This window comes from Moschus berezovskii, chromosome 16 (assembly GCF_049115385.1).
Source record: "Moschus berezovskii isolate FMDL1 chromosome 16, NW_MosBer_1.0, whole genome shotgun sequence".
Taxonomy (NCBI): domain Eukaryota; kingdom Metazoa; phylum Chordata; class Mammalia; order Artiodactyla; family Moschidae; genus Moschus; species Moschus berezovskii.
Window position 1 is genome coordinate 32,191,225 of NC_142475.1, and position 288,358 is coordinate 32,479,582.

The following is a 288,358-nucleotide window of genomic DNA, read 5'->3' on the forward strand; positions in this document are numbered from 1 at the left end:
TTGCAAAAGAATATAATCAATCTTATTTCGATATTGGCCATCTGGTGATGTTCATGTGTAGAGTCGTCTCATGTTGTTGGAAGAGGGTGTTTGCTATGACCAATGCGTGCCTTTGGCAAACCTTTATTAGCCTTTGCCTGGCTTCATTCAGTCCTCCAAGGCCAAATTTGCCTGTTATTCCAGGTATTTCTTTACTTCCTACTTTTGTATTCCAGTCCCCTATAATGAACAGGACATATATTTGGGGTGTTAGTTCTAGAAAATCTTATAGGTTTTCATAGAACCATTCAACTTCAGCTTCTTTAGCATTACCAGTCAGGCATAGACTTGGATTACTGTGATATTGAACGGTTTGCCTTGGAAACGAACAGAGATCATTCTGTCATTTTTGAGATTGCATCCAAATACTGTATTTTGGACTCTTTTGTTGACTATGATGGCGACTCCATTTCTTCTAAGGGATTCTTGCCCACAGTAGTAGATATAATGGTCATCTGAATTAAATTCACCCATTCCAATCCAGTTTAGTTTGCTGATTCCTAAAATGTCGACGTTCATCTTGCCATCTCCTGTTTGGCCACTTCCAATTTGCCCTGATTCATGGACCTAACATTCCAGGTTCCTATGCAATAACGCTCTTTATAGCATCGGACTTTACTTCTATCACCAGTCACATCCACAACTGGGTCTTGTTTTTGCTTTGGCTCCATCGCTTCATTCTTTCTGGAGTTATTTCTCCACTGATCTCCAGTAGCCTATTGGGAACCTACCGACCTGGGGAGTTTACCTTTCAGTGTCTTATCTTTTTGCTTTTTCATACTGTCCATGGGTTTCTCAAGGCAAGAATACTGAAGTGGTTTGCCGTCTCCTTACCAGTAGACCACATTTTGTCAGAACTGTCCACCACGACCCATCTGTCTTGGGTGGCCCTACACGGCAAGGCTCATAGTCTCATTGAGCTAAACAAGGCTGTGGTCCATGTGATCAGATTGGTTAGTTTTCTGTGATTGTGGTTTTCACTCTGTCTGTCCTCTGATGGAGAAGGATAAGAGGCTTATGGAAGCTTCCTGATGGGAGAGACGGACTGAAGGAGTAACTGGGTCTTGTTCATGGGTGGGGCCATGCTCAGTAAATCTTTAATACAATTTTCTGCTGATGGTTGGAGCTGTGTTCCCTCCTTGTTATTTATCTCAGGCCAAACTATGGTGGAGGTAATGAAGAAAATGGCGACCTCCTTCAAGAGGTCCCATGCGTAAGACCTGACTGTGCCTCAGATCATGAACTCCTTATTTCCAAATTCAGATTTAAATTGAAGAAAGTAGGGAAAACCACTAGACTATTCAGGTATGACCTACATCCAATACCTTACAATTACACAGTGGGAATGAGAAATAGATTCAAAAGATTAGATCTGATAGGGAGAGTGCATGATGAACTATGAACAGAGATTTCTGACATTGTGTAGGAGGCAGGGATCAAGACCATCCCCAAGAAAAAGAAATGCAAAAAGGCAAAATGGTTGTCTGAGGAGGCCTTACAAATACCTGTGAAAAGAAGAGAAGCAAAGGGCAAGGGAAAAAAGGAAAGATATACCCATTTGAATGCAGAGTTACAAAGAATATTCTTCAATGATCAGTGCAAAGAAATAGAGAAAAACAATAGAATAGGAAAGACTAGAGATCTCTTCAAGAAAATTAGAGATACTAAGGGAACATTTCATGTGAAGATGGGCACAATAAAGAACCAAAATGGAATGGACCTAACAGAAGCAGAAGATATTAGGAAGAGGTGGTAGAATACACAGAAGAACTATACAAAACAGATCTTTGTGACCCAGATAATCATGATGGTGTGATCACTCATCTAGAGCCAGACATCCTGGAATGTGAAGTCAAGTGGGTCTTAGAAAGCATCACTACAAACAAAGCTAGAGGAGTTGATGGAATTCCAGTTGAGCTATTTCAAATCCTAAAAGATGATGCTGAGAAAGTGCTGCACTCAAAACACCAACAAATTTGGAACACTCAGCAGTGGCCACAGGACTGGAAAAGGTCAGTTTTCATTCCAATCCCAAAGAAAGGCAATGCCAAAGAATGCTCAAACTACTGCACAATTGTACTCATCACACATGCTAGTAAAGTATGCTCAAAATTCTCCAAGCCAGGTACAACAGTATGTGAACCATGAACTTCCAGATGTTCAAGCTGAATTTAGAAAAGGCAGAGGAACCAGAGATCAAATTGCCAACATCCATTGGATCAAGAAAAAGCAAGAGAGTTCCAGGAAAATATCTACTGTGCTTTATTGACTATGCCAAAGTCTTTGACTGTGTGGATCACAACAAACTGTGGAAAACTCTTCAAAAGATGGGAATACCAGACCACCTGACCTGCCTCTTGAGAAACCTGTATGCAGGTCAGGAAGAAACAGTTAGAACTGGACAAGGAACAATAGACTGGTTCCAAATAGGAAAAGGCATATGTCAAGGCTATATATGTTTCTGAGGAAAATATTAATAAATTAATATTATTAACATTAATACTAATAATATTAGTAGTAGTATTATTAGTATTAATATTAATAAATTATATAAAATATAAAAATTAAAATTTGTCTTTTTCCTTCCAAAAAAAAAAGGCTATATATTGTCACCCTGTTTGTTTAACTTATATGCAGAGTACATCATGAGAAATGCTGGGCTGGAAGAAGCACAAGCAGGAATCAAGATTGCCAGGAGAAATATCAATAACCTCAGATATGCAGATGACACTACCCTTATGGCAGAAAGCGAAGAACTGAAGAGGATCTTGATGAAAGTGAAAATGAAGAGTGAAAAAAATTGGCTTAAAGATCAACATTCAGAAAACTAACATAATGGCATCTGGTCCCATCACTTCATGACAAATAGATGGGAAAACAGTGTAAACAGTGTCAGACTTTATTTTTAGTGGCTCCAAAATCACTGAAGATGGTGACTACAGCCATGAAATTAAAAGACACTTTCTCGTTGGAAGGAAAGTTATGACCAACCTAGGCAGCATATTAAAAAGCAGAGACATCACTTTGCCAACAAAGGTCTGTCTAGTTAAAGCTGTGGTTTTTCCAGTCGTCATGTATGGATGTAAGAGTTGGACTATAAAGAAAGCTGAGTGCTGATTAATTGATGCTTTTGAACTATGGTATTGGAGAAGACTCTTGAGAGTCCCTTGGACTGCAGGGAGATCCAACCAGTCAATTCTAAAGGAAATCAGTCCTAAATATTCATTGGAAGGACTGATTCTGAAGCTGAAACCCCAATACTTTGGCCTCCTGATTCAAAGAACGGACTCATTTGAGAAGAACCTGATTCTGGGAACGATTGAAGGCGGGAGGAGAAGGAGACAACAGGGCTGCGATGGTTGGATGGCATCACCGACTCAATGGACAGGAGTTTGAGTTAACTCCGGGAGTTAGTGATGGACAGGGAAGCCTAGAGTGCTGCAGTCCATGGGGTCACAAAGAGTCGTACACGACTGAGCGACAGAACTCAACTGAACGCTGAGTCACTAAATTAGAAGCTCTTGGGTGAGGTCTAGAAAACTGTGTTATATAATACTCCAGTTATTCGGATGCATGCCAAAGTTTAAGAGTCACTATACCATACTGTATAAGGAAAATGTTCTCTTCTATCTACATAATATACTATTCTTTTGTGATTAATTTGATAGGCTATATCCTTGCTATAGAAAATAGCCTTTCATTGAAGAAAGGGAAATTACAGAGTTAAACATCTTAAGGCGGGGGTGATGCTGGAATAAAAAGGAGACTAGCAGGATAGCTCTCATAAAGTATCCTAAATGCGAGAAGACCTAGGTTTTGTGAAAGGGCACCTCTGTGTGATTCACTGAGGCAGGCCAACACTTAGGTGCCAAACTACACACCACATCCCAAGTTTTACTAATTATCAAAATATCCTGATACTTAATATAGCAGAAATGTCTGGCTCCAGTAAGTTTGAATTCGGTAGAATTAGCATCTAGCTTTATCAATAGTGCCACAGGTGACTTGAGGGGCGATTTGAGAATTGTATGTAAGTTCTGGGCAATGAGCTCCAAAGAGAAGCTACATTGACTGTTACCACTAAAGTTTCAACTTATTATAAATATATATCTATTAGGCTATTATTCAATAAGGAATTTTTTAGAAAACAACTTGGTCTGACCTAGGATTAAAGGAAATGTATTTGTCCACATTTAGGACAACTCTGTTAAGTACCTCTCTGTTATATTACTGTGGTGGTCATTAGTAGGGTCTTTCCCGGTAGCTCAGATGATAAAGAAACTACCTGCAATGCAGGCCCGGGTTCAATACCTGGAGGGAATGGCAACCCACTCCAGTATTCTTGCCTGGAGAATTCAATGGACACAGGAATCTGGAAGGCCACAGTCTATGGGGCTGCAAAGAGTTGGACAAAACTGAGCAGTCATTAATAGGGAAGTCCAAAGAGAGAAAGAAACCTTGAAATGATGGAAGACCTCACTCTTACGTCAAAAAGTTTTGGGTGAAATTATGAAAGGTGAAGACAAATTGTCTTTCTTCCCCTTTTCTTAAAGGTAGAAATTATACTTTTATGTTGCTGCTGTCATCATCATCATTGTTATCACCATCATTATCTCTACCATCCCACTCTAACTTCTTGTATTTGGTACAAAAACTTTAATGCAATAGAGAGAGAACAATAAGAACTAATAAGTATTAAGAGTCTACCATGTGAAGCATTTTCTTATACACTTTATTTTTTTTTTGAGTTAATCAACTTTATTTTTATTTTTTTTTAAATTACAGTTAAAAGTATTTTTATTAAAAAAGCACAATTGCAAAGAAATGAACAGAGGAAAATTTATGCGTCGAACCTGGACTGGTCACTTATGATAATATACATGCTACAATTCCATTCTCCCCAATCATTCCACCTTCACCCTCTCCCACAGAGTCCCAAAGACTGTTCTAAATGCCTATGTCTCTTTTGCAGTCTCTTATACAGGGTTCAGGTTACCATTTTTCTAAATTCCATATATATGCGTTAATATACAGTATTGATGTTCTTCTTTCTGGCTTACTTCACTCTGTATAATTGGCTCCAATTTCATCCACCTCATTAAAACTGATTCAAATGCATTCTTTTTGATGGCTGAGAAATACTCCATTGTGTATATGTACCAAAGCTTTCTTATCCATTCATCTGCAGATGGGCATCTAGGTTGCTTCCATGTCCTGGCTATTATAAACAGTGCTGCAATGAACATTGGAGTACATGTGTCTCTTTCAATTCTGGTTTCCTCGGTGTGTATGCCCAGGAGTGCGATTGCTGGATCATATGGCAGTTCTATTTCCAGTTTTCTGAGGAATCTCCACACTGTTCTCCATAGTGGCTGTACTAGTTTGCATTCCCACCAACAGTGTAAGAGGGTTCCCTTTTCTCCACACCCTCTCCAGCATTTATTGCATGTAGACTTTTGGATAGCAGCCATTCTGACTGGTGTGAAATGGTATCTCATTGTGGTTTTGATTTGCATTTCTCTGATGATGAGGGATGTTGAGCATTTTTTCATGTGTTTGTTAGCCATCTTTATGTCTTCTTTGGAGAAATGTCTGTTTAGTTCTTTGGCCCATTTTTTGATTGGGTCACTTAGTTTTCTGGAATTAAGCTGCAGGAGCTGCTTGTATAATTTGGAGATTAATCCTTTATCAGTTGCTTCATTTGTTATTATTTTCTCCCATTCTGAAGGCTGTCTTTTCACCTTGCTTAGAGTTTCCTTTTCTGTGCAGAAGCTTTTGATTTTAATTAGGTCCCATTTGTTTATTTTTGCTTTTATTTCCAATATTCTGGGAGGTGGGTCTTGGAGGATCCTGCTGTGATTTATGTCGGAGAGTGTTTTGCCTATGTTCTCCTCTAGGAGTTTTATAGTTTCTGGTCTTACATTTAGATCTTTAATCCATTTTGAGTTTATTTTGGTGTATGGTGTTAGGAAGTGTTCTAGTTTCATTCTTTTACAAGTGGCTGACCAGTTTTCCCAGCACCACTTGTTAAAGAGACTGTCCTTTCTCCATTTTATATTCTTGCCTCCTTTGTCGAAGATAAGGTGTCCATAGGAGCGTGGGTTTATCTCTGGGCTTTCTATTTTGTTCCATTGATCCATATTTCTGTCTTTATGCCAGTACCATACTGTCTTGATGACTGTGGCTCTGTAATAGAGCCTGAAGTCTGGCAGGTTAATTCCCCCAGTTCCATTCTTCTTCCTCAAAATTGCTTTGGCTATTCGAGGTTTTTTGTATTTCCATTTTCTTATACACTTTAAATACATCGTCTTATTTACTTCTCTAAGCTCTTCTTTTAGCTGCCTTATATACTAAGGAGCTTGAAAGCTTTGAGAAGGAATCTATAATAACACCTAAGTAAGCAATAAAACTGGATTTTGAATCTTGTAGACTATGGTTTTAAACATTTTAGCCTGTAGTTTTCCATGACACTTGTTTAAATTTATTTATGTGTTCATTAAAAGTACTCATATTTGAATAATGATAATGAATTATTAATAAGTAAAACAATGACATGTACAGCATGTACTGTTGTAAAAGATGTTTTTCTCATATAATAGAGCTACAAGCCTGATGAGGCTTTCCTTGTCTCAACTTTCCTAACCTATCTTCACTCATATCTATATTATTGGGTTTGGCTGCTAATGAATAAATAAATAAATAATGGACAGAGGAGCCTGGCAGGCTACAGTCTTTGGGATTGCAAAGAGTTGGACATGATTGAGAGACTAACACTTCCATTTTCAAGCAAGACAAGAGTGTGTTTTTCTCTATGTTGTATGTCACAGTCCGAGAAAGTGGTCTAGTGCTGCATTATGCTGTTTAGAGACACTGTTAGTGATCTAACAGCATGCCCGACCCAGGCAACTTGCCCTACAGATGGCATGCCTCACAGTTGAAAATGATACCAAGCTTCAGGCATTAGAGAGATAAAGATGACAGCAAAGGAAGACTTCTGGCAGCTAATATTTGGAGCTTCTACTGACATCCTTCTTGGCCTGAATTTACTCATATAACCACATCTAAATGGAGGAGAGACTATGAAATAGAGACTTCATTTTTATGTAGCTGTAAAAGCGAAAGTGAAAGTCCTCGGTCATGTCCAACCCTTTGCTACCCCATGGACTGTAGAATCCATGGAATTCTCAGGCCAGAATAGTGGAAAGGGTAGCATTTCCCTTTTCCAGGGGATTTTCCCAACTCAGGATCGAACCCAGGTCTCCTGCATTGCAGGCAGATTCTTTACCAGCTGAGCCACAGTTCAGTTCAGTCACTCAGTTGTGTCCAACTCTCCGCAACCCCATGATCACAGCACACCAGGCCTCCCTGTCCATCACCAACTCCCAGAGTTCACTCAAACTCGTGTTCATCGAGTTGGTGATGCCATCCAGCCATCTCATTCTCTGTCCTCCCCTTCTCCTCCTGCCCCATTCCTCCCAGCATCAGAGTCTTTTCCAGTGAGTCAACTCGTCGCATGAGGTGGCCAAAGTATTGGAGTTTCAGCTTTAGCATCAGTCCTTCCAATGAACACCCAGGATTAATCTCCTTTAGAATGAACTGGTTGGATCTCCTTGCAAGGGAAGCCTAAATGAGGTGCTTATTTGCCAAAACCCAGGCTGTATTTGCAGTGCAATTCTGATAATGGAAGAAAACATAAACAGAAATAGGGGACAACCATTAGCTTGCATGAAATAACCTAAGCACTATTATGGAGAAAACTAAAATTAAAAATTAAACCTGATCCCAACATGCTAAAAGTCAGTATTGATATAATTCATTTCAAAGTCTATTTTTAATTCTGGTTGAAACAATGAGATTAGAATTGCTAAAAATATCTAAGGCTACATCTAAGAAAAGACACCTCAGTGAACATAAGGCAGAAGTTTCTCCATGGAACAAAACATATTAATTTAAGTAACAATAGCCATACTATTTGATTTTTTTTGTTAGTACAATTCCAAGTCTAAGCATTAAAATATAACATGGTAAATTGCCTGAATTTTTGTATGAGTGTGTATTCTTGTTATAATAAGAAATAATTATTGGAAGTTTAATGTTGGAAAACAATGTTGAGGGTTTTAAATATATGAGGAATCTGTAGCCAAAATAAAGTACATGAAATTCACCCTGATTTGGCACATTTCTAAGAATAACATGGGACTGTTTCTTTGCACATGTTTAGCACAGCCTTTGGCACTATTAAGATTAAGTGTTACACAATTCATGATGTAACACTACTCTCCAGGAAAGAAGGAAAAAGAAGATAAATTCTGTGTGCCTTTGGAGACTCTGTTAACAGAAAAGCAACAGCCATTCCAGTCCAAGTTCTGTTGGAAAGTGGAAAAGACAAATGATGAGAAAAAAGAGGAAGGAAAGGCAAGAACATTTTCCAAGGCTCATTAAATGGACTAGGAGTATGCCATTGGAGAAAAAGAAAGTCTGGAAAATTCTGAGAAAAGCAAATAATACCAGTTGCCTCAATGTAGGAAACTTCTGAGAATCTTGAATGTACTGACAGGTGTTGTCTTTCACTATGAGTGTGTGCTGATGAGGCATTTCCTAAATTATTTTATTTTAGAACATACTTCCTTAGAAAAATTCCTCTTAGTAAGCAAGCTTCCTCTTAGTAAAATTAAGATCTGGTGGGTCTTACTTCATTCTGTATAATAGGCTCCAATTTCATCCACCTCATTAGAACTGATTCAAATGAATTCTTTTTGATGGCTGAAAAATACTCCATTGTGTATATGTACCAAAGCTTTCTTATCCATTCATCTGCAGATGGACATCTAGGTTGCTTCCATGTCCTCGCTATTATAAACAGTGCTGCAGTGAACATTGGAGTACATGTGTTTCTTTCAATTCTGGTTTCCTCGGTGTGTACGCCCAGGAGTGCGATTGCTGGATCATATGGCAGTAGTAGTAAGCCAGAAAGAAAAACATCAATACAGTATCAGTTCAGTTCAGTTCAGTTCAGTCGCTCAGTCGTGTCCGACTCTCCGCAACCCCATGAATCACAGCACGCCAGGCCTCCCTGTCCATCACCAACTCCCGGAGTTCACTTAAACTCATGTCCACAGAGTCGGTGATGCCATCCAGCCATCTCGTTCTCTGTCGTCCCCTTCTCCTCCCGCCCCCAACCTCTCCCAGCATCAGAGTCTTTTTCCAATGAGTCAACTCGTCGCATGAGGTGGCCAAAGTATTGCAGTTTCACCTTTAGCATCAGTCCTTCCAATGAACACCCAGGATTGATCTCCTTTAGAATGGAAAGGTTGGATCTCCTTGCAGTACAAGGGACTTTCAAGAGTCTTCTCCAACACGCAAATATATGGAATTTAGAAAGACGGTAACCTTAACCCTGTATATGAGACAGCAAAAGAGACATAGGTGTATAGAACAGTCTTTGGAACTCTGTGGGAGAGGGTGAAGGTGGGATGATTTGGGAGAATGGCATTGAAGCATGTATATTATCATATGTGAAATGAATCACCAATCCAGATTCGAAGCATGATACAGGATGCTCAGGGCTGGTGCACGGGACTGAACTGGAGGGAGTATATGGGGAGGAGGGAGGTGGGAGGGGGGTTCAAGAAGGGGAACACATGTACATCCGGGGCGGGTTCATGTCAATGTATGGCAAAACCAACCAATATATTATTGTAAAGTAATTAGCCTCCAATAAAAAAAAAGAAAAAAAAAAAAGATCTGGTGGGTCACCTATTCAGAAAACACTGATTTAGAGACTTCATGTGTCAGCACTGACTACTCATCTTCCCTTGATTAACCTGACTACTGAATCGTATGTCTCTCAAGCTTCACCTTTTGCTCCTCAGCATGCCCCCCTCCATCAATGTCCCTATGGAGATTCTGTCTTACACGTTCAAGGATCTATGTTTGCCCCACCTCATTCTCCCTCATCCTCTAATTTTGTCAATATTTTCTTGAATAACTGTTAAGACTATATGCAATAGGTTTGTTTCTTTTTAAAAATATATTTATTGAAGTATAGCTGATTTACAATGTTGTGTTAGTTTCAAGTGTACAGCCGAGTGACCCATTATCAGTTCAGTTCAGTTCAGTTCAGTCACTCAGTCGTGTCCAACTCTCTGCGACCCCATGAATCACAGCACGCCAGGCCTCCCTGTCCATCACCAACTCCCGGAGTACACTCAAACTCATGTCCACAGAGTCGGTGATGCCATCCAGCCATCTCATTCTCCGTTGTCCCCTTCTCCTCCCGCCCCCAACCTTTCCCAGCATCAGAGTCTTTTCCAGTGAGTCAACTCATCGCATGAGGTGGAATCAAGATTGCTGGGAGAAATATCAATAACCTCAGATATGCAGATGACACTACCCTTATGGCAGAAAGTGAAGAGGAACTCAAAAGCCTCTTGATGAAAGTGAAAGAGGAGAGTGAAAAGGTTGGCTTGAAGCTCAACATTCAGAAAACAAAGATCATGGCATCTGGTCCCATCACTTCATGGGAAATAAATGGAAAAACAGTGGAAACAGTGTCAGACTTTATTTTTGGGGGCTCCAAAATCACTGCAGATGCTGATTGCAGCCATGAAATTAAAAGACGCTTACTCCTTGGAAGGAAAGTTATGACCAACCTTGATAGACCCATTATACATATATATAAATATATATTCTTTTTTACATTCTCTCATAATGTTGTTCAATCACTCAGTCATGTCAGACTCTGTGACCCCTAGGACTGCAGCACGCCAGGCTTCCCTGTCCTTCACCATCTCCTGAAGCTTGCTCAAATTCATGTCCATTGAGTTGGTGTTACCATTCAACCATCTCGTCCTCTGTCGTCCACTTCGCCTCCTGCCTTCAATCTTTCCCAGCATCAGGGTCTTTTCTAATGAGTCAGTTCTTCACATCAGGTGGCCAAAGTATTGGAGCTTCAGCTTCAGCATCAGTCCTTCCAATGAATAATCAGGATTGATTTCCTGTAGGATTGACTGGTTTGATCTCCTTGTAGTCCAAGTGATTTTCAAGAATCTTCTCCAACACGACAGTTTGAAAGAACCAGTTCTTTGATGCTCAGCCTTCTTTGTGGCCCAACTCTCACATGTGTACATTACTACTGGAAAAGCCATAGCTTTGACTATATGAACCTTCATTAGCAAAGTGATATTTCTGATTTTTAATATGCTGCCCAACGAGGAAGCATCCTTTAATTTCAAGGCTGCAATCATTGTCTGCAGTGATTTTAGATCCCAAGAAAATAAAATCTATCACCACTTCCACTTCTCCCCTTCTGTTTACCCTTAAGTGATGAGGCCAGATGCCATAATCTTAATTTTTTAATGTTGAGTTTCAACTATATACTTGCAAGTGGCTAAAATTAAAAAATAAAAATAAAAAGGACAATATCAATGGCTGGTGAGAATCTGAAGCAACAGCTACTCATTCTCAATCATTGCTAGTGAGGATGCAAGAGTTCAGCCAATTGAGAAGAGTTTGGCAAGTTCTTTTAAAGCTGAACAAGTATGGATAATGCCAAGATTTGGGGAAGCAGATGAAGTAGAATTAGTAATTTACACTGATAAAGAACTAGTGTGTTCATAGTTGACTTTCTTGCTTTTTGCTAACCTTCTGGTCACGCAGTGGACTCCACCTAGTTAATAAGCAGAAAGGGAGAGATTTATCCTGCAGCATTAGGTAGACTACAGAATCTTGAAAGAGCTAGAGAAACTACTCTATGCTGGGCCTCTAGAAAGAACTTTGGTTAAGGTGCTGGGGAGAACCTAGCACCACAATAACTCTATCACAGTCAGAAATTTGTCACCACTACTGAGCTCACTGCCTCAGCCACTCCCCAATGCCATTATATTAAAGTATCCATGCTTACCCTTTGCTAGAGTTTAATTTTATTGTGTCTCTGTTTGTATTTGAGTGAGAGAACCCAAATCACGTGATCTCATATCTGCTCCCCAGAGGAAAGGAAAGATAGGAAATGAAGAGCTCAGCTTTCTAATTTTTTAGTTTGTTTGTTTAAAAGCCCAAGTGTAATCTGAGAAACTATCAAGTATAAACAGAGTTTTTAAAACATTTTGAGGGGCCAAAATTAATCAATGTCCTTACCCACCTATAATGTATGAGAGTCATATATGGGGTAATAGAAACTCTGAAAGTGTGAAATTGGAGTAAAATATTATTAATTTGCAAATGGGGTAGATGGTGATCATTTGCAATTTTCACTAGGAGAGTATGTAGGCCAGTGGTCAGGATGGAAGGAAAGGGTGATTCAGTGCATTCAGTATAAGACAGTATAAAATTTAACTTAAAAAAAAAAAAAACTTACATTAGATTCTATACATTACCTCTTCAGTCCAAACTAGTACATGTAATAGAATCAGTCAAACTAATTTTATTTTCAGCCTGTCACATGCAACTAGAAGCAGATCTATACTCTTGTCAACTACAAATTGGTGCTTACCAAGAGCATTGCCAATGACTGAATAGCAAAGGCATTTTCTATCTGCATCTGCAGAGACTGAACCCCATCCTGCTATAGCTGTTGACCTTCAACAACCTTTGAGAGAATTCAGGGTGGAGTAAGGCACTCTGCTCCAGGGAATCTGGTGGGACAGGTCTTTAGACAGTTGGATGTTTTTAGGAACAGATTTTATGACCTCTATCCTTGCATCTCCTCCTATCTAGAGAATTAAATCCTTTCATGGTGACATCAGATCCTCATGACTAACAAATAACCTTTTGAAAAATGAATGCTCCATGGTATTGAACTCTCCCTTCACCAAAACCTTATATATTGACTTTCCCCCACTGCTGCTTTGGAGCAGTCTCTCAGAGCTGTCTGAGATGCTGCCTCCTGGGCTGCAGTCCTCATTTTGCCCCAAATAAAACTTAACTCTCAATTCTCAAGTTATACATGGTTTTTAGTCAACACTCTGGTGGTCTCTTATTTTAAACAAAAGCACAGAAATCACATTGACTGAACAGCCTAAGATTTTTTGGCATGTTAGTACAGCATAAATAAATCAATCTTGCAGCTAAAAACCAATTTGATACACTTTGATATACTTATTAGTTAAGGTAATACTGTTATAAACATTAGACAGGTCAATGTATAATCCCACCACTAATATATTTATAGTTTTATATGACTATATTCTAGCTTCCAGTCTTTGAGTTAAGATAATGGAGAATTTTTAAATAACCAGTGTCAAGAGAAATTTCACCTGATGTGATTGCTGTTAGAGATTTAAGGGGAACAAGTGTTTATAAAAATAATTAGATTTACTTCTGACAATTATATGCCAATTTTTCTATTGTATAATTCACTTAATATGAGATCTTATACTGCTGAAATTGTTTCCATTTACATCTCTAATCTAATATGGAATATCTTAAACTTTAATTGAATTTTTGGAGTCAGTTATAGCCCCCAAAATTTCACCACTAAGCCAAAATGAAGAGGTTCATAAAATATACATACATAATGAAGAACATGTTATATAGATAATACGTAAAACCTATGCAACATCAGGATACTCAACTGGAATTACATCATAAAAATTCTCCAGAAAATGTCACTGTGACAAATTCCATTTCTACTATTACAAATAAAACTATATTTGGAGGACCTAAATCCACAGGTGTGTATGGCTTTAAGATACCAAACCCATGAATCTGTGATGAACTAGGACCAGATCTCTTCCTTTCCTTCAGTTCAGTTCAGTTCAGTTGCTCAGTCATGTCCAACTCTCTGCGACCCCATGGACTACAGCCAGGCCTCCCTATCCATCACCAACGCCCAGAGTCTACTCAAACTCATGTCCATTGAGTCAGTGATGCCATCCAACCATATCATCCTCTGTCGTCCCCTTCTCCTCCTGCCTCCAATCTTTCCCAGCATCAGGGTCTTTTCAAATGAGTCAGTTCTTCGCATCAGGTGGCCAAAGTATTAGAGCTTCAGCTTCAGCCTCAGTCCTTCTAATGAATATTCAGGACTGATTTCCTTTAGGATGGACTGGTTGGATCTCTTTGCAATCCAAGGGACTCTCAAGAGTCTTCTCCAACACCGCAATTCAGAAACATCAATTCTTCAGCACTCAGATTTCTTAATAGTCCAACTCTCACATCCATACATGACTACTGGGAAAACCATAGCTTTGACCAGATGGACCTTTGTTGGCAAAGTAATGTATCTGTTTGGTTAGATCAGATAAGACAGTCATAGTATTCTAAATTAGATAATTGCATTCTGATTAATAATTTAGAAGACCTAACTAAACTCTCAACAGCTTGATTCTCATGTTGAAGTATTTAATGGTCAATGACTTTAGGTTTTAAGCAGCTACCTAGTTAGTCAAGTTCTATTCTATGAAACAAACAACAGCCGCAACAAAAATAGAATCAGTAGTTGTGTTTAAATACTTAGCATGCAATAGCTGATGCTGAGATGATATCTTAAGGATGCTATCTGTTTTCACTTAGAAGCTTCAGAAATGCTAGAGGGAGCAGTCACGCCTTCCAAAACAGTAAATAAAAATAGTTTTGCTTTCAATTGAGAACAGTATCACTTTGTCAAGTGTACTGTTTTCAAAAGAGAAATTAGCTCCAGGCAGTCAGTTAGTCTACTGTAACAATTAAGTTAATAACATAAGAAGCAACTAAAGTACTTTTTGTTCTTTTGAATCACTAAAATAGCAAAGTGAAGAGGACTTCCAGGAAAGCTGAGACTTTTTCCAATAAAACTCTAATTTGAAATCCTCATCCATAACAGTAAGACCAAAGCTGAATATATGTGTTCCTTAAACTTCTGTAAAATACTTTTGAAAAACATTGCTATTTTAACTTATAGAAAGGAAAATAGCTACATAGAATATCAGATTTAAACATTTCTTTTCAATATTTAACTCAAATATAATAAATAACAACATTGTTAAAGTAAAACTCAGAAAATAAAAGAAATTTTCTTAAGAAAAACTTGAGATTCAGAGTAAGCAAAACCTACTGGCACTTAATGAATGTAATTTTTTTTAAGATGTCAGTAGTTTGCAGTATTATCAAATGCCTATTATTTTATGACATTTTTATTAATAATTTATTTTCAGTGTATGATCATAAAATTAGAGATAGGAAATTTTTGTAATATTGGAATCACATAAAGTTGAACCGACAACTTTTCCATTTCCAATTTTTAGGCAAGCAATAAATGCACATGGTAGAAATAAAATTTTACGGAGGATTTATAATTCATTTTATGCCTCAAAAACCCAGGGCTTCTTTCCCTGTAGCAACTATTTTCAACTGTCTCTGTTTTGAATTTCTTTTGGTAGTTAGCTCCTTAACTCTAATAATCAATAAAGATTTTAATTTCTCCCTTTGTCATTTATTTTTTAAGTTTTTATTAGCATATTTTAAATTTTTATTGGAGTATAGTTGATTTTCAATGTTGTGTTAGCTTCAGGTGTACAGCAAACTGAATCAGTTACACATATACATATATCCAATCTTATTTTTTACACTTTATTGGTTTAACTTTTTATTTTGTATTGGTATAAAGCTGATTAAAGTCATGCTCAAAATTCTCCAAGCCAGGCTTCAGCAATATGTGAACCGTGAACTTCCAGATGTTCAAGCAGGGTTTAGAAAAGGCAGAGGCACCAGAGATCAAATTGCCAACATCCGCTGGATCATGGAGAAAGCAAGAGAGTTCTAGAAAAACATCTATTTCTGCTTCTTTGACTATGCCAAAGCCTTTGACTGTGTGGATCACAAAAAACTGTAGAAAATTCTGAAAGAGATGGGAATACCAGACCACCTGACCTGCCTCTTGAGAAACCTGTATGCAGGTCAGGAAGCTACAGTTAGAACTGGACATGGAACAACAGACTGGTTCCAAATAGGAAAAGGAGTACGTCAAGGTTGTATATTGTCACCCTGCTTATTTAACTTCTATGCAGAGTACATCATGAGGAACGCTGGGCTAGAAGAAGCACAAGCTGTAATCAAGATTGCCGGGAGAAATATCAATAACCTCAGATATGCAGATGACACCACCCTTATGGCAGAAAGTGAAGAGGAACTCAAAAGCCTCTTGAAGAAAGTGAAAGAGTAGAGTGAAAAAGTTGGCTTGAAGCTCAACATTCAGAAAACAAAGATCATGACATCCGGTCCCATCACTTCATGGGAAATAGATGGGGAAACAGTGGAAACAGTGTTAGACTTTATTTTTTGGGCTCCAAAATCACTGCGGATGCTGATTGCAGCCATGAAATGAAAAGACGCTTACTCCTTGGAAGGAAAGTTATGACCAAACAAGATAGTATATTAAAAAGCAGAGACATTACTTGGCCAACAAAGGTCCATCTAGTCAAGGATGTGGTTTTTCCAGTGGTCATGTATGGATGTGAGAGTTGGACTGTGAAGAAATCTGATCGCCGAAGAATTGATGCTTTTGAACTGTGGTGCTGGAGAAGACTCTTGAGAGTCCCTTGGACTGCAAGGAGATCCAACCAGTCCATTCTAAAGGAGATCAATCCTGGGTGCTCATTGGAAGGACTGATGCTAAAGCTGAAACTCCAATACTTTGGCCACCTCATGCGAAGAGTTGACTCACTGGAAAAGATCCTGATGCTGGGAGGGATTGGGGGCGGGAGGAGAAGGGGACAACAGAGAATGAGATGGCTGGATGGCATCACCAACTCGATGGACATGAGTTTGAGTGAACTCCGGGAGTTGGTGATGGACAGGGAGGCCTGGCGTGCTGTGATTCACGGGGTCGCAAAAGTCGAACAAGACTGAGTGACTGAACTGAACTGAAAGCTGATTAACAGTGTTGTGACAGTTTCAGGTGAACAGCAGAAGGACTCATCGATTCATACACATGTATCCATTCACCAAACTGCCCTCCCATCCAGGTTGCCACGTAGCTTGAACAGTTTTCCATGTGCTGTACAGTAGGTCTTTATGATTATCCACTTTAAATGTAGCACTGTATAGGTGTCCGTTCCAAATATCCACTCTTTTCTAGATTCTTTTCTCATGTAGGATATTATAGAGAACCTACTGTAGAGCACAGGGTATCTACTTTATGTTATTTTTTTTTTAAAGGATTTAACTCATATAATCTCTTCTCCCTTCCCAATGCTGGCATTTTAAATTCCAGTGCTTGCCCTATCAGTTCTACCTATTCTTTTGTTTAGTTGATTTCTGTGTTTAATTTGAAAATTATAATACTCCATTCCTTTGACATATTTTAATTTTACTATCCCGTTTGTCATATTTTAGTTGAACCTTTACATTTAAAATGCTACAATTGACAGATAACATTTACATTCTCTAGTCATATTTAAGAATTCCATATTTTGTCTGTAAGTTTATTCTGAAAGTTAAGAGCATATAAACAGCATTGTTAGGGGACATATTTACTCCCTATTGTTTCCATTTGGAAAGACCTGCCTTAAAATACTGACCTCTGTCCATTCCCTCTCTAACTTCTCACCAAAGGAATAATGACTTATTTGATAAGCAAGTCTGGAAGGGAAAATGGGATATGCTAATCACATCCCCTCCCTTGTCCACCTTTTAATTTGATTACTTTTTTTTTTTTTGGTATTGTGTTGTAGGAGTTTTTCAAATAGTTTACAGTCTAACCTCTTATCAGACACACAGTTGGCAAATATTTTCTGTCATTCTTTCTTTTTTTTTTTGTAATTAATTTTTTATTGGAGGCAAATTATTTTACAATATTATATTGGTTGGTTTTGCCATACATTGACATGAGTTCGCCCCGGGTTTACATAAGTTCCCCCTCTTGAACCCCCCTCCCACCTCCTTCCTCCCTTTATCCTCCCTCTGGGTCATCCCCGCATGCCAGCCCCGAGCATCCTATAACATGCATTGACCCTGAACTAGTGATTCGTTTCACATATGACAACATACGTGTTTCAATGCCATTCTCTCAAATCATCCCACCCTCACCCTCTCCCATAGAGTCCCAAAGACTGTTCTATACATCTGTGTCTCTTTTGCTGTCTCGTATACAGGGTTATCATTTGCATCTTTCTAAATTCCATATATATGCGTTAGTATACTGTATTGGTGTTTTCCTTTCTGGCTTACTTCACTCTGTATAATAGGCTCCAGTTTCATCCACCTCATTAGAACTGATTCAAATGCATTCTTTTTAATGGCTGAATAATACTCCATTGTGTATATGTACCAAAGCTTTCTTATCCATTCATCTGCAGATGGACATCTAGGTTGCTTCCATGTCCTGGCTATTATAAACAGTGCTGCAATGAACATTGGAGTACACGTGTCTCTTTCAATTCTGGTTTCCTCGGTGTGTATGCCCAGGAGTGCGATTGCTGGATCATATGGCAGTTCTATTTTCAGTTTTTTGAGGAATCTCCACACTGTTCTCCATAGTGGCTGTACTAGTTTGCATTCCCACCAACAGTGTAAGAGGGTTCCTTTCTCTCCACATCCTCTCCAGCATTTATTGCATGTAGACTTTTGGATAGCAGCCATTCTGACAGGTGTGAAATGGTATCTCATTGTGGTTTTGATTTGCATCTCTCTGATTATGAGGGATGTTGAGCATTTTTTCATGTGTTTGTTAGCCATCTGTATGTCTTCTTTGGAGAAATGTCTGTTTAGTTCTTTGGCCCATTTTTTTATTGGGTCTAGAACACTTCCTAACACCATACACAAAAATAAACTCAAAATGGATTAGAGAGCTAAATGTAAGACCAGAAACTATAATACTCCTAGAGGAGAACGTAGGCAAAACACTCTCCGACATAAATCACAGCAGGATCCTCCATGACCCACCTCCCAGAATATTGGAAATAAAAGCAAAAATAAACAAATGGGACCTAATTAAAATCAAAAGCTTCTGCACAGCAAAGGAAACTCTAAGCAAGGTCAAAAGACAGCCTTCAGAATGGGAGAAAATAATAGCAAATGAAGCAACTGATAAAGGATTAATCTCCAAAATATACAAGCAGCTCCTGCAGCTCAATTCCAGAAAAATAAATGACCCAATCAAAAAATGGGCCAAAGAACTGTCATTCTTTCTTTGAGTTGTCTTTCTTTGAGTTTTGAAAAGTGGATTGACTTATGAATTGACTTCCACAGCACATATTATTTCTCCAAATAAGACATACAAATGACCAACAGGTATATGAAAAGATATTCAAAATCACAAGATTGTGGAGAAATTTAAGCCCTCATATGCTGTTGATGCCTGGAGAAGGGAATGGCTACCCACTCCAGTATTCTTGCCTGGAGAATTCCGTGGACAGAAGAGCCTGGCAAGCTAGAGTCCATGGGGTCGCAAAGAGCTGGACAAACACTTTCACTGAGAGATAAACACTTTCACTGTTTTTTCATATGCTATTGATGGAAATGCAAAATCATGCAACTGCTATGGAAAACAGTATGGTAATTCCTCAAAACATTTAAAAAAGAATTATGTCCCAGAAATCCCACTTCTGGACATATATCCAAATGAATTGAAACAAGAATCTCAAAGGAGTATCTACCCTCTCATTTTCATTGCAACACTATTTGCAACAACTGAAATACAGAAAAACAAACCTAAATGTCCATCAGTGAAAGAATAGAACCCGGATGGGGTATGATGCTGCTGCTGCTAAGTCGCTTCAGTCGTGTCTGACTCTGTGTGACCCCATAGATGGCAGCCCACCAGGCTTCCCCGTCCCTGGGATTCTCCAGGCAAGAACACTGGAGTGGGCTGCCATTTCCTTCTCCAATGTGTGAAAGTGAAAAATGAAAGTGAAGTCACTCAGTCGTGTCCGACTAGTAGCGACCCCATGGACTGCAGCCCACCAGGCTCCTCCGTCCATGCGATTTTCCAGGCAAGAGTACTGGAGTGGCTTGCCATTGGATGGGGTATAGACTGTGGTAAATGAATTTAAATTATGAATATAAATATTACTGTTCTAAGGGGGGTGAGAATTTTTTTTTTTTAAGGAGCTTGTGTAAATAACTTTGGAAAGCAATTTTTCCACTGGAAACTGTAAAACTAAAGAGAAAGGAAGTATACGCCAACACCATATTTCACAAGGACGCAGATAACATTTCTATAACTGCTTTACATGTATGTGGGGGCTGAACAAATAGGTAAATTAATTTTAGTGATTGCAAACTAGCAGAGAAGGCTAGAAGGAACCCTGTGGTATTGGAGTAAGAAACAGTTTTTATCTTTAACTTAATATGTATGCAGGTGAAGAAATACAGAAACAGTTATAGATTCAGGGGTTATTATACAGGAATATGGAGAAGAAAATGGCAACCCACTCCAGTATTCTTGCCTAGGGAATCCCATGGACAAAGTCTGAGAGTCCATGGAGTAGCAAAGAGTCGGACACAGCTTAGCAACTGAGTACATACAGGAATGTATCACCTCGCTGTGAGCTAAAAGGACTAGGAGCAATGACATTCAGTGGCAACAGATACACCCATTGCCCAGGTCTTGGTTTCTAAACACCATTCTCTAATAGAAAGAATTAGAGGTTCTTGGGGAAAATGGCTGGTTCAGGGGAAAGTGTGGCAGGGATAACACAAAATGAGCCCAGAGCATTTTGTGGTATCACAAAGTAAAAAGGCAAAAAAAAAAAAAGAATCATTTCAAAGAAATAAAGTAGCTAACATGAAAGAGCTCCCATTGTCCAAAGCTGGAACAATTTAAAAGAATTAAAAAAATAACACAACATAAAATATAAATGCATATCCATCCATAATAATGTAAGTAAATGATTGAGTAAAAAAAGGAATAAGTGAGGAAGGATTAGTATCTTTCTTATATATGAATTCCAGATCATATGTATGTAGTTATCCCCCTTTCCAGGAAGTGGAACATAATTCTTATCTCTTAAGTGTGGGCTGTACCTAGAGGCTTCAGTTCCAAGAAGGAGAGGAGAAAGAGTAATTCTACAGTGGAGAAACCTGACAAGGACCATCTTGACCAAGTGACCACCCGTTTAGTTGTGAGAAAAAAATCAAACAACCACAAATTAAGAGATATCTTACACTATGTCTGAGCAGACTCCTCAAAACTGTCTAGATCACAGAAGACAGGAAAGGCTAAGAAACTGTTATAAAGGAAAATGCAAAACATGACAATGAAATTTAATGTGGTACCCAGATGTGATTCTGAAACAAAATGAAGGCATTGATGAAAAAGCAGTGAAATTCAAATAAAGTTTGGCTTAGATCATGTAATGTACTAATGTGAGTTTCTTAGTTTTCAGAATTATACCACAATAATGAGAAATGATAATAGTAATGTAAACTGGATGAAGAGTATAAAGCAACTTTGACACTATATTTGCAACTTCTCTGCATATCTAAAATTACTCAAAATAAAATGTTAATTAAAAAACAGATGATGAGATTCAGGGATTTTGGCCATTTTCATCTTCCCTCAGTTTCTAGAAGCAATAAATAAAGCTTCAGGTGAAAATTCTGCTAAGAACAAGTCTTTTGATGGGAAAAATAATATGAAGGGGGTCCTTCCCTGGGTGGCAGATTTCATTGACCTAAGAAATTCCGGAGTGAGAATCAGTGCAAACAGCATGAGTGCCCTTAAAAAACTAGCTCACAAGAAGTTGTCATTAATCAGCTCTCACAACAAATATAGTGCTACAGTTTGAGGAAAATGAGAGTGATAGAAAACAAAAATTTAGAAATGTTAATAAACTTCTAGAAAGTGGAAAAAAAGAAAAATAAAATCCTCAATGTTTCCACTCTTGCAAATTCAGAAGCTTTGCAAGAACAGCAAAGTCTCAATTGCCTCTAATAAAAAGGGGTCTTAGAGACAGTTGAATTTCATCTGCAGATATAGGAAACACACAGTGTCAATGTCAGCCTCCCAGTTGGAGAAATATCACAATATAAGGTCACAGAACATCCAATCTAAAGCACTGATCCATACTGCCTGGTACTTTAGTGAAGAGAAATTGAAGTTTTCCTTCAAATAGTCTCTCTCTCTCTCCATACACTAAAGTTTTTGCTATGATTTTGGACAAAACAAAGTACCAGCAATTGAGTATATAGTTTTACCTGGTACAACTACTCTAGTAGACAGACATTAGCTTATCTTTTTTTTTTTTTTTTGCTAATATTGTGGTAATCTACCATGTGTCAGTAAATCTGATTTTTTTCTAAATTACATACATGAATGTAAAATTTATTTTCTGGTAGTTGTTTCCTAAGAATAGAAGACCCGGTCTCTGAAGAGCTAAGTGGCTTATCAGCATGTCAACCTAAATATTTTATTTTTAGGTTGAAACATAGGGAACTTCTGGACTTTAAAATACTGGGTCTTCAAATTCTAAGATGGGTAAACTATACAGAGGGCATTATTCAACTGCCAAGACTACTGCAAGTTGGTTCAGTATATCTAGGGAAAATTTTTTGCATTTTCCTGACTAGCTCCCTGCAGAGACCCCTTTCATATGTCCTACCACAAGCTGGATTCTCTGAAAATCAGACTCTGAGAATGAGATTGTAACAGTTAACACAGGATGTTTACTAAGGATCCTGGGGATCAACACTTGTGGAAGAAAGGAGAAAAAAGAATTGGGCAGAGAGAAGTCAAGCTTCAATGGCAACTCCACAAAAAAGCTCAGGATTGAAAATGACCCGTCAGGTGTGCCTTGTGATAGATCAGACTGGCTGGCCTTTTATACCTCCACCTCTATCACTGGTTGTGGGTCTCTGTAAAGGTGTGACCAGGGTCAAGGTGACTTTCTGAAGAAGGAACAACCCTGCAGGATGTGTCTTTTTACCCCATGCTCTTAAACCAAAATAAATCTTTCCTGAAATGGAGACCTGGATAGTGCATTACTGTACCACACAGCTGAGTGCTCCAAATCTGCTTCCTAGAAATATCCATTATAAATAAAGCCCCGTGTTCAAATACTGATACTCTATATGCATCTGATGTTCATGAGAATGCATTGCCTCATTCTATTAATGCTCATATTTTAGAGAAATAGGCTCTTTTCAAATTTTATTTCACATTGAGGTATAGTTGATTTATAATGTTGTGTTTCAGGTGTACAGCAAATTGATTCAGTTATCCAAATACGTATATCCATTCTTTGTCAAATTATTTTCCCATATAGCTTATTATGGAATACTGAGTAGAGTTCTTTGTGCTGTACAAAAGGTCTTTGCTGATTATCTATTTTATATATAATAGTGCATGCATGTGCTTATATCATCGCTCAGTTGTGTCCCACTTTTTGTGATACCATGGACTGTAGCCCATCAGGATCCTCTGCCCATGGAATTTTCCAGGCAAGAATACTGGAGTGGGTTGCCATTTCCTACTCCAGGGGACCTTCCTATTCCAGGGATCAAACCTGCATCTCTTGCATCACAAGCATTGGCAGGAGGATTCTTTATCACTGTGCCACCTGGAAAGGCCATTTATATAGCAGTTGCTTATGTTAACACCAAACTCCTAATTTATCCCCCCTCCACCATCCTTTCCCCTTTGGTAACCATAAATTTGTTTTTGAAATCTGTGAGTCTCTTTCTGCTTTGTAAATAAGTTCATGTGTATCATCGTTTTAGATTCCACATATAAGCAATATCATATGAAATTTGTCTTTCTCTGCCTGACTTACTCCACTTAGTATGTTAATTTCTAAGTCCATGCATGTCACTGCAAATGGCATTATTCCATTCTTTAGGTGGTAGAATAATATTCATATATAAACCACATCTTTATCTGTTCATCGGTCAATGAACATTTAGGCTGTTTCTGTGTCTTGGCTACTGTAAGTAGTGCTGCAATTAATATTGGAGTGTATGTATCTTTTCAATTTATGTTTTTTTCCAGATATACATCCAGGAGTGGGATTGCTGGATTGTATGCTATTTTTAGTTTTCTAAGGAACCTCCATAATGGTTATACCAGTTTATATTCCCACCAAGAATTAGCAGGGTTCTCTTTCCTCCACACCCTCTCCAGCATTTACTGTTTGCAGACTTTTTGATGATGGCCCTTTTGACCACTGTGAGGTGACATCTCATGATGGTTCTGATTTGCATTTCTCTAATAATTAGTGATGTTCAGCATATTTTCATGTGCTTTTTGGCTATCTGTATGTCTTCTTTGGATGGCTTCCCAGGCAAATTCTATCAACATTTAGGAAAGAGTTAACACCTATCCTTCTCAAACTATTCCACAAAATTGTAGAGGAGGAAACACTCCCAAACTCATACTATGAGGCCACCATGACCCTGATAACCAAAACCAAGCAAAGATACATCCCCCCCAAAAAAAGAAAAACAAAGGCCAATATCACTTACGAACATAGACACAAAAATCTTCAACACAATACTAGCAAACCAAATCCAATGATACATGAAAAGGATCATACACCATGATCAAGTGGAATTTATTCCAGGAACGCAAGGATTTTTCAATATCTGAAAATCAGTCAGTGTTATACATCACATTAACAAATTGAAAAATAAAAACCATATGCTTGTCTTAATAGATGCAAAAGAAGCTTTTGACAAAATTCAACACCCATTTGTGATTTAAAAAAAAAAAGCTCTCCAGAAAGTGGGCATAGAGGAACTTACCTCAGCATAATGAAGGCCATACAGGACAAACTCACAGCTAACATCATACACAGCAGTGAAAAGTTGAAAGAATTTCCTCTAAAAGATCAGGAAGAAGACAAGGATGTCCACTCTCACCACCCTGATTCAGCAATAATCTCTTTTCTCCAAAACTTGGGTGGACTGTTGCTGGTAGTTTGCCATTATAACCATGCTAGTATGAGCATCAATGTGTCAGGATTTTTTTTACACCCCCCTCCCCGCCACAGTATGAAACACATTAATATGCCCTGCGTTGAAACCCAGTAAATATTTGAAGATGATGAACTAGATCTTCCCAAACCAGGCATCAAACCCGGGTCTCCTGCATTGCAGGCAGATTCTTTACCATCTGAGCCACCAGGGAAGTCTAAAAGAAATAATATGGCTTTAAAATTGTAAGAATTTGGTTTGGTTGCAAATTCCAGTTTAATCAATTATTAGCTCTGTGTTCAAATGTTTGTCTTCATCTGAAATTAAAGCATGTTAAATAATAATAAGTAAAAAAGAAAAATAAAAGAATGCCTATCCTATTTACCATGCAGAGATATCTGAGTAAGTAATGATGCTATGTTTAATTGCTAACCATTGTTAACCTGTGTGCTCAGTTCAGTTCAGTTGCTCAGTGGTATCTGATTCTTTGTGATCCCATGGACTGCAGCCAGTCTTCCCTGTCCATTTCCAACTCCCAGAGATTGCTCAAACTCATGTCCATTGAGTCGGTGATGCCATCCAACCATCTCATCCTCTGTCGACCCCTTCTCCTCCTGCCTTCAATCTTTCCCAGCATCGGGGCCTTCTCAAATGAGTCAGCTCTTCGCATCAGGATGCCAAAGTATTGGAGCTTCAGCTTCAGCATCAGTTCTTCCAATGAATATTCAGGACTGATTTCCTTTAGGGTTGACCGGTTTGACCACCTTGCAGTCCAGAGGTCTTTCAAGAGTCTTCACCAACACCACAGTTCAAAAGTATCGATTTTTTGGTGCTCAGCTTTCTTTATAGTCCAACTCTCCTTTGTGCTAGTCAGTCAAAAACCTTTGAATGCATTTACTTAGTTCATATTTAAAACAAGGATTGTCATTTACATTGCAGGTTTCCCTGATAGCTCAGTTGGTAAAGAATCCACCTACAATGCAGGAGACCCCAGTTCGATTCCTGGGTCAGGAAGATCTGCTGGAGAAGGGATAGGCTACCCACTCCAGTATTCTTGGGCTTCCATTGTGATTCAGCTGGTAAAAGAATCTTCCTGCAGAGTGGGAGACCTGGGTTCCATCCCTGGGTTGAGAAGAGTCCCTGGAGAAGGGAACAGCTACCTACCCACTCCAGTATTCTGGCCTGGAGAATTCCATGGACTGTATAGACCACGGGTGTGCAAAGAGTCGGACACGACTGAGCGACTTTCACTTTCACTTATGCAGACTAGAAAACTGAGAAATGAAATTGTTTTCTCAATGTTATATAACTAATGAGTATTGGAGCAAGAATGTGAATTCAAACTTGCTCTTACTATTACATCATACTGTCTCCTCATAAACATTATTCTTTACATTTTGAATGCACCTATGTGGATCATTTAAAAAATCATATATATATATATATACTTTATTTCATAATAATTGTACATATTAAGAAGTAAAAATCATGAATGTCCACTAAGCCATTTATCCTCCAAAATTTTTCAGCTTCTAATATTTATTAAGCACTTATAAAGATGGTGGTGGTAATGTAGTGAATAAAACATTAATTCTTTCATGCATGGAGCTTATATTCTAGTGAAAGACAATAAACTAACAAAATAAGTAAAATTCACAGTATGTTAGATAGGTTATATATAGATAGATGATAGGAAGAGAATGGCTCAACAGGAAAGGTATTGTCAAAAATCCGTGCATGAAATTTTTTGATAGAATAGAGCCCATCTCACTGAGATGAATTTCAAGTAAAATTTTTGAGCAAAATTTAATTGCTCAGTCAAAGCCTAGCACAGAACTTTGCATACACTCAATAAATGTACATCTTTTAATGTAAGAAAGTAAAGAAAGAAGATAGTATTCCAACCATAGCTACAGATATAATGACAGTGTTTGTTGTGATTGCAATTCATGGTAATTTTTTTGTGTGGAAGAAGATATTTCAAGCAGGTGCAAATTGTACCATTTAAGCAACTTTAAGCAATAGGAAAAAAATATCACTTCATCAAAAATTTCTCAAACATAAAATATAGATTTAAATTACACATTTTGTTATAATTTGTCCCAAATTATATTAAATAGATTCATACATAATTTTTCATTTTGTGCTTTAAGTTTAGCAATTTGCTCTTCTTCTAATGTTCAGTGCTGTAAGGAACTGCTGACAATACTCTCACACCCACATTTTAGATTTTAGATTATTGTTTTCTATTTTAGTATATTCTCCACTTAGTTTTAGGATTGTAGCATTCACTGTATGATCACACACTAACAACTGCTATCACTTATATAGTGTTTACTATGTGCTAAGTGTACTACTCCATGTCTTTTTAATTGTATAACAATTCTAAGATGTAGGTATTTCAAGTATCCAATTTTACACATATAGAAAGGAAGGCATAGGAGTGATTACACAGACAATCGGTATCAACTAGTCCATTCCAAGACACTCTACCCCTCTTAAAAACGTTAATCTGCCCCTCTTAAAAACGTTTTCTAAATAACTTTCAATTTTAGGAAATTAATGTATGGTTTGTTGAGGTATAACAATGTTCATCAAGTTCTATTTTCTTTTTCATTAAGAAAATGTGGTGTTTTATGTGTTATATGGGTTTCCGTGGTGCTCAGTGGTTAAGAATCTACCCACAATGCAGGAGAGCCAGGGTCGATCCCTGGGCTGGGAAGATCCGCTGGAGGAGGGCATGGCAACCCACTCCAGTACTCTTGCCTGGAGAATTCCCATGGACAGAGGAGCCTGGCAGGCTACAGTTCATAGGGTCCCACAGAGTTGGACACAACTGAGCAACTAAGCAGCAGAAGCGGCATGTGTTATATATGACATGTACTTTTTGCTGATCAACAACAAAAGAATATTTTCAAGGAGTTTGGCTTCGAGAAAATGAAATACATATATGCCACCCCGTTTTTCTTATTGAGTGCAACTATAAACCCTCAATAGAATGCATAGAACAGATATTTAAGAACTCTGAAAAGTAAATGGTAGCAACAAGAAGGGAGATGGGGATGAAAATTGCTTCCTTGAAATGGTAGTGAGTCTCTTTTCTTTTCCCAAGAATAGCTAAGAAACCAGACATGTTCGTTAGATACATATAAGAGAAGATCTCTATTTTAGGTCCAAGAATGAAGGAAAACTTCTGCTTATTTTCCTTCCTCTTCCCTGCCATCCCAATACCCTGGCAATAGGATGGCACAGCGATAGCGAAGTCATAGCGATAGCGAAGTCATAGCAGAGATAATGGGTAGTTACCTAAAAGTTTAAGTGGGGGGAACCCTTCTCTCTGATCAGAGAAACTACTATTCAGAGAACATGAGGCAAATTCATGTTATTTTTTCCTTTCTCTGTCTTCACACTTCAGTAACAGAAAGTGCAGAGTAGAGGCAAGGAAATTCAAAATATAAACTAAAGTGGAAAGCTGAAAAAATTTAATGACATAAAAAGATTGGAAAAGAGAAATAGAAAAACAAAAATAAAAAGAAGTATAGCAAACCAAAAATAAAGAAAACCCACAAATATTTAAATGGTGGTAGCAAATGAAACACATCAAAATTAACAATAAATGTAAATGATATAAATATATCAATTAAAAGATATGCATTCTACCAGAAAACTCCCTGTAAATAGATTTCTGTAAGTAACTTTAAAGTAAAAGAAGGGAAATTGATATCTCATGTAAAGAGTTATTAAAAGAAAGTTGAAATGGCTCCATTAATATTAAAGTAAACTTTGGAGCAAGGAAAATGACCACAGGTAAAGGGAAACAGGATTTCCCTGGTAGCTCAACTGGTAAAGAATCCACCTACAATGCAGGAGACCCTGGTTTGATTCCTGGGTTGGGAAGATCCCCTCGAGAAGTGATAGGCTACCAACTTCAGTATTCATGGGCATCCCTGGTAGCTCAGAAGGTAAAGAATATGCCTGCAATGTGGGAGACCTGGGTTTGATCCCTGGGCTGGGTTCGATCCCTCCTCCAGAGGCAACCCACTCCAGTATTCCTGCCTGGAGAATCCCCATGGACAGAGGAGCCTGGTGGACTAGAGTCCATGAGTCGCAAAGAGTCAGACAGGACTGAGTGACTAAAAACATCACAGCGCAACAAAGGGAAACATTACATAATAATAAAAAGACCATTTCACAAAGAACACAACAATCTAAAGATGTGTGCAATTAAAAACAGGTTTTAAAATAAATGAAGCAAAATTAGTGAAACTGAAAAAAGATATGAAAAATTTGCAATTATAGTTGGACACTTCAGCACAGCTGTCTCAGTAATCAACAGAATAAGTAGATAAAAAATCAACAATAATATAGAAAAAGTGAAATAACATCATTAACTAGCTGGATCAAATTACATTTATAGATACTCCAAAAAATAACAGAAAAATATACATTTTTTTCAATTACGCATGCTACATATGACAAAATAGACTGTATCCCAAGGAATAAAATAATTCTTAATATAATAAATGTAGAAAAATGAAAAAAGTGTTCTCTGACTACAAAATAAAAACAAACCAGTAATTAGAACTAAAAAATACTTTTAAAGTAAAGAATTAAATATACTTTTTAATAATTCATGGGTCAATGAAAGTCTTGTAGGAAATTAAAATAAAAAAAAATTTTGAACTGAAGTAAAAGGGAAATACAAAAAAAAAAAAAAAATCAAAATTTGTGGTATGCAGCCAAGCAAGACTTAGTAAGAAAACTATAGTGTTATATGTTCATTTTATGAAAGAAGAAAGTTCTCAAATGAACAATCTAAGTTTCTACCTAAAATGACTAGGAAAAGAAATACAAAATAATCTCAAAATAAGCAGAAAGAAGAGGGTAATAAAGAACAGGAATCAATTCAACTGAAAACAGAAAATCAGTAGAAAAAGTCAATAGAAACAACAATTGATCCTTTTAAAAACAATTACTAAAATTGATAAGTATCAAGCCAAAAAACAGAGAAAACAAATCACCAATATGAAGATATTGTTCAAAATAATTTGGTTGCAACATATCTATTGCTTATTTATATATCTGTTTCAGTCATATGCATTATAAATTAGCCCCCTTTTCAAATATTCAATGTAAAGAATAAGGATCTACAATATTCAGGCTGAATACTACAAATTGAGTTCATCAGTTCATTCACAAATGATTTACCAGTACACCTAGTCCACCAACACATTCCTCTCTAATGGAGTCATGGAATCAAATGATAAACGGAAAATCTGACAAAGTAATAAGATTATAAGCTTGTAAAATTGACAAAGACGTGCCATATAATATTTAAAGGGAAGTTTTAAAGTCACAGCAATGTTTCTAAAAACTTTTTTAGAAACCCATGGATCTTCTCTTCAAATAAACAAAGGAAAAAAAAATGCCACTGTGAATGCATTCTTCTAGCTTCTGATATAATTTTTGACTAATAGAGACTCACAATCAATCTATTCCATATCATCTGCATTTCAGCTTTAACGAGCTCTGTGGTACCATGATGACTGATGAAAAGTTAACATGAGACCAGTGGTTTCAACATAATTATAGCACATCATTCATTAGACTGTCAAAGTCTCCTTCCAGATAGCAGTCTGCTAGTTTAATAAAAGAGGTAAAAAATCAAGGCCCATTATTACCCCTACATGAGAGCCCTCAGGGAGGAGAGAAAATTCCTCAACCTAGTGCACAAAGACATTCTGTAATGAGCAGCAGCTATATCCATGCAGTGAAGTTTGGACCTATGGCATCAAATCCTCTGTCACTTTTCTTCACAGACACCCACTAAAAGTCCCAAGGCAGCATTTTAAAGCAGAAAAGTGCTCCAGCAATGGTTAATGAAACTATGATTTTTCCCTATGGGGAATACCCTTCTGAACCAGAAAACAGGCAAAACTAGTCCATTAACTCTCCTTGGAGAGGTGCTGCGCTTTTGTGGCTTCATAAACATAACAATGCAGAGTTGGAAAAACAATAAAATGTCTCAGACTTTAAACACTAAAATGCATGCATTTGATAATCAGCTAAATGAATGCTTAGTAAGTAAAGGGACTGCACACAAACTTATATATCCCTGAGAGAGTAGTATAAAACGCACATTACCTGAACAAGGAAGAACTTTCCCAGAAGCAGAGATATTTGAGTTATTTACCTTTTCCTACGTTTCCTCTGCATTTATTAAAGAAACAGTTACAGATCCATGAAACTCGCTTGCCCTGTGGGCAAGCTGGGGGTTATTCAAACTGTATTTTGTCTGGTCTCATGTTAGTTCCATTGGAATCGTGACCATTTTCTTGTGATGAAGGAATATATTGTTTGAAAAAAGAACAAACTGCAGTAGATTCATTAAAAAAAAAATTGACCTAATCATATCAGTGTGAAGAACATCTTGCTTAGGAAAAGAGCACTTGGGGTGGGAAAGATGAAATTTTCCTCACCCTATTCATTCTGGAAAGAGAAAAGAGAACAGTTTTCTGCATACTAAATGATGCAGAACATGAATTTTGACCATACCCAAGAATAGTGTACTAACTATGCCAAAGCCCTTGACTGTGTGTATCACAATAAACTGTGGAAAATTCTGAAAGAGATGGGAATACCAGATCACCTGACCAGCCTCTTGAGAAATCTGTATGCAGGTCAGGAAACAACAGTTAGAACTGGACATGGAAAAACAGACTGGTTCCAAAGAGGAAAAAGAGTACGTCAAGGCTGTACATTGTCACCCTGCATATTTAACTTATATGCAGAGTACATTATGAGTAATAGGCTGGATGAAGCACAAGCTGGAATCAAGATTGCTGGGAGAAATATCAATAACCTCAGATATGCAGATGACACCACCCTTATGGCAGAAAGTGAAGAAGAACTAAAGAGCCTCTTGATGAAAGTAAAAGAGGAGAGTGAAATAGTTGGCTTAAAGCTCAACATTCAGAAAATTAAGATCATGGAATCTGGTCCCATCACTTCATGAGAAATAGATGGCAAACAGTGGAAACAGAGATAGACTTTATTTGGGGGGCTCCAAAATCACTGCAGATGGTGACTGTAGCCATGAAGTTAAAAGACACGTGTGCCTTGGAAGGAAAGTTATGACCAACTCAGACAGCATTTTTAAAAACAGAGACATTACTTTGCCAACAAAGGTCCGTCTAGTTAAGGCTCTGGTTTTTCCAGTGGTCATGTATGGATGTGAGAGTTGGACTATAAAGAAAGCTGAGCACTGAAGAATTGATGCTGTTGTACTGTGCTGTTGGAGAAGACTTTTGAGAGTCCCTTGGACTGCAAGGAGATCCAACCAGTCCATCCTAAAGGAAATCACTCCTGAATATTCATTGGAAGGACTGATGTTGAAGCTGAAACTCCAATACTTTGGCCACCTGATGAGAAGAGCTGACTCATTTGAAAAGACCCTGTTGCTGTGAAAGACAGAACCTCCTGTTTCAGTGGAGCAGGCTTCATTCTCCTACTGCAGATTGAAGGCAGGAGGAGAAGGGGACAACAGAGAATGAGATGGTTGGATGGCATCACCAACTCAATGGACGTGAGTTTGAGTAAACTCTGGGAGTTGGTGATGGACAGGGAGGCCCCATGAAGTCCACGGGTTCGCAAAGAGTCGGACAAGAATGACTGAACTGAACTGAACTGAACTGAACTGAGTAACAGTGCATATGAAAGAAAGAAGTCGGAGGAATGTGGAAAATGTGAAAAGGAAAAACAGCTGAACAACAGTGTTGAGGCTAGGATAACGACGGTCAAAATGTCTTTAACATTCTCCCCGGTTAACTAAACTTTAGACAGCCTTCATCTGACTTTAGTTCACTAACTTCTCTCTTTTCTTAGGCATTTTAGTTTATAAATTCGTTCTCTGCCCCTTTCAAATGTAAATCTTCTCCCATCCTCTTCCCTTTTTAACAATTAGGAATATCTTATGGACCTGAAGCAGAAGCCTTTGAAATGCAATCTTTAAGAAAAATAGTCATCCTCTATCTTTATGGGATGTAAGAGTCTAACTTTGAGTAGTGCAATCAGTGTGTGTGTGTGTGTGTGTGTGTGTGTGTGTGTTCAGTCGTGTTTGGCTCTTTGCAACCCCATGGACTGTAGCCTGCCAGACTCCTCTGTCCATGGAATTTTCATCAAGAATACTGGAGTGGGTTGCCATTTCCTTCTCTGTGGGATCTTCCTGACCCAGGGATCAAACCCATATCTTTTGTATCTCCTGTATTGGCAGGAGGATTCTTTGCCAACTGCACCACCACATCAGTAGATTAACAAAAATAATTTGCCTACTCCCATTGACCAACTTTCTTTCTTGAGACCTCTGGGACTTCTCACTAGCTCCACCTAGTGCCTAAACACTCTCCCGCCTTCTGTTTCAGTAGAGTAGGCTTCATTCTCCTACTGCAGTAGTTATGTCTTTCTTGAGTATTTAACTCTGGCTGATACATATTTGCTTTGACACTGAAGAGAATAAAATTGTGTGGAATTACAAGTTGTGATAAAACCTGAATAAAAATGTGTAATATTTGATTTTAAATCATTTGTGTGCCATTCTTCAAGAGGCTACATCCCCCCAAAATTCACAATAATGATTGCTACCTACAACCTTCTTAATGGTTCTTTGGAAGACAGAAAAAGTAATACCATGCTTAGCAGGAATGAACTTTCTAGAAGAGTGGGAAGAAGAGTGAAGTATGTCCTGACTTGAAACATAAGCATTCCCTTGATTATTCACAAAATTTTGGTAAGGGCTGCCCCAAAAGTATGGAATTGGAGGTAAAGTCATATTAAAAGAAACAGTAACTCCAGATGGTTGAAGAGCTTGAAGACCCTTTGTCAAATAGTAAGGACTTAACTTTATATGCACAAGCTTACACTCTGATTATTTATAGTAGTGTGAAGTCTTAGTAGTGATATTGCTAGGGAGAATTCCTTGCCTGTAATAAGCTCTGCAAATACTTATCATGAGTTATTTGTTTCCAGAAAAGACTTCTTTTTATACCTACCTGGTATAGCAACTATCTCTACTTTTGCTGTTGGTGTTGTTTAGTTGCTCAGTCGTGTCACTCTTTGTGACCTCATGGACTGCAGAATGCCAGACTTCCCTGTCCTTCATCATCTCCTAGAGCTTGCTCAAAATCATGTCCATGAGTTGGTGATGCTATCCAACCATCTCATCCTCTGCCATTCCCTTCTCCTCCTCCCTTCAACATTTCCCAGCATCAGGGTCTTTTTCAGTGAGTCAACTCTTCGCCTCAGGTGGTCAAAGTATTGGAACTTCAGCATCAGTCTTTCCAATGAATATTCAGGATTTATTTCCTTTAGGATTGACTGGTTTAATATCCTTGCAGTCCAAGGGAATCTCAAGAGTCTTCTCTAACACATTTCAAAAGCATCAATTCTTTGGTGCTCAGCCTTCTTTCTGGTCCAACTGTCACTTCCATACATGACCACTGGAAAAACCATAGCCTTGACTAGACGCACCTTTGTTGGCAAAGTAATGTCTCTGCTTTTTAATATGCTATCTAGGTTGGTCATAACTTTCCTTCCAAGGAGCAAGCGTCTTTTAATTTCATGGCTGCAGTCACCATCTGCAGTGATTTTGGAGCCCAAGATTTTGTCACTGTTTCCATTGCTTCCCATCTATTTGCCGTGACGTGATGAGACCAGATGCCATGATCTTTGTCTTTTGAACGTTGAGTTTTAAATCAGCTTTTTCACTCTCCTCTTTCACCTTCCTGAAGAGGCTCTTCAGTTCCTCTTTGCTTTCTGCCATAAGGGTGGTGTTATCTGCATATCTGAGGTTATTGATATTTCTCCTGGCAATCTTGATTCCAGCTTTGCTTCATCCAGCCTGGCATTTCTCATGATGTACTTTGCATATAAGTTAAATAAGCAAGGTGACAATATACAGCCTTGACATACTCCTTTCCCAATTTGGAGCCAGTCCATTGTTCCATGTCCAGTTCTAACTGTTGCTTCTTGACCTGAATACAACTTTCTCAGGATGCAGGTGAGATATCTGTGTTCAAAGTTCTGCACTGGTAGGTGGGACATTTATATATTACTCCCTTTAGGATAGGAAAAATAATTTCCAGGTTAGGATTTGAGCTAAAGTGGATCACCCAGTTGAGCAGAAACCAGGACACCACAGCTCTTCCTTTGACATCACTAATCCAAAATATCCACTGCAGGCCCCAGCACTCACAGGTTTTCATTGTTTATTTCACAACTGTAGAATTATTCACAATAACTAAGGGAAAAAAACATCGAAATAAAATACAAGGAAGCCAGACAGCCATCCAAACATGATTTTTTAAAAAAAGAGACTAATTCACAATAAAGAAAGTATATCTTTGGGAAATTTTTCTTCCTCTTCTTCCAGCTCATTTGTTCAAATAACTCATTGCACGAGTTCTTCAATCTCAGTTATACCCCACAACTGTCTTCACTTCTCTTGTTGCTCAACTGAAATTGCATAATTTATCATTTTAACTAATTGTTTACAAACCACCTTAATAGCAATACATTTCTCTCTCATCTAATCTTACTTATTTAATGAAAAATTGATTCCATTTTCTCTGATATTTAATAAAACATATGCATTTTAGTCCTAAATTTGCCCTGAATGATGAAATGCAATCCATATGTGAAATAATTAACTTCGTTGATACCTAAACTTCCTCCCAAGTCTAAACTTCTTTTCTATGTCTCACTTCTTTTCTTCTTTTCCTTCTTTCCTTCCTTCTTTTTCTCTGTCCTCCCTTTCTCCCTTCCTTGTTTTCACTTTCCCTCACTCTTGCCCTCCTTTTCTGGATTTTAAAGGCAAGTATAATGTTATCGATACCTCAAAGCAATGTACGGGTGGTAAGCCACAGTATTTTGAGAAAATACAAGAAGTATATTATAACCTCCCTCAACAGTGCAAAACAAAACACTCTGGAAGAAGAACATCAGCTTGGTCTCTCTATAGCAGTTGTATGTTATTCCCTAGTGAGAAATAAATTTCCAGCTGGCAGAGGCAAACAGATTATTTTGAATGTACAGTATTAATTTAGTACAATTACTATGATTAATGTTTCTAGAACAAAATTGTGAGGTTTTCTTAATGAATGAAGCTGAAATGTTTATCTTATAATAATGTTGTAGCATTGTATTAATGTAAAAGTAGAACAAAAAACTAGAGAAGCTTAGAACAGCCAAGCTATAAAATCTAAACACACACAAAAGAATTGCTTTTAAATATCATTACATCACTGCTATAAAATTTCATAAATTGAAATACAGAAAGTTTATTTGATATTTCCAACTGATATACTATCTCCCAAGGCTTAAATTCAGTTTCCAGAAATTAAAACTTTGTGAAAAGCATCCCTGTAAAAAGATGTAGTTACATATCAAGGCTATTAAAATAGTATCAGTATACAGTGAGAGATGTAAATGAGACAGTCTAGTACTTGCAAATACTAAAGACTTATGGGGATTTCTTTCTGCATAGAATTTATTTTAATAAAGATAAATGGACTGTATAGTCCAGTGGTTAAGAACTTAATTACTGAAGTCAGGAATTTTGAACTACAAGTTAATCTGTGTGGCCTTTTGCAAATTATTGAAATTTTCTAAATCAATGATCTTAAAACTTGAATTCTTGAGAATACACAGAGGCTTTCCAAGGGCACGGCATGGGTGATTTAATAGAGTCAATTTCCTGAACCTCAAATATGTGCTGTCTAGCCAGGTACTTCCAGTAAAGGTACCACACAGGATCTCCTTTCCCACCTCCTCCATCACAATTATCCCTTCTTCTGGTTGACATATTAAGGAGAAATTCTCATCCAACTAAAATCCTTCTACAGAAAATTGTCCTGGGATTTAAAAACTACTGGGCAGCCAAATAAACAGACGACTCAAATTGCCTGTGTTGGTGAGACTCTAAATAAAGCACCATAAACCCAGTGCAGGATTTAGAGAAAGTGCTGTTCACTCAGTTGTGTCTGATTCTTTGCAACCCATTGGACTATAGCCCACCAGAATCCTCTGTGGAATTCTCCAGGCAAGAATACTGATGTGGGTTGCCATTCCTATCTCTAGGTATCTTCCCAGCCCAGGAATGGGACCCAGACAAATCTGCAGACATATTCTTTATCATCTGAGCTACCAAGGAAGGATTTAGAGAAGTGTGTTGTATTTCACTAGGGTACAGGTGTGACCTTGGAATTCTGTTTTGTTGGGAATTTTGAAATCCAACAAATTTATAAAAGTATGGAAGTAAGATAATTTTCATTTCAAAAATCTCACCTCTTCTATGTTTTAATTATTGTTCAAGAACATACTGCTCCTGAGGGAGAAATCCTTCAGAGCAAAGCAAAGAGAGCATCGGTAAGAAACAATGAAGGAAGTGGCACTTAGGTTCACCCATGTGACAACTCACAGCAAGACTCCATGCCTTACACATTTCTGTATCAATACCCTCCACCCACCCTCTCCACACTCAGCAGCTGCTTCCAATTCGAAGGCCTGCTGGCCCTGTTGAAGGGAATACATGAAATAAATTGATAATTAGTAGCTTTTATTTATAAGCTAAGATCAACTTTTAAAAATAGTTTATTTTGAAATTTCATTGACTTTATTTATTGTATAATCAAAATTATTATTTATCTACAGTGAAGAAAGCTGGTCACTGAAGAATTGATGCTTTTGAACTGTGGTGCTGGAGAAGACTCTTGGGAGTCCCTTGGACTGCAAGGAGATCCAACCAGTCCATTCTAAAGGAGATCAATCCTGGGTGTTCATTGGAAGGACTGATGCTAAAGCTGAAACTCCAATACTTTGGCCACCTCATGCGACGAGTTGACTCACTGGAAAAGAGTCTGATGCTAGGAGGGATTGGGGGCAGGAGGAGAAGGGGACGACCGAGAATGAGATGGCTGGATGGCATCACCGACTCAATGGACATGAGTCTGAGTGAACTCCAGAAGTTGGTGATGGACAGGGAGGCCTGGCGTGCTGTGATTCATGGGGTCGCAAAGAGTCGGACATTACTGAGTGACTGAACTGAACTGAACTGAAAAAGAAAGCCCTTCTGTACAGTTCATCTTAAATTCTATAATAACAAATTACTTAGCATACACATATTTATCAGTATTCAAGTGAATGAGTTCATTGAAGTTTATTAATATGAGAACTTGTTATATTTCTTCTTCGTTGAGCAAATGAAGTAAAAATACATAGAACTGAAATCATACTACATCTTCATATTACTAAATAAAAGAATAAGAAAAGCTTTTTAAACCCTACATGATTTCTTGGTAAATTTCTCATATGGCAAAGGGAGGTAATTTCCAGCAAAGTTATTAAATAACAGTGACAAACTATTTTTTCACTTTTGTTTGTCTATATATTTATCTTGTCCCAGGACACTGTTCTTAAGGTTTATCTCAGTGAAAACATAAGATATCTTTGTCTACTCTACTAAAAGTCTGCTCAAAACAAGCATTAGAGTATATTCTATATTCAAGTCTTATTTTTGTGGCTTAAACACTATGCTTTATATCCATATTTCCTTTGTGTAATTGCTGTACAAAGCATGGAATAATTTAAAAATTGGTGTTTGATAAGAAAATGTGGTAGAAAAAAAATTACCAGATTTGCTTTGCTTTTGTTCAGTATTTTTTTTAACTGTTGCCTACTACAATGAAAGAATGAAATGCCCTTCCTTATATTCAAAGTCATCTAAGTAGCCTACATGATATTTCTCATTATTTAATAAGCTTGATGTATGAGACAAAATTCACAGAGAATCAATAATACCTCTTGTCTTTGTTTTGTTTTGCAAAATCAGACTTAGCCTGAATTCAGAAAACAAGAAGAAAAAGAGAGTACATAGGCTTATTATTGACTTTTGAGTACAAGATAGAGTCATTATTAACTTGTGACCTCTGCTATACAAATTCATTGACCTCAACATAAAGATACATGGAGATTAAGAGTACATATCTATAAAAACGGAGTTTTTATATCTGCCTCATTATTTCTATAAATTTAATGAGTCTAGTGGCTGTCTAGGAGATGTTCAATAAGTTGTGGCTATTGTGGGTAATCACCTCTTAATTTGACATAAGTACTTCTCCCATTATGGAAAATCATTTAATGAGCTATTCAGTAATAGTTCCCCAATCTAAGTTTGCATCAGTATCACCTGTGGAGTTCTTTAAAAACAAATTTCAAAATTCTAACTGAGATGCACAATCAGAAATTCTGTGCCTGGATCTCTAAACCTTGATACCCTAATCATTTTTGAACCAATTTGTTGGGAATAGTGGTTTTAGGCATTTAAGTCATCACAGATCTCTTTCCAAGCAAGCCCTCTTCATGCTCCTTCAGTTCAGTTCAGTTCAGTCACTCAGTTGTGTCTGACTTTTTGTGACCCTATGGACTGCAGCACGCCAGGCCTCCCTGTCCATCACCAACTCCTGGAGTTTACTCAAACTCATATCCCTTGAGTCGGTGATGCCATCCAATCATCTCATCTCATCCTCTGTCAACCCCTTCTCCTCCCACCCTCAATCTTTCCCAGCATCAGGGTCTTTTCAAATGAGTCAGCTCTTTGCATCAGGTGGCCTAAGTATTGCTTCTTAGCACTGGTCAGATTTTAGACTTTTAAAGAATTAGTGAGTGAGTGAGTGAAGTCGCTCAGTCGTGTCCGACTCTTTGCGACCCCGTGGACTGTAGCCCACCAGGCTCCTCCATCCATGGGATTCTCCAGGCAAGAATACTGGAGTGGGTTGCCATTTCCTTCTCCAGGGGACCTTCCCGACCCAGGGATCGAACCTGGGTCTCCAGCATTGCAGGCAGATGCTTTAACCTCTGAGTCACCAGGGAAGCCCTTTTAAAGCATGCCCAGTATTAAAATATTTAAAGTGTAGAAACATAAAAAAGTCACATGTTAAAATGAAACTCTTAAAACACTTAATATTTTTCTGCATATATATTTTGCCTTTTTTTTTGTTCTATGAATATATATGAGAATTAACACACAGAGGCAACATCATGGAACATCAGATCTCAGATGCCAGTGTTTGTAATGTGCAGAATTATTTTATGGAATACTTAGAAAGGAAAAAAAAATTGACAGTATGCCTCTTTAAGCCACAATTTACATTTGACTTGTGTTTGGTACAACTGTAGGCTTATTAAGGCACAAATGATGTGTGATCCAATCAACTTGGGCATTTTCAATGTATTTCTGTGCTATGTCAGAGAAAGTTTTGTGAGCATTTCTTATTTGTTCAGACTTACAGTTTTATTTTGTCATCAGTTGATCAAATACTGATGAAGGCTTTGCAGCCTCTTTTGAAAGTCAGCAGGAATTTTCTGTCAAACTGATATTTGATGCTTTAAAATAAAGTAAATGACTGCTTTAAGGTTTTAGCATTAAAATCCCCAAAGCCTTAAAAATGAAGGTCTCTTTCATTAATATCTGTTTATTAATAACAGAGATAATAGCTAATATTTACTCAAAGTTTATGATAAAGCAGGTATTGACCAAAAAATAGATATTTGCTGCTTTAATGTTAGTTCTATGCTATGCATGAATCTTTCACACCCATTGCTTAGAATTGTCTTCCATTATTAAAACTAGGAAATTTCTCCTTTCTGTCCCCGCTCTTACCTGGTAATGAGAACTCTTTTTACAGACATCCCAGTACCAAACATATCACAGTTTCATCTACTTTGGGGGAACTTCGTTCATTTGACCATGTAAAGCTCTTAATTGTTGATTTGCAAGGATCATAGAGTATCTGTTCAATTCAGTAAGTTCAGTAGTTTTCAAAAGTAGCTACAATTTGTAAACATATGAGCAGTGTGTGGAGCTATGGTGGTCCGTATGTTTATCACCACATGGCATTATTAGTAACACTATTTTTTTTATTGAAGTGCAATTGCTTCACAATGTCGTGTTAGTTTCTACTGTACAGGAAAGTGAATCAGCTATATGTATACATGTTACATATTATTTACGTCTTTAAATAATTTCAAAGTCCTCTAGCTTATGACTATTTTCCTTTATAGTTAACTATCTTTTGCATTCTGTTAAAGAAATGTTTTCTTAACTGTTCCCAAAAGGAGGCACTTTTCTATTATTCTATAGTAGACTTATTGATTTCACTTTCATATTTAGAGTTTCAGTCCACTCAGTGTAGAGTGTGAGGTAGGAGTCAAATTTGCTTTACCTTTTTTAGCTTGCATCTGATTAATCCACCATTGCTTATTAAATACCTATAATATTCCAACTGCTCTGAAAATTTACCATTGTTATATACTGTGTCTGTCTTTATTTGTTAATGACTCTAATTCTGCTTCATTTCTCTATGTGTCTATCCTTCCACCAACAACTGTCTTAAATATATTAGTTTTATAAAAAAGAAAAACACAATATTTAGTAGAGCAAGTTCTTCCATATTTTTCTTGTACTTCAGACTGTCCTGCTAGTCTTGAGTCTTAGTAATTCTCTATAAGTTTTGGAATAAGCTTTTTAAGTCCTGGGGGGGAAAAGTAGAGATTTTGGTTGAGACTGCATTGAATCTACCAATCAATTTGAGGAGAACAGACATTTTATAGTATTGAATCTTTCAATCCATGGTTTTACTTATTATTGTGGTGTTTTACATTTTCTCTCTGTTATAGTTTATGTGTATCTTTGTAGAGATCTTGCACATTTTAGTGAAATTTATTATGCTTTGCTTTTTATTATTATTGTAAATTATTCTTTTTAAATTATGTGTTAGATTTTTCATTATGTTTCCTTTTCCATTCCTCTTACTGATTGTTATGTCTCCTTAGTTTTATATTATTTCTCAGTTTATCCAGTGCTTATCAATATTCAAGTCTTTTCAAAGAATCATATTTTAGTTTTGTTAGGGCTCTATAATGTGTATTTGTTTTCTGTCTTAATAATTTGGGTGTTTATATTTATAATTTATTTCCCACTATTTTCTTTAGATGTCATTTCCCAAGTTACTTAAAGCAAATGCTTAGTATTAATTTTTGTCCATTCACCGTTTCTAACATAAGGTTGTGTATTTTCTTCTAATCATAGCTTTCACTGGACTCCACAGTTTTAATATGTGGTGTTTTGTTGTCATTCAATTCAAAATATTTCCTCATTTTTATTGTAATTCATTCTTTGACCTATATATTATTGTAGAAATACTTTTTTAAATTTCCAAATATCTTGGGATTTTCTAGTAATTTTATTTTATTGGTTTATAACTTATTAGTATTGATTTCATTTTTTCTTAGACTTTGAAGAATGTAAACTTAATGAGAAAGAATAGAGACATAAACTGAATGATTATCTGGTTAGGTGTCAGTAATCTGGTAATGAAACTGGGATTGCATAGAAAAGCTGAAACAATGTTTGGCATATTTTTTAACTCATTCTGACTTACAGCTTAATATGATTATTGGTTATTCCATGAGATTATTGTAAAGTGAAGTGAAGTGAAAGTCGTTCAGTCATGTCCGACTCTTCGTGACCCCATGGACTATACAGCCATGGAATTCTTCAGGCCAGAGTACTGGAGTGGTTAGCCTATCCCTTCTCCAGTGGATCTTCCTGACCCAGGTATCCATTCAGTTTCTCCTAAATTGCAGGTGGATTCTTTACCAACTGAGTTATCAGGGAACCATCAGTTCAGTTCAGTTAAGTCGCTCAGTCGTGTCCGACTCTTTGTGACCCCATGAACCACAGCACGCCAGGCCTCCCTGTCCATAACCAACTCCTGGAGTCCACCCAAACCCATGTCCATTGAGTCAGTGATGCCATCCAACCATCTCATCCTCTGTCGTCCCCTTCTCCTGCCCTCAATCTTTCCCAGCGTCAGGATCTTTTCAAATGTGTCAGTTCTTTGCATCAGGTGGCCAAAGTATTGGAGTTTCAGCTTTAGCATCAGTCCTTCCAATGAACACTCAGGACCGATCTCCTTTAGGATGGACTGGTTGGATCTCCTTGCAGTTGAAAGGACTCTCAAGAGTCTTCTCCAACACCACAGTTCAAAAGCATCATTTCTTCGGCGCTCAACCTTCTTTATAGTTCAACTTTCACATCCATACATGACCACTGGAAAAGCCATAGCCTTGACAAGATGGACCTTGGTTGGCAAAGTAATGTCTCTGCTTTTTAAGATGCTGTCTAGGTTGTTCATAACTTTCCTTCCAAGGAGCAAGAGTCCTTTAATTTCATGGCTGCAATCATCATCTGCAGTGATTTTGGAGCCCAGAAAAATAAGTTAGCCACTGCATCCACTGTTTCCCCATCTATTTGCCATGAAGTGATGGGGCCGGATGCCATGATCTTAGTTTTCTGAATGTTGAGCTTTAAGCCAACTATTTCACTCTCCTCTTTCACTTTCATCAAGAGGCTCTTTTGTTCTTCTTCACTTTCTGCCATAAGGATGGTGTCATCTGCATATCTAGGGTTATTGATATTTTTCCTGGCAATCTTGATTCCAGCTTGTGATTCATCCAGCCCAGCATTTCTCGTGATGTACTCTGCATATAAGTTAAATAAGCAGGGTGACAATATACAGCCTTGACGTACTCCTTTCCCTGTTTGGAATCAGTCTGTTGTTCCATGTCCAGTTCTAACTGTTGCTTCCTGACCTGCATAAAGGGAAGCATAAATTATTGTAAAAGTAATAATATATTGAAATCAGCATGATTGGAAAAAATAAGTGTTTAAAAAGTTTTTTTAAGGATTCCTAACCCCTGGAGTGATTAACTTTAGAGGATAAATCCCTGATTCTCTAGGTTGTAATATTTGTAAACTGAGTCATTTGCTCATTTATTTGCCAACATCTATTGAGCGCCTACTATGTGTCAAGCATTATGATATAAATAAATGAAACAACCTTGATCAATAGAGTCAGAGTCTCTTTCCTCTTGGGGCTTAAGTCTTACCAAGTAAAAGGAACTGAGTCAAAATTATTCTAGGCTTTTATTTTGTTTAGGTTTGATCTGAAAAGGATAACTGTATACATTCTAAAACACTCTTGTGTGTGTTCATGCAAAGGTGCTTCAGTCATATCCAACTCTTTGCAACCCTATGAACAATAGCCCGCCAGGTTCCTCTATCCATGGGATTCTCCACGCAAGAATTCAGGAGTAGGCTGCCATGCCCTCCTCTAGGAGATCTTCTTTACCAATAGGGCCACCTGGGAAGCCCAAGATTTCCTCAGGAGAAATAAAACTGATATGGTACTATGTGATTTTATTTTAATAAACTCAAATTTTACAATCATATTTTTTTCTAGCATGTCAAGAGTGTTTAACTATGTGTGCAAATAATTATTTTTTATCTAGCATGGAATTTGGACTTTCAAAATACCTAACTTAAAATAGAAATTATTGCCACCAGAGTTAATTTCACACAGATGTGCATCAGTTAGGCAGAAGCTAAAAATGTTGTAAGACAACTAAATAATATATTTTATTCCATTTCTTGTTGTTGTTGCTTAATCGCTAAGTTATATCTGACTCTTTTGTGACCCCATAGATTGTAGCCTACCAGGCTTCTCTGTCCAAGGGATTCCCAGGCAAGAATACTGGAGTAGGTTGCCATTTTCTTCTCCAGGGGATCTTCCTGATCCAAGGATAGAACCCATGTCTCCTGAATTGTCAGGTGTATTCTTTACCACTGAGCCACCAGGGAAGCCCATTCCATTCTTTAATACTACTTTACGAGAGTTTGCACCTTAAGATAATCAAATTATATATATCTACTGGTTGACTTTATTTTTTTCTATCCCTTACCAAAAAGGAAATCAAGTCCTTGTAATAGTATAAAGACTAATGTCAGTATAAGAATAATACCTTGCAAATTAAGTGGAAAAACTTATAAATCAAATAATAAAAGGAATCTATTTCCTTACCATCTTGTTATAACTTTAAAAAAAGCTAAGTAGAAAACAAGCCTTAAAGGAAGAAAACAGGACAAAAATACAGTCAGTCTTTATCATTGCTGTGCTGTGCTGTGCTGTGCTTAGTCATGTATGACTCTTTGCGACCTCATGGTCTGTAGACTGCCAGGCTACTGTGTCCATGGGGATTATCCAGGCAAGAATACTGGAATGGATAACCTACTCCCTTCTCCAGGGGATCTTCCCAACCCAGGAAATGAACAGGGGTCTCCTGCATCGCAGGCAGATTCTTTAACACCTGAGCTACCAGGAAAGCCCATCTTCATTATTACAGATTCCATATATATAAATTCACATACTCATTAAAATTCTTTTGTAACCCAAAAATTAATATTCAAAGTAGTTTCATGTGCATTTGTAGACATGCATAGAATGTCCAAAAAAACACACGTAAGATGAGATTCTGTACTGACTGATTGACAAAAATTGTAACAGCCACTCCCAGAAATCTAACCCTGTATTTTCCCTAAGAGCAGTGGTTCAGTGTTCACAGCAACTTTAATAAATATAACTGCAGTTCGGTAAGCATCTGATAAATCTGTACATGATAGTACTTAAGAGCACCTAATTTTAGCCCCCTAATTTTTCTTGTTACAGTTAAGGAAAGAAACCAAACCAAAAGTGGCTCAGAGACAGAATAAAATGCAGCAAGGATTTGTCTCTAGGGGAACAAGAGGAAGAGAAAATTGAAGCCGAGGCATCTAAATCTTTAAATAACTTTGGAAACTAGTTCAAAGTTTTCAACTGCAACAAAGTTCACTGGAAATCTTCAGAAGGGCATTCAGTTCACATAGGATTCATCATTATCTCACCCTGGGTGGTTTAAGATATTGATGCTAGAAATATTGCCTTATGTATAAGAGTACATGTATTTTGTTTTCAATTGGAAGATTTATTCTTTTCTTTTTCAATTGATTTCATGAATAGCAACTCAACCCTATCTGTATAAATAGCAAAAATTCATCCAGTGCCTAACATCAAGTACATACAACGTTGCTACGAATATCTGTTGAATTTTTATGAATTAATGAAAAATAATCATATACATTTGAGAATTGGAGGTGGAGACAGATATGCATGACCATCAAAAGGCGATCTTTAAAGTCACAGTACTATCAATCACATGGAGCAGTGCATCAGGAAAATCATTTCAAGGAAGAGATCTAGTGTGCAGAGAGAGCTCTAGCCAAAAGAATGCTAATTAATTAAAATGCCTTTTTTTCCTATAAATAAATTATAAATATATGATAAGAAATTTCCACTATTCAAAGCAAAATTACCTAGGTTTTATACTTGAATTCTCCCTAAGTCAAGTTAAAAATAAAACCAAATGAATTAAGAAAAGCATAATCCCCTCTAAAATCCCCTCTACTCTTTGCTTTTGAATAGTAGACTTTGTTGTCTCAACATTTTCATCACTTTAAAACCACAAGCAGCTTGGCAGCTTATTAGATCTGATTTAAAGTCCATTCTCTTTAAGATCTCTAGCTATGAAAAAATTAATAGGCCTTTCAATACACCAATCATGACTTTCAAAGGGAGGGCAAGGCTTGGTGTGAAATTAAGACTGGTGTGAACCAGAACTGACAATTATTTGCAAACTGAGAAGTTAATCAGGGTCAGAAGACAGTCTCTGTGCCTTAGAGTGGTAATAATATATCGTGTACTTATTCTAGAACAGAGGTGAACAAACTCTGGCCCTTGGGACAAATCTAACTAACAGCCTGGAGTTATAAATAATTTTATTGAAACACACCCATACTTAATCATTTATGTGTTATCTTTACTTTCTTACTACAACAGCAGTGTTGAGTGGTTGCTTTAAACATTCTAAGCCTCCCAAATCCTAAAATATTTACAATCTAGACCTTTACAGAAAAAGTTTGCCAATCTTCATTCTAAACTAATGTTACCTAGGTAGAGTTAAGAATAAAGTTTAATACATCTTGTTTTATTTACCATTTTGGAAGATGTTTTCATTATTTTCTTCATACCAAGTGAAATGTAATGTTAAATATCAAATTTTACATTGTATGGCTTTCTTTTTTGTATAATTGTATGATTTCCATTGTATGGCTTTCTTCCTTTTTGCTAAATAGATATTAGATCACCATACATTTTGTTTTTGTTTTTAGCATCTCTCCTATAATAAACAGTATTGCTTTATTAAGCCAAATATTTCTGATACTAACTACAAAAGATTAGATTGAGAAAACAGAACATTGTATGTACAAATAACATAAAATACCATTATGTGGTTTGAGTCCCTTTCTTTTTCTTTTTTCATTTTTCCATCTATGGACCTAGGAGCTCATGCTGAAAAATTAAAAATATTATTATATGTTTGTCTCTGACTTAAGTTTGCTGTCCATCATGCAGTCAGTTTTGCTGGAGTTTCAATTTCTTCTCTCTCATATGCTATATTATTTTTTAATAATATTTCATTTTCTTCAAGCCGATTTGAAAATATGTGTTGCCTTCATTTTTCAGAGGCATTACTTCCTTTGAACCCTGAAAGAATTATTTTATTCAACATTGTTTCACTGCACTAATTTGTACTACCCTTACTGAAGAAATATAACCCCCTTCTCAGAAAGAAATGAAACTTTGAGGGAAATATATGTTAAATTATTAAAAACAAGTGAAGAAACAAAACTCTAACAGTATTTAGTGTTACATTTTGCTAAATATCATATCAATATTATAATGAAAGAAGAAAAATAATACAAAACACTTAACAATAGATCACATAGTATGTGGGTTGCTAGAGAATTTGGTAAACTCTGAGCCTATTGATAACCTTTATTTATTGAAGATGTGAATTCAAGGACATGAAATTATGTCAAAAGAAATACTATTTTACATTTGATTGTCTAATGGTGTCTTATTAAAGTGAAACTGCTGCTGCTGCTGCTGCTAAGTCACTTCAGTAGTGTCCAACTCTGTGCGACCCCATAGACGGCAGCCCACCAGGCTCCCCCGTCCCTGGGATTCTCCAGACACGAACACTGGAGTGAAGTGAAACTAAAAGTATGCAAATAAATGACTGCATTTTCCCAATTTGGGAAGTCATCTAAGATATAATTGAATGGAATGTGAATGGATCGTAATAGAATGGAACCTTTTCCACTGTCTCAGAATTCCCACTGAAGACTCAAAAAGAACATTAGCAAATAAGCTTTCCATGTTCTGAAGAGGAGTTTTGGGTCACATAGTCACAGAATTTACTAACATTTGACCAGACTTCCTGCTTCCTTCACTTGCATTACTCCTTCTGGCCCAAATAAGAAAAAGGCTAAAATTCGTCAGAGGAAAGAATTCTTCTGAGTGTTCAGTTACTATTTCTATGCACTGGGGGACCTCCTAGATCACATAACACTCCCACATATATGGTTGCTGAGCTGGAGAAACTTGTATCAAGGTGGGCTTGGGTAGAAGAGAGAGATTTTTGGATCTGACTGTTATGTATCCCCTTGGAGTCTCAAGGCATATGTAACTGTGGAGGCCGAAAGCTGATTCTCTTCTAGATATTTCTGAAAATTGGATTACAGATGGAGCAACCACATGAGATGAGAATGGCAAAGAAAACACTGGGAGTGCCGTATAAGTCCACTTTTTAGTATAGTAAGAACTTGGTTGACATAAAATAAAATACGGGATGCCCAGTTAAATTTGAATTTCAGGTAGGCATCAAATTAGTTTTAGTGTCGACATGTTCTTAAAATTGCATTGTTGTTCAGCCGCTCAGCCTTGTCCGACTCTTTGTGACCCCATGGACTGCAGCACGCCAGGCTTCCCTGTCCTTCACTATCTCCTGGAGTTTGCTCAAACTCATGTCCATTGAGTTGATGATGCCATCCAACCATCTCAGCCTCTGCCACCCCTTCTCCTTTTGCCTTCAGTCTTTCCCAGCATCAAGGTCTTTTCCAGTGAGTCAGTTCTTCACATCAGGTGGCGAAAGTATTGGACCTTCAGCTTTAACGTCAGTCCTGTAGGTCAGCTCAATCTCAGAGGATGGGAAAATGCAGAAATAAAATCTTTTAGAACTGAGAATGAATTTATTTGACTTAGACTAGGTAAAATAGAAAGCAGTCATCTCTATTCAGATGGACTCAAGGCTCAGGAAGGAAAATCTAAAATGGTTAATGAACAGGGAGCCCAATCTGGTGCTTTGTGGTGACCCAGAGGGGTGGGATGAGGAGTGGGAAGGAGAATAAAGAGGGGGGATATATATATTGTAAAGTGACTATCCTCCAATTAAAAATGTAAATAAATAAATATCAATCAATAAATAACCTAGACAGCATATTAAAAAGCAGAGACATTACTTTGCCAACAAAGATCCGTCTAGTCAAGGTTCTGGTTTTTCCAGTAGTCATGTTGGATGTGAGAGGTGGACTTTATAAAGAAAGCTGAATGCTGAAGAATTGATGCTTTTGAACTGCGGTGTTGAGAAGACTCTTGAGAGTCCCTTGGACTGCAAGGAGATCCAACTAGTCCAACCTAAAGGAAATCAGTCCTGAATATTCGTTGAAAGAACTAATGCTGAAGCTGAAACTCCAATACTTTAGCCACCTGATGCGAAGAACCAACTCATTGGAAAAGACCCTGATGCTGGGAAATATTGAAGAAGGGAGGCGAAGGGGTCTCAAAGGATGAGATGGTTGGATGGCATCACTGATGTGATGCACAGGAGTTTGAGTAGGCCCCGGGAGTTGGTGATGGACAGGGAAGCCTGGCGTGCTGCAGCTCAGGGGATTGCAGAGTCAGACATGACTGAGTGACTGAACTGAACTGAAATAAATAGTTGATGAAAAACTGATTAATATCTTGTTTAAATCCTACACCTATCATTCAGGTTCTTCAATAACCTGGTTACAGATGAAAAAGAGAAATTATCAAAGGGCTTTTCTAAATTCCGGATATTTCTAGCCTCAAATAATACCTATTAGTCATCAACAAGTGTCTCCTCAGAAGCAAACTTTTTCTTTCAAATTCTATTGAATTTGAAGCAGCCACGTGTTTTATATATGACTGAATTCCAGCTAGGAACAGCTTAAGCAAGGAACCAGACGGAAGTTTTGCTTTATGTTGTCTGGTAGATATTGATCCCAGGAGTCAAACTCTCCAGTTCAAGACTTGGTTGCAAGAAAAAAGAGAAGAAAAAAAAAGAGGAAAGAGAGTTGTGAAAACTGGCAATAAAGACTGCTACAAATCATAATTGCTAGTAAAAGGCTAGAGCTGCTCTTCTTACATCATTGGCTCACAGCATATAAAGTTTCTCAGAGTTGTGCTTAAAATACTTTAAATCTCATACTAAGGTTATTAAAATTTAACAGAGAGTACTCATATTTTTAAAAGTATCTATCATAAATGTTTTACTGTTGCTTTCATGTATATGAAAATAATATGATTCAAAGATAATATATTTGTTGTGTTTTATTATAACTCATCACTTGAACAGTTTCCAAGTTCTCTAAATGATTAGATGAAAAACAATACTGAAAAGGAAAAAAAAAAGAGAAATAGTCAGGCAAGCATACCATCAAGATAGCTCTGTAATTTATATCTGATATGGGAAGATGTTGGCATTTACTTGTGCATAAAATAATTGTTCAAGAAGCCTTAAATACTGATAGATGCATTCTCATCTCCATAAAAATTAATGTTTTGTTGAAGCTACAATTAACAGAAAAGAGATAAATATTGGAAAGGATGTAGATCAGCTTTTATGTTATTATATTCATAGCATTGTAAGAGTCCACTTATTAAAAAATAAAACAAGTCACATTTCTCAACTTTTTTTATTATTAATTCTCACAATGACTCTTTAGAAATAATCTACTTTGTAAATGTAACTGGTGAAGTCACTATGGAAAGTAGTATGGTGGTTCTTCAAAAAATTATAAATGGAACTACTGTATATGATCCAGCAATCCTACTTCTGGGTGTATATCATAGAGTAAAGTAAAACCATTATCTCAAGAGTTATGTATCCTTTCATGTGTACTGCACCACTTTTCACAATAATCAAGTTATGGGAAAAACCTAAGTGTTCGTCAACAAGAGAATAGATCAAGAAAATGTGATGCACACAAACTGAGAAATAATATTCAGACCTAAAAAAGAAGAAAACCCTGCCATTTGCAATAATCTGAGTGGACCTGGAGGGCATTAAGCTAAGTGAAGTAAGACAAACAGAGAAAGACAAATACTATTGGTATCACTTATACCTGAGTCTAACAAGAAGTCAAGCTCACAGAAGCAGAGAGTGGAAAGGGGCTTCCAGGGGCTGGGCGCCAGGGAATGGGGTTTGGAGACAAAACCTCTCAGTGATAAGATAAATAAGGTCTGAGTATCTAATTATTAGCATAGTGACTATGGTTGATAACACTGTATGGTCCAGTTGAAATTTGCTAGGAGAGTAGAATTTACATGTTCTCACACACACACACAAACACACACAAAAAATCTGGTTGGGGGGGAAGTATTGGGGTGACTGGATGTATTAGTTGAATCATTTGACTCAATGGGGTGACCCTCTTACAATGTATCAATCACCACATCACACTCTTTAAATAGCTTACAATTTCATTTGTCACTTATACCTAAATAAAGCTGAAAAATATCTGTTTTAGCAAAATGATTACCAATTGCTAAAAAAAAAAAGTGTGCAAAGAAAGTATTCAATGACTCCATCAGATAACAGAGTCATCATAGCCCATCACTTTCAAAAGTCACTTGAGAAGGCAGTATGCACACCAAAGGCATAGAAAATTTGTCAGTTGGGAATTAGATTTATTGAGGTTATTGTCTTATGAAACCAGAGTAACCAAAAAAATAGAATGGCTTCCCTTAGCCTCCTGCTTCCTTTTTAGTTCTAGGCTCATTTTCCCCATTGAGCATTTAACAGAGTGATCGTTAGGGCAGTAATGCAAGGTTAGAATGCAAGCATGATTAAAAGCATGGGTTTGGAGACAGACTTCCCAGGTTCAAAAATTGTCTCTTTCATCTGCTAGTTACATGATGCTCACAAAATATTTAAGCTTTCTGTGCCTTATTTTCTCATAGATGAGATGAGGAAAATAATAATACTGCTGCTGTGTGGATTCAGTGAGTTAACATATGTAATTTGTTGTTCGGTTGCTAAGTTGTGTCCAACTCTTTGCTACCCCATGGACTGCAGCACACCAGGCTTCCCTGTCCTCCACTATCTCCCAGCGTTTGCCCAAGTTCATGAACTTTGAGTTGGTGATGCTATCTAACATTCTCATCATCCGCTGCTCTCCTCTTCTTTTGCCTTCAGTCCTTCCCAGCGTCAGGTTCTTTTCCAAAGAGTCAGCTCTTCGCATCAGGCAGCCAAAGTATTGGAGCTTCGGCATATATAAAACTATCTAGAAAAGCCTAGGGTATAGTAAAAACTATGTAATTGTTAGTATTTCTCACGTTTGGAGCTTAACATCAGATCAGATCAGATCAGATCAGTCGCTCAGTCGTGTCCGACTCTCCGCGACCCCATGAATCACAGCACGCCAGGCCTCCTTGTCCATCACCAACTCCCGGAGTTCACTCAAACTCATGTCTACAGAGTCGGTGATGCCATCCAGCCATCTCACTCTCCGTTGTCCCCTTCTCCTCCCGCCCCCAACCTTTCCCAGCATCAGAGTCTTTTCCAGTGAGTCAACTCGTCGCATGAGGTGGCCAAAGTATTGGAGTTTCAGCTTTAGCATCAGTCCCTCCAATGAACATCCAGGATTGATCTCCTTTAGAATGGACTGGTTGGATCTCCTTGCAGTATAAGGAACTCTCAAGAGTCTTCTCCAACACCACAGTTCAAAAGCATCGATTCTTCGGCGATCAGCCTTCTCCACAGTCCAACTCTCACATCCATACATGACCACGGGAAAAACCATTGCCTTCACTAGACGGACTTTGGTTGGCAAAGTAATGTCTCTGCTATTTAATATACTATCAAGGTTGGTCATAACTTTCCTTCCAAGGAGCAAGCGTCTTTTAATTTCATGGCTGCAATCAGCATCTGCAGTGATTTTGGAGCCCAAAAAAATAAAGTCTGACACTGTTTCCACTGTTTTTCCATCTATTTCCCATGAATTGATGGGACCAGATGCCATGATCTTTGTTTTCTGAATGTTGAGCTTCAAGCCAATCTTTTCACTCTCCTCTTTCACTTTCATCAAGAGGCTTTTGAGTTCCTCTTCACTTTCTGCCATAAGGGTAGTGTCATCTGCATATCTGAGGTTATTGATATTTCTCCCAGCAATCTTGATTCCAGCTTGTGCTTCTTCCAGCCCAGCGTTCCTCATGAGCTTAACATAGCCTTGATCATTTATCTCTATTTGCTTCTTTCTATCTCCATCTTTTTTCTTTCTTGTGCAATAGTAACCATTTTTTAAAATTTAGAAATGAGTACTAAATTTATTCTAAAGCACAGAGAAATGATCAAAACCAGGTTGTACCTCTAACTGCATTTGAATTATGAAATCTTTGTCCCATAAATGCTCTTTGAGTGGCCAACATCCTTCAGGATATCTTGCAGCTTACAATTTCTACTGGCTAGGTAACGTCTTCAAACTTCAAGGAAAACTTTAATATAAATAAAATATAGATCAGAATGTTCATCCTAATAAAGAAAAAAACATGATGAGAAATTTACTCTAGGGAATTCCCTGGTGGTCCAGTGGTTAGGACTCCATGCTTTCACTGCTGAGGACCTGGATTCAATCCTTGATCAGGCAACTAAGATTCCACAAGACTTGTGGTGTAAAAAATAATATGTCCAACACAACATTGTAAAACAATTTTAAAAAAGCACTGTCTCATAATTCTGAACAATTCTGGAGGCTAGAAACTCCAAAATCAAGGTGTCTGCATAAATATGCTCCCTCTGAAACCTCTGAGGAAAAAAAAAACCTTCTTGCAGCTTCCTAGCTTCTGATGGAGGTCAGCAATTCTCAAGCTCCCAGGCTTGATTCTGGAACATGCTTATCTTCCCTCCATCCTTGTAGAATGTTCTTTCTTTGTGTATGTGTGTGTGTGTTCTCTTTTATTAGTGTTCATCTTTTTTGTTTTATTATTGATGTATAATTTCTTTATACTGTTGTTTTAATTTCTGCTGTCCAACAAAGTGAATCACCTGTTCAGTTCAGTCACTCAGTCCTGTCCAACTCTTTGTGACCCCATGAACCGCAGCACACCAGGCCTCCCTGTCCATCACCAACTCCCGGAGTCCTCCCAAACCCGTGTCCATTGAGTCAGTGATATCATCCAGCCATCTCATCCTCTGTCATCCCCTTCTCCTCCTGCCCTCAATCTTTCCCAGCGTCAGGATCTTTTCAAATGTGTCAGTTCTTTGCATCAGGTGGCCAAAGTATTGGAGTTTCAGCTTCAACATCAGTCCTTCCAATGAACACCCATGACTGATCTTCTTTAGGATGGACTGGTTGGATCACCTTGCAGTTCAAGGGACTCTCAAGAGTCTTCTCCAACACCACAGTTCAAAAACATCAATTCTTTGGTGCTCAGCTTTCTTTATAGTCCAATTCTCACATCCATGTGTGACCACTGGAAAAACCATAGCCTTGACTAGACAGACCTTTGTTTTATACGTATATCCCGTCCCTCTTAAGCCTCCCTCCCACCCCTCCCTCATCCAACCCTTCTATATTATCACAGAGCACCTAGCTGAGCTACCTGTGCTATACAGCAGCCTGCCAGCTAGCTATTTTACACGTGGTGTGTATGTATCGACTTCACTTTCACTTTTCACTTTCACACATTGGAGAAGGAAATGGCAACCCATTCCAGTGTTCTTGCCTGGAGAATCCCAGGGACGGCGGAGCTTGGTCGGCTGCCGTCTATGGGGTCACACAGAGTCAGACACGACTGAAGCGACTTAGCAGCAGCAGCAGCAGCAGTGTACATATGTCAGCGCTACTCTCCCAATTTGCCCCACCCTCTTCTCCCCCCATATGTCTACATGTCATTCTCTACATATGCATCTCTCTTCCTGCCCTGCAAATACGTTCCTTTGTACCATTTTTCTAGATGCTACATATCAGTCAGTCAGTCAGTTCATTCATTCAGTCCTGTCCAACTCTTTGAGAAACCGTGAACAGCAGCATGCCAGGCCTCCCTGTCCATCACTGACTCCTGGAGTTCACCCAAACCCATGTCCAGTGAGTCGGTGATGCCATCCAACCATCTCATCCTCTGTCGTCCCCTTCTCCTCCTGCCCTCAATCTTTCCCAGCATCAGGGGCTTCTCAAATGAGTCAGTTCTTTGTGTCAGGTGGCCAAAGTATTGGAGTTTCAGCTTCAACATCAGTCCCACCAATGAACACCCAGGACTGATATCCTTTAGGATGGACTGGTTGGATCTCCTTGCAGCCCAAGGGACTCTCAAGAGTCTTCTCCAACACCACAGTTGAAAAGCATCAATTCTTCTGCGCTCAGCTTTCTTTATAGTCCAACTCTCACATCCATACATGACCACTGGAAAACCTGTTGCCAAGTGTTAATAAAAGATACTTGCTTTTCTCTTTCTGACTTACTTCACTGTTTATGACAGATTCTAGATCTAGCCACATCACTACAAGTGGCCCAATTTCATCCCTTTTTATGGCTAAGTAATATCCCATTGCATGTGTATACTACAACCTCTTCATCTATTCATCTGTTGATAGCCATAGTAACCATTTTAAGTGTACAATTCAGTGGTATTAATCATGATCACAATCATGTGCAACCTCACCACTATCTAATTCAAAATCTTTTTCATCATTCCAAACAAACTTTGTAAGCACTAAACAATAACTCACAATTCATCATTTCTTTCAACCCTGATAAAAAAAATTTTTTATTCCCAAGTTTGGGTTTCTTTAAGCATTGCAGATATTCTTTTATTACACATAATTAGCAATCTTTAACTTTAAGTTAAAACCTTAACATTTAATTAAAAAAAAAAGATGTTTTAAAAATGTAGACATTTTAAAAGAAAAACTGAATAATTTGTAAACAAGGGTTATCCTTAAATATTCACATCTCAAAGCTGTTTTGAAAAAGACTTAAAAATAATTTACAATTGGCAATGATTAAAATCTCCTTATCTTTGGAAAGGCATATTAATGACACATAATGAATTTAAAGTTACAAGGATTTAACAGTTTAATCAAGCATGTAGATTGTACCAGAATACAAATGGTCTTAAGTAGTCACTGCACTTGTTTTTGAAGTGATTATTATATCAGGAAAAGCATGCTTCACTGAAACCACAGCATCAACTTTTAAACATTCTTTTCAAAGAGTTTCTGATTTTCAATGTAGGAAAGAAAAATAACATTTCATGACTGTATCTCTTGCCTATGGAGTGCAAATGGCTATATCAGGACATTCACAAGAACTTCAATATGGTCATTCCCTTCTTCTTTCACCAAAAAGAAGCACACAGGGTAAATATGAAACAAATAAAACAGAATAATTAATAATTGTTGCAAGCAAGCTTGTTTCAAATATTTTCTTCAGCTACTTCACAGAGCTCACTAAAAAGTCTATCCTGAATAATACAGAATTATTTCCTAGGGAATAAAACACTGCAAAAATGTTATGCCACTAGGAAGCCATAGCAATCCAGTTCTAAGGATAGAACAGAAAATGTTGCATACAAAGCAGTTGCCAAACAGCCTCAATCTGGTGTGAAAACTAAGGCACGGGGCATCCAGGATCTCTGTGGTCAGGCTTTGCTCTTTGTCTGCCTTCAGGAACCTCTGAAGCCTGTCCATGTCCCCTTTTCTGGGCTGCACTGTTGACTATTCCTTCACTGCCCTTCCTGCCCAGAGGAAACTCCTGGTAACCTCTAACCTACATTCTGTCTCTATGGATTTCCTTCTTTTAGATATATCATTAACAGAAATCATACAGTTTTTTTCCTTTTATGTCTGATTATTTCACTTAAACAATATTTTCAAGATTCTTCCATGTTGAAACATGCATTAGAATTTCATTCCTTTTTAGGGTTTAATATTTTGTTGTATGTATATATCACAATTTGCTTATCCATTTATCTGTTGATGGACACATGGTTCTTTTTTTTTTTTTTTAATTCTTTTAGCTACCATGAATAGTACTTCAATGCACATTTGTTTAGATTCTTGCTTTCAGTTTTGGGGAGTATAAATCTAGGAGTGGAATGGATAGGAGATGTGGCAACCTTAAATTTAGTTTCTTGAGGAATAACCTATTTTCCCATTTTACCTTTCCATAGTTTTACACTTCCACCAACAATGCACCAAAACTCCAGTTTCTCCTCATCCTCATTAATATTCATTTTTAAATTTTATTTTCTTCTATCATGTGAAGTAATATTGTGATATCTTATTGTGGTTTTGCTTTGCATTTCTCTGAGTAATGACGTTGAACATCTTTTCAAGTTCTTATAGGCCATTTGTATGTCTTTGCCCATATTTTAGCTTTTTGTTGAGTTTTAAGAGTTTTTTAAATATGTTGAATTTTAAATGTTTATCAGATCTAAGATGTGCAAATATTTTCTCCCATTCTTTAGGCTGTCTTTTCAACTCCTTGATAATGTCCTTCAATATACAAAAGTTTTAAATTTTGATAAAGTTCAACATTTTTTGTTGTTGCTGTTGCTGTGCTTTTGGTGTCATATTTAAGAATCCGTTGACAACTCCAAGGTCATAAAAATTTACCCCTATGTTTTCTTTAAAACTTTATGGCTTTCAGCACTTATTTTGTTGATCCATTTTAAAATAATTTTTGATATAAGGTAGGTGTCTAATAATTTTTTTTTTGCATGTAGAAATTAAATTGTCTCAGCACCACTTGTTGGAAGAGATTCTTTTCCCATTAAGTGGACTTGGCATACTTGTCAAAAAGCAGTTGGTCATAGCTCTATGTTTCATTTTTATACTCTAAATTCTGTATATATAATTTTCTGGATAATGGATCAATTACTTTTGCAGGAAGATAGATGGTTATGATAATCTCTCTTCTCCTGCAAAAAAAAAAAAAGTTAGTTTCTACTATTTTAAAAGAAAACTAATATTATAAAAAAAAATGTTTAAATATATCTGTTAAACATATGGGAAAGTAATATAATGGGGAAGGAAATATATAATTATGATGGAAAACTCAGAATATTTATCTTTACTATTGAATAAATAAAATATATATAAATACATAAAATACTTTTCATTTCTTGATTTAGAAAGAAAAAGAATAAATCCACATCTGTACTAAGGTTGTCTTTATAAATAAAACAAGACCAACATTTATTAAATATACATATTTTCTTTTAGGATCTTGGTCTTTGTGTAGATATAGAGCAGTGGTTCTTAAATTGTTGTACTTGAGAAGCAGGACCAGCAACTGGATGCTGGTTAGAATTTTCTGGCTCCAGGTAGACCTACTGCATCAAACTCTGGGAGGAAGCCAAGCATTCTGTGTCTTAACAAGGAGATTCAAAAGCAGGGTAAACTTTGAGACCCTCTAGTAAATAAAGGTAATAAAATATCCATGACCTCAGATGAATGGCTTTTCTACTTACCTGCTTTAATTTCTCCAAACTAGCATAAGATCAGAGAACCTGAATATGTTTCAGTTCAGTTCAGTTCAGTTCAGCGCTCAGTTGTGTCCAACTCTCCGCGACCCCATGAATCACAGCACGCCAGGCCTCCCTGTCCATCACCAACTCCCAGAGTTCACTCAAACTCATGTCCACAGAGTCCGTGATGCCATCCAGCCATCTAATTCTCGGTCGTCCCCTTCTCCTCCCGCCCCCAACCCTTCCCAGCATCAGAGTCTTTTCCAGTGAGTCAACTTTAGTGTTCAACAACAAATGTTTATTTTGAATGGGCAACTATTACCTAATTAAACCCTGGATTAGATTCAGGGAACAAGAGAAACAAAGCAAAGCATCAGTACTCAGAGTGCAACCAACTTATATAAAAGCCTTTTGAATCACTGATAAGCTGAAGCTGTAACAGTTATCCCTCAAGAGGGTCATTAGAACCTAGAAGAATTTTACTTAGCTGCATTGTAGAACAGGAAGGGAGAGTGGAAGATTTCTTAGAGGAAGAGAATCCAAGCTGAGTTTTAAAAGCTGAATGGAAATTTTACAGAAAGACAGTGTGTGAAGGCTCTTTCTTGCAAGGGTAATTATACATGGAAATATGGCACAGCAAGGCTTATGTGAAGATTTGGAAAATAAGAAGTCTTTTCCTTTGGATGAGGTATAGTGCAAATAGAAGCTGACTCTGCATGGCCAAAATTGAAATTAGAAAGATAATAAAGCCTGCACCAAGTCAAGGCAGGTCTTGACTACCAAGCTTAAGTAGATGGCATTTATCCAGTAGGCAATGTGCATCATCAAAGCATTTTAAGCCAGAAAAGTAAAACAAAGATCCTTAAATTTTAGAATAATGATTTTGACAGCTGTTTAACTGATAACTGGGAAAGAAGTTAGAATGAAGTGAAAGAAATGTGTTAGATGTTTATTATGTGTTTATTGCAATAACTTGCTGATACATCTGAAATAAAACAGTTTCTATTCATATAAATATGACTTCGTTTATAGCATTAGTATTTGTAGTTTGGGATATGAATGTCTTATTATTTATAACATCAGTGATGTCTTCAACATGTGTTAAATCACCTCAGTCGTGTCCGACTCTTTGTGACCCCATGGACTCTAGCCTGCCAGGCTCCTCTGTCCATAGGATTTTCCAGGCAAAGATACTGGAGTTGGTTGCCCTTTCCTCCTTCAGGGGATCTTTATTCATATAACAGGTAAAAATTGTTTTAAAAAATTGCATCAAAGATGTCAATAACAAACGTAGTGACTATTACAAAGTAACTTTTGTTTTAAGCCAAAGGAAGATAAATATTTGCACAGATGATTTTTCCGATTTTTCCCCCAGATTTGTCACTTCAAGGCACATTTGAAATGTATACTTAGAAACATTTACTTAATAATTGCTTTATAGGATATGGTTCTCAGTTTAGAAAGATAAAGATTAATCAATTGGATGAAATGTAATAATATATAGCTTTACTGGCAAAGACTTTTCATAGACATAGCATTTTCTTTCCTATTATTGACCTTATATTGTCAATTGATTATTTTTAAATTGGGGTCTATGTCTTATTTCCTCATAGGGAAAAATTCACAAGTAAAAATAGTGATTCTCCTGCCTCTTGGGAGAGTGAGAGACAAGAAGGGAAAAGCTGGCTTGAAACTCAATATTCAGAAAACTAAGATCACAGCATCTGGTTCCATCACTTTATGGCAAATAGAAGGAGAAAGAGTGAAAGCAGTGACTGATTTTATATTCTTGGGCTCCAAAATCACTGCAAATAGTAACTGCAGCCATGAAATTAAAAGACACTTGATCTTTGGAAGGAAAGCTGTGACAAACCTAGACAGTGTATTAAAAAGCAGAGACATCACTTCGCAGACAAAGGTCCCTATAGTCAAAGCTATGTTTTTTCCAGTAGTCATATATGGATGTGAAAGTTGGACCATAAAGAAAGCAGAGTGGCAAAGAATTGATGCTTTTGAATTATGATGCTGGAGAAGACTTTTGAGAGTCTCTTGGACTGCAAGGAGATCAAACTAGTTAATCTTAAAGAAAATCAACCCTGAATATTCATTGGAAGGACTGATGCCGAAGTTGAAGCTCCAATACTCTGGTCACCTGACATGAAAAGCCAACTCATTGAAAAAGACCCTGATGCTGGGAAAGATTGAGGGTAGGAGGAGAAGGGAGTGACATAGGATGAAATGGTTGGATGCCATCATCGACTCAATGAATGAGTTTGAGCAAATTCCAGGAGATAGTGAGGGACAGGGAAGCCTGGCATCCTGTAGTCCATGGGTTCTCAAAGAGTCAGACACAACTGAGTGACTGAACAACAAACCATTTGTAACATGAATCTGTGTTTCCAATTCTGTAGGAGGTATTCTATAGGAGGGCCTTAAAAAGGGTCTAAGCTTTCCCTGAGGACACACCCTGGGTTCTGTTGGGTTCCAACCCACTTCTAACAATTCTTTGCTGACTTCCTTTGGCCAGTGCCTGTGGGTGCTAGTCTGCTTGTAATCTTCCCTTCCTGACTTTCTGACCTATGGGATTTCAAGTTTTCTTAAGCAGTCTTCATAATTTGTCAGCCAATAAATAAGCAAATCAACAAATGTGTTTGATAGGAGGAAGGGTATATCCATATATCTTACTTTTTCTGCTTACCTGATTGAAGCCTGACTGATAAACCTCATTAATAAGTTAAACAAACTTTTGCCATGTTTATTCTATATTATGAGTCATGCTGTTCAGCTTTTTAAAAACTACTTTGACAAGACAAACAGTGAATATCAACAACAGTTTCCTTTGGGCTCGCTTGAATTAATAAAGTATAAAGCCATTACTATTGTGTCTATTTGAAACAAATTTCTCTTAATGGTTTCAAAGTAATTAACAGAGTTGTTATTATGACATTATTAAGAAAGAATCTTAAATAGTAATTATTATTATTGCTGTTGTTATTATTATTTAGAAATAATATTTTTTAGAAAGTAGGTTATCGAATTTCTTATTTAGCATTTAGGACACAGTTCAATTCTGGGGAGTAACTTTGTAAAAATGTTTCAACCAAGATACTTGAGAGCTAGAATCTTTACTGACAGCCACTTAGTTTGCTTATAACCTATTCCATCTGACTGCTTTAGCCTAGTTTAAGAGAGACAGGAAAAATAGAAACGATATGATGACCAGGTAAGCTTCTCTGGTCAAATGCTGCATCCTAAAGGTCAGTTGAAATCAACAAGATGGAATGGCAAGTAAGAAGAAACTCTGGGAAAGGCCGACTATTTCTATTAAGTGTTTCTCTCAATTGAGTCAAAAACATGACTCACGATGACTTTTGGCAGCTGGAGGGACAGAAAAGATTGTTATTTTTTCCAAATGAGCCCTCAGAGAGCTGCATCTGGTGAATAAGCATCCGTTTAAAATAGCCCTTGAGATTAGAAAAGGATGGGTTAAGAGAGGGAAGAGAATGAAAAACTGGACAAAATGAAAATGAGTAAGAAAAGGTGGGGGTGGATGATGCAAATGAAAAGAGAAAAATGACAGGGCAAAGGTTTCCTTTCATACCATAAAGAGGAAAGCAACCAGTCTGTGGGATTTTGTGTTGATGACTCAACAGTGGCATGATTAGTTATAGCTCAGATAGGGACATGGTTTGTGAGCCAACTAGGGCTCTTTCCTAGACAGGGAGGGTGCAGAGGAAGAATTGGCAGACCACTGCTCCTTGTGACTGAAAGAGGAAGGGTGTAGTCTGTTTGCACTTATCCTGCATTTCATCAATTCAACTTGTGATGTTTTCATTCACTTAAAAAAAATGATGAAGTGATCCCCAATGGGTGTGTTTCAGTTTCTAAACAATAAAGACGTCTGTTTTTTTGGTGATGCTAGAAGAGTGAATTTTCACCAACCGCTTTTTCCACATTACACAGGATGGGTATTCAATATCCAAGTGGGTGGCTCCCTGAAAGGGACCAATTTTGGAAACCCCCATCTAGAAAAACATTTGGGATTTTTATGGTCCTTTTCATCCAAAGATCTCAAGGGATTACCAAGCAAAATATGAGATCCTTGACAACATTTCAAGGTTGTAGGAGACAAGAGCTGCTGATTTTCCTCCGCAGATGAAAAAAAGAAAGGAGGCTAAATTGAGGGTACTATGAGGCAGAAAATAACAATAGAAGCAAGAATCCTATGTCTCAAATTACTGTTTTGCTGTCTCCAAAACTTTTGTGTACCTCTGTCATAACATCATCTCATTGTTATTATGTACAAAATAATACCATTTTATTGAAGTACTGCCTTTACCTGTGTGTCAGTGTATAGCATAACTTCCTGATTGAGGCGCACATTTTCAAGGTTAGGGGTAATTTCCAATATGGACAATACATAAGTCTGAATATTTAATCATTGTTTTATCTTTAATAATCATAAGATTCCTTTGATTGCTGTGAATTTACTTGTATGATTAACAAGCAATTTGGAAGGTTACTTGTGCATATGAGAATTGTAGTGTTTTATGTCACAATAAACTGAACTTTCAGTAGAATATGCCATTTGGCTTTATTTTGCAAGTGGATTATTTTAGTTTGATGAACAGGAGGGGAAAATGATTAGCAAATATGCCATTTATGTTCCTGAAATAGAGTGAATTTTCTTCATTTCCACATAAGCCTTTTCGTTTTTTGCTACAGTTGACCATAATTCAAGTTGACTATAAGCTTGAGAGTTTTACCAGGAATAAGTTAAATCAATTAGCATTAGTCTTATCCAGTCACTAAAAATGCAAAATATATCTTCGGAATATTAAGTACACTTCCTTTAAGTTTCAGAGCTCAAATTCAAAATATACCTCTCATGACCTAAAAAATATATAATCAAGAGAGCTGCAAAGAAAGGTCTTTTTTGAAATATTAGTGAAAATCTTTGCCAAATTAGTCCCTGTTCCAAGTTTCAGAAAATTCCTCATATACATATTTTAATATATTTAAAAAGATGAATCTAGAATTGGAGACCATTAAATGGCTCATATTTATTTTCTTGAATGTGAAAATGTAGCCAGTGCCAAAAAGCCTCTGGGTGTATGTACAAAATTTGTAAAAATACATAAAAACCTACTGAACCAAAACCACAGTGGAACTCACAATAACTTTCCAGACAGCATAACTCACCACTTAGTCACTGGGGAATGCCAATCTCAAAAGATAGATTTTACACCAGGCCAAGAAGATCAACAAAAATAAACCCTTCTTGGACTAGGGAAAAAAGGGAAGTCCAATTCCAATGGCCTGAAAACAATACTAATATTAATGATAATCATAAATTAACTGTCTATTTTGGTGTGCCACCATTTAGTTGAAAGATTTTTCTAAACATTGTGCCTTTCAAAATGATACTGAATAATCAAGACTATTAGAGTATGTGCTATTAAAGCATTTTATATTTGCTGCAGATTGAACTCTTTTTTTTTAGCTGGCTTCATATTAAATCAGTAGAGAAGCAGAATTAATTGTGTTTAGCCACAAGAGACAATTATGGTGAATTCTTGGCCTCTCATTCCCCTCTGTAGACTGAACCCAGGTAAGGAGCACAAAAGTCCAGTCCACTCTATCTCCAGCACACATCCTAACTTGACCTTCTGTTTCCTTTCTCCCTGCCCTCCTTCAGACTAGAGGAATCTGTTGTATGAGCAGCTATGGCAGCCTCTCTTCTGTTTCTGCTCATCTTTACACCCTGGTTTTGTCAAAGAAATTTCTCAATTTGGTCTCTCCTCAGCAGTTAGATTTATCTTTTAAGAAATGGTCATCAAACCACTTCATTCCCTAGCTTATAATTTCCAGTAGCTTCTCATTGCACTTAAGATAAAATCCAATTCTTACAAAAAATCTATAGATACGATGGGTATGTAGCACTTATTTCTCTACTGAGTGTATGTATATACAACCTGCATGGCTACAGTTTAACAATGAAATGCTGAAGTTAAGATGACTTGTTAGTTTGTCAGGCTTCTGTTTGTTTGTTTGTTTTTTAAATGTACTATACACTTATAAATCTAACAAACTATATTATCAGTGTGGATTTCAGGTGGCTTACTAGGACAGAGGCACTATCTTGTTTTAAAAGATAAAACATGAAAAGTTGTTAGGTATGTTGTGAATAAATCTGAAATTCTGGATATTTCCATTTTACTTACTACATTTTGTGCCTTTCCTCTGTCACACCAAATATAGAATGTTCATGCAAATAATTTTTAAAAGTCTATTCTTGGGGGCTTGGACTTCCCTGGTGGCTCAGAGGTTAAAGCGTCTGCCTCCAATGCGGGAGACCCAGGTTCGATCCCTGAGTCGGGAAGATCCCCTGGAGAAGGAAATGGTAACCCACTCCAGTATTCTTGCCTGGAGAATCCCATGGATGGAGAAGCCTGGTAGGCTACAGTCCACGGGGTCGCAAAGAGTTGGACATGACTGAGCGACGGAACGAACGGATTCTTGGGGGCTTAAGACAGCTAAGACAAAAATGAAATAAGTAACAAAGTATATCAAAGGATTACTATGACATATGATAAGAACTCAAGGAACCTAGGTTCTAGTTTGATTTTGCCAGATGTATGATCCTAAAGAAAAATAATGTCTTAGACTCTATTCCTTTTTCTGCAAGATGTAGTAATGAAGACTTTTGTATTCTTTACAAATGTACTGCTGTATGACTCTACAAACAAATGAGATGCATGAATATGTAACAAATGACAGTTTGACATTCAACTCTCTGTTTTCCCCCTCTACTATTACTCTTATCCTTTTCTAGCACTATTAAAATGGTAGGACTATCAGGCTTGGGGTCCTGAGTAGGACATCCCAGTATCTCTTAGAACAAAGAACTCAGTTGAGAAGCTAAATGGATTTTGAAATTCACAAACACAATTGTTTAAAAGCCAAAAAGTTATTCATATGTAAGACCCCAGGCATTTATTATGGGGACAGTTTTCAGTTTGTGGTTTTGAATTACAAAAAAGACTTGTTAGGAAAGAACAGGAGGCAGAGCCTAGAGGACTAAATAAGTCTATGAAAGAAGCACAAAGTAAGAACTGAGGATGGCAGCCAAAGAACAGCTTCCCTGCTACACAGAGAAAAAAATAATAAACACATCCACACCTCTGGACAAGGAAGAAGTTTGAAGATTATTTGAAGGTAATAGTTAAAAGGTTCAATGCTCTCTGGATTGAAGAGTCAGATCCCGTCTTTTGAGTCTTGACCTAGTTACTTGGGAGAGAAAAGAAAATAGAATACAAATACCCAGAAGGGACTGGCAAAATCCCAGTAGAGAAAAATGCATATCTTATATCACAGGAAGCATCTAAGGAAACTTCAAGCTTTGTGAAAGTCTTTATCTGCAGAGTTGCTTGGATGTCAAGACAAAATTTGGAGAGAGATTAAAAACAGATAAAAGAGCTGCTTCATGGATGAGCTTAAGGACACACCTACAAAGCCCTGTGGGCCCAAGAAAGGTAAGGAGGGCAAGGGGTGTTTCCATGGATGAACTTAAAGAAACACCTGCAAAGTCCTGTGGGCCCAACAGTGGTAAGGAGGGCAAATGAGATCACACAACTCCCAAAGGGTGAGGGGAGGAAGATATACACTGAGAGGGTCTGCTTTCGATGGAATAAGCTTTGGCTGAAAAGTTGGGACAGGGTGAGAGACCACACAACCAGAGACCACAAGGAACTAGGGAAACTAGTTGTGGGTGTCAACCTACAGAGCCCTAAATCAGGCAGAAAAAGAAACATCTCAGCAGAGGGAAGTCCAAACAATGGTACATACGACAGCCTCCCTTGGAGCAAGACAGCTGGTAAACCAGAACTGACTCTGTTTTCTATAGGTTTCTAGATTAAGCATGTTACATCATCTGTAAAAATGTGAGTTTCACAACCAAGTTAAATTCACGTGTTAAAAAATAAAGACAAAAGCAATTTTAAAAAGCACTCATCTGAATTTTGACTGTAAAACGTCTATTCTCTTTTCAAAAATGTTTTAATATTCCTTATTTCTTTAGTTAGTTATTTTTGGGTGCATTAACCATGACATATGGGATCTTAGTTCCCCAACAAGGGATCGAACCTGTGCCACCAGCAGTGGAAGCATGCATTCTTAACCACTGGACAGTTCTTGTGACCCCTTGGGTTGTAGCCCACCAGGCTCCTCTGTCCTTGGGGATTCTACAGGAAAGAATACTGGAGTGTGTTGCCATGCCCTAGTCTCTTATAAATGTGCATCAAGGTATTTAGAAGATAAAATTCTAATTTATTACTGTTATTGTTATTACTGAGAGAATGGATCATTAAACACATACCAACTGCTGCCACTTCTAGCAGCAGAGACTGACAAATCTCTGCAGAGCAGTATGCCTCTCCCTGAGACAGTTGATCAGGATGGCAACAAAATATGTGAACTGTCCATTCTTCACTATATATAGTTGGAACAGAAATCAATTCAAATTTCCTTTTCATTGAAAATTTAAGGGAATGTGATAGCTTCCATGAGTGAAAACAAAATCTTTTCCTACAATAGTGATCCATAAAGATATCTCTTAATGCAAATACAAAGGCTTGTGACATTCTGGAGCCCAAGCTGTTGAAGGAGAACCTAATATTACAAAGGAAATATTGCAACTTACTCTGTGGGACAAGAACAAATATTAAGAGTCAAATTAGGATTTAAAACCTAAAATCCTATGAATGTATTTAAAATAAGAGGTTATATTAATTAAAATTTGAATCAGCAACGTTAACTATGCAACATAATCTATTAACTCAAAATAGCCTGTAATAAGATACTAAATACACTGAAGAAATTTACTCCTATACACTGGTCCTCCTAATTAAAAGTATCATTCTATTTCTCAGTCACAGATAGAGGATCTCTTATTCTATTAACTTTACAAACTTAGATTCATCGACTCACTGTAGGTACTCTGAAGGCTGAAAAATCACTCAGCCTTCCCTCTAACCATGTGAAAAACAGGGCAATCAAAAAGAAAATCATATCACTTGATTATATGCCAAGTGTAGAACTGTCAAGATTTTAAGAAAAAATGGGGGAGTAGAAACTGAATAAAGGATATATGTTTTTATTTTCTAAATGTTTGAGAAATTGTTGTCTTGAATCAAATATACTCTGATAAGAAATGTAAACTAAATAAAATGACTGTTCAGGAAACAATGCCAATAGCTAAAGGATTGTAATTGCATATGGAGAAGTTTCAGTGCTCTAGAAATATGTTTTAAATATTCTGCCAACATATGTCTCAATTGCCAAGTCTTGTAAAAATATAGTCGTTTCTGAATATTTTGAAAAATACTTGTAATAGCTATATTCAGTAAAACCTCATTTATCTGATAACAGTTCATTCAAAATAGAGTAATCTGAAGAACTGCTATGATGCAGTTGGATGCAGGGAGTTTTCCTGTTAATATTGATCATATGTTTTGAAATAAAGTTTCAAGGTTACAGAAATATACTCAAAGAAATCAAATTGCTACCCACCATTCATGAAACTATACTGTGCTAACTATACTATGTTTCTCCATATGCAAACATCACAAAGATCAGGACATTTTCCCTACGTATTTAAACGACTTCACAGTAAAGTCCAATTGCCATGACTAAAATAGTCACAAGGTGGTCTCCATTGGTTCTCAAGGTCACTGAAATAAATAGACTAACCCTGACATTTCTGCTCACATAAGAAAAGGCAGCCTGACTTAGGACTATATAATGGAAGAAAAAAATCATCATAAATATTGCTCTATATTGTTATATTATTAACCTTTTATTTTAGTATATATCCCAAGACCCAAACAAATATTTTTAAAATATTATTTTAAATTAACAAGAAAGAAAGGAATAGCTACCATAGCTTTTCTTTGTATTTTTTAGAATCTATTTTTCTAAAGTTGTAATGAATGCACAGGGAACAGATTTTGAATAATATTAATGTGTATACAATAAAAAGTAATTTTCTCTTTTACTTCTACCCAGATTTTCTCCCAGAAGGCAACTGCTATTATTAGCTTCTTGGATATCCTTCTATAGATACTCTATATACAAATAAGTATTTACATGTAGATTTTATAGCACATAAATATTAGCATAGGGAGACTTTTTTATGTCTTGAATATTTTCACTCTAAATGGGAGCCCTTTCAATTTCATTGCATATAAAATTTTTTTATTCTTTTTTATATTTCCATGACTTTCCATTGGATAGATTTACAATAATTTGAGCAGTCCCCATTGATATACATTTTTCAGAGCTGCAAAAACTATCCTTATACATACATTATTCTGTGCATGTGAAAGCGTATCTGTAAGATAAATTCCTAGAAATGAAATTGCTGTAACAGACGACATGCATTTACATTTGTGATTAGATATAGATGTATTTAATTACAATTATATCAATTGTATATTTGCCTACCACAGCAAATTTTTTAAAAAGGAAAGAAAAACATGAATTATAATGGAAAGATTTGCATGTTTCCTTTTAATGAAACCACATATAATCTCCAAATCTGAATGTTCTTTGAACGGATAAGCTCATATCATTTTTCACATAGCCAAGTTATTTAAAACTAATAATTTTCTCCAAATTACAGCATCACTGCAAATAAACCAAAATAAAATAACTTCAATATGAATGGAAAGAGTACAATTAGTAGAAAACTATGCAGTTCTTCATTTTTATTTTAGAGAGATAGAGATTTGATCATTCAACGGACATCAAATATTTCATTCTATTTTTCCCAACTTACTGATTTTCTCAATATTTTATCTTTTTTTTCTAAAATAGGAAAACTGGAGACTTTCGTTTCTCCAAATAAAGTATACTCTTAGAGATTAAGAGAAAAATCTTCAGCAAAATTTTCCTCTTTCAATTATTAGTCTTTTTTAGCACTTGTTTTGAACAAATTGCAGACTTCTGAGTAAAAACATTTACTCCAACTTTAATAATTGAGGAATTTCAAGACTACAACACCTGATTAAGAGTTATCAACAATAATTTCCTCTAAACAAAATCACATTTTACATTTAAAAGTTAATTAAGATTTATCAAGTTGATAAATACATTTTTGCTATATTATACTTTGCTGCTGCTGCTGCTAAGTTGCTTCAGTCATGTCCAACTCTGTGCGACCTCATAGACGGCAGCCCACCAGGCTCCCCCATCCCTGAGATTCTCCAGGCAAGAACACTGGAGTGGGTTGCCATTTCCTTCTCCAATACATGAAAGTGAAAAGTGAAAGTGAAGTAGTTCAGTCGTGTCCGACTCTTAGAGACCCCATGGACTGCAGCCTACCAGGCTCTTCCGTCCATGGGATTTTCTAGGCAAGAGTACTGGAGTGGGGTGCCACTGCCTTCTCCATATTATACATTAGTATGAAGTTTTTATATTCAAAAGAGCTTTATGGTAGTGAAATATCCCAAATGCCTTTGAGGTGTTAATATTTTTCTATTTGTCCATAAGACATGGGGATGCGTTTTAAAGCCAAGAGAAGAGAACTTCCTGAGCATTTAACTATGGATTGTGAGTAAATTTCACTACTCACAATTATGTTTATTTGCTACTTAATTTTCTCTTGTTTGACTAATGTTCTCTAACATTTCTTTTCATATCAGTACACGTTCAGAATAGTGTTTGCTCTGACACAGCCCTACTTATTTTAACCTGATACTTGGAAGCATGAGGCGTCATAACTGAGTGAAACTCCTTGGGTGTCAAAAGTGTTCTTATAAAGAACTGCTCAGCTGAAGTTTAGAGGCTCAAGAAGAAGCATACACAAGGCTGGCTCTTTGAGCATCTTCAACCAGAGTCCAGCAACACTACATTGAAAGATCTAGCAGGGGTTACAGCCTGACCCGTCCTTGACCAGTGCTGGGGTGAGGGAATATACAGATATGACTAAGCAACAGTGGCAAAAGGTCAGTTTCACTGGGAATTTGGATGGGACTCTCAGTAGGAGGAGAAAGAAGGGAAAGAGGATAATATGAAGGGCGTGACATGTATCTATAATTTTCTTCAGATGTCCAGCTCCAGGGATCCTTATCTGAACAGAAGCTGAAAGATTTTCATGACACACTAAGGCATAATCATAAGATTTCAGCATCTTACAAAATATTAATATTCTCTTCCTCAGTAACTGTGAAACCTCATTCTTGCAGTGAGATTTCATTACATGGAAATAAATTTTTGGAAATTTCTTACAGTTGGAATGATCAGTTATTGATATTATGTAATTCATAAAAATATGTTGATGCCACCGACTTTTACTCTAGCACATAGGGCTTAGAGCATTTAAAAACATTTATCAGTTATATCTTCCCATTATGATCCATAATCAGCAATGTTATCAGCTGTCTTTCTAAAGTGAAGCCTTAATAAAGCTCTTTGCCAACATCACCTACATCATTCGGCCCTCACACCAAAAGATAAAGTTCAAACTCCTAGAGTATTTGATATACTATTCAGAATCTGGCTCCAACTAACTTCTAAGTCACATCTCTCTCCATCTACCAGATTTTGCATTATATCCATCCATACAGATTTTGCATTATAGACATTCAGTTCAGTTCAGCTCAGTTCAGTCGCTCAGTCGTGTCCGACTCTCCGCAACCCAATGAATCACAGCACGCCAGGCCTCCCTGTCCATCACCAACTCCCGGAGTTCACTCAAACTCATATCCACAGAGTCAGTGATGCCATCCAGCCATCTCATTCTCCGTCGTCCCCTTCTCCTCCCGCCCCCAACCTTTCCTAGCATCAGAGTCTTTTCCAGTGAGTCAACTTGTCCCATGAGGTGGCCAAAGTATTGCGGTTTCAGCTTTAGCATCAGTCCCTCCAATGAACATCCAGGATTGATCTCCTTTAGAATGGACTGGTTGGATCTCCTTGCAGTATAAGGAACTCTCAAGAGTCTTCTCCAACACCACAGTTCAAAAGCATCGATTCTTCGGCGATCAGCTTTCTTCACAGTTCAACTCTCACATCCATACATGACCACGGGAAAAACCATAGCCTTGACTAGACGGACCTTGGTTGGCAAAGTAATGTCTCTGCTTTTTAATATACTATCAAGGTTGGTCATAACTTTCCTTCCAAGGAGCAAGCATCTTTTAATTTCATGGCTGCAATCAGCATCTGCAGTGATTTTGGAGCCCCCCAAAATAAAGTCTGACACTTTTTCCACTTGCGTGCTGTGATTCATGGGGTCGTGGAGAGTCGGACACGACTGAGCGACTGAACTGAACTGAACTTATAGAGTATATATTTTTGAATACAGTATTTTCAGCCAATATTTATATAGAAAACTTACATTTGTAGTTCTAAAACTCAGTATAGCATCTTTAAATGAATTACATGGGGAAAAGTAATTTTCTAAGTAGAATTGATAAAACATCAAAATCACATAGACATTTTGAGAAGCAGGCCAAATCTCAACATAGGGATATTCATCCTCGATGTTGCTGGCACTAAAAAAGTCTGTGTTACTCCAAACAATGTTTTTTTCTTTTTTTAAAAAAAATAAGTGTATCAAACACATTTGGTGAGCTGGAAGAATTATTTTAAAGAACTAATAGATGTGTATCAATTTTTTACTGTTTTCTAAAACACTGGGAGTGTGGGGCTGATGGGTAACTTGCTATATTTTTTTCCCAAATAAATAATGGGAAAGTAAATTTCTAGTTAGCATTTTCTTTCAGAATGTCTGATTTTGAGGAACAGGTCATTATGTCCATAAATGGGACATAGCCATATTAAATTAGATGTTTAACACATTCAAATTATTGTGTTACATATTGTGAGAAATATAAACCTAAAGATGATTTGTGCCTTATCTTCAAGGAGCTTCCGTATAGGTTCAGGTCTGAGAAACACGATAGGATCACAGTTAATCTTCATTTCCAGTGTATTTACATAGGTTGCTGTGTTAGTAAGGATTCTAAGGGGTCACAGCTCAGTTTGGGAGAAGAATGCCATGATTCTTAGTGGTGTTTGTAACAGAAATATACTTGCTGCCACAGCTCTAGGGATTCACAAGAAAAATAAAGCACTTCTAGTTGAATTAGTAAATTAAAATCTCTGAATGAAGTGACACTTAAGCTGGGTAGGGTAATTTTAGAAGCAAGAGTGGAAAGAAACGGTCAAACTGAAATAGTGCCAGAAACAGAGTTTAGAGACAGGACTGGGAAGATTCAGTACAAGCAAGTAGCTGATTCATGTTCAGTTCAGTTCAGTTCAGTCGCTCAGTCATGTCCCACTCTTTGCGACCCCATGAATCACAGCACGCCAGGCCTCCCTATCCATCACCAACTCCCGGAGTTCACTCAAACCCACCTCCATCAAGTCAGTGATGCCATCCAGCCATCTCATTCTCTGTCGTCCCCTTCTCCTCCTGCCCCCAATCCCTCCCAGCATCAGACTCTTTTCCAGTGAGTCAACTCTTCGCATGAGGTGGCCAAAGTATTGGAGCTTCAGCTTTAGCATAAGTCCTTCCAATGAACAACCAGGATTGATCTCCTTTAGAATGGACTGGTTGGATTTCCTTGCAGTCCAAGGGACTCTCAAGTTAGTTGAAATCAAATGAATTTTTGTCCTCAAAAGGAGAGTATAAGGTGACTCCTCAGAAAATCTCCTTCATCTGGACCCAGATGACTAATGAGAAGCCTTTTCAGTGAAAGAACAATCTCATAATGGCTTAGAAAATTAAAACCAAAAGCTACCAATTGCTAGTACATGGGAGGAACTAATGTTAACTGTAAGACAGAATATACTAAGTAAAGAGAGGAAATTGAGGAAAAATCTTGACATGACCTTGATTCAGTTAATGAAACATGGACTGGAAAAAATAAAACATATAGCACTGAAGGGAATAATCTAATCAATAGGGAGTAGTAATAAGAGGGAGAAATTTTATTTGGGATGAAAACACAGTGTCATTGTTTTTCACAAGGTAAACTCAAGAAGAGTAAAAACAAACAAACTATATATATATATATTTCTACCTGCTGATACACTAAAACTCCCAAAACCTCAGAAATAAATCTTCATCTTCCCAGGAAACATTATGAATCCCACATAATTACTTTAGACTTCCTAGGAGTAATACATCCTGGGGTATTTGTCCTGATGGAAACACAAACAGGTTCAGGATCATCCTTAAATTGGTCTCAGAGTCATCTTCATGAAAAAGAAATGAGAGAAAGTGTATTTTCATGGAAGGGATGTGAGGTTTACCAAGAATACTAAATTTGTTTTTATAGTAATCAATTTACTATTTTTATTTAATCTCTTCTTAGTCTTTTCTATATAAAAACTTGCTTTCTTATTATTAGCCTCTTTTACCAGTCTTGTCTCAAGCTAATAGTAATTTTTACAGCTCATAAAATGCTTCAGTGCATATCAGCTATCTTGAATATCCCCCAAATAAATAAAATTTGAGTCTTTTCTAGCTTAACATTTCTTCTTCCCACTCTTTATTCAAATGCTTCAATGCCTACTGTACCAGCCTGGGTTCAACTAAAGTAATGGAAGTAGTAAGAGATATATAGTAAGAGATTTATTGCAATAGAGTGACTTAAACAATCATAGAGGCTAGCTAGACAAGACTAACATCTACAGAACAGGCCATCAGAAAGGGCAGACTGGAACTTTCCAGAATGGATTTAAGCTATTCTCCACAGGCATAATTTCATCTTCTCTTAGGAAAATTTCTGGTTTTAAGGCCCTGCTTTTAAGGTTTTTCAGCCTGTTGAATTGGCCAACCAAGATTATCTGGGATAATAATCTCTTTTACTTAATGTCTCTTTACTTAAAATCAACTGACTTTAAGCACATGTACAAAGTACCTTCAGAGCAACACATACATTTGCACTTGATTGAAGATTTGACAAGTTGGTGGTCAAAAAATAAATAAATGAAAATCATTGCCAACCCCTTATCAACTTGGCACACATACACATATCAGTAAACCATACTTACTATCTGAATTACACCAATAACAAAGTCATGTTTCCATCTAACAAGATACAGCTATCCTCCACACAATTGAAAATGCATTAATACATAACTCCAGAAGATTCAAAGGTCTTCCCTGATATATATTATACTCTTTCTATATCCTGTAACTTAAAAACTGTGATATACTGTTCAGTTCAGTTCAGTTCAGTCTCTCAGTCATGTCCGACTCTTTGTGACCTCATAGATTACAGCACGCCAGGCTTTCCTGCCCATCACCAAATCCCAGAGCTTGCTCAAACCAATGTCATTCGAGTCGGTGATGTCATCCAACCATCTTATACTCTGTTGTCCCCTTCGCCTCCTGCCTTCAATCTTTCCCAGCATCAGGGTCTTTTCCAATAAGTTAGTTCTTCTCAACAGGTGGACAAAGTATTGGAGCTTCAGCTTCAATATCAGTCCTTCCAATGAACACTCAGGACTGATCTCCTTTTGGATAGATTGGTTGGATGTCCTTGCAGTCCAAGGGACTCTCAAGAATCTTCTCCATAACCACAGTTCAAAAGCATCAATTCTTAGGTACTCAGCTTTCTTTATAGCCCAACTCTAACATCCATACATGACTACTAAAAAAAAACCATAGCCTTGACTAGGTAGGCCTTTGTTGGCAAAGTAATGTCTCTGCTTTTTAATATGCTATCTAGGTTGGTCATAGCTTTTCTTCCAAGGAGCAAGCATCATTTAATTTCATGGCTGAGTCACCATTTGTAGTGATTTTGGAGCCCAGAAAAATAAAGTCTCTCACTGTTTCCATTGTTTCCCCATCTATTTACCATGAAGTGATGGGACCAGATGCCATGATATTAGTGTTCTGAATGTTGAGTTTTAAGCCAACTTTTTCACTCTCCTCTTTCATTTTCATCAAGAGGTTCTTTAGTTCTTCTTTGCTTTCTGCCATAAGTGTGGTGTCATCTGCATATCTGAGGTTATTGATATTTCTCCTGGCAATCTTAATTCCAGCTTGTGCTTCATCCAGCCTGGCATTTCACATGACTCTGCATATAAATTAAATAAGCAGGGATCAATATACAGGCTTGATGTACTCTTTTCCCGATTTGGTACCAGTATGCTGTTCCATGTCCAGTTCTAACTGTTGCTTCCTGACCTGCATATAGATTTCTCAGGAGGCAGGGAAGGTGGTCTGGTATTCCCATCTCTTTGAGAATTTTCCAGAGTTTGTTGTGATTCACACAGTCAAAGGCTTTGGTGTAGTCAGTAAAGCAGAAGTAGATGTTTTTCTGGAAGCTCAGTTGGTAAAGAATCCACCTGCAATGCAGGAGACCCCAATTTGATTCCTGGGCTGGGAAGATCCACTTGAAAAGGGATAGGCTACCCATTCCAGTATTCTTAGGCTTCCCTTGAGGGTCAGCTGGTAAAGAATCCACATGCAATGCGGGAGACCTGGGTTTGATCCCTGGGCGGGGAAGATCACTTGGAGAAGGAAAAAGCTACCCAACTTCAGTATTCTGGCCTTTAGAATTCCATAGACTCTATAGTCCATGGGGTCACAACGAGTCAGACATAACTGAGTGACTTTCACTCTTGCTTTTTTGATGATCCAATAGATGTTGGCAATTTGATCTCTGGTTCCTCTGCCTTTTCTAATCCAGCTTTAACATCTGAAATTTCATGGCTCACATACTGTTGAAGCCTGGCTTGGAGAATTTTGAGCAGTATTTTGTTAGTATGTGAGATGAGTACAATTGTGCAGTAGTTTGAACATTCTTTGCCATTGCCTTTCTTTGGGATTGAAATGAAAACTGACATTTTCCAGTCCAGTGGCCAATGCTGAGTTTTCCAAATTTGCCAGCATATTGAGTGCAGCACTTTCACAGCATCATCTTTTAGGATTTGAAATAGCTCAACTGGAATTCCATCACCTCCACTAGCTTTCTTCGCAGTGATGCTTCCTAAGATCCACTTGACTTCATATTCCAGGATGTGTGACTCTAGGTGAGTGATCACACCATCATGGTTATCTGGGTCATGATCTTTTTTGTATAGTTCTTATGTGTATTCTACTACCTAACAGAAGGTCGGGTCCTTACTATTTCTGTTAGGTCCTTACTATTTCTGTCTTTTATTGAGCCCATCTTTGCATGAAATGTTTCCTTGGTATCTCTCATTTTCTTGAAGAGATCACTAGTCACTAGTCTTTCCCATTCTATTGTTTTCTTCCATTCTTTTGCATTGATCACTGAGGAAAGCTTTCTTAGCTCTCTTTGCTATTCTTTGGAACTCTGCATTCAAATGTGTGTATCTTTCCTTTTCTCCTTTGCCTTTAGCTTATCTTCTTTTCACAGCTATTTGTAAGGTGTCCTCAGACAACCATTTTGCCTTTTTGCATTTCTTTTTCTTGGGGATGGTCTTAATCTCTGTGTCCTGCAAAATGTTACGAACCTCCATCCAAAGTTCTTCAGGGACTCTGACTAGCAGATCTAATATCCTGAATCTATTTCTCACTTCCACTGTATAGTCATAAGGGATTTTGTTTAGGTCATACCTGAATGGTCTAGTGGTTTCCCCTACTTTCTTCAATTTAAGTCTGAATTTGGCAATAAGGAGTTCATGATCTGAGCCACAGTCAGCTCCCCATCTTGTCTTTGCTGACTGTATAGAGTTTCTCCATCTTTGGCTGCAAAGAATATATATACTGTTAACTAGTATTAATATACCTTAAGTTAGATGATAAGGAGATAAGAGAGGGAAGAATGCAAAAATATTTGGTTAATACATATGTAAAGAGGGCATCCCAGGTTGTGCTGTGCTGTGCTATGTGCTAAGTCCCTTCACTCGTGACTGACTCTTTGTGACCCTATGGGCCATACATAGCCCACCAGACTCCTCTGTCCATGGGGATTCTCCAGGCAAGACTATGGAGTGGTTTGCGGTGCCCTCCTCCAGGCGATCTTCCCCACCCAGGGATCAAACCTGAAGCTCTTATGCCTCCTGCACTGGCAGGCAGGTTTTTTACCACCAGGTGGCGCTAGTGATAAAGAATCCACCTATCAAAGTAGGAGAGGTAAGAGACTAGATTGGATCCCTGGTCAGGAAGATCACCTGGAAGAGGGCACAGCAACCCATTCCAGTATTCTTGCCTGGAGAATCCCATGGACAGAGGTGCCTGGTGGGCTAAGGTCCATAGCGTCACAGAGTCAGACATGACTGAAGCAACTTAACACGCATGCATGCACATACAAATATGTAAACATATTCATAACAAAATAATCAAGAAATACTCATAGTTATCACAATTCTTATTTCTTCATCTAGTAAGACAGTCATAGTCAGAATTTATAAGAACCTTCTTCCACTGTCCATTTTTTATTCTCTTTTCACTCAGCAACCACCTAAGCTGATTGTGATTCTTTACATAGCAAAGTGGCCCAAACCTTAATTCATGAAGGTTCTGGACAATTAGCACTCCTGCCTGAATTGGGTTGTTTTAGTTTCCCATTCACTTTAACCATAGGGCATGGTAAAAGTAAAATACCCTAAGGGATCTCCTGTGTTTCAGACAAAATCTTCCATACTTCCATTCTGCAATTATACCAATCATCCCAGACAATACTATAACTCCTCCCTCCTTTGCCTGTTGATTCAAAGATGGAATTAGCTTGGAGGAGTGTTTCAACTTTTAGTCCAATAGAATAATTGTGTCTTCTGGTGGAAGCATTCTTCTCAATGGAGCTAAGTCCTCCAAACCATCATAGCCTTAAGTTGGGAGGACTAAAAGTGGATATTTTGCTGGTGGAACACTAGGAGTAACAGATTTGAGCCACTTCCATCTCTATGCTTTCATTCCTAGGCCAGTGGATTGTGGTTAAGTGAGAAACAGCAACATATACTGTATACTGATTCAGAGCATAGAGCATATGTAGCCTCCTGCAGAGTACGGGCCCAACAGTAAAAATATGGCCATGTAGCTGACATTGCAACGGAATCTTTGAAATGTCATATCACCCTTCTATCATGATAACTGCTTTAGGATGGTGGGAACGGGCTGCCATCTATGGGGTCGCACAGAGTCGGACATGACTGAAACAACTCAGCATGCATGCATGCATTGGAGAAGGAAATGGCAACCCACTTCTGTATTCTTGCCTGGAGAATTCCAGGGACAGAGGAGCCTGGTGGGCTGCCGTCTATGGGGTCGCACAGAGTTGGACATGACTGAAGCGACTTAGCAGCAGCAATGAATTTCATGACCGGGGCCCATTGCTCCACTTCTTTTGCCTTGAAATGAGTAGAAACTTACTTTGGATATGGATTCGTCTTCCCTGTATAGAATTCTTCTGTCAAAAGTACCATCAATGAACTTACAAAATGCTTTATTCTCTAGCACCATATTCTACACAACTTCTGATCAAAGAACTCACTTCATGGCAAAAGAAGTGGAGCAGTGGTTCCCTGGTCATGATATCAACCTGCCATCAGCTAGCTGGCTGATCATCCCAAGAAATGGTACTGTGTTGCAGATACAGTGTTGGTCTCTGTTGCTGGCAGATTGGGAACTCAACAGTGACTGTAATTGGGTCAGCCTTAGTGAATAGCAGTCCATGTTACTGAGCGTAGTGAGCACAGCCTCCATCTATGATGGCCCATTGGATGTGACAAGTATGGCTGGGGAAAGAGACTGACAGGTACCCATGGATCTTCCTGTCCACTGTATTATTAAAATCACCCTCTGTTGAGGTCACCCTTGATGAGCATTGAGAAAAGACGCAAATGTCTTTACAATCTTCGTTCATTCAGAAAGAACTGTATTAATCTCTTTCCCAGTCTTCCTTGTTATGAATTTTCTAATTATATTTCTTCCCAGTCCCTGACCATGTAGTCAAATAATTGGTCAGGGTCCATTAATGGGCCTAGACTCATAACTTTGATCATTTATTCTTCTAGGCAAAATAAACAATCAGGTACACTCCTGTAAGCACATTCCCCTAGGGCAGTTTCCCTTCACTGCTGTCCTTCAGGAATATCCCAGAAAGAGATATTGTGACAGAACCGACCACTTTCAGGTGATGCCTGCATATCACACACAACCATCTGTCAACCAAACTTGAGTTTTCTCTTCCTCAGTCAATTCATCATAGGGAATTTCCCATGAGGTCCTAAGTGCAATCTGAGAGATAGAAGACAATGTAGCAGGAGTATCAGCCTTAGGTATTTGGGCTACTTCCTCGGGCAACTTATTCATTCAAGGCCTGCTTAAGCATGATTTCTCATAACCACCTTTAGATCATAATGGAATCCTACTGTCCTTGCCCAAATTTGTGGGTTTGTGGGGCAAACAAGACCCAGTACACAATGGAAAATTCAGCCTACAAGGTAATTTTTTGGTCCATGGCTAAGCATTCAGTATCTATTGATACTGAGGCTCAGGACAGATAAATAGAACGTAGATAGATCGATAGATAGATACATAGATAGATTACTCCTATAGTTTCTGCTTTCCTAGAGAACCTTGACTAATAAGCCCATATCAATAAACTTAGAATGATTCAACTTTATGCTTCTCCCCCCATTATACTCTTAACATCCTTTCCCACACATTTCACAGAACTCTACCTATATAAACTGAAAATAATGCAGTTATGCAGTTCTTTTTTGTAGTACAACGCACTTCCTGAAAGGTCACACTTCATTCCTCATCTTTTGAGAATTGCTGGGTCTTGAGTTCAGTGGTAGGTTTAAAAACTAAGACAAATAGTGCAGATAGGTCTTGAGGATAATCATCATAGGTCTCGAGGATAATCATCAGTGTTTCTGCACTACAGACCAGGCCATAACAGGTGCTTCAGCCTAAGGAAGACTCTCCTCCTCATAAGTCAATATTTTACATCATTTAAAAAAATTTGTTTATCTTAACAAACACACACACACACACAATTCATCCTCTAATTTGGCATCTTCCACATATTTCCAGTAACACATTCCTCTACTTTGAGATGTATTGGAAACCTTAAAAAAATGACTAAAAGATTATTAAACATTTTTTAAATTCTTTGTAAAGCAAGTTATGTTTTACCAATTAGCAAAGAAAGAACAACAAAAGGAAGTGGAAACTGTGGAAGTTACTATTTTGCAAAAGTCCAAATATAGCTATAAAATGCAAAGCCTTTGAGGTAATTCATCTTTACACAAATGTACATCTCCTTTATCTTTATCTGTGTCAGTGGTTTGTTTCTTAGTTCTATCTCAATGTCAGTCTCATCACAAAACACTTTTCTTTATACATCAAGAACTCCCAATTGACTTTAAAACACATTTTTGTCTTATTTTTACAACAAATTAATCGTTGCTATCTCTTTGATTACAAAGGTAAATTTATTCATATATATATATATGAGGATAAATAAATACAGGATAAAAATAATTACCAATTATTGAGAAATTACTATATATAAGGTGCTGTACTGATTGTATAAAAAAGAGAGAAAAGAGCTTTCCTTCCTTCTGTAAAACATTGTTGTAGATTCAATCATGAAAGATGAGGTTATTGTAATATTATCAGTATCTTTAATGGAAAAGACAGATATATAAGCATAATCAGTAATATGAAGGAAATAATGTGTTAGAATACAGATATGAGTAGGGCGCCATGACCAAGGTGGTAGATGGACTCCCTAGATACCCCTGGTCCATATGCCTGTACAACCTTCTCCTCTTGAACCTTAATCCTGAATTGATTTTGAATTAAACAAAAGGAGATTATTCTACATGGGCCTGAGTAAATCAGATTAGCTCTTAGAAGAAGTCAACTACTCATAAACCCCCATGTCATAAAGAGGGCCACAGGCAGGATATCATAGACCTTCCTGGAAGCTTACAGCTTCAGTCCCACAACTGCAAGGAACTGCATTCTATGAACAATCTAAGTGCTTGTAGAAAAGGACCCTAAACTCCAAATGAGAATGCAGATTCTCCAATATCTGATTTTGACCTTGTGTAATCCTGAAACTGCAATACTTTGGCCACCTCATGGGACAAGTTGACTCACTGGAAAAGACTCTGATGCCGGGAGGGATTGGGGGCGGGAGGAGAAGGGGACAACAGAGAATGAGATGGCTGGATGGCATCACCGACTCGATGGACATGAGTTTGAGTGAACTCCGGGAGTTGGTGATGAACAGGGAGGCCTGGCGTGCTGTGATTCATGGGGTCGCGAAGAGTCGGACACGACTGAGCAACTGAACTGAACTGAACTGAATTGAATCCTAAATAGAATTCAGCTGCACTGTGACTGAACTTCTAATTTCCAAAAACGAAGATAATACAGAGGTGTTATTTTAACATCTTAGAAACTAAGTTGTAATAATTTAATGAATAGCAGTAGAAAACTAGGAGAAAAGGAAGAGTAGGAATTCAAAATGAATTTACCGATGTTTCATTTTAACATGAATTTCCAAACTGATCAGAAGTGCTTTCTTTTTTCATCCTCGCTGTTAGTACTGATTTTAAGCATTTCCTGTCTTTCCAAAAGACATGTGCTGCTAGGCATACCTGCCAGTGAAATAGGCAGCCAGCCAAGTTACAGAGAAGAAAGAGAAGATCAACTTCAGTGAAATCTACCATGGGAACTGAAAAGCAAGCCAGCCTTCAGTGTTGCCACAGGCTGTATTTTCACCAAGCTTGGTCTTTTTCATCATTCACTAGCAGATACTGTGAATTCAATAAGCCAATGATTTCAAAATGATTTGGGTAGATCTGTTATTTATTGGAAAATGTTTCTCTTCTACAGGGATTCCTTATTTTGATAGGAATCATTTCTCTCAAAGAACATTTTTTTCCCCCACCCCAAACATAGGTGCATTTCAGGTAAATGTATTGGATTATCTATACTTTCTCATGCTCACTTGTCTAGAAAAGCATTCTTATCCTAGTTAATAATAATTAGGGCAAACTCCAGGAGATGGTGATTGACAGAGAAGCCTGGCATGCTGCAGTTCATAAGATCATGAAGAGCCAGACACAACTTGATTGCTGAACAACCTAGTTAGTGAGTCATTGCAACTGCTTTGCTTACACAAGTGAACATAACTGCAAGTTAATATATGGTGATATTTAAAGATATTTAATTTTAAGATAACCATATATTCTAATGAAATTATTAAAATCCATGTTATTTTTGCATTAATTTTAAATCAACTCACTCAATTCTACTAATGACAATTTTTTAATAGTTATGCCAGTATTCAAACAGTTCTTTCCAATACAGTTGCTACTACAGAAGCAGTTATTTAAATCTAAATTTAAGCAAAATAAAAATCGAATTGCCTCAGTCTCACTAGCTGCATTTTAACTGCTAAACAACCTCATGTAGCTAATCTCTGCCATATTGGTCAATACAGATTATAGAACATTTCTATCATTGCAGTAAATGCTATTGGTCAGCAGTGAATTAAGTTCAGATCCTCCGGCATTCTGTTAAAGCCTTTCAAGTTTTATACCCCCTATGTTTTTAAGTCTAATGTCCCTCTTCGTGCCACATTTAGCCAGTATTCTAACCACTACAAATCACTTCTCTTTCACAAATCAGATACTATTTAACTTTTGTCCATGCCACTTTCATGGTCATTAATATCATTTATTCCCTGGTCCAACTGATAAATTTCTGCTAATCTTTTAATACTCAGCCCAATATCACCTCCAGTGAAACACCCTTCTTGATATTCCCCCAGGTACAGTTAAGTGTTTTCTCCTATGAATTCCCATGATGCCTTACTCATACCTTGATTACAGCATTGTTTAAATGAATGTAATTCTTTCACATGGGCTTGTCCTGTTTTGATCTTGAACCTCCAGAGTAAAGGGCCTTTTTTTTTCACTTTAATATTCCTTTATACCTGATATTGTAATAGGCATTAAATATTTCTTAATATACCCATTCATATGCTATTTTCCTCAAATTATTTCCTGACTGACTTTGGGGCAATAACTATTCACAGGTTATGGAAAGAAATAAAAAAATTTCATATGTTATTAATCAAAAGTTGACCTTATAAAAAGGAAGCTACAGTAAGAAAGGTAGAGCAAGAAGCTTCCTTAAAAGTAAGAAGTATGACTTGACAGATAGTGAAAAAATGTGAACAACTTACTCAATAAGAACGTGGAATTATTCTTGAAACTATAAATTCAGATACTATCCTATGTAGAAAACTGACTATACACACATACATATATAATACATATAATTCACATCTCCATGTTTCTTGACTCCTAGAGGAAGTGGTAGGCAGTCAGAAAATTCCCTGAGGCCCCTGACTTTTCCTTTATAATTTGGTGGTGTGAGGAAAGGGACAGCTCTCTAGCACAATGTAACTCTATAACTATATAGAGTTACTATATATTCCATCCTCAATTCATAATATAGCCACTCAGATATTTTCTTAAACTCTATACTGTCCTCCATTATATTGTTCTGTCTCATTCTAGAAAGTGGTTTATTGAAAAAAAAGAAAAACTCAAGATGAGCTACTAGTAAATGTTGCACTTACAGTTATGAATAAAAATATTGTTTCACTGTCTCGATGTGAGTCATATTTCTTGTTTGTTTGTTTTGGTAGCCTTTTAAAAAATCAAAATGCTCTAGTAGCTTCCTCTGGCAAAAGCAGAAAAGCTCAACAGATTTTAGTCTAGCTGTCTGCCATCAGTCACAGAGCTGGAAAGGCCCTCTAGCACACAGACCATCTGAGTGACGCAGAAGAGTCCTTTTCAAGGGTCTTGGAACATGCAATCACTTGGCTGCCATCAAATATTTCTAGAGGAAAGGAATCCTCAAGTCCAATAGACCAGAGGGTCTTCTGATTCTGCCAAGAAGAGTGACAGAGGCTATAAAACTGTCTGCTCTCCTCCTCTGCTAAACGTCTTGCCAGAAATCACACAGACTCTGAGCTGTTGAAAATACGGCTGCTTTATTTCAAAATGCAACCAGAAAAACATGCTGCTGCCTACTCTCTCGCTCCATCTACTGGAGTTTATTCAAAACACTGATCTAGTTAGCACTTTTTATCTGGGAAAGTTATATTTCAGAGTATTTTCTATTCCCGTATTGTTTCCCCTTGAGCATAAAATCCTCAGGGAGCCATGAGTCTGACTGCCAGACATTTGAATTTGTTTGCAGAATATTTTTTTAAAGAGAAAAAGAGCGGTGGACCAGTTGAATAAAACAAAGTCCATTCTGAACACTGCATCTACTTTTTAAGTCCTCCTTCAGAATAACTTTTACGTTTTACCAATTTCTCCAGAACTCTCTTCCATGTTTATATTCACCTTGTAATTTGTGGTGATTATATTAGTAACTTGCAGTAGAGAAAGGGGTCCTGGATTTGAAGTCAGATAATAAAAATCCAGTTCTCATCTGCCTGCCTTAATACCAGAGATACACTGGTACTCTTAAAGTGACCAGAACAGATGCTCTTGCTTACATGGATTCCATTAAACTCTCTGGTGTGGCAGAAAGGGTTCTCCGTATCTATAATAGCCCTAAGTATGGGATGGACAACCCCTGCTTTCTGACCCCTATCACTGTCTTCTGTTTGTCCCTTGCACTTGCCCATGACCTTTTTCAAAAATTAATATTTAATAAAATTTATTTCTAAGATAAAGATTTTATCTAAGAAACAAAGTTCCCCTTTACCCCGCCTTCCCCAACCCATTCACAATTTCCTTTATTATTAACAGCTTGCATTAGTGTCATACATTTGTTATAATTAATGAATCAATATCAATGCAATGTTATTAACTGAAGTCCATAGTTTACATTAGGGTTCACTCTGTTTTACAGTTCTACGGATCTAGTCAAATTCATATCCACATTACAGCAGCATACAGGATAGTGCCACTGCCCTAAAATCCCTGTAAAATCCACATATTCATTCCTTCCACCATTTTTAACCACTGATATTCTTACTGTCTCTATAGTTTCTCCTTTTCCACAATGTCATATAATTGGAATAAAAAAGTATGTAGCATTTGCAGGCTGGCTTCTTTCCCTTAGAAATTTGCATTTGAGGTTCTTCTATGTCTTTTTGTGATTTGATAGTTCATTTCTTTTTATCAATGAGTAAATATTCCATGGTATGGATGTGCCACATTTTGCTTATCCATTCATCTATTGGAGGCCATTGGGTTCCTTCCAAGTTTGAGTACTTATGAGCTGCTATAAGCCTTTGTGTGCAAGTTTTTTGTGTTTTCAACTCATTTGGGTAAATACCCAGGAGCATGTTGCTGAATTGTGTGATAAAACTATGTTTAGCTTTGCAGGAAACTCCCAAGCAGTCTTTCAAAGTGACTGTGCCACCAACAGTGAGGAGTTTCTGTTGCCCTATATCCTCATCAGCATTTGGTATTATCAGTGTTTGCATTTTACCCATTCTGTAGGTATGTGGGAATTTATTTTTATTTCCTTTTTTAATGGCTCTCAGAGCCTCACTGTGATCTCTCCACTGCTGCCTTGTCTTCAGGGCCTATAAGATCTTGTTGCTCTGTTGCTAAGTCATGTCCAACCCTTTGTGACCCCATGCACTGCATCACACCAGGCTTCCCTGTTCTTCACTATCTCCCAGATTTGTTCAAACTCAAGTCAGTCAAGGCTATGGTTTTTCCCGTGGTCATGTATGGATGTGAGAGTTGGACTGTGAAGAAAGCTGATTGCCGAAGAATTGATGCTTTTGAACTGTGGTGCTGGAGAAGACTTGAGAGTCCCTTGGACTGCAAGGAGATCAAACCAGTCCATTCTAGAGGAGATCAATCCTGGGTGTTCACTGGAAGGACTGATGCTAAAGCTGAAACTCCAATACCTTGGCCATCTCATGCGACGAGCTGACTCACTGGAAAAGAGTCTGATGCTAGGCGGGATTGGGGGTGGGAGGAGATGGGGACGACAGAGAATGAGATGGCTGGATGGCATCACCGACTCGATAGACATGAGTTTGAGTGAACTCCGGGAGTTGGTGATGGACAGGGAGGCCTGGCGTGCTGTGATTCATGGGGTCGCAAAGAGTCGGACACGACTGAGTGACTGAACTGAACTGACTGAACTGATGTCCACTGAGTAGGTGATGCCATCCAACCAACTCATCCTCTCTAACAGCATCTTAATGAAAGTATCTGCCTTTGTTTTTCTCTATATCACCAGTGACTACAAGACTTGATATGTTGAAAGACTCACACATTGAGTGCAGTCTCCTGACACCAAATGTTCTTCCCTTAATGCCTTTGGAAACAGTCTCTGTTCAACCATATCACTCTGAGCACCTCATCTTGTGGTAATATGACCTTGGGTAAATCACGTAATTTTTCTGAATATCTACTAACTTTCTTTTTGAAAAATGGAACTTTCAATAAGCTCCTTGACAGTCATAAAGTGTTTTGGTAAAGATGAAATGAGTCAAATACAAAGCTGTTTTGTATGAGGCATGATATAAAAGTCAATTATTTCTTTTTTAAAAAAAAACAAACTTTATTTGAGTAGAGTTGGTTTACAATGTTACATTACTTTCTGCTGTACAGCAGAGTGAATCTGTTTTATATATATATATCCACTCTTGTTTGATTCTTTTCCCATACAGGCCATTATAGAGTATTGAGTAGAACTGTGCACGTATATTGTGAAACACCTAATTCAAGAAGCACAAAGAAATCATCCACTTCTAAATGTCTTCCTCCCTTCTTTTCTGGAATACATTATATTATAGACATACACACATACACACACCCAACACACACAGATACAAATGCATACAAAAAACTAGTGTCTTAGTTGAACATATAGCCAAATCATAGTAATATTTTAAAACATGTCTATATAAATAATAATACACACCAAATATTTGCTCCTGAATATAACATATAGACAATTATTGCAAATTCAAGAATTCAATTTTATTTATTCTTTTAGTATTTTTGTGTGAATGATTTTCCAAATATCCGATTATAATGAGTTGGTATGAACAGTGGGGCATTGGTGTTTGGTAACACTAAGTGGTAATCAACAATGCTGAGCATTGCTTGTCTAACATTGGAAGCAAGTGAAACTCCCTATATTCTAGAGACTGGTATAATATTGTCCCAAATCATTAGTATCTGGGATGAGAATAGCCATATGATCATTTTCTGGACCACATCACTTCAAATATGGGCTTCCCTGGTGGCTCAGAGGTTAAAGCATCTGCCTGGAATGCAGGAGACCCGGGTTTGATCCCTGAGTCGAGAAGATCCCCTGGAGAAGGAAATGGCAACCCACTCGAGTACTCTTGCCTGGAGAATCCCATGGAGGGAGGAGCCTGGTAGGCTACAGTCCATGAGGTCTCAAAGAGTCAGACATGACTGAGCGACTTCACTTCACTTCATGTAAATTGCCACTCTTCAAAGTCACTGGTATTTGGACCATGAAATGGCTGGTTTCTTCATTCTTTTTGGAGTTATTTCTCCACTGATCTCCAGTAGCATATTGGGCACCTACCGACCTGGGGAGTTCATCTTTCAGTGTCCTATCTTTTTGCCTTTTCATACTGTTCATGGGGTTCATAAGGCAAGAATACTGAAGTGGTTTGCCATTCCCTTCTCCAGTGGACCATGTTTTGTCAGAACTGTCTACTATGACCCGTCTATCTTTGGTAGCCCTACACAGCATGGCTCATAGTTTCATTGAGTTAGACAAGGCTGTGGTCCACATGATCAGTTGGTTAGTTTTCTGTGATGGTGGTTTTCACTCTGTCTGCCCTCTGACGGATAAGGTTAAGAGGCTTATGGAAGCTTCCTGATAGAAGACTGATTGAGGGGGAAACTGGGCCTTGTTCTGATGAGCGGGGCCATCCTCAGTAAATCCTCAATCCAATTTTCTGTTGATGGGAGAGGCTGTGTACCCTCCTTATTGTTTGACCTGAGGCCAAACTATGGTGGAGGTAATGAAGATCATGGAGGCCTCCTTCAAAAGGTTCGTGCATGCACAGATGCACTCAACGCCCCAGACCCTGCAGTAGGCCACCACCCACCCATGCTTCCATCAGAGATTCCTGGACACTCACAGGCAAGTCTGGGTCAGTCTCTTTTGGAGTCACTACACCTTTCTCCTGGGTCCTGGTGCACGTAAGGTTTTGTTTGTGCCCTCCAAGAGCCTGTTTCCCCAGTCCTGTGTAAGTTCTGGCGGCTCTATGGTGGGGTTAATGGCAACCTCGTCCAAGAGGGCTTGTGCCACACCCAGTTCTGCTGCACCCAATATCCCGTCCCCTGTGGCAGGCCACTGATGACTCATACCTCCACAGGAGACACTCAAACACAGTTCTGGCTCAGTCTCTGTGGGGTCTCTGGGTCCTGCCGGGCACAAAGTTTATTTGTGCCCTCTGAGGGTCTCTGGTGGGTATGGGGTTTGATTCCAAATGTGATTTCAATCCCCCCCCCACCATCTTTCTGGGGCATCTCCTTTCCCCTTGGACATGGGGTATCTTTTTCTGGTGGGATCCAACATTCTCCTGTCAATGCTTGTTTAGCACTGGGTTGTAATTTTGGAGTTCTTGCAGTAGAAGATGAGTTCATGTCCTTCTACTCTGCCATCTTGTAGACTTTTTCCATTGGCCAAGCCAAAAAGGACAGGCAGCGGGGCATGAATGGAATGAAGGCTATGAAGAAGGAGTTATCATTCCTCAGCTGAGATTACACTATCCCTTGCCTGGAGGCAGGAAAGCTTGGGTCCCTTTCTGCCACCCTCATTCAGACCATGAAGACTCTGCCTTCAGTGCAGGAGAACAGGGTTCAATCCCTGGGTCAGGAAAGCCTTTGACTATGTAGAACACAACAAACTGTGGAAAATTCTTAAAGAGACGGGAATCTCTTTAAGAGAAATCTATATGCAGGTCAAGAAGCAACAGTTAGAACTGGACATGGAACAATGTATGGATTCCAAATTGGGAAAGGAGTACGTCAAGGCTGTATATTGTCACCCTGCTTAGTTAATTTATATGCAGAGTACATCATGAGAAATGCTGGGCTGCATGAAGCACAAGCTGGAATCAAGATTGCTGGAGAAATATCAATAACCTAACATATGCAGATGACACCACCCTTATGGCAGAAAGTGAAGAAGAGCCTCTTGATGGAAGTGAAAAAAGAGAGTAAAAAAGTTGACTTAAAACTGAACATTCAGAAAGTCAAGATCATGGCATCTGGTACCATCACTTCATGGCAAATAGATGTGGAAACAATGGAAACAGTGTCAAATTTTATTTTCTTGGGCTATAAAATCGCTGCAGATGGTGACTGCAGACATGAAATTAAAATAGGCTTACTCCTTGGAAGAAAAGTTATGACCATCCTAGACAGCATATTAAAAAGCAGAGACATTACTTTGCCAACAAAGGTCCATCTAGTGAAAGCTGAGTCATGTATGGACTTTCCAGGAGTCATGTATGGATGTGAAAGTTCGAATATAAAGAAAACTGAGTGCTAAAGGATTGATGCTTTTGAACTGTGGTGTTGGAGGAGACTCTTGAGAGTCCCTTGGACTACAAGGAAATCCAATCAGTCCATCCTAAGGAAACCAGTCCTGAATATTCACTGGAAGGACTGGATGCTGAAGCTGAAACTCCAATACTTTGGGCACCTGATGAGAAGAACTGACTCACTGGAAAAGACCCTGATACTGGGAAAGATTGAGGGCAAGAATAAAAGGGGACGACAGAGGATGAGATGGCTGGATGGCATCACCGACTTGATGGACATGGGTTTGAGTAAGCTCTGGGAATTACTGGTGTACAGGGAGGCCTGGGGTGCTGCAGTCCATGGGGTCACAAAGAGTCAGACACGACTGAGCAACTAAGCACAGCACAGCCCATTTTTGTCTTTCTCTGTCTTACTTACTTCTAACTCCATCCATGTTGCTGCAAATGGCATTTTCATTCTTTTTTATGACTGAGTGTTATTCCACCATATATTTATGCCACATCTTCTTTATCCATTCACCTTTCAATGGGCATTTAAGTTACTTCCATGTCTTGTTTATTGTAAATAGTGCTACTATGAACACTGGGGTGCCTGTATCTTTTTCAATTAGAATTTCCTCTGAATATATGCCCAGGGTTATGATTGCAGGATCATATTAGTTCAGTTCAGTTCAGTCGCTAGTCACGTCTGACTCCTTGCAATCCCATGGACTGCAGCATGCCAGGCCTCCCTGTCCATCAACAATTCCCAGATTTTACTCAAACTCATGTCCATTGAGTCGGTGATGCCATCCTTGCATCTCATCTTCTGTCATCCCCTTCTCCTCCCACATTCAATCTTTCCCAGAATCAGTGCCTTTTCAAATGAGTCAGTTCTTATCATCAGGTGGTCAAAGTATTGGAGTTTCAGCTACAGCAGCAGTCCTTCCAATGAACACTCGGGGCTGATCTTTAGGATGCACTGGTTGGATCTCCTTGCAGTCCAAGGGACTCTCAAGAGTCTTCTCCAACACCACAGTTCAAAAGCCTCAATTCTTCAGCACTCAACTTTCTTTATAGTCCTCATATCCATTCATGACTACTGGAAAAACCGTAGCCTTGACTAGACGGACCTTTGTTGACAAAGTAATGTCTCTGCTTTTTAATATGCTGTCTAGGCTGGTCATAACTTTCCTTCCAAGTAGTAAGCTTTTTTTAATTTCATGTCTGCAATCACAATCTGCAGTGATTTTGGAACCCCCAAAATAAAGCCAGCCACTGTTTCCACTGTTTACCCATCTATTTGCTATGAAGTGATGGGACCGGATGCCATGATCTCAGTTTTCTGAACATTGAACTTTAAGCCAATTTTTTCATTCTTCTCTTTAACTCTCATCAAAAGGCTCTTTAGTTCTTCTTCACTTTCTGCCATAAGGGTGGTGTCATCTGCTTATCTGAGGTTATTGATATTTCTCCCGGCAATCTTGATTCCAGCTTGTGCTTCATCCAGCCTGGTATGTCACCTGATGTACTCTGCATATAAGTTAAATAAGCAGGGTGACAATATACAGCCTTGACATACTCCTTTCTCGATTTGGAACCAGTCTGTTGTTCCATGTCCAGTTCTAACTGTTGCTTCCTGACCTGCATACAGGTTTCTCAAGAGGCAAGTCAGGTGGTCTGGTATTCCCATGTCTTTCAGAATTTTCCACAGTTTGTTGTGATCCACATAGTTAAAGATTTTAGCATAGTCAATAAAGCAGGAGTTGATGTTTTTCTGAAACTCTTTTGCTTTTTGATGATCCAGCAGAGGTTGGCAATTTGATCTCTGGTTCCTCTGCCTTTTATACATCCAGCTTAAACATCTGGAATTCTACAGTTCATGTATTGTTGAATCCTGGCTTGGAAAATTTTGATCATTACTTTGCTAGCACGTAAGATGAGTGCAATGGTGCGGTAGCTTGAGCAATCTTTGGCGTTGCGTTTCTTTGGGATTGAAATGAAAACTGACCTTTTCCAGTCCTCTGGTACTGCTCAGTTTTCCAAATTTGCTGGCATATTGAGTGAAGCACTTTCACAGCATCATCTTTCAAGATTTGAAATAGCTCAACTAGAATTCCATCACCTCCACTAGCTTTGTTTGTAGTGATGCTTCCTAAGGCCCACTTAACTTCACATTCCAGGATGTCTGGCTCTAGGTGAGTGATCATACCTTCATGATCATCTGGGTCTTGAGCATCTTTTTTGTACAGTTCTTCAGTATATTCTTGCCACTTTTTCTTAATATCTTCTGCTTCTGTTAGGTCCATTCCGTTTTGATTCTTTATCGAGCCCATCTTTGCATGCAATGTTCCCTTGGTATCTCTAATATTCTTGAAGAGATCTCTAGTCTTTCCTATTCTGTTGTTTTCCTCTATTTCTTTGCACAGATCACTGAAGAAGACTTTCCGATCTCTCCTTGCTATTCTTTGGAACTCTGCATTCAAATGGCTATATCTTTCCTTTTTTCCTTTGTTTTTCACTTCTCTTCTTTTCATAGCTATTTGTAATGCCTCCTCAGACAGCCATTTTGCTTTTTTGCATTTCTTTTTCTTGGTGATGATCTTAATCCCTGTCTCCTGTACAATGTCATGAACCTTTGTCCATAGTTCATCAGGCACTCTATCAGATGTAGTCCCTTAAATCCATTTCTCCCTTCCACTGTATAATTGTAAGGGATTTGATTTAGGTCAATCCTGAATGGTCTAGTGGTTTTCCCTAATTTCTTCAGTTAGTCTGAATTTGGCAATAAGGAGTTCATGATCTGAGCCACAGTCAGTTCCCAATCTTGTTTTTGCTGACTGTATAGGGCTTCTCCATCTTTGGCTGCAAAGAATATAATCAATCTGATTTCGGTGTTGACCATCTGGTGATGCCCTTGTGTAGAGTCTTCTCTTGTGTTGCTGGAAGAAGGTGTTTGCTATGACCAGTGCGTTCTCTTGACAAAACTCTATTAGCCTTTGCCCTGCTTCATTCTGTCCTCCAAGGCCAAATTTGCCCATTACTCCAGGTGTTTCTTGACTTCCTACTTTTGCATTCCAGTCCCCTATAATGAAAAGGATATCTTTTTTGGGTGTTAGTTCTAAAAGGTCTTGTAGGTCTACATAGAACCTTTCAACTTCAGCTTCTTCAGCATTTCTAGTCGGGGCATAGACTTGAATTATCGTGATATTGAATCATTTGCCTTGGAAACGAACAGAGATCATTTTGTCATTTTTGAGATTGCATCGAAGTACTGCATTTCAGACTCTTTCGTTGACTATGATGGCTACGCCATTTCTTCTAAGGGATTCCTACCCACAGAAGTAGATATGATGGTCATCTGAGTTAAATTCACCTATTCCAGTCCATTTTAGTTCACTGATTCCTAAAATGTCAACGTTCACTCTTGCCATCTCCTGCACGGTGCTGGAGCAGTGAGCATCCAAGAGGAGATACCCCATGTCCAAGATCAGGAGCAGGGGCCGTGAGGAAATACGCCACGTCCAAGGTCAGAGAAACCCCAGTAAGTTGGTGGGCACTGAGCCAGGGCATCAAGGGCAGGCAGACAGAAACCACAATCACAGAAAACCAATCTAATCACATGGACCGCAGCCTTGTCTAACTCAATGAAACTATGAGCCATGCCGTGTAGGGCCACCCAAGACAGATGGGTCATGGTGGAGAGTTCTGACAGAATGTGGTCCACTGGAGAAGGGAATGGCAAACCACTTCAGTATCCTTGCCTTGAGAAACCCCTGAACAGTATGAAAAGGCAGGACCATATGGTTACTCTATTTTTAGTTTTCTAAGAAATCTCCTCACTGTTCTCCATAGTGGCCTTACCAATTTACATTGCTACCAACAGTGTAAGAGTGTTCTCTTCCTCTACAGCCTGTCCAGTATTTATTATTTGTAGACTTTTTAATGATGGTCACTCTGACTGGTGTGAGATAATATCTTATTGTAGTTTTGCTTTGCATTCTCTAATAGTTAGCAATACTAAGCATCTTTTTATCTGCTTGTTGGATAGAAGTTCTCTGTCTTTAAAAAAATCTTTTGGCCATTTTTACACATGTAGATATTTTCAGTCTCCTTTTTATTTTTTTTTATTTTTTATTTTATTTATTTATTTTTTATTGGAGGCTAATTATTTTACATTATTATATTGGTTGGTTTTGCCATACATTGACATGAATCAGCCCCAGGTGTACATGAGTTCCCCCTCCCGAACCCCCCTCCAACCTCCCTCCTCCCTTTATCCTCCCTCTGGGTCATCCCCGCACACCAGCCCCGAGCATCCTGTAACATGCATCGACTCTGAACTGGCAATTCGTTTCACATATGACAACATACATGTTTCAATGCCATTCTCCTTACTTTTTAAACACAGTAACTATAATCTTTGTGACTATGTTTTATTACCTTTTTTTTTTTTTTTTTTTACTAATTCTTACATGTAATACTATGAATCCTTATATGCTTGGTATTTTCAACTGTGTGCTGCTCATAGTCTTGAAATATTACATATGTGAATATTTAAAAAAATTTTTTAAATGAACCTTCTCTAGAAACTTTTTGTTTGTTTTTTTGTTTTTTGCAGGCAACTAAAGACACTACCCCTCTTTGATCACTATGAAATGTATTCACATTCTATCGGTTATTTTATAACTACCAAGTGATATTAATCTGGGCTACAAATCTCTTATTCAACTTAACTATAATTATCCTTTTTTAGGGCCCCCTCCTCCCGTATTCTGCTCCACACATCACTATGGCAACTTTACCTCATATTCAGGGGGTGGAAGGCAGATTCATCTCAGGCAAAAACAATTTTTGTACTCTTTTCCCTCTTCAGCTCCAGGTTTTCCTTCGACTTTGGTTTGGTAATTCCTTACTACCTCGTCAGAGTTTTTATGTTTTTTGAAAGGTAGTCATGAAATATTTTATCCAGCATCTGTTGTTGGTTTCAGTGGGAGAAATGGTTTGAATATCCCAACCTGCTATAACCCTGGAAAGAGAACAAGACATGCAACATTTTCTAAACAAATTGCTTAAATTGAGTTTGAGTTAAGTCTGATTCAAAGTGGAACAGGACACTTTGTGAAAACAAACCTGGCCAGAAATTAAATTCATGAACCTACCCCAGGGTCTCAGAAATAGTGATACTATTATTCTGTAATAAGTATATACTGGCAAGAATTTTGCAGTGTGCTTTTCAGGGAACCAAAGTACCACTGAAAACTGAATTTTCAAAAACCAACTCTGTACTTGAAGAGAAATTTTTGCAACTGTAGATAAAAAACCAAGAGTGCTCTAAAAGAATAAATAAAAGGTCTTATCCAGAGAAATGAAAATTTAACCTAAACTGTAGTGGTACAAGAATGAACAGAGAATATCAAAACACTGCTAATAATTAAGGAAGATAAATTGGAGACATTGAAACTAGTAGTGCCAGGAATTCATTGTTTCATAACTAAAGATTTTAACAATTTCATAATGATGAAACATAAAAATTTTTCTCTATTAGAGAAATTTTGTTATATGATTCTACTCAAATGTATAGTAAATTATGTATAACTTGCTTACTATAATTTTAGTGCAGTCATTTTTCTTACAGATCTTTTTTGTACTCTATCCCAAGTTAAAGAGTATATCCAGGAGGTATCAAAGGTAGATGTCCAGATCTGGAGAATTCTGGGGTTTCCCTGGTGCCCAGGGTCAAAGAATCTGCCTGCCAGTGAGACATGGACTCAACCCCTGGATCAGGAAGATCCACTGGAGGAGGGAATGGCAACCCACTCCAGTATTCTTGCCTGGAAAATCCCATGAATAGAGGATCCTGGAGGGCTGTAGTCCATGGGGTCTCAAGAGTCAGACACAATGTTATCAAGCCAGGCTTTTTTTGGCTGACTATCTACAAAAGTAATGTACAGATATATAAATAAAAATAAATGTTTGGCATTTCCATATTTGTTTTGTTTTGTGTTCTGGGCAGGGGCCTCAGAAATTGATTCTCCAGCAGAAATATCAGTACTTTGGAAGTTCTGCAATTATGTAATGTACATACTTCATTCTGTTTCTCTGTTTTGAAAAAAATTTTAATATCTAAATTTTTCATCTCTAGAAGACTGCATATCAAAAAGCTAAATTGTAACATTTCAAGTTAAAATGGGCTTTAATGGAAACCTTCGTTACTTGAAAGGTTTTGTTATCCACTTTCTCTATCAAAATAGGTAGTGACCTGTAAAGCAGACAAGAAATTTATATTTGGAGTACTTTCTCCTGATGGATGAAGGAGCAGGCAAAGATTCTTCCTGGTAAAATGTGGGCAGATAATTTTATGTGACAGCCACATTATGAATGAGGCAATATGAGCATGAAATAGTTCACAGCATTTATTTCTATCAACCTCTGCTGATTAAAAAAGCAAGGTGTGGTTCAAAAATTATCTGAGTCTCCTATGACTTGGCTTCTTTGTAAGTCAGACTACATGAGAATACACTAGAGATTCTAGACAGGAAGCCATGTCATCATTGGCAAGAAGGCTTCTAGAATTGGCCCCAGTTGGTTTAACTGAGCCTTCCAATGCAGCATGAAGGATGTAACTGGTGCATGTAATGGCACGAAGCCTTGTATATTAAAACTGAATATCACTCAAAACAATTGTAAGCTTTATCAAAAATCCTGGATAAAGGCATCTTTTTAAAAGCTCAAGCATTGAAAGGATCTTTTGTAATATTGCATACTGTATAACAAACATTGTTGTCATCAGCATGATTGGATCTTCTAGAAGTCTGCATTCTGTCAAGGCTTTTGGCAGAGATTCAGGTAGAGAAACATTTACTTTAAAATGATTAATGATTCCTAACTCTACTTTGCCAGGGACTAAGCTTTTTGTCCTCTCTTTTTAGTCATTGATCCTGAAACACTTCTGCAACTTACTCAGCTTTCAAATTAACATATATACTTTGAAAAATATACATACTTGATTAGATCTTTCTTTACCCTGAAAAATGACCATGGCAGACTCTATGGGACAAGCACTGTGTAAATATCTATTTCATTAGTATAATTATATGAATGGAGTAATATAATTAGTCGGTTTCTAAACCAGCTGGTGAAGCCAGGATTCCACACTCTAACCTTGATTTGATAGGGTTTTAATAATACCGTTACTGTAACAGTGTATAGATTGTTACCATTAAACTATTTCACAACAAACAATAACATAATCTAAGACTCTTTTTTTCCCAGTTCATATGACCTGCAGCTAAGAATGCAGAGTCTCAGATGGTTATAAATATAAACTTTGTTGTAGTTCATTTATACTAGTATTAAAATACACTTAAAAGTTTTCAGGCAAGTGAAAATTTCTGCTTCTTGTTTTTAATCAGATGTGGTTTCCTGTGAGAGAAAGCTTTTACTCCCCATTTAGGTAGTGGAAAAATGGGATCAAAGTACTGTATTTGGGGGTGTTTGTGTGTGTGTGTTTGTGTTTGTGTGTGTGTGTTTGTGTGTCTGTGTGTTTCCTAATATGATCAGTTAGCGAAAAAATGCAATTTATTACTGTAAATTACTACACTTTCATATAAATAGAGTTTAGATGTAAAGTTTTTATATAGTTTAAATTTTTGAAGGGGTGAGCTGAAAAATATTAGATGATAGGAAATTGTTTTGGAGTTGAAATTTCTCATCACCGTTTATTTGTAAGAAAAAAGATTGGTCAAGGGAGATGGCTTACAGGGCATCTAAAAACTGTCAAAGTTTGATAGGAAAACTTGCTTAACACCAGGGAAGAGGCAGTCTATGTTTGGCTCTAACATGATACCATTTGCAACTCCCTGCTGGGAGGTGGTAACATATTCAAACTTTTTTTAAAGCATCTATCAAGCTAACAACTTTTCCATGATGATTACATTATACAATTAAGAATTATAAAAAATCTCAATCTTTATTACTTTTGAATTGCAGTTATAAAGAGTGATTTTTAAAATTATAAACTATTAAAAATAAAGCCTTCTTGAAATCTCCCCCATACAAAACAATTCTCACATCTGTGAATGGATGCAGGTATTCCTATAAATCAACCTTTACTGAACTTCTCTTTTAGGTTGTAATGTGTTTTCATTTCCTAGATCATTCAAAAGTGCTTCTGTGTACCAAACTCTGTTCTAGATGTGGACATTTGACAATGAACAAACATAAAAACTCCTATGGCAGGGTTTATAACAGGTGTCCACAAACTATGGATGCTTAGTGAAATCTGAGCCTCTGATATTTTTAAAGTAGCTTTATTAAGGTATAATTAATATACAATGAAAGACATATAATTATATAAAATATATAACTTGAAGAGTTTTAACATATGCAAACATTCATGATGCCATCAGTCTCAATCAAAGTAATAGACAAGTCCAACTCAATAGACATATCCAATTTGTCTCAAACTTTCCTTATGCACCTTTGAAGTTGTTTGGTTGAGCTTTTTGTTATTGTTGGAAGAGCATTTAATAGAAATTCTACCTTCTGAACAAATGTTGATGCTCACAACACTATACCATTATCTATAGGCGCTATGTTGTATAGCAGATCTCTAGAACTTATTCATCTAGCAAAACTCAAACTCTATACCCAATGAATGACTCCTCACTTCCCTCTACCCTCAGTCCCTAGCACCCACTACTGTTTTCTCTTTTCCTAAGAGTTTGACTATTTAAGATGGCCCATATAAGTGAAATCTTACAGCATTTGTCTTTCTGAGACTTAGCATGTCGTTGCAAATCAGATTCCCATCTTTTCTAAAGCTAAATAATATCCCCTTGTATGTGTACACCACATTTTCTTTGTCCATTCATCTGTCGATATTCATTTGGGTCATGTATATCTTAGCTATTGTGAATAATAGTACTTCAACATGGGAGTACAGATATCTCTTTAAGAATCTGATTTCAATTTCTTGGATATATCAATATATCCAGTAGGATTGCTGGATTTTATGATAGTTCTATTTTTCATTTTTTTAGTAAACTTTATTTTCCATAGATGCTACAGTATTTGACATCCCACCAACAATATACAGGGTTCATATTTCTCCACATGCTAACTCATACTCATCCTTTGTTTTGGGAAGGAAATAGCCACCCCAACAGCTATGACAGACATCCTGGAATATGAAGTCAAGTGGGCCTTAGGAAGCATCACCACAAAGCTAGTGGAAGTGACGGAATTCCAGTTGAGCTATTTCAAACACTGAAAGATGATGCTGTGAAAGTGCTGCACTCAATATGCCAGCAAATTGGGAAAACTCAGCAGTGGCCACAGGACTGGAAAAGGTCAGTTTTCATTACAATTCCAAAGAAAGGCAATGCCAAAGAATGCTCAAACTACCACACAATTGCACTCATCTCACATGCTAGTAAAGTAATGCTTAAAATTCTCCAAGCCAGGCTTCAGCAATACGTGAACCGTGAACTTCCAGATGTTCAAGCTGGCTTTAGAAAAGGCAGAGGCACCAGAGATCAAATTGCCAACATCCGCTGGATCATGGAAAAAGCAAGAGAGTTCCAGAAAAACATCAACTTCCGCTTTATTGACTATGCCAAAGCCTTTGACTGTGTGGATCACAATAAACTGTGGAAAATTCTGAAAGAGATGGGAATACCAGACCACCTGACTTGCCTCTTGAAAAACCTGTATGCAGGTCAGGAAGCAACAGTTAGAACTGGACATAGAACAACAGACTGGTTCCAAAGAGGAAAAGGAGTACATCAAGGCTGTATATTGTCACCCTGCTTATTTAACTTATATCCAGAGTCCATCATGAGGAACGCTGGGCTGGATGAAGCACAAGCTGGAACCAAGATTTCTGGGAGAAATATCAATAACCTCAGATAAGCAGATGACACCACCCTTATGGCAGAAAGTGAAGAAGAACTAAAGAGCCTCTTGATGAAAGTGAAAGAGGAGGGTGAAAAAGTTGGCTTAAAGCTCAACATTCAGAAAACTGAGATCATGGCATCCAGTCCCATCACTTCATGGGAAATAGATGGGGAAACAGTATAAACAGTGTCAGAATTTATTTTTCTGGGCTCCAAAATCACTGCAGTTGGTGATTGCAGCCATGAAATTAATAGACGCTTACTCCTTGGAAGGAAAGTTACCTAGACAGCATATTAAAAAGCAGAGACATTACTTTGCCAACAAAGGTCCATCTAGTCAAGGCTATGGTTTTCCCAGTGGCCATGTATGGATGTGAGAGTTGGACTATAAAGAAGGCTGAGAGCCGAAGAATTGATGATTTTGAACTGTGGTGTTGTAAGAGACTCTTGAGAGTCCCTTGGGCTGTAAGGAGATCCATCCAGTCCATCCTAAAGGAGATCAGTCCTGGGTGTTCATTGGAAGGACTGATGTTGAAGCTGAAACTCTAATACTTTGGCCACCTGATGTGGAGAGCTGACTCATTTGAAAAGACCCTGTTGCCGGGAAAGATTGAGAGCAGGAGGAGAAGGGGATGACAGAGGATGAGATTGTTGGATGGCATCACAAACTCGATGGACGTGCGTTTGGGTGGACTCCGGGAATTGGTGATGGACTGGGAGGCCTGGCATGCTGCAGTTCATGGATTTGCAAAGAGTCAGACACTACTGAGCAACTGAACTGAACTGAACTGAACAGCTATGAGATGGCATCTCACTATTATTTTACGTTTCTCTGATCACTATTGATAGCTTTTTCATACACCTGTTGCCCATTTGTATGTCTTTTTTGAAGGAATGTCAGTTCAAGTCCATTGTCCATTTTTAATAGAGTTATTTTTCTTTTGCTATTGAGTTATAGGGGTTCCTTATATAATTTTGAAATTAACTCCTTATCAGATATATGATTTGCAAATACTTTCTCCCATTCTGTAGGTTGACTTTTGGTTCAGTTGGTTGTTTCCTTTGCTCTGCAGAACCTTTTTAGTTTGATGTGGTCCCACGTCTTTTTTTATTTTGTTGCCTGTTCTTTTGGTATAATATCCAAAAATCATTACCAATATCTAAGTAAAAGAAGTTTTGCCTTATGATTTCTTGTAAGAGTTTTAGGTTCAGGTGTTATGTTTAGTCCTTAATTTTTGAGCTAATTTTTAATGGTATAAGCTTTGATTACAGTTTTTTCTTTTGCATGTATTATTTTTCCAGCTTCCCCACTGGCTTAGTGGGTAAGAATCTGCCTTCAGTTCAGGAGACACAGGAAACACAAGTTCAATCCCTGGATTAAGAAGATCCTCTATAGGAGGAAATGGCAACTCACTTCAGTACTCTTGCCTGAAAAATCCCATGGACAGAGGAGCCCAGTGGGTACAGTACATGGGGTTGCAAGAGTCAGACATGATTGTGCGACTGAGCACACAAGAGCACAATTTAGTTTCCTCACAACCATTTGTTGAAAAGAACATCCTTTCCCATTGTGAATTCTTGGTGTACTTGTCAAAGATCATTTGACTTTATATGCATGGTTTTATTTCTCGGTTCTCTATTCTGTTCCATTGATTTATACATTAGCCTTCATGCCAGTACAATACTGTTTTAATTAGTATTACTTTGTAATATATTTTGCAAACAGGTTGCATGATACTTCAAGCTTTGTTTTTCTTTCTCAATATTGCTTTGACTATTCAAAGTTGTTTGTGTTTCTATATTGAATTTAAAAATTTTTTTCTACTTGTGTAAAAAGTGTCACTGAGATTTTGATGTGGATTTCAGTGAATCTATAGCTTACTTTGGATTGTATGGACATTTTAACAATATTAAATTTCCAGTAGTCATGTATGGATGTGAGAGTTGGACTATAAAGAAATCTGAGCACAGAAGAATTGATGCTTTTGAACTGTGGTGTTGGAGAAGACTCTTGAGAGTCCCTTGGACTGCAAGGAGATCCAACCAGTCCATCCTAATGGAGATCAGTCCTGGGTGTTCATTGGAGGGACTGATGTTGAAGCTGAAACTCCAGTACTTTGGCCACTTGATGTGGAGAGCTGACTCACTGGAAAAGACCCTGATGCTGGGAAAGATTGAGGGCAGTAGGAAAGGGGACGACAGAGGATGAGATGGTTGGATGGCATCACTGACACAATGGAAATGATTTGGGTGGACTCTGGGAGTTGGTGATGGACAGGGAGGCCTGGCATGCTGCGGTTCATGGGGTCGCAAAGAGTTGGACACGACTGAGCGACTGAACTGAACTGAAGTTTTCAAATCCGTAAACAAAAGATGTCTTTCCACTTGTTTGTTTCTCTTTCAATTATCTTCATCAGAGATTTTCAATTTTCGTGTACAAGTCTTACAAGTTATTACAATTGAATATGATGTTAATTGTGGACTTGTCATATGTGACCTTTACTATATTGAGGTTCATTGTTTCTATGCTTAGCATTTTTTTCATGAAAAAGTGCTATTTTGTCAAATTTTTCTGCAGCTATTGAGATGATCTTGTGATTTTTATCCTTGATTCTGTTAATGTAGTGTGTCTTATTTATTGATTTATGTATGTTGAAACACTCTTACATTTCAAGGGCAAACATCACTTGGTCACAATGTATGATCCTTTTGATGTGCTGTTGTTTTTGTTTGGTAGTACTGTCTTGAGGATTTTTGTATCTGTATTCATCAAGAATGCTGGTAGTGGTTTAGTCACTAAGCCGTGTCCTACTCTTGCAACCCTATGGACTGTACCCTGCCAGGCTCCTCCATCCATGGGTTTCTCCAGGCAAGAATACTAGAGAGGGTTGCCATTTCCTTCTCCAATTTATCAAGAATATTGGCCTGCAATTTTCTCTTTTTTGCGTGGTGCTAGTTTTGTCTGGCTTTGATATCAGGGTCGTTCTGGCCTAACAAAATGAATTTGGAAGTATTCTCTCCAAGTATTTCAGTTTTTTGGAAGAGTTTGAGAAGAATTGGCATTAATGCTTCTTTAAATGTTTGATAGAATTTACTAGTGAAACCATTTGGTTGAGGATTTTTTGTTGTTGGAAGGCTTTTATTACTGATTAAATCTCCTTACTCCTCTGTTGAGACTTTCTTTTTCTCTATGATTCAGACTTGGTAGGTTGTATGCATCCAGAAATTTATACTTTTCCTCTAGGTTATCTAATTTGTTGGTGAAAAATTGTTCATAGTAGTCAACTATAATTATTTCTGTGTTATCAACTATAATGTCTGTTCTCTTATTTCTCATTTCATTAACTTGAGTGTTCTTCCTTTTTTTCTTGGTTTATTTAGCTAGAGATTCATCAGTTTTGTTTATTTTTTTCCAAAAACCAGTTCAAGGTTGCATTTATCTTTTCTACTCTATTAATAGTCCTGATTTCACTTATCTATGTTTTAACATGTATTATTTCCTTTCTTCTGCTAATTTTGGAATTTGTTTTTTGTTCTTAATTTATTTGAGGTTTATATTTAGGTTGCCCTTTTGAGATTTTTCATTTTTAATGCAGCCGTTTACTGCCATAAACTTCCCTCTTAATATTTCTTTTACTGTGTCACATAAGTTTTAGCATTTTTTTCATTTGTCTTAAGGTGTTTTTCTTTCTCTTTTGAATTCTTCTCTAACCCAATGGTTGTTCAGGAACGTATTGTTTAATTTTCATATATTTGTGTATGCTTACATTTGTCTTCTCTTACTGATTTCTAAATTCGTACCATTGTGGTTAGAAAAAGTACTTGGTATGATTTAATTTGTTGAGATTTGTTTTGTGACCTAACATGGGATCTATCTTAGACAATGTTTCATGTATATTTGAAAAAAAAGTCTGTATTCTGCTGCTGTTGTATGGGATAATCTGAATATTGTCTGTTAGTCCTTTTGATCTGCAGTTTTATTCAAGTCTCCTTTTTCTCTACTAATTTCTGTCTGGATATTCTATCCATAATTGAAAATTGAGTACTGAAGTCTTCTACTATTATTATATTGCTGTGAATTTCTCCCTGGAGTTTATTAAATTTTGCTGTATATATTTTGGGGCTCTGGTATTGGGCGCATATATATTATAATTGCCATTTATTTCTGATGAATTCATTCTTTTATTGTTATAGAATGTCCTTTGTCCCTTGTGACAGTTTTTGACTTAAAGTTTGTCTAATAAAAGTATAGCCACTTCTGCTCTCTTTTGGTTACCATTTGTGTTGAGCATCTTTTCCAATCTTTTTACTTTCAGACTATATGTGTCCTTAATTCTGATGCTGGGAGGGATTGGGGGCAGGAGGAGAAGGGGATGACAGAGAATGAGATGGCTGGATGGCATCACCAACTCGATGGACATGAATTTGAGTGAACTCCGAGAGTTGGTGATGGACATGGAGGCCTGGTGTGCTGTGACTCATGGGGTCGCAAAGAGTCAGACACGACTGAGCGACCGAACTGAATTGAACTGAACTGAATTCTAAAATAAGTCCATTGTAGGCAGTTTGTAGTTGGGTCTTGCTCTATTATCAATAAGTTTACTCTGCTGCTACTGATGCTGCTGCTAAGTCACTTCAGTCGTGTCCGACTCTGTGTGACCCCATAGACGGAAGCCCACCAGGCTCCCCTGTCCCTGGGATTCTCCAGGCAAGAACACTGGAGTGGCTTGCCATTTCCTTCTCCAATGTGTGAAAGTGAAAAGTGAAAGTGAAGTCGCTCAGTCGTGTCCGACCCTTAGCGACCCCACGGACTGCAGCCTACCAGGCTCCTCCATCCATGGGATTTTCTAGGCAATAGTATTCTACTTAATCCAATTAGTTTAAAAGGAATTATCCACAGGGGAAAGCTTACTATTGCTATTTTGGTTTTTTTCTGTTTTGCAGTTTTGAATTCTCTTTTCTTCTCTTGCTATCTTCTTTTGTGTTACTTGATTTATTGTAACCACATTCTTTGATTTCTTTCTCCTATTTTTTGGCATATTTATATGTATTTTTGTAGCATGTAGTACATTTTTATGTACCATGAGGTACCATGTACATAAAACATCTTATAGCAGTCTATTTTAAGTCTATAGCTGCTGCTGCTGCTGCTGCTGCTGAGTCGCTTCAGTCATGTCCAACTCTGTGCGACCCCATAGATGGCAGCCCACCAGGATCCCCCGTCCCTGGGATTCTCCTAACTTTATTTGCATACAACTCTATTTTTTTATGTCACCCTCCCAATACACATTATCTTATTTATGTCACAATTTGTATCTTTTTATATTGTGTATCCATTCAGTTCAGTTCAGTTCAGTCGCTAAGTCATGTCCGACTCTCCGTGACCCCATGAATCACAGCACTCCAGGCCTCCCTGTCCATCACCAACTCCCGGAGTTCACTCAAACTCATGTCCACAGAGTCGGTGATGCCATCCAGCCATCTCATTCTCCGTCGTCCCCTTCTCCTCCCGCCCCCAACCTTTCCCAGCATCAGAGTCTTTTCCAGTGTGTCAACTCGTCGAATGAGGTGGCCAAAGTATTGCAGTTTCAGCTTTAGCATCAGTCCCTCCAATGAACATCCAGGATTGATCTCCTTTAGAATGGACTGGTTGGATCTCCTTGCAGTATAAGGGACTCTCAAGAGTCTTCTCCAACACCACAGTTCAAAAGCATCGATTCTTCGGCGATCAGCCTTCTTCACAGTCCAATTCTCACATCCATACATGACCATGGGAAAAACCATTGTCTTGACTAGACGGACCTTGGTTGGCAAAGTAATGTCTCTGCTTTTTAATATACTATCAAGGTTGGTCATAACTTTCCTTCCAAGGAGCAAGCGTCTTTTAATTTCATGGCTGCAATCAGCATCTGCAGTGATTTTGGAGCCCAAAAAAATAAAGTCTGACACTGTTTCCACTGTTTTTCCATCTATTTCCCATGAATTGATGGGACCAGATGCCATGATCTTTGTTTTCTGAATGTTGAGCTTCAAGCCAACCTTTTCACTCTCCTCTTTCACTTTCATCAAGAGGCTTTTGAGTTCCTCTTCACTTTCTGCCATAAGGGTAGTGTCATCTGCATATCTGAGGTTATTGATATTTCTCCCGGCAATCTTGATTCCAGTTTGTGCTTCTCCCAGCCCATCGTTCCTCATGACGTACTCTGCATATAAGTTAAATAAGCAAGGTGACAATATACAACCTTGATGTACTCCTTTTCCTATTTGGAACCAGTCTGTTGTTCCATGGCCAGTTCTAACTGTTGCTTCCTGACCTACATACAGGTTTCTCAAGAGGCAGGTCAGGTGGTCTGGGATTCCCATCTCTTGAAGAATGTTCCACAGTTTATTGTGATCAACACAGTCAAAGGCTTTGGCATAGTCAATGAAGCAGAAATAGATGTTTTTCTGAAAATCTCTTGCTTTCTCCATGATCCAGCGGATGTTGACAATTTGATCTCTGGTGCCTCTGCCTTTTCTAAAACCTGCTTGAACATCTGGAAGTTCACGGTTTACATACTGCTGAAGCCTGGCTTGGAGAATTTTAAGCATTACTTTACTAGCGTGTGAGATGAATGCAATTGTGCAGTAGTTTGAGCATTCTTTGGCATTGCCTTTCTTTGGGATTAGAATGAAGACTGACCTCTTCTAGTCCTGTGGCCACTGCTGAGTTTTCCCAATTTGCTGGCATATTGAGTACAGCACTTTCACAGCATCATCTTTCAAGATTTGAAATAGCTCAACTGGAATTCCATCACCTAAACTAGCTTTGTTAGTAGTGATGCTTTCTAAGGCCCACTTGACTTCACATTCCAAGATGTCTGGCTCTAGGTCAGTGATCACGTTATCGTGACTATCTTGCTCGTGAAGATCTTTTTTGTACAGTTCTTCTGTGTATTCCTGCCACCTCTTCTTAATATCTTCTGCTTCTGTTAGGTCCATACTATTTCTGTCCTTTATCGAGCCCATCTTTGCATGAAATGTTCCCTTGGAATCTCTAATTTTCTTGAAGAGGTCTCTTGTTTTTCCTATTCTGTTGTTTTTCTCTATTTCTTTGCATTGATCACTGAGGAAGTCTTTCTTATCTCTCCTTGCTATTCTTTGGAACTCTGCATTCAGATGCTTATATCTTTCCTTTTCTCCTTTGCTTTTCGCCTCTCTTCTTTTCACAGCTATTTGTAAGGCCTCCTCAGACAGCCATTTCGCTCTTTTGCATTTCTTTTCCATGGGGATGGTCTTGGTCCCTGTCTCCTGTACAGTGTCACAAACCTCCATCCAGAGTTCATCAGGCACTCTATCTATCAGATCTAGTCCCTTAAATCTATTTCTTACTTCCACTGTATAATCATAAGGGATTTGATGCAGGTCATGCCTGAATGGTCTAGTGGTTTTCCCTACTTTCTTCAATTTAAGTCTGAATTTCGCAATAAGGAGTTCATGATCTGAGCCACAGTCAGCTCCTGGTCTTGTTTTCGCTAACTGTATATAGCTTCTCCATCTTTGGTTGCAAAGAATATAATCAATCTGATTTCGGTGTTGACCATCTGGTGATGTCCATGTGTAGAGTCTTCTCTTGTGTTGTTGGAAGAGGGTGTTTGCTATGACCAGTGCATTCTCTTGACAAAGCTCTATTAGCCTTTTCCCTACTTCATTCCGTGCTCCAAGGCCAAATTTGCCTGTTACTCCAGGTGTTTCTTGACTTCCTAATTTTGCATTCCAGTCCCCTATAATGAAAAGGACATCTTTTTTGGGTGTTAGTTCTAAAAGGTCTTGTAGGTCTTCATGGAACCGTTCAACTTCGGCTTCTTCAGCATTACTGGTTGGGGCATAGGCCTGGATTACTGTAATATTGAATGGTTTGCCTTGGAAACGAACAGAAATCATTCTATCGTTTTTAAGATTGCATCCAAGTACTGCATTTAGGACTCTTTTGTTGACCATGATGGCTAATCCATTTCTTCTAAGGGATTCCTGCCCACAGTAGTAGATATAATGGTCATCTGAGTTAAATTCACCCATTCCAGTCCATTTTAATTCACTGATTCCTAGAATGTCTATGTTCACTCTTGCCATCTCCTGTTTGACCACTTCCAATTTGCCTTGATTCATGGACCTAACATTCCAGGTTCCTATGCAATATTGCTCTTTACAGCACCGGACCTTGCTTCTATCACCGGTCACATCCACAACTGGGTATTGGTTTTGCTTTTGCTCCATCCCTTCATTCCTTCTAGAGTTACTTCTGCACTGATCTCCAGTAGCATACTGGGCACCTACCGACCTGGGGAATTCCTCATTCAGTATCCTATCATTTTGCCCTTTGATACTATTCATGGGGTTCTCAAGGCAAGTATGCTGAAGTGGTTTGCCATTCCCTTCTCCAGTGGACCACATTTGGCTGTGGTCCATGTGATCAGATCGGCTAGTTTCCTGTGATTATGATTTCAGTTTGTCTGCCCTCTGATGCCCCCTCGCACTACCTACCTTCTTATTTGGGTTTCTCTTACCTTGGTCGTGGGGTGCAGCCACTGTACCTTACCTTGGACGAGGGGTAGCTCCTCAAGGCCGCCCCTCCTGACCTTGAATGCGGAGTAGCTCCTCTCGGCCCTCCTGCGCCCGCGCAGCCACGGCCTGTTGGACGTGGGGTAGCTCCTCTCGGCCGCTGGCCCTGGCCTCAGGGGTGGGGTAGCTCCTCACGGCCGCACCTTTTTGCCTGGTTCATTGCGCCGGGGCCGGCGTCTCTCGCGTTGCGTCTAATTTTCCACACACACACACATACACACACACAGCTGTGCATATCTCTATCCTGGTGTGTATCCATTAGCCAATCTATTTAATTATATTCATTATTAATATTTGTTTTATAATTTTATCCTAAAATTAATAATGATTTACATACCACCATTATAAAACTACAGTTTTTTTATATTTATCATTACCACGGTTCCACACTTTCTTATACTTTTGTGTTGCTGTTTAGCATCCTTTTGTTTTAATTTGGGAAACTCCTAGAATTTCTTGGAAAGTAGATTAGTAGTGTTGGATTCCTTCAGCTTTTATTTGCCTGTGAAAGTCTTTATCTCTCCATTTTTGAAGAAACTTTTTGATATGTATGTGCTTAGTTGCTCAGCCATGTCTGAATCTTTGTATCCCCATGGACTGTAGTCTGCCAGGCTCCTCTGTCAATGGAGATTCTTCAGGCAAGAATACTAGAGTGGGTTGCCAAGCCCTCCTCCAAGGGATCTTCCCAACCCAGCGATGGAACCCAGATCTCCTGCATTGCAGGCGGATTCTTTATCACCTGAGCCACCAGGGAAGCCCAAAATATAGTTGCTCAATCATGTCCAACTCTTTGCGAACCCTTGGACTGTAGTCCTCTAGGCTTCTTTGTCCATGGAATTCTCTAGGCAAGAATACTGGACTGGGTTGCCATTTCCTTCTCCAGGGGATCTTTCCACCCAGGAATCAAACCTGGGCGTCCCACATTGCAGGGAGATTCTTTACAATCTGAGCCACAAGGGAAGTTTTGATATGTATAGTATTCTTATTTGGCAGATATTTTTTCTTTCAGCACTTCGAACATATCATCTTACTCCCTCCTGGACCACAAGGTTGCTGAGAAATCTGCTGACAGTCTTACAGGGACTCCCTTTTATGATAAGTCTTCCTTCTTTTACTGTTTTCAAAATTTATTCTTAGTTTTTTACTTTTATCGATTAGATTATAATGTTTCTTGGCATAGACTTACTTAGATTTATTCTATTTGATGTAATTTATGCTTCATGAATCTGAATGTTTATTTCATTTCGCCAATTTGGGAAGTTGGTACCATTATTTCCTTAAATAAACTTTCAGGTAACAGTGTTGTCCACAGTGGTATCAAACAGATTCTTATGAGATGCAAAACTGATCTCATCACCCCATAATTATAATTACACATGCCTTAAGAATGATCTATCATTCTTAAAGATCAGGGTCCAGCCCACTTTTTCAACCTCCTCTCTTACCAACATTTCTGTCTCTACCTTTTGAAGCATAAACACTGGTCATCCTGGAAAATATATCTTAAGATTTAAAATATTCTCAACTTCCCAAAAACTGTTTACAGTGGCTTTGCTCAGTTGACCAATTGATACATTAACAGATGCCCTCTTCCCAAGGAATCATCTGTGTGTTACTATGGCACCAGCATTTCTCTCTATCAGTATCATAGTTTATTCACCTGGCAATATCGAATACCTAGTATAAGCAAGCATTATCCTAGTTGATATAGATATTATTCCTATCCTTTGAAACTTCAATATCTAATAGAATGTCAGAAATGTCAGCCTATTTACTTCCCATCTCCCTGTCTTCTCTGTGACTGGGATTCAAAACAGTTTTTCATTATATAAACACAATTTAAAAGAAATAGAGATTAAGAGTTTTATAATTCTCAATTGTACAAAGTGATCATCTTCTTACTTTGCTTTAGAAAGCACTCAACTCCTCTCTAAGCATAGAGTTAGCTAATAGAAATACAATTTCTCAATGAATAATGAAATTGATGGTCACCAAACACCCCCTGGTAGAAGGCAATGGCACCCCACTCCAGTACACTTGCCTGGAGAGTCCCATGGATGGAGGAGTCTGGTAGGCTGCAGTCCATGGGGTCGTGAAGAGTTTGACACGACTGAGTGACTTCACTTTCACTTTTCACTGTCATGCGTTGGAGAAGGAAATGGCAACCCACTCCAGTGTTCTCGCCTGGAGAATCCCAGGGATGGTGGAGCCTGGTGGGCTGCCATCTATGGGGTCGCACAGAGTCAGACACGACCGAAGTGACTTAGCAGCAGCAGCAGCAAACACCCTCTTGGACCTGAGTTGTCCTTTTTTAATTTTCCTCTTCTTTTGGTAGTCTATCCTTGTTAATAAAGAGGCATCTTCAAAGAATCATTGCCTTTCTAAAATTCTAAAGCTTCAGGTGCAATTGTGTAGTACAATAAGATCCCTGTGTATCACACATTAAAACCTGAGACCTTCTGCTATCAGAGATACACATATATTCCTCAGAGACTCTGCTCTTCCAGGAAATAACACTAGATCTGTTTTTCCTAAAGGCTACCTGCTTTTAACAATTTTCTTTCTCTTGTTATCTTGTTTTTTGGAAGGTAAAAAAAAAAAAAAAACTGTTGTGTACTTTCAAAGTAAAATATCTAAAGATAATACCAAAAAAAACTCTTTAAAAGGCAATTCTGAGGATCATCATCAAAACCAGTCTTTCTATTAAATTGCCGATATTCCATAACAGATTCCTAGCAAGCATGATATTTTTGCCACTTACGTACAAATAAATCTAGAAAAAGGGGAAATGCATAGAAAAATATTTCCTTTATCTTACCAACTACAACCTTTGAATGCATTGATTTGTAACATACTGATTTAATATTAACCTCACGCTCGACTCTTTATGAAGCAGAAAACAAAACAAATTCTGTGATCTCACATGTGACATCCTTTGAAAAATCCTAGGACAATGGGAGAGGTCTCAAAGTAGAAACCCAAAAAATGAAACCATATGCAAACTGCATCATCTCCATGTAGGTCATCTGTTGTCCAATGTTTTTATGTCTTCTTTGTTACAAGTTTTATTTAGGTTGCAGAAGCCACTGGGCAGAGGCCACAACCATCTCTGTGTTGTGGAGAGTTCTTCACACATTATAAATTCTTGGGGAATATTTTCCAATGGTGATGATAACAAGAAGACAAATCATGATGCAATTATTTATCAGTTCTTTCCAAAATATAAATTATTGTTTTGCAAACTACTTATTGACTGCATATTCCTAGCCAAGAAGCAATTTCACACCATTTAAAAATACTCTGTGCCACCTACTTGGGTACAATTAAGTGCCTCATGGGTTTTTACTTTAACTCTTGTTGATACTTTCTCAAAGTTTAATAAATGTCTGTCTCAAGAATGATCTTTCTTCTTCAGAGTCTTTTTTAGGTCTTCCTTGGGGTTTGCAGTTTGCATCAGAAATAATTTCTATTTAACATATGCTATATTCTGAAACTTGTGAATAACGCACTTTTATAGACTTTTTAAAGGAAGCTCAGATTTCATTGCCTCACTGACAAAGCTTTATGGAAACTGTGGCTTAGACGTCTGTAGTCACTTTTACCAGAAGCTTGATACTGATATCTTGGCTTGGCCTCTTCATATGGTTCATAAAATTTTAGTTCCTACAAAATATTCTGACATTTCTGAGTCAGTTTGTGTCCCTTGGCATTTTTAAATCAATTAAATAGAATTTTTGAACAAAAGCACTATTATATTATTTAGAGTTGATGAATAAAATGAAATTACATAATTACTCAAGAAATAATTGAATTCATAAATAATGTACTTAGCTTTTTAAATGTTGTCCCTCTTTGTCAGATTCTAGAATATGTTAAGTAAATGGAATGGAAGACTCCATAAAGGGGGCAACTTTTAATATGATTTCTGAAAGTTATGTAGTACAAATGCAAAGCTGATGGAGGAGACAAGTATAAGTGTGTGAGTTTAGGGCTGACATAATAAGATGGTAAGATATTCCAATATGAACAAATATTTCCGATAGAGATAGCACAGAAAATATTCAAATAAAAAAGGAAAGCACAGAATGCATGGGGCAGATCACAGGAGACAGAAAGGTAGATTTCGATCAAAACTTGATGGTGTTCAGAGTTTGTGGAGAAAGACAAATAAATTTGTCCAGTGAATAAATCTTGAAGCTCAGACTATCTTGTAATGGATTGACAGAGACCAATCACTTCCCAATTTTACTAGCAAGAAGTGCACCCAACTCAACTTCCTATGAGCCCAAGTTCACTCCCTTCCCCAGGCAGCTAGCATTTTTCAGACAGCTCTCTGAAGAGCTGACATGGATACTCACATTGAACATTTACTCTCACCTCTCCCAAAGGTATTCTCTCCCACGCACAGAAAAGAGGGAGTCCAGCAGAAGGACAATTGCCCACACCTGGAACACAAACCCATGTTATATCCAGAAGCATTCCGTCCTCAAAGAATCTCTCTGGGAGTAATGAGACATCAATGGATGACTTTCTTCTCTTGCCTCACTTTTGCTATACCTTTCCCTATTAAAGCCTATTCTTTATACTGAGACCCTCATGGCATAAAAAAACTCTCTCTAATATACTCCCCTATGGTTGCTGTATATTTTATAAATCTGTTCATTTAAGCAGTGAAATTTCATTACAGAGGCATCCACTATCCTGAAAAAGTTACATGAGAAAGAAGCAGCTAGACTAAAAGAGGTAAGTCAGACTGGATAAGATGAAAAGATCTTAGAATCCCTAAAGTTTGAACATCTTATGGTACTACCTCCCTTAACTGTGAATCAAAATAAAATCGATGCTTAACTATTAAGAATGAAATGTGTAGCAAAGCTTCAGTATATTTTTCTAGGTTTTCTGATAGAAAAACTCTGGAAAAGTTCACCAAGACTGAACTTTATGATATGCTCCTTTTGCAATGCTCCAAGTCTATGCTTGACTACCTATTGGGTAATCCACCCTAGGTTTGGGGCTGGTGCTTTCTAGATGAAAAATAATAGAAATATTAAACATGTGAATGGCAGTGAGCATAAAATGGCAGAGAGAACTAAAGGGTGTGGGAATGAAATTGACATTAGAAGGAAATTAATTGGAAAAGTAAAAAGGCAAGGAAGGCAATGAATCATGACTCTGTTTTTGAATCTGGATGCCTGTGAATCAATAACAGAACTCTAAGGGCATCATTAAAGAAGCAACGGATATGAGCAGGAAGAAAGAGCAGAGGAGGAGGAAGAGGAGTAGAAACAGAAGGAAAAGAATAACAATAATATTATTACTGCAGTTAACATTTATTGAGCACATACAAAGTGCCAAAAACACTTCTGAGCACTTTATTTGCATTTCTTCAAATGTCTTGGCATGTGATTACTCACAGGAGGACTGGGCTGCTTTACATGAACATATTTATGGCTGAACATATGTTCTTCACATCTCACTGGTACATATATGGAATTTTCACAGCAATGTACAGCTATATTTCTCTCTTCTACATAGTGACATTTAATCTCTTTAGGAGCCAGAGTCAATTGCTCTGGCCATATGAAGTATAACTCTTATCCCAGAAAAGTTTCTATTATATGAGTTAAAAATGGAAGATTCTGTAAACCACTGCTATGACCAGCAGAAATCTGTCCTCAATTTCTGGCTTCAAAAGAGTGAATATTAAGTGGTATCTGTGTAAAATAAGTGCATTCATCTATGAGGCTGGAGATAGGCCTCCTGGGCCACTATATGTATATAGTTCCTGCTTATGATTTTATTAGTTGACATGAACACAGCTTATTCAACAACCACTGTAAAGGATGTCCGATGGTTTCTGAAAGTTTTAATTTTTTCTTGCTGAGAAATTGCCTACTTGGCTTCTCTACCTATGTGTGAAAAAACCAGACAACTAACATCCAAAACAAACTCAGAATCTTCCATACACTTGCACACATTACTCACCAACAGAGCAATCCCTTCTCTCTTGATTCTTCCACTATAGAAACTGGAAAACCCGAATACAAGCATTTCCCAGTTAATATCAGTAATTCATTTCTGAAAAATCTGATATTCTGGGTAAGAAATCCCAAACAGGAGCTTATTTCCCATTATTTAAAAAAGGAAAATTACATTGCATGTGAACACTAAACCTCTAATCAATTTCCTGAAAAGTATGTAAACATACATACATAAAACACCCACCTATATACAACTATCATGCTATCATGTTGTAAAATATTACTTACTAGCTCTAAACAAATACGATGATATTAAGAAACATATATAGAAACATGACACTTATAATACAGCATGACAAACATAAAATAATTATTCGGTTGAAAAAAATGTACCAACATGTTCAGTAAAAAGCAAGCAACTTCTTATGACATATTTCTCATCAAGTCAAGTGGAGACTTAAAGAAAGTTGAGAAGATAGGAGGAGGGAGAAAGTGGAAAAGTCACTATTTGCCCTGAGTTGTGGAAGATGATGGTTCCAATAAATGAGTTAGAAGTTCCAGTAATTTTTGCTTTGTAACAAACTTAGTGGTCTAAACCCGCAATTCATAATTCTCTCTGCCTACAGCTACCTAGCTAACAAGGAGAAATTCAGTCTGCAAGTTTTGAAGATTCTTTAATTTATACAGTAAAAATTATAGGAAAGCAATCTGACTACACTGGTCTACTGCCATACTCCTTGCTTATTCTCACAGGGCCTTTTAAGAAAGGCAGTGGCACCATCTCACGTGATAACCTGATGCTCCCGAGGCTATTGCCTCACTGCTCAGGAATAACCATCATAGACAGACACTCGTGAGCTCTGACGGTGGAGACCCACCGCCGCTCAGGAGGTTCTTTGCCGGGACCCATGCCGCTCTCAGGACTGGCAAACTCATCCTCTCAGCCACCGAGGAGAACTCTCCAGTCTTCTCCTGGGCATGATTCTGTCCACCTTCTGCCAAGTTCATAGCCCCCTTTTCTTCCTTTTACTTAATACCATGCATGACCTTATCTTTACATGACCCAAAAATATACAATACAGGTTTCTTTTCCCTGCAGCTGACCGCAGAGTCAATAAGGGCTGTTTTCCTTTGATTTGGCTCCTTTCTAACTCATTTAGTACCATGTAATCTAAAGGAGATCAACCCTGGGTGTTCATTGGAAGGACTGATGCTAAAGCTGAAACTCCAATACTTTGGCCACCTCATGCGACGAGTTGACTCACTGGAAAAGAGTCTGATGCTGGGAGGGATTGGGGGTGGGAGGAGACGGGGATGACAGAGAATGAGATGGCTGGATGGCATCACCGACTCGATGGACATGAGTTTGAGTGAACTCCGGGAGTTGGTGATGGACAGGGAGGCCTGGCATGCTATGATTCATGGGGTCGCAAAGAGTCGGACACGACTGAGAGACTGGACTGAACTGAACTGAATCTATTGTTGGGGCTTTCTGGTGGCTCAGAGGTTAAAGCGTCTGCCTACAATGCAGAAGACCTGGGTCCGATCCCTGGGTCGGGAAGATCCCCTGGAGAAGGAAATGGCAACCCATTCCAGTATTCTTGCCTCGAGAATCCCATGGAGGAAGGAGCCTGGTGGGCTACAGTCCACGGGGTTGCAAAGAGTCGGACACGACTAAGTGAGCAACTTAATCTATTGTTTATATTATGGACACACACATTTTAAAATTGGACATAATGTCATCCTTTTAATCTTAAAAGTTTAGAGACTTTCCATTAGAATCAAGACCAAATCACTCACAGGCCTGGAGAATCTGCCCCAAACTTCCCCTTCCCCTTTCTTAGCTCCAGCCACGCTGGCTGGCTTCCTAGTCTATGCAACACCAAGGTTTGGCAGGTGATAGACTGTCCAGCTCTCTCCACCCATCATTGCCTTCTCCCCTGTCAATGTGGGGCCTACTTAGTGCCTACTCATCCTTCAGATCTCAACTTAAATGGCACTTTTTTAGTAAAATTAACTATGCTCCCATCCTGCAGGCTTTATCTAATCAATTTTTAAAACTCTAATCATTCCCTCTCCCTCGTACTTTTCCTTCATAACAGTTAAGATACTTTGTGGTTATACATGAAGATTCCCTGTCATGGCAAAGTCTGACTTTGCCTTCCTGTTCCTTAGCTTTCCCCTCTGGTCTGAGTTCCTCACTTCTTGCAGGGTCCATTGTACCAAGACATGGCCTTTGCTTACATAAACCCCAGTGGAGGAATTTTGAAAACCAAACCTTTATTTGTTAGCCCCAGAAATGTGTGTGTAACTCATTATGGCATTGTTCTGAATTGAGTATTTTGTGCCTATCATCTCTCTCCCGGTCTGCCTGTGGGGAAAAATGCCATTGTCTGCTCCAATGATGTGCTCTCTCCACTTCTAAGTGTGAAAGGGATTCTAAAGGCCCTCTGGTGGGAACAGTCCACTCCTTCCTGGAGACTGAAGGAGGCACAGATTCTCCATTTGGGCAATAGCCATGATACTTACTGCAGAGCATCATTAAAACTTCCCAAGGCAACGGTAGCTGGGAGACTTTCTGTTTAATCACTTTATACCCAATAAAGTGTGGATTACATAATATTTTCATAATGCCATGGTAACCTAATGAGTCATCCTCCATTATAGGCAAGTGTACTTGTGTCTATGATCAGGGCAGAGTGTCATCAAAGCCAGGAGGGAGGCATACTGACAGATTCTTAACAACTTTCCTTTTTTAAACATTATGATAACCACCCAAAACCTTTGCCAGAGTCCCTGAAGCAGCAAACTTAATACTTGCAAAATACCTTCATTATGTATTTCATATTTTGAAATTCATGTCTCTGATGATATTGTGAAAGTTCTTAATCTTATCAATAGACTATTTCCAATTTCTGCTGAAAAATGGTGACTTCTGGGTAATTTTCCTGCCCATGGTGATTGGATTAGCTGAGATCTCAGTGATGCCCTTTTCTGACATGATTTCCTATTGACTTCCTGATCTGTTTCTTGTCAGTCATTTCTTGTTCTGCAGTGTGGCATTTTCCACAATTAATATTTTCATTCCCTACTTTACTGACAGAAGTAAAAAAGCAGGTTTTTTTCACATTACTCAGCAGATCTGTTAGAATAGATTAATGTTTTTGATATTCTAATCCACTCAGTCTGGTTAATTTGTTCCCTACCATGCATTAACATCTTGATTTACTGTCTGTCTGTCTGACTGTTTGGTAGAAATGCTAAAGAAGATATAATAATTTACTTTAAGATGTCAAAATATAAATGAAAATGAGCAAATAACACATGACAAGGTAATACATAATTTAGCACTCAATTTGATAGAACAACAGAGAGTAATGGAGAAAATCAGAGACAAGGAAGCTCAGTGAAATTTGAAGACAGAGAAGATTTGGGGGAGGAATAAGTGAGTTTTCACTGAACTTAAAAAGGGATACGGAGCATAAGATTTACCTAAGGAGTGAAGGGAAGAGCAGTGAGCAGTCCAACCAAAATAAATCACATGACTACAAGAACACAGGCACAAAAAGAAAAGTGTGATCGTGGACAATGAGAGGGTATAAGTGGAACCAGTGACAATTACTTTAGGGATAGAATTTATAAATACAGAATTTGGCTGCATTTTATTAAAGGCAGAACATTAAATGCCAATTCCATTAACATTTCCTGAGTGTTAGCCTAGGAAAAATGGAGTAAAGCAAGCCAGAAAAATCTGGTGTTATATCCCAGATCCACTACATGCTAGCTGCGAAACATTAGGTAATTACTTAACTACTCTCAACATCAGTTTTCTTATCTGTAAAATGGGAGAAGGGTTGTCTCATGGGTTTATTGTAATTATTATACAAGAAAATGCATGTAAAGGATTCTTATTTGTCATGTGCTCTTATTATATCCTACTGAAGAATTTCCAGCACCAAGAATAGTGTCTAGCATATTAATAAGTTCTCAATATATTTTCACTCATTGAGTGAATTATTTTTTAAAATGTCCCAAATCTCTCAGTCTTAGACATTAAGACTCATGTTGTTGTCACTGTTGTTGTTTAAAAACAAGAGAAAGAGTAAAGATGGTTTAAACAGTCTTAGCTAGTAGCAAAGTAAATCAAACACAAATTCAAAGAATTTAGTTAATAGTGTCACTTTCATGTATGAGCCACACATGTTGAACCAAGTAATAATAATCTGAGTAAATAACAATCAGCTATGAAACAAAAATTTCTGGTTATACATGCTACTAGAAGGCAATTGCAGCTCTAATATATCCCTATTGAGCTCTTTGTAATTTCCATAGAGCTGAGAACAAAAGGATATTATCTCCATGATACTCCCCCAGACACACAAATCAAGAGTTTCATAAATAAACTTAGTTAAATATTAAGTATACATTTCCAAATGGTTATTCAGTTCCTATGATTAATGTATATTTTTAATAAGACTAAGTTAATTCTTCCTAAATAGTAAAGTAAAACTATATTTTTACAATATTTTGCAGTTAGAATTCAAAATATCCAAAGAGAGACAAAAATAAAATATAGAATGCATATTGCCCTGCTTTCACTCACATTACCTAGAAATGGTAACAAATGTGTTCTATAAATACACGACAAATTGATGAAGAAATCTGGTTACTAAATCAGCTTCCTGCATTTCAAATATCAGTGCAAAGAGGGCCAGATGGTGAATTTAAAATGTGCATGAGTATTGACTTCTAATGAAAACACTTACATGCTCTTCATGGCCACAGTTAGTATAGCTTCTCTACTCTCCTCCCTTGATGCTAGGACCTTGTTACACTGACCTCTTATGTCAATAAAACCAGCTTGAAGTTCCCATGCAAGCACATTCATAGTAAGCAACCTCCCCAGTTAGTTATGAAGGTTAATCACGGTAAAGCCCTTGGTAGAGGCAGGATATTTATTTCTAAATTGAAAAGTCCTCTTGATATTAAAGTTTGGAGGGAAAAAAATGTTTGCTAACCCTATAAAATTGAATTACCATCAGGCAAGGAAAGTGGTTCTGCATATTTCATACATGAAAAGAAAATATTTGGTATCCCTTCAATTTTTTGTAAGTCCTGTCTTAGGGACTTTGCACTCATACGAATGGAGAAAAAACACAAAATGAGGGCCATGCTGTTCCAGTAGTTCACCTCACTTTCTTCCTGAAGCCCATTTTCTTTCACTGCTGTGAAAAAAAATAAGAATATACAGGACAGAGAATAGCAACGCTCAGACTTTACGCTTCATGAAAACCTCATCTGAACAGCTGGTATTCAGAGCTGTTGGAGAAAGATGGACATCTGCTGTACAGATATCTTGCTTTAGCCAATATTAGTTTTTTTAAATGGTAAGTAATATGGATTGGGATTTCCATCTGTCTGTGTTCTTGTTGTGAATACTAGCATCGTAGATTTCAAACTTTTCTTTCTCAATATTACTTTCAAAAAAGCTAAAAAGAGAAAGAACTGAGAAGCCAGTAACAGTTCTAGTCTTCAAGGAGAAGATCTGAGAAACCTACATTTAATGTGAAATGTGTACAGTATTTCACTGGTAATGGTGCTGACACCCATCGGTTCTCCTTCTCACATCTAGGGCATGAAGGATATTATAAATCTTAAGTATCTATGGTATAATCCTGTTCCTAGCAGGAATTTTCAGAAGTATTGCATGTGTCTTTTGAAATCTGCCCTTTCCAGGAGTTTAATTTCTTTTTTAAAAAAAATATTTTTATTTATTTGTTTATTTTTGGCTATGCTGGGTCTTCCTTGTTGACTGTGCTTTCTCTAGCTGTGGAAAGTGGGAACTACTCTCCTGATGCAGTGGGCGGGCTTCTTATTGCAGTGGTTTCTCTTATTGTGGAGCCTGGGCTCTAGGACACATGGGCTTAGTAGTTGTGGCTCCTGGTCTCTAGAGCGCAGACTCAATAATTGTGGCCCATGGGCTTAGCTGCTCCAGGGCATGTAGAATCTTCCCCGACCAGGGATCAAACCCATTCCTCTTGCATTGGCAGGTGAATTCTCCACCACTAAGCCACTAAGAAAACCCCAGAAATTTCCTTTCTTGTATGCTTTTTTTTGTTCTCACACCTACATCACTGCAGTCAAAGCTCGCAATCTTCTTCTGAGTATTTCACATAGAGGGCTAAACAACCCTAACCAGTGCCACCTAAGGAGTTCAAAAATGAGTTCAAGAATGTGTGAATTAATGATAGTTATGGAATGGATGGCCTTTCCCTTCTCCAGGGAATCTTCCTGACCCAAAGATGGAACTGGGGTCTCCGTGTATTGCATGCAGATTCTTTACCATCTGAGCCACCAGAGAAGCCCTCATAGGAACAATAAGGAAATAAATTCAGACTTAGTAGAGGAGGTGACGGAGAAGGCAATGGCAAGCCACTCCAGTACTCTTGCCTAGAAAATCCCATGGACAGAGGAGCCTGGTGGGCTGCAGTCCGTGGGGTCGCTACTAGTCGGACAAGACTGAGCGACTTCACTTTCACACATTGGAGAAGGAAATGGCAACCCACTCCAGTGTTCTTGCCTGGAGAATCCCAGGGATGGCGGAGCCTGGTGGGCTGCCGTCTATGGGGTCGCACAGAGTCGGACACGACTGAAGCGACTTAGCAGCAGCAGCAGCAGCAGCAGCAGAGGAGGTGAGGTTTGTACTTGGGAGAATCCCTCTAAAACTTGGATGGTCTTGTTTCAGGTTCTTATGTTTCAATTTAGGCTCTGTGAAACCAGAGAGGACTTAGGGTCAACCATGGTAGTTAAAAGTCCTCTCCACATGACCAGACCTGCATTTGCATTCTAGTTTCAGTCCTTACTTGTGCTTGATCTTAGAAATCTGTTTAGATTTCAGCTTCTTCAATGGTCAAATCAAGAAAATATTAGAATTGATCTAAAAGTTGTTGTTCAGTCACTCAGTCATCTGACTCTGCAACCCCACAGACTGCAGCATGCCTAAAAGAGCTGTTGCAAATGTTAAAGATAGTACACGGATAGTTTTTTAACCACAAAGACTGGAACGTAGTATTTAGTAAATAATGATTTGATTCTTATATTTTTATCATTCTTCCTTTTCTTCCTGAGAGGAGCATTTATAGTATAAATAAATACTTATTTGATGTGTATATGGGGTTGCAGATGGGGTGGGATTTAGAAGAATATTGGCCTCCAGGCAGAAAGCTTCATTTAACCAGACTTGAAATAATGAAGTTGAGAACACTGATGCAATCAGAGAAAAGAAAAGAACAGAAGAGATAAAAGATAAGTTCAAGGACGAATCAATTAGTCACCTGGATCTGCCTGAATAACTACGGAGAGTAAAGACCAACAGGTCTGTGGATTCCAATTAGCAGCAAAATAAGACAGTGCTAACTCAATTACTAGTCAATAATGACCGCAAATATCTGGAAGATCTCTATACTAACTGCTAAAGAGTTTTCCTATACACCACCTCAGCTGATTTTCATAACACTTTTATAATAAGAATTTTATTGTGTTCTTTTTCTTAATTTTATTGGAAAGGGTAACAAATATTCCCAGAAAGAAAGGAAATACTCCCAAGATACCATAACCAGTAAGTGGTAAACTCAAAACTCCCATCTTGGTTTCTAATTTGAAATTCCATGGTCTTTCCATTATATTATTGCCTTTCTGGAAATTAGGTTGTCTCTAAGGCCTTTTCTGTGTAAATCAATTATGATGAAACAGTTGATGGGTTTTCCAATATTGAAAATTGAATTTGACCAATTGACTTTTTCAGTCATTGCTGACTCTGATTCAGTAAGAGTGTAAATTCCTTGGAGTCAGTCTGGGTTTACTCAAGAAAAACTGAACCCAGAAATTGTCTACAGGCATTGTTTTGGAATCAAACAGAGTGCCAGTTTGCTTGGTTGCTTATTTCTAACTGCCACAATTTGGCTGATCTGATCTCGTCCTGAATTAAACGAGAAGTAGGCATCACCAACTCGATGGACATGAGTTTAAGTGAACTCCGGGAGTTAGTGATGGACAGGGAGGCCTGTGATTCATGGGGTCGCAAAGAGTCAGTCACGACTGAGCAACTGAACTGAACTGAACTGAGGCATGATGAGATTGTTGTCTAGCTGAGTGTTTCTTAAAGTATGGTCCCCAGACCAGCAGTAACATATCCCCTGCTAGTATGTTTCACATGGAAATCTTCAAATCCTCCCAGACTGAATGAATCAGAAACACTTGGGGTAAGATCCCCAAGACGAAAACATACAGGAGGAAAAATCTTTGGATTCTTTTTCTAGAAATCCAATACATTCAAATAAAATGCCTCAGAGAAGGAAAAAAAAAAAAAACCCACAGTCATCTGTGTTTTAATAAGCCTTCCAGTGATTCTGCTGCACATTAAACTTGAGAACAACTGATATAGAAGAACACCTTACAAAAGCATTAATTTCATGGCAGAAACCATGTTGCATATAGCTTGAGATTCAGATTTTCCAGAATATTATAGATGTCCAATTAATGTTCAAAAAAGCAATAAATGGGAACCAAGCAGTAGCAATATCTGCACATATGTCTTTATTTTCATGTCTACAGGTTATAAAATTTTCTTTCCATGCCTTAACAAAATTTTTGAACTGTTTATTATGTGGTTTGTTGATGTATTGTCACTGGAAATCAATAACTTGCACATTTATGTACTGACAGTGATCAAGGAGAGAAAAGGCTATCTTGACATGGTGCCTGGAAATGATAAAAATTAATGAAATATCAAAATAAGATTTCATATTAAATATATAAGAAAAATAATTAATAAGAAAATTATAAGAAAAAGAAATTTACAGTCTTATGTATTTTTCTTCTTGTATACTATTACTGACCTATAATGACTTAATACACTTCATGGAGGGCCCTGAAAGTGACTAACACAGCAAAAACAGATTACCTAAACAAATTAAGAAGGTTTCCCAAAGAACCACATTCCCTGTAATTTATGTCATTTTGTATATGCTTCCCATGGGGAATTTTGTCTGAGCTGAGTCAATAATAGAATAGCTTGGCTTCTGAAGCTAGGTCACAAGCTTCTACCTGGGTTTCTTAAAACATTCTAGGGGGAATCAGCCACTGCATATATAGTCCAATTCTCTTCAGACAGCCATTTTATGAGGAAGTCAAAGTAGCCATGTGGAGAGGTCATTCAGAGAGACTGTGCTGTCCAGGAGCCTTTCAGGTGCTTGAACTAGCCTATCTGAGGCACCAGTTATGTGTATAAAACATCTGTCTTAGATGTCCAGCTCAGCTGAACCCTCAAATAACTCACCTCAGCCACCAGGTAACAGCAATCTCCTGATAGACTCTTAGTGAGAAGGGTCTAGTTGGCCCTGATCAGTACACGGAGCTATGAGAACAGTAACCTATTGTTTTAGGTTGCTAAGTTTTGAGGTGGCCCTCTTTACATCAAAAGATAAAAGAAACACCAATATTCATTTCCAACGACCATTTTTTAAAAGATTTTTTTTTAATGTGGACCGTTTTTGTAGTCTGTATTGAATTTGTTCCAATATTGCTTCTATTTTATGTTTTGGTTTTTTGGCCATGAGGCAAGTGAATTTGTTCCAATATTGCTTCTATTTTATGTTTTGGTTTTTTGGCCATGAGGCAAGTGAAATCTTAATTCCCTGACCAGGAATCAAACCCAACCCCCTGCACCAGAATGCAGAGTCTTAACCACTGGACCACCAGGGAAGTCCCTCAAACACTTTTTATGGTAACAATGACAGTGACAAAATATACCTGAGTGAATAGTAGTCTCATCTTGCTATTATTATGTCAATCATTTCCTTTTAAAGCTATATGAATGTAGATTTAGTACTCAAATGTGCTAGAAATATCCACGAAATTCTTTCCATGTCTGCCTATACATTTGATCAAACAAAATTTGGAGAAAGCTGAATTTCAAACCAAAGAATTGGTGCAGCTTTGTGTACACAATATTGCTCATCAAATTACTCTCCATTGAGCTCTGAGCCATAAGAGAAGGGAAAAAATAAGAACAGCACAGCAGCTAACAAAGCTTAAACTATAAATGAAAATGGTTCAAAGACAACTCTAAGCAGTTTGCTTGAGGAAGTTAATATGCTTAATAAGATGTAAGCACATTTATATTTTTATTCATAACCCTTCTCTTCATGTTTTGAAAAATCATGGACGAACAGAAGCTACTCCTCTTACCATTTGCTATAAAAGATATACAGCCATGCTTTTGTCAACTTTACACTGTTGTTAGGGAGAAAATGTGCAGCTGAAAGGAAATAATGTAAAATTAACGTATAGTACTGTACAGTCTTCCTGGGTGGCACAGTGGTAAAGAATTGATCTGCAATGCAGGAGACGTGGGTTTGATCCCTGGCTTGGGAAAATCCCTTGGAGAAGGAAATGGCAATCCACTTCTGTGTTCTTGCCTGGGAAATATGGACAGTGGAGCCTGCAGGCTACAGACCATAGTGTGACAGACCATTACTTAGCAACTAAACAACTGCAACAACAACTTGTTTTATACATTAGAATAAAAATCACAGGAGGGAAACAGATTGCTGCTAAAATATTATTAGCATGGCTCATCCAGTTCAGATAAATTGATCCATCCACCACGTGCAGGTGAATTCCAAGAAACAAGCTTCATGTAGTAAGCTGTGTTAGCCACTCAGTCATGTCCGACTCTTTGCAACCCCACAGACTATAACCTGCCAGGCTCCTCTGTCCATGGAATTCTCCAGGCCAGAATACTGGAGTCAGTTGCCATTCCCTTCTCCAGGGGATCTTCCCAACCCATCACATAACAGAGTCCAACTGATAATTGACTGAAGTACGTGAAATTTGCTACTGAGAAACTGCTTACCTTCCCATCTTCTAATATTTTAGTTAAGAGAAGTCACTGATCCTGGCTCAAATAAAACTTTTTTCTGGACCAGTGTGTATCTGTTTTATCTTTAAGTCATCCATCAGCTTCATTCCAGGAAGGCCATATGGTGTAATTGAATGAACTGTGAACTAATTGAGAAGCATTCATTCATTCAGTGTCATTCAACTGAACTTGTAGAGTTCTCACAAATGGCAGGCACCCCATGTTAGATGTTGGGGAGTACAACTCCTGTCTCTGTGGGTTTCTTAATTTAATTATGTATTTATTTTTGGTTGCAGTGGATTTTCGTTGCTTCCTCTGTGGTGAGTGGTGGCTACTCTAGTTGCAGTACATGGGCTTTTCTTGTGATGGCTTCTTTTGTTGCAGAGCATGGGCTCTAGGTGCATAGGCTTCAGTAGCTCTGGTTCATGGCTTTAGGTGCCCCACAGTTTGTGAGGTCTTCTCAGACCATGGATTGAATCTATGTCCCCTGCATTGGCAGGTGGATTCTTAACCACTAGACCATGAGAGAAGTCCTCCTTGTGAGTTTTAATACTTCCAAATTTAGTTCTGATTCTGTCATAAAATATCTTTATGAACAAGAAATATTAAACACATCAGTTAAAGACTCTGATTTGGGGTTGTCACCTTTGAAATATCATTGATTAAGTAAGTACCAATATATCATAATTCTAATACCTTGAAGGAAACTTCTTCCTTAAGTTTTGAACATACCATATTTTCATCAGAATATGATGCTTCATGATTCAACACAAGAAAAATAACAATATTCCTCTTTTTATCTGAATAATGAAGTTTATTAAATTTTAAATCCTACTTCACTATTTACATTTGACATTTCTTATCCTTTTAAAATCATATGGTCTAATTTATCTTCCTGGATGCTCCACTACTTTATTTCATTAAAAGTCTTAAAAAAAAAAAAGTCTTTGCACCAAGTTGCCACCTTGAAAAATGAACAAGGAACAGCCATATGCTGCAAGGGCTCAAAACTATCTGTGGGAGACAGTCACAGAGTGACAATTTTTTTAAAATATGGAATAGTATGATAAATATATGTAAAAGTTACTATGGAAACACTGAATAGGAACACTTAATGTGACCTATGGGAATCAGAGAAGACTAAGAGATTTCTCTCACATTAAGAATAAAGCTGGAACTTCAGTGGTGGTCCAGTGGATAAGAATCTGCTTTGCAGTGCAGGGTACACGGGCTTGATCCCTGGTCAGAGAACCAAGATCCTACATGCAGCAGAGCAACTAAGCCCACGCGCCACAACTGCTGAGCCTCCGTGCCACAATTAGGGAGTCTGTGCTCTGTAGTGAAAGATCCTGCATGTCACAAATAAGAACTAATGAAGCCAAAATAAATAAATACTTAAAAATAATAATAATAAAGCTAACTGGTTCTCTACAAAGCACTATTGGTACCCCGGATGAGAATGGTCTTCATTGTGTAGTATGGTACCTTGTACAGCAGTCACTTAGTGCCCTCTGGCCAATACTCAGTAAAAGGCTGTGGAAATCCCCACACGTGTGACAAAATCATTCTCAAATATTTCCCAGTGTTCCCAGAGAGAGAGACATTTACCACCAGTTTAAAAGATTCCATTATCTCCTGTCTGCTGAGACGATTTAGTCATGTTCAGAGAATGAATCTGTTTACCTGAGAATAACAGGAGGGAACACGAAATGAATAGATCCAGGAGACTTTCTGTTGTTCATTTGCTCTGTGGGAATAAGATGAATTTTGTCTTAAATTCCAATTTTTGACAATATTTTTTTATTGTTTAAAAATATGGCTAACTATTCATGAAAGATAAGAAAAACTGTATTCTTTAAAATCCAAAAGGAGCCACTGTGGCCAATGAAATCAGATAGGAGAAACACAGAATACACTCTTCACGTTAACACTGTCTTCTGACTGAGAGAAAAAACAAAAAATTTAAACTCATGTCATGGTTTATGATCCTTTTTATGGACTAGGAAAGTTCAAGTGAGGGAAGAAATAGAGGATATAATATCTTAGCTAGAAATATTATCTTTAAGACTTGTTGTCTTTAAGGTCTCTACCTAATAAATTTGAGAGCCCAGAGCATTTAATAATCTAATATAGTCCAGCCCCGCCTCCCCAAAAAAAGAAAAAAACAGAACTATAACTCTTTTTAACAGGTTACTGTTGGTTATAATTTTCTTTGCACATAACATGCAATACTACTAATTATTCACCGACAGAGAGGCAATTAAAGTTTATCCCCACCATGAAACTACTTGTAGGCAATAAGGCTTTCCCTTACGCTGACCTGCTCAGAAAGATTTAAATTGTGTCTAGTTTAAATGTTAAGAAGTCAATGAAAATTATGTATGGGGGCAGCACTGCACTAGAGATTGCAAGTTATGCTGCATTAAATTGCCATGAAATATCAATAAAGCCTCTTGTGCATACACATTCCAGCCTAAAACGTGTTGGTTTTACCCCAGCAATGTAGGCTCAATTTCTCACACAGGGATTTTCATTAAGGGACATTCAGTTCAGTTCAGTTCAGTCACTCAGTCGTGTCCGACTCTCTGCGACCCCATGAATCACAGCACGCCAGGCCTCCCTGTCCATCACCAACTCCCGGAGTTCACTCAAACTCATGTCCATCGAGTCGGTGGTACCATCCAGCCATCTCATTCTCTGCCATCCCCTTTTCCTCCCACCCCGAATCCTTCCCAGCATCAGAGTCTTTTCCAGTGAGTCAACTCGTCGCCTGAGGTGGCCAAAGTATTGGAGTTTCAGCTTTAGCATCAGTCAAGGTTGTATATTGTCACCCTGCTTATTTAATTTATATGCAGAGTACATCATGAGGAACGCTGGGCTGGAAGAAGCACAAGCTGGAATCAAGATTGCTGGGAGAAATATCAATAACCTCAGATATGCAGATGACACCACCCTTATGGCAGAAAGTGAAGAGGAACTCAAAAGCCTCTTGATGAAAGTGAAAGAGGAGAGTGAAAAGGTTGGCGTGAAGCTCAACTTTCAGAAAACAAAGATCATGGCATCTGGTCCCATCACTTCACAGGAAATAGATGGGGAAACAGTGGAAACAGTGTCAGACTTTATTTTTGGGGGGCTCCAAAATCACTGTGGATGCTGATTGCAGCCATGAAATTAAAAGACGCTTACTCCTTGGAAGGAAAGTTATGACCAACCTAGATAGTATATTAAAAAGCAGAGACATTACTTTGCCAACCAAGGTCCTTCTAGTCAAGTCTATGGTTTTTCCCAAGGTCATGTATGGATGTGAGAGTTGGACTGTGAAGAAAGCTGATCGCCAAAGAATTGATGCTTTTGAACTGTGGTGCTGGAGAAGACTCATGAGAGTCCCTTGGACTCCAAGGAGATCCAACCAGTCCATTCTAAAGGAGATCAATCCTGGGTGTTCATTGGAAGGGACATTAGGGTAGCTCTTTATTCTTCCTACTTATATGGGACACATTTTCACCAGTTCCAAATAGTGCGTCACAGAAAATACTGATCCATATATAGATACTGTCAACTCCCTGTGTGCAAGCCAGCTCAATGTTCAGAATAATGGCATTGCTGTATGAAAAATAGATTTTTTTCTTTTAAAAAATTTTAACTGGAGTACAGTTGATTTATAATGTTGCATTGGTTTCGGGTATACAGCAAAGTAAGTCAATTATACATATAGATATATCCACTCCATTTTAGATTATTTTCCTGTATAAGTCATTACAATGTATTGAGTAGAGTTTTCTGTGTTATATGGTAGGTCCTTATTAGTAATCTAATCTGCCTGCAATGCAGGAGATGCAGGGAATTTGGGTTTGATCCCTGGGTCAAGAAGATCCCCTGGAGATGGAAATGGCAACCCATTCCATTATTCTTGCCTGGAGAATCCCACAGACAGAGGAGCCCCGTGGGCAACAGTCCATAGTGTCATAAAGAATCAGATATAACTGAAGTGACTGAGCACACATGGTTTTATATATATATATATATACACACACATATGGAAAATAGATGGAGAAACAATGGAAACAGTGAAAGGTTTTACTTTTGGGGGCTCCAAAATCACTGCAGATGGTGACTGCAGCCATGAAATTAAAAGATGCTTGCTCCTTGGAAGGAAAGTTATGACCAACCTAGTCAGCATATTAAAAAGCAGAGACATTACTTTGCCAAAATAGGTTCATCCCATCAAAGCTATGATTTTTCCAGTAGTCATGTATGGATGTGAGAGTTGGACTATAAAGAAAGCTGAATGCTGAAGAATTGATGCTTTTGAATTGTGGTGTTGGAGAAGACTCTTGAGTCCTTTGGACTGCAAGGAGATCCAACCAGTCTATCCTAAAGGAAATCAGTCCTGAATATTCATTGGAAGGACTGGATACTGAAGCTGATCCTCCAATACTTCGGCCACCTGATGTTAAGAGCTGAATCATTTGAAAAGACCCTGATGCTGGGAAAGATTAAAGGCGGGAGGAGAAGGGGACAACAGAAGATGAGATGGTTGGATGGCATCACTGACTAGATGGACATGAGTTTGAGTAAGCTCCAGGAGTTGGTGATGGACAGGGAAGCCTGGCACGCTGTAGTCCATGTGGTCGCAAACAGTTGGACATGACTGAGCAACTGAACTGATATGAACTGATATATACATGTATACATATGCATACATGCCTGTGTGTGTATATATATATATTATATATATATATAGTGTACATATGTCAATCCCGATCTCCTTTTCCTTTACTATTACCCTATTATTTATTGCCTTCATCTTCCCTGAACTGCTTACAATTTCATTTCACAACCATAGGCTTATTTGACAGTGAAAACACATACCACCACACACACATTTTGTCTCATGAATTATGTGAAAAATACCAAGAATATCTAATCGAGGCATAAATTATTAAAGATCTTAGAAATTTTTCCTCATTAAATTTTAATAGTGTTGATTTAATCACACATTGAATCGCCGTAATAATGATGTGTATGCACTTAAAGGAAATTGCAGGATAAGCATAAAAATGAAAGACTAGCCTCCGGTACTATCTTAGCAATTATACAATAAAAGCAGAGAAAAATAAAGCTGAATACAAAAATAATACAAAGCCTAAGGTAAATCCAAAAAACTAAGGAAACATTTAAGACAGGCCTATATGGCTAGAGAAGAATTCCAATAGTATGGTCGCTGACGTTTTCAGTAATCTAGTTTGCAATTGTCTTTAATGATGATGTCTGTATTTCTGCCCCCAGGAGATTATCTCAGTTCAATCAGTAGTATCAAAAGATTTTCACTAACTATCCTTCTCTGACTTTCCTGGCATTGGGTAATAATGCTTTACTTATTATTGCTATAGCTCTCATATATTTGTGACTAATGAATTGCCATTCCTCTGATGAAATTCTGCCAAGGAATAAAGCATACATATATATACATATGAACATAAGCATGTATTATATAATGCCGTTCAACACACTCATACATACATACCTACACATACTCACACACATATTAATACTTCATAGAAAACAAACCTAAATGAAAGAAATCAGTTTTACTTAGTTGCCAACCAGAGCGAATTTTAATCAGTTAAGCTTGCAGCATTATTCATGTGAGAATATGCAGGAGAATATATTTTTTTCTCTCAAGAATATTTCCAATTAAGATGCACACTTAAGATAATCATAGACTCATACTGTGGAAAACAGAGAGCAATGGAGGCAGTGGCATTGACACTTCTGTTTCCAATGTCAATATTCTTGCCTACTCAGGATGGAGGGGAAAAGGTTTTAAACACCATAACTTAAATGAATTAAAGCAATCTGTTTGCTGCAACTTCTATGTAACTACATTTGTTGTTGTTGTTTAGTTGCTTAGTTGTGTCCTACTCTCGCAACTCTATGGACTACATTTACCCAAGTCAAAATTACATTAAAAAGTAATTGGACTTCGTAGATTTTGTTGGCTATACCAGGCTTGTTCTAATTTTTAAGCACAAGTATATGAAGAAAGTTGATCGCAGAAGAATTGATGCTTTTGAACTGTGGTGCTGGAGAAGACTCTTGAGAGTCCCTTGGACTGCAAGGAGATCCAACCAGTCTAAAGGAGATCAATCCTGGTTGTTCATTGGAAGGACTGATGCTAAAGCTGAAACTCCAATACTTTGGCCACCTCATGTGACGAGTTGACTCAGTGGAAAAGAGTCTAATGCTGGGAGGGATTGAGGGTGGGAGGAGACGGGGACAACAGAGAATGAGATGGCTGGATGGCATCCCTGACTCTGTGGACATGAGTTTGAGTGAACTCCGGGAGTTGGTGATGGACAGGGAGGCCTGGCGTGCTGCGATTCATGGGGTCACAAAGAGTCGGATACGACTGAGCAACTGAACTGAACTGAACTGAACTGCATGGGTTAATTTTTCTGGAAAGAAAAAATTTTTTGGCATGCATAACCAGCTTATTAAGCAATGTTCTGAAAATAAAAGAGTTTACTTTAAGAACCTTTGTGTTCATGTCACCTACTCACCAAGATAATCCTTTAACAAGGGACTTATAGCTCCCTTTCTGGTGACTTGACGCCATGTTCTTTCCTCCTGCAATTGTTTCAGTGTTGCTGAGATTAATTAATAAATAGGTTTTCAAGACTCCCTCTGCTGAATGATCCAGGAAATATCCAGTAGGATACAAGAGACTTAGTACTTAGGACACATCTGAGGTATGTACAAGAGTGCCCACTTCTGGGACAAGGGCAAATGCTGGGAAAACAAAATCTAACTAAACGTCTGGGAGTCACAACTACCACACTCACTCTTCTGGAGACTTGTCCATTCAACAATTCAAGAGAAATTGACTAAACACCTACTATGTGCTGAGTGCAAAGAATGTAACAGTGAACAAACAGGACAGGTATCTATCTTACAGAGCTAACATCCTATACAAACCTGTCACCTCCACCCTTCTCCGCTTGTTTCAAAATGCCAGGAAGCTGACTAGAGAACTCTAAATAGGATCCACATTTTACCTGAGGGCATTTCTGTGGAATAACAACCACCTCAATCTGCTGTGGTAGTTCTGTTCATATGAATGCAGGAGGCTAGCCAGGAGAAAATGGGAGCGTGGGACCATTTTGCGGTCCCTTCAATTCCTGAGTTCAGTTCTTAGACTTTCAAATACTCTGTACCTTGAAAATGGTCGTGGATTCCCTATTATTTCTTTCTCACACAAGTCTCCTCTCTTCCAGCCTTGAACCTGCATCTCTGGTTACTTTGATGAATAAAAAGTTCCACTTTTTGGTTTTTGAATGACCCAAAGTCACAGGTGGTACCACTTGCTGTCCTCCAATCTGCCACCCCCTCCCAAAGCACACACAAAGCAGCAAAAATGACCCAAAAAATCATTAAATAAGAGGGTGGGAAAGTATCTATTTCCTCTTTCCTCTTGCCTTTGCTCTCTCTTTTTTTCCCTTTTCCCTTCTCTGTCTTCTTCCTCTTCTCCTCTTCCCCTTCCTCCCCTGTCCCCTCCCTCTCCTCTCCTGCTGCTTCTTCCTCTTTTTCTTCTTCTGCTTCTAATCTTTTTCATCTCCTTCATTCTTTTATCCTTTATCTTCTTTCTGCATCTCCTATTTCTTTTTATTTCCATATTTCTTCCTTTATTTGAAAGATACTCCCCATCCCCACCCCTGACATCCTCTAATGGTCTGTCTAGTCAAAGTTATGGGTTTTTCCAGGAGTCATGTATGGATGTGAGAGTTGGACTATAAAGAAAGCTGAGCACAGAAAAATTGATGCTTTTGAACTGTGGTGTTGGAGAAGACTCTTGAGAGCCCCTTGGACTGCAAGGAGATCCAACCAGTCCATCCTAAAGGAGATCAGTCCTGGGTGTTCATTGGAGGGACTGATGTTGAAGCTGAAACTCCAATACTTTGACCACCTGATGCGAAGAGCTGACTCACTGGAAAAGACCCTGATGCTGGGAAAGATTGAGGGCAGGAGGAGAAGGGGATGACAGAGGATGAGATGGTTGGATGGCATCACCAACTCCATGGACATGAGTTTGGGTAGACTCCAGCAGTTGGTGAAGGACAGGGAGGCCTGGCGTGCTACAGTTCATGGGGTCGTAAAGAGTCAGACATGACTGAGCGACTGAACTGAACTGAACTGATTTTATGTCAGTACTTCTTTCTTATTTCAGAAACAAGACAAAGGACATCACATCATGAGAAAATTGTTTCAGTTTCTATCTACTTTCTTAAACTATTTCGAGCAAAAGATTAATGGGCTAAAAAAAAGAGCAGAATAAAAAACTCCAGAGGAAGCCTAAGTCATAACTAGATGTCAACTCTGTTTAACCAAATGAGAGGAAGAAAGCTGCAGTATTGACATAATTCTTGCCTACCTGGGCAACACGGAGGCTTGTTCACTGTTTACAAGCTGGAAAATCAAGGAATAAGCTGCAGGTATGTTTCAGTGCCAAAGTCCTCAGTGGAGCTGTGTTCTCTTAAACACTTTTTTGCTAAACTGAGAAAAACAGACACATATCATAAGAGCATATTTAATCCATGCAAGAATGTACCTACTACTGAGGCTTACTCAGCCACAGGGAGGAATTCTAATTTTTTTTTTTTTTAATGTATAGTGCCAGGACCCTTTTCAGAATGCTCACCACTCTGAAACAAATCTGCAAGGTATTTTCAGTTGTGTAGCAGGGCAAAGTGATAGCATCTAAACCTCTGGGGTTTTCACATCCTGTCTCTCAGAAATTCTTGCTGCCATAGGAGTATCTTTCAGTTTGTTCAATCTCATATCAGCAGTGACACCCAGCGGATGAAAGCATCTTGAACAAGCCGGCTCTCAGCTCGCTCACTGTCCCCCTCCCCTGCCTCCTCTCTCCGGGGAAAGAGTTTTGTAAGTGCTTTGTTTCTCTGACCTTCTTACAGCTCTCCACAGGAAAAGAATTTATCAGATTGCCTAATGCCAGCCAGCTTGTCTTTAAAATTTACTCAAATTAGAAAGCCTCAGACATTTCCTTTGCACTGAAGACATTTAAACCTATCAAAATATGTTCAACTAATCTGATATTCGTTTTCTAAAAATAAAACCAGATATACAAGTGTAGGGATGAAAGAGGAGAGAGGTGGTCAATTAATTTTCTACATTTTGCACTTAAAAACGTGTAATTGCCAGCAGAAATCACAGTTTATTATTTATTCACAGCAAGTCATTCAGATCTTATTAAACTAAATTGTGAGGAAAAAAATATAAACTGTGGACCAAAATCAACTTCACTTCATACGATGGCTATCAGTAAAAATATGTCTACTCTTTCTAATGCAACTATATATTAACTAGGCCAGATGGTCTGAATGAAATAAATGGCCTCTGATTTGACAGAAACTAACAGGTGGCTTGATGAGGATCTGGTTACAAACAGAGGAGACCCAGGAGATGCAGGTTCAATCCCTAGGTCAGGAAGATCTCCTGGAGGAGGAAATGGCAACCCACTCCATTCTTGCCTGAAAAACTCAATGGACAGAGGAGTCTGGTGTGCTACAGTCCATGGGGTCACAAAAAATCAGGCATGACTGAATGATTGAACACATCAAGACATAATTCTGTAAAAATTTTCTCATTATAGCTTGTTTATTCCAAATATTCACTTTGCGCAATCTTTTCAAAATAAAATGGTTTTAAAAGCAAAGACAGAATTTTGTTTTATTCTCTTTAAAAAAACAATTTTTCCTCTGTATATTTAGGGCCAAATGAGATATTATACACCTTTAAGTAGATCATTTTCCAGTATCAAACACTAGCACCAGCTCTCAATTAGGAGTCTGTTGGGCTGCAGACCTTGGGATCTCAAAGAGTCAGATATAACTGAGGGACTGAGCACATCAACTCCAGGAAACACCTACTGGCAAAGATTGGTGATGGGCGTGGGGCTAACAGAGTATTTTCTGACTTTATCAAAACCACTACGAGTTATCTGATTTTCCAGGTGGAATTTATCATGGAAGTGGATCCAATTGCATAGAGAACTGAGGGAATTTGGAAAGCAAAAGAACAATACTCAACTTATTATTAGTGATTATCACCAGAGTTAGGAAAAATCAACAAGTTCCTTGAAATAAAATTATCTTGAGGAAAGTGGAGGTTGTACTGGTAACTTAGGCTAAGAAGCGTTGTATTTGGTGGGAGATGGTTGATTTGGTTTGGCACAGTTTACACACATTGTTAAAAGCTCATATACACTTAGGTACCATGAGATTGACTGAGCATGAAAGAATGAACTAACATTCTCTCACATGTTGTCTGAAAAAAGATTGTAGCCTCTCAGTCATATCCAACTCTTTGCACCACCATGGATTGTATCCCACCCAGGCTCCTCTAACCATGGAATTCTCCAGATAAGAATACTGGAGTGGGTAGCCATTCCTTTCTCCACGGGATCTTCTTGACCCAGGGACTGAACCCTGATCTCCTACATTGCAGGCAGATTCTTCACCATCCGAGCCACCAGTGAAGCCCTAGTATAATGTCATATTCCCCAGCAGGAGTGGGGTCCATTGGATGTGCAGGACAGTTACTCAATAGTGCCACTATATGGCAGAAAGGAGAAACAGAATTTATGAACTGACTCCTTTCCTGGGGCATTCAAAAAATCTAGAGATACTTTTTATGTCTTCAGTGATGGAGTAAAATGCAGGCTTCCCAGCTGATGCTGGAGCAGGAAAGAGGCAACCCCAGAATAATACATCTGAATCCACATGGTCATGAACACTCATTTGGAGGAACACAATCTTGCACTTACTGGACGAGCTATTCTTGGCCCTTGCTCTGTTTCAGCGTTGCCTGAGGTTACCTCTGTCATCTTGTCTCAGTTTCTGGACATCCAATTCCACCTGCTCGCTGACTTCCATCCTACTTTGATGTGACAGGATTCTTTACTTGAGGGGGCATATATGTGTGCACAGAGCCTGTGTGACTCTAAAAAGCTCTTCTGATCCAGGCTTTTCAGATTGTGCAATAATACACTCACTTCAAACAAATTTCATTTTCACTTGAGGAAGGAATGCTTTGTCTAATGCTCACAAAAGGCATCGCCTAGGTTAATTATAGTCTAGTCCTTACTAATTATTGTTTGCACACTGGAATAACACTCTGGATTATGTATTCTGCTATTTAGAGGTAAAGAAAGCTGAAGGCTAGAAGGAAAGGTCCACTAGTGTAAGTACTAGATATGTTTAGTATTTTTTAATACCTATTTAAATATCTGGTTTTTAAATTAGAAACTTGAGCAGAAGATACAAAGATTTCCTCCCTACAGTCTGCTCTCAAGCATGCTTAATCTCTCCTGTTAACAACATCCTCCAGCAGAGCAGTACGTTTGTTACAACTGAGGAACTTTCATGGACACATCATTATCATCCAAAGGTCATAGTTTCCATTAGGGTTCACTCTTGATGTTGTACTTTCTATGGATTTGGGCAAGTATTCTTGCCTGGAGAATCCCCATGGACAGAGGAGCCTGGCGGGCTACAGTCCATGGGGTTGCAAAGAGTCGGACATGACTGAGTGACTAAGCACAACGCAGCACATAGGCACATATGGGTTTCCTGGATGGCTTTGTGTGAAGAATCTGCCTGCACTGCATGAGACACAGGTTCCATCCCTGGGTCAGGAATGTCCACTGGAGAAGGAAATGGCAACCCTCTCCTGTATTCTTGCTTGCGAAATCCCAAGGACAGAGGAGCCTGGTGGGGTACAGTTCATGGGGTCCCAAAAGAGTCAGAAAAGACTTAGTGACTAAACAAAAACAACAACATATGGACATGTCTCTACCATTAGCAAATTAGGTTTCCATCATAGAAAGAAGGTTTGTAGATCTTGACATATAAGGGCATAATCGAGGCATCAAGAAAGGCTCTGAAAAATAAGTTGAGAAAAATGGCAAAGGGAATGGAGGAGGGAAGAAAACAAGAAAGGGAGAAGAAAGAGGAAAAAGTGACTACAAACTAACTTTGCTAGTTTTAATTACTGCCAAGAATGACCCAGATAATTTGATAAATCCTAGGAAAATGTGTTGTGGTTTTGACCCAGGAAGCTCTTTTACTGACCTGAGTGGCAAGCATCAAATGGAAACCACTGATGTAGGAAAACATTCTGTAGGCCTTGTGAAAAGAAACTAAAAGAAAAAAGAATTCATATAAAAAATGGAACACAAGAAAGTGAATGTTATATTAGGACCAAAATAATGCAGAGATAGACTTAAATGGTTTTCTTGTTTTAAGTTTTTTGTTGTTTTGGTTTGGTTTGGTTTGGTCTGCGGTCACACTACCCTTTATGCAGGATCTTAATTTCCTGACCAGGGATCAAACCCATGCCCCTGCAGTTAAATTTCGGAATCTGAACCACTGAACACTAGGGAATTCCTTGTTTTAGGTTTTTCAGTTTTGGTTCATTTTCTGAACTTCTTATTAAACTATAAGATATTATTTACAAATGCATAAATAATAAGTATACGTGCATGTGTGCATGCTCAGTTGCTTCAGTTGTGTCCGACTCTTTGCAACCCTATGCACCATAGTCCACCAGGCTCCTCTGTCCATGGGATTTTTCAGGCAAGAATAGTGGAGTGGGTTGCATGCCCTCCTCCAGGGGATCTTCCTGACCCAGGGATCAAACCCATGTCTCTCATGTCTTCTGCACTGGCCAATAGGTTATTTACTACTATCGCCAAGTGCACAACTTAATGATTTATGTAAAGTGAACATACTCAGGTGACTAACAACAAGATCAAGAAGATCAAGAACAAGAACATTATCAGTCCCTAAAAGCCAATCCAAAGCCCCCTCAATGTTATTCTTCTACAAGTAAACATAACTTGCCTTCCAATATCATAGATTAAACTGCATGTAAGTGGAATTGTATAGAATATATTCTTTTGGATTCTGACTAATTTTGCCAGTGTTGGTCTGGGAGATCCATCCATGCTATTGCAGAGAGGAAAATTTTATTCATTCTCAGTGTCATATAGTATTTCATTGAATATGCATACCATAGATACTCAAACATTCTGCTAATGATCAAAGCTTGTATTTTTTAAACATCTGCCATTCCTTGTAGCAAAAAAGAAACGTACTTTTTTATTTTTCCATGAATTTATATTTAAAGTGGATTTATATGAGCAAGGAAGAGTCATATACATATTGGCTCTTAATTAGTTATTAAAAGGCAATTTACAGGATAGAAAGTTGAGAAAAAGTCTTCTTGTCCCACCAACACACACAGAGATTGGGTGAAAGAAATGAAGGCAGATTGGATATGTATATTGAATGAACAGTGTGAGAAGAAAGGTATGGTTGCCAGTTTATCCTTGAAACCAACTGAATTTAGCCCACATTGGAAAAAAGGTTTATGACTGACACCACTTTCCTCAAAGCACAAATATATAGAGGTCAGTAATGACCCTTATGAAACTCATGGGCTTATTGTAAATAGAATGATTTTATTTATGAACAATAAGATTTCCTTATTTTCAGATCAGGTAAGCTGCTTAAACCTGTAGACAAAAAAAATGACAAAAGTTGGTTGAGGTTTGTTTGTTTTATTAATATATTCATGCTCAAGTTTATGCTTGCTTACAGATACATTCACACATGTGCTATATACAGGCTGTAAAATAAGTTGTTTATAAAACCTGCCTATAGAAATTCCACTGAGGAATGAGTGAGCCAATGACTCCTTTTCTCTATTAAATTGAAAAAAAGGATTTTTTCACAAACACCTGTAACATGCCAGTTAATTCATAAGAAGTATGAGCTTATGTAGGTTGTCTGTACAAAAGTGTGCATTGTACTAACCTAAAACAGAGCTCTGATTTCAGTTTTAACCTGATGATGGGTTTTCTCCATCCCTCTAGTGCCATAGCAATAAAGTCTTTGCTTGATGACTAAATACCTCAATAGACTGGCCCTTTTCTATTCCACTACACTCAGAAGCTACTAAAGTTCTAGGTGAACCTGGTACATATAATCATCTATTAAAGCTAAAGGGACTTAGCTGTCCAATGTAAAGTTGAATATTTGCTTACCCCCCACTTTGTTAGAATGAATATAGGTTTAGTGTGATTCCTTGAGTTGTCAAATTTAGTTGTCTACACAGCCTGTGATGAGCAAAGTTGGCTAATTCTCCACTTCCTTTTTTGGCTTTGTGTGTGTATATGTGTGTGTGTATGAGTGTGTGTGGCTTAACAGAAAAGTTATCATTATAGAAACAAACATTACTGAGTTTAAGAATAAAATCAAGGGGAATTCCCTGGTGGTCCATTGGTTAAAACTCCATGTATTCACTGCAGAGGGCCTGGATTCAATCCCTAGTGGGAGAACTAAGATCCCACAAGCTCCATGATGCAGCCAAAAAAAAAAATATATCATTCTGCCTTCATACTCCTGCTTAGCCACTCAGTCATGTATGGCTCTTTGTGACCCCATGGAGGCTCCTTTGTCCATGGGATTTTTTTTCCGAGCAAGAATGCTGGAGGTGGGTTGCCATTTCCTCCACCAGGGAATTTTCCCAACCCAAGTATTGAACCCATGTCTCCTGCATTGGCAGGCAGATTTTTTACTACTGAGCCACTGGGAAAGCCCCTTACTCTGCCTTACCAAAGATATATAGTTGGATTGAAAGTGAGAAATATTTTATTGGGAGAGTGAATAAATTTTATACTTCATGGAGAGAAGACACTGCCAATGTATATGTCTCCCATCATGTTTTTACTGAACAATTTCTTCTGAATAAAAGGAAAAGGACTCAACTCTTTTTAAAATAATGTATGTACACTCTTAAGTTTCTTTGGGCCATAGTGATTTTTCTGTCCTTCTCTGGGGGAGAAGTAAATTGGAAGTAAGTTAATGAATCAATTCACTTCTGAATGTTTACCCTTTTTTAGCCTAAATGTTTCCTAAATTCTTTAATTACTTTGACATGTATTAATACTCCTAGAGGAACTAGTGAGATGCTAGTTTCCAGGACTGAGTTGGTAAAGAAAGGAGCTGAAGATGAGCATAGATTTTTCTGCTCTCTTTAGAGCATTAAGATGAGAGGAGAAACCACTATTCCTTCCAATAACACAAATTAAATGATGTCACTTCCAGCTGAGCTGGTGTACATCAGGGCATTGGTCACAGAGTCCGGAAGGCATATTGAGTATTATGGAATGATCATGGAGTTAGTCTCTGGGGGCCAAATGCTTTTATGCATTTTACTAAACCCTACGTCAAACCTCATATAAGAACTGACTAGTATTAGTTGTTAATGAATGACTTTCCCATTTCCTCCTTGCTAATTCAGATCTTTCTGTAGATTTCATACTATGATCAGATGATACATGCAAAATGAAATAGCATTTAAACTGATATCAAGAAAATCAAACTGTATAAAATCTTTGCCTGATACTTCTGGGTCATGGAAGCTACACTTTATTTAAAATATTCCTTCAATCATGTGAATTGTTTCCTCTAGTCTCCATTCCACTTGTACATTGTTGGTGTATCTGTGGGGAAGGCAGGATTAGCACCTCTGCTTCTGCAAACTCAGCTGGTGCTCTTTGCTAACAACATCCAAGAGGAAGCCTGCCAAAGAATTGGGAAGTCTATTTGGGTTTATAGTCTGAAGGCTGCGGTCACTGGAAAAATATTCTAGTCACCCATTGTTCCAGTTCCTATTGCTGCATCATGAAATCAACCCAAGGCTGAGTGGCTCAAATCAATCATTCCATTATTCCATTCACACAGAGTCTGTAGGACAAGAATTTAGACAGGAAACCGCAGAAATGACTTGTCTCTGGTCCACAGTATCCAGGGCCTCCCTGGAAAAACTTAGAGGTTGAGGATGACTTGCAGGCTAGGAGCCAGAGTCATGTGGAGATTTGTTCACTTGCATGTATGGTCCCTGGGAGGGGAGACTTATGAGGCTGCCTGGCGCACAGACAGGTATATATGGTTTCTCCATGTGATTTGGGGTCTTCACAGCATGGTGGCTTTCAGGGGAGTTGGAATTTTTGCATGGCAACTGAGGTTATCATTTGCAAGTATTTAAATGAGTAGGGAAGAAACAGCATTATCTTTATTATTCTATCTCATAAATCACATAGTGTCACTTCACCCATGCTCTATCAGCTGAAGTAGTCATAAGCTCTACCAGAATTCTTGAAAACTGCCAATCATGTAAAGATGGTATCAGATATCAAAGGCATTTCTCCATGTATTTACAAATATAACAAGCTGTCTGATAATATTTCCTATAGAAATTGCTACACGTATCTTTTCAAGTCAACAAGAGAAGCTAGACTAAATCTAGTTTTCAGGTTACACTAACTTATAGAAAAATGCTATTTGAACACAAAATTTTTACTCTACACCGAAAGAGAGTCTGGCCTACCTATTTGGACTGAACAGCAAGTGGTTGACTGAGTTATTACCCAAGGTCCGCTGATTTATTTTGTACTTTGACAGCTGAGCAGAAGTTGGCTTTCTTTTTTTCAATCTGTAGTTTTCATCTAGCTTGAAACATTTCTCTTCTGAAACCAGAGAGGATTATCTAGGTTTATAGTCTAACATTATTGAAAATCCCCAAGACTATGTAGTTATTACTCAACATATTTTTCTACTTGAACATTTCCAGCAAGATTAGTTAGCTACTCAAAAAAAAAAAAAAAGAGAGAGACAAAAATAAAAGCCTTCATATTAAAATATCTATTTATGTTAACACATAGTTTATATACAAATGGTAATGAGAAAATTATATATATGAGAAAATCATAGTGAGCTTTTAGTTCCCACTTTGCTGGATCTGCTAGGAGATAACATTCCAATTTTAATGGCTATCACAATCTTCAAGCTCCCACTATTTCTTAGGGGTCTGTGTAACCTCGTGCCATAGAATGATTAGGTTTCAGAGACATTTTTTTTCCAGTAATGCCAAGCTGATAAACATCTGAAATCTCTACACAGCTGTTCTGAGTGATTTCCTCATGGCTATAATCACATCAAGAAATCAAAATTACAGTAGAATATTTGGAACATATTTTCTCTCCTATTTAATAGCCTGTTTGAGTGTTAGTGGTGAGGGGATGTATGCAAGGGAGGTGGGAAAAGAGTTGCTCTTTTCATGATTGTCACTATGTGTTTAGTGTTTAAATGAGAAGTTTTCCAATATTTGGCTTGGATGTTCACTGGGTCTGATGGTTGATGTCTTTTCACAGAGCCTAGGTGAGAATTCATTTTGAAATTCAAACTAGCTTTACCTAGTCAAGGAGAGCAGAGAGTGAAAAAATCATTCAGGTTATCCAGGCTTCAAATCACTTTTGTCTCCATTTTTCCATGTTTTTGGCATTTACGAGATAATGGATGTGATCATTTCTGAAACTGTCTCTATCTGTAGAACAGCAATAAAAATAATGTCTCCTTCATAAGAATTAAATGACAGACTCTTTAAGAACACACTTTATAAATAGGAACAGGCTATGCAATGAAAATTAATTCAAAGTTCAAAGCCTAAAAATGGTCTCTATACATTAGATGTGAGTTTGTCAATAAAGGGCAACTGTGGGTCATCTGAAAAAAGGAGATATGTGATACAATGAAGTATGTCCTTATGCATTCATTAATTCATTCAGTATGCCAGAGGAATGGTGGATTCAGATTGGATTAGAGAGTTAGCTAAGATTTGAAGAATAAATGACTTCTAACACTCAAGAAACAGAGAAAAGCAGGTGAGAATATTCTGGGCCTCATTAGAGCTTGGTGTGTATTTAATGGACTCTAAGAAGAGGTGCCAAGAATACACAGAAGAACTGTACAAAAAAGATATTCATGACTGAGATAATCACGATGGGGTGATCACTCACCTAGAGCCAGACACCTTGGAATGTGAAGTCAAGTGGGCCTTAGAAAGCATCACTATGAATAAAGCTAGTGGAGGCGATGGAATTCCAGTTGAGCTATTTCAAATCCTAGAAGATGATGCTGTGAAAGTGCTGCCCTCAATATGCTGGCAAATTTGGAAAACTCAGCAGTGGCCACAGAACAGGAAAAGGTCAGTTTTCATTCCAATCCCAAAGAAAGGCAATGCCAAAGAATGCTCAAACTACTGCACAATTGCACTCATTTCACATGTTAGTAAAGTCATGCTCAAAATTCTCCAAGCCAGACTTCAGCAATACGTGATCCATGAACTTCCAGATGTTCAAACTGGTTTTAGAAAAGGCAGAGGAACCAGATCAAACGGCCAGCATTTGCTGGATCGTGGAGAAAGCAAGAGAGTTCCAGAAAAACATCTATTTCTGCTTCATTGACTATGCCAAAGCCTCTGACTGGGTGGAAAATTCTTCAAGAGATGGGAATACCAGACCACCTGACCTGACTCTTGAGAAACCTGTATGCAGGTCAGGAAGCAACAGTTAGAACTGGACATGGAACAACAGACTGGTTCCAAATAGGAAAAGGAGGCTGTATATTGCCACGTCAAGGCTGTATATTGCCACCGTGCTTATTTAACTTATATGCAGAGTACATCATGAGGAACACTGGGCTAGAAGAAGCACAAGCTGGAATCAAGATTGCCAGGAGAAATATCAATAACCTCAGATATGCAGATGACATCACCCTTATGGCAGAAAGTGAAGAGGAACTCAAAAGCCTCTTGTTGAAAGTGAAACAGGAGAGTGAAAAAGTTGGCTTGAAGCTCAACATTCAGAAAACTCAGATCATGGCATCTGGTCCCATCACTTCATGGGAAATAGATGGGGAAACAGTGGAAACAGTGTCAGACTTTATTTTTTTGTCTCCAAAATCACTGTGGATGCTGATTGCAGCCATGAAATTAAAAGACGCTTACTCCTTGCAAGGAAAGTTATGAGCATCCTAGATAGCATATTAAAAAGCAGAGACATTACTTTGCCAACAAAGGTCCATCTAGTCAAGGCTATGGTTTTTCCAGTTGTCATGTATGCATGTGAGAGTTGGACTGTGAAGAAAGCTGATCGCCGAAGAATTGATGCTTTTGAACTATGGTATTGGAGAAAACTTTTGATAGTCCCTTGGACTGCAAGGAGATCCAACCAGTCCATTCTAAAGGAGATCAATCCTGGGTGTTCATTGGAAGGACTGATGTTGAAGCTGAAACTCCAATACTTTGGCCACCTCATGCGAAGAGCTGACTCACTGGAAAAGACTCTGATGCTGGGAGGGATTGGGGGCGGGAGGAGAAGGGGACGACAGAGAATGAGATGGCTGGATGGCATCACCGACTTGATGGACATGAGTTTGAGTGAACTCCGGGAGTTGGTGATGGACAGGGAGGCCTGGCGTGCTGTGATTCATGGGGTGGCAAAGAGTCAGACATGAGTGAGTGACTGAACTGAACTGATTTGAACTGAAGCATCCGTGACTTCCTGTTTATGCCTATTCTCCAATCTTGGGTCAGCAGTCTGACCTATGTCCCCTCTCCCTTCCAGATCCAAGAAGAGTTGCTGATTCTTCAATCTATTCCACTTTGTACTTGTCAGAATGGAGTGGCAGCTTTTAAGCTCCTCAAAATAAGGAAAATTCCTTACTTTTCCATTTCTTCTCATTCTTCATCCCAAATAACTTCCACCAACAATATCCACTTTGGTGTGTACAGCCACACTACTTCTCACTTTGTGCTTCTCTCTCAGATCCGAGAGTTCCAACCATTCTGATTTCCCTGATGATGCAGAAACAGTCCAGAAGAACTACTAACCAATCCAAGCTTCTCTTCAGTTCGTGGATTCATCCTCTGCTAGCACAGAGGTGTTTTCTGTTTGTTTTTAAGATTCTTTCTAGAGTGCATTATGAGATGATTAAAATTTCAGCCTCTCTTTTGTAACCTACCTTTTGTCTGGAAGTGAAATAAAATGGTCTGTCCATAGTCCAGAGACTTGACGGTCATGTGACATACCACAGCAGAGCTAGAAACTCACTAGTTCATATCCGGGCTTCAGAGCACTATGAAATGAGTTGCTTCTGGGGACTTCTACAGTGTGGAGGAAAAGGGGGAATCAAACATGAGATTAGTTAACTCTCCACTGGTCCAAGAAATCCAAAACCTTTGACACTGATAGGTGTGAGAGGAGTGGGAAGCCAGAGGTTACCAGAGAAAATTAGCACCTTGTTATAAAAGAAACTTCCTGAGCAGTGATCATAAGCATATTTGGGATAAGCGTGTTTCCTCTACAGAGTGCTAGAAAGGTGACCGATACAACTGTTGTGCCTACTGGTTGGTTAACGATAAATCAAAAGAAAGATATTACTGTAATTTTTACCAAACCATAAACTCCTTCAAGGAAAGAGGGTGAGTCTTACTTATTACCCTATTTCTTGCACCCAACATAGGGCTGTGCAAGGCAGGACATCTAGATAACTCTTAAATAAGTGTTTGTGGAATTAAGGAACCTTTCTTATTCTCGACAGTTAACAGTCAGGAATGTTAAAAGTCAGGAGAAACTTGACTTTGCTGCTTTTTTATGTTAAATTGGATTGTATTGTGTTGTTTTGAGTTGTAGTGTGGTGTAGTGTGATATCCTTATTTTCATAGCCTCATTGCTTTTGTTTTCTTTTTAGGTCTTTATTGAATTTGTTACAGTATTTCTTCCATTTTATGTTTTGGTTTTTTGGTGGTGAGACATATGTGATCTTCAATCCCCCACCAGGGATCAAGCCCTCACCATCTACATTGAAAGGCGAAGTCTTAACCACTGGGCTACCAAGGGAAGTCCCACCTCATAGCTTTTGAATATCCACTGTAATGTAGAAATCACGGAAGATAATTTGTGTGTGCACGCACATGCACGTGCTTAAGTTTAATCTACAGAGTTGGAGAGCATGAGAGAGAGATTTTACTTCAAATGAATACTAAGCGACACTTTTCTGTAAATAAAAGTGAGAATCAGGGCTAAGAAGGGCTATAACAAGGGCTGATCACAGGGTTTGCACAAAAGGAAGATATTTTTCATCAGAACTCTAGGGCAGGTGGGTTAGTGAGTGAATGGGGGGTGGTGATTGCTGGCTAAGAAAGATATTAAGGCTTTAATAAGGAAAGCTCCATGAAAATAGCTTCTGGAGCTGCTTCTGGCCCTTTTCCAGGTGGTTTTATGCTGCAGGTGGGATTTATATTGTCTCCAAAAAGTAGAAACAGAGATGAAGTCAAATAGAAAAGTAGTAGCTCCCATTTCATTTGTACCTGCTGCACATAAACCCCTATATTGTCTCAGTGAAATAACTCAAACAACTTTCTGCCTGTTGTAATTATATTTCTTTAAAAGGCCATCAATTGGCAATGTTTTGTATCCAAGAAGAGAAATGTAAAAGAAGTTGATCGAAAGGTTGTAACTTTGTAAGAATCACAGGAGGACATACATGTAATAAATTGAGAAACAAAGTTTAAACCAGGTTTGTCTGATCATGAAAAGCAGGAAAATCCTCCATAATATCTCCCCTATTTTAACTATGTCATATTCAGTCAGTTTGACCCCAATATCCTAAATAATATTAAACAATGAATGTGATTTGCAGATTAATGATCAAGATAAGTCTTAGGTGTATTTTAAAGTCCTTTGCTTATTAGAAATCCATATGCAGGCCCATAGTCTTATTGTTAGGGGCAGCACACCGATTGAAACCGCCCACCCTGGCCAGGCACCATAGTAACCATTTGCATGAGTTGTTTTATGACAGGAGATCCTGATAAAGAATACGGAACTAATAAGCCATCACCAACCAGAAGAGTTCGGGAAAGGTCGAAAGGAGACACCAGGTATCCATCCACTTCCCAGAATCCCTCTCGCCAGCAACCATCTTGACTGAGCGATGCATGCGCCACCAGGAAAGACTCCAAATTAGAATGATTGGCCAAAGACCACCCGGAAACTAATCCCATCACCATAAAACCCGAGACCGAGCCAGAGCTGTTCTCCTGGGTTCCTTTACCCTACTGCTCTCCACCCGGGTGCCCTTTCCCAATAAAATCTCTTGCTTTGTCAGCACGTGTCTCCTCAGACAATTCTTTTCCAAGTGTTAGACAAGAGCCCAGTTTCGGGCCCTGGAAGGGGTCCCCTTTCCTGCAACATTATGATATAGAAAATTCTGAAAATATTTTTTATGGACAGTCTGACATGGTCCCCATTCTTCTTTTATTCATGGACTTTAACCAGAATAACCACTCTTCTGATAAAACAATGTCTGGAGAAAAACATAAGATACATGCACCCCAATGTTCATTGCAGCATTGTTTACAATTGCCAGGACATAGAAGCAACCTAAATATCCATCAATAGAGGAATGGATAAAGAAGATGTGATACATATAAACACTAGCATATTACTTAATCATTAAAAAGAACAAAATAATATCATTTGCAGCAACTTGGATGGACCTCGAGATTGTCATACTGAGTGAAATAAGTCAAAGACAAATTTTATAGATATCACTTGTATGTAGAATCTTTAAAAAAATGATTTAAATAAACTTATCTACAAATAAGTAGATAAGTACTTATAAACTTATCTACAAAACACAAGTAGAGTTACAGATGTAAAAAACAAACCAGGAGATGACGGGGAGGAGAGGGATAAATTGAAAGATGAGTGCTTTCTAATTCATCACTGTTTAGAAGGCTTAATTTTAAGTATGATTGTTGGGAAATGTTTTAACAAGTGGACACCCTAAAAATACTCATCAAGTTAATGACTTTCACTTTGTTTTCTTACACAAATTATGGAACAGCATGAAGAGAAATAGGCATTAGAAAGAAATAAGATTTCAGTTTTAGCTCTTGAAAATAATTCAAGAATACCCTACCTTGGATGCCAATTGTTGCTGTTTAGTTATTAAGCTGTGTCTGACTTTTTTGCGACCCCATAGACTGTAACTTACCATACTCTTCTATTGGTAGAATTTCCCAGGTAAGAATACTGGAGTTGGTTGCCATTTCTTTCTCCAGGGGATCTTCTAGATCCAGGGATTGAATCCATGTCTCCTGCATTGGCAGGGGGATTCTTTCCCACTGAGGCACTAGGGAAGCCCACCCTGGATGACAATGGAATACAGTAGTAAAAGAAATATTACCTCTTTAACCCCCAATGGATACATAATTGTATCCTGATGGTTGTAGAATACTTGTTTTGTAGCCCTTAGACTTCGTCTTAGCTTTCTTGATGAAATTTCAAAGATATATCTTTCTACTCATTAAAGTTTAAGGGGAACAGTTTGCTTCTTCGTGAAGTAAGGTCTTTGGGAGAAGTTACAATAAAATGGAAAGAGCACTATACCAAGCATGAAAAAGTCCACATTTTTGTCCTTGTTCTTCGAGTGGTATACTTAATGAGCTTTGATAATACATCCTACTTCTTTTCAATCTTTTTTTTTTCTCTTTACTCTTTTATGCCTTCAACTTTTATAACATTATATTTGAACAAAATATTCTGGAGCTTGAAAACAAAAACAAACTAAAAGGAGGAGGAGGATGGGGAAAATCATGGATTAGACGACTGCTAAATGTTTCTTCTATGTCTTAGATGATAGCAAGCTATGGTATTAATAACAAGCAAAGTCACTGATAATGTGAAAAGTGATGTCATCTAAAGCACTTATGAAAGTAACATAAATAGTACAATTTTACAATGTAATAATACAAACCATTATTTACACTGGAGATTTATTTCCTCCAATGTAACAGAGACATTACTTTGCCAACCAAGGTCCGTCTAGTCAAGGCTATGGTTTTTTCAGTGGTCATGTATGAATGTGAGAGTTGGACTGTGAAGAAAGCTAATCACCGAAGAATTGATGCTTTTGAACTGTGGTGCTGGAGAAGACTCTTGAGAGTCCCTTGGACTGCAAGGAGATCCAACCAGTCCATTCTAAAGGAGATCAATCCTGGGTGTTCATTGGAAGGACTGATGCTAAAGCTGAAACTCCAATACTTTGGCCACCTCATGCGACAAGTTGACTCACTGGAAAAGACTCTGATGCTGGGAAGTATTGAGGGCAGGAGGAGAAGGGGACGACAGAGAATGAGATGGCTGGATGGCATCACCAACTCAATGGACATGAGTTTGAGTGAACTCTGGGAGTTGGTGATGGACAGGGAGGCCTGGAGTGCTGTGATTCATGGGGTTGCAAAGAGTCGGACATGACTGAGTGACTGAACTGAACTGAACTGAACAGAAGATAAGAGAAGGCAGATGCAAATATAGGTGGATTTTTACATTTTGTGTTCAGAACATGTTGGTTGTTGTTGTTAAGTTTCTCATTCCTGTCCAACTCTGTGAACCCATGGACTGCAGCACACCAGGCTTCCCTGTCCTTTACCATTCTCCTGGAGCTTGCTTAAACTCATGTCCATTGAGTCAGTTATGCCATTCAACCATCTCGTCCTCTGCCTTCAATGGTTCCCAGCATTAGGGTCTTTTCTAATGAGTCAGCTCTTTGAATCAGGTGGCCAAAATATTGGAGCTTCAGCTTCAGCCCTTCCAATGAATATTCAGAGTTGATTTCCTTTAGGATTGACTGGTTTGATCTTCTTGCAGTCCAAGGGACTCTCAAGAGTTTTTTCTAACACCGCAGTTCAAAAGCATCAATTCTTCAACATTCAGCCTTCTTTGTGGTCCAACTCTCACATCCATACATGACTACTGGCAATACCATAGCTTTGATGAGATGGACCTTTTTTGGCAAAGTAATGTCTGGCTAATAGCTTCTGTTTCCTTCCCTGGTTTCCAGGCAAATGATTGTGAACAACAGACTTTGAGTTTCAGCTTCCCCTGGTATTGACAGGATAATATGAGAAAATGCAAATTTTGTGTTGTTACTGTTAAACATGATTTAGAAACAAGACTTCATTTCACTTTAAATGCTATAAGTTTAGCATCCTACTTCAAATGTGAAAAGTGTTTGTTAGCCATCTTTATGTCTTCTTTGGAGAAATGTCTGTTTAGTTCTTTAGCCCATTTTTTGATTGGGTCATTTATTTTTCTGGAATTGAGCTGCAGGAGCTGCTTGTATATTTTGGAGATTAATCCTTTATCAGTTGCTTCATTTGCTATTATTTTCTCCCATTCTGAAGGCTGTCTTTTCACCTTGCTTATAGTTTCCTTTGCTGTGCAGAAGCTTTTGATTTTAATTAGGTCCCATTTGTTTATTTTTGCTTTTATTTCCAATATTCTGGGAGGTGGGTCTTGGAGGATCCTGCTGTGATTTATGTCGGAGAGTGTTTTGCCTATGTTCTCCTCTAGGAGTTTTATAGAATCTGGAGGGAGGATATGGGGAAGAGGGAGGTGGGAGGAGGGTTCAAGAAAGGGAACACATGTACACCCAGGGCGGATTCGTGTCAATGTATGGCAAAACCAACCAATATATTAATGTAAGGTAATTTGCCTCCAATAAAATTTTAAAAAATGTGAAAAGTGTGAAACACATATCTGATTTTGAAGACTTGATACCAAAAAGTGAAGCACTGAAAATTTCCAAAGTAATTGCATGTTGACATATTAATACATTTAATATGTGGGGTCAAATAAAATATATCTTTGGATTAATTTCACCTGATCTTTGAAAATCTTTTTAATATACTAGATATATGAAAATGTCTCTCCTGTGAGTAAAATATCTTCCTATTATCTAAAGCAGTACTCTCCAAGAGAAATACAATGCAAGATACCTATGCAATTTTAAATTTCAATAAAACGGAGACAACAGAGTCTATAGAAGGCAGCTCTAATTGCTCTCTGTTAGCTTTACTTGTAATTTCTTTCCTAAACTATTGCAAGATTTCTTCATTACTTTCTCAGTCTTTAGTTTTCAACTCTTAAGAAATGCACAGATGGGTTTCAGTCAATGCATTCCTAAATTATCTGCAAAAAGTTTTGTGGATATGGATGTATGTGCAACTCAGTACATTTTCCTAGGAAAAAGTGCCATAGCTTTTACTGTATTCTACATGGAGGTAATAATCACCAACTCCCCCAAAAAAAGGCTAAATGTTATTGCTCTAAGATCCATGTTATTTAAGAAATGCTGCTGCTGCTGCTGCTAAGTCACTTCAGTCGTGTCCGACTCTGTGCGACCCCATAGATGGAAGCCTACCAGGCTCCCCCGTCCCTGGGATTCTCCAGGCAAGAACACTGGAGTGGGTTGCCATTTCCTTCTCCAATGTGTGAAAGTGAAAAATGAAAGTGAAGTCGCTCGGTCGTGTCTGACCCTTAGCGACCCCACGGACTGCAGCCTACCAGGTTCCTCCATCCATGGGATTTTCTAGGCAAGAGAACTGGAGTGGCTTGCCATTGCCTTCTCCATAAGAAATGCTAATTAAAGAGAAATAAGAAATTAATACACAATCTTGGAGAATATCCACTTTTATATGAGAAAGAGAAATAAAATAGAACTAAACTCACTACCTGCCCTCTCCCAACCCCAGATGCACTTGGAAAACAGTTGGCAGTCTTTCATCAGTTTTAACATGTATTTGTAAAAATGTGAAATGACTGTTTGCTGGCTGGAATACCTCATTGTTTGTGTGCATGGTTCTCATAAAAATATTTTTTAGATCATGCTCTTTCTTGAATGTCTAAGATGCAGTATCTTCTAAGGTATCTGTATCTGGAAGTAAGATCTCCATTTTTAAATACCATTTCCTGCCCTGAAGCTGGGAAGTGTCTGGCTGGAACATCTGTGAGATAATCAGCTACTACTCGCCAGCTATCTTGATGGCCTGGCGTCCTGGAGCTGGTCATTTCAAAACAATGTGGAGACTTGAGTTGTACCCCCATGGGCAGCTGAGAATTTAAATGGATTTCAGGTGCAGAGGTAGTATCACTTACAACTGAAGACTTATAACTAGAACAAGCTTCAGACCTGGGAAAATTCAAAGTAAACATAACAGATGTAATCATGACAAGCCAAACCATTGCCTTGTAACAGCAGCCCCAGCAAGCTGCATGCATCGGTTTGGATGGACAGAATGCACTCATCATGATACACTCGTTAATAATTAGTCTGGATCCCCAAGAAAGCAATGTAGTTTCATCCAATACAACTTTTCCCAGCATGCTCACTCAAGCTTATGAATCCATAGGCGCTGTCTGTCGTGTGGGCTTATGACAGATTTTTGCTGTGGTGTAGACTGTCTGGCAGTTTATATTAGAAGGAGTACAGGTTTGCGAATGGGAACAAGGGGTTGAAGTCAGGAGACTTTGGTCTGGGAGCCTGTCCTGTGGTCATCAGGCATGAACTTCTCTCAGAACTTTACCCTCCATCTTTCCATTGAGGAAAGATCTACTAAAGAACACTGGTTTTCCCCTCTTTTCATGACTTTCAATGATTTGCTATCAGGGCACCCTTAATAACAGAAAAAAAAAAAATGACATTGTGTGTGACTTCTATCCTTGCTTAGCGAGCTTAAAGGTGAGCACTGTATCTTAATATTAATTCCAGTTCAGGGAATATAAATAATTAAATATTCTGTGTTTAATCATTAGCCCAATCCAGTTATTTTTACTCCAAATGGTGCCCAAAATTGATTTTCTCATCTCTTAGGCTAATCATAGCAAGGAAAAAAAAAAATTAAACAAATGAATGCAGGTTTTCTTTAAATGCTTCAGTGTCAAGTAACCATAAAATTTTAGTAAAACTTTTGTTTCCACATGTTTATATTGTACTTTCAACTAAATGTATAGATATATATTTTAATTTATATAACATATATGTAATTTATATAACTCGTATACTTACAGAGAGACTTTATTCAAAATGCAGATTTTGTACAAATTTTGTTTAATCTAAGTTATAGTATACAAAGTGTTGATAGTAGCAACCACTTTATGTCATTAGGACCCACAGATGTGAAAGTCGCTATGCTAAGTACATTACAGATATTTTATTTCATCCTCACAGCTAGTAGATTTCACTTCCCTGATCTAACGTGAGAACATTGAAAGATTAAATAAGTAGTCTGGAGTTAAGTAGCAGATAAGTTGCATACCTGGATTTGAACAAAAATCTGTCTGCCTCTTACCCCCACAAAACTTTTTTTTTTTTGCAACTCCTCCTCTACTGCTTTACTGACAGTATTTTTCTCTTTCATTTCTACAAGCAACTGAACATTGCATATAACCTGAACCTTGTCTCTGGAGGTAAAAGCTCTCTTCATGGTCTTTGAATAAGACCTTTACTGAATTACATAAGTATAGAGTTTTGTGGGGGGAAAAGTTTATTTCTACCAGCATTTGAAATTTCCCTATTTTTACATAGTTAAGAAAGAATTTGGAAAGAAAACTGGAGAATTTGAAGTTGCCCAGTGATTCCATTTTCTATAATGGTGACCAAGAAACATTTAACTTCTGCTTGAATCTTTTCAGTGACAAGAGATCAGTATATTAAAGGCATTTCATTCCAGTAAGGTGAATTTCTAGAGTTTCAGAAACTAATACCTAAGGAATTAATAATGTATATACATTTATAACAAAACCTGAATTTTAGTTTAGTGTTCTCACTTAATCTTCAGAACTATGTATCCAGGTATCAATTAATCCCTCTATATTTAGAAGCAATTAAAACTCAGTATGTTTCAAAGTAAACCTCTCTCTCCTGCTCCATATCAATTCTTCTTCCACTGTTTCTTACCTTTGTAAATAATACCTTCACCCACCCAGTTTCTCAAGACAGAAGTGCTGAAGTTATCTTTCACTTTTACCCAGTATTTACAAGAAAATGCCAAATTTTGTTGATTCTATCAATTAAAAAAGTCCTTGGTTCTGTCTGTTTTCCATTCTTACTCATATCATCATCTCATTGCTTCTTTTCTCAACTTTCTCTTGGTAAATTCCTTTCAGACTTTTGAAAAAAAGATGAGGGTATAAATTTGAACCAAATAGATTGAAACTTGAAACCAGAGGTCACTGTGTCCAAGCCAGGACCTAGATCAACTACAGACTCATTCTGTGAGTGTGCAAGCAACTTCCACAAGATTACCAGTTAACATGCTATGCAAAAAAACACAAATACTCAGAAGTGATAAACTGATCGGATCTTCCAGAATTAAGACCAAGTCACTTGATAGAGTAAGACCTAGTGACTTCCGGTAAATCAGGGAAAGAGCAGAAGTTCTCAAGAAAGAAGAAATTATTTTTTTTAAAGATAATTATGCCTTGATTATGTAAATAATAACAATAATAGTAATAATAATAATAAAAGTTATACAGCAATTGTTGTGTCCATAATTAGTGAATCAGGGAAAATCACTTAAATTTAAATTTGCATTATTTTCATTATGCTTGGGTAGCTAAATTTCCACATTTACCACAACAGCTCACTTTCAGGATGCTTATAGTGTGGTCATTTCCTGCATTGATGGAGGGTTCTTTACCACTGAGCTACCTGGGAAGTCCAAACAATAAACCACTATGTTTTAAAGCTTCATAGTAGAATTATCTGTTCTTTGTAGGCAACCCAGCTGCTATCTGGCATATTATATTGGTGCCTTCATTTTTCTCCTATGTGAAGTTCATTTCCTCTTATCCAAGGTATTTTATTTCACTAAATGTAAACTTACAACTGTCAATTTTCCAAAGCCTTAGTATACCATAATTTAAATATGACATCACAGCAATCATATCTTATTGCATTCTTAAAATGTTTAAATATTAACTTCTGAGCCTAAGAAAGTAAATAACCAGAAAAACATATAAACAAATCAAAACAATAAAGAGAGAGCATATGTAGGCAACTCCTTGGGAAATTTTCAAAATAAAATAAGTAATAAAGCAACCTACTTTGTATATGGTTATTAAATGAGAGAAATAAGCAGTATCCCTAGTCCATATATGCTAAACTTCCTGTCCTATATTAACCCAGTATCAGCTGACCAGTTAATGACTAATCTAGTGATTAATTATTTTGAAGTTCAGTTCAGTTCAGTTCAGTTCAGTCAATCAGTCGTGTCCGACTCTCCATGACCCCATGAATCACAGCACGCCAGGCCTTCCTGTCCATCACCAACTCCCGGAGTTCACTCAAACTCATGTCCACAGAGTCAGTGATGCCACCCAGCCATCTAAGTTAGCATTTACTAAACACATTTGTGGCAAACCACTTCAGTATTCTTGCCTTGAGAACCCCATGAACAGTATGAAAAGGCAAAATGATAGGCTACAGAAAGAGGAACACCCCAGGTCAGTAGGTGCCCAATATGCTACTGGAGATGAGTGGAGAAATAACTCCAGAAAAAATGAAGGGGTGGAGCAAAAGCAAAAACAATACCCAGTTTTGGATGTAACTGGTGATAGAAGCAAGGTCTGATGCTGTAAAGAGCAATATTGCATAGGAACCTGGAATGTTAGGTCCATGAATCAAGGCAAATTGCAAGTGGTCAAACAGGAGATGGCAAGAGTGAACATTGACATTAGTGAACTAAAATGGACTGGTTTGGGTGGATTTAACTCAGATGACCATTATATCTACTACTGTGGCCAGAAATCCCTTAGAAGAAATGGAGTAGCCATCATGGTCAACAAAAGAATCCGAAATGCAGTACTTGGATGCAATCTCAAAAATGACAGAAAGATCTCTATTCATTTCTAAGGCAAACCATTCAATACCACAGTAATTCAAGCCTATGCCCCAACCAGTAATGCTGAAGAAGCTGAAGTTGAACAGTTCTATGAAGACCTACAAGACCTTTTAGAACTAACACCCAAAAAAGATGTCCTTTTCATTATAGGGAACTTGAATGCAAACGTAGGAAGTCAAGAAACACCTGGAGTAACAGGCAAATTTGGCCTTGGAGTACAGAATGAAGCAGGGCAAAGGCTAAAAGAGTTTTGCCAAGAGAGCGCACTGGTCATAGCAAACACCCTCTTCCAACAACACAAGTGAAGATTCTCCACATGGGCATCACCAGATGGTCAACACAAAATGAGATTGATTATATTCTTTGCAGCCAAAGATGGAGAAGTTCTATACAGTCAGCAAAAATAAGACCAGGAGTTCTCAGATCATGAACTCCTTATTGCCAAATTCAGACTTAAATTGAAAAAAGTAGGGAAAGCCACTAGACTATTCAGGTATGACCTAAATCAAATCCCTTATGATTATACAGTGGAAGTGAGAAATAGATTTAAGGGACTAGATCTGATAGATAGAGTGCCTGCTGAACTATGGACAGAGGTTCATGACATTGTATAGGAGACAGGGATCAAGACCATCCCCATGGAAAACAAATGCAAAAAAAGCAAAATGGCTGTCTGGGGAGGCCTTACAAATAGCTGTGAAAAGAAGAAAAGCAAAAAGCAAAGGAGAAAAGAAAAGACATAAACATCTGCATATCTGAGGTTATTGATATTTCTCCTGGCAATCATGATTCCAGCTTGTGCTTCTTCCAGCCCAGCATTTCTCATGATGTCCTCTGCATATAAGTTAAATAAGCAGGGTGACAATATACAGGCTTGATGTACTCCTTTTCTTATTTGGAACCAGTCTGTTGTTCCATGCCCAGTTCTAACAGTTGCTTCCTGACCTGCATACAGATTTCTCAAGAAGAAGGTCAGGTGGTCTTGTATTCCCATCTTGTGAAGAATTTTCCACAGTTTGTTGTGATCCACACAGTAAGGCTTTGGCATAGTCAATAAAGCAGAAATAGATGTTTTTCGGAAACTCTCTTGCTTTTTCAATGATCCAGAGGATGTTGGCAATTTGATCTCTGGTTCCTCTGCCTTTTCCAAAACCAGCTTGGACATCTGGAAGCTCATGGTTCACATATTGCTTAAGCCTGGCTTGGAGAATTTTGAGCATGACTTTACTAGCGTGTAAGATGAGTGCCAACCAAGGTCCATTTAGTCAAGGCTATGGTTTTTCATTGGTCATGTATGGATGTGAGAGTTGGACTGTGAAGCCGAGTGCCAAAGAATTGATGCTTTTGAACTGTGGTGTTGGAGAAGACTCTTGAGAGTCCCTTGGAGTGCAAGGAGATCCAATCAGTCCATCCTATAGGAGACCAGTCCTGGGTGTTCATTGGAAGGACTGATGCTGAGGCTGAAACTCCAACACTTTGGCCACCTCATGTGAAGAGTTGACTCATTGGAGAAGACCCTGATGATGGGAAGGATTGGGGGCAGGAGGAGAAGGGGATGACAGAGGATGAGATGGCTGGATGGCATCACCGACTTGATGGACATGAATTTGGGTAAACTCTGGGAGTTGGTGATGGGCAGGGATGTCTGGTGTGCTGCAATTCATGGGGTCACAAAGATTTGGACACGACTGAGTGACTGAACTAAATTGAACTGAAACACATTTAAGCAAATTCATATAGGAGACCTTTCCATTTGATGTGCAAAGAACAAAACATAAACAACAATCATCCAACCAGTCCATTCTAAAGGAGATCAATCCTGGGTGTTCATTGGAAGGACTGATGCTAAAGCTGAAACTGCAATACTCTGGCCACCTCATGCGACGAGTTGACTCACTGGAAAAGACTCTGATGCTGGGAAAGGTTGGGGGCGGGAGGAAAAGGGGACAACCGAGAATGAGATGTCTGGATGGCATCACCGACTCTGTGGACATGAGTTTGAGTGAACTCCAGGAGTTGGTGATGGACAGGGAGGCCTGGCGTGCTGTGATTCATGGGGTCGCGGAGAGTCGGTCACGACTGAGCGACTGAACTGAACTGAACTGACTGAATGGAAAATTCTATCAAATACAATTATTTTTGAATTGCACTTTTTCTCCCAAGAAAAGGATATTTTTCCATCCATCTCTTTTGTACTTTTTTTTTGTTTTATCATTTTTCCTTTGTTTTGTATTATTATAAATTAACTTTTTCTTTTTTGTTTGTTTGTTCTCATTTTGTTCTTTTGCTTGTTTTTTTGTACCTGACCCTTTTTAATGGGATTATTCACATATTGCTACAGGATTTTCACAGCTGTATTTTTTTAAAGGCCATTAATTTTAACTGAAATCACAATAACTACAAGTCAATCCATTTTCACTAGGTCCATTAACCTTATCCCCATTCCTCCCAGAATAAGTCTTTAAAAAGTGAGATGGTAGAAATAATTTTGTCACAAATATTTAGAAACTTATATTAAAGCATTTGCTGAAAATTATCTCTAAGCCCTCCGCATTACACAACCCCAGAGGGTACTGTTCTTAGAGAATAACCCAGTTTGGATTTTAAGCAACTACTTTTTCCTGTAATATCTTTTCTGCAAATCTGTTAGGGAGAATTCCACAACTGATGTTCTAAATCAACCATATATCAATGTCTTCAGCGGCAGAAGTCATGTCTTTATCTTTGTATCACTCACTGTCTAGCACACTGGTTGGCACAGAGGCCATGAACAAAAATTGTTCCTTTGAACTGAATCAAACTGTTGGCTTTTCACAGTATCGATAAGGGAGCTAGTTTGGAGATTCTACCTAACTTCAATATCTTTTGCCTCATAAACTTGACTGTGACTTAATGCATCACCTTAGGAGGTAAACACATGTGGTTTGGATAAAGAAAGGAAATAGTTGCCAAACCTGCTATGACATGAAATTAACCCTGGGAACTGATGAAATGCATGTAACTTGAGCTGAACCTCTTCTGTGTCCATAACCAGTCACTTGCCATTCTAGTCAACCTTCTCTAAAACACCTAGCTCTCACCTCAAATTTGCACATAAATTTACCATATAGTTTTAATTTTCCAGTTCCAATTCTGTCATTTTTTTTTCAGATTTAGTTGCCAATTCATCAGCTAAGTTGCCATTCATCCACATAAGACAATCTCTCTATTCCTGCATCACTAAAAACTCCATTGCCAGTGCTTGTCCAACATCTTGTGGTGAAAAGCATTACTATATGCTCCATAGAGTAATTTGGGGAAGGAAAATTGTTGCTCTAATTTTTGACTTATTTCTGAAAAGGCACTGGGGTTAAAATGGGGAGTATTGTTTTATTAAAACATTTACCTTTACTACCGTAAATAATTTCATAGATTAACTCTTTCCTTTCTCCCCATCACAACTGAAAACAACACTCATCCTTTTTTTTCCCTCCAAATGTAGTTAGCAGAGACAACCAAAAAACACATTTGGATAGTATGTTGTTTTTCCTCTAGGCCTAAGGGGACAAGAGGGACTTCCTCTTGAATTCACATCTAAAGACATACGTTTTGAGATTCTAACTATAGAACTAGGATGCTAGAATAGAGAGAGACTGAGATGTATTTGTGGCAGCTGAGTTTGGACTGTGAGAGAAAGAGAATGAATGGGAGTTTCTTGTCCTTAGGAACAGTCAATGGAGAAGTTCTCTCATCTAGATCAGAAGGGATGTTCCTTTGAACTGGTCCAGAAGTAAGTCATGGAAGACTGACAAGGACCCTGGAAAATCTGTCCTGTGTTGAACCCAGGGTTCAAGTGATGTATGCAGGAGTTAGATTGCCATATGAACTCTTTCCACGTAGGAAGAACAGTTTGGGAGCAACTTTGCCAGCTGAGGAAATATTACTTGGAGTTACAGGGGACGATTGGTTATAGGCTATTCTCTTCACAGGTAGACATAATTATTCTATGGTATTTGACAAGACTGATATCTATGGCTGCTTATTGGTTGTCAAGAGAAGTCAAACCATGGCCTTCATCAATGCTCCCAGCTGCCAAATAGAAGTGTAGAAAGGTAATATATTCATTCATTCTGAACTGGGTATATGTTGGACAAATAAGATTGAATGAGAATGAGGTGAGGATGTTTAGTTATATAAACAATAGTGAACTAATGACCTATGCATTTGGACTGAAAAGGAGTCAAAGAAAGGACAGGGAGACAGACTTTAGTAGAAGAGCAAAAGCTACAATTCTTCATGAGAAAGGAAAACAGGAATAACTAAATAAAAGAAATGTTAGTGCACTTTGACCCTTACATTCTTTGTAAATTTAAATTTAATATCAGAAAATGGAAAATTATATTCTACCATAAATGCATTCCTATATGCATCATTACAGAATATCATCTTGATACAGTTTTTAAAAATAATTTCTTTTGTTTATTCATTTATTTATTTGGCTGTGCTTCATCTTCATTACTCCGTGTGGGCTTGCTCTAGTTGTGGTGAGCCGGTACTACTCTTCATTGCGGTGCACGGCCTTGTCGTTGCTGTGGCATCTCTTATTATGGAGGACAGGCTCCAGGTGCACAGACTTCAGTAGTTGCGGCAGGTGAGCTCAGCCGGTGCAGCTCTAGAGTACGGGCTCAGTAGTTGAGGCGTATTCGTTCAGTAGAATCTTCCCAGACTAGGGATTCAAACTGTATCCCCTGGCAGGTGGATTCTTATCCACTGTACCACCAGAGAAGTCTCCATCTTAATAGCAGTTTACTGGGTTCATTTTTACTTCTATATTGTAAATTCTGAAAAATTTTGGATTCAGCTTTATACCACAAAGAATAACAGATGATTTAAAAATACATGACTGGATGCACATGCAGAATGGAAGAAAATATTTACCAGTTATCATTCACCTTGGGCACTATAATTGTCATCATTTTAGAAAGAAGGGTCACTATATTTCATGTGTCTCCTAGGTCTAAAGTGACACTGACAGGTAAGCATTGGCACAGATTTTACCCAAGTCCAGTGAACATACATATTATACAGCTGAAAGCCTCACAAAGGATAGTACTAGCATCGAGAAACACAAGTTATTCAATTAACTTATTTGGCTCCTGTTTACACCTGTGATAGAGGCATTATTTCATTTTGCATTAGATATTTTCATTTAAAATTTAATGATGCCAGTAAAATCATTACTGAAGATGAATTTATTTTATAATCAAGAAATTTAGGGACTTTCTTGGTGGTCCATTGGTTAAGACTGTGCCCTTCCAATGCAGGAGGCACAGGTTCAATCCCTGGTTGGTGAGCTAAGGTCCCATATGCTGTGTGGCCTGGCCAAAAAAGAATATTTTTTTTATTTAAAAAAATTAGAATTTTCCTGATAGCAGAGACTGAGTATAATCCAACCTGTATCTTCAGTACCTATTTATCTGACACTTTGTGGGTACATAATAAGTGCATAGTAAATGCTTGATGAATAAATAAATAAATGTCTGTTTGATTTAGAGTTACTGTATCTATCAAAACTGTCACCTATTGTCAAGGTAAATTATATTTCTGAATAGAATAGAGTAATATTTTTGATGCCAATATTTCCTGATCTTTAGCCTATATAGCAAGATGAATTAACCAGGGTAGTTGCAATATTTGCTATTTACAATATTTGAAGATAATGCTACAGCTGAGAATCTTCTCACTTTCAGTAAAATAATAAAAACATTAAAATATTGAATAAATAAATACAATCCAAAGGAACTCAGTGGTACAAACTGAAACATAGTAGTTAACTTCCTAATATTTTTTTCCTTTATAGTTAGAGAAGTTTAATACCTGCCTTTTACTAACATACAGAAATGTTATTTAAATGGGAGAATAGGTGTGAAGCATTTTGAAAAAGGTGATATGTAACTACAAAGTGTCATTATAATGTTCAAGCTGGTATTTTGATTTTTGTGTCTCTAGAAATTCTGTTTCTCTTGCAACAAATCCTTTAATATCTTTCAGAAGATTGCTGCACACGTCATTCTTATGTATCAGATCTAATAGCCCATATGCTACTTAGGAAACATTAACACCTTCCTACAGAAATACTAACACATGATGCAAACTTCTGTAGCATTAGTTTTGCAGGTGGAAAATATGCTATAGTATAAAGACATCTGAGCCCCAGTTTTTAAAGCATTTTAAATTGATTTTTTTAAATTTTAATTATTTTAAAAATTACTTTTTTCTTGTGGGAGGATAAAACCCCCTTGCATACTTTTGAGTGAACATTGCACAAAAATTTAATCTTACTTCCCCTTAGAACTCAAAAAGAACTTGAGAACATTAATTCCCAAACACAAGAAATAATTTTAGTTCCCCTATAACTATTCTCAGAACAATATATGCATTTGTAACTTTCCCTGAAATCTTCTAAAATATTAAACCCACTGGAAGTAGGACATTTAACTCAGGGGCACTGAAACCAGCAAATGGCATGCTAACAATAATAAGAAGAAGCTGCAAGAAGTTTCTCTGGAATTTTCCTTAGAGCTTTTCACGCATAGCCTCATTTAATCTTCAAGGCAGCCCTATGGAGTGAATGCTACTATTCCTTCCATGTTACAGTCAAGCAAACTAAACTGGAGAAAGGTAATTAGAACTCAACCAAATTCACATGACTAGTACTAGGAAGATCAAACAGCTCTTCCTAGACAGAAAGTACTGTCCTATGTGATTGAAAGCCACCAGGGTAGACAGACTCTAGACCCTGTCATACTGGAGGTCTGCCTGCTAGCATTTAAAATAAAAACTGCTTATTTCTTCATGTAGGTTAAAAAGTATATATCTCGGAGAAAATGTTTCTGAGTGATTATATATTTGTTATATTAAACAAATTTCCCTCCTGGGAAGAAATTACTACAATTAACAGAACCGAAGTCAGTGTTATAATTCAAAATTTGCCAGATCAGTGCCTTTAGTGTGATGTCGGCAATTATAATGAACCAGAACCCATGTATCAAAGGGTTAAGTCTGTTTGTGTTTATAGTTCAACACCAAGATTTCTATGACTCAGAGTCTGCATTGAGAGTACCTACTCTCTTTTCCAGCTGATCATCGTCTACGCAGAAATCAAGGCCAGACAGCTAAGAAGCTGATTTACAAAGGAAGCTATGTAGGTAGATGGAGAGTTTTACTTTGGCTGATTGTTAATCTATGAAAAACATGTGTTCAATTCAGGAAGCAAGAATACATATATAATTATCCATTTGTCAAGTATTTATTGAGAACTCCCCACATATGAGGCATTATCAGTGGTTATTGGGCAGATGAAGTTCCCACTTCCACGGAGCTAACTATTCCACTTGTCTAACTAGTAGTATGCAATTCTATAGAGACACAGATGTAGAGAATGGACTTGTGGACCTGGGGGGCAGGGAGAGGGTGGGAGGAACTGGGAGCTTCGGACTGACATACATATACTACCATGTGTAAAATACAGAGACAATGAGAACCTGCTATAAAGCACAAGGAGCTTAGCTCAGAGCTCTGTGATGACCTATATGGGCGGGATGAAGGTAGGGGGTGGGAGATCCAAAACGGAGGGGATATATATATACATGTAGCTGATTCACTTCATTGGACAGCAGAAACCAACATCGCAAAGCAATTATATTCCAATAGAAATATGTGCAATTCTAATTTTTAAATATGTGATTGTAAAGAGCAATAGGAAATAAACGAATCAGGAAATATTCTGTCAAATAGTGGTAAGCACAAAAAGTAGATGTATGGTAATATAGGTACTATTTATCACTGAGGGATAAGAAAGGTCTCTCAGATAAAGTGACGGGTACCTGGAAGAAGACAAGGAGTGCCCAGGTTTTGTAGGGCAAAGACTATCCCAGGAAGGAGAAATAGCAAGTGCCCAAGCCCTGAAGTGTGAGCAGGAGTTTGGTGTGACTGGAATGCAGCTGGGTAGGCTTGAAGGAAATGGTGGGAGAAGAGGGAATTGATAGATTACATCATGGGAATTGCGATGAGGTGGTGGGAGGTCCGTCTCAGGGCTGTGAGGATCACCACAGTGAAACAGAAAGTCATTGGCAAATTTTGAGTGGAGGACAGATTTGATCTAATGAACTTTAAAAGAATCACCCTGGAAGCGAGGTCACAAAGAGTCTGTAAAGCAACCAAGATGGAAACAAGGGAGAGTTAGAAAGGAACTGCAAGGATTCTGTCAAGAAATGTGGGACTTACCCTTCACTGTTCACCTGAAACTACCATAACATTGTTAACCAGCTATTGGCCTTCTCTGGTGACTCAGACACTACACCCCAATACAAAATAGAAAGTTTAAAGCTTGAAAAAATATTTTAAAAAATAAAAGAAATGTGGGACTTAGGTGAGGGAAACAGTGACGGAAGGTGAGAAGTGCCTTGATAGTGGGTATAGCTGAAGACAGAAACGACATGATATGATGACAGATTGGCTGTGAGATGTGGCAGAAAGAAAGGAATCTAAGGTTTTTGACATGAGTAACTGAAGAGAGGATTTGCGTATCCTGTAATGGGACAGATAAGGAGAGGATCAGGTAGGGGCTAAGAGAAATTCAGAGTTTGGTTGTGAATTTGTTAATTTGTGATGCTCGTTAGATATTCAAATGGGATGAATATACAAGTTCAAAGGTGAGCACTTGATTCTAGAGATTGAAAATGTGGAGCCATTAGCTTCATAGAATGAAAGGCCTTGGCTGTGAGCAAGAGCACATTCAAAACGAATATAGATAAATTTCAAAAACGGAGCCCTGAAGAATCTGATAACTAGAGATCATAAGGCTGAGAAACAGAACCTAGTGAGGTACAGGAGAGCCAAGAAAATGGAGCCCTGGAGGCAATGTGAAGAAAGGGTTTGAAGGACAAAGTGATAAACTACCAAATGCATCTGGTGGGTCTATGCTCATGAGGACTGAGAAATGGCCATTGGATATGACATTACATAGACAGTAGTGATCAATGTAGGGCAGTTTACTTCAGGGGTGGAGAAGAACTTGCACACGAATGAATACAGGAGAGATTTGAAGAGGACAAGCTGGCAACAGAGTGTATAGTCACCAGCCTGGGGATTATATTTACCTAAGAAAATTTCAAGATATATCGTTTCATATATCATGTGTTAGGACTCAGGACATTCAAATTTAAAACTGTTCCAGCAAGTCCAATATCTATGCTGTTACATTACAATGCAAGTACATTTACACAGATTGCCATTTATGGAACAAACCCAGTGGAACTTTATCTTCACAAATCCTTGGTTCCTAAAGACAGCTTGTCACAGCAGGCATCCTACCATAGATTGATAAATGTCTATCAAATGCTTTAGTCATCGTATGATTTAGTAGGATGTTTCCTGAAGCATAAGGTGAAATACTATTTCTAAATTTAAAATACCCTCCATACGATGTTTATGCTAGTGTGCATACTATCACACTTTCTCCCCATGAATAATGCATGTCCAATGCAACTTGAATCCAAAATAAGAAAAAATGCCAAGCATCTAATAATCTACATTAAATACAGGAATAAAACTGCTCTGCCTGGTAATATAAACCATGAAATGAAAGCAGTTACTAGGTTAATGCTATACAGAAAAAAATGAGGTCAAATAATTGTCTCTATTTCTCTCTTATATTTTTTCCTGCCATTCATTCACATTGTAGTTCAAATAAATGAATGTAGCTTTAAAACCATAAGGCAAAGTGGGTTTTTTTTTTTGAACACCAGCTAATGAAGGGTCATTACAGACTGATGTTTAAAATGGCAGAGGCAGTTGTTAGTGTACGTAGCTGGAATCGAGAGATGCAAATTCTGTTATTGCACATGTCACTAATACTTCTTTACTTCAAATAAGTCAAGCAGCCTCAGTCTAGTCTAAGTTATAAGAAAATTATCTCCTTATCAGTTTAGACTCAAAAGGAAACACAGTTTTGACTATGGAGCTTCAGGATTATTGTGACTATTTTAATAGATTTACTAATTTGTCAGCTAGAGGTCAATCATGTATGCTGCTGCTGCTGCTGCTGCTAAGTCACTTCAGTCGTGTCCGACTCTGTGTGACCCCATAGACGGAAGCCTACCAGGCTCCCCCGTCCATGGGATTCTCCCGATTAATAGTCCTGGTTCCCACTACCTCTAGAGGAATAAGCTCTGGATTCAACTGTCAGGAGACTAAGGACTGAGTTTTAGCTCTCAGACATACCAGGTAAGGGCTTCCCAGGTGGTGCTAGTGGTAAAAAAAAAAAAAAAAAATCAAGAAAAACCTACCATCCAATGCAGGAGACTTTAGAAATGCAGGTTTGATCTCTGGGTCGGGAAGGCCCCATGGAGGAGGGCATGAAAAACCATTCCAGTACTTGTGCCTGGAGAATCCCACATACAGAGGAGCTTGGTGGACTACAGTCCATACAGGCACAAAGAGTTGGACACAACAGAAGCAACTTAGCATGCTCACTCCTATATGAGGTAAATTACATTTTGTAGGTAATGTAACCTTACATCTTAGTATCAGTTCAATTCAGTTGCTCAGTCGTGTCCGATTCTCCGCGACCCCATGAATCACAGCACGCCAGGCCTCCTTGTCCATCACCAACTCCCGGAGTTCACTCAAACTCATGTCCACAGAGTCGGTGATGCCATCCAGCCATCTCATTCTCTGTCGTCCCCTTCTCCTCCCGCCCCCAACATTTCCCAGCATCAGAGTTTTTTCCAATGAGTCAACTCGTCACATGAGGTGGCCAAAGTATTGCAGTTTCAGCTTCAGCATCAGTCCTTCCAGTGAACACTCAGGATTGATCTCCTTTAGAATGGACTGGTTGGATCTCCTTGCAGTCCAAGGGACTATTAAGAGTCTTCTCCAGCACCACAGTTCAAAAGCATCAATTCTTTGGCAATCAGCTTTCTTCACAGTCCAACTCTCACATCCATACATGACTACGGGAAAAACCATAGCCTTGACTAGATGGACCTTTGTTGGCAAAGTGATGTCTCTGCTTTTTAATATACTATCTAGGTTGGTCATAACTTTCCTTCCAAGGAGTAAGCGTCTTTTAATTTCACAGCTGCAATCAGCATCTGCAGTGATTTTGGAGCCCAAAAAAACAGTCTGATACTGTTTCCCCATCTATTTCCCATGAAGTGATGGGACCAGATGCATGATCTTTGTTTTCTGAATGTTGAGCTTCAAGCCAACCTTTTCACTCTCCTCTTTCACTTTCATCAAGAGGCTTTTGAGTTCCTCTTCACTTTCTGCCATAAAGGTGGTGTCATCTGCATATCTGAAGTTATTGATATTTCTCCCAGAAATCTTGATTCCAGCTTGTGCTTCTTCCAGCCCAGTGTTCCTCATGATGTACTATGCATATAAGTTAAATAAGCAAGGTGACAATATACAGCCTTGACGTTCTCCTTTTCCTATTGGGAACCAGTCTGTTGTTCCATGTCCAGTTCTAACTGTAGCTTCCTGACCTGCATACAGCTTTCTCAAGAGGCAGGTCAGGTGGTCTGGTATTCCCATCTCTTTCAGAATTTTCCACAGTTTATTGTGATCCACACAGTCAAAGGCTTTGGCATAGTCAGAAATAGATGTTTTTCTGGAACTCTCTTGCTTTCTCCATGATCCAGTGGATGTTGGCAATTTGATCTCTGGTGCCTCTACCTTTTCTAAAACCTGCTTGAACATCTGGGAGTTCACGGTTCACATATTGCTGAAGCCTGGCTGGAGAATTTTGAGCATGACTTTACTAGCGTGTGAGATGAGTGCAATTGTGAGGTAGTTTGAGCGTTCTTTGGCATTGCCTTTCTTTGGGATTGGAATGAAGACTGACCTTTTCCAGTCCTGTGGCCACTGCTGAGTTTTCCCAATTTGCTGGCATATTGAGTGCAGCACTTTCACAGCATCATCTTTCAAGATTTGAAATAGCTCAACTGGAATTCCATCACCTCCACTAGCTTTGTTATATACATCTTAATATACATCTTAGTATATTATCCACGAATTAATAACTTCATGGTGATTATTATTGAGTGTGTGTGTTATAGACAGAGACAGACTCCAGTGAGATAACAGGCTCTCTGATCAGTTCCCTATTGTGTCCTCAGACTCTTCACTTACCAATTATTTCCTTCCTTTGTCTTCAGTTTCTTTCTCTCTCCTGCTCAGATTACATTAACATTAATTTTTCTTTTAGCCACACATCCTCTTCCATCTTTCATTTCTTTCTTCACCTTTAGAGCCAATTTTTTAAAGGAGCAGTTCACATACTCCTGTTCTCTTCCACCTCCTCTTCTTTCTCTGCCCTCATTTTTCATACAACCCTTTACTATAAATCTTACTTATCAGTGTAATAGTTACCTACAAAACAATCAATTTCCATCAAAAAATGTATTATTATTAACCCAACACTTGTTTTTTCCTCTTATATTCCTATTTCCCAGGAAAGAGCCTGTACAATAGGAAACAGTATCTATTGCTCAAGCCTTAAAATTGGAAAACAATCTCAAAATCTCCCCTTCCCCAACCCACTGAATTAACACATCACCAAATGTTACTGCTTCTACCTCTGTGCAGCTGATTTACTTCCCTCTAGCATCATAGTTATAATGAGCTACATCCTCAATCATCTAATGTCCACATTTTGCCAATAGCCTCATAACCAGCCTCCTTGCAAACAACTTTACCCCTGCCCATATGTTATATGTGGAAAGTCAGGGTAATATTTCTAAATGCAATCTGATCATGTTTTCCTTCTTCAGAGACTTTTCAGTGGCTCCCTATGTCCTCCTTCTCTATTTCCTTAGGATGCAATCTAAATTTCCTGAGATTAAGTTTGGTTTTGTAAGCCAATTTTGATCTACATGGTAATTAATCTCTCTGCTCTCATCCCTTGCCAATTCCCTCTTATAAGCTCTATACCAGTGATTTGGGGTCATTTTCCCTCCCTCCTAACTCTTTTTGTGTGTACTGGGTTATCCCATCTCTAGATTTTTGTACTTATCTTCCCAGGTAGAATTTTGTTACTCCAGATTTGGAACAAGTGCCCACATTGTAAAATCTTCTCACAGTCAGTTACATCTCTCAATGTGGCTCTTTTCACATTATATGATTTTGACCTTCACACTCTGAGATCCATATCTCATATCTGTTGGATTTAAGTTGGATACCTTAGAATCTTCAAAGTGATTCTCATTTAGCGACAAGTCAATGCAAGCATCTGGAAAAGAACTGTATAAATCCTTAAGTATTATATAATTGAAAGTTACAATATACCTTATTGAAATTTTTGTAAAAAACAGGTATAGAAAATTTAAATTTTATTGTACCTATTTCCCAGATGACGATTTACTATCTACCTTCACATTTGAAGAGGTGCAACTCTTTACTTAATTTACAAACAACTGTAACCCAAAGAACTTTTCCGAATTTGTCTGTTGAAACTATAATTATACATATGTAACATAAATATGGGCTTCCCTGGTGGCTCAGAGGTTAAAGCATCTGCCTCCAATGCGGGAGACCTGGGTTCTATCCCTGGGTCGGGAAGATCCCCTGGAGAAGGAAACGGTAACCCACTCCAGTATTCTTGCCTGGAGAATCCCATGGACGGAGAAGTCTGGTAGGCTACAGTCCACGGGGTCGCAAAGAGTCGGACACGACTGAGCGATGGAACGGAACATAAATATATATGTTACAACTACTTATTCACATTTTGTAAGATATGCAGTTGTGTGCTCTTTTTAGATCAATATGCAAATATATATATATATTGGTTTTTAAAATGAATAATGTAATGGAGAAGGACTTCTATTAAGTTTAATATCAGTTCAACAGAAGATCATATAAACGAAGGAATTGCAATTTTAAGGAATCCTGAGGCGAATTCTTTTACAAAGGGAATAATATGTCAACAAATAATCAACCTCAATTTCAGCTTATTGAAAAAAAATTTTCTAGTTTATTCTCCCAAAGAAATTCTTATCTATATCACCAAGAAAAGAAAGAAAATCATTAGTGACTTGGTTCATGATAGAGATTAAACACAAATATAATTATCTGCTACATAAGTTTAAAATATATGACAAAATACATCATTTAATAAATTGCTGCAAGCTACAGAAAGCTCTCTTAAAAACCTTTAAATGTTAGAATTCTTCATAAAATCTTTTTCTTAGGAAGCTATTTAGATGTGCTCATATAACTTACATTTAAAACTACCCATTTGGATTTTGGAAGGCACTGTAACTCAACAGTAGATATTTAATTTAACCATTGCCTCATTAAATGGATTTTTCTTCTAGAGCTATTGAAAAAAATAGCTAAAGATAGATATTATAAATAAATGGTAGAATTCCTGTTGTCTGTTATTGAAAAACAAATCATCTCAAAATCTATGGCTTCAAACAATGATAAGTAATTATTTCTCATGTTTCTGAGAGTTAACTGGGATCAGCTGAGTGTTTTTTGTAATTAAAGTCATTCATAAGACTATAGTCAACTGGGAGCTCAGCTATGGCCAGAATATCCAAGAGGACCTTATCCTCTACCATCTCTTTTGATGCAGTCCTCTCATCATTTGACAGACCAGTGCCAGCTTCTTTACAACACAGCACATGGTCCAAGAAACAAACACTTTATCAAGCACTCTGCTGTATCACACTTGCCTGTGTCCCATTGGCCAAAGCAAGCCATATGGCCAAGCCCAAAGCCAATATGAGAAAGAACTACACAAAATCTTAAAACTATAATGCATGGCCTTTAGGAGACACTAATGGAAGTCTACCATAGCCAGTTTAAGTTTGCATACTTAGGCCATTTGATCATTTATTAAAAGTCAAATCTAAACTCTCTATCAGCTTCTGTATCCACATAATTTAATTGAGAACCTTAAAACACAACACTTTCTTCCTATAGCCTTATCGTATAACTTAAGTATTAAAAATTTTAAAGTACTTTTTATCAGTGATTGATTTGTATTCACTTACTTTTTTATTGTAGTACAAATGCTTTACAATGTTCTGTTAGTTTCTGCCGTACAATGAAGTGAATCAGTTATATATAAACATATATTCCCTTCCTCCTGAACCTCCCTCCTTCCCCAACCCCATCCCACCCCTCTAGGTCACTGCAGAACACTGGGCTGAGTTCCCTGTGCTTTATAGCACATTTCCACTAGCTACCTATTTTACACATGGCAGTGTATGGATGGACCTAGAGTGTGTCATACAGAGGAAGTAAGTCAGAAAGAGAAAAATATCATATGCTGTGTGCTGTGCTAAGTTGCTTCAGTTGTGTCTGACTCTGTGTGACCCTATGGACTGTAGCCCACCAGGCTCCTCTCTCCATGGGATTCCCCAGGCAAGAATGTTGGGAGAGGGTTGCCATCTCCTCCAGGGAATCTTTCCAACCGAGGGATTGAACCTATATCTCCTGCATTGGCAGGTGGATTCTTTACCACTAAGCCACCTGGGAAGGAATTTTCTATTTCCAGAGTTCTGCCCTTATTATGCAACATTTTCTTGTCTTAATATTAGATTGAGGTTTTGTCAGAACGCTTCCCATTCATTCAGCAGTCCTATCTTCAAGTTCAAAGATGGAAGAAAAGAGAAAATACTGGTTGAGTTTATAGTCTTCTGTGATTTATAATAAACTGTATTGGGAAAGATACTAATTTATCTTTAGTTGTTGCAAAAAGAAATAGAAACTTGCAACAAAGAAATAGAAACAACACAGTTAGAATTGGTGATATTCCTCAGAGGACCTTCATAGTGTTGTAGGAGAAAAATTAAGGGAGACTAAAACAGACTCAAAGTCTTGTCCAGGCAATTGGCCAGAATAGGAGAAATCCAGATGTATAATACTGCCTAGAAGTATGGTCTTGAATACTTAACCTGCCTATTAGAAAGCAGATATCCTCCATCAATACCAGTGATTTTTCTGATATTTTTCCACCTCTAATAAAATGTGAATGATATTTAAAATTCCCAATCTTTTCTTTGCTTAGACATCAAAAATAATATTGTATTTAACTCAGAACTATACATCTGAATCTACAATAGAATATTTTAATAGTAAAAGAGTGCATGGCAACCTACTTCAGTATTCTTGCCTGGAGAATTCCATGGACAGAGGAGCCTGGTGGGCTACAGTCCATAGGGTTGCAAAGAGTCAGACTCGACTGAAGTGATTTAGCACACATACATGTACTCTCTTATTTGAGCTTTTAATATACCCAACCCTGATAAACTTCATTGTGATTCAACAGGATTGCTGTGAGCCTCTTTTGGGACAGAAAATCACCTAAGGATCCCAACTTTATTTGCAGCCTCCTTTTATCAAGCTACTCACTAGAGCATGCTGTTTTGATACTAACATAGCAATGGGAGTACAATGGAGGCCTTTTCTCTGAATCTGTGTGGCGACCACATAAGACCAGGCTGCAGAAAATGTGGCCAGCATGTGAGACCTGATGAGGTGTGTCCACGGGTGGGACTGCCAGGGCATGTCAGGTGGCATGAAGGCTCTCACTATAGCTGTTCTCCACCACAAGGGCACGATTTGGCCCAGTACTGCTGTATAAAAGCAGCCAAGGGAGGCATTTGAGAGTGATATATGAAAAGGGGAATTATAAAGTTTGTGTGTTGATATTTTCACAGAAATTCTAAACTTCAGCAGGTGATGACACTCCATCAATATCCTTCAGTAAAAGACATACAGATACTAACGAGTAAATATGCACTGGAGTAAAGGCTTTCAATACGCACAAGCTACAGTCATTTATTTAGGAAAAGCACACCATCTGAAGGGAATAAAAAAACAGATATAACTTTTTCAGGCACAAATAAAATTACAAACTCACTTTTTTCTTCTTGCTTAGCTCTGAGAAAAATTCATCCTTTTAGGAAAGTATGGCTGACATAAACTCAGGTGGGCGGGCAATGTATTTTTTGAGGAAGAAAACCAAACGATGGCTGACTACTGAGGGTACTGACATATTTAAGTGAGCAAGGCACAGAGTTGACTGCTTAGCACCTCATGGTTTTGTTGTTGTTGAAAATAGTTTTAAGGAATTTAAATATAGGCAGCACAGAATATTAAGTTTTGTAAATCGTTAAATTAAGTTTCTAGTTTTGTTAATGTCTAGTGTTTACTAAGACTCACTGCTGAGACAGTTCCTTGTTACGTGATACTGCTAAAAGATTTAATTAAGTTATTAAGAAGGATACTCTAGGTTAGTTTCTAAGGCTTATCTCAGTAACCAATCTTCAGATAAAGGTCAGATGCTCCATAATGTACAACCAGGAGATTAACACCAGACTATAATCATTTAACAAATGAAGTCAGGTGACTTGGGGTGTACTAGGCTTTATCTAATGAAAGTTCTTGACTATAATTCTTATTTTACTAATAACTGCTAGCTATGGCTATATTATTTTCTATGTCACTTGTTTCACTGAGCCTGTGATATAATGCTGAACTGACAGTTCCATATGAGATCAATAATTGTAATAATGTGACTCTGGGTATGGGAAAAAGCAACAAAAGGAAATATTTTCCTGGACCAGGAGGCTAGTAAGACAGTGGTCCAGAAACGTTTGCTACTTGCAAGGCCTGGTCCAATTTTAGCACACTGAGTGGCCCATCACTTCCCTAGACCTGGGAATGAGCCTTCCCAGCACCGCGGGACACAATGGCCATGAAATGGTGTCACATGGTCAGATATGTGGCTATGAAGGGACCCTGCTGACTGGAAGTTGGTACTTGCCAGCTGCCTCTACAAAGATTGCATCATGACCATTGCAAGCTGCTGAACTTCAACACCCCCTGAAAGAAGTTCAGGGTGAAAATCAGGAATGAGGCACTCTGTGCTCTGAAAAAAAACAAAACAAAACTGGCAGAACAGGCCTTCAGATAGTTAGATCTTTTCAGAATAATGTTTTATGAGTTCCAATTCTTGCATCTTCTCATACCTAGAAAAACACTGACGTCATTAATGGTGAAATCTGCTTTGGCTATTAAAATTTTTTTTTTTTTTTTTTACAATTAAAAGTCAAAATAGAGTAGCTATGGTTCAGACATCCTGGGAAATAACTATTTCCCAGATATCCTGAAAAATGATATTATGGGTGTGATTTCAGATTAGACCCTGTGACCTAACGTAGAACTTAATGCTCCTGTAATGCATTTTTGCTTCTGTACTTTGCTTGCTGCTTGTAAAACCAAAGTTACTCCATTTTAAGATAAGGTTATTTTTAAGTAAAGATTTCTAAAATTGTTTTTGAAAAAATTAAAAAAATAAAAAAATTTAAAAATAGTAAATGTAGGTAGCAATTGCTACCCTTGGTTTTCTCACATGTGTAAGCATAAGTCAAAATCTCCCTACTTTCTGTCTTCATTGTTTTCTTTCACTTCCTGAATCACAACCAGAGATTGTTCCATGTGATCATTTGGAAGGAGAAATATTTGTAACTAGTAACTATATGCAGAAGTCCCATTTTTAGCCCTACCATGCTCCACCTTGACTGTCTTCCTTGTCTTTAGAAAGAAAAAAAAAAATCAGAAGTTTTAATACTGTTTCCTACTTCAACTGTCATATCTACCCAACTCGTATTGTAAAAATCTCATTTCATGGGGATGTAGCTATCAAATGAGACAGTATCTACAAAATGCTCATTTGCTAAAACTTTTAAAGAAATTTTCACTGAATCCAATTCATGGCATTAAGTTTGTAACTTATCAAGTCTTTCACGTAGTTTTCAACCTTTGTGAGAATCATGTTAAGTCACTCACTGTCATCAGCTCACTGAGACGTGGCTTTAATATTCATACAAAAAGTGGGTAGGACTACCTACTTGGAAGTGACTGTACAATTTTCTCAATGCCAAGTTCTTGATTGCAGGCAGGCATTCCCTCTAATGAATCTCCAAATAATCTAACAACCACAAAGTTGCCAAGAAAAAGCTTTCTAATTTAGAGTATTTTTATTTTTAAAAAATATCTCCAATTTGTAATGCATAGGCATATGTACAGCCCTCTGCTTACAACTCCATGACTGTTTGCCATCAGTTTAGAGATATTGATCACGGAAACATTTAATTCAATAATGATGCCTACCAAGAACTTAAGTCTCAGGACCAATTGACAGCAACAATCACCAGGAAGTGGACTAGTTAGTTCACAAATCATATTCAGAGGTGAAAAATGCCACTGGTCATCGGACTGAAATAGATGTCAGGCACAAGAAGCATGAAAGATTTCAGATCAAAAATAGAATTTTAAAAGACTGCTAAGAGAATTAAAGTATATAAATGGATACAGTAAAAATGAGTTTTTAAATTGGCCATTTTAGCGGGGAAAAAAATCTTTAAAGGCTTTAACTAATTTGAGTAAGCCTGCACTGAAAAAAATTAGGATATTTATTTAGGTGTGCAAAATTGTGAGGATAAACTACAGTTGCTTTTTTTTAACAAAAGAAAGCTATTTTTCATTTCAATGTTATAGAAATGTATTTCTTTCTGATAACTGCATAATTGTTCATGTGTGAACACAGGAAAATTACTTAGTTTCTGGGCACCTCAGTTTCCTCAACTATAAATTAAAATCATGATACTACTCACATCAGAAAATTGCTATAAAGACCAATGGAGTAGATGTAGAACAGCCTCTGGTACATAGTAAAAGCTTTAGAATTATTTATTGATATTGATATTATTATTATTCAATATATTATAATGTAGTCAAACATTCAATAAATGCTGAGAATTCAGTGGTTAGCAAGATAAAGTTCCTTCTTTCATATAGCTAACATTCTATGGTGAGGACAAGTTTCCATTTTGAATCTACATAGAAACCATTCTACATATGAATAGACAGTCTGCTTTTTAACAAAGCAACTACTTAGAAAAAGTTTTATGTGTGCAATGAGTGAACACAGGGAACGTGTGCAGCAAGAAAATATTATTGGACTCTTCACAGCAAAGTTTAAAATCCTGTTCTTCAAGGAGCAACAGCAATAAAAAAAAAAAGCTCTGGTTTGTAGTATTTGTCAATTTCCATGGTGTAAATACTTTCCCCCTGGCTGATTTCAAGTCATCAATGTGCTATGACTGAGTGGTGGAGGTGGGAAGGAATACCCTATATGCATACCATTGCACCATCCAGATTTTCAAAACAGAGATATAATACATAGAAACACTCTAGAGAAATAGTACAATGTAGTAAAATAATTAGAAAGTGATACATGTTGAGTCTTTATGACTTTTTATTTTATTGACTTGACACATATAACTTCATCTTTATTATAGCAATTCTTAATAACCAAATTACAAAATTTCTGATTATTTAACAGTTAGCTCTCATGAACCAGGATAGCCACTTCCAGCCCACAACTGCTCCTAAGCTCGTGCACGCTAAATCTCCTCATTGGCTTCCACTCTCCACTAATGCCACCTGGGAAGTCCCACTTCCCAAGCACAATCCTACCTAAAAGAGAGTTCCCAGCTTCTGTTCTTATATTTTATCATGTAACCTAGCAAAGTAAAGTAGAAAATCAACATTTAGAGTGTCTTCACTGTTGATGAATCTAAATTCTGAAAAAGTACAAAAACTGACAGAAATAGATCACCTTAACATTGATTTCTACATTCAAACAGAAAGGCTTTACAAGTGTTTCCAGTTCAGTGATTTCTTTCATGCTGTACTACGCATTGACAACTTGTCTTATTAAAAGAAATCAGGTAGCCACACCACCTATGGACTTGAACAGTTAGCATTTGGAAGCACAACGAAGAAAGGTGCTTAGAAGAGGGTGTGCTTCAGTCTAGGCATTGGTATGCATTCAGAGAAATGGCTTCGAGCCTAAAACCTTGCCCCATGTGCCTACAGCAAGCAATCAAGGGAGCTCTGATAAAATGAGCGCACATTTTTTATGATCCAGCAGACTTTAACGTGGACCCTAAGGGAATGTCCTGTTAAAAGAGTTGGAAAGAATTAAATTTAGAATCTGGACAGGAGACACTGAATGAAATGAAGCAGCCTTTATGTTTTTAGAACTCCCACCTAAAGATAATAGATTAGATTTGTTGGACTTAATCAGGAGATTGCAAAGTCTTTAAATTTGAAAAACTCTCTCCTGGAATCTGAGGAATGTTCTCATAGTGGCTCACCACAAAGATTAAATTCTGCCTTTTGAAGAAAAAAAAAAAGTTGCTGTTTTAATCACAGAACAAACAGATCCCCAAGAAAGAAGGACCACCCGCTCAGAAAGACCCCTACAAGGAAAGCAGCTTGAGAAGTAAATCTGCCTGTAATTTTTGTTAATAAGACAAACCCAATGACATAAATTGACAGAAATCTAAAGCCACATGATAGTGTTTTTTCCTATATTAAAGTGATAAATTAGGTAAACAATGTGGGTTTTATTGTTTTTAAGTGTTGACTGAAGAGGGTTTGTATATTTCTGTACCGTTTACAAAGTATATTAACATTCACTATATCAAATGATTCTCAGAAAAACTCTATGATAATTTTTTTTCTATAAGCTCACAATTATAGATAGGAAAACAGTTTCAGACCTTAAATGACTCACCCAAGTTTTGACATTTAGGAAGGCAAAAGAGCCAAAACTCACATACAGATTTTCTTGTACAAATCCAGAGCGTGGTTTAGAAAACTCTTTCGTGAATGACCAGACAGTAAGGATTCTCAGCATTGTAGGCTATAGGTCTCTGTGACGACAACTGAACTGTGCATTCAAAGTGTAGAAGTAGTCATGGACATGGCTATGTTCCCGTAAAACTTTATTTTCAAAACCAAGAAGCAGGCCAGAGTGAGCCTGTGTCAGACCACAGTTCGCTCACACTTGATTTAGAGGAAAGAGCTTAGATTGACACCAAACATTTGTGGGATAAAGTGCAAGTTACTCAACCTCATTTTGTCTCCTCTTCCTCATCCATAAAATAAAGACAATTATACCTACTTCATCAAGATATCCTAAGACTTAAACCCGGTAACACATACTAAGCACTTAATGCCATGCCTGGCCCAATATGTAAGTACATATCGACAGCCCCTCATTTTCTTCCCATCTCATATTTTATTTTTCTTGAAAAGCATCTAATAAATATCCCCCATACTATAATTAACTGGAATATCCTTGATTCAGTTTCTCTTCCCAGTTTTTTTCCCTCTTTTCCTCTCTTATTTCATATTTTTCAAATGTTCATATTATATTCATTTTATGAGACTGCAGTAACAAATTACCACAGTCTAGGTAGCTGAAAACAAAAGAAATTTATTCTGTTACAGTTCCTGAGTCTAGAAGTCTGCAATACATGTCAGCAGGCTCACACTGTCTCTGAGACCATGAGTATAATCCTTCTTTGCCACTTCTAGCTTCTACCAGTCACCGTATCCTTGGCATTCCTTGGCTTCCAGTTGAATGGCTCCAGTCTCTTGTCCTGTCATCACATGACGCTCTCCTCCTCTTGGAAGGACACCAGTTTTATTGGACTAGAGCTCACCCTAATGACCTCATCTGAACTTGATGACATCTGTAAGACCCAGTGTCCAACGATCACGTTCACAGGTGCCAAGAGTTAAAACTTCAACATAATTTTTGAGAGGGACACAATTTAACTCATAGCACATTACCACGGCCAAAATCTTCCTTGTATAGACTTTCTTGATAAGCACAGAAAAAAACAAGAGGAATAGATGTAATTCACATTGATCTTTACAGAAAAACATAAAGGCTCCATGTAATTTTCTAATTAACTGGTTTCTCATACACAATATTTAAAATTATCAACAAATGATTATGTTTTGGTACTTAACTCCAAATCAAAAATTGTCTTCATGCCAAATAAAACAGCAGTCTGCCACTGTCTGACACGCCATAGAAATCCTCAGATATTACTTTAAGCAATGCCAAAATTAGATATTTATTTTTAATCATTCATAAAATGAATTGTTTGCTAGTTATATCAATTAGGATATGTTTTATTCCTGGTAACAAAAACAGAATTCAAACTGCTTTAGACAATTAGCAAAATCTATTGTTTCTCTTAATGCTGACAGTATAAAATGTCAAGGCTGACTAGATTCTCCAGCTTTAAAAAATAAAATAGTCTGACTCTCCACTCTGTTTTCCATGTGTCATGTTCATCCATAGACTGCCTTCTCCTTTATTTCCAACATCAACAATTTCTTAGGGCTCCATTTTCCCATGGTGACTTTAAAGCCAAGAAGAGAAAGTTGTTTCCTAAAATTTATCTCAGAGTTGATGGAAATTATCTTTTTGAGAAACATGAATTCAATCTCTTTTATACTACAGTGGCTAAAATTAAGTCTTATGGTTGTTCTGGAATCAATAACTGGCAAGAGGATGAAATGTTGTATACTCAGTTGCTTAAGTGAAAATAATAGTCTTAAAGCACGTGGGCAGCTCCAGATAAAGTAGATAGGGGGCTTCCTTGGTGATTCAGTGGTTAAGAATCCACCTTGCAATGCAAGAGACATGGGTTCAATCCCTTGTCAGGGAACTAAGATGCCACACGCTGCAGAGCAACTAAGCCCCCACCACAACTCTTGAGCCTGGGTGCTGCAACTGAAGAGTCTGTATGCCTTAGGCAGAGAATCCCATATGACACAATAAAGATCCCAAGTGCTGCAGTTAACACAAGATGCAATCAAATATATAAACATATTTTTTAAGTAGAGACTTCCCTGGTGGCTCAGACAGTAAAGCGTCTGACTACAATGCGGGAGACCCAGGTTCAATCCCTGGGTCGGGAAGATCTCCTGGAGAAGGAATTGACAACCCACTCCAGTATTCTTGCCTGTAAAATCCCATGGACAGAGGATCCTGGTAGGCTACAGTCCATGTGGTCGCAAAGAGTCGGACATGACTGAGCGACTTCACTTCACTTCATTTTAAAGGAGATAGTTAAGAGAAAACTGAGGGAATTACTGAACTACTAGAATGGACATTGCAAAACATTGCTGTGTATGTTATCATTCAATCAGTAGGAGGGGTGTGTGTGTGTGTGTGTGTGTGTGTGTGTGTGTGGAGAGAGAGATGTAAGAAAAGAGATATTGAGGTATTATAAGGAATTGACTTTTGTGATTGTGGGCACCAGCTTAGCAAGTTGAAAGTCTACAGAAAAAGTCAGTAAAAGACATGAGTCCTCTAGAACCCCATAAACAAAAGTCATTAATAATCTTAAAACAGAGAAAGCTTAAGTCCTCTTTTAAGCATTCACCTGAATAGGTCAGTCTTACTCAAGATAGTGTTCCTTTTCTTTACCATAAAGTTCCTGATTAGGGACTGTAATCATATCTGTGCAATTCCTTTATGGGAGCTCCTCTATTGGTATTTGACTGAAAGACTTAGGACTGTAGTTCAGGCTAACCAGGTTCACACAACAAAAAGTCATCACAGTGGCTGAGACTTGGTTCTTTATTTCAATTTTAAAAATTGTTATTTTTAGCTGGACAAATTGCCACCTAGATAAAATAACACATTTCCAATTTCCCTGGTACCTACGTGTAGCTCTTTAACTAGCTTCTGGCCAATATGATGTAAGTGGAAATACTTTATGGGATTTCTGGAATATCACTTTAAAGAAGCAAAGTAAACTTTTCTGATGACTTTTGTTTTTCTGATGCCTGGAATTTTGATGTAATGGGCAGAGTTCAAGCAGCCTCTTGGGCGATGTGTGTGTGTGTGCTGAGTTGCTCAGTCACGTCCAACTCTTTGCAGCCCATGGACTGCAGCCTGCCTGGCTTCCCCATCCATGAAATTTTCCAGACAAGAATTCTGAGAGGGCTGCCATTTCCTTCTCCAGGGAATCTTCCCGACCCAAGGATCAAACCTGCAACTCCTACATCTCCTGCTTTGGCAGGTGGATTCTTTACTACTAAGCCACCTGGGAAGCTTTGGGCAATATGGTTAAATGCTAAATCTGCTGTAATAACATCAAGATAGAAACCAGAATTCATGATACCGATGAACTACGAGACTAATCATGGACTGCTCTACTTTGGACATCTTTTACATGAAATAGAAATAAACTTCTACATTGTTTAATCTCTTATTTGGGCATTTGTATTACAACCAGCCAAACGAACCCCAACTAACACTGGGAAGAAACCACAATATCCACTAAACTATGATAAAATTGAAACAACTTTTCTATTATGATGCCAAAATAATATTACATTATCAATTGAGGAGAAAATTAATACCTCTAAATTTTTTAAAAAGTTAAGCATTTTTAAATTTTATAGGTTGGACTAAAGTCTGCAAATGCAAGGAGAAAAAAAACTCATGCTATTTGTAGAACCGATACGCTAGACTGCATGTAAAGGCAGGAAGGGCACTAATAAGATTCCTCTAATTTAAAGGGTAGTTAACCCAATTGATGCAGGAAAGTTCAAATTATCCTGAGAGCCAATACCTCTATTGTACTAGAGTCTGTAATATTAAGACAAAACCCAGGCCTGTTAACAAAAATTAAGTTGGCTTATTGTACTTCAAACAAAGAAAATATACTTTTAAATTAACATAATTAAGCAAAGACGATATCAGTTCCTTTCTTAAAATATATACAAATTATTCTTTAAATTTTAAATCTGTGTTTCATTACACAGAAAATGAAAGCATTGAAGGCAAGTTATATCACAGGCAAATGAAGAAATATATACTGAAGAAATGAAGAAAAGGAAAGGAAAAAAGTTTTTTGTTTAGTCTGCTGTATCTCAAGTGTCACGGACTTTTCTAGGTTTGGGGGTAATTTTCTTGTATTCCTGTTTTGTTCTTGAATTTTAAGAAAATTGTGTAGGTTAGGTTTCATTAAAATTTAATCATAAGTGTATGACTGATTAATTTTTTGAAGTATTTGTGTGAGTGTGATTTACATGAAATAAAGTGGTTTACACATTTTTTTAACACATTTCTGTGATTTACTGCAACTTTTGGATCTTGGTTCAATTTGGTCAATATCCCTCTCCATAAAAGGAAAATAAAATGACTTATTGTGAAACTGATGAATATTGGGGAAGGTTTCTTGTGGTTTTATAAGAAATACAGCATCAGACCAGAAAGAAACATGGGAAATCGTGTCTTTCAAGAAGATTTTAGAAAGTTGCCGGCTTCAATAAGTCAGCGCTCACAGGAGGTTACACCAGAACAAAAGCTGTGGCATTCTATTCCATCAGACTCCTTATACTGGCCAATTATTAACATTATTCAATTGAAAAATCTGTATCCTACTGATGTACAAAGAATCTCCTGCTGTCTACTTTGTTGTCTTAGTGGTTTTTTTCCTTAACAAACTGTCTTGTTTGAACCTAAAAAACCTTTGTAAGAAGATTCCTATACAAATGCTTTCTGAAGCATGCTGTCATAGAAAAATGTGTACACATTTTGTAAAAGGGCTTTTCTGGTCTTCTCTCCAGAGCACAAATTATAAACACACCTCCCACCTCCTCTTTTAAACCACAAGTCACTATTGGCAAAGTCTAGAAAGTATTATAATCACTCAGACTGAAGATGAATCAATCCACAACCTCCTAATATGAAAATATGCATTTTATACAAAATGTTTAGTAAATTGGTTGTTCTATATCCCAGATGGCTCTAAAATTTTTGGCTCATAACAAGGTAGTGGTTTTTTAATTGGCCTTAGAGGGAAGCTGAGATTTTCGCTGCATGGGTTGGCCTTCTTAATAGCATCTGTGACTTTGCATGGCTCAAAGTCTGAAGATAATTTTTTTGTTTTTGTTGTTAGAGCAGGCTAATTATTCCTTTCTATGGAAAAGTGAAAATGTGATTTGTCTGATTGGGTTATACTTAGACTGACAATGACTTTATTCTTATAAGACAAAGAATTTTCCATCATTTTAGATTTCTGGTAGTACAAAAAGGCTAACTACAAAATGAACCAATAACATATACATACACAAACTAACAAAATCAAAATGTCACTTACAGACTTCCAGTTTCAGCTATGATATATGAAGAACTTGGACGTGTTTAGCCTTGTCCTTATAAAAGGAAAATATCTTGACAAACTAAACATTAATAACTGTTCTTGGATTCAGTAGAAAAGAGAGAATGCAGGGCATACTGCCATCCTGAAAGCTGCAAAGATATTTGCATCCAGAGAGATATAAACCCAAGATCTGTTTACCTGGAACAGAAGTTGCTGGAGCCACAAACCAGTAGGCATACATAAGAGGTAACTATGAGGAACTGCATGAGGCTGAGTGAATCCTAGAATGACAGTAAGACATTACTGGGTCTGCAGTCTTACTGGGCCCCCCACACATTTGTGGGTCTTCCCTACAGGAATACCAACAGGTCCATATGGTAAAGATCTGAGAAAAGTGCCCTCAAGTCTCTGGAAGGGGAAAGGGAAGGGTAATCATTTTAAAATATACCCAATGTTTCTCTATAATATAGGTCTCTGTTCCCAAGGAAAAGATGACCAGGACCATATCCCTACTAGGGGAAGGCATTATACTTAAACTCAAGTCACCTGGGGTGGAAGAGTGGAGGATAGGTAGATATAGTCAACAGGGTTCATACCTTCAAGGAAATAGATTAGAAACCCTGTTGTCAGGCTTCCCTGGTAGCTGAGTGTTGAAGAATATGACTGATGGTGCAGAAGACACTGGTTTGATCCCTGGTCTGGGAAGATCCTACATGCCTCAGAGTCACGAGGCCCGTGCACAAATGTTGACTCCATGCTCTGGAGCCTGAGAGCCCTAGCTGCTGAGCCCATGTGCCGTGACTGCTGAGGCCTGTGGGCCCTAGAGCCTGTGCTCTGTCAGGAGAGATGCCACCACACTGAGAAACCTGGACACCTTGACTAGAGAATGGCCCGCACTCCATTCCCCACTTTGTGGGCCCCAGCTAAAAGAAAAGCCCACAAAGCCAAAAACACCTAGCAGAAGCAAAAGTAAATAAATAAATAAGTAAGTAAAAAGAAACCCTGTTGTCAGGAAAAGGAGTAGGGAACAAAGAGGCAGAAATCTATACTACCAGAGAAACATTTGTGGTGATCACAGCCCTGAAACAAGCCTACTAGAAAATTTAAATTTATTCAAAAGATTATAGAATTCTTCCTCTCCTTCACATTTGACCTTCACACCAACGAACTCTGAGATGATAACAGTGACAGAGCTACAAGACAGGAACTAAGTTGAGAATTACCAAAGAAAGCCAAACACAAGACAAACACACTTAGAAGAATTTGAAGCCAGTGGCACCTATATAACAATTTAGTTAAAACTCTGAACAAAGAAGAATCCCCTAGCCAGATTAACAAATTCTCAAAATGAAGTCCTATTTGCCTTCGTTTCTATTATCTGAAGCAATGTGTCTGATTTTCAACAACAAAAAAATTGCAAGGCATACCAAATGGCAAGGAAAACCACAATCTGAAGAGACACAAAAATCATCAGAGTAAAACTCAGTTATGACAGAGGTGTTGGAATTATCAGAGAATTTAAAATAGTTATGGTCACTCAGTTGTGTCCAACTCTTCATGATCCTGTGGAACTGTAGCCTACCAGACTCCTCCGACCATGGAATTCTCCAGGCAAGAATACTGAAGTGGGTTGCCATTTCCTTCTCCAGGGGATGATTAGTATGCTAAGGACTCTAATGGGAAAGGTAAATAATATGAAAGAACAGATGAGCAGTATAAGCAGAGAAATAAGAACTCTAAGGAATCAAATCAAAAGAAAATGTTGAGTAACAGAAAACAATAAAACAGAAATGAAAAATGCCTTCAGATGGCTTATCAGTATACTGATATGAATTATGGTGGACTTCTCATCAGAAAACATGGAAGAAAGGAAATAGTGTAGTAAAATATTTGGATTATAGAAAGAAAACCTACTAAACTAGAATTTTATATCCAGCAAAAATATCTTTCAAAAATGAAGGAGGTAAAAAGTCGTCTTAGATAAACTGAAAGAATTCATTTCTAGAAAACATTCTCTGCAAAAATAATGTTTAAAATAGTTCTTCAAGCAGAAAGATAATTATAGATCAGAAAATTTTATCTATGTAAAGAAAAGACCAGGGAAAGAATAAATAAAAGTGAAATATAATATTTTATTTTATAAATCAGATGATTATAGCAAATATTATAAGTTAAATGAATGACAGAAATGTGACAAAGAACAGAAGGGAGAAAAGCACATATTCTGTTACGAGTTACCTATACTACATGCACAATTCTGTTATAATATAATTTGAAAATAAATTTAGATGTTAAAAATGTATATTGTAACTGCTTAAAAATTTTTAGAACACACAGCAGAAGTTTTGTAAATATTTTGAACCAAAGGAAAATGACAGCACAATTTTCCAGTAATTATGTAATGCAGTATAAGAAGTGCTTAGAGGGAAATTTATAGTGTAGTAATGCATTTATGTTTTAGATTAAAGACATAAAATTAATAACCTAAACTTCCACTTTAGGAAACTAGAGGGTAAACAGCAACTCAAGCCTAAATAAATAAAGAAAGAAAATAACAAAATTTAAAATAGAAATTAATGAAATTGAGAATAGAAAATCAACAGTAAAATAGTGAAGCAAAAGTTGACTCTGAAAGATCAATAGTTGAAAGAATCTTCAGCTGGGTTAATAAAAAAATAAACAAATAAATATTACTTAATGTCAGAAATGAAAGAGAGATCATTATACTAATATCCTGAACATTCAAAAGTTAAAAGAATACTGTGAACAGTATGCCCAGAAATATAACTAGGTTAAATGGTTCAATTTCTTAAAAGACATAAACTACCAAAATTTATTCAAGGAGAGATAAATTATGTGAATAACCCCATGTCTATTAGAGAAAGTGAATCAATGCTTAATAACTTCCTGAAAAGAAAATTCCGGACCTAGACTGTTTTATTTGTGAATTGTACTAAAAAAAGGAGTGAACACTTCCTAAGATATTCTAATAAGCCATAATTTCTTAAATACAATATTTTAAAAAGATGAAGATGTTACAAGAAATGAAAAATATAAATCAGTATGTCTCACAAATGTAAATTCAAAAGTCCTCAACAAAATAATAGCAAATCAAATCCAAAAACAATGCATAAAGATATTATACATCACAACTAATTGAGATTTATTCCAAGTATGGTTCAATCTAAAGCCATCCATGTAAGCCTTCACATTATTCAGCTAAAAAGAAAAGTCGTCTGTTTAATGGAGACAATAAAAACACTTGACAAAACCCAAAACTTTTCTAGAAGGGAAGATAAAATTAAGGATAAATATCTGTACTCTTTATGCTTAAAAAAGAACTAAATCTAAGAGCAAGTTTTCCCATATCACTTATCACTTGTTCTCACTAGGAAGCAGTTCTACACAGATATTTCTGGCCAATGATAACCATATAATCAATTAGCTGAGTCAAATTCACTTGTTTGAAACATAAATATGACAGTTCTCAGACTTCAAAAATTCCTTCCACTACAAATATCTATAATTATTAAATAAATTATAGTGAATGTTATTTTAAATGCATATTCAATAGCCTCTTCTAGAATATCCAAGCGCAATGTGAGTGATCGGAGGAGGATATAACAGAAAACCGGAATAATAAGCAGTAAGTAGTTCTGGGGAATTGTCAACGCTAGTAACTTTAGTGCTTTAATGTTTACTTGTGTACAAGTGAGAAGGTCCTGGGGTCATATATATTGAGAAATTGGAATTGAAAGTTTGAGATATGTAATGATCATATTCATACACATGCACACACACAGTCACAGTCAAGACCCTGGAGAACAACTTCGAGAGAAAAAAAATTCTATCCCCTGCTGCTGCTGCTGCTGCTGCTGCTTCTGCTGCTGCTAAGTCACTCCATTCATGTCCGACTCTGGGCGACCCCATAGACGGCAGCCCACCAGGCTCCCCCGTCCCTGGGATTCTCCAGGCAAGAACACTGGAGTGGGTTGACATTTCCTTCTCCAATGTGTGAAAGTGAAAAGTGAAAGTGAAGTCGCTCAGTCATGTCTGACTCATAGCGACCCCACGGACTGCAGCCCACCAGGCTCCTCCATCCATTGGATTTTCTAGGCAAGAGTACTGGAGAGGTTTGCCATTGCCTTCTCTCTATCCCCTGCTGCTGCTTCTGCTAAGTCACTTCAGTCGTGTCCGACTCTGTGTGACCCCATAGACGGAAGCCCACCAGGCTCCCCCATCCCTGGGATTCTCCAGGCAAGAACACTGGAGTGGGTTGTCATTTCCTTCTCCAATGTGTGAAAGTGAAAAGTGAAAGTGAAGTCGCTCAGTTGTGTCCGACCCTTAGCGACCCCACAGACTACAGCCAACCAGGCTCCTCCATCCATGGGATTTTCTAGGCAATAGTACTGGAGTGGCTTGCCATTGCCTTCTCCGCTCTATCCCCTGCAGAGGAAATCAAAACAGCCTTTCTTTGCCTATGCTCTCAATAGAGAAAAAAATTAACATTTCTAGGAAATTAAAAAACACATTCTCTTAATCCGTGTGGTTCTGTGTTTTAGTTAACAATTTTCCCATCATGTGGAAACACATGCTTAAAATTTAACAAGGACTTTTGTAACTAGCCAGTGATAGCCTGAAGCTCCTGGCAGAAGAACAAAACAAACAAGCAAACTGGAAGAAAGTTTGTAAACCCAGAACACAGAAAATATTTTCTCTCTCCTCTCTCTCTCTGTCTCTGTCCTCGCCATCTTTTCCCTTTCTTTCTCTTTGTTTGTCTTTTTCAACATGCAATCCCATTCAAGATGAGTTCACAGTTAAAAATTGCAAAATACATAAAGAAACATCCACTAATAGTGAAAGTGAGCATAAAAAAACAGCAGAATAATAGCTTCAATTTTGAAATCATAAAACAATCTGAAAGGGAAAATTCATTTATTTAAATTGTTAAAGAAAAAAAAAACTTTAGCAATACAATATTCAAATTTTTAAAAGATACACAGAATAGAAGTTGAAGTGTACAAAATAGATATTAAAATGTAAAAAGAATGGGTAAACAGCAAATGGCAAGATTACACAGAAGAACTGTACAAAAAAGATCTTCATGACCAAGATAGTCACGATAACGTGATCACTGACCTAGAGCCAGACATCTTGGAATGTGAAGTCAAGTGGGCCTTGGAAAGCATCACTACGAACAAAGCTAGTGGAGGTGATAGAATTCCAGTTGAGCTATTTCAAATCTTGAAAGATGATGCTGTGAAAGTGCTGCACTCAATATGCCAGCAAATTGGGAAAACTCAGCAGTGGCCACAGGACTGGAAAAGGTCAGTCTTCATTCCAATCCCAAAGAAAGGCAATGCCAAAGAATGCTCAAACTACCACACAATTGCACTCATCTCACACGCTAGTAAAGTCATGCTCAAAATTCTCCAAGCCAGGCTTCAGCAATATGTGAACCGTGAACTCCCAGATGTTCAAGCAGGTTTCAGAAAAGGCAGAGGCACCAGAGATCAAATTGCCAACATCCACTGGATCATGGAGAAAGCAAGAGAGTTCCAGAAAAACATTTCTGCTTCATTGACTATGCCAAAGTCTTTGACTGTGTGGATCACAATAAACTGTGGAACATTCTGAAAGAGATGGGAATCCCAGACCACCTGACCTGCCTCTTGAGAAACCTGTATGCAGGTCAGGAAGCAACAGTCAGAACTGTACATGGAACAACAGACTGGTTCCAAATAGGAAAAGGAGTACATCAAGGGTGTATATTGTCACCTTACTTATTTAACTTATATGCAGAGTACATCATGAGGAACACTGGGCTGGAAGAAGCACAAGCTGGAATCAAGATTGCCGGGAGAAATATCAATAACCTCAGATATGCAGATGACACTACCCTTATGGCAGAAAGTGAAGAGGAACTCAAAGGCCTCTTGATGAAAGTGAAAGAGGAGAGTGAAAAGGTTGGCTTGAAGCTCAACATTCAGAAAATGAAGATCATGGCATCTGGTCCCATCACTTCATGGGAAATAGATGGGGAAACAGTGAAAACCATGTCAGACTTTACTTTTTTGGGCTCCAAAATCACTGCAGATGCTGATTGCAGCCATGAAATTAAAAGACGCTTACTCCTTGGAAGGAAAGTTATGACCAACCTAGATAGTATATTAAAAAGCAGAGACATTACTTTGCCAACAAAGGTCTGTCTAGTCAAGGCTATGGTTTTTCCCGTGGTCATGTATGGATGTGAGAGTTGGACTGTGAAGAAAGCTGATCGCCGAAGAATTGATGCTTTTGAACTGTAGTGTTGGAGAAGACTCTTGCGAGTCCCTTGGACTGCAAGGAGATCCAACCAGTCCATTCTAGAGGAGATCAGTCCTGGGTGTTCATTGGAAGGACTGATGGTAAAGCTGAAACTGCAATACTTTGGCCACCTCATGCGACGAGTTGACTCACTGGAAAAGAGTCTGATGCTGGGAAAGGTTGGGGGCGGGAGGAGAAGGGGACGACAGAGAATGAGATGGCTGGATGGCATCACCGACTCTGTGGACATGAGTTTGAGTGAACTCTGGGTGTTGGTGATGGGCAGGGAGGCCTGGCATGCTGTGATTCATGGGGTTGCGGAGAGTCGGACACAACTGAACGACTGAACTGAACTGAACTGAAAATAAACTCAGCAAATTAAAAGACAAAAATGAGGAAACTACACATATGCAACAGGGAGAAGTAAGACACAACATGTGTAAAAAAGGAGTTAAAATATATACAGAATAAAATAAGAAGAGCTGACATACATTTAATAGAGAAGAGAAAAATAGAGTAAGACATTTAAATAAAAGATGATGGCTGAAGACTCTCCAGATATTACAAAAATTTTACATCATCAGCATCAAGAAAATCAAGTCTCAAAGATGTGAAATAAAAACAATTCTGTAATTAGACACAGTATGATGAAACTACATTAAACTAAAAAAAAAGAATACTTAAAAGATGAGAAAATATCTCTATAAGCTGTTATAAGGACAGAATTTGTCACACCAACAATACCTTCAATCTGTTAAGATAAAATAATTTTGTACTAAAACTTCTATTCCCATTTAGGTGATAATTTAAATTTGAGCATAAATAAAAGGCATATCCCAATAAAGATGAAAAAAATTTTATTCAAAAACTTTGAATATTACTCTTATTAATATTAACTCAATATTTAAAACATTAAAAGATCTACTTGAAAAAGGTAGTCATATAAAAAATTCAAATAAATAAAATTAAAGATGCAATGAATACTTTTTTAAAATATGTGCATGTTAAGAATTACATGTGCATAAAAGAATTACAATAAAAAATAAGCAATTTTAATGTATTAATAAAGCAAAACAATACAGGAAAGCAATAGCATGTAAAAGAGATGAGAGAGTATTGGAGGTTAATGGTCAATTATTATTAGGAATTGGGAAACGATAAGAGTTAGCGATGAACTACATAGATAAGAGACAGACTGATTTTAAGAAATTGGCTCAGAAATTTGGAGGCCTGGTGAATCCAAAATCTGCAGGGTAGGCTGGCAAACTGAATACTCAAGAAAGAGATACTGTCCAAGTAAAGGCACTCTGCTGGCTGAATTATGTCTTGCTTGGAAAAGTCAGTCTTTGTCTTTTTAAGGCCTTCATGTGATTACTTGAGACCCACCCACATTCTGGAAGGTAACTTGCCCATTTAAATGTTAATTTCATTCAGACACACACTTACAGACACACCTAGAATAATGTTTGACCAAATATGTGGTTTTTGTAGCCTAGTTGACATGTAAAATCAACCAACACAACACACAAATTTTTAGACAAAACAAGCGAAAACAATATTAATGCAAGAAGAGACAGGAAACGAGAAGAAAACCATGAAATAAAGCAACAGCATTGTTTAAAAATGCAGTTTAAGAATGCACAAATATAAATCCAAAAATAATGTTAAAAATAGTATCTATATATTAACTTCATAGTTAAAAACAAATTCAGAAGAATTTTAGATCCAGCAATACAGTAAAAAATAATAATAATAATCTGAGAGGCACTCTTGCTGCAAACAACTAGATCCTGCAGTAAACAAATTTTTATTGTAATTCTGTGCTTTCAGGAAAAAAAGAAAATCTCTAAGGGCCACCCACACACACTCCCTAAAATAAAAAATACAGCACAGAGTTCAAACTATTTAGCAGTAAACACACTTCACTCGAAAGAGAGTTCTCTTAAGGGCAAAAGACTAAGTAGTCACTAAAAGAAGAAGAATCATGGGGTGAGTGGCCCCATGAAGGGGAAGAGCACGAAACTTCCATGTTAGGCGAGGGCCTTAGAAGGGTGACAAATCGATCACAGGCTGGTAGTATTCCTGTTTTATGTGATGAAGTTTGTCAAGGTGTGAAAGTGTTCAGTTCAGTTCAGTCGCTCAGTCGTGTCCGACTCTTTGCAACCCCATAAATCACAGCACGCCAGGCCTCCCTGTCCCTCACCAACTCCCGGAGTTCACTCAGACTCATGTCCACAGAGTCGGGGATGCCATCCAGGCATCTCATTCTCTGTCGTCCCCTTCTCCTCCCGCCCCCAATCCTTCCCAGCATCAGAGTCTTTTCCAGTGAGTCAACTCGTCGCATGAGGTGGCCAAAGTATTGGAGTTTCAGCTTTAGCATCATTTGTGTCTGACTCATTGTGACCCCATGGACTATACAGCTCACCAGGCTCCTCTGCCCATGGAATTCTCCAGGCAGGAGTACTGGAGCCATTCCCTTCTCCAGGAGATCTTCCTGATGAAAAGATTCATAAAATAGCAGTTTTCAAATATTGAACAGTTTGTGGAACAAGCCTCAGACTTGTCAGAAGAAAAAACCATATGAGATGAAATTTACTATTGCCCTAATTTTGTCCAGGAGGAACTTTTGGGGTAGGAAATCCCAAATTGAACATGTAGTCTCACTAAATTGAGGAGATTGGAATCGAGGATTGGCATTTGACATAACTGAGAGGACTGGAATTTGTGTGGCAGAAAATCAGAAATGGAGGAGATAGACAGAGCATTAGCCCCAGAATTTGGCATTCCTATGAATGTGTGCAGAGATCTAAACTGTGGATACAGAGAATGCAATTTAAAATGTCCAGTGATTACAGATTATTGGGAAACATTCCATTTCCAAGCAGTGAGAATGAAAAATTCTATTTGATATTCAGGGCTTTCAATAAACACTGTACATCTTAACAGGAGAGCAAAACAAGTCTAGATTAAGACTATTCTAGATCGACTTTGGGCTTCCCTGGTGGCTCAGAGGTTAAAACTTCTGCCTGCAATTCGGGAGACCTGGGTTCGATCCCTGGGTCGGGAAGATCCCCTGGAGAAGGAAACGGTAACCCACTCCAGTATTCTTGCCTGGAGAATCCCATGGATGGAGAAGCCTGGTAGGCTACAGTCCACGGGGTCGCATAGAGTCGGACACGACTGAGTGATGGAACAGAACGGAATGGAGATCTACTTTAACAGAACATAAACCAAACTCAAAAGGATTAAGTTAATCCATATTTAATTTAACTGACTGCCAGAACAAATTCAGAAGGAAAACCATAAAATCCAGCATCAATGACATAAAATTCAATGCATCCCTTATATAATAAAAAAATTGGAAAATGAGAACTGTCACCATAAGAAAATTCAATAAATTCAATAACTAGAAAGAGAACAAACATGAGAGAGATGAGGAATTATCAGACAAGATGTCAGCAAGAGTTCCTATAAATATGTTCAGGAATATAAGGGAAATATGAATATAATGAGAATGGAACCAAATATTTTTTTAAAGAATCAAATGGAAATAGTAGAAAGGAAAAATAATCTGAAATGTGAACTTCAGTTGATGAGTTTAGCAGCAGATTGCACACTGTAGAAGAAAGGGAACAATAAATGTAAGGACACAGCAATGAAAATTTTCCAAACTGAAGCCCAGAGAGTAAAAAGACCAAAAAATAAAACAAACAAACAAAAAAAAACTGACAAAAAAACAACTCCAGTTCGGTTCAGTTCAGTTGCTCAGTCGTGTCCGACTCTTTGTGACTCCATGGACTGCAGGACGCCAGGCCTCCCTGTCCATCACCAACTCCTGGAGTTTACTCAACTCATGTCCATTGAATCGGTGATGCCAACCAACCATCTCATCCTCTGTCATCCCCTTCTCCTCCCACCTTCAATCTTTCCCAGCATCAGGGTCTTTGCAAATAAGTTAGCTCTCCACATCAGGTGGCCAAAGTATTGGAATTTCAGCTTCAGCATCAGTCCTTCCAATGAATATTCAGGACTGATTTCCTTTAGGATGGACTGGTTGGATCTCCTTGCAGTCCAAGGGATTCTCAAGAGTCTTCTCCAACACCACAGTTCAAAAGCATCAATTCTTCATTGCTCAGCTTTCTTCATAGTTCAGCTCTCACATCCATACATGACTACTGTAAAAACCATAGCTTTGACAAGATGGACCTTTACTGGCAAAGTAATGTCTCTGCTTTTTAATATGCTGTCTAGGTTGGTCATAACTTCTCTTCCAAGGAACAAGCATCTTTTAATTTCATGGCTGCAGTCACCATCTGCAAGTGATTTTGGAGCCCCCAAAAATAAAGTCTGTCACTGGGACCACATGCCATGATCTTAGTTTTCTGAAGGCTGAGTTTTAAGCCCACTTTTTCACTCTCCTCTTTCATTTTCATCAAGAGGCTCTTAGTTCTTCTTTGCTTTCTGCCATAAGGGTGGTGTCATCTGCATATCTGAGATTATTGATAATTCTCCTGGCAATCTTGATTTCGGCTTGTGCTTCACCCAGCCCAGTGTTTCTCATGATGTACTCTGCATATAAGTTAAATAAGCAGGGTGACAATATACAGCCTTGACATACTCCTTTCCCAATTTGGAAGCAGTCTGTTGTTCCACATCCAATTCTAACTGTTGCTTCCTGACCTGCATAAAGATATCTTAAGAGGCAGGTGAGGTGATCTGGTATTCCCATCTCTTTAAGAATTTTCCACACTTTGTTGTGATCCACAGTCAAAGGCTTTGGCACAGTCAATAAAGCAGAAGTAGATGTTTTTCTGGAACGCTCTTGCTTTTTTGATGATCCAACGGATGTTGGCAATTTGATCACTGATTCCTCTGCCTTCTCTAAATCCAGCTTGAACATCTGGAAGTTCACAGTTCACATACTGTTGAAGCCTGGCTTGGAGAATTTTGAGCATTACTTTCCTAGTGTGTGAGATGAATGCAATTGTGTGGTAGTTTAAGCATCCTTTGGCATTGCTTTTCTTTGGGATTGAAATGAAAACTGACCTTTTCCAGTCCTGTGGCCACAAAAAAACAAAAGGAAAGAGGAAAATTAAAAGAGAAATCCAGAGACTCAGTGGCAAAAGAGGGAAATATGAAGCAGACAACCTTATAAGTCCAAGAGGAAGAGAAACAGAAAAAAATATTAAAAATCATTGCCAAAAATTTCCAAAATTGATGAAAGCTACAAAGTCAGAGATTCAAGAACTCAGTGAAGAAAGTTGTTGTTGTTCAGTTGCGTCTGACTCTGCAACTCCCTGGAATGCACATGCCCGGCTTCCTGTCCTTCACTGGCTCCCTGAGTTTGCTCAAAGTCATGTCCATTAAGTGGATGATGCGATCCAACCATCTCATCCTCTCTTGCCCACTTCTCTTCCTGCCCTCAATCTTTCCCAGCATCAGGGTCCTTTCCAATAAGTCAGCTCCTCACATCAGGTGGCCAGTTTTGGGACTTCAGCTTCAGCATCAGTCCTTCCATGGTGGTTAACTTTCTTGGTTATCTGGGTCACTAAGACCTTTTTTGTGTAGCTCTTCTGTGCATTCTTGCCAGCTCTTTTTAATCCCTTCTGCTTCTGTTAGGTCTTTACTGTATCTGTCCTTTATTGTGCCCATCCTTGTATGAAATGTTCCCTTAAAGAAATAATAGGCTGCACTATTAAAAATAACAGTAAATTTAAAAGGATGAAATTATGGAATAAGTTATTTGATCAAATGGTAAAGTATAAAATTTAATTCCAGAAAATTGTCTAGAGAATCTGCAAATGTTTGGAAGTTAAGCAATACCCTTTTTAAAAACCTTGTATTAATCATATGGGAATTCAGAAAGAGAGGCACAAAATATCAATATTTGTGGGTTGAAATTATAGCAGAAAGGTAATAACGAAGATGAGCTAAAACAAGTGTAATAGAAAACAAACAATAAATAAAAATCAATGAAATGAAAGGCTAAATATTTATAAAGATCAGTAAGATTGGTAAATGGCAGCTAAATCAAGTAAGAAAAACAAAGGAGATTCAATTTATTAATATTACAAATGAATGAGGGGACATTACTAGAAGTAATCCTATAGAACTTAAAATATATTAAGGAACATAAGGAACTTTAGTAATAACTTTCTGTTGTTTAATTTGAAAACACAGGTAAAATGGACAAATTTCCTAAAAGATGAAAATTACCAAAAGTGATTTAAGAAGAAATAGAATATCCAAAGTGTTTCCCTGGTGGCAAGATGGTAAAGAAACTGCCTGCAGAACAGGAAAGCCTGGTTCAATCCCTGGGTCAGGAAGATCCCCTGGAGAAGGAAGTGGAAAACTACTCCAGCATTTTTGACTGGACAATTTCATGGACAGAGGAGCCTGGAGGGCTGTAGTCCATGGGGACATGACTATAGTCGTGACAAGAGTCAGACACGACTGAGGGACTTACCCAGAATATCCAAATATGCTTAATTTTTTGTTAAGCTGAATTTGTAATTAAAAACCTTCCTACAAAAAACTCCAAACCAATGGTTTTACTGGTGAATTCTTTCAAATACATTGGAAAGAAATAACACCAGTTCTGAATTCAATCTTTCAAAATATAAAGAAGAAACACTTCTTACTGCTGGTTCAGACAGTAAAGAATCTTCCTGCAATGTGGGAGACCTGGGTTTGATCCACTGGTTGGGAAGATCCCCTGGAGAGGGGAATGGCTACCCACTCCAGTTTTTGCCTGGGAAATTCCATGGACAGAGGAGCCTGGCAGGCTACAGTCCATGGGGTCACAAAGAATTGGATACAACTAAGTAGCTAACACTTTCTTTCAAGCAGAATTTATTCTAGAATTGAAAGTTTAACATTCAAAATTCAATGTTGCTTCACAATTTAAAAAAAATGAACATATAAATGGTGGCAATAAAGTCACTTGCCCAAACTAAAAGTCTATCATGATTTAAAATATAAACAAACTAGGAACAGACAGGAACTCCTCTCCCCAATAAAGAATATCTATCAAAAATTTACTTTTATTTTAACATCATATTTAAATGGTGCAAGATAAAATGCTTTCACCCAAAGACTGGAAATAAGGAAGGGTATTTGCTTTTTCTACCTCCAGTCAACCTGATAATGGAAATCCAAGGCATAATAATAAAATAAGAAAAAAAGAAGCCATGTATATTGAAAAGAAGGAGATAAAATTGTAGGTATCAACTGACAGCATTATCGTGGATATTAAAATTCCTAAAACTTCTGCAAAATGTTTACTAAAACAAGAAAATTTAGCGAGGCCATGGTACAAAAGAACAATATAGAAAAACTGATTGTATTTTACTTACTAGCAATGAAGAACTGGAAAATTAAATTTAAAATTTCTTTTTAAAATATCATTAAAATCTTAGGGCTATATTTAACAAAATATGTTCAAGATCTGTACAGTAAAATCTACAAATCTTTGCAATTGAAGAATTTGATAAGTTAAAAGATATATCATGTTTGTGAATCTCAACATTTACCATTGTGAGGTAATTATTCTTCAGTTTTTCTACAGATCTACATAAAATCCTAATTAAAATTTCTGCTATAATAATTGAGAGTCTGGTATCGAATATTAACCACATAGGAAATACTTAAAAATAAAATTTTTAAAAAGAGCCACCCAAAAAAGATATCCCAAAATAAAAAAGTGGTAATAGAAGAAATATTAAACCTTCAATGCTTAATTTAGAAAATAATCAGATCTAAAAATTAGCAAGTGAAATATAATTCAATTTAAGATATTAGAAAAATATTAGATTAATCCTCTGAAGAATTAATCCTCTGAAGAATTGAAAAAGATGATTCAGTTCAGTTCAGTCGCTCAGTCGTGTCTGACTCTCCACAACCCCATGAATCACAGCATGCCAGGCCTCCCTGTCCATCACCAACTCCCGGAGTTCACTCAAATTCATGTCCACAGAGTTGGTGATGCAATCCAGCCATCTCATTCTCTGTCATCCCCTTCTCCTCCCGCCCCCAACCTTTCCCAGCATCAGAGTCTTTTCCAGTGAGTCAACTCGTCGCATGAGGTGGCCAAAGTATTGCAGTTTCAGCTTTAGCATCAGTCCTTCCAATGAACACCCAGGATTGATCTCCTTTAGAATGGACTGGTTGGATCTCCTTGCAGTACCAGGAACTCTCAAGAGTCTTCTCCAACACCACAGTTCAAAAGCATCAAATTAGTAAGCACTTAATATTAACTAAGTATGAAGATCCAACTAGTCCATTCTAAAGGAAATCAGTCCTGAATATTCATTGAAAGAACTGATGCTGAAGCTGAAACTTTAGTTTAGCAACTGAACTGATAAAAAAAAGTTAGCGTATCCTGACTGGAATTGTCTTCAACAACATTAAAATAGATCTCAATCTATGAAGAGACTTACCCTGTTTCAGTGTGAAAAGTGAAAGTGAAAGTGTTAGTCACTCAGTCATGCGTCCCACTCTTTGCAACCCCATGGACTGTGTAGCCCACCAGGTTCCTCTGTCTATCGAACTCTCAAGGCAAGAATACTGCATTGGGTAGCCTTTTCTTTCTCCATGGGCTCTTCCCAACACAGGGATCAAACCAAGTCTCTGGCATTCTTTGCAAGTGGGTTCTTTACCATCTGAGTCACCAGGAAAGCCCCATATTACAGTGTAAGTAGAATAAATGTGTAAGAATATCAATTATTGCAATATTTAATAATTATTTCAATTTAATTCCAAAGTACCAACAGATTATTCTTAAGAAACCTGACAATCTGATTTAAATTATTTGGAAATTTAATTATATATTTGGAAATTGTTATTTAGAAATTTATGTTTCCCAAAAGAGTTAAGATACGTCACAGAAGAATAATAAAGGAGTGATATTTGCCACCCAAGAATTAAGATTAGTTTAAATTATAGGAATTAAGATAATCTGACATTAATTCAGAAATAAAATTAAGCAATGAAAAATTATAAACAGCCCAGAAACAGAGCCAGACATAAACATACATGCAGAAGTGGCCTTGCAGACCAGTGGAGAATGGAAAAAAAAAATTCAATAGCATATGAAAAATGAAATTAAATTCAAACCATATATAAAAGTCAAGTCAAATCATACAAGTCATATCATAAAAATCTATTCTCAGCGAATTGTGGTTTTCAGTACATAATATCATGATGTAGGTGATATATAAATATAGATATATCTCATTACCATATATAAAAATCAAACCATGTATAAAAATCTACTCCATGAATTAAAGACTGAAATGTGAAAGATAATCTCTTAAAATTCATTTTTAAAGCACTCTTTAAAACAATATAGAACAAGAAAGAATAAATAAGAATACACAAAAGCACAATTCCTGAATCACATCTGCCTTTCATTAAGAGATATGAGAGTTGAGAGGAGCATCATTCCCACCCTCAAAATTGGACATGAGTTTGAGTGAATTCCGGGAGTTGGTGATGGACAGGGAGGCCTGGCGTGCTGTGATTCATGGGGTCGCGGAGAGTCGGACACAACTGAGCGACTGAACTGACTTAACTTAGAATTCAAAACTCTCTGAGAACTCCTTGGACACTGGTCACACATCAACACATCAACCAATCGCCCCAACCTAAGGACAGACAAACATCTTCAAAGAGAGAAGACATGCAAGCTCCCATTTACCTGGATGAGATGCAGCCAAAGAAGAATTTGACAAGAATAACCAAAAAAATCATTGAAAGGTGACAGAATGCTGGTAGACTGGGTGAAGCTTAAATGCATTCATCAACTTCAGTGTCTGCATACCCTCAAGAAAGAGTCTATTGTGTTGCACACCTAGAGGCAGTAGAACAGCATCTATGGAAGAGAAGCCTGAAAGTTCCTTTAGCCTCTCGTCCCCTCTCTTCCCTGTAGAGCAAAAGCCTTAATTTGCACAGAAAGAGTAGAAAAACACATTCTTAGGGCAACCCATTCCAGCATTCTTGCCTGGAGAATCCCAGGGACCAGAGGAGCCTGGTGGGCTGCCGTCTATGGGGTCGCACAGAGTCAGACACGACTGAAGTGATTTAGCAGCAGCAGCAGCAGCAGCAGCAGCAACCAGATCTTGACTTTTACATGCCATTCAACAGTAAAAGAACACGGACTACATGGTAAATAGGCTGATTCCAGCATTGGGGCAGAGAAAATATGAGATAATGTGGTACCACAAAGTATAGAATTCAAAATGTGATGGGAGCGTGTTGAAAGGATACATGAGCAAACTTGAAGTAGTCCCCCAAAACTAAATTTTGGGCAATTAGAGCAACACAATAAGTGATGATAGTAGCGGATTATAACCATAAATAAAATAACCATAAATCCATAGTGGCATAAATACTTGAAAAAATAAATAAATGAAGGAGAAGAGACAAATTTTTTCTACACTGGAAGTCCAGTTTATAAATGTAAAAGGAATAATGGAAATAAAAATCAGCATTTGACAAACAACACGGTAATAACTGTTACAGACATAAACCACCGATGGAGATTGAAAACTAACAAGTGAAAATATGATGAGACTATATATCTTACCTCAAAGTATCTTCTTACAAGACACTTAGTAATTGTAAAGTGGAAAATAGTAATTTATTGTGCGTAAACCTGAAAGATATCATCATATCCAAATTATTAAAGTTAAAAATCATCAGTAATGAGACATACATATATATATTTATATCATGTACATTATGATATTGTCTATTGAAAACCACAAAATATTACTTCTGTGATATTCTTGCCAAAAATGCATAACCTCAATCTAACAGTGAAAAAGCAACAGAAAAATCCAACAGAGAGACATTTTACAGAATAATTGGACAGAATTCTTCAAAACTGTTAAGGTTGTAAACAATGCTGAAGAATTGTCTTATACTGGAGGATAATAAAGTTGGCTACAACACTGAAGTGTAATGTGGACTATTAGATTGCACTCTGAACAAGAAAAAAGGATATCGGTGGGACAATTGATTAATATGAATAAGGTGTGTAACTAGTTAATAATATTTCATTAATGTTAGATTGCTAGCTTGAATAATTACACTATGGTTATGTGAGATTTATTTGGAGAAGCCAGGTGCAGGTATATGTAAAATCTGCATACTAGTTTTGCAACTCTTGTAAATCTAAAATTACTTCGAAACAAAAAGCTTTAAAAAAGATGGATAAATTAACTATAATAAATATAACCATATATTTAGTATCGAAATAATAATATAAATATATAATTTTATACTATATATATTCTGATATATAATAAATTAATGAAAAATATTTTCAGATTAAATTATAAAATCCAATTGCATGGTATTTATAAACAGATGGGCCTAAATTACATTGATAGGAGAACTGGAGATAAAGGTATAGAAACAATACACTTGACAATTACTATTAAAACAAAGTTATATATATTTACATGCACTTATAAAAATGAGTTAAATGCAAAAGAAATTATTAGGAATACAGAGGGCCACTACTTAACAGGAAACCTCCATCTGAAAGACATAAAACTTATGAATGTGTGGTGACCTAAGAATTAAGCACACATTTTGAAGGATTTACTCAGTAGGATATTAAGTAACCATTAAAATAACTTTTATAATCAGTGTATTAAAATTTTTTAATGTTAACAATATTACGGTCAAAGAGAAACTACTTCATAAATTGAATATAAACTGGGATTACATCCATGTAAAAGTAAAGCTTATGCTAGAAAAATATTAGAAGGAAAGGAGAATTCAACTACAAGTGACCTTTTTCCTTTCTTCTTTTCTGTATTTTTCAAATTTCATTTGTCACAGAAAATGACACCCAAAAGAGCAATTAAAAATACTAGTAAATGCAATCTCTCGTCAAATTAGCATTTGACAAGAAACATTCCAAAAATTCAAAAAGAGTGACTGGAATACAGTATATTGAAAAGGTGAGAACAGTGATTCGGATGAGTCAAGTCTGTATTAATGCATACTATTTGATCAATATTCTGACAAAGTATGCGCTCTTGGGGAAAACAGCCCTACTAAGGTCTGTTTCTATAATTCTCATTTTCTCAGTTAGAAGGGGCTCATTTTGATTCAGTTGAGGAATAAATACTTTTGTTGACCTTTTGGAGTAAATACATAGAATCTTGCAGCATTTTCAAATATTGCTTAACTAAGGCACAATCTGAAAAAGGAAATGACAGCTGATTCCAGTATTCACGCACAGAGGAGACTGGTTAGTCCATGGGGCCACAAAGGGTCAGACATGACTGGGAAACTGAGCATGCATGCAACAGGGTACGACCAATCTCTGAGTATCTTCAAATAATAATAATGAACTTCCCGCCTGAGTGAAACCTCTAGGAGTCCAGTAGGTATTCTGCCCCAAACCTGACAATTGGAAGGTATTTGATAAATATTCACTGAGGAAGTGAATAAACGGAGGCAAAAAAGATCAAACACACAAAGTTTATTTAGCTTACCATCTAGGGTACTATTAATAAAATCCACAAGAAAAAAGAACACAAGGAAAATTTTCTGATGAAAGAGCAAAATGCAAAACAAATGGTCATTTTAAAATAAAAAATTCTAATCTTGACTTTATTAAAATTTAACCCTTCCTTTAAATTTAACAGAAGTCAATAGGTTAACTCGCAGTAATTGTTGGAAGTCTACACTCAGTTAAAGAAATACTGTTTAAAAATTGGCATGCAATTCTAAAATTTGAGAATTTAATTGCTATCATTCCAGAAAATGTGTTATAAAATATTTTTGTGATCTATTACTGAATGGAAAATTAAATTATTTTATTTCAATGGATTTATAAAGGTTATTTAATAAATGTAATAAATATTGATATCATCTGGTTCCATAGCCTACCATCAGCCATATCATTCTACATTCAGACAGATGAAAATTTTATCTAGTTTTAAGTAAATTCAGGAACTAAGATGTCTCACATTCTTTATGAAATTACTTTGAGAGTCAATTTGGAGCTCTAGATAAATTTAGGACTTCTTTCAAATTCTCTATGGCATTAATTTTTAAATGAATTCTATAAAGGTAAAAAACAAGTAGGCTTATTCTCAAAGATTCTACTTGTTGCTATTCTACATATTTGCTCACTTCCCCCTCAACCTATGCAAAACATTTTCAAAATTTAACTAGTGTTTTGCACCTGGAAAATACAGGCGTGCATGGAGAGTGGGAGGAGAATTCAGCTGACAGGATTTAAAATAGAGTTCTCAGTTGTGGAAGATTTTGTTGATGGAGAAAGCTGGAATCTTCCCCTTCTGGTCAGCAAAGCAAATTAGAATGGTGTTGAAATTATATCTATCTTGTCATCTCCCTGGCAGGACATCTCTTGATAGGGCCTTCTGTTCCTCCCATTTTTTGGCAGCCTCTGCCTTTGGGATGTCTGGAAATAATGGAACTTTCAAGACTAAATAATGGAGCCTGGCAGAGCTTCTATAGTTCTTACTTAAAGATCTAAATCATATGTTTGCATCAGGTCATTTAAAGTAAACTTGAAGCACTTGAATTGAAGCTTGAAATATAACTGCTCAGCAATAGAATTCAGTTTTGTCAGCTCTCCCTCTGATGGCAATTTCATCTAGAAAACAAGGGATTTCAGGATTTCGTTAAATGTATTCTGTTGCTTTTAGGTATACGACGTTTCACACTTTAGGTAAGAAAATATAAAATATCTAGGCAGATGATTTGGTACCCATCATTGGAAGCAGATGCATGGTTTTTAAATGTGGCAAGTGATGAAGATCTGCCTGTATCTGGTTTTGCTCTATTCTTCACTGACTTGATCTGAGCAGGAGCTCTTGCTGACTTTAGAAAGAACACTACGTCTTTGACTCCAGAACAAACTCCTGTGTGCAATTCCACAGGGCACAGAGAAAAACAGGAATGTGTTTTGTACTTTTCAGTGTCAGTATGATTCATGTAATATTCCTAAATATGTGTTTTCTGAGTACTCAGCCACTTGAAAATTTTTTATATATCCCTCGATGAGGTCTAGATTTTATTGCTGGTGTTTTTCAGAGGCAAAAGATTTAAGTAATGTCATTTTTGTAAGCACTGGAGGACCTCACTCAAACTTTGCTTTTGTAAGTTCCATTTTAGTCTTAAAAAAATATGACTGTATAAACTGAATCTCAAAAATATGCTGAGTAAAAGAAGTCATACACAAAATAGTACATATGAGTGAGTCCACCTAGATGAAGTTCTAGAAGAAGTTAAACTAATCAGTGGCAAAGTAGATGGATTCCTCAGTATCTGCAGGGGATGAGTTCCAGGACCTTTGCAGATACCAAAATCCAGGGATGATCAAATCCTTTACATAAAATGGTGTGGTATTTGCAGGTAACCCCTGCACATCTTCCCAAAATCATATTTACTAACGCAATGTAAAATGCTATGAAATAGTTGTAAGTACAATTTAAATCGTTGCCAGCACATGGTAAACTCAAGTTTGGGTTTTAAGAACTTTCTAGAATTTTATATATATATATATTTCTTTTTTCAGTCCACAAGAAAATGGTTGAATCTGTGGATTCAGAACCTATGAATATGAAGGGCCAACTGTATTCATAAAGCTTTATGACTGAGAATGAGATGCTTATTTTAATTTACTTCAGATGTCTTCATTTGCAAATTCACCTGAACTAATCACTGATACTCAAATACGTTCTCTATTGGCAGATAACATTTCTCAGCTAAGAGGTAATGAGCTAGGCAACTTTTAATTTAAAAATATTTTAACATTTTTATCATAAAAAAATACACATAACATAAAAGTTACCATTGTAATCATTTTCATGTATATAATTTAAGAGCAGTAAGTATCACAGTGATCATCACAGTGAATATCACAATGTTGAGCAAACTTCACCAGCATCTAGTTGTAGAACTTTTTCAGTAGCCCAAAGGGAATCTTATACCCTTTGAAGCAGTCACTCTCCATATTAATACTTTTTAATGCATTTTTTTTCTTATTCACTTATTTATTAAATGACCATGTTTCAAGTGCCTCCTGTATTCTGGTACTGGGTCAGGTGGGCAGATACAGCACTTTCCCAGATGGACCCACAGATCCCTCCTTTGGAATGGCTCCTTCTCGACCCTGCCCCGAATGTGCGTGCTCTGTACATGTCCGACTCTTGGACTGTAGCCTGCCAGGCTCCTCTATCCATGGGATTCTCCATGTGATATTGGAGTGGCTTGCCATTCCTTTCTCCAGGGGATCTTCCCGACTCAGGAATTGTACCCACGTCTCCTGCATTGGCAGACGGATTCTTTACCACTGTGCCACCATGGAAGCCCTGCCCCAGGGGAAGGCAGTAAACAAAAGGGATAGAAAAAGAGAGATAAAAAGCTAGTATTTCCAAAGAGTAGCTTTGGAAAACATATAACTGCAATATTTGTTTTCTAGCAACTCTTTTTAAAATATTCTTCCTTTAGAAGGTGAATTTCAGAAACACAGACTTTCATGAAAAGTTTTCCGTTTATTTGAAAGAAGGACCTTGAAGTGTCTTGACACATTATTTAGTGGCATCAGCAAAGGAAAGGGAATCAGAAACTTTTGATTCTATTCCTGTATACTGGTGGCTTCCTGTGTGGGTTTAGGCAAATCACTTACTGTTTGCTGTGTAACTTATTGGGGTGTTCTTTCTCAGAATGAGTAAAACTGTTCAATCTCCTGAATTGGAAGGGATATACAGAATACACATGGTGGAATTTTATGCAATAAGGGTAATAACCTACTTTCTGAATGACGAAGAGGCTCAGTCTTTCTCAGCGTGACCTTTTTGCCTGGCCTCATCGGCATCCATGCAAATAATGTTAAAAGAGCAGATTTGACAAGTGCTGATCATAATCACACACCAGAAAAGACTTTACACATACTTTTCACCAGCAAAAGAATGGTCACATTGTCAGGCACATTCATTCACATGGAAAGGGTCAACATCTACACACACACACACACACAAACACACAAACACACACACACACATTTTCCTCAGATTTCCCAGTTCAATCCCAACTTCAAATATCATGTCTCTGGCAAATTAAGCATCACAAATGTTTATTTCTATGTGGTATTCATTCTCATACCTTCTCCTATGCTCTCATATACTCATATTTCTAGATCGCCACAGTTTCTTTACCATAAAATTTGGCAACATACCAAGGAATTAAATTTTGAATTAAAATTTCATAGTAACTTGATTCTGAATATCTGACGTTAATATTTACCCTAAAGACAGTATTTCATATTATTGCAATAATACACAGTGGAAAATAGATTAACATTTTTACTGCAGCATATTTTAATCGGAAAATAAAAAACAGAAAGGCTAATAATATAATAATCTGATATATCCATATAATCTATGATACATCCATATATCTGAACACCAAATAAGGTAGAGCTCATACTTGCTGATATAGAATGATCACCATACTATATAGTTTTGTTGTCGCTTTAGTTGCTAAGTCATATCCAACTCTTCTGCAACCCCATGGATTATAGCCCGTCAAGCTCCTTGCAACCATAGGATTTCCCAGGCAAGAAAACTGGAGCCGTTGCCATTTGGTTCAACCAGGGTTGCCAGAATACTGGTTCTCCAGTATTTCCTGGTAATACTGGTTGCAGTTTCCTTCTCCAAGGGATCTGCCTTACCTGGGATTAAAGCCGAGTCTCCAGTAATGGCAGGTAGATTCTTTACCACCGAGCCACCAGGGAAGCCCATACCATATGGTTATGAAGATCATTTATTAAATCATCAAACAATTATTGAGCACTTACTCTATCCTAAGTATTTTTCTAAGTACTGGGGTTTGGGTAAGCAAAATTCCTATCCCTAGTCCATTCCAGAATGAAGAGGAAGATCCAAAATATGGGTGAGCAGGGTTAACATCTACATAGGCTTCAGTTCAGTTCAGTTCAGTCGCTCAGTCGTGTCCGACATTTGCGACCCCATGAATCACAGCACGCCAGGCCTAGCTGTTCATCACCAACTCCCAGAGTTCACTCAAACTCATGTCCATCAAGTCGGTGATGCCATCCAGCCATCTCATTCTCTGTCGTCCCCTTCTCCCGCCCCCAATCCCTCCCAGCATCAGAGTCTTTTCCAGAGTCAACTTGTCGCATGAGGTGGCCAAAGTATTGGAGTTTCAGCTTTAGCATCAGTCCTTCCAATGAACACCCAGACTGATCTCCCTTAGAATGGACTGGTTGGATCTCCTTGCAGTCCAAGGGACTCTCAAGAGTCTTCTCCAGCACCACAAAAGCATCAGTTCTTCGGCAACCAGCTTTCTTCACAGTCCAACTCTCACATCCATACATGACAACTGGAAAAACCATAGCCTTGACTAGACGGACCTTTGTTGGCAAAGTAATGTCTCTGCTTTTTAATATGCTATCTAGGTTGGTCATAACTTTCCCTCCAAGGAGTAAGCGTCTTTTAATTTCATGGCTGCAGTCAGCATCCGCAGTGATTTTGGAGCCAAAAAAAAATAAAGTCTGATACTGCTTCCACTGTTTCCCCATCTATTTCCCATGAAGTGATGGGACCAGATGCCATGATCTTTGTTTTCTGAATGTTGAGCTTCAAGCAAACCTTTTTAGGGTGCTATTAATCAAGTCCTCTCTGATAAGGTGCATCAGATAAGGGGTCTGGAAGCAATGATAGAACAGCTCTGTGGACTTAAGAGGAAAGAGTATTCTGGGAAGATGAAATGCCAGCACGTAGATTTGAGGGAATTATATCTGGCACATTTCAGGATAGCAAGAAAGCTGGGCTGATTGAGTAAACGTGGGGCATAAATAATAACAATGGTACTTACTCTAAGAATTTGTCTTTAATGCTGGTTGACATGGGCTAAGGATGGTAAAATCCATCTTATGTTAAAAGACCATTCTGCCTGTTGTGAGGAGAATAGAGTCCGGATGCAAAAGTAGAAGCAAGGAGACATATTAGAAGGCAATTGCAATAATTCACAAGAGATGATGTGGCTTGGGATAAAATTATGACACAAGAGGATTAGAAGGATTATAAGATTCTTCCTATATTTTAAAGTATCATACCCAGTGGGGGAAAAGTGAAAAAATAAAAATATAATAAATATTATATGCAGTAAGATATCATTTGTGTAACAGAGGAGAAATTACAAAAAAAAAAAAAACTCTTTTTAAAAAATTATATTTATTCATTTGGCTACACCAGGTCTTACTTTTGGCATGTGGGATCTTTAGTTATAGCATGTGAGCTCTTAATTGTGGTATGTAGGATCTAGTTTTGTGAAAGTGAAAGTCACTCAGTCATGTCCGACTCTTTGTGACTCCATGAACTATACAGTCCACGGAATTCTCCAGGCCAGAATACTGGAATGGGTAGCCTATCCCTCCTCCAGGGGATCTTCCTGACCCAGGAATTGAACCGGGGTCTCTTGTATTGCAGGTGGATTCTTTACCAACTGAACTATCAAGGGAGCCTCTAGTTCCCTGATCAGGAATCAAACCCAGTCCCCCTGCATTGAGAGCTTGGAGGTTTAACCACTGGGCCAGCAGAGAAGCCCCAGAATAGAAAACTCTTGACCATCATCACTTCTGGGCTCTGGCTGTCTCTGGGGAAAGGGAGATATTTAATTTTACTTTATACTGTTATATAAAATTTTATTTCTTTGCCATTATCATTAATAACTTTTAATGACCAACAATAAACAAACTAGAAAATGTGGCTTTTGACTATACATACTGCAAAAACAAATGATTTCAAAACCACTTTGAACTATATGATAGAACACTGAAGGAATATGTTCAAATTAGAAGCACACAAATTTTTCAGTGAAAGAAAAGCATGCATTCAGGTGATGAAGAACTGAATCATAAATTATCTAATTTGGGAGCTTCCTTGTGATCCAGTGGTTAAGACTCCCCACTTCCAATTCAGAGGGTGTGGGTTCCATCCCTGATCAAGGAACTAAGATTCCACATGCTGTGAGGCAAGGGCCAAAAGTTTAAAAAAAAGAAAATTTGAAAAATGATCTAATTGGATCCTCTCAACAACTCACAACTAGCTATCCAAAATGTTGTCATTAGAACTTTAATTCATTCAATCAATTATTGGATATTTTATGAGATGCCTGGAATTAACACTGGGGGAAAAACAAGATGAAAGCATAAGACAAATGTAACAAGATCAATGTAAGCATGCCTTGTTCAAGGTATCACTGCTTTAAAAAAAAAAAAAATGAAAAACAAAAGTTAAATTGAATCACATGAATAGGAGTAAAAGTAACAAGTCAGAAACAACTGATCTATTGTATTCGGCATTTAAAATCCCTACTAGATGATTGTGTCCAGTTTGGGGCTCTGAACCACAGACAGATGAAATCTTGGAGACTTTTCACAGGAGAACCACAAAGACAATTAAAGGATTAGGAAGTAATACTTAAGAGAAAAGGCTATAGAAAATGGATTATTTAGCGTGCAAGGAGGATGTGAATGGTGGTTTAATATTGACCTTTAGAGTAGCCAAGTATTTTAAAGATGCTGATTAACTATTCTCTACCTTAACTGGGAAGAGAAAATGAGAAAATTGTTTAAAGCTGCAAAGGCAAGTTTGACAGCAAAGTGAAGGTTGTTAGGTACTGGTATGAAGGCATGGCTTTTCTTCCTTGTGGGGGCTTGGTTTTTAAAATGAGGATCAATTTCCATCTGCCTAAATGACTTCCCAAATCCCCTTCATCCTTCTGATTCTCTCTCTGGAGAAAGAGATTCCTTGACCTGGCTTAGCAATCCATTCCTATGCCAAATAGCCTTCAAGGTCAGGAAGCCCTCTAATATAATTCACCTAAATAGATCCGGCTTCAACTTGAATCCATTTCCTCTTGCTCTGGCCTCAGTGGAGAGAAAGAAACATTTGTCATGGAACTCCATTTCAGAACATTTCAAATAACTCAAGACAGCAATTTTGTGCTCTTGCCTTCCTTTCTCCATGCTAAATGATTTCAACTCACTCGATATTTCACAAATTTTGCCCATCTTTTAATTTAGTTCATTATGGCATCAATCATAGCACCACAATTTACAGCAGTGAATTGAAGAGGAACCCTTCTGGAAACTCTCTGTTCTTCACACCAGTTCTATGCAAAGGGACAAACTTGGATTAAGGATCAGCACCTCTAGTCCCAAATGATATCAAGAGATGCATAAGAGCATCATGTTTTCATGCCTTGAAAGTGGAATGATCTATTCGGCTGAACATTCAACTTCAATAATCCACATCTGTGAGGTCAGATCCTGGATTGGATTGTCTCTTCCACTTCCTAAAACTTAAATGTTTGTGGTTCCTGGGTATATTAGTCAAAAATCTTTTTTTTGCTGAAGATGCCAAAAACCCAATTTGAACTAGCTTAGAACAAAAAGGGAATTGATGTAACCAAGCCACAGAGGCAGGGGTACAGCTGAGCCTCAGCAATTAGGCTACAAAATCAAGCACGATCAAGACTTTTTCCTCTTGGTCTCTTGACTGTGCTTCTTTTTGCAATTCAGCTTCAATCTTTCCTCCCACTAACCCAATTTAGGATATTTTAACTCTTTAAGTGTCTGTTAAACTTGCCCCCTCCTCTCTACTCTTAATTCAATAACTACCAATCTGTTCCTAATTATTTCTCACAAAGATTAATGCAGAGTCCTATTAAGAGATTCCCCTATCCTCACCCCCTTCCCTTTTAATCAATTTTAAGCTGCATCGTGGCAGTTCTGTGGTCATAAAAAAAACCCACATCTCTTATCCTTTGCTTAGAGAATAAAAATCTGAATTTCTACAACTCAAAAGCTTTAATGATAGGCATGTTTCTGATCTCTCTACCTTGAATATATCCTTACAATTGAACCATTCTGAACTACTTGCATTTTCCTTGCAGAAGCCACAATTGTCTTAAATACCTATGCCTATTAGAGATAGTACTTCTGTCTGCATACTCCTCTCTGCTTTGTCTACCAGGTGATATTTCTTTTTCACATCATCCTTTGAGAATGAACTCAAGTTGGATATCTTGTTTTAATGCCTTTCAGTTCAGTTCAGTTCAGTCGCTCAGTTGTGTCCAACTCTGCGACCCCATGAATCACAGCATGCCAGGCGTCCCTGTCCATCACCAACTCCCGGAGCTTACCCAAACTCATGTCCAGTCAAAGTTAATCACTCTTGTGGAAGAGGTTGTGTTGCAGTGAAATAATAAACACTGTTACAGAGCTCATTTTCCAATTGTTTATTATTTAATCATCCCTGCTAAACTTTTTTTAATCCTCAAGCCCCACTTAGTTCTTCACTCTTAAAATGGGATGGTAACAGTATCTACTCTATGGGTTTGTTGTGAGAACTACATAATCAACATTTTTATAAAACACTAAATATAAAAAGTCTGGCATGGGAAACACCTAGTGAATGTTCCATTGCTCCTGGTTCACTGTAATACTCAATAAATGTTGGATGAATAAACAAATGATTCAATCCTTGTAATATGAAACAAAGGAATGAATATATCTGGTGACATCTAAATCTCCAATAACACTACTTCTTAATCTACATCATTTCCCTGAAGATTTTTAATGCCAGTTGGGACTTGGTCATAACTAGAATTTGTTATTAACAAAGAGATATTGAGCAACATGTGAAAATAGAGATGGTGGTGCCACTTGGATGTGCCTTGGCATGGCACAGAGCCCTTCAATTACACCTGTACCAGAAGAGTCCAGATGGCTCATAGCAAGACCCTCCACATGATCTTATCTCCCTTAAAAGAATATCTTCTTCTGCTAATGTCAAAATACACTGTAAAGGAAAACTGATGTTCTTACTACATAGGCTGCTGCTGCTGCTAAATTGCTTCAGTCCTGTCCAACTCCATAGACAGCAGCCCACCAGGCTCCTCCTCCTTCCCTGGGATTCTCCAGGCAAGAATACTGGAGTGGGTTGCCATTTCCTTCTCTAATGCATGAAAGTGAAAAGTGAAAGTGAAGTCGCTCAGTCGTGTCCGACTCTTTGTGACCCCATGGGCCGCAGCCTACTAGGCTCCTCCATTCATGGGATTTTCCAGGCAAGAGTACTGCAGTGGGGTGCCATCCGCCTTCTCTGACTACATAGGCTAGGCCACCACATCTCCTCTTTCCCCAAGTCTTCCCCATTCCACATTTTATCAACACTATGGGAAGATTACCTTTTGTGATGAAGCATATACCAGTCTTGTGGTACTAAAGCTTCAAATGGGGCTACATAACTAATAATAATCCCAAGGGATGTCTTATCATTCTCAAATTACAACTAAGAAACTAAAAAACCAAAGTAAGTCCTTTCCACGTTATCGTGTTACTTCTCCAAAATCTACTTTTAAGAGAACAAAGGAACAAGATAGGAAATACAGATGGGATTCATCTTGTGTGTTTATCCTCTTTTGGAATCAGAGAGATGGACTAAGAAAACATTTAAAATGCCTTTGGAAAGAAGTAAATAAAAGAGAGAAAGACGGAGACAGAGAATGTAGTTAGTACTTGCCAAGAAAGAGCAATAAAATGCAGACTTGAGAATAAAGGTGATGTGACTTGGGCTCTTACTGTTCCTACCTAGTTTCCAGACCTTTCTGTTGATCCTCCAGTATAAGCCATAGAATTTGGAGTCAGATAGCTTGGTCTTACCTGTTAATGGCTGTATCAGTTTGGGCAAATGCATGTGTGTGTGTGTATGAAAGAGAAAGAAATGTGTGTGTATATGTAGTTCCTCCCCATGCTCATAAATTTTCAAGATCTATCTATTTCATCACCAAGAAGAGAGGAAATAGCAATATATATACACTGTAAATCTTGTGGCTTGTTTACTGGAAAATATCTGAAAGATAATCTAGCCTCATGTCCTCATTTTACAGAGTCATAGTACTTAGAAAACTAATCTTACCAGTAGAAATGTGTCTATGCCTTGTTTTCTTCCACTAAAAGAATTTCAGAAAACTCTACTTCCCTCCCAAATGTGATTAGGAAAGAAAAGATTCAGTTGTACATAGCATAATTCTTTAATTTACATGTATTCATAGACCTTATGTAAGGGCAGGATATCACAAGTTAAATGGCAAGTGAAACCAAGGTCCGTTCCTATTGCTTTCCTCACTAATAAGGAGAACTACCACAGCTTGTAACAGAATCATAGTGGCAGATCAATTTCTGAAAGGATCAAATGCCCGAGGCAAAAAATGAGTAACAAGATGAGACTCTGCTCTGTCCTTTTTCTCCCTTATAATAGTTTTGAACTTAATGTACTATTGCTGGTGGTCTACTACCTATTGAGCCACCATTTGTCACATGTTAATTACTACAGGGCTTCTAAAGTAGGAAGCTGAAACAAATACTTCTGCCCTGGTATCTTTTTATCCTATGAGGCTTTTGCTTCTTTTTACTTTATGAAGTTGATTTCCATAGTTATTGAGGGAAAATAATAACCATGATATAATGGGTTTCTCAACAGAATGCTTGACTTGGTCACAGAAATATGACTTACTTATAGAAATGTCTCCTTGATCTTAAAATTGCCAATCATTTCCAACAGCCAAACCTCTAAAAGGCTTTCAAGAAGAGTGGAAAATTTTGGTGTTTACCCAACATAGGCCTCTAAAAATTCTTTTAAAAATTGAAGAAACTATTTACTTTAGTTCCAACCAAATTAGATAAATATATATGTGTGTGTGTGCATCTTACTGTAAGTGGATTTCTTGACTTTTTTTTTTTCTTTCTTCTTTTTTAGTGTCTTGTTAGAAAAAACACTGGTTTCGAAATGAGGTGATGCGGGTTTGAGTCACAACTGAACCCATAGCTAACTTTGTGCCTTAGGAAAAGCATTTAACTTTTTTGTCTACAAAATGAAGTGCAGTTCAACCAGGAGGCATGTAAAGTTCTTCATAATAGGTACTCCACTTTCAGAATTGAATATCAATCTTTTCTGAAGACCACATTCTAATTTGATCTTGAGGAATCCTTCAGGACCTGTAGTCACTCACCCCACCCTCCAAAAATGGTAACACACAATAGTTGTTAATCATAATGATTCCCTGAACTTCTTTCAAAGTAGCTGCTATCAGTATAATAAAGGCACAGAGGTGAACCAAAAGAAATAATACCTTCAGAAAAACAGGAGGTGTGATACTCTGTCCTTCAGCAAAGGCAAGGATGACATTGCTCTACAGATGAGCCCTACTAAGACCCTGTTCTGAGAGAACATGCTGGCAATGTGCCTCTGGAAGCCTCATGGGACACTAAACACAACCTCATTAGGTTATAGGTCATAATCTGTGCAGTGCTATTAGAGAATGCAAAAATTAAATCTTCACCCAGGCAGCAGGGCAATACAGCAGCAGCGTCAGCCTTTTCTCCTCTGCGGGCCAACCCGTGTCCACCCATGACCTCCACGGGGTGCTGCTGAGTCTGGGGCAGAGGTAGACGAGGCCACCTGAAAGAAGAGAACAGAGGCGGGACCCAGCAATGAGGCCGGTCTACACCAGACAGAGGCCTCTCCCAAGCCTCTTCTGTTCTTTGGCTGTGTTTTGTGTTGTGTTGTGTTTTTCATTACTTACCACCACAGAAAAGATGTAAGATTTACTCACTTTGCTCCTGATCAATTTATTTTTGCTTCAGAAAATCCACTCTCTTTTCTAAACTTTTGTTTTATGGCCCTCTCCTCAGATTCCCTTAATCCTTCAATAATGTCTTGCTCTCAACCACATAAACAAAAGAGCATTTTATTCTTCATTCTCCCCTCATAAATGAGCAGATTCCAACTTATGTCTGAATAGCAAGCCTTAGCTCTTTACTCTGATGTGAACTGTGTGCTTTGCGAAAAGTCTTTCCAAACTCTGATTTTGTTGCTGAAACCTCAGCCTCTATGCTCCGGTGCTGAATCAAATCTCAAAGCAGAGTTTTTGGTGAAGTAGAAAAGAAGAGCTTTATTGCTTTGCCAGGCAAAGGAAGACACAGCAGGCTCCCGCCCTCAAAACCTATATGTCCCAATGGCAGGGGAGTTTAGTGAGGAGTTTTATGGTAATCATTCTATGGTGGGGTTGCTGATAAGATCAGGGTTGTATAGGGCCTGCCCTCTTTTGATAGTGGCTTAGTCACTAAGTCCTGTCGAGCACTTTCGACCCCATGAACTATAACACATCAGGCTCATCTGTCCATGAAATTTCCCAGGCAAGAATACTGGAGTGTGTTACCATTTCCATCTCAGGTAATCTTGATGAGCTTTCGGATTCCATTAGTCTGGCCCCAAGTGGTATTGGAGAAGACTCTCGAGAGTCCCTTGCACAGCAAGGAGATCAAACCAGTCAATCCTAAAGGAAATCAATCCTGAATATTCATTAGAAGGACTGATGCTGAAACTGAAACTCCAATACTTTGGCCACTAGATGGGAAGAGCTGACTCATTAGAAAAGACCCTAGTACTGAGAACGATTGAAGGCAGCAGGAGAAGGGAATGACAGAGGACAAGATGGTTGGATGGCGTAACTGACTCAATGGACATAAGTTTGAACAAGCTCCAGGAGATGGTGATGAACAAGGAAACCTGGCATGCTGCAGCCCATGGGGCTGCAAAGAGTCAGACACAATTGGGCAACTGAACAACAACAGGGTGGTCTTCTCCAGCAAGAAGTATACTTCTGTTTGCTGGGTTTTAATTCTATAAAGGGCTTAAAGAAATCACTATGTATATTCCTTGAGATGGAACGAGGGCCCTGCTCCAAGGTTGTACTAGTGTTTCCTGCCTGCCCCTCCCATGTCTTTGGATCTTTTCCCTTTCCTTAATTAGCAACTATTCAAATCTGCCCTTTGGAACTCAGGGAAGATCATGGAGTCTGGAAGGGGGCAAAAAGACTTCTGTGCCCAGAAGTCCCACAGAGACCTGATCTGTTTCTATTTCACAGAATGAGGCAACGATCTTGAAATATAGCTTTCACAGAAGATGGTTTAAATCCATCCTCTGAACCCAACAGTCTTCAGGTCACAAAGAGGAAGTTCAGCCAACCGTCAACCTCTCTGAGTGAAAGACAAATCTCTACTTTAGAGAATTCAACGAGTATTTGTTTGATTCAACAGAGTTCCTGACACAGTCAAGATTTTTTAAATGGTATTTAGTTTTTATGCTCTCACTGCTGTTACAATATGGGAAATTAAATAAACCAATAAATCAAAATTAAATGATGCAAATTATAAGAAGGCATAATCATTGTCCTCAAAGAATTTGCAATTGTTAGCTAGTTAGAATAGGAAAAAGAAGGCCAGAACGGTGGTGGCTTAAAGACAAAGAAGGGGGAGAGCCTGATAAAATAGAACAAAGGAAAGTCCAAGGACCTAAGTGAAAACCTCAGGTAAAACAAGCAGCCCTCCTGGCTAGTCCAGTTTACATAGCAGGCGCAGGAAAAGGAGGAAAATCACATAAAAAGAGGAGCCATAATTGGACCTCTGGATTCTTTTCTCTTCAAGTCTTTTAGGTCGGCCCCCTCTCATACCTCAAGGACGTGTTTTCCTTTGCTTGCCAAATAAAACTGAGCTGTAACACTGGTCCATCCCTCACTTCAAATTTTTGCTGCAGCAAGACAGAACTGAGGAAATCACAAACTCCCCAGATACAATCAGGTAATGATAATATAAGAAAGGAAAAGTACTTTTTTTCTTGTCATCTGAAATAAAAACACAACACGAGAGTTGTGAATTTCAGTTTTATCTGGGGACTATGGCACTCATCTCACATGCTAGCAAAGTAATGCTCAAAATTCTCCAAGCCAGCTTCAATAGTACCTGAACCATCAACTTCCAGATGTTCAAGCTGGATTTAGAAAAGGCAGAGGAACCAAAGATCAAATTGCCAACATCCTCTGGATCATCAAAAAAGTAAGAGAGTTCCAGAAAAACATCTACTTCTGCTTTATTGACTGTGCCAAAGCCTTTGACTGTGTGGATCACAACAAACTGGAAAATTCTTAAAGAAATGTGAATACCAGACCACCTGACCTGCCTCCTGAGAAATCTGTATGCAAGTCAAGAAGCAACAGTTATAGCTGGACATGGAACAACAGACTGGTTCCAAATTGGGAAAGGAATACGTCAGGGCTGTATATTGTCACCCTGCTTATTTAACTTATATGCAGAGTACATCATGAGAAACACTGGGCTGGATGAAGCACAAGCTGGAATCAAGCTTGCTGGGAGAAATAATAACCTTAGATATGCAGATGATACCACCCTTATGGCAGAAAGTGAAGAAGAACTAAAGAGCCCCTTGATGAAAGTGAAAAAGGAGAGTGAAAAATTTGGCTTAAAGCTCAACATTCAGAAAACTAAGATCATGCCATTTGGTCCCATCACTTCGTGGGAAATAGATGGGAAAACATTGGAAACAGTGACAGACTTTATTTGGGGGGGGCTCCAAAATCACTGCAGATGGTGATTGCAGCCATGAAATTAAGAGATACTTGCTCTTTGGAAGAAAAGTTATGACCAACTTAGACAGCATATTGAAAAGCAGAGACATTACTTTGCCAGCAAAGGTCTGTCTTGTCAAAGCTATGGTTTTTTTCCAGTAGTCATGTATGGATGTGAGAGTTGGACTATAAAGAAAGCTGATCTTTATAGAACTGATGCTTTTGAACTGTGGTTTTGGAGAAGACTCTTGAGAGTCCCTTGGACAGCAAGGAGATCCAACCAGTCCATCCTAAAGGAGATCAGTCCTGAGTGTTCATTGGAAGGACTGCTGCTGAAGCTGAAACTCCAATATTTTGGCCACCTGATACAAAGAACTGACTCATTTGGATAAAAAAAAAAAAAAAAAAACCTTGTTGCTGGGAAATATTGAAGGTGGGAGGAGAAGGGGCCAACAGCGGATGAGGTGGTTGGATTGCATCACTGACTCAATGAACATGAGTTTGAGTAAACTCCAGGAGTTGGTGATGGACCAGGAGGCCTGGAGTACTGCAGTCCTTGGTGTTGCAAAGAGCTGAACATCCTGAGCGACTGAACTGAATTGACTGAGGACTATAGTCCAGGAGACAGCACTTCAGTTATCTCTGAGGAACCTCTCTGAAGAAGTAAGAAGAGAGATCAGTATATATGTGATTTTGGAGAAAGGGGGCTTCCCTGGTGACTCAGAAGGTAAAGAATCTACCTGTAATGTGCGAGACCAGGCTCAATCCCTGGGTAGGGAAGATTCTCCTGGGGTAGGAAATCGCAACCCACTCCAGTATTCTCAGTATTCTCCAGAATTCCATGGACAGGAGCATGGCAGGCTGCAGTTCATGGTGTTACAAAGAGTCAGATATGTCTGAGTGCCTAACACACTTGGAGAAAGGGTCCATGCAATCAAGCACACCTCTCGGTAAAATGTTGTTGCTAGTCATGAGGAACAGACGTCTTAGTTAACAGTTTTAGTGTTTTTCAAAGCATGGGAAGATGCAAGAATTGAGGTTCATAAAATTTTCTCCTGAAAAGAGTTACTTGAAAATCTGTTTTGCTACTTTTCCCATAGCACAGAGTACTTCATTCCTGATCTCCACCCTGAGTTCCTTTCAGGGTGTGTTGAAGGTCAGCAAGTACAGGGTTAATGGCTCAGTCCTCCTAGAACCAGATGGTGACAGTCTTAGTTGGCACTCTCCACCCTTCTAGGTTCTTCCTGAGACCTTTTGATAATAAAAGACAGAATAACAGAAGAAAAACAAACAGAAGTTTAATATCATGTATAGCTCCTGTATGCATGGAAGATACCCATGAAAACTCAGTACTTCCCCCAAATGGCCCAAGTCACCACCTGAAATACCATCTCCAGCTAAAGACAAAAAAAAAAAGTTAGGAGGGAGGATCCAGGAGGAAAGCCAGTTGTGGGAAGATATCAAGCAAAGTACAGTAAACAGTTTTAAATTTTTTATGCAGATTTAAGTCAGTTGCTTTCTCCATTGATAAGAGTTTCTAGAGATTTAGTCATCCTTCTCTTCCTGGCACAGAGAGGGAGACACACTTACAAATGGAGATTTTCCTTTTATAAAAGGAAATGTCTCTTACAAGAAGGTAACTTCTTTGTTTTCATAGCTTTTCCAATCCCTATTGTTTCTTTAAAATAATCAGCCTTAAATAATCCTTGTACCACAAAGATATATTCTAGGGGCTGTGTTTGCTTCTGTTCAATACAATTTTTAAAAATTAATATTTCTTTACTGTTTATATTGCAAGAAGGAATTAATTTGAGAAAGATTGTACCATTTTCATAGATTCTAAATAATATCTATCACCAAGAAAAATGTCTACCAATATTAACTGCTCAGTAAATATTTGAAGAGTTGAGTAAGTGTCTCGAAAAACTTTCTCTCTTATCAGAAGAGACTGGGAGATTTCTGCCTTTACTCTCTTTACTTTTGAGCCATCAACCTGGACCAAATCCCAGGGGCCTGACAAAGCTGTCTGATCAGCAGCTCCATTTCCCACCCTCTATTTATTCCCATATGCTCCCTAACTGCTGAAAGTGCAACCTTCAAGTAGGGCAACCAATTATCTCCCTGTCTGCTCACTTTGGTCTCTGCCAGGAGATTGGGGTGATTAGATGTCTTTAAAGTGCAGCATCCTGGTCATGAAAGAGGTAATGGTGCCTCTATCCTCCGGACAAAATTGCTGTATTAGCACTCTCAAGTCCAATCATAGGAGCCCATTTTAAAAGGAGCATTAAAAAAAAAATTGGAGTACTAAGTGCAATGCAATATTCTGGACTAGGTCCTGGAACAGAAAAGGGACTTGAGCAGAAAATCTGGTGAAATCTCAGGGAAGTCTGAAATTTAGTCAATGATATTGTATCCGTGTTAATTTCCTAGTTTTGTCAAATGGACAGCTATGATATAAGAGGCTAAAGTTAGAGGAAGCTGGGTGAAGGGTATATAGTAACTCTCTGTGCAACTTTTCTGTGAGTTGAAAATTGTTGTTAGTTTCTGAGTTGTGTCCAACTCTGCAGCTCCATAGACTGTAGCCTACCAGGCTCCTCTGTCCATGGGATTCTCTAGGCAAGAATACTGGAATGGGTTTCCATTTCCTTCTCCAGAGGATCTTCCCAACCCAGGGATCAAATCTGAGTCTCCTTCTTGGCAGGTGGATTCTTTACTACTGAGCCACCTGGGAAGTTCCAAGTTTAAAACTACTCTAAAATAAAAATTTTACTTAAAAATATAAAGGAGAGAATCCAAAATATTGTCCAATTGTTTGAGATATTGTGTCAGAGCTATAGTAGAGAGTCATAAAGTTTAGTGATAGGTTAAAAAAAAGGCACAGGGTAGTGAGTGACTCTCATCATAATAACAAACACATACAGTGCTTGCATATATAGTGATCAAAGTGCTTTACCTATGTTAAATCTCTTACTCCTCACAATCATTTATGAAGTAGTTACGATTATTATACCCATTTCATAGGTAATAAAACTGAGGCCCAGAAAGCTTGAATTATTTTGCCAAGGTCAACAAACTACAATGACTCAAACCCAGTGTAGTGAACACTGGAGGTTTGATTTCCAATCCTGTGCTGTTACCATGAACCATCTATGAACTAAGGAAATAAGTAGCAAAAAGTAAAAAGAAGCTGAAGGTTCTTTTTATGAAGGATGAATTAGAAATAATAGTAAAAAACACATATATTTTAAAAAGCAAGAACTTGGGAATCTGTTTTGTGTGTGAGTGCTTTTTTCTTGTACTGAGTCTTCATTGAGAACCAAAGCTCTTAGTTGCTGCATATGGGCTTTCTCTAGCTGCAGTGTGTGGCTTAGTTGCTCCATAGCATGTGGGATCTTAGTTCTTGGACCAGGGATCAAACCTGTGTTCCCTGCATCAGCAAATGGATTCTTAACCCCCGGACCACTAGGGGAGTTCCATGACATGGGTTTTGATGCCACCAACCAGTTATGAAAAATCCAGCAATCACATGCTTTGAGTTTCAATTTTCTTTCTTTAAAATGATAGTAATGATTATAGTACAAGTGACAGATGACAAGACCAAAAGAAAAAAACTTAAAAAGTAGGAAAATACAAACCATCAGCCATTTCTGCCAGGATTGATTTGGGAACATTAATATGGGCATTCATTTATTAATTTAGTAATAAAGCTGAATAATTCAATATTTAAAAAATAGTCATCTAATATTTCATAGTTTAATAGATATAAACCAATTGTTAAAATTAAATAGTTAATATAATTTAGTGCCACAATAATTCATTAACTGGCTAAAAAAATTTTTAAACATCTCCATGTGTGGAGCAGAGGGTCAAAGGTGGTGAAACAGAAGTGAATAATATATATTTTCTGCCCTCAATATTTGGAAAATGTGTGGGTGATACAGACTTAAGAGATAATTGCCATAAAATGTTATGCTATGATGTTGAAGAGGCCATCTAATCCTGATAAAAGGAAAACCTGTTTGAAGAATAAAAATTTTCTTTTTGTGACAATTGTGACAACGAGGAGAAGAACATTCACAGAAAAGACTGAAAAGTGATAAATTCTGAGAAGTTTGTACATCAGTTGTTTGGAAGGAAATTGGGATGAGTGAGGGCAAGGCCATCAATATAAATTGAGTATGATTGGCAAATACCAAGAAAGGGAATCAGCTGAGGTCTGTAAGCAGGAAGCCACTTTGATTAGATTTTATTTTGAAGAATGGCATTAATGATACTATTGTGCACTGACCTAATCAGGTCACATCTGGAACATTAGTTCAATTACGTGTCCCATTTCAAGATAAAAAATATTAACAAATGGAAACATATGCAGAGAGGCTACTGAGATGGCAAATGAGCTGAAAAACTCTCTTTAATAATTATGAGGGAGCATACTTAACTAATTTCCACTAATGTAGTCATGAGACCACCCCTAACCCTTGATGTCAAAACCATCCCCTATACACTTTCACCCACGTCCAATGGTAAAGCATCTTCATTACTATGTGTGGATGCTTTATTTATTTATTTTTGTAAGGGAGAATGCAGCAGGATAGGGTGGGAGCAAGTGTGTGAGAGAGGAAGAGTTAACTGAAGAATGAAGAAGAAAAGGATCTTTATCCCACCAGTCCTTTGAGTTAGGTGTAAATCAACTAGAGAGAAATGGGAAGAAACTAATAGAACTTCTGAGGGGAGTTGATGACAGAGTGAATAGCTGATTCTAGCATTTGAAGATAATTTAAGACACAAAGGGAAGGGAGATGCCCCTTCCCTCTTGGCATGGTCCCGAGCACTGTTTTTTGTAAGGTTTGGAAATCTTGGGTTTTTCACTGCAGGCAGCAATAATAGATATGGACAAGTGAGAGTTAAAGCTGAGCTGAGGCACATGGCGACATGGCTGAAAAGCTTGAAAATTCCTTTGGGGATCTCCAGATACAGCCAAGGACAATTTGAGGATGATAACCTAAGTACTATGACATAACAAGTGGCAACTATGAACCAATGGACAACTGGCTACCAACCAAATATCATTCACCCTAAAAGAATGTAGACTAAAAAAGATGATTAAATAATATTCAGTTCAGTTCAGTTCCTTAGCCGTGTCCGACTCTTTGCGACCCCATGAATCGCAGCACGCCAGGCCTCCCTGTCCATCACCAACTCCGGGAGTTCACACAAACTCATGTCCATCGAGTCAGTAATGCCATCCAGCCATCTCATCCTCTGTCGTCTCCTTCTCCTCCTGCCCCCAATCCCTCCCAGCCTCAGGATCTTTTCCAATGAGTCAACTCTACCCATGAAGTGGCCAAAGTACTGGAGTTTCAGCCTCAGCATCAGTCCTTCCAATGAACACCCATGACTGATCTCCTTTAGGATATACTGGTTGGATCTCCTTGCAGTCCAAGTGACTCTCAAGAGTCTTCTCCAATATCACAGTTCAAAAGCATAAAATCTTCGGCACTCAGCTTTCTTCACAGTCCAACTCTTACATCCATACATGACCACTGGAAAAACCATAGCCTTGACTAGACAGACCTTTGTTGGCAAAGTAATATCTCTGCTTTTTAATATGTTGTCTAGGTTGGTCATAACTTTCCTTCCAAGGAGTAAGCGTCTTTTAATTTCATGGCTGCTATCAGCATCCACAGTGATTTTGGAGCCCCCCAAAAATAAAGTCTGACACTGTTTCCACTCTTTCCCCATCTATTTCCCATGAAGTGATGGGACTGGATGCCATGATCTTAGTTTTCTGAACATTGAGCTTCAAGCCAACCTTTTCACTCTCCTCTTTCACTTTCATCGAGAGGCTTTTGAGTTCCTCTTCACTTTCTGCCATAAGGGTGGTGTCATCTGCATATCTGAGGTTATTGATATTTCTCCCGGCAATCTTGATTCCAGCTTGTGCTTCTTCCAGCCCAGCGTTCCTCCTGATGTACTCTGCATATAAGTTAAATAAGCAGGGTGACAATATACAGCCTCGACGTACTCCTTTTCCTATTTCAAACAAGTCTGTTGTTCCATGTACAGTTCTAACTGTTGCTTCCTGACTTGCATATAGATTTCTCAACTGGCAGCTCAGGTGGTCTGGTATTCCCATCTCTTTCAGAATTTTCCATAGTTTATTGTGATCCACACAGTCAAAGGCTTTGGCATAGTCAGTAAAGCAGAAATAGATGTTTTTCTTGAACTCTTTTGCTTTTTCCATGATCCAGCAGATGTTGGCAATCTGATCTCTGGTTCCTCTGCCTTTTCTAAAACCAGCTTGAACATCTGGGAGTTCACGGTTCACATATTGCTGAAGCCTGGCTTGGAGAATTTTGAGCATTATTCTACTAGTGTATGAGATGAGTGCAATTGTGTGGTAGTTCGAGCATTCTTAGGCATTGCCTTTCTTTGGGATTGGAATGAAAACGGACCTTTTCCAGTCCTGTGACCACTACTGAGTTTTCCAAATTTGCCAGCATATTGAGTGTAGCACTTTCACAGCATCAACTTTCAGGATTTGAAATAGCTCAACAGAATGAAATACTAGAGAAATGGGCCAGGAATAACAGGTACAAATGATACAGGTTAGAAACTTTTAATGAGATTAAGCTACTGGGTATTTATAAGTAACATCTCAATTAGTTTGAGATTTTCATGGGTTTTAAGCACCTTGAAACTAAGCATCAATGTCCCCTAAAAGATGAAAGAAAACGATGGACCTAGATGAGAAAAGTTCCAAGTTCCATTGTGTGTGGTTTTCAGATAAATTCAGCTAAGACTGAAAAATAAAGAACTTTCAAGAAACAAAATTAGACCATGAGAGTTTAAACTAAAAGTTAATGTAGAAAAGTAACTTTAGGAAGCCATGATGTCTTCAGGTGGTATAGAGAGTTATAATAGTTTGACAAGTAATCTGTCTTATGGCCAAGAAAATGGTAACTGCAAAAGTAGCAATATACCATTGAACTAATGCCCAATAAAAAATAAAAAAATAAATAAACACACACATTTCTCTGGGCTCTAATAACACAGAGATCTTTCATTGCCTAACTTTCCTGATTCCTAGAGCTGCAAATTGTTGATATCAAAGTACATTTGTTCTTTTTTTTTTTTTTTGTGGAACTGTTCTTTATTTATTTATTTATTTGTAATTAATTTATTTTTTATTGGAGGCAAATTATTTTACAATATTATATTGGTTGGTTTTGCCATACATTGATATGAATTTGCCCCGGGTTTACATAAGTTCCCCCTCCTGAACCCCCCTCCCACCTCCCTCCTCCCTCCTCCCTTTATCCTCCCTCTGGGTCATCCCCACATGCCAGCCCCGAGCATCCTATAACATGCATTGACCCTGAACTAGTGATTCATTTCACATATGACAACATACGTGTTTCAATGACATTCTCCCAAATCATCCCACCCTCACCCTCTCCCACAGAGTCCCAAAGACTGATCTATACATCTGTGTCTCTTTTGCTGTCTCATATACAGGGTTATCATTTGCATCTTTCTAAATTCCATATATATGCCTTAGTATACTGTATTGGTGTTTTTTGTAGGACTAAAATTAAGCATAACTCTTCACATGACCTTGCAAACTCAGCTACCAGAAACTCTGAATTTTAGTTTCAAGAGTTAGGCAAACTGATAAGAAGATAAATAGGGATGTGGGCAAAATATAGTGAAGGGTGTTCCCACTTAGCGAGTAGCACTGGCCATGGATGCACAATAGTTTCCTAAAGTCTTAAAATCACAGATGGAAGACACTGGTGCCACCAGTCCCTCATAATGCTCAGGACTCAACCCCCCACAAAGCATCTAGATTTTTGTTTCTAAACTAATCCAGAGACAAGAGAGGATAACTTGGGCTCTTTTGCATATATAGCATGCAAGTTCATCAGTGTCAATCTACACTGTAAATTTTAGTACAGCCTATTTCTCTTATTTCTAACTGGAAAAGTAAAAGCTTCATCCCCCTGGAGCAAAAGCAGTCTTTCGAAAACTACTTCTCTCCAAATCTTTTTGATTTCACACTACATCACTAAAATTAATGTACCAGCATCATTCATAAGTTTATTGATGTATGCTTACAGACATGGCATATAAAATCATATCATTAAGTTGGCTATATTATAAAGTATTCACAAACATATTTATATCAAATAAAAATGAAGTAAATATTAAATGAATAATATCTGTAATGATTTTCATTTTGCTTCATTTATCAATGTTACAAATTAATAATGCTCCAAATAATGCTAAACATTAGTAGTAAAATTAGTGCCCTAATAAATATAACTTAATAGTTTTTGATATCTAATTTAAGGTCCGGCATGCTGTGATTCATGGGGTCGCGGAGAGTCGGACACGACTGAGCGATTGAACTGAACTGAACTGAACTGATAGGTTTTTCCAGTGGTCATGTATGGATGTGAGAGTTGAACTGTGAAGAAAGCTGAGCACCGAAGAATTGATTGAACTGTGGTGTTGGAGAAGACTCTTGAGAGTCCCTTGGACTGCAAGAAGATCCAACCAGTCCATTCTAAAGAGGATCAGTCCTGGGTGTTCATTGGAAGGACTGATGCTGAGGCTGAAACTCCAATACTTTGGCCACCTCATGCAAAGAGCTGACTCACTGGAAAAGACTCTGATGCTGGGAGAGATTGGGGGCAGGAGGAGAAGGGGATGACAGAGAATGAGATGGCTGGATGGCATCACTGACTCGATGGACATGAATTTGAGTAAACTCCAGAAGTTGGTGATGGACAGGGAGGCTTGGTGTGCTGTGATTCATCGGGTCACAAAGAGTCGGACATGACTGAGTGACTGAAATGAACTGAACTGAACCGATAGCATAAAAGGAAATCTTATAAGAGTTTGTACATACCATTTGGAGAAGTACTTTGTTGACAGTTTTTCCTTCTCACCTACAGGTAATCAAAGTTTCAGGTTTTAATAGGGCTAGTCAAATTTCATCTTTTCACATAGTAATGAAAAAGTAATTCACCTAACTACATCTAAGAGAACATATTAAGGCAAATACATTACATTTTTGTACTTTTAATAAATTGATTATAAATGCATTGAAACAACTTTGGAAGACTTAAAAATTCTATTTATAACATTTTAAGCATGCTGTATAAAATATTTTATAGGTGATTCACTTGAATACTATTTAGCAAAAAAATTAATCCAATTTCAAGTATCTTTTTACAAAATGTTCCATCCATAGCATATGTATTTTTTAAAAATCCTTTCTCAGCATCACCTTAAAGAGAAATATTGCATACATATTGATGTTTGTGACTGTTAGTGGAGCTCCTTCCCTAAAGCTGTTAGTCATCACAGCAAACTTACTGTCATTCTCATCTTTTGTAAAAGAAAATGCATAACTGATCTTTAAGTCTAAAACCCCCTTTAAATATTATGGGATGGCAGCTAGTTATCACCAAGTATATCCTCCTCTCTTCTTTAGTAAAAGACAGGTACAAGCAGGTAGAGCTGGGGTTTATATTTCTCAGTTCCCCTTTGCAGCTGGGTATGGCCCTGGGGATAACCTCTGGCCAAGGGAAGGGGAAAGGAAAACATGGGACTTCCTGATTGTCCTCTCCTCTTTCTCAGATCCTTCTCCTTTTATGGCTCTCAATGGACATGAGTTTGAGCAACCTCTGGGAGTTGGTGATGGACAGGGAGACCTGGCGTGTTCCAGTCCATGGGGTCACATAGTCCATGGGGACATGACTGAGTGATTGAATTGAACTGAAGGTGGCCCTGGCACTGAATTGTCTTTATGCAAATGAGAAATGCCTTAGAGGGGTGAGACAAAAAGACAGAATGAATCCAAGTCTTCAATCATCATGAAGCTGCCGATCTAACCCTGCATTGCATGACTTAGATTATTCTATGAGAAAGAGAACAAAACAGAAATGAAAGTTCTAGCATATTCTTTCTGTCCCACAATGGATGGTTTTGAGCAACTGCACTAGAGAGGGACCAGGTGACTCTGTAGTAAAGAATTTGCCTGCCAATGCAGGAGACGCAGGAGATGTGGGTTCAATTCCTGGGTCGAGAAGATCCCTTGGAGGAGGAAATGGCACCCACTCCAGTATTCCTGCTTGGAAAATCCCTCGGACAGAGGAGTCTGGCTGGCTCATGGGATCAAAAAGAGTCAAACATTACCGAGATACTGAACACACATGCATGCAGGCAGGCTTTTTACAGAACACTGCTTCAGAGAAGGAAAAAAAAAAAACATTCCAGAGGGCTCATGGAAAGGAGGGATCTACGGAAATGGCTTCCTTCCTTATTCTCCTTATGTTTTACTCTTCCTTTTGCTTTTTCTGTTAGTTTAACCTTGAAAGTTAATTCCAGACAATTTAACTTGTTCAAACTCGCTTTGCACAGTCGTTTAAGAAAACATACACAGCTTCTATCAAAATGCTCCATTGGAAGTAATCGCATTTAATTATTATTTAAAAAATGATTTACTTAATTGTCTAAAGATTTGTTTAAATATACTCGGCATTCACTTTACCTCTCTTTTTCCATTTATCATTCGTTCCTTTGCTCAGTTTTCTCCATTCCTGAGACGAAACCATTTGCTGTCCTTCAATATGTTCACTTTTTCTCTCATAGTCATACTAAGAATGTTGCTGTCAGAATACTGTTCTCCCTAGCGTGTCTTCTTTACAAGCTTTGTGTGATTAGAGTGTCTGACTTTGAGAGAATTTAGAACATCCTATATAAATTCATTATCTAGCTCTTGAGAAAGCCTTATGAAACTGAAAGTCGCTCAGTCATGTCGGACTCTTTGCAACCCCGTGGACTATACAGTCCATGGAATTTTCCAGGCCAAAAACTGGAGGGGGTTGACATTCCCTTCTCCAGGCGATCTTCCCAACCCAGGGATCAAACCCAGGTCTCCTGAATTGCATGCGGATTCTTTACCACCTGAGCCACCAGGAAAGCCCAAGAAGGACTTCAGTTCAATTCAGTCGCTCGGTCCTGTCTGACTCTTTGCAACACCATGAATCACAGCACGCCAAGCCTCCCTGTCCAAAACCGACTCCTGGAGTTCATTCAAACTCATGTCCATCAAGTCGGTGATGCCATCCAGCCATCTCATTCTCTGTCGTCCCCTTCGCCTCCTGCCCCCAATCCCTCCCAGCATCAGAGTCTCTTCCAATAAGTCGACTCTTCGCGTGAGGTGGCCAAAGTATTGGAGTTTCAGCTTTAGCAGCAGACCTCACAATGAACACCCAGGACTGATCTTCTTTAGAATGGACTGGTTGGATCCCCTTACAGTCCAAGGGACTCTCAAGAGTCTTCTTCAACAACACAGTTGAAAAGCATCAATTCTTCAGCGATCAGCTTTCTTCACAGTCCAACTCTCACATCCATACGTGACCACTGGAAAAACCATAGCCTTGACTAGACAGACATTTGCTGGCAAAGTAATGTCTCTGCTTTTTAATATGCTATTGGAGAAGGCAATGGCAAGCCACTCGAGTACTCTTGCCTAGAAAATCCCATGGACGGAGGAGCCTGTAGGCTGCAATCCGTGGGGTCGCTAAGGGTCAGACACGCCTGAGCGACTTCACTTTCACTTCTCACTTTCACACATTGGAGAAGGAAATGGCAACCCACTCCAGTGTTCTTGCCTGGAGAATCCCAGGGATAGGGAGCCTGGTTGACTTCCACCTATGGGGTCACACAGAGTCGGACACGACTGAAGTGACTTAGCAGCAGCAGCAGGTTGGTCATAATTTTCCCTCCAAGGAGTAAGCGTCTTTTAATTTCATGGCTGCAATCAGCATCTGCAGTGATTTTGGAGCCCAAAAACATAAAGTCTGATACTGTTTCCACTGTTTCTCCATCTATTTCCCATGAAATGATGGGACCAGATGCCACGTACTGGTCATGGCATATCTGAGGTTATTGATATTTCTCCCGGCAATTTTGATTCCAGCTTGTGCTTCTTCCAGCCCAGTGTTCCTCGTGATGTACTCTGCATATAAGTTAAATAAGCAGGGTGACAATATACAACCTTGACGAACTCCTTTTCCTATTTGGAACCAGTCTGTTGTTCCATGTCCAGTTCTAACTGTTGCTTCCTGACCTGCATATAGGTTTCTCAACTGGCTGGTCAGGTGGTCTGGTATTCCCATCTTTTCCAGAATTTTCCACAGTTTTTTGTGATCCACACAGTCAAAGGATTTGGCATAGTCATTAAAGCAGAGGTTGATGTTTTTCTGGAACTCTCTTGCTTTCTCCATGATCCAGTGGATGCTGGCAATTTGATCTCTGGTTCCTCTGCCTTTTCTAAAACCAGCTTGAACATCTGGAAGTTCATGGTTCACGTATTGCTGAAGGCTGACTTGGAGAATTTTGAGCATGACTTTACTAGTGTGGGAGATGAGTGCAATTGTGAGGTAGTTTGAGCATTCTTTGGCATTGCCTTTCTTTGGGACTGGAACGAAAACTGACCTTTTCCAGTCCTGTGGTCACTGCTGAGTTTTCCCAATTTCCTGGCATATTGAGTGTAGCACTTTCACAGCATCATCTTTCAGGATTTGAAATTGCTCAACTGGAATTCCATCACCTCCACTAGCTTTGTTCATAGTGATGCTTTCTAAGGCCACAATACCCAGTTGTGGTTGTGACTGGTAATAGAAGCAAGGTCCGATGCTGTAAAGAGCAATATTGTATAGGAACCTGGAATGTTAGGTCCATTAATCAAGGCAAATTGGAAGTGGTCAAACAGGAGATGGCAAGAGTGAACGTAGACATTCTAGGAATCCGTGAACTAAAATGGACTGGAATGGGTGAATTTAACTCAGATGACCATTATATCTACTACTGTGGACAGGAATCCCTTAGAAGAAATGGAGTAACCATCATGGTCAACAAAAGAGTCCAAAATGCAGTACTTGGATGCAATCTCAAAAACGACAGAATGATTTCTGTTCGTTTCCAAGGCAAACCATTCAGTATTACAGTAATCCAAGCCTATGCCCCAACCAGTAATGCTGAAGAAGCTGAACTTTAACAGTTCTGTGAAGACCTACAAGACCTTTTAGAACTAACACCCAATAAAGATGTCCTTTTCATTATAGGGGACTGGAATGCAAAAGTAGGAAGTCAAGAAACACCTGGAGTAACAGGTAAATTTGGCCTCGGAGCACGGAATGAAGCAGAGCAAAGGCTAATAGAGTTTTGCCAAGAGAACACACTGGTCATAGCAAACACCCTCTTCCAGCAACACAAGAGAAGACTCTACACATGGGCATCACCAGATAGTTAACACTGAAATCAGATTGATGATATTCTTTGCAGCCAAAGATGGAGAAGCTCTACACAGTCAGCAAAAACAAGACTGGGAGCCAACTGTGGCTCAGATCATGAACTCCTTATTGCCAAATTCAGATTTAAATTGAAGAAAGTAGGGAAAACCACTAGACCATTCAGATATGACCTAAATCAAATCCCTTATGATTATACAGTGGAAGTGAGAAATAGATTTAAGGGACTAGATCTGATAGATAGAGTGCCTGATGAACTCTGGACAGAGGTTCGTGACATTGTACAGGAGATAGGGATCAAGACCATCCCCATGAAAAAGAAATGCAAAAAAGCAAAATGGCTGTCTGGGGAGGCCTTACAAATAGCTGTGAAAAGAAGAGAAGCGGAAAGCAAAGGAGAAAAGGAAAGATATAAGCATCTGAATGCAGAGTTCCAAAGAATAGCAAGGAGAGATAAGAAAGCCTTCCTCAGTGATCAATGCAAAGAAATAGAGGAAAACAACCGAATAGGAAAAGAGATCTCTTCAAGAAAATTAGAGATTCCAAGGGAACATTTCATGCAAAGATGGGCTCGATAAAGGACAGAAATGGTAGGGACCTAACAGAAGCAGAAGATATTAAGAAGAGGTGGCAAGAATACACTGAATAACTGTACAAAAAGATCTTCACGACCAAGATAATCTCGATGGTGTGATAGGATACATTGCCTGGGTCCAAATCCTTGCTCTATCATTTACTAGCTGCATAAACTTGGGCAAATTACTTAATCTTCTCATGCATCCATTTCCTGAGAAATAAAATGAGAATAATAATGCTTGTGCTTAATTATGGGGTTGCTGCGAGGATTAAATCATGTTAAGTACTTAGAACAGTACCTGGCACATAGCAAGTGCTATCCTTGTTATTATTTTGACCAACCACCTCATTAGATTTAGCCCAGCTAGTCAGATATATTTGACAATCCAGCATTTGCCATTCAGTACAAAGGTCTAAGTTGCACAGATGCTTTGGAGATTCTATCAAACAAGACATGTCAAAGTGAAAAAGCAAATTTTACCAGTACACGAAGCCAATTTGTTTTATGCCTAGACTGAGGTTCCCAAATAATGGATTATTGGAACATAACCAATCCCATTCAATTACATATTGTTTATGGCTGTTTTTGCACTGTAACAGAATTGTGTAGTCCCATCAAGATTATATGGCGCGCAAAGCACAAAAAAGTACTGTCCAGCTCTTTATAGAAAAAGTTTGCCCACTCTGCTCTAGGCCATTGTTCATGGTTCTTTCTACCCAAAGGCAACAAAGATGGCTGTGACCCTGATGTGCCTGGAGAGAATAGCTGTCTCTCAAGTTCACACACACTCAGAACACCTTTCTGGTCTCAGGGCTGAAGTTGTCCATCATGGTCCACCTCTCAAGCGGGCTGCTACCTTCCCATGAGTTCCAAACTCTGTTGCAGTGGGCGCACATGGTCAATGCCTTAAAATTCCTCCACTCCTGCTCACTTTGCCTAGTGGACTGGAAAATGATAAGGAAAGAAGAATCAAGAGAGATGTGTAGAGATCAAACGTATGAATATCAAGGAACAAGGGGGTGGGATGAATTGGGAGATGGATTGACATATATATACCACCATGTGTAAAATAGATAATTAATTAGAACCTTCTCTCTATATATAGCACAGGGAACTCGTCTCAATACTCTGATGTAACCTAAATGGGAAGGAAATCTAAAAAAGGGGATATATATATATACACATAGAGCTGATTCACTTTGCTGTACAGTAGAAATGAAAAAAACATTGTAAGGCAACTATACTCAAATAAAAATTAGGTGAAAAAGGAAGGGAGGAAAGGCAATGGGTGTTCAAGCACACTGGTGAGCAGTGGGAGAGTCCCCACTCTTTTTAAATGTGAGTTCCACTATTCAAAACCCATCCTCAACTGCCAAGGGACCTCCTCCCTAACTAAGTCACACCACTCCAAAAGACACATGAAAGAGGAGCTTAGACTAGTGAATTTTTATTTTATTTTTTTCTGGGATGGAAATGACTCCAGGAATTCGCTGACATGGTGGTTTTCAAAGTATGATCTGAAGTACGTGAGGTACCTCCTCAGTGGCTCAATGAGGTTGAAACTATTTTTATAATAATATGAAGATAGTATTTGACTTAAGTTCTTTCTTTCATAAGGAAACAATGAACTTATCCAATGCTGTATGACCTATATCACAGCCTACTGAATGGAATAATACAGTTGTCTTCTGTAAAGTCAGACATCAAAAATATTTGAAAAAGCTATTCAATTTTTTTATGAAAATGTAACTAACTTTTATGAAAAGATTTAGAATAGCATATATTGCACCTATCTTTATTTTCAATTTCTTAACAAATATACTTTAATTTCTCAATTTTAATTTTGTCCCTGATAAGTCAGCAGGATGCTGATAAATCAGTTCACTTAATTAAAAAAAAAACCCATTTAATAGCACTGGCCAATTTCCACGATGTAAATATTCGCTCCATGGTTGATTTCAAGCTACTAATCCCTGGTGGCTCAGAGGTTAATGCATCTGTCTCCAATGCGGGAGACCCGGGTTCGATCCCTGGTTCGGGAAGATCCCCTGGAGAAGGAAACGGTAACCCACTCCAGTATTCTTGCCTGGAGAATCCCATGGACAGAGAAGCCTGGTAGGCTACAGTCCACGGGGTCGCAAAGAGTTGGACACGACTGAGCGACAGAACGGAACGGAATGATTTAACCACAAGATTGTAGAAATCTTGACTAGTTAACAATTGCCTCTCATAGCATGGACACTGGATTAACATTCCCCAGGGAAAAGAAACTGTCTAAGACCTGAAGCTGTTTGTTGTTTAGTCACTCAGTCATGTCTGACTCTTTGTGACCCCATGGACTGTAGCCCACCAGGCTCCTCTGGCCATGGGATTTTCCAGGCAAAAATACTGGAGTGGGTTGCCATTTCCTTCTCCAGGGGAATCTTCCCAACCCAGGGGTTGAGCCCACATCTGCTTGGCAGGCAGACTGTTTACCACTGAACCACTTGGGAAGCCCAGGACTTGAAATGCTTTTGGAATATAAAGGGGTCCTGAGTCTACAATGCTTAACTGCTTTTCTAATAAAATTCCTTCTTTCCACAAATAAGGCAGTGAGACTCAGATCCCCATATCTGAGGAAAGTGTCTGGCTCCAATTTACCAAAGTAATCAAGTAAAAAGCCTTTCATCCAACCTCTTTGCTCCTATTTCTAGAAGTTGAACTGGAAAGGAAAGGACTATTTTCCCAGCACAGTTTAGGACCTGAACCTGATGGATGTGAAAGGTGGGGAAGGTACAGGGGTGAAAGGAAGAGAATGAAGAAAGATAACTTTTATTATAAGTCTCAAAGTGGATACATGCATATAAAACATAAAGAATTTTTTTTAAAAAAAAGGATCCCAGAGGTAAGCAAAATTAACAGAAAAAGTAGCCTGCTAAGACTGAAGTCTCTTTATTCCTTAAATCTCCCATCCCCAGTGAAAAGAATGTTTTGACAAAGGACATAATCCCTTCAAAAGAAATAAATCATAAGTCAAATAAACACATGGTGTTATGCAGTTCCCCTTTAGCTGAAGGATGAGGGCACAGCAGTCCACTTTGAAGGAGAGCAATTACAGCTCGATGCCCTTAAGACACACTCTGTGCACTTCCTCGTAAATCAGCGTCGGTCTCCAAAGGAGAGACACTCAGTTCTGTCCATAGAAAGGCGGCCTCCTGCTTGTTCATCACTCCCTAAGGAGAGGGACAGGGAAGCTTGGGTTAAATCTGCCTTATTTGAGCCTATCCAGAGTGTTCTCCAAATCTACTCAGATATGTGCTTATCATGCCACGTTCCTGTAGAATTCTGTAAAGTACAGGACCAAGGTGATCTACTGATAGCATATGAGCAAATCAGCATAAAATTTATAGAACTCTGTGGAACACAATCCCAGGCACCACTGGGAAGTTAGAGTGACTCCCTTGAAATTCCATTTGTTCCTGATCTGACAGGTTTTGTGAAAAGGGACAGTTTGATAGATTTTCAGAAGCCAGACAAACAGCATCTCAAACCACAGATCAAGACAACATTCTGATCACAGAAGCTAGTGTCACTGGGTATTTAAAGAAATCACTGTTAACTGCACAAGCGCCTGATATCCAACTCAATCGAAACTGAACAATTAAGAAATTCCGAAAGGTTTCAAAAGATAAAACGTCCCTCAAGAAATCAACTTTAGACCATCTTTTAGAACTTAAGAATACTCCTAAACAAAAATTCAAGTATATCTACTTCCTTCTCTAAAATCTCCTGTCTACTGTATTTTTGTTCTGTTTTCATAATACTACTGATTATAGTAGGATAATATACTACTGAAATATATCTTTATATTTTCTTGTTAGTTCACTTTTCGTGTTTTTTTTTTTTTTTTGGTCTCTTCTCTCACTCAGAAAAGATGAATTCTGTGAGACTAGGGGCTGTATTTTCAGAATGTCTGCCACATGTAGGATCTTAATAAATATTTTTTTGGATGCACAAATGTATGAACCAGGGTCATTCTCTCCTCTATTCAATCTTTCCTTCTCTTCTGTCTTCCAAATCTCATGTGAATGCCTTTCATTGGCAGACACTAAACTGGAACCATATGGAGGAGGGGGGCTTGGGGAATGCAATTCTGTATTTCTTCTCTGCCTAAGAATGTGTTGGTGGTAAACCTGAATTGAAAATACGCCATCTGTCATGGGGGTTTGTACCCTGGGTTTCAACCCTGGCTCCTTTTGTGTTACTTAACCAAGATAGTTGTCAAAGGTTTTCTGATATTTCCAAAGCTCCATCAGACATAAATGCAAAAATCGTATTCTCCTATAAGGAAAGACACTGAAAGTTTTCAAGCAACAAAATGGAATAGTGAGAGAGTTCCTCTAGACAAGCATCACAGAGGTAAAGCGATACTGAATTCCGTATGAACAGAGACCGGAAGTAAAATACACCAGGGCCGAACAAAGAAGGTTGTTGTTGATGTTGCATTTTAGTCTTTTTCTATTGCTTAATAAGCACTACTCCTGATGTCAGAACAGGCAGAAAAGGAGGCTGGTGTGAGCTACATGCAGGTGTGTAAGCAGCTAATGGAAATGACAGCTAAGATGACATATAACCAGGGTGTTGAAAAATGAATTATCCATGTGGTTTAAATGGGCCAAGTGATATATTGGAACACCATGTGGTTTAACACAAAGCGTGGCATTCAAGATGGAAGATCCAAATCCTCACCCTGGCTCTCACACAGGCCACTTTTACGAGACTGAATGAGTCATTTCAACCACACGGTGCTGTGGTTTCTCCCTCAGTCAAATCAGTGGAGCAAAATGCATTGGCCAGTCACAACATAGGATGTTGCGAGGAAACAAGGGAGGTAACAACAAAAGTAATCTACCCTGAACTCTGCAAGGTGCATGTGTTGTGCAAAATAATAACTCTTGTGTGTGATTGTCAAGGCAAGACTCCCCAAATTATTTTGCTTTGCAAACTGAAAAACTCCACTTTTCTAAACTGGTGCAATACATTAGAAATATTAAACTTCATTGCTTTCATTCTGTACTCCTTCCTTTCATATGAATTTACATTACATACCACAAGCATTTAGAATTAGAGAATTCATTTTCGTTATAGCAACTGTTGCCAATACTTTGCAGTGTTTTACCATAGCTAGCAAGATCCTCTTTGGCCAGAAATATGCATCCTTGTCCCTGGATTCACAATCTTATATTTAGTCCTTGCCAACAGGCCGTTTCGTTTGCTCCAAATCAAATAAATTCTGAAGCCCACACAGTAAGTATTAGATCATTACTGAGCAGGCGGTACACAGGCTGGAGGTGCAAACAAAACTCAGGGCAAATGGGAATCACTGCGCCTGAAATTAGACACAGAGGTGATTCAATTATGGCCAAGGGGGGGAAAGCACAAGACAAGGAGTAGAAATAGCTGAAGTTAAATACCATCTCTGTCACTTATGGTATGACCTTGGTCAATCTCGAACAGGACTTTGGACCTCAGCTGTAAAAGTGGAATAATAGGTTATGCCAGGTGACAAGGCAAGAGGGCATACACTCCTCAATTCAGCACACGCAGTTTCTGCAAAAGGACAAGCTTTAGAGTCTACTGCCTAGGGCTTAATTCTCACTCTCACTCTAACCATGTGACCTTGGGCAAGCTGATTAACCTCTCCGTGCCTTCAGTTTTCTTTTGTCTAAAACCAGGACAGTAATAGAGGCTACCTCACACTGAGTTAGCTTCAACCCTATCTTTCTCATCTTGTCAAAAGCCACAATTCTCAAAGAAGTTATCTCCAATCGACATTGCCATTTCTTCACTTCTCTTTTTCACATTAACGAATTCATTCAAAGCAGTTTTCTCTTCTTCTTCTTCTTCTTGTTGAGATATCCAATGATCTCTACCCATATCTCTAAATCCAACAGATTCCTAATTTTTATTTTGCTTGACCTAGCCATGACATTTGACCTGTTAACCACTTCCTCCCTTAACCACACACACTTGCACACTTTTTAATTCGGTGTCAACACCACACTCTCCTGCTTTCCCACCCACTTTTTTAGCTGTCTTGTCCAGATCTCTTTGTGGTTTGTCATCTGCTACCCATTTTTTAAATGTTGAAATTTACCAACATTATCCCTGACTCCATGCTCATCTCTTTCTGCACCTTCCTAAGTGATCCTGCATATGTCTGTGGCTTCAGTAAATCTCACCTCTAGTCCAGGCGGACCTTGTCTAATTTTCAAACCCAAATATGTGATCCATTTATCTACTCAAGATGCCTCCCAGGCATCTCAAAATCAGTTTTCCAAGACTAGTGATAGCATTTCCATTATCAGCTGTCCAAGCCAGTAGTTGGAGAAAAATCCTTAGCTCCACCCTCATGGCTCAGAGGGTCAAGAGTCTGCCTCTGAACCTCGGAGACCCAGGTTCAATCCCTGGGTTGGGAAGATCCCCTGGAGAAGAGAATGGCAATCCACTCCAGTATTATTGCTTGGAGAATTCCATGGACAGAGGAGCCTGGTGGGCTATAGTTCATAGTGTAGAAAAGAGTCAGAAAAGATTGAGCAAGTAACACTTCCACCATTTTACTTCACACATCCAACCCATTATCCAATAATCTCAACTTTATCATTTATCAGCTCAAAGATCATTTCCTAAGAGTAGACTTTCTCATATCCAAAGATAAATTAAGTTGCTTCCCTTCCCCTACACTATATTGTCCCATACATGCTTTCTCTACTTTTCCAACTCTATTACGTATAAGCCCAAATCACCATTTCCTTCTGATCATGTTTTGCACTCATCCTAGAATGTATACGGTATCTGTATTCCCCACTGAGCAACTTGGGTTTCACAGATAGCTGGTCTCACAAACCTGCTCAGACCATCTGAACTTCCTTCTGCTGATTATAATGCAGAGTGTGAACTACCTATACCCAAAACAGAGGATGCGACACTGAGCTTCAACTAATAGAGCAGTTGTAGTGAAGAAATATGTCTTTGAAATTAATGCCTGAGCAATTTTGCTCTCACTTTGGTCCACTCTCCACCTGCTGCTTGGCAACCAGGTCACCTCCTGCAAAAAGCCATTTCTCACACCTAGGCCACTCGAGCAATTCATTCACCTCTTCTTTGCTGCTCCAAAAGTTCCAACCAATACCTTCATACTTCCAATGACAATCCAAATACAGCCTTGGGTCCCATTCTCTCATGCTAGGGCAACTTATTCTTATTATCTTTTTCTTACATCTAGCAGAGAGAGAGACATAAAAGCACTCAATTTATCCATGTACTTACTAATTTAAACTGAAAGACTGGAAATGAGGCAAACCAGTCATTTGTCTAAAAACTAAAAATATAGGTTTTAGTCTTTTTCCAATGAAGTTGGTAGAAACTTTAAGAAAAAAATACTTTTAATCTCAATAAGAGACCATCACTGGTCATCACAAGTCATCACATGGCCTCCATGATGAGAGGGTTACTCTGGGCATCGCTTGTCCAACATGTAAAAGCCATTCCTTGAGGCATTTCTGCCTATGCAGCCCTTATGTCTGCTGAAGAATGTGCTTGACAAATGCATTGTGGTCTGGTTCTGGCCAAGCAAAATTGGCCTCTAACATCAGTTCCTCACACCATATCCTTGCCATCACCCAGCAAATGCCCTATATTAAGGGTATAGCCATTGGCAGTGGAGAGTTCAAAGACATGACTGAGTGACTCAACTGATGACTTTAAGGGGAAATATTTGGTGCTCTTCTGTCCTTTGGATTTCACTTTTGTGAACAGAAATTTCACAATTGCTTTCAGTGACAAAGTCAATGAATTTCACGATGTGAACTGTGAACTTGCTGCAGTATCAGTGGGTTCCCATTTCAGCCACCTGGCCTAGATAAACACACAGAGGAAGAATGCTGGTTGGCGCCACATGAACATTAAACTTTTGTCAGATTTGACTAAACAGCTCCCCCAACATTACAGTGTGCAGTGAGAAGGTTCTGATCCTTCACTATGAGCTCTTTTCATAATTGACGCCAAAGGAGTCATCAAGCATTTGAATATCAATTATCTCCCAGTGGACTGAAGCATGGAAGAAACCCTCTGCTTGGTGAAGGCATTTCAGTTTGTGGAAACCACTGCAGAAGTCTGCCCAGCCAATAGGACATCATCTTCTCCTGCAATTAAGCCCCATCCAACTGCTTTCAAGAAAACTTCGAGAAGGTAAATCAGTAGACCATGTGCACCTACAGCTTGCCACACCGGAAAAGAACCACAGTTGGACCTCATTTTTAACATTTCAAAGATTATTATTTATAGAAGGCAAAGAGCTAATTATGTTTGTATTTGTAAATATTACTCTAAATATTTTGGTTTTGTAACATTTGCCAAGGCTTTTAAAATGTGGTCCATTACTAACATAAGAAGTTCTTTATTGGCACTGTATGGTTGGATGGCTAATTTCTATAGAATATTTGGTTCACTTATTTCTTGGATCGTGTGTTCAATGGGAAATGAAACAACTCTTCTTTCTCAGGCTTTCTTGCACTTTTGTGTACACTTGAGTATTTCAACAGCCACCAAAATCTTCTGATCAAGTGTCCCAAAATTTTCTTCTTGAATTTCTTTGCATTAAACTGAAGTTTCTTTTAAGATCTTCGTTTTAAGATGCTAGAATCAGTGGTGTAAGTTAACACTTGTAATGACTGTGTTTGTGATTGAAGTAAATGTGAATCATGTTTTTTTTTTTTAAAAAAGCAGTGGCAAAGTGACTTAACTGATTATGGATGTCCCCCATTTCTGAGATTTATATTTCATATAGTTATTTTACTTATTTTGTTAGCTGACTTAGTGTCTACAGAAATTTCTAATATTGACTGGGTATAATTATAAAGGATATTTATTGAACCCAGGGATTAATTATATTACAAATTCAAATCATTGCAATTATTTTCTTCCCTAAGGTACTAAGTATAAAAATACATAATTAAAAATAAAGAGATCTTTTAAAAAATAATTCATGCTCACTAGTGTGAAAAAATAAAACTCTGATACTTATTGTTAATATTAAAAAAAAAAAACAATATGCCTATTTGAAATATTTGAAGAAACACAAGAAAATTCAGGGAAAACTTTGTATTGAAATATATAATATTCATGGCCTGATGGTATTAAAAGTTATTTAGCACTGTCTCGACCTAGGAGAAGATTCATGGAGTTTTATAGGAATTGGGCCTAATGATGAGAAGCCACATAAGGAGCGTTACCCTCTTCCCCTCTGCAAGGTAGTTGGAGAATATTGCTAATTTTGTTGAAGAAACTCATGTTATTTTATATTGCTTGAACCCCAAACATGCACAGTATTCAGATTATACTATAATATGTGTTAATACTGGAGAGAAAATTTTGAAACAATCTCTTTCAAAAGTTTTCTGTCTTGTTGGGGAGACATAAAAGTAGAGAAATAAACTCAATATACTTGCTGCTATTTGTAAAAAAATAATAAGCTAATGGAGAGAGGGGAGTGTATGGTAAGAACAAATAACTCAGGAGCACTTCATAAGAAAAGTGATAACTCTTGAACAAAGTATTGAGACTTGTTTAAATATTTTATTTGTTATCAAAGTAACACATTTTAGCTGTTTTAAAAAATTGGAGAGTACAGACTTAAATAACACCTGTAATCTAATGCCACCACCTAGAATTACACACAGTAAATTTTTAGACATTTTTTCATTATTTTCTATCCACTTTTGTTTGTATCATTGGGTTAACACTCTATCTTATGATGTGTTTTCTGACAGCACATGTACCAGGCATTTAACAATGTACTGAATTTTAAATACCTTTAGTTAACTTTAAGCCTTTTTGTAAATATGACTTCTATACAAGTATCCGGAGAAGCGGAGAAGGCAATGGCAAGCCACTCCAGTACTCTTGCCTAGAAAATCCCATGGATGGAGGAGCCTGGTAGGCTGCAGTCCGTGGGGTCGCTAAGGGTTGGACTCGACTGAGCGACTTCACTTTCACTTTTCGCACATTGGAGAAGGAAATGGCAACCCACTCCAGTGTTTTTGCCTGGAGAATCCCAGGGACGGGGGAGCCTGGTGGGCTTCCGTCTGTGGGGTCACACAGAGTCGGACACGACTGAAGTAAGTGACTTAGCAGCAGCAGCAGCAGCAGCATCCGGAGAAGGCAATGGCACCCCACTCCAGTACTCTCGCCTGGAAAATCCCATGGACGGAGGAGCCTGGTAGGCTGCAGTCCAAGGGGTCGCTAAGAGTCGGACACGACTGAGCGACTTCATTTTCACTTTTCCTTTCATGCATTGGAGAAGGACAGGGCAACCCACTCCAGTGTTCTTGCCTGGAGAATCCCAGAGACAGGGGAGCCTGGTGGGCTGCCGTCTATGGGGTCGCACAGAGTCGGACACGACTGAAGCAACTTAGTAGCAGCAGCATACAAGCATCATTTTAAATTATTTGTTCTAATACACTAGAACATCCTCTAGTAGTGTGATTTTGTGTGTGTGGTTTTGAGTATCCTTAATACAGTTGTTAGAAACACAATTCTAATAAGCAGTTATTTATAAATCTTTCTCCTTTGAAATGAAAATTTGGTATAAAAAATGGCAGAGGAATGAATCCAATTTTTTTTTAAATGAACAAAGTTTTCACTGAATAATCAGCATTCAATACACACCTGATGACATGATAGGCATTTTAGGCCTCTGAAAGAGAACATACAAAAGCATACAATACTGACATACAGTAGGAGTTTAAAATTCATAAGTACATTGTCTTGTTATTCTGAAAAGATAAGTCAGGTGAGGAGCAATGATGAACCAGATCATGAATATACTTTTATGCCATGATCAGTAACTTCCCTTTTATCCTGAAGGCCATGGAAATTCAATAAATGTTTGCTCAATGTAATTGATTTACTCACTGAGGAAGAGTTTGCTTCCTTATGTAAATAAGGCTAGTAATGGGATATCTAGCAAGGGCCCAGCAGAAAATTACCCTTTCTTCAGGAAATGTGCCTTATCTTCTTAGCTGAAATTAGAGGAAGCCTTCTTCTGACTCATTCAGGACTTCCAATGAGTTAATTAATCCAAAATACTTTTTATAATGCTACACACATATTGAATGTTAATAAATTTCGAAACATAGGCAAATGCTTCAGTTGCAAACTTGTGATGAAGACAAGAGTCTTCTTTGATGAGTGATCCTCAGAGTTCTACCTTCCACTCTTTGCATAAAACACATCCATTATTCACAATATACGATGCCCACTTTTTATTTCTTCAAGATGCAGCAAGATGTTTAGGATGTGCAAAGCACTCTAAATGCAGTGAAAATGTTTATACTGGAAAATTTTTATCAGTCTTGCATTTTATGAACTTTTCCAACTTTCAAAATTTCTACTTCTAATTCAACAGCAAACTTTTCTTAGCTCGTATATCAATGATTTCTTTAAAAACACAGTCCACTTAGAGTTCCTTGTAAAAATAAATTTCATTTAAAATTCATATTCATTCATTTACTTAATATTGAATGCTTTGAGTCATCATATTAGTGAAACTGGCTTAATCAGATTTGGTTTACTTAACAGCATAATCAGATTTACAATCAACCCTTAATAGGAATTTAACACAGATGGAGGGACCAGAAGGGGAAGAGTGTTAGGAGCAGAGTTGTTAGCTTGCTGTAGATTTCAGTCAGTTTTCCTTACAGTGGGAGTGAAGGGCACTTCGAAAGACCTCTTACTGGAGCTGTGTCAAGGGAGTTAAACCACTGTGATCTTTCTTTTTTCCAAACTTCCAAAGTCGTTTATCTGAAACTCTCATCACTATCTACCCAAACACATAATTACTTAGGTATCTGATTTTTTCCCCTTTGAAAAATACATTTCTGGTTTTTCTTTGTGTTCAGCCTATGGGAACTTTCATTAAAATTTTATCTTGTTGGTAAAGCTAAAAATGTTTAAGTAATTCTACATGAACTTTAAAAAATATAAACACTGTTTAAATTGATAAAGACTTTATATGCATTCTATTACTATTGTGGGGGATTTCTCCACAAGCACTTTAATCATTTAAACTCATCAATGCAATAAATATTTATAAACTACAGATTTTTTTATGGTTGGGTGATATAATACAATTTTTTAAATGTAATGATCATGAAAAAGATAAGAGTGAAAGTGTTCTAGGACCTTTGAGACCAGACAGCCCTTTGGTAGCAGTTCTATTTTTGTATATTCCTCCCCTGTGTATTCCCCATACTTCCTGTTCTGATCCCTAAGAACGGCTTCAGCCAGTCTGTATGGCTTTGGAGGGGCTTAACCAATAGCAGGCACCATCAGATGATAGCAAGATTGAAGGAGACAGTGGCCAGAAAATGCTGAGCCGCACTCCCACTGTATCTCAGTAGCAAATGTCAGCAGTGGCTGTGTCCCATGACAACTCCTATGAGGAAGTCCAGTTCCCAGGGGCTCCTGAAATACCATATCCTCCTGAAATACCATGTCCTCTTCCTTTCCTATCAGATTGAGGTTACAAACATCTTTATCAAACTCCACATCCTTGATTGGTTCTCTTAATCCCAACTGTGCTCAGCTGTGTCCAACTCTTTGCCACTCTATGGACTGTAGACCTCCAGGCTCCCCTGTCCATGAAATTTTTCCTGGCAAGAATATTGGAGTGGTTGCCATTTCCTCTTCCAAGGGATCATCCTGACCTAGAGATGGAACCTGCATCTCCTGCATTATAGGTGAATTCTTTACTGCTGTGGCACCAGGGAAGTCCCTATTGCACCCACACTTCTGTAAATAGTCCCTCAACCCATTTTCCTCAAGGTTTTGGCTGAGTATGCATTCTGTTTCTCGCCAGGACTCAGGCTGATACAATCTCTAAATATTCTTCTATAAATCCTTACATTGAATTTTTGCTATTCAAAGAAATTTAGGCATTTTTGCTTTTTTTTTTTCTACTTGATTTATGTTGCATAAATGTTAGGTCTAGCTAAGAGCCTAGAAGTAAAAGCACGCTGGGTATTTAATAAAATGTGATAAATAATTTGACAGTACTATCAAAAATTTAGCATGATTCTACTCTTTGACCCAGAAATTCACAACTTAGGCTTTATCATTTAGTAATACAACCTAAATGTTTAATGATACATCTCAGGTATCACAGACTTCAGGGCCCTTGAGAATTAAGCAGATACTATAAATGAGGAAAACCAGCCAAGTACAAGGCAATGGAAAAGGCAAGAACTGTAGCAGGTGGAATAGATATGAATTTATAATTACAGCTGCCTCTACTCTATCAAATCTTATTTTTACTGCAACTCAAGAAATGGACCCAGAAGTTATTGATCTTTAGATTTTTTAAGAGAAGAATCCAAAAATCTGGATTTTTCATCTAAATTCACTTGATTTATAAATGTTGACTCTTTTTTTTTTTTAATGTTTAAAGCAATTTGAAGGGACTTCCCTGATGATCCAGTGGCTAAGACTCCATGCTCCCAATGCAGGGGGCCCAGGTTTGATCCTTGGTCAGGGAACTAGACCCACAACTAAGACCCATAGAGCCAAATAAATACATATTTAAATTAAATTAATTAAAAATAAAATAATCAAAGCCCAAACCAGATGAATCTTCACTCTTACTGTGGCCTTCAAGGGGGCCAGTTATTGAATTTTGTTAGATGTATAGGAATGTTATTGGTGGCATTATTTGAAATAACAAACACTTAGAGACAAATTAAATGGCATTCGTAAGATAGATTTCATTATACATACCTTTTAAGGACTAGTTTGCCACAATTAGAACAGGGCAGATCTATACATATGAACCCAAAAGGATTATGCCATGTATATTTGAGTTATTTTTCTAAAGAAACATGGAGAATAATATGGAAGCAATGATCTAATATCTTCAAAGGGTCTTTGTAGGGTAACTGTGTGCTCATGAATAACATACAATGCAGAAAACACACATTGGGCTAATGACAGCTATTGATTTAGCTATGGTCAATAGGAACTGAGGTGATGGAGGTGTATTTATCTTTTTATTTTTTATTTATACAAAATAAATGATAATAGAAATATATTTTATAATGATATTGTAATATATTTGTATTAAGACTTAACAAAGATTTAGCTAAAATCTAAACATTTCTGAAGCTTTCAGTTCAGTTCAGTTCAGTCGCTTAGTCGTGTCCAACTCTTTGTGACCCCATGAATCACAGCATGCCAGGCCTCCCTGTCCCTCACAAACTCCCGGAGTTCATTCAAACTCATGTCCATCGAGTCGGTGATGCCATCCAGCCATCTCATTCTCTGTCGTCCCCTTCTCCTCCCACCCCCAACCTTTCCCAGCATCAGAGTCTTTTCCAGTGAGTCAACTCGTCACATGAGGTGGCCAAAGTATTGCAGTTTCAGCTTTAGCATCAGTCCTTCCAGTGAACACCCAGGATTGATCTCCTTTAGAATGGACTGGTTGGATCTCCTTGCAGTCCAAGGGACTCTCAAGAGTCTTCTCCAGCACCATAGTTCAAAAGCATCAATTCTTCGGCGATCAGCTTTCTTCACAGTTCAACTCTCACATCCATACGTGACCACGGGAAAAACCATAGCCTTGACTAGATGGACCTTTGTTGGCAAAGTAATGTCTCTGCTTTTTAATATACTATCAAGGTTGGTCATAACTTTCCTTCCAAGGAGTAAGCGTCTTTTAATTTCATGGCTGCAATCAGCATCTGCGGTGATTATTATTTATCAAATAGCTTTAGAGCATTTTAGTCCATCATGAACCATAGCAAAATGAAATAGTTGATAATCAATAAATATTGGCTAAAGTTGTGCCAGGCATGTTTCTAATAGATATACATATATTAACTCAGTGAAACCTCATAACAATCTTGTTTTATGATTGTTAAATATTATTATTGTTATTTTCCCATTAACTGCTGGAATGAAAGAGCTTAAGTGACGTATCCAAAGTCACACAGCTAACAGTTGGTAGAGCTGACAATCAAACTATTATTTTATCTCAAGAACTCACACCATTAACCGCAACAAAACAACAATAAATGCTGCCCTGTGTGTCTGTGCATGCTCAGTGATGTCCGACTCTTTGCTACCCCAAAGACTGCAGCCTGCCGAGCTCCTCTGTCTACGGGATTCTCCAGGCAAGAACACTGTAGTGGGTTGCCATTTCCTTCTCCTGGAGATCTTCCCAGTGCAGGGATAGAACCTGCGTCTTCTGTGTCTCTTGCGTTGCAGGCGGACTCTTTACCACTGAGCCACTGGGGAAGACCCTAAATGCTGTCCTGAAATGCTGGCAATTCAGGAATGGTTCAATATAAAGTAAGCTAATGTTTTTCAAGTTGTTAGGCACAAATTATATAAATTGAATTATTTTAAATTCTGGTAATGTTTAATTCAAGATAAAATAGCTCTTTTTTATAGGAAGGCATAAAGAATTTTCCATATATTTTTTGAGTACATTTTTACTAAGGTTTAAGAATTTATAGATTTACCTTATCCAAACTTAAAGTAGCCAATAACTGCCTTAAACATTCAGCCAAGGAAGCAGCACTTCAGTTTCCAAGATGTCCTGTGATAGACGCCAAAGCCACAATTTAAAGAAAAGTCAGGGGTCATTCCACTGTGGAGGAAAGAAGAGTTAAGTTGAGCTTATAAACACAGAAAGGAAGGAGAGCAAAATATCTTGAAGGTATACCTTGCACTATTAGATGCTTCTCTTCTAAGGGATAACCACAATGGGCATGTCTAAGAAGAGCCATTGCTTGGACATATGGACTTGGTATGCAACCAGCAACATGTGAGAACATGCTAATGTGACATCAGAATTTCCCCTCCATGAGTTTCTGCACTCTGTGCCACTGCATCCAGCATCAGGCAAGGCAGGACTGCGTTTTGACCAGAAGATTATCATTTTGCCACTAATACTTTCCGGGAAATGGCATTTTAAGAAAAAATCTATCTCATGCTCTTGTTAAGGTTATGTTAGTACTTAGATTTACTAAGGGATGAAATTTGACATCCCTTCCTTCTCTTCTCATCTGTGCTCAGTTGTTTCAGTCGTGTCAGAGCCTTTGAATGTCTATGGACTGTAGCCCACCAGGCTCGTCTGTCCATAGGATTCTCCAGGGAAGAATACTGAAGTGGGTTGCATTTCTCTCCTCCAGGAGATCTTCCTGACCCAGGGATCAAACTCGTGTCTTCCTGCATCTCTTGCATTGCAGGCAGATTCTTTACTTGCAGTCCTGAATATTCACTGGAAGGACTGATGTTGAAGCTGAAACTCCAATACTTTGGCCAGCTGATGCGAAGAGCTGGCTCATCTGAAAAGGCCCTGATGTTGGGAAAGATTGAGGGCAGGAGGAGAAGGGGACAACAGAAGATGAGATGGTTGGATGGCATCACCAACTCAATGGACATGGGTTTGGGTGGACTCTGGGAGTTAGTGATGGACAGGGAGGCCTGGCGTGCTTCGGTTTATGGGGTCACAAAGAGTCGGACATGACTGAGCAACTGAACTAACTGCCTCTTCTTGCTACCATGATCCACATTGGGTCACAAAACATAAGATCATTTCCCAAAGGTAAGAGTATGGAGCCTAGAAGATAGATCTGTAAAATTATAATTTCTAAGATCAAAGCCTTACTTATACCAAGGACCAGAGTTGACAGATTTCCTGATTATATCTGAAGCAAAGGACCAGTTTCAGAAAGAAGCAGACCAAGACCAATGAGATTACTTCCTCTCTAGTTAAACCATCTCACCCTTGCAAATCAAGATGAAAGCTACAGATACGCAAGAATGAAATACTTTAAGATATTCTATTCCAAGATTCTACATGCTACATTTAGTCTTTCACATCTTTTATCTTATGTTCCTTTATTATCACTTTGTTTGAAAATCCAATAAAGTATTGGCAGTCCCAGAGGTTTCTTCAAGATGAAGAATTCATGGTATTGTTATAATACTGATCTCTTCTCAACATACACAAAAGGTTCTTAAAAGGTTGATGGAGTGGTGACCTCTTGAAGATGTTTCTTCTCTCAGGGAAATACAGACAACAAGATTTAGTTTAAATTTCAGGGTGATGGCTGAAGATCATCTATATTGGAAATCACTGCCCTACATGGGTGCAGAACAAAACCAAAACCTACATTTATAGCTTTAACTACAATCTAAAGGCAGATGAAAACTAAATTTATGAACTCTAATGCAGATCTTATTCTTAAGGTCCAGAGTATATTACCAGCTGCTTTTTAGACATTCCAACCAGAATACAGTGAAAGTTGAATCCAGATTGTATGAACTATCGAAGAATATGGACTTAACTTACCTGGATTTTAATCACAGCTCCACCATCATCTAGAGTATCTCTGATTCCTGCATGGATCTCCTTAGACTGTGATGAGGACTAAATGTGTTTGTAAGCACCAAACACTTGTCTCAACATCTGACACAAAGTCAATAGCAAATAAATTTTATGTTATCATTACCAACATTATTAACACAATCAACACAATGTACTAATATCCTAATGATATTGATATCAATATTAATAATGTTAATTTGATATTTATAACATGTAACTCTTCATCCATTCCATAAAACCTGCTTGCCCCTCTGCATTTCCTATCTTTTCCATCAAGTGCAGCACAATATTCTTAATTTTCTAAATCAAAAACCTATGAAACATCTTTTCCATCACTACTCTCTGCCTGGTTGTTCCCTACCAACACCAACAGCTCTTTCTTTTATCAAGATCCCATTTATTATTTGTGTCCCATCTAACTACTTTTCTTTTTTTTGGCCACATTGCATAGCATGTGGGATCTTAGTTCCCCGAACAGGGGTTGAACCCATGCCCTTGCATTGGAAGCACAAGTCTTAATCACTGAACCACTAGAAAAGCCCAAACTACATTTTACCAAACATACGTCTCTGGTTTTGTAATTCTCTTTCCCACAAACTTTATCGGTTAGCCTTAGTTTCTAAAAAAGGAAAAAAAAGTTTGTTGTAAATATCACTACCTTTGAAAATATTTGTATAAGACCCCACCAAATCAGGCCGAATTACTTATCCTCCTCTATGTTTGCTCCTGCGAATGCCCAGGACACACTTGACCTACATCCAATGCAGACATTGTCATAATACATGGTGGCTGTTAGGCTTCTTGTCAACATGAGCAATCATTAGGGACTGTGTTTTGCTTAACTCAGTGGACCCAGGACAAGCACCATGCCTAGTACATGCTAAGTGCCTGCAAAGATTTATTAACTATGTGTAGATAAAGGCAAGGACACAATTTCCAATAGTAAATAAAGTATAATTTAAAAATCATCTTCTCCACTCACGATAGCAGCTGAGTGGAAAAGTAATTTAAGGAAACTGACTAATCATTCCTGAGGATGGAAAAATTATAACTCCATCACCTATGTATTTATTTCAAAATAAAGCAGTTATGTCCAAATAAAAGTCAAAGTAACACTGTCCATTATCCTCTGAGTTATATAGTTATGTAATTTTGCTTCCAGTAACCAATTGCCTAGAAAGCATGAGCCACCAATGCACAGAGTCTAGAGATTGTGATTATAATCACCAGATCTCTTCAATTTTGTAACATCTCTGCTCATCTCAAGATGTGTTTTCCCAAAAGCAATTCTTACATTTTATTGGGTTTTCTAATCACAAAATACCATATTAGTCCATTTTTATAATAAAATATTTCTTTTATGCAAGCATGGCTGTTACACCCTACAGTCTGAGACGACACGCCTGAAAACATATATTTCATTGCCTTTGACTTATAGGCAAAAATGTGAAATGTCTAAAAAGAAATGCTTCATAATAGATCTCTAACTTCCTGACATTTGACAAAATTAAGTTACAAAGCTTAACCAAAGGGGGAAATATTTCTAAATTGAATCTATTTGTGATATACTGGTTGAAAATTCAAAACTGCCAACATATTCTGTTTACTCCCTTGGCATCTGTTGCATCTGCCAACTGGTGGCCAAAAATTAGAGCAGACTTAACTAATTAGAAGAGTCCCCATCTGGTGGCTGAACTTCTTGTTTATGCTTTCTTTACATTTTAAGTACAGAGATTCGAACCAGAATTTCTGTGGTTTGTAGCAGAAGAGACCGTGTGGCCAGCCTAGTTGCCATTGTCCTGCTGAGCTGAACTTGGCACAGATGGAAACGTTCTCTCTGTCTTATGGTCTCTCCTCCTGTGTTCCCCTTGGGGTGAATCATCTTTGCCACAAGAGTTTCCATTGTCTCCCCAAATACTTTCTCATTCATTTTTATTTCTATATGCCTAGATCTAAAACTAGGAGTGCTATACAATTTCCACATGGAATCCATGATTTGGTAAAGCCAATACTATCTTTCCTAAGGATAAAACTAAAAGGAAAAAATTAAAGAAAAAAAGTCATAGAGTGTTTATTTCTTTGTGGTTTTTAAGTGTTGTGAATATAGTTCAATAATAAAGCAAATGCCTGGCAGAATCAGCCAGCAGTTACAATCTCAGGCTTTAAATAAGGACTTCTATTGAAATTTGGCCCTGCCAAACTGATCGAACTTCATTAAACCTCAGTTTTCTCATATGCAAATTTAGGGTAATATTTTAATTGCCGTTCCATAGTATGATGAGACGGAGAAGGCAATGGCAAGCCACTCCAGTACTCTTGCCTAGAAAATCCCATGGATGGAGGAGCCTGGTAGGCTGCAGTCCGTGGGGTCGCTAAGGGTCGGACACGACTGAGCGACTTCACTTTCACTTTCACACATTGGAGAAGGAAATGGCAACCCACTCCAGTGTTCTTGCTTGGAGAGTCTCAGGGATGGGGGAGCCTGGTGGGCTTCCGTCTATGGGGTCACACAGAGTCGGACACGACTGAAGTGACTTAGCAGCAGCAGCAGCAGTATGATGAAAATGCAGTAGTATATGGCATACAGAAAACTGGCAAAAGACTTATTAATATTGAAAATAGAGGCCTAAAATATTTTTCTACATAATAGCTAATAATCCTTTTTAATGTAATACATGGTGCACCATTTGAGTGCTTTGAAGTTCAGTTATTTTGTGATCTTTTTAAAGTTTCTCTTAGAAGCATTTCCCTGTGTATTTTTCAGTCAATATTAGAGGAATGTTAGAAACATGCCGGGTGGCAGAAGAAACCAAGCAGGAAATTAATGTATATGAAGAGAAATAGCATGACTCTATTCACTTTACTACATTTTGCCTATATTCCAATGTTACTCTTTTCCCAAGTTGACAAGAAGTGACACAAATTTGAAAACAAACTTACTTGCAGAGATTGAGGAGTTATTCAACATCTGTTAAACACATACTATGTGCCAGCATTGTTCTAAGCCCTGGGACTATGAAGATGCTTAAGACTTGTTCTTTGTCTTCAAAGACTTCACAGTGTTTTGAAGGAGCCAGGTACATGAGTAAATAAGTTTCTGTATAAATAACCCCAAGCTTGTGTTTTAGTGTCTACGAACACTTTCTGGAAGTGACTTCTGAGATGAATTTTAAAAGATTCATAGAAGTTAGTGAAGATCCCTTAAGTAGTGAAGATTGAGAAGCATTTCAGTTAAAAAAGGGCATTGTGAGCCTAATTATGGGAGTGGGGTTGATCAAGAGTATGATTTCTCTGGGTAATAAAAAAGGTTTATAATTATGGAACTTTAACGCACATGGCAGGAGGCACAGAGGAAGTGATGCGAGGGATGGCAGGGACTAATTGTAGAGGACCTCATGTAGGAGCTATTCCTTCAATAGTAACAAGAAGCTGCTGAAGGGTTTAATGCAGTGAAGTGGCATAGAGAGATTTTCATTTTCAAAGACTCTTTCAACAGCATTAAGGACAGGACTAAAGGACTAGTCAAGAAATTTTGCTTAAAATTTTAATTCAAGCATTAGCTAAGAAAAGATAGCCGCAACTAAGATAGTAATAGTTTGACTAGAGTAGCTAGGCTAGATCTGCAAAAATGATGCAAAATACCAAGGCCGCATTGATGAATAAGATCTGAGAATGTGCCAGCATGGTGAAGGAGGAGTAGTTTGAAGTTGAGACCACGAATTCACTACACTCAAGAACAGAAGAGAAGCCAGGCTAAGCAGGAAGATGACGCTGGGCTAAGTTTGGAGAGCCTATTGCACACAGGGCCATGGGGAGAAGTAAGTTCCTAGCAAATTAAAACAATGTGAATATGACATTATTTAGATGTTTGGAATGAGAAGAGTAGTTCAAGAATGAAATGAGAGGGAAATAATAAACGTTTAATTGAAAATAGGAATTAGAGGAAAAAGAGCCCACAAAGACACCGCAGAAGGAATGGTCAAAGACAAGAGCCAAGCTAGAATAGCATCGTGAAAGCCAAAACATAAAGCAATAGAGGGAGGTCAAGAGCAACAACTGCCTATTAGAGACCGCATAACATAATGAGAACTGAAATGCATAGCAAGTTAGCCTGGATTCTGGAGTCAGACTTAACTGGGATTTAAGTCCCTCTTCCACAACTCACCATTTGTATGACTTTGGACAAGTTTCCCAAACTAGAAAATGATGCACTATATCTCCCTCTGAGGTTTGCTGGACAATGTAACAATAGATAGAACAATGTAAGCAAAAAACCTAGCACAGAGCTGGGAAAAGATTAATATAATAATCCCTGTGTGCTAAATTGTTTCAGTCATGTCTGAATCTTTGCAACCCCATGGACTATAGCCCACCAGGTTCATCTGTCCATGTGATTATTCAGGCAAGAATACTGGAGTGGGTTGCCATGCCCTCCTCCAGGGAATCTTCTTGACTCAGAGATGGAACCTGCATCTTTTAAGTCTCCTGCATTGGCAGGTGGGTTCTTTACCATTAACACCACCTGGGAACCCCAGTAATCCCTAGATAGGGTCAATTATTGTGATTATTTTTCCCTTAAAATATAAATACTATAAAATGATCCCATAGTGCAAATTTTTATAGTCAACAAAATGACAATATGGTCTTTACCTGATTGTTGCACTATGAGAACTGTATGTTAATTGTTTCTCCAAACACCTGGCACATACCTGAGCATATGTTTTAATAATGAAGCATAACTAAAATGGCAATTCATGGTCAGTTCTTATAATTACAGGTCTAACGTTTCATCAGTTTAGGTAATATATTCAAATATAGTGGAAATTACAAAATTGCAGTCATGCTTTGATGGAAGATTTATCACTTTATATGCAACAAATTGTAGACATTTAGGAGGGTTTGCCTCTAAAGTAGAAATAGCTCCCTTGCTTGTCCAAATTGTCTATTCCAATACTCATAAATTTACATGCAAACTACCTGAGACAGTTGCTTTCAGAAAGAAATTAGCTAGAAAAATATGAAACACACAAGAACCACAAGGAGGCACAACATACAATAAAGGTTCAAGCACAACTAGAGTGTCACCTAATCAAATGCATTATACCGGCTCCTGTAAGCTGCCCAAAACAGACTCTGCCTTCAAGAAACATACCCTCTAGTAGCAGAGACAAGACACTTCAAAGGATAAAGAAATAACATCAGCAAGACCCTCAGAAAAAAGCTCCAAAAGGAAGATTTTATCCGAGATGAAATATTAAATAAAGAGTAACCTTGAAATACGTTGAATCATTCAGAAATACATATCGTCTTGTCTGTGTTGGGTACTTATTTTGAGGTTGAGGACTTAATGGCAAATAAGAGTTTATCAGATCCAATGACTTGTTTGTAAAGCATCAACTGAAAAAATTCTAGAAAGAGGCAGAACTTTCCTAGTGATGCAATGGTTAAGAGCCCATGCTTCTGATACACCGGGCACTGGTATGATCGTTGGTCAGGGAAGTTCCACATGCCCTGTGGAATGACCAAAATAATAATAATAATAGAGAGAGGGAGTCACCCATGCAAGTGGTCTAAGACTTTCCACTGAGTTAATAAACAGTAAAGTGAAAAACAAAACTAAATATTTTACTAGGCGGCCCTAGTGGTAAAGAATCTGCCTGCCATTGTAGGAGACATAAGAGATGCAGGTTCAATCCCTGGGTCAGGAAGATCCCCTGGAGGAGGAAATGGATTCTACTCCAGTATTCTTGCCTGAGAAATTGCATGGACAGAGAAGCCTGCTGGGCTATAATTCATAGGGTCGCGAAGAGTCAGACACGACTGAACATCTGAAAACACACACATGATATTTCAAACTATCTTACAGTAAGAATAACTAAGACTTGACTATTTTGTCAGTAAAATTATTACTCACTTGATAGAGATAAAACTGACACAATTCACATCATTCTTATTATTTCATGTGGCACCCTTTATACAATTTGTCAATATAAAATGAGTAGTGGTTAGTCCAAGAACCTAACTTCCTGTGTGACTCTGTTATGTTCCTGACATAGTAGTCCAAACCATTCTTAATTCCTATGGAGAATAAACATTGTATAATAAGTTAAAAAAATAACAAAGACCTTGACAAAGACAGGTGATTATAGATAGGAACCTCCTATGCTCACTGGAGGTCATGATATCTTAACAACGTGGAGACAACTTTGTGTTTACACCAGTGAACTATGTCTAGAAAGACAGTCAATGGTACTGCCTTTTTGACATCTTCATGTGTTCTAGATTTTTGAATAGGAGTTTCTATCAATATTTAAAGAAACAAACCCACAATTATTTAAATATAGCATAGACATAATTGACTGATCATCAGTGGAGTTAACAAAATAAAGACATTCTGCAATAAGATTCAAAAAACTCTTGCAAAAATACTTCTAGGTGTAGGTGTGCTTTTCTTATTTTTTATAATGTAATGTTTCAAAAATTCTAAATAATTAAAAATGCATAATGAAATGGAAGGCTGAACAACACAAAATGGATATTTTTATAGATGAAAAACAATTTCATCTAGTCCAAATTAATATTTAACCTGGGAAATATAATAGCTAATAGAAAATACAATATCAAATCCATGTAACCTACTCTCAAACAAAGAAATAAAACCTTACCAGTTATGATTGAACTCCTCACCAAAATTGAATTCCTCCACCAAATAGATGAACACTCTTACCCGCATGCACCTTACTGATCTCAGTCTCACCTCCCCATATCCATGGTGATTAACTTAAATATGGTGATCATCCTTATACCTGGGCTTCCCTGGTGACTCAGACGTAAAGAAACTGCCTATAATGCAGGAGACCCAGATTCGATCCCTGGGTCAGGAAGTTCCCCTAGAAAAGGAAATGGCAAGCCACTCCAGTATTCTTGCCTAGAGAATCCCATGGGCAGAGGAGCCTGGTGGGTAAAGTCCATGGGATCGCAGAGAGTCAGACAGGACTGAGCAACTAACATACACATCCTTCCCTGAAGGCTTAGACAGTAAAGAATCTGCCTGCAATGCCAGATTATAAGCATTTGTTATAAGCATCTGTTATAAGCATTTTTTACATTTGATTCGAAAAGTCCCCTCATGGCCATTCTTACCCAAGTATCCTGGAACACGTGCACAAGAGTTCCCCTAAGATAATACCAAGGAGGGAAGGTGTTGGTTCCCTGGAAAACGCTGATGGTTCTACAATGTGGCTCTTACAATTTATATTCTGACCAGTGAGTTAAAAGTTCACATGGTTACACATGAACCAACACATCATTCAGTTCAGTTTGGTCACTCAGTCGTGTCTGACTCTTTGCGACCCTATGAACCACAGCACGCCAGGCCTCCCTGTCCATCACCAACTCCCGGAGTCCATCCAAACCCATGTCCATTGAGTCAGTGAGGCCATCCAACCATCTCATCCTCTGTCGTCCCCTTCTCCTGCCCTCAATCTTTTCTAGCATCAGGGTCTTTTCAAATGAGTCAGCTCTTCACATCAGATGGCCAAAGTATCGGAGTTTCAGCTTCAACATAAGTCTTTCCAATGAACACCCAGAAATGATCTCCTTTCAGACTTCTCTCTCTCTTTTTTTTTTTTTAGTTTATTTAATTTTTAATTGAAGGGTAATTGCTTTACAGAATTGTGTTGGCTTCTGTTAAACATCAACATGAATCAGTCATAGGTGTACATATATTCCTAACAGCTTCCAATGTGAAGGGTAAAAAATGGTCTGTCACCATGGATTTGATTTGTGTCTTCATGTTCACTAGTGAAATAATTAACTTCTTAGGTACAAATATTGTAGATTCCAAATTTGAGCATAAAATATATATTCACTGCAAGTTTATGAACTATCTTGGCATATCTATGGGGCTAAAGAAGGAGATGACTTGAAATCTTGAATATGAGTCCTTGGCATGTCCTGGGAGAAAGGGAATTCCCGTGCATGCACCTAGCATAAGGCCATGTGGGTACAGTCTACAGGGAGAAAGATACTGTTGGATCTTGTTTAGGATAGTCATTGGTGTTGCTTTTTTGACCTCTTCATGTTTTCTAATTTTGTAACTCCACAGATTATTGGTCAATTAGGCCTGTGCTACGTTTAGGATACAAGCCAGTGGCCCTCACCATCCACTTCTTTGTATCAGCCTCACAGATTCATGAATGAGTCCTAGAAAGAGGAAAAGAATAGTTATTAAAAACTCTATTGTTCAAATATAGAAGGAGATCAAGGCCACAATACTTTGAAGCTTCATAAGAGAGTGCATCACAAGTTTCACACACACAGTGTCTGCCATTTTTCTCTGTGTTCCCCCTCTGGTCCTGGCCACGGCTCTGACTGTGACTCTAGTTCTCTATGGACCTGTCTTCAGTTGAACCCACCAACAGCCAGGTCCATACTAATGCTTCAAATAATATTCTTCCCATATCTCTGCTCCAGATGTGAAACTAGTTCAGCTTCTTCTAGACTCCCCTGTTTTCTGCTTCAACTTCTGCATTTCCATTGCCTTCCAGCTTTAACACTAAAATAAACACTCCCCTTATACACATAGAAAAGAATATAAAAACAGGAGAGGGCACTGGGCATCATGTGCCCATGTGCTTTGTTGTCTTTTTTTTTTCTTGGCTTTGGTTTGTTGTCATCTTGAATGAATGTATCCAAATAGGCAAAACAGTAATTATGCTGCCTTTAGGATAGACTTCAAGAGATTAAGAGTATGAAAGAGAAAAGGAAAACAAGCAAGAGAAAAAAGAGTAAAGCTTAGCATTTTGCTTCTGTTTGTGGTTATTCATCATACTTTACATCTTAGACATCCACCGCCATATAGACTGCAAGCTCTTCCACTGCTGTTAGTACTTTCTGTGTTCTCTGTGTCTTGAGGTCTTACTCATAGCATCATACATCTCCTAGGAGTATTTGTGAATACTATTAACAGTCAGCACCTTGAAGTCCACATAACTAGGTGGATGCCTTGAAGAATTAGCTCTTACCCTTTCGGATTTGCCTAAGAAAAACTGCTGTTAAATGAAGGGATACATCAACATATTAAATTACTCTGGGTGGGGGGGAGAAAGGATGGGAGAAGGGAAAAGAATGTGATTATTTTTCACTTGTAAAAGTAACTTTGAAAATGTCAAACATTTAAAATTGTTTCTGGGACTTCCCTGGTGGTCTAGTGGTTAAGACTGTGCCCCCAGTGCAGGGGGCCTGGGTTCCATCTTTGGTCAGGGAACTAGATCCCACATGCCACAACTAAGACCTGGTGTAGCCAAATAAAAAAAAAAAAAGCTTTCAAATGACAATGATAACTACCAGTTTGGGACATTATCATGAGCTAAACACTACTGTCTCTGTCTCTCGCACAAATACACTCACACACACACATATAGCCCAGATGTTCAGATCTCATCTGCCTGTGAATGCAAAAGCAAAATCTTTAAATTCCCTTTAGTGATTTTGTCCCTACCTATTAAATCATCCAATCACTGCAGATGCTGATTGCAGCCATGAAATTAAAAGACGCTTACTCCTTGGAAGGAAAGTTATGACCAACCTTGATAGTATATTAAAAAGCAGAGACATTACTTTGCCGACAAAGGTCTATCTAGTCAAGGCTATGGTTTTTCCCATGGTCATGTATGAATGTGAGAGTTGGACTGTGAAGAAAGCTGATCACCGAAGGATTGATGCTTTTGAACTGTGGTGTTGGAGAAGACTCTTGAGGGTCCCTTGGACTGCAAGGAGATCCAACCAGTCCATTCTAAAGGAGATCAATTGGTGTTCATTGGAAGGACTGATGCTAAAGCTGAAACTGCAATACTTTGGCCACCTCATGCGACGAGTTGACTCACTGGAAAAGACTCTGATGCTGGGAAAGGTTGGGGGCGGGAGGAGAAGGGGACGACGGAGAATGAGATGGCTGGATGGCATCACCGACTCTGTGGACATGAGTTTGGGTGAACTCCGGGAGTTGGTGATGGACAGGGAGGCCTGGCGTGCTGTGATTCATGGGGTCGCGGAGAGTCGGACACGACTGAGCTACTGAACTGAACTGAACTGAACTGAAGAGTATAGGTAACTCCCAGGGTTTGCCTCCCAAATATTCTGTTTTTTCACTTGTGGAGTTAGTTACTTAGAATTTCTCTCAGTTCTACACCGATCCTTTTCCTCTCTGACACTGGGACTAGGGTTTGCGAAACTCCATTTCTCAAGCTCCCTTCAAAACTTGCTTTTCCTGTTCTCATAGAAGGGCCTGGCAGGTTCGTGGGCAAGAGGAATGGAGAAGGCAGAATGCAGCAGTTTCCCAGAAACCAAGCCTTTAACTCAGTTCCCCTGCTCCACAATCCTGGCAGATTGCCCCAGCCTTAGTGCAAGGTCACCTTTCTAGTTTCTCTCACTAGAGTAGTTGTTCCTGCCATCATTTACCTCTGGATTACCTCACTTCCTCTTTTGACTTCCTCAGTCCTTTCAACACTGTGTAATCAATTCCCTACATTAAATTCCCTCTGTTTGAAACACGTAAAGTATTTTCTATTTTTTTGACTGGACTTTGGCAGATGCACTTGTCTATTAATCAATCTCCTCAATATCCTGCTGGCTTGCCAGCAGTGTGGGGACTGAAAAACATCCATCTGTATAAGAATCTGCAAATTTTTGGTCTATATGTATGTATAGTACACACACACACAAACACACACAGGCACACACATACTTTAAGGAGTATTCTCAGGGAGCGTATCTCAGTATAATTCCTTTTACGTAAAAATGCATTTGTATACACACACACAGATGTTCATATGGATCGTCACACTAATGATTATCTCATGGTGGAGAAGGCAATGGCAAGCCACTCTAGTACTCTTGCCTGGAAAATCCAGTGGATGGAGGAGCCTGGTAGGCTGCAGTCCATGGGGTCGCTATGAGTCAGCCATGACTGAACGGCTTCACTTTCACTTTTCACTTTCACACATTGGAGAAGGAAATGGCAACCCACTCCAGTGTTCTTGCCTGGAGAATCCCAGGGACGGGGGAGCCTGGTGGGCTGCCGTCTGTGGGGTGGCACGGAGTCGGACACGACTAAAGTGACTTGGCAGCAGCAGCAGAGAATATGAAGGGTTTTTGCTCTCATCTTTTATATTAAAAACAGGTATCATTTGATAAAGTTATTTTCACTTTGAAAAACTTTCAAATATTTTAAGAGAACATGAATGTGTTATAAAAATTTATATTCATTAATTTGATTATATTAATTGGACAGGATATGTAAGGTGAATAATTAGAGGTGAAATATCAGATACAATGTAAAATAATGTGACCACAATGTGTTTTTCTAATAAATTTAATAAATGTTTATTAAATTAATATTATTTTATTTTTAAATTTAACTTTATTATATGGCTTGATAAACTGTCATGTCTTCTATGAAAGCCAAATTCTCTTAACTTTGATCAATTTTACTCTAAGACGTCCTTGCATACATTAGTCTGGTACCAATTGGAGTACACAGTAAATGAACAAAAGGCTTTGAATCAAAAGAAAAGAAAGCACCAAATGTAAGATTGGTAATTACCTCTCCTGGGCACCTGTTTTTACTATAACTGAACAGCAGGATACTGCATGATTCCAAACAATGTCTAAGAGGAATAAAGCAATTTTCACAGAACAAGTTAAAGATTGAGGGACTCCATTTTGCTGGTTTGTGTTGCAAACTTAATGCTATTTAAATGCAGTTTTTATAATGTGTTAATAACAGTAATAAAAGAGGAAAAAATGACAACATACAGCTATGTTACAACAAGCAGATGGTGACTGGAGATGGGCTGTTCTCCAACTGTTACTATTCTTTTCCAATTCATGATCAGTAAAAGGAATAAATGGTAGCGTTTCCCTGCTCTGCCATAATATTACTATGACAAGGCTCAGAAACTCAGTATCTTACCAGATCAAAATTCTATACAATAATTATTTACCATTCTAAATTCTGAATTGTTAAGTAAGTGATGATTTAGGAAGTTCAAAAGCATCATTCTTTAGGAATTATAGACAAAATTTATCTTCTGCCTTCATTAGAAAAGACTAACCAGGGGCAATAATTTACAGGAATAATTTATTAGCAAAGATATATTTTTATTCCCCTCAAAATTTATTTGGTGATAATGTATTTTAGTGAACATCATAATGGAGTAGATCAGTCATAAATATTAGTGTACATGTTTGCAATCTGGTTTATGATGTCTTTTTGCCAACATGAATTGGCACTGGTCTTTAAAATCCATTTGGGGACATATAGACATTTGGGGATGTATTCAGAAAAACATACACTGTACATCAAACAGATTCACCCAGTCATTCTGAATTTGTGATCTGTGCTTAGCAATTGGTTTTATGCCATGCAAATCAACATCTGCTCTAATTATCTTTACAGTATATTGATTTATTACATTTTTACATCCTATTATATTAAGCCGTTGCAAGAGAAATGGTAGCATGGAAGAAGCTGACCTTTTCCATCTTTATAGCATCATTTCCAGAAATTTACCAGAAATTTATGTACCACTCTTTCTCAACAATAGGCTCCTAATGTCCTCACGCTCCTCTCGATTTTGTGCATAGAGCATGAAACATTTACACTGAAGTGTAAAGACTGCTATGTATATGCACATTATTGTATGTATGGATTATAACTGTGGGGTAATTTGTATTTTTGTTGTTGTTGCTGTTTAATCACAAAGTCATATCAAACTTTTTGTGGCTCCATGGACTGTATCCCACCAGGCTCCTCTGTCCATGGGATTTCCCAGGCAAGAATACTGAAGTGGGTTGTCATTTCTTTCTCTGGGGGATCTTCCCAAACCAGTCATCAAGCCTGCGTCTCTTGCATTGGCAGGCGGATTTTTTACCCCTTGAACCTGAAACTTTAACTCAGTCCTCCCCTCCAATGACCACTGCTGCCTGAAGAGTTCTCATCTGGTCCCTGATTAAAGGCTCCAAACCATCTCCCTTTCTCCACAGCCTGGTGCCCCTACTATCCAAGTCAAACTACACCAGTGTAGTCTTTCTAAAAGGAAGCATTCATCTTGTAAAACATCTCTGTCTCAAGATTCTCCATTCAGTATTTAATAAAACTAAATTTTATCTAATTCTGTGACCTTATCTCTTCCTATACCACTCTTGCATCTTACTCAACTGCTACCAATTTTCAGAGTGTCATATAGTTAGCTCACACAATATTCTAAGAAGCCCAACTGGCTTCTTTCATTTGGCAGTACATATTCAAAATTTTCCAGATCTTATCATGGCTTAATAGCTCATTTCTATCCATCACTGAATCCTATTCCATTGTTGGGACTTATCACAGTTGATTTGTCTGTTCACATTTGTTAAGAAACATCTTGGTTGCTTCCAAGTTTGGGCAGTTACAAATAAGGCCACCATAAACCATCATGTACAGGATTTTTGGTGGAATCATTTTTAACTCAGTTGAATTGTGGAATCATATAAGCTTATGTCTAGCTTAGTAAAATCTGCCAAATGTCTTCTAAAGTGGTTTTACATGCTTTTGAACTGTGGTGTTGGAGAAGACTCTTGAGAGTCCCTTATACTGCAAGGAGATCCAACCAGTCCATTCTAAAGGAGATCAGTCCTGGATGTTCATTGGAGGGACTGATGCTAAAGCTGAAACTCCAATACTTTGGCCACCTCATGCGACGAGATGACTCACTGGAAAAGACTCTGATGCTGGGAAAGGTTGGGGGCAGGAGGAGAAGGGGACGACAGAGAATGAGATGTCTGGATGGCATCACCGACTCTGTGGACATGAGTTTGAGTGTACTCCGGGAGTTGGTGATGGACAGGGAGGCCTGGCGTGCTGTGATTCATGGGGTCGCGGAGAGTCGGACACGACTGAGCGACTGAACTGAACTGAACTGAACCATGAGAGTTCATGTTATTTTGATTCTCACCAATATTTGTTTCCTTCAGTTTTTAAGCCAGCTTTAATGTAATTACTTCCCTGGTGGCTCAGAATGTAAAGAATCTGTCTTCAATGCAGGAGACCTGAGTTTGATCCCTTGATCTGGAAGACCCTGTGGAGAAGGGAACGGCTACCCACTACACTATTCTTGCCTGGAGAATTCCATGGACAGAGGAGTCTGGTGGTCTACAGTCCATGTGGTTTCAGAGTCTGACATGACTGAACGACTAACGCTTTCACTTTCAGAACTGATAGAACTCTAACCGAGAGAAAACATAAGAACAAAAGTGGGAAAAACACATAGGCATAATGTAAGGATCCAAGTCCATGGTACACAGATTGGGATTCTAGTTGTTTCATTTTTTAAATGTGAGATTTTTGGACAGGTTAATTAACCTGTCTGAATCTCAGGGTTTTTATTCATATAGAAAACAGAGGAAAGGTCTTCCCAAGATTGTCATAAACCCTGAACATGACTAACTACTTAACAATCAGTGTATATAAGAAGAGGATTAAGAGTTAGATCAACACCCTGGAAATTAGAAAAATATAAATGAAAAGAAATGGAAGTGTATGATTATATCTTCTTTTCTTACAAACTTCAGATCACTTTATTTTTTTGTTTTTCTTTTTTGCCTGTACTGAAAACAGTTAGAAGAAAGCTGAGATGTAAGTCTCCAAAATCTCTCTTTCAAAGTGGCAGATCTGAGCTCTAGGACATTTTGCTTTGACTCCACCTGATTTGTTTACCTCTGCCTGATTTACCTCCATGCATTTAATGAACTAATTAATGAAATGCAAAATTACCAGTTAGCTTAGTGTTCCTACATATTGATTATATGAACATTGGTGTCATCTCTTTTAAGTGGAGAAAATATGAAATAAAAATAAGATGAATGCTGAAATTTTTACTAAATGGATTTCTTTTGTTCAGTAGGGAAATTCACAAGGAGGCAGTTTACACTTAACTCAGTATTTTCTGTTCATCTCTTCGCATGCCTATCTAAAAGTTTTCTTTCTCTTCAAAGTCTGGTAGAATGTGACAGCATACAAACAACCACACCAATACCATATCAGTCAGTGACTACCCAGGAAACTACAATTCACGTTAAGTACAACAGAAGGAATTTAATGCAGGGAATCCTTAGAGGGGCAATAGGAGAGGTGAGACATGAAAAAAGAACAAGTAGGAAAATGAGAGATTAGCAACAGGAAGTCACTCCGTCACTGCAAAACCAAAATGGCCAGAATCAGCTAACAGAAATGAACAATGGCCACAGATCATCCAAGTGAGCCCGCTGGAGCCATGGAGGAAGAAGAGCTCCTACGGGAGAGCAGCCCAAGGCAGAGAAAGAGGGAGAAATATCTTGAATTTCTCAATCCTCTCGATTGGATTTTCAGCCAATGTATTCTACTGGCAAATTGAGCAAATCTAACATGTATGACCAACCTAGATAGCATATTAAAAAGCAGAGACATTACTTTGCCAACAAAGGTCCGTCTAGTCAAGGCTATGGTTTTTCCAGTGGTCATGTATGCATGTGAGAGTTGGACTGTGAAGAAAGCTGATGGCCGAAGAATTGATGCTTTTCAACTGTGGTGCTGGAGAAGACTCTTGAGGGTCCCTTGGACTGCAAGGAAATCGAACCAGTCCATCCTAAAGGAGATCAGTCCTGGGTATTCATTGGAAGGACTGATGCTAAAGCTGAAACTGCAATACTTTAGCCACCTCATGCGAAGAGTTGACTCCCTGGAAAAGACTCTGATGCTGGGAGGGATTGAGGGCGGGAGGAGAAGGGGACAACAGAGAATGAGATGGCTGGATGGCATCACTGACTCAATGGACATGAGTCTGAGTGAACGCTGGGTGTTGGTGATGGACAGGGAGGCCTGGCGTGCTGTGATTCATGGGTCGCAAAGAGTCGCACACGACTGAGCGACTAAACTAACTAATATGTATCCAGCTGACATGAGAGTCCGAGACATTCACCTGACAGCAGACAAACTTCCCACAAGACAGAACAGAATAAGGGAGAGACACAAAACAGTTCAGAGGCCCATTGGATCTAGAAATGGCACATATACGATGGTAACAGCAGGGCAAAGAGGAAGCATCCAAGAACTGATCAATTGTGCAGTGAAAGAGGGAAATGAGCAGGGAATTTCTCACACTAGTATCTCAGAAAGGACAAAGCAAGAAGAGAAGAAAGGAAGGAAAAGAAGGAAGAAAGAAAGAAGAAACGATGAAAAGAAGGAAGAAAAGACAGAAAGGAGGGAGGACAAAGGAAAGCAGGAGGGTGGGCTAGAAATTAGTCATTTAATCTTGGATCTTTTTTTTTAAGTGGCATACATATTCTTTGTTTGTGGAAAAGAATTTTAGATATTAAGATGTAAATTGACCCAGAGAGAACATTTATATGAAGATAAAGTTCAGGGGATGTCACCATCAGAGAGAAACTTCTCTTTAATTACTGTCCCAATGGTCATGTGTGATGATAGAATAATAAAAGTCTAACTCATAAAAGGGAAACTTTAAGATTTACCCTTTAAGTTCCAGGGTATTCCAGGTATGGTGGTGGTGATTCAAGCCCTACCAAGGAAACTTTCATTTTACATGTTCATTACAGCATGGTCAGCTAAAGCCACAAAAAAATCCAAGTGTCATATCTTTTACAGGTCATAATTTATTTCCTGCTCCAAGCCTGGCAAGGATTAAGAAAAGAGAGTGTGGGGGGCATGAGTTTTAGAAAAAAAATAAGTGAAGCACAACTCGCAAACTTCAGAAACCACATCGGAACAAGAGTCTGAGTCTATTCAGCACAAAGCACAAAAGCCAAGAAGAAAATAAATTGAGAATCAATAACCTCGAATTCCAAAGTCACCTGATAACTTTGAACAATGATATTTACCTTTCTTTTTTAAAGTGAGGCACAGTGGGGTCACAAAGCTGCATGGAAACCACAACCTGGGAAATTTTATCTTACCTGGCAACCTCACAAATCTTATTTTGCCTTGTGCCCCTGACATCACCAGAGCTGTATGCATCTCTTGATGTGAGAAACTTGCCCCTGAAAAAGGTGAAACTAAAGGTTGTAATGCTCTATAATTCTGTTTGTGTTTTTATTTCATTTATGTGTCCCAATAATTTTTTTTTAAAAACGTGCCCATTAGAAGGGCAGTTAGAATCAGTACCTTCAATATTCCAAATTTACTGTTTGTCTTTCTCTTTTTTTACCTTCTAGTAGAGAAAAACCTAAACTCTCAAAAGATTCATGTATTCACATCATCAGAAATAGCTCACTTTAGGCCACCAGATCTTTAACTAAAAAGAGAAAAACATTCCATGATTTAGTCCCAGATCTTTGGACTTTATTATTGCCTCCTTTTGTTCAGGTTATCTCTAAAAATTATCCAAAGCTCTAAAGTCTTTTTAATGGTCACAAATACCCATTTAGAAAGCATCTGACTTAGTGAATAGGAAATGGCATACAAATATTATAGCTGCAGATAAGATACTCTTGGACTATTTTTGGATGACTGGGAAAGGTGTCGGAGATTCCTGCTTTGAATAGACTCTCAATCTTATCCAGAATTTGTAGAAGAAAGGATCTTTAGGATATTTTAAAAGATGACTGTAAACACCTAACTAAAATAGGTGAAACAAGTAAATGTAAGGGAAGCTTTCTCTAAGGATTTTGTTTCTCTAAAATAACTCAGAAGTGAGATTCACTGTGGACAAGCTTTTTGCTTCAACAAGACACAGTGTACTTAACCTGGAGGTTGTCTAGCTGCTACGTTGACTTACTATTCTATCTAATTTATTCTAGTGTCATCCCCATGATTCAAATTGTTTGCCAGAGTGCTGCTGGAGGCTTAAACAGTGCCAAGAGAAAAGGCTGACAAGCTTTCTCAGAATCCCCTCCTGCAAGGACTCTCATCATTCAAGCTTGTGTTCATTTTCACCCAAAAATACTGACCACTTTTAAAGAGACAGAAGTGGAGAAGATGCAGAATTCATAAAGATCATCCAGTTCAGTCCTTCATATTAGTAAATGTCTGAATCATCCAGAACAAATGCTTAGTTTCTTGAAGACCTGAGAGAGGGTAAGGATGGGGGAGAAGGGAAAGATATATTGAGCACCTAACAAATGTCATCTCAACATCTGCAATATCCCTTGATACTGAATTCCATCACCTTCACATTAAAAAATTTCTTCCTTCTGCCTAATTCCAATCTTTCTTCCCTTATTTTTACTGCAATTTATTATATTTTTGTTGTCCAGAATTATAGAGAACAACTGTTGAGCAAACCTCCTCAATTTAATGTATGTGCAGATGAAGATCACAAATCAAAACATCCTTTGTGCTCCCCCAAACCCCCAAACCAACTCCATTAGCCATTCTCCATATAATCATTTTCATTCTTTCAAATATCTTGTAATTTTCCATTTTTGCACATCTCTTTAAGTACAGAAAAATAAAATGAAAAGATTACAGCCATTGGCCTGTCATCTGCTTTTCTCTACACTAAATCAGGTAGGCTTATTTTCATAATGGCATCATATTGCTGACTCATTCAGAGTTTACTCAACCAAGCCCCAGATCCTTTCCTTTTGATTCTCCTGCATAGATAGTTCTTTCTCAAATTGTATTTATAATGTTTACACTTTTGTCCCTAAGTAACTGAGCAAACATATTGTGGTTATAGCCAGGAGATGTAAGGAATGAAAGACGCAGATTTTAGAGAATCACACTGAGAATTACTAGTCCCTTCCAGCACCAAATATTAAGAACAAGTTTCAATAATTTGAGGAATCAATTAGGATGAATATGTCCCAGTTGTTTTTTTAAAGTCTCACTAATAGAAGATAAAACGTTAAGCTGGTCAACAAATTACCTCAGCTGATCATAGTTCCTTAGTAAAAACATGACATACAAAGGGAATTATGCTTTAAGGTAGCAAGAGTTTGCTAAAATAAGTAAACAAAGGAAAAGGGTTGATTTATCAAAATATTATGAATAAAATCTGAAAATACTATAGAAACTAGTATGAATTTAAATATCTGGATGGAAAACAAACAAACAAAACAAAACAAAAAGCAAGACACAGAAAGCTAGTTCCTCTCAGCCTCTAGGTAGTTTCCAATGAGGATGTTTCTATCAGTTCAGTTCAGTTCAGTCACTCAGTCGTGTCCGACTCTTTGCAACCCCAAGAACCGCAGCACGCCAGGCCTCCCTGTCCATCACCAGCTCCCAGAGCTTACTCAAACTTATGTCCATCATGTCAGAGATGCCATCCAACCATCTTATCCTCTGTCATTCCCTTCTTCCACCTTCAATCTTTCCCAGCATCAGGGTCTTTTCCAATGAGTCGGTGCTTCGCATCAGGTGGCCAAAGTATTGGAGTTTCAGTTTCAACATCAGTCCTTCCAATGAATATTCAGGACTGATTTCATTTAGTATGGACTGGTTGGATCTCCTTGAAGTCCAAGGGACTCTCAAGATCTTCTCAACACCACAGTTCAAAAGCAAAATTTCTTTGGTACTCAGCTTTCTTTATAGTCCAACTCTCATATCCATACATGACTATTGGAAAAACCATAGCTTTGACTAAACAGACAGACTTTTGTTGGTAAAGTAATGTCTCTGCTTTTTAATATGCTATCAAGGTTGGTCATAGCTTTTCTTCAAAAGAGCAAGTATTTTATAATTTCATGGTTGCAGTCACCATCTGCAGTGATTTTGGAGCCCAAATAAATAAAGTCTGCCACTGTTTCCAGTTTCACCATCTATTTGCCATGCAGTGATGGGACCAGGTGCCATGATCTTAGTTTTCTGAATGTTGAGCTTTAAGCCAACTTTTTCACTCTCCTCTTTCACTTTCATCAAGAGGCTTTTTAGTTCTTCACTTTCTGCCGTAAGGGTGGTGTCATCTGCATATCTGAGGTTATTGATATTTCTCTCAGCAATCTTGATTCCAGCTTGTCCTTCATCCAGCCTGGCATTTCACATGATGTACTCTGCATATAAGTTAAATAAGCTGTTTCTATGTCTAGGAACAAAAGATAAAATACACAGCCTTAGAGCAAAGCTATATGGACATTCCTTCGGAAACAGGGACATGTCTCAATAAAATTCACTCTTAATAGGATATGCACCAATTTAGAAGTGTAACCAGCTTTCAGAAAGCCATAATTTCACTAGCTATAAGAAATAGCCATTATTTTATCTATTAGGGAGTAAAAAAATAATTAGCAAAAACCTCAGTTAAGTGGAGTTGGCATACCAGAAGGAGGAGCCCTCATGCCCTGTGAGGATAACAGAGCCCAACGGGAAGAAGGCTATTCTTGCCTGACAAGGACTCAGTCAATGAAAAACTATGGATTCTTCCTTTACTATAACTTTTCCAGTTTCCTTTTCTCTCTATTAAAGTGGGTCTCTCATTCCTTGGAGAGTAGGCACTTGCTGGTGGCTTGTAGTAGTTGCAGACCCTGAATTGCAATCCTCTGCCAATCACAAATAAACCCATTTTTGCTAGAGAAATCACTGGCATTCTATATGTTTTAGGTCACCAAGAGTTGTTCCAACATGCTTACTGAGATATCACAATTTATTCTCATAAAACCTAAGTATATATATGGCAAAACCAACCAATATAATATTGTAAAATAAAAAAAAAAAAAACCTAAGTATATACAGTTTTTTCCAAATTGATTGGACTTTGTGGTTACCTTACTTAGCAAATACAAGAACTCAAACTTTACTCTTTCTTAACACCACCATTCATTTGGTCTCCCAAACTCAAAATTTCAAATATTCTTATCCTTCCATTATTTTATAGTCAGTTTTCACCACAACCTGTCAAAGTTGAACATGAGTTGATTCTTTTCTCCCATGACCAATACATGTACACCTTACTAATTTCAATATTCTGCTGATCGATGTAACAGTTCCCAGGTGATCTTTTGACATTTATTGATCTTTTTGCTGTTAGAGTGGTTTTTCAAAATATTCTTTTATAGTCTTAATTTTGTTTTACCTCTTTTTGACTTCTATATCACTTAGGACATTGGATTACAAGTTACAGAAAACTAACTTGTGTAAGAAAACTTAGTTACATAATTACACATAGCCACTTGGGGGACTAGGAGATGTAATCAAAGGAAATGGCAACCCACTCCAGTATTCTTGCCTGGAGAATCCCAGCGATGGGGGAGCCTGGTGGGCTGCGTCTATGGGGTCGCACAGAGTTGGACATGACTGAAGCAACTTAGCAGCAGCAGCAGCGAAACTAAAACCAGGGTTAAAATCTGTCCATCACTGCAAAGATAGAGAGACAGATCCTAATATTATTAGTCTTTTTATAGTAACACAAAAAGACCTTGCAGCTGTTCTTTTCTCGTTTTTTGTAGGATAATTGCTTTACAATGTTGTGTTGTTTTCCACCTTACAGCAATTCAAATCAGCCATGATTATACATATATCCCCTCCTTCTTGAGTCTCCCTCCCCACTTCCATCCCACCTCCCCCACTCCAGGTCATTGCAGAGCAACAAGCTGGGCTCCCTGTGTCATATAGCAGTTTCCCACTAGCTATCTATTTTACACATTTTAGTGTATATGTTTTGTTTTTAAAGGACTCTTGTAATAGTTTTTTTTTTTTTTAGGTTGAAGTAGGTATTATGATTAGTCTAGCAATATTTTTTTCAAAAAACTCTGCTCTGCTAAGGTATATTATTCTGCCAAGATGCTCCTAGGCTGCCTCTGGAGCAAATAAATAATTGAGCAATAAGAATTCTGGCCCCTCAATTCCTCTTCAACAAGAATAGCACTACTTTTATCTGATATATATATATATATATATACACACACAGAGTGAGAGACTCTATACCACATGGATTAATCATAGACATTTTCTCATCCTGGGATAAATAAGTGTTCTTCTTGACAAGCCCATCTCCATTACTTGAACAATTATCTTTTTCAAAGTGCAATTGTATTGAAAGCAAAAGACTGAAACTCCTCAGATTTTACTATATAATAGAGAAGAAAACTGGAAGAAAATAGTCTGGCATGTATGTGAGGAAATTTTTCTACTTGGAATGTGAGAAGAGAATATTCCAGTTTGGAATATAGAGAAAATGATTTATAGATAGGTACATTCAATTAATAGGAAAGAATAACTTTGGTCTGAAATGAATGTTAGATTCCAGTATTTTTACTTTCCTGTTGAGTACTTACAACTTCCTATCAAGTCTTACAGTGACTGCTGTGGGTACAAGAAATGGTATTCTTTGAATTCCCCAAGACTTTCCCACACCCATCCACTTAAATTTTTTTTTTATACATTTTTCTGCTACATGTTTCTTGGTATTTAGAATCTTAGAGCATTTTCAATAGGCAAAAAGCTGACCTCCGACATCTAACACACAATTATAATTTCAATTCCAAGTGAACACCCACTCAATCCCTTTGACAGTAATCTGTGCCAAAGCTTTAATACATAGGGTGAAATCTCCCAAGGCTAGAGCTTTTTCTTGGCAGAGGAACATCAAGGGGATGGAAAATGCTTTGAAAGAAGGACCTAAGTTTTGTTTTGTTGTTTTAATTTTTATACATTAAAACTTTATCTTTGCCAAGTGTACTTCTTCAAGGTTTAGCCTTCAATGTCTTACAGATAGAAAGTATCTATTCTTATGAGATTTTGCTACAATGGAATTTGTTAAAGGACATCATGTGGTTTACATCTTCAGAGATAACTGAAAGGTCTTGGCACTCATATTCCCAACCTGGCTCCAGTGATCTTCATATTCTTTCACTTCCTCTCAGAATTTAAATGTGGAATTCATATCATTATAATATTATTTTTTTCCTCTCAGTTTTGCTTCCTCATTTCTGATTATGATGTTTTTCCATTTACAAAATTCCTATTATTTCCAATTTTATGTCCTTTGCATTTTATCAGAGTACCCATAACATTCTGGATACATGAAGAAAAATTAAAAATAAACCATCCATTTCTTTGAATTGTGTTGATCTACTGTATTAATCTTGTGTGAGGTATTTCCTCTGGTCAAATCCAGGACTTACTTTTCTATCCTAACCTTCATTTTCTTTGTTTCTTAATTCTCATTAGGGGCTTTCATGATAATAATTTATTATCCTTCTCCATGTAGTTTCTCAGCACTCATTGTTTAAACTTTTATCCAGAAATCTGTAACTGGGTAGTCTTTTTAATAAAAAATCTGAGTGAATGTATAATACGTGCTGTGACTGATGTAAGACATATACTCAATTATTTGCCCCTCTCCAAAGAGAAATGTTTTATTTTAGTAAATTGTCTATATTTGTTAATGTTTCTACTCTCCTCAAGTAATACAGAGACAAAACAATAGCTCTTTAAGACAATAAGTCTCAGGAATCTGAAAAATTTTGTGAACGGTAAGCATAACTAAGTGATCAGTATCAAAGACAGAGGAATGTTGGTTTCAAAAATCTTAGTTTTCAGTAACCCTACATCTTCCTTTTCTGAAACCTAACCCATCAACTCCCTCACATGGCTTGAGGACATAAGGATCTAAACTGTTCAAAACCACTTAATTTCTGAAAACTAATTAAATACCCAAATACCATTTCAAAGAGTAAAGATCAAAGATATGGAACTACAATCACTGGAACATATTTTTCTTTTTAGAATAAGGCAAATATATTATGTAAAGTAAAACTGAAGCATCTGCCACTGTTGTAAATAGAAATTGCCAGGCAAATTAAAATTTTTATTGGCAAGTTTGCCATGTGAAACAATATGGAAAATACTGGACATTTTGTTTAAGATGGTAATATTAGGGTGATTACATTTATTGTTCAACTTCGGATGCTTATAAAAGTGAAGGCAAGCATTATTAATAATTAAGCTGGGACAGTTTCTAAACAAATTGAGACCAATGATCTTTCTAAAGGCAAGTTACTGATAAACTTTATACACTTAGATATAAAAACAGCCCATAATTCCATAACTTTTTTTCAATAAAAATGTTGGAAGTTTCCCCAGATATACTAAACAAATTAGAAATTAAAAAATACAGATAAATTACAAGGGGGCAAGTGTCTATAAAAGAAATATGGTTAAATAGCATCACCAACTCTGTGGACATGAATCTGAGCAAACTCTGGGATATGGTGGATAGAGCAGCCTGGCAGGCTGCAGTCCATGGGGTAGCAAAGAGTCAGACATGACTGAAGTCCTGAACAACAACAAAGTTTCTATATAAGCACCAAAAAGCAGACAGAAAAACTACCACTATGGATAAACGAGGCCCTAATGTATACCACAGGAAACCATATTCAATATCCTGTGATAAACTATAATGAAAAAGAATGTAAAAACAGAAAATAATGTGTATATGTATATATATATATATCTGAGTCACTGTGCTGTACAGCAAAGATGGCCACAACATTGTAAGTCAACTAGACTCAATTTAAAAAAAAGCTGCTGCTGCTAAGTCGCTTCAGTCATGTCTGACTCTGTGAGACCCCACAGACGGCAGCCCACCAGGCTCCGCCGTCCCTGGGATTCTCCAGGCAAGAACACTGGAGTGGGTTGCCATTTCCTTCTCCAATGCATGAAAGTGAAAAGTGAAAGTGAAGTCACTCAGTCGTGTCCGACTCCTTGCGACCCCATGGACTGCATCCTACCAGGCTCCTCCATCCATGGGACTCTCCAGGCAAGAGTACTGGAGTGGGGTGCCGTTGCTACTACTATAATTAGTGTCCTAGAATAGAAAAGACAAATGGATACATGGAATAAAAGAAGGGTCCTGATTTCTCCTTCAATTCAAAATAAAATTGAGTAATCAAGTGGAGATAACTTTAAAAAGAAACTCTAATCCAAGTCAATATGATAAAGTTAAACAAAAGTACGAGTTGATCAACTAAAAGTGTTGGTTATGTATCTGATAATTTAGTCATTAGCAGTAATCAAATCTTCTATGGCATGATATACTCAGATGTCTCTTTGTTAACAGTTTGTTCTGGGTTACGAGCACAGGGATAATTTATCAATAGGATTAAAGAATTTTTCCTATTAACTAAAAGAGAGCTAAAATTGCATAAAGTAGGGAAAGTGCTTCTTATAAATATGCATTGTTGTTCAGTCCCTAAGTAATGTCTGACTATTTGCAACCCCATAGACTGCAGCACATCAGGCTTCCCTGTCCTTCACTAACTCCTAGAGTTTGCTCAGATTCATGTCCCTTGAGCCAGTGAAGCCATCCATCTATCTCTTCCTCTGTCACCCCTTCTCCTCCTGCCCCCAATCTTTATCAGTATCAGGGTCTTTTCCAATGAGTTGACTCTTCACATCAGGTGTCCAAAATATTGGAGCTTCAGCATCAGTCTTTCCAATGAATATTCAGGACTGAGTTCCTTTAGGACTGACTAGTTTGATCTTCTTGCAGTCCAAGGAGATCAAAGACTCTGCTCCAGCACCACAATTCAAAAGCATCAATTCTTTGGCACTCAGCCCTCTTTATGGCCCAACTCCAACATCCATACATGACTACTGGAAAAACCATAGCTTTGACTATACAGACTTTTGTTGACAAAGCAATGTCTCTGCTTTGTAATATGCTGTTTAGGTTTGTCAAGCTTTTCTTCCAAGGAGCAAGCATCATTTAATTTCATGGCTGCAGTCACTGTCTGCAGTAATTTTGGAGCCCAAGAAAGCAAAATCTGTCACTATTTCTACTTTTTCCCTATCTATTTGCCATGAAGTGATGGGACCAGATGCCATGATCTTAATTTTTTGAATGTTGAGTTTTAAATCAGCTTTTTCACTCTTCTCTTTCACTTTCATCAAGCAGCTCTTTAATTCCTCTTCACTTTCTGCCATAAAGGTGGTGTCATCTGCATATCTGAAGTTATTGATATTTCTCCTGACAATCTTGATTCCAGCTTGTGCCTCATCCAGCCCAGCATTTCACATTATGTGATCTTCATATATATTAAATAAGAAGGGTGACAATATACAAACTTGATGTACTCCTTTCCCAATTTTGAACCATTCCGTTGTTCTATGCCCATTTCTAACTATTGCTTCTTGTCCTGCATACAGTTTTCTCAGGAGACAGGAAAGTTGATCTGGTATTCCTATCTCTTGAACAAATTTCCACAGTTTGTTGTGATCCACACAGTCAAAGACTTTAGTGTATAATAAATCCATCATTAAGAAAACATTCAACTTAAGCAATATTGAAATGTATTTGGATCATTAATAATAACAAAACATTTTCTAATCTCATATACTACTCATAATATCAACTCTTTGCAACCCCGTGGACTGTAACCCTCCTGGCTACTGTGTCCATGGAATTCTCAAGGCAAGAATACTGGAGTGAGTAGCCATTCTCTTCTCCAGGGGACCTTTCTGACCCAGGGATCAAATCTACATCTCCTGCACTGCAGGCAGATTCTTTATTGTCTGAAGCAGCAGGGAAACCCCAGCTTTAATTAGAAAACAAAGCTACAATATTCATTTTATTATCACTAGAACAGAAATCAAACTTTTAAAATAACTGTCTCACAGGTTATTTCTGTTTGCAAGACTCTGTCCTTGTTTATATATCTCACCTGTGTTTAGCAAGCTGTAACCCAATATATCATTCCATAACTAATAAATTCAAATTTATGAAAAGAATATTTTAAAACTTGCTCAGATTACCTATATCGTCTAACTCAATTTTTAGTAAGCAAAAAAGTAAGCAAAGCTAAAGTGTCTTTCACTTTTTATTTTTTTACTGTAAGTGCTTTTCAGTAAATCTAATTTCAGAATTTCTTATATAAAATCACAAATTTTTTTTCCATACAGAAGCAAACAGAACTTCCAATTTTTCATTGATATGAGGAAACAAAATATGTTCTATCTTTCCTAGCATATCAATATCACTAAGTTATTACTTCCTTCACCAGAAAAAAAAAAAAAATTCTCACAGAAAGCAGTGTAGCAATAGTGAGCTGGAAGATTTACTTAAAGATCAGTACACTTACTATAATGTCTGAATGTGGATTTTTTTCATCTGAAACTGTATGGTTTTGAGATCAAATAGGTTTAATGTTAGTAAGCTTGCCAAGATATTTTTGTTTTTATACAAATAATTAGCTATAGGGTCTTATGAAATGAAAATTATTTTCTTCTTTTAATATTGTTTGCTTTGTTTCAACTTTCAAATTTATCTTTGTGTTTCCACAGTACTGTGACTCCTGGAATGATAAGCCACCCCTCACCCTCATTTTTGGCCAGTTTGAAACCTCCCTATGTTGGTACCACCAACAGGACTGTGGTTAGAGCAGGCACGGTTTGGTGGGACCATTAATTCGTTTGAGGCTATGGTTTTTGTTCCAGTAACTAACACTTCATTAAGTTGAAATAGTTTCATTATGAAAGGAAATATTCACAGAGAATTTAACCAATGAATGGAAAATTACTAACTTTCCAACCAGTTTGATTCAGACTATATGTAAAGCTTATTAATAAAATGGGTTCACGTTTTGAATTTTAAAAAATTTTTAATCATAGGAGAATAAAGGCAGGAGGTATTTGTAAGCTTTCAAGTTTACCACAGCGAAGCAAAAATGGCATGTAAAAATACATAATTACTCTTTAAAAATATGTCAGCCTATTTCATCGAAAATGAATACAGGCATATGTTTTGTTTTCTTTAAAAATATATATTATTTCCTCAGATTCAAGGTTTTATATAAGCCAGAAATTTAGTCTTGTTTTATTTCATTTATCCATTCACCATTAACTGAGCACCCATTTTGGTCAAAGCATTGAAATAGAACACCAAGGCAAATAAATCTGCCCTCCCTTGGGGAACCAACATTACAGGCAGTGATACAGGAATTACACAACCAAAATCAAGATTATTTCATTACAACCATGATAAGCAATGTAAAGATGAAGTCCAAGGTACTAAGAATGCTTCTCTGAAGAAAGATCACTTAACGTCTGAATGTGCAGGTCAGGTCAGGGGAGGAAGGAAGACAGGAAAGATAATTAATTTAATAAGAATAGACATCCTGAGAGGGGAAAATTGCCTAGTTCATTTGAGGAAAAATAATAAAATAGGCTACTGAAACTGAAACACAAAGGACCAAGTAGAAGAGTGCTGACTCTGGGCTCAGATGTCTTGGATTCTAATCCTAGGTCCACTGTGACTTCCATGTTGTTCATCTTAGAGAAACTTCAGTTTCCTTATCTATATGATAAGGATAATAATAGTATCAACTATAGTTGTTGTAAAGATTAAATAGCTAATTATTTCATCTTAAATGTTTATGGTGGTGCTGAAACTGTGTAACTCAGATTTGGAATTGAACCCATGGGCTTTTAATTGAGATCACACACCTGGTTTCAGGACTCCATGAAGTACAGTTTCTTGATGTCCCATTGCAGAAAGAATTCAGCAAGAGATAAAGAGGCGAATTTATTTAGAGAGAAATGTACTCCACAGACAGAGTGTAGTCCATCTCAGAAGGTGAGAGTAGTCCTGAAATATGGTGTGGTTATTTTTTTATGAGTTGGGTAATTTCATAGGTTGATGAGTGGGAGGATTATTCCAACTATTTAGGGAAAGGGGCGGGGATTTCCAGGAACTGGGCTACCACCCACTTTTTGGCCTTTGATGGTTAACCTCAGAACTGTGATGGCACTGGTGGGTGTGTCATTTAGCCTGCTAATGAATTACAATAAGCATATACTGAGGCTCAAGAAAGTCAACTCACCTGCCATCTTGAATGTATTAGGTTCTAATCAGTTTATGTCATGTCCTTGGGCTCTGTCATTCTTTTAAGTTTTGTTTCCTTCCCTCGTGTTTCTCTGTCATGCACATAGGAAATGTTGCAGTAATGTTAGCTCTTTTTACTTTTTGTCCCAAATAGACCCTAAATATGTATGATATTTACTTTAGTTTCCTTCATTGAACTATATCTTCAGTTATACAGTAGGATGAGAACAAGAATTCTTTGTATTCCCACAGTAGCAGTTGTATAATGTAAAGTAGATGGACATTATAGATGAAACACCAGCATTCATTTTCTAAATACCATTTGCAAAGATCTCTTAAGCTCCAGTCACAGGAAATTCAGATTTTTGTTGTTGTAATAGTCATTATTATCATTATTATTTGGTTTAGTTTTGCTTTAACTAAACCAAGTCTTTAACTAATTGAAGTCTTTAACACTTGGGAACATTGTTTTCTGTATCTATTTCTTAAGTCTAGAATTGTTTCATTATTATGGCCAGCTTCTTATAAAAAATTATATTATTATTTTAGGTCTTTTTTAATGCAATTATGGTATGAAAGTAGGATCCATAATAGAGAATAAATATAAACATAGGTATGTGTCTTTGGACCAAATTATAATCTCTAAGCTTTAGTGTTGATTTGTAGTTTTCGTTCTTTTCCTTCCTTCTTTTCTATTTAATATCATACTATTTTTACATCTATATTATGTGCTTAACACAAGCTATAATTTTTATTTTGAGTCTTGACACCTCATATTTAATTAGGTACTTCTTATTTTGTTGGTCAATTATTTTTCCTTTACTGTTTTTCTTTGAAGACTGTATATTTAGGGGCTTCCCACCATAGAAGGATTAGCAAAGCCAGTTGTTTTAATGGCATTTGTTACATATCCAGGAGATGATTCCAGCCCTGTTCTCTTATCTGAGGTCATAAAGTTCTCACAAATAGCTTATAAATGCAGAATTTACTATAGAGACCAACAAACCCACTGATAGTGATGCTCTTAGTCCAAGTACTTATCTGACATTCCTGGGGCAACAGAAATTCAGACTCTGGATAAATCCCTCTGCTCTCTTGGAAAGGTTCCCAGTTTTACTGATGTTCACTCAGGAAGAGATTCAGGATTTTTCTAAATTTATCTGAAAATGAAACTACTCAGGGGAGTGACTACAATCCATTTATAGTCTGGCTCTGCATGAACATCTATCCTAAAATCTGCCTACAATTGTCAAAGACTATAAGTATTCACTCCTGAAGACCAAATTAATACTTGCTTTATTTGGTTTCCAAATGCTGTGTTAGGGCTTTCAAATTTTCATTAAAAGATTCCAAGACCCATATGGTTTCCCAGTTATCCTAAATTTAAAACGTGCAAAGCTTTTTTTTCATTACAGGCAATATTATGAACTACCTCATTCTTAATTGTCTTCAGTTCTACATTTTTCCCAATTATAAAATTAATAATTAAATCATTATAACAAATTAAGAAAGCAGAGTAACACACATCTATCACCATTCGCTTCCCCAAGAAGGTTCATTGTATTATATTTCAGCACATTTTCCTTCTAAATCTCTAATACTATTCAAACAAAATGATTTTTTTTTTCTCATGTATTTAAACTCCAGAAAAGAATAGCATTTTCCTATTCAAATGAAATATCTAAGGGTCTTTATCCACCTATCCTTCACCTAATAGAACACATTAACTTTTCTTGCATCTTTGTAGCATTTTAAAATATAAAGAGAAGCATATTTTACAACTGTCACCATTTCCAGGGTAATAGTTTTCCAGTTTAAAGAAGTGCAATGAGAACGCTATATGAGAATCAATGACTCGTTTTAGATAGTAGGAGAGAAAAAAGTGCCTTAAGTTGAACAAAGACACAAGCTAATATTCTTTCTAGATTTTTGCATTTTGAGAAAAAAAAAAACAACATGAAAGCACTAAGATCCCTTTTACTTCTTTCCTTGCCAAAAAAACTTGTCATCATAGTTAAAGCATATTTCATGATTCTGGGTTTTTTAAAGTAAAATTGCACATCAATTGTGTTTGAATGTTGATCCATCCATTCAGGGCTTTATGTAAACACTATTCTAATATCTAATATAAATGTACACATCAAAATACTGAACATGCCATATTAAAATAATAAGAGTCCACTTCTGTATATTTAACAATGTAATGTCTGTAAAATAAAAAAAAAAGCAGTGAAAGAGAACTGAAGAGTAAGCTTAAGAAAGATAATCAGTCTTTATAGAATCTCAGAAGAACAGAAGTCAGTGTTCAAAGTGGAACATTTGTTCACTTTTCCAAATTTTGCCTAAGCTTCTATCCAATTACATTCTCCTTAATTCCAGCATATCACAGAAGCATTAACACTCCAGTCTACCTCTATTTGTCAGTAAGAATGACAAACTTATTTCCTGCTTCTCTGAGATATAAATTGTTCTTTTCTCATATTTTACTTTCCTTTTTTGGACTTTGAGAAAAACTACTTGATACAGCTATTTGACTCATTCATCCCATAGTTCCACAGCACTTAAATGTATCGCTTAATCTATTTTAATCTCATGCAATCTAAGAAAATTTTCCAATTAGTTTTCCAAATATTTTTTTGATCCACTCTCAGTAATCTAAATGATTCCTAAAGAAAGGGTGGTAGGTCTTGTTTTTCTTTTGTTGTTCCTCAGACTGACTAAAACTATGTTCTGTATATAGTAAGGACTTGATAAAGAAATTTGGTTATGTAATGAAAAAAAATAAACAGTAAAATTTGGTAAGGAATGACATTAATATCTAACATAACCAAATAAAGTAAATTAACACAGATAAAATTATTCTATGGGTCAAATAATGAACATGCAGTATCAGTATCATTGCTGCCAGATTAAACTCTTATAATCAAAATGTTATAGATATAATATATAGCCAATTGCCCTTTTAATAAGAAATTCAATGACATAAGTTCAGCTTTGTGTAGTACAACTAAAAATACTGAACATCCAAATAACCAAGATGGTGAGGCATCTTACTTACATTTGAATTACTATTTCACATATCTGTTTTCTAAGACCAGATAATTGACCTCTTTAACATGCTCAAGAAAAGTATAGCTTTCAAAATATTGATATCTGAAAGAAATTTTGCCTAGGGATCTGACAACATTTAAATGCAGTAAAAATCTTGAGGTTATCTCTATAATAAATAACACTAAAAGTTTTTACACCATTTCTTATAAAGTCTTTCAACACAGATCAATAGTCTAAATAAAAATAACTCTACAAAGGGTCAATGAAATGTAGCCTAAGTACACAGTTCTCTGATAATCTGGCTTAATTTAAAGATTAAGTTTGAGTTCTGGATAAAGAGAAAAATCTATCTGGATTGCAATTTATTCCAAATACATTTGAGGAAAGTATTGGCTGACTGAGAGATGACTGAAGATATAGTACTGTCTGACAGCTACATAAGAGGATAATAATCATCTATGTCCAGTAGCCAAGTGCAAAGTAGGTTTCCTTGGCTCTTGAGAAAGTTGACAAACTTTAAAAGATTCAATGCATATGCAAAAAACTACATTTTGGCCCAGATTTGATCCAAACGAAGATCCATGTATAAGACAAAGAATACCAGACAATGACTGTGATCCAACTCCAATACAAATGGACTAGAAGTCTTCAAATTCTACATCTTGAAAAGACATATAGATTTTAACATAAAAGAAAAAGTCAAGCAACTATTACACAATTTCAACACTGACCATTAAAAAAAAAAAATGAACAAAGTGTCCCATGTTAAAATATTTGCAAAATAAGCTTTTCTTTGAGTTGTTTTGCTATTAATATTACAAGATATAGAACAATTAGAAGATGGAGAATCTGTTAAATTGTACAAGATAGTTTGGGCAGAGTTAATACTGTTCTTTCTACCCATTGCTTGTTACTAAAACTGTCTTTCTAAGAGCTCTCCTTGTTTGGGAAAAGAAAGCCACATCACCTGTACATGAACATATCAGCAAATATAAATGATGTAGTAAACAAGTAAATTGTTATCTATAGACTATTAAGTTCTTATCAAAATAAACAGGAAAGCACAATTTTGACTTTACTATTTCACTTTGACTTAATAATAAAAGCTAAGTTAACCTGTATAGACTGTTTACTAAATACCTGGCATTGTGCTAAATAGTTTTCAAAAAAATCTTTTAAGCTTTCTCTTTTTAATGAAAAGAACCCATTGAGAGGTGATGATACTGAGTCTCAGAGATTTTATATAAATTACACTAGGTTACAGTTAATGAATGGAGAAGGCATTACCTAAACTCATAATGACAGTCCCTAGTGCTGGGGCTTTTAAGCAAAGCACTGTGAAGTTTCCACTATGGAGTGACTATGAATGTCTACATAGCTATTAAATAAGACTAAGAAAGTGAGGTAAAAATCCAAAAGCTAGCTACATAAGACTGCAGTTCAAGGAATGAAGAAGTTATATGTCATAATCTAAATAGAAAAGAAATCAAGATAAAAATTTAAGGCAGATTTAGAGGTAGTAATGATGGAATAATGCTATCAGAGGAGCCATGATTGTGATGATGCTTTAGTTCTAACATTGTCATCTTGTCAGAGAGAGGGACAAAAGAATCCATTTGGGGAACAAAGGAGAAAATCAGTAGAAAGAGGGCCAGAGACTTCTCAGAGGAATTGATCCTTGAAGTCAAGAGAAGGAAGGACATACTAGAGAAAGAAAAAAACAAAGGCAAATGTAGGCCTTGATGAAGAAAATAACCCAGGAGCTTCAGGGAATGGGTACTGGGGAGGGCAAGAGAGGGAGGAATTTCTGGAGAAAAGGAGTATCAGATTGGAGGCTAGTTGAGCTGCTGAAAATAATGTTTCCACATTTATAAATTAATCTCTGTAGATATCAACTTATATACCTAACTCTAGAATTAAAGCAGAAAAACTATAAAATGCATCTAAAGTGACCAGAGAAGTCTCTAAAAACATGCAAAACTTTGTTAACTTTGGACTGGTAGTGGGAGAGCTTAAAATTGATTCATTTGATTAAAATGGAGGAGATAAAAGCAGACAAGAAAAGGCAGAATCGAAATTGGATAAGAGAAAAAATAAGAAATGAGATGAGAAGGCCTATTACTTTTTGGCCTAAAGGAGAACAGCATGATTAAAAGACAAGAGTTAAGAAACATTTGTTTTTATTCTTTATTTTTACAGGATCTGGATAGAACAAGATGATTCCATCTGAAGACAGATTTTTTAAATCATGAATTGTGGTCAGTGTTTTCTAACCTGAAATCTCCAAGTCTTTTGAAATTCATCATTAATTGTTTACTATAATTCATCCAGTAGTTAATTAACTATGGCTTTGAAATTGTCACGACCTAGGGGACCCAACACACAAAAAACTGGAACCTCAATGTTGCGGTCTGATTGGAGAAGAGCAAATAACCAGGACTAGAAAAGTGCTTGCCAACCCAGAAGCATTTTGCTCATTGAAGGATAGCTTCACATGCTGAAATCTGGTTTCATTTGGGCTAACACTAATATTCAAAGCTTTCAATCTATTGCTGGGAGTATAGTAGGAAGACTTTAAGTTTATTCTACTAACCAAGAGCAGCTACATGGACTGAAGAATCTTGGTTTGATTGGCAGAAGGAGGAGAATTTGTCATCCTGGGAGGAATGGCAGCTGGACCTATATTAGTGCTGATGTTTCCAGACATAAGGCTTCCCTGGTGGCTCAGTGATAAAGAATCTGCCTGCCAATGCAGGAGACACGGGCTTGATCCCTGGTCTGGAAAGATCCCCTGGAGAAGGAAATGGCAACCTACTCCAGTATTCTTGCCTGGAGAACCCCATGGACAGAAGAGTCCGATGTGCTGCATTCCATGGGGTCACAAAGAGTTGAATGTGACTTAGGAACTTAGGACTGAACAACAGCAACAACAATTCCAATCATATCTACTGGAATCATATCTACTGTTTGTCCCCTATCTGATAGGTGAGGCTGACCCTGAATGGGACAAAAATGCTCTGAACACAGTGAAAGCAAGACCTGTGAAGTTACTTCTTATTTTTCCCTCTCTTGTTATTTGATTTTTACTTCATTACTATCTATTTGAATATCTATTGCTAATTTCTAAAGCTAGATGGTAAATTTTTAAGAAAGAAGACCAGGACTCATAAGTTATCATATTCATTCCATCTCATCAAACCCTTAAATAATACTCAACATAAGTTGATCAATTGATATAAACATGAAGCCTCTACGAAGATTAAAAAGTGATATAGCTACATAGCAGAATAAGAAGTTCAAGACCCTTCTTTTCCACAGTTATTCAACAAAAATATGTGGAATTATTCTCTTTATGAGAAATCTTAGGGAAGAGCTCAAGGGCCCCTGTACCCCAGATGAGCATAAAACCAACTTCATTAAAGCCAGTAGGAATATGGTTCGAGTCTTGTCATCATGAGCCCTCTCACATAATCAGAATAAAACTCCCAGCTTCTGGCTTCTTCGCAGAGAGGCAAACAGAAGACTGAAGAGTGTACATTCTAGTTTCTGAACTTGGGAGGCAAGGGCTGCCCAAGGGATTGGTTTCCATCTTGCTTATCTCAGAGCACTGACAGGATCCAGCACTATCAACATGCCTAGGGGCCACTGAGAACAACAACAAGCAAAACAGCTGAGCATCATTCTGCTTCTCCAGAGAACCCACAGTACAGCAGACTCAGACGGACATAGTGCAGTCATCTCCAAGGGGAAAAAGAACATGTTGAAAGCATGCCTTCAACATACCATTCAGTCTGTTTCAACTTGGGGACCTGATATGACCTGACATAATCTAAATGCCTACAGGACGTTGAAACCAAAAATAGTTGGTGTCATGTCTCTACTTTGAAGGACCTGTGGCATAGAAGACAGACACCAGAGAGGGCAAGAGATTACAAGTTCTTTTTTGAAAAAAGAAAGAATTTTTAAAAAGGAACAGTGTATCCCTTTAATTAAGAATCTACACAAAAGACTTGTTTGTGTAGATTTATAGTTAGAGACACATTCATAGGAAAAGTTTGAAAGGCCCTTAGAATATCTATTAAGTCTGATGGGTAAAGGTCTTTCCCTGTATGAATCTAGTCCATAAAGATTGGGAAAGCATACTGTTTTCTAATTAACACAGGTACCAACACAAAGTTACAAACAACACAAAGAAAAAGGAGGAAATGGCCCAACCAAATGAAAAAGATAAATCTCCAGAAAGAAACATGAAAGAAATAAGGTATATGAATTACCTGACAAAAATCCAAACTAACTCATAAAGATGATCAAGCTAAAGAAAATATAGAGCAAATTCAAAAATGAAAATAGAAGAAAACAGCAATTTAGCAAAGAGAAAATATAAACAAGAGCCAATCAAGTTTTGGAGCTGAAGAATTCAATAACTAAACTGAAAATTGTATTCAGTGGAATTATATATATTCCAAGTGCTGAGTGAAAAAGCTGCCAACCAAAAATACTATATCCAGCATACCTGTCCTTCAAAAATAAAAGAGAGAGAAAGACTTCCCCAGACAAACAAAAGCTGATGGATTTTATTACCACTAGACCTATCTTACAAGAAACTCTAAAGGAAGTCCTTTAAGATAAAATGAAAAAAAATGATAAAAAGCAACCCAAAAGCATATAGAGTATAAAGTTCGCCGTTAAAGATAAATATAGACAAATGCAGAATATTCTAATTCTGTAATAGTGGTTGATGCTGCTGTTGCTGCTGCTAAGTCGCTTCAGTCGTGTCCGACTCTGTGCGATCCCAGAGACGGCAGCCCACCTGGCTCCCCCATCCCTGGGATTCTCCAGGCATGAACACTGGAGTGGGTTTCCGTTTCCTTCTCCAATGGATGAAAGTGAAAAGTGAAAGTGAAGTCACTCAGTTGTGTATGACTCTTAGTGACCCCCAGATAAATCACTTTAATTCTGGTATAAAAGTCAAAAGGCAGAGTGTAAAAATATAATAGCTATGAAAATTACTAATGGATACACAATATATAAAGAATGCAATTTTTGAGATGAATAACAAAGTTAGGGTTAGAGATGGTAAACTGTAGAATTTTTATATGTGATTGAAGTTAAGTTGTCAACATCAACAATGAAACAACTGCTGTAACAGGCATTTTTTGTAAGGCTGATGGTAAACACAAAATATACATAGAAATGAAATAAAAGAAAAAGAGAAAGGAAGCAAACTATGTCACTAAAGGAAAAAAAAGTAAAACAGCAAGAAAGAAAAAAGTGGACAAAAGAACTACAAGACGGGGGAAAAATGGCAATAGTAAGTGCTAAGTCGTTTCCGTCATGTCCAATTCTTTGCGACCCTGTGGGCTGTAGCCCAGCAGGTTCCTCTGTCCATGGGATTCTCCAGGCAAGAATTCTTGAGCGAGCTGCCATTTCCTTCTCTAAGGGATCTTCTGACCCAGGGATCCAATCTGCATCTTTTACCTCTCCTACAGGAAAGGAGACACAGGCACTACATTGCAGGCAGATTCTTTACCACTGAGCCCCCACTTTTCCTTTAAATGTAAATAGGTTGAATTCCCCAATCAAAAGACGTAGAGTGGCTGAATAAATTTAAAAAACAACAAAACAAAAAAGCAATAGAATGCACATTCTTCTCAAGTGCACTTGGAACAGTTTCCAGGATAGAGTATGTGTTAGGCCACAAAGTCTTCATGAATTTCACAGGATTGAAATCATATCAATCATTTTATCCAAGTACAAAGATAGCAAGATTAAAATTATGAAGAACTTAAGAACTTTACAAATATATGGAGTTTTAACAACTGACCAACCAATGGACCAAAGAAAATAACAAAAGAGAAGTTTTAAAACACCTTGAGACAAACAAAAACGGAAATATACCAAAATTCATGGAATTTTATAGTTATAAGAAACAAATAAGAAGTCTTGTTTCTACCTCAAGAAACGTCTCAAGTAAAAAGCCTAACTTACTTACATCTCAAAGAACTAGAAAAAGTACAAGTGAAGACCAAAGTTAGTAGAAAAGAGGAAATAAAGATTGCAGAAGAAATAAATGAAATAAAAAATAAAAAGACAATAGAGATGATCGATGAAACCAAGAACTGATTCTTTGAAAAGATTTTTTTAAAAAAGACAAGACTTTAGCTAGATTCACCAAAATAGAAAAAGCAAAAAAAGAGAGATGGGGGGACTCAAGTAAAACCAGAAAAAAAAAGATGTTACAACTGATACCTCAGAAATAAAAAGGATCATAAGAAAATACTATGAAAAATTATACTCCAACAAATTGGACAACCTAAAAGAAATAGATACATTTCTAGAAACATACAACATACCCAAACTAAATCATGACAAAATAGAAAATCTGAACAGACTGATTACAAGTAGGGAGAATGAATCAGTAATCAAAAACCTCCCAACAAACCAGTGTTCAGGAAGTAACAGATGGCTTCATTGGTAAGTTCTATCAAATAGTCAAAGAAGAATTAATACCAACCCCTTCTCAAACTCTTCCAAAAAATAAAAGAGGAGGGAACTCTTCCAAATTCTTCCTTTTATTTAATGAGGCCAGCATTATCCTGATTGTAAAACTAGACAAGGATGCCAAAGAAAAAAAAATTCCAGGCCAATATCTCTGATGAACATAAATACAAAAATCTTCAACAAAATATTGTAAATCAAATTCAAAAATACTTTAAAAGGATTATACATCACAATCAAGTGGAATTTATTCCAGGGATGCAAGAATGATGCAATGTCTGTGAATCAGTCACTGTGATATATCTCGTTAATGAAATAAAGGGGAAAAATCATATAATTATCTCAATAGATAGAGCAGAAGCATATGACGGAACTCAACATCTTTATGATAAAGATACAACAAAGAAGATATAGACAAAATATACCTCAACAAAATAAAAACATATATGACAAATCTTCAGTTATCATTCAGTTCAGTTCAGTTCAGTCGCTCAGTCGTGTCCGACTCTCCGCGACCCCATGAATCACAGCACGCCAGGCCTCCCTGTCCATCACCAACTCCCGGAGTACACTCAAACTCATGTCCACAGAGTCGGTGATGCCATCCAGCCATCTCATTCTCTGTCGTCCCCTTCTCCTCCTGCCCCCAACCTTTCCCAGCATCAGAGTCGTTTCCAGTGAGACAACTCGCCGCATGAGGTGGCCAAAGTATTGCAGTTTCAGCTTCAGCATCAGTCCCTCCAATGAACATCCAGGATTGATCTCCTTTAGAATGGACTGGTTGGATCTCCTTGCAGTATAAGGGACTCTCAAGAGTCTTCTCAGTTATCATACTCAACAGTAAAAAACTAAAAGCTTCTGCTTTTTTAACACAATTTTTAAAAAGGATTTAAAAACTCATAATGGAAATTAAGAAGATGAATATAAATTTACTGCCACTATTTTGGAGCTATAAAAAGAAGGGACTCTTCTAAAACTTTGAAACAACAAAATAAAGTAAACAGTAAACTGTATAAACCATTGAATTATGCTCAGAAAGTGGTTATCTGAAAATGTAGTTCAAATGAAAAATATAAATAAGTTCAAGAATTTTTCATAAAATTAGCAGAAAATAACCTCAAATGAAAATTAGTTGAAATTATAAAATTTTCTCTATTTGAAGTTGAGATCACAGACGGTGATGTGATCTCTTAGAAAAATAAAACAAACTGCCTGATGAACTTGACCTCCATGTAGTTCAGTAATTTTTATCATAACGTCACTTAACCAGTTCAGTCAGTCAGTCAGTTCAGTCGCTCAGTCGTGTCTGACTCTCCGCGACCCCATGAATCACAGCACGCCAGGCCTCCCTGTCCATCACCAACTCCTGGAGTTCACTCAAACTCATGTCCACAGAGTCGGTGATGCCATCCAGCCATCTCATTCTCTGTCGTCCCCTTCTCCTTCTGCCCCCAATCCTTCCCAGCATCAGAGTCTTTTCTAGCGAGTCAACTCGTCGCATGAGGTGGCCAAAGTATTGCAGTTTCAACTTTAGCATCAGTCCTTCCAATGAACACCCAGGATCGATCTCCCTTAGAATGGACTGGTTGGATCTCCTTGCAGTCCAAGGGACTCTCAAGAGTCTTCTCCAACACCACAGTTCAAAAGCATCAATTCTTTGGCGATCAGCTTTCTTCACAGTCCAACCCAAGCTAAAGATAAAGCCAGGGAGAACGACACTGACACTAACAGAGATGAAGTAAGGAAGGAAACTTTCCAAC

At 37.9% G+C, this 288,358-nt stretch overlaps 1 pseudogene; it reads left to right on the plus strand.

The window, feature by feature from the left end:
* The first annotated feature begins 238,293 nt into the window (after positions 1-238,293).
* Positions 238,294-239,066, plus strand: LOC129560180 (thioredoxin-dependent peroxide reductase, mitochondrial pseudogene; annotated as a pseudogene).
* Positions 239,067-288,358: the final 49,292 nt, after the last annotated feature.